This window comes from Pongo pygmaeus, chromosome 1, assembly GCF_028885625.2.
Source record: "Pongo pygmaeus isolate AG05252 chromosome 1, NHGRI_mPonPyg2-v2.0_pri, whole genome shotgun sequence".
Taxonomy (NCBI): Eukaryota; Metazoa; Chordata; class Mammalia; order Primates; family Hominidae; genus Pongo; species Pongo pygmaeus.
The window spans coordinates 120190065-120435460 of NC_072373.2; the positions used below are offsets into that span (position 1 = coordinate 120190065).

General features: G+C 44.9%; 7 protein-coding genes and 2 long non-coding RNA genes across 25 annotated transcripts; 5 read left to right on the plus strand and 4 right to left on the minus strand.

The window, feature by feature from the left end:
• The first annotated feature begins 19646 nt into the window (after positions 1-19646).
• On the plus strand, positions 19647-25206 carry AMIGO1 (adhesion molecule with Ig like domain 1). 3 transcript variants are annotated; one of them, XM_054462145.1, is made up of 2 exons: positions 19647-19954; positions 20374-25206. In XM_054462145.1, exon 2 carries the CDS (start codon positions 20461-20463, stop codon positions 21940-21942), a length of 1482 nt encoding a protein of 493 aa, XP_054318120.1. In that variant the 5' UTR covers positions 19647-19954; positions 20374-20460; the 3' UTR covers positions 21943-25206. The 3 variants fall into 3 exon arrangements, with proteins under 3 accessions (XP_054318120.1, XP_063508309.1, XP_054318027.1); XM_063652239.1 differs by having other exon boundaries at positions 19647-19789; XM_054462052.2 differs by having other exon boundaries at positions 19668-19954; positions 20396-25206.
• A 3781-nt stretch (positions 25207-28987) lies between these two features.
• Positions 28988-35511, minus strand: LOC129019794 (probable transmembrane reductase CYB561D1). Of its 9 annotated transcripts, none has more exons than XM_063652273.1 (4): positions 35258-35511; positions 34233-34270; positions 33159-33735; positions 28988-31418 (listed from the first exon to the last, which is right to left on the minus strand). In XM_063652273.1, the coding sequence occupies exons 1-4, from the start codon at positions 35509-35511 to the stop codon at positions 31409-31411; spliced, it is 879 nt and encodes a 292-aa protein (XP_063508343.1). In that variant the 3' UTR covers positions 28988-31408. The 9 variants fall into 9 exon arrangements, with proteins under 9 accessions (XP_063508343.1, XP_063508348.1, XP_054319577.1 ...); XM_063652278.1 differs by having other exon boundaries at positions 33159-33658; positions 35125-35395; XM_054463602.2 differs by adding an exon at positions 34788-34891 and having other exon boundaries at positions 28988-33658; positions 35125-35395.
• A 1168-nt stretch (positions 35512-36679) lies between these two features.
• On the minus strand, positions 36680-45491 carry ATXN7L2 (ataxin 7 like 2). Of its 6 annotated transcripts, none has more exons than XM_054462289.2 (12): positions 45310-45486; positions 43284-43349; positions 42796-42900; positions 42192-42402; positions 41605-41891; positions 40948-41030; positions 40313-40566; positions 39287-39485; positions 39023-39144; positions 37696-38491; positions 37309-37386; positions 36680-36827 (listed from the first exon to the last, which is right to left on the minus strand). In XM_054462289.2, exons 1-11 carry the CDS (start codon positions 45434-45436, stop codon positions 37345-37347), a joined length of 2292 nt encoding a protein of 763 aa, XP_054318264.1. In that variant the 5' UTR covers positions 45437-45486; the 3' UTR covers positions 36680-36827; positions 37309-37344. The 6 variants fall into 6 exon arrangements, with proteins under 6 accessions (XP_054318264.1, XP_054318704.1, XP_054318792.1 ...); XM_054462729.2 differs by having other exon boundaries at positions 43284-44058; positions 44559-45442; XM_054462817.2 differs by having other exon boundaries at positions 43881-45442.
• Positions 45492-47241: 1750 nt separating this feature from the next.
• On the minus strand, positions 47242-62845 carry SYPL2 (synaptophysin like 2). The gene is made up of 6 exons (XM_054463816.2): positions 62485-62845; positions 62247-62321; positions 53686-53810; positions 52414-52615; positions 51385-51576; positions 47242-50020 (listed from the first exon to the last, which is right to left on the minus strand). Exons 1-6 carry the CDS (start codon positions 62536-62538, stop codon positions 49844-49846), a joined length of 825 nt encoding a protein of 274 aa, XP_054319791.1. The 5' UTR covers positions 62539-62845; the 3' UTR covers positions 47242-49843.
• Positions 62846-67918: 5073 nt separating this feature from the next.
• LOC129020084 (uncharacterized) lies at positions 67919-82155 on the plus strand. Its single transcript, XR_008495766.2, has 7 exons — positions 67919-68260; positions 70514-71850; positions 75713-75801; positions 76090-76228; positions 79646-79785; positions 81405-81604; positions 81824-82155. It is a non-coding gene; the product is annotated as an uncharacterized LOC129020084 (long non-coding RNA).
• Positions 82156-98205: 16050 nt separating this feature from the next.
• On the minus strand, positions 98206-102678 carry LOC134739529 (uncharacterized). Its single transcript, XR_010126206.1, has 2 exons — positions 102297-102678; positions 98206-98659 (listed from the first exon to the last, which is right to left on the minus strand). It is a non-coding gene; the product is annotated as an uncharacterized LOC134739529 (long non-coding RNA).
• A 179-nt stretch (positions 102679-102857) lies between these two features.
• On the plus strand, positions 102858-127482 carry PSMA5 (proteasome 20S subunit alpha 5). The gene is made up of 9 exons (XM_054464325.2): positions 102858-103021; positions 107368-107434; positions 113940-114066; positions 116164-116231; positions 117129-117236; positions 117378-117436; positions 118208-118310; positions 119314-119400; positions 127242-127482. Exons 1-9 carry the CDS (start codon positions 102993-102995, stop codon positions 127317-127319), a joined length of 726 nt encoding a protein of 241 aa, XP_054320300.1. The 5' UTR covers positions 102858-102992; the 3' UTR covers positions 127320-127482.
• Positions 127483-127538: 56 nt separating this feature from the next.
• Positions 127539-223240, plus strand: SORT1 (sortilin 1). Of its 2 annotated transcripts, none has more exons than XM_054464119.2 (20): positions 127539-131757; positions 159755-159814; positions 161853-161926; positions 174097-174199; positions 175033-175197; positions 178584-178657; positions 182063-182112; positions 183695-183825; positions 187424-187568; positions 188703-188858; positions 193272-193378; positions 205355-205457; positions 205794-205962; positions 207704-207894; positions 209663-209852; positions 214890-215006; positions 215905-216013; positions 218076-218182; positions 218471-218594; positions 218796-223240. In XM_054464119.2, the coding sequence occupies exons 1-20, from the start codon at positions 131323-131325 to the stop codon at positions 218808-218810; spliced, it is 2625 nt and encodes an 874-aa protein (XP_054320094.1). In that variant the 5' UTR covers positions 127539-131322; the 3' UTR covers positions 218811-223240. The 2 variants fall into 2 exon arrangements, with proteins under 2 accessions (XP_054320094.1, XP_054320186.1); XM_054464211.2 differs by having other exon boundaries at positions 183698-183825.
• A 2532-nt stretch (positions 223241-225772) lies between these two features.
• Positions 225773-240236, plus strand: MYBPHL (myosin binding protein H like). Its single transcript, XM_054501909.1, has 9 exons — positions 225773-225931; positions 234337-234425; positions 234977-235172; positions 235405-235544; positions 235652-235811; positions 236227-236363; positions 237297-237483; positions 238341-238384; positions 240013-240236. The coding sequence occupies exons 1-8, from the start codon at positions 225793-225795 to the stop codon at positions 238349-238351; spliced, it is 1059 nt and encodes a 352-aa protein (XP_054357884.1). The 5' UTR covers positions 225773-225792; the 3' UTR covers positions 238352-238384; positions 240013-240236.
• Positions 240237-245396: the final 5160 nt, after the last annotated feature.

The window sequence follows — 245396 nt, forward strand, 5'->3', positions numbered from 1 at the left end:
GCCTGGCTAATTTTTATATTTTTAGTAGAGATAGGGTTTTGCCGTGTTGGCCAAGCTGGTCTCGAACTCCTGACCTCAAGCGATCTGCCTGCCTTGGCCTCCCAAAGTGCTGGGATTACAGGTGTGAGCCACCACTCCCAGCCCCACATTGAGTTCTAATGTAGCTCCAAGGTGTCCTGGGCACATGTCCTCAGGCCGCTGGTGGAGGCTTCACTCTCCAGGAGAGGTGTGGGGACTGCCAGGCTCCCTTCCATCTTACCTCCACTCTCCAGCCCTGCACCCCCACCCTCCAGCACCACCATGGGAACAGCACCAATCACTGGAAGTCCTATTGGGTCCAGCTAGCTGCTGGGTTCCTGGGCAGTTTCCTACCCACTGGACAGAGGCCAGGCTATGCATAGCACCTGCCGCTCCCCAGACTTCCCACCATGGCCTCCATTCCCAGAATCAGTGGCAAATAGAACACAGAGGTCAGAAGGCCTGAATTCCAGATGTGAGCTCTTTCTAGGCCCAGGCCCAGGTCCAGCCCCAGCCCTGAAGAGCTGGTAGACTCATACATCCAGAGGTATACAAAGGGCAGGAGGGCCCTTACAGCAGCACAGCATATTCTTCATGTTACAGATGAGGAAGCTGTGTCCTAGGGAGTAGAAGGATTTGCTCAGGGACATCCAGCTGGTTAGAGGCAGGTTTCAGATGAGGTTTCCCAAATTCCAGATAGTCAGCGTTGGTTCCATTCCACCACAAGGCTTCGGCTCCAAGTTCTGAAAGCCACTGATTAAGGTCTAGTGGATCACCCTTGACTCATTTAACATGCTCAGCAAACCCAGCAAACTCTCCTCACAAGCCCAGGGTACACTCTCTTCCTCAGGACTCTTGGAACAGTGAAGGCAGCTGGGGCCATCAGAATGCGCATTGGGCACACCACTGCCACCAGAAGTAGGCTCCTCTCGGGTGAGCCTGTCAGTTTAGGAGCAGCTGCTACCCAAAGCATGGAGCAGAGATCCCTGGGCTCTGCTGTGCCTGATGTTGATCCATCTGTCTGTCTGGATCCAAGAGGTGCTTAGAGCGGAAGGAGCCTAATGGTAACTTGGCATTGCTGGAACTTCCTCAGGCCTGATTCACAGGGGTAGAGTGAGTTGGAAGAAACCAAGTACTGCTCTTGCTGCTGGCATTGTGAGGAAAGGGAACGTGTGCCTGGGCTAGAAGATGACATGGCAACCGGACTGGGAATAGAGAGGGCACTTAAGTGAGTTCTAAGGGCCAGCTTCCCGAGGCCATGGGCTGGGTAGCCTCTTCCTTGTTTTCTTCTCTCTTGGCTCCAGAACAGGGGCTAAGATACCAAACCCCCGTGGCTCCAGCTAGAATGTGGGGGCAGGGGGGAAGGAACTGTTGGACAGTCTGGAGAGGCAACGCTAGCATGGGGTGCTTCACGCGCCAGAAATCTGAGGGTGGAGATCAGTGTGGCTGACACAGGAGAGGAGAGCCCCGAGGAGCCAAGGACACAGGAAACAGAACCGAGAGGCAGAGGAAAAGGGCCCTGGAAAGGGAGGTGAGGGAGGTGGCGTGACAAAGCATATCCTGTGTCAAAATGTCCATGGGATGGAGGGGCATCATGAAAGTCCTGACTTTATGTCCCGTGGGTGCCATTTTTTAGCTCTGACGATGGGCAAGTCCTGATCTGTGAGCAATGCAGAGAGCAATGTTTGCCTCACAGGCTGCTGTCACTCTAAGGCTCATGTGAGGGAATGTGGATGAAAGTCTTCGGAAAGTGCACAAGCAGGTCTGATTCTCATCACCCCACACTGCTGTCTGTCAGCTCAACTGCAGTGTGTGGCATTAGGACCCTGATTCCTAAGTTGCTAGAGAATGGTATGTATCATAATGCTGTGTACGCAAGTATTTTTGTCAGGAGTGACAGAAGCAAAGGGGCTTTCCTTCTAGAAGGGACTACCCAGGCCACACGAGCAGATGTTTATGAATCTATAATAGCATGCATCCATCCCCACAGGGTCTCTGCTCACAGAGAAGGCGCCTGAAACCGAGGCTTCCAGGATGTGTGTGCGCACACACATGAGCACACGTGGACACAGATGCATGCACTGTGGCCATCCCTGGTGGCTTCGCCGTCAACTGTGCCTCTTCCTAGGTGCTGGCCTCTTCCATTCTCAGTCTGTAAGCAAGTTCTTACATCTCTCTGAAATGGCAGCTGAATTAAGAACTGAAAGAGATGTGGGGACTGAAGGGACAGTTTTGCATTCATTAGTTGTAGTTTTCTGGGAGAAGGAAGATACAACTATTGATTTATATTTGCAATAGTGCTTTTAATAAGCACCATCACATACATTATTTAATAATTTAAGCCACATGGCACTCTTGTGAGATTATTACTACCGTCAGGCTCAGAAAGGTGAAACGCCTTCTTGCAGATCACCCAGCTGATAGGTAACAAAATTAGGACCGAATCCATGTCATTTATTCCAAATCCTGTTCACCTTCTATGATGCTTTGCTGCTTCTGACCTCTTGTTAACTTCCAACTCTTATCAAGTGTCTCTCCTGCAGGAGTCCAAAGGCACAGGTGTTCTGTATACTGTGGATGTTTCTTTCATTTGTTATTTTAAAATTATTTCAAATCAACAGAAAAGTTGCAAGAAAGATACAAAGAACCTCTGTTCCTGCATCCCTTCCACCCAGTTCCTCAACTTGTTTTTTTTTTTATTTTGTTTTTGTTTTTTGAGATGGGGTCTCACTCTGTCACCCAGGCTAGAGTGCAGTGGTGCGATCTGGGCTCACTACAACCTCCACCTCCCAGGATCAAGCCATCCTCCCACCTCAGCCTCCCAAGTAGCTGGGACTACAGACATGCACCACCACACCTGGCTAATTTTTGTATTTTTCTTGTAGAGGTGGGTTTTCGCCATGTTGCCCAGCCTGGCCTCAAACTCCTGAACTCAAGTGATCCACCTGCCTCAGCCTCTCAAAGTGCTGGGATTACAGGCGTGAGCCACAGTGCCCGACCCTCAATTTGTTTTATATGTGTTCTCTCTCTCTCTTTCTCTCATATGTATACATCACATATACGTAATTTCTGATCCGTTGGAGAGTACACTATAGACATGATGCCCTATTACCCCTTAACACTTCAGTGTGTATTTACCAAACACAAGGACATTCTCCTACATAACCAAAGTACAACATCTCAATCAGTAAAGTAACATTGACACAGAACTGCTGGCTAATCCAGAGACCCCATTCAAATTTCACTAATCCTTTTTTTTTTCTTTTGGAGACAGGGTCTTACTCTGTTGCCCCTGCTGAAATGCAGTGACATGATCATGGCTCACTACAGCCTTGACCTCCCAGGCTCAAACGATCCTCCCACCTCAATCTCCTGAGTAGCTGTCACTTCAGGTGCACACCACCATGACTGGCTAGTTTTTTCGTATTTTTTGTAGAGATGAAGTCTCGCTGTTACCCAGGCTAGTCTCAAACTCCCGGCCTCAAGTGCTCCACCCACCTCAGCCTCCCAAAGTACTGAGATCACAGGTATGAGCCACTGTGCTTGCCTCACTGATAATTCTAGTAACATTGTTTATAGATCTAGGCATTAATCCAGGATCATGTGTTCTATTTAGTTGTCATGTCTTTTTAGTCTTCTTCAGTCTGGAATATTTCCTATCTTTCCTTGTCTTGAACTTAATATTTTTGAAGAGTCCAGCCTGGAAATTTTGTAGAATGTCCCTCAGTTGGGGTTGGGCTGATGTTTCCTTATGAGTAGTTTCTGTTTATGCATTTTGTCAGGAATACTGCAGAAGTGAGGCCATGTTCTCAGTTCATCTCAACAAGAGTTACACAATGTCAAGTTGTCCTATCCTGTTACTGGGAATGTTAACTTTATTATTTTTTTGCGGGGGGAATGGGGTTTCACTCTGTTGCTCAGGCTGGAGTGCAGTGGCATGATCTTGGCTCACTGCAACCTCCGCCTCCCAGGTTCAAGCAATTCTCCTGCCTCAGCCTCCCGAGTAGCTAGGACTACAGGCACACGCCACCACACCTGGCTAACTTTTGTATTTTTAGTAGAGACACGGTTTCGCTATGTTGGCCAGGCTAGTCTTGAACTCCTGACCTCAGGTGATCTGCCCGCCTCAGCCTCCCAAAGTGCTGGGATTACAGACGTGAGCCACCGCGCCTGGCCTGGAGATGTTAACTTTTATCACTTGGCTAAGATAATGTCAGCTAAGTTTTCCCACTGTAAAGACAACTAATAGTATTATGTACTCATCAATCAAGTATTTGTGGGGAGACACTAAGATTGTGTAAAAATCATGTTCCTCATCAGATTTTCACCCCCTAGTTATAACATGCACTGATGACTCTTGCCTACATCATTTATTATTTATTTATTTATTTATTTATTTATTTATTTATTTATTTTTGAGATAGAGTTTCGCTCTCGTTGCCCAGGCTGGAGTGCAATGGCACGATCTCAGCTCACTGCAAACTCCGCCTCCCAGGTTCAAATGATTCTCCTGCCTCAGCCTCCCGAGTAACTGGGATTACAGGCGCCCGCCACAACATTCAGCTAATTTTTGTATTTTTAGTAGAGACGGAGTTTCACCGTGTTGGCCAGGCTGGTCTTGAACTCCTGACCTCGAGATCCACCCACATCAGCCTCCCAAAGTGCTGGGATTACAGGCATGAGCCATCATGCCCGGCCTCCCCTACATTGTTTATTACTGTGATGGTTACCAGATGGCAATTTTCTAAATGCAGCTTTATTTTCTATATACATCAATTGGCATTCTAACATAAGGTAAAGCCTGTTCTCTCTCCCCATTATTTATTTATCTATTTATTTATTTATTTATTCATTCATTCATTCCTATTTTACCATATTTTAGTTGTAACCTGATACCAAAATTATTTATTTTGATGCCTAAATTGTCTCAGATTTGGCCTGTGCATGCCCCTTCAAGTTGGATTCCCCATCCTTTCCGTGTGTTTTTGTCATTATTTGAGCACTTCCTTACTTTCTAGCACAAGATATTCCCAGCTCATCTAGTAATTTCTAGGCTGATCAGTCCTGGTGGAGGTTTTTTTTGTTTATTTTTGTTTGTTTGTTTTTTAAGTAGAAAATAGCATTTAGAAGCCAAAATCTGGGTGCTTGGTGTGCTTGCTGCTGTTGGGGCATCATTGCTTCTAGTATCGTTCAGAGAGGGCACATAAATGAGTTCCCTTATTTGTATACATGGGACTAGATTAGATATGTACACACACACATTTACATATATTAAAATCATGAGTTCAAATTAATTACCCCAATTCTGATTGAATACCACAGGGTTTATTCTCTTTCCACATACATAACTCCTGTCACTAACCATGAGAAATATAGCTCCCATCATCCTTAACCTACTATGTGTGTGCTCAGTTCCTCTGTTTGTAATCAATCTCCTAACCACACAGGCCACCCTCTCTGCCTCAAACTCACCACACATGCTGGTTGAACCAGCCAAATCTTGGCCCTAGCCACACTGACCACACCATCTGTGCTGGCTGAATCCTTAATCTAGATCAAAGGGAAGGGGAGAGAAAGGACCCATTATATAATTTTTAAGGATTTAATTTATTGCAGAGTATTTATTCACACACTGAATTGAACTCCAGCTGTCATTTAGAGACACTTGTCTTATAACCCAAATATGTTGTTTCAATAATAGAGCATTTAGTGTTTCTAATAGAGTAAGAGAGACAGTATTTATGAAGAAGTTAATTCTAGATTAATTTGAGAAACACATTATGTGCATGTGTATGTGTGTGTATATATATTTATATATACATTATAAATTTTTTAAGCTCTCTCAAAATCTGTTTTCCTAACTTATATTCATGCTAATTTAGATGATGAAGTAGAGGCCCTTTGCCCAATGGATAAGTTTAGGAACAGAAACTTCAAATAATATGTGTCACAGACTGATTGATTGGTTTTTTATGAAACCATTTCCTTTTACCTCCTAGGTGCATAGCCTGACTACATTTCCTAGCCTCCCTTGTAGTCAGGTGTGGTCATATGACAGAGTTCTGGCCAGTGGAATATGGCAGAAATGATTAATGCCACTTCCAGAGCTGGTCCATAAAACCTTCCACATAATCCTGCATGCTTCCTGTCTCTACCCCATCTGCTGACTGGAAACAGGGAATACAGAATCCTCCAACAGAGGATTCCAAAACCTGTAACAGTGACCAGAGCCACAAGGTGGATCGTTCTGGGTCTCTGAATCATCCGGTGGGAGGCCATCAAGTGAACACCTGCATTAAACTGTTATGCAAGGGAGACGTTAACTTCCATTGAGGTAAGTCAGAGACTTGGGGGTTATTCATCACATAAGTCAGCTCACCCTAACCAATGCAAAAAGTAAATGAATTGTCCAAGTTTACCCTTTAGAAGTTACAAAGCATAATGTTGAATGTGACCTTCTGATTCTTACATGAGATCTCTTCCCATCTGATCAGACCAGGTAGCATGAACTTAGTACTTTGGGAGGCTGTTACCCTATCTTTCCACAAGCAATATTTTCCTCTTTAGCCCAAGTATAACATTAGCCCTATCTTTTCTCCCTTTCCCTTTCCTAAGGGAACTGTGACCTAGGTTTGCTTTTTCATGGATTTATCTTTATCAGATGAAAATATCTGGTTTGTCTAACATCTGACCTCCAGCAGAAGACAGCTTACCCAGCCGGTAGAGATGAGTCTCACCAGCAAACGAAGACAGCCCTTCAATTTCCTACAAGTGGACTCTGCAATAGACGTGCAGGTGGTGGCAGGGCCCATAGTCTGGGGATGGGCCAAAATGCCTAGGAGGCAAGTAGATTCTTCCTCTATGCTCAGTAGACCAGCAACAGTTACCACTCCCGGGAAAAGACATCCCCACATCTCGTCTTTTCACAGGCTAGTAACTACTGTTCAGCAATTTAGCACAGCCCAGGCTGCTGGAAACTAACATCTTCCTGAAGAGGATGTCCTTCACCCTTCTCCCTCCAGGCAAGACAAGTTTTCAAGACCAAGAGAGTAGAGAAATCAGGTAAAGTGTGAGGGAAGATGGGAAACAATGCAATAATATGGGGGAAAGGAAAACCTGAAGATGTGGCCACGAGAGGTGTCGGGCGCTTTCCAAGCCTGGGACTCCAAGAGAACACTACAGTCCAGTTTCAGAGCTAGAGTCACAAAGCTGACTCTAGAGCTCTTTCTAGAGCTGGGCAAAGCTCCAAGGTCGTGATGCCTAACTCTCTCGTTTCATAAAGAGGGAATGAAGGGCCTGAGTGATTAAGGACTGTGTCCAAAGTCACAGGGGCAGTCACGGTAGGACTAAAGTCCTGGACCAGTGCTCTCCAGTGCTCTTTGTATTTTCTACTCTTGCTTGCAGGCCTGATAGGAAGCACTCAGTTCAAGGAGTTGGAGTAGCAGATGTAATTAGGAAGCTAAGTGCTGGAGTATGTGGTCCCTGAGGATTCATCTCTCCATGCCCTTGGCCAACCCCTGTCCTCCCTGAAAGCTTTCCCCTGCTTCTCTGAGAAGCCAGCTCCCATCACCCACTAGGGACAGACATAAACAGTCTGTCTGGGGTGAATCTCTCAATTCCAAAGTGAAGCAGGAGGGGGAACATCTCCACTTAGAACTCCAGAGCATCTGGGAAGGGAAAGTGTCTCCAGGCTGGAAACGCATGGAAATTTCCCTGAACCCAGAAGCATGCTTGGAATAGTTTCAACTGCCGCATCACCACTCCAGCCCAGCCGTGTTAGCGAGGCAAGCCGCAATCAAGGAGATAATTAGCTTGCTGTTATTTATTCCCTGCGCTAATCAGCAGCCCACTGCTTGCACAGTGGAGAGGGCTCCTGCCCCCAGAGCCATGGGGGTTCTCAGGGACCTTTAGTTACCCGCCAGGAAACAAGTAGCAGAAGACAAAGGGCTGGGAAGAGGGACAGAAAGGGAGGAGGAGACCTAGACCCCAAGATCCAGTGCTGTAGGCTTCTCTACCGTGCACAGAGCCCTTGGGAGATGCGGTCCTGGGATCACCAGGGGCCCAGGGCAGCACTGCACTCCTCTTCATTTTGTTCTTGGGGTTGGGCTGTGGTCAATAAAGGGCGGCTGGCGTTCAGCTCCCTGTTCTGCCTCACTGCAGTCAAATTGCCTTTTTCCAAGGCGACTTTCAAAAAAAGATGACATTTATCAAAGCCTGCTGAGTGGTGACCTTGGTGGGAGGGAGAAAGGGCGGGTGTGCTGTCTGTGGAAGCAGGCAAAGAAAATGAGGAAAACCTGCAGGGAAGGAAATGCTTTCAACCCTCAAAGTTGTTAGAACAATCATGGGGAGATGACTCCAGGTTTGGGACAGCCACTCAATGCGCAACTGCACTCCCGCCTGCCCCCTTCCTAATCTTCACCAGCACATTCTCACCAGCAGTCCCTGGTTTTCCAGCCCAAACTGCTGGACTGATGGTGCTCCATTCAAATAACAATGTCTAGGAAGGCCTCGGGCCAATTATTTGATAACTTCAGGAAATATAGACCTGGCGTAGTAGAGCATGCCTACATAGTCCCAGACTCAGGAGATTGAAGTGGGAGGATCACTTGAGCCTAAGAGTTTGAGTGAGTCTGGTCTGGGCAACATAGTGAGACCCTGTATCTAAAAACCAAACAAAACAAAAAGTTAGATCAGTAGCACTTCTAGAATGCCCATATAGGACAGTCTAAGAAGCTGCCATGTGGTTGAAAGGCAGAAGGCAGGAGGAGGTAGGGGGAGCTGGAAGACTCCTCCTGAAGCTGTATTTGTGTATCAAGTACATTTTTTTAAAAACATAGATCATGCATCTGTTTGGAGTGGCATGGCTAAAGCCCACCTCCTGCCCCCAGCTACCCCTTGGCCCCACTGCTGCATGGGATACTAGAGTTGGAAGTGGTCATCTGGTCAACCTCTGGCCCTACACAGGACTCCTCCACAAGCTTGCTCCCTTCTCTGTCTTCCTAAGCTCTTTACACATGGGCTCTTATATTACCTGTCACCATGCATTGTGGCCATCTGTGTCTTGGTTTCCTTCACTACACCACGGCACTTGAGGACAGAAACAGTTTCCTATGTGTCCATCTTTTGGGGTTTTGTTTGTTTGAAACAGAATCTTGCTTTGTTGCACGCTGGAGTGCAGTGGCGCAATCTCAGCTCACTGCAACCTCCACTTCCTGAGTTCAAGCGATTCTTGTACCTCAGTCTCCCGGGTAGCTGGTACTACAGGTGTGGGCCACCACGCCTGGCTAATTTTTTTTTTTTTTTTTTGTATTTTTAGTAGAGACAGGGTTTTGCCATGTTGGCCAGTCTGGTCTCCAACTCCTGGACTCAAGTGATCTGCCTGCCTTGGCCTCCCAAACTGCTGGGATTACAGGCGTGAGCCACCACGCCCGGCCTATTTGTTCATTCATTCTATCACACACCCCCATTCACATATAGCAATAACTCCTGTGAGTGTATAGTAGAAAAGTGGAACATAAAGATAAACACATAGGCTGGGCGCAGTGTCTCACGCCTGTAATCCCAGCGCTTTAGGAAGCTGAGGCAGGTGGATTACCTGAGGCCAGGAGTTCCAGACCAGCCTGGCCAACAAGGGGAAGCCCCGTCTCTACTAAAAATACAAAAATTAGCTGGGCATGGTGGCATGTGCCTGTAATCCCAGCTACTCAGGAGGCTGAGGCATGAGAATCGCCTGAACCCAGGAGGTGGAGGTTGCAGTGAGCTGAGATTGCACCACTGCACTCCAGCCTCGGCAACAGAGTGAGACTGTCTCAAACAAACAAACAAACAAAACCCCAAAGATAGACACATAGGAAACTGCACTCCAGACTGGGTGATAGAGTAAGACTCTGTCTCAAAAATAACAATAGTAATAATAAATAAATGAATGGACATCTGTGCAAAGTCGTCATCCAGCTCCTACTTGAGTGCTTCCTGTGATGGGAGTTCACTACCTCAAGATGGAAAAGATTCATTATTGGACAATTGAAATGTCAGAAGATGTTTCTGTACATGCAAAGGAAATCTGTGTCTCTGACACTTCCACCCAGTAGTATAGTTCTGCCCTTTAAAGGCCCAGAAGAGCACAGATTCTCAACCTAGGTGTCCATGGATAGGCTTTATAAAGTCCATGCCCCCAAGAAATGTGCATTAAATTGTGTGTGCCTTGCCCATGTGCTTCGGGTAGGGAATCCATGGGTTTCACAAAGAGACGTGTATTACCAAATTTCAGAACCATAGTTTGTTTATTCCCTCTTTTCATGAAAATCTATACTAGATAAACAGGCTTCAAAATGCTTTCTTTTTAATATATTTCCTGCTTACTTTTCTGAAGAAAGCAGATCCCCAAGGTGTTATGTATCTTGAGCAAAACTAACTGCTACTCTTACCACAGATGATGGAATGGGGATTAGTCCACATACTGAAATTAACCTTGTATGGGTGGGGGATACAGGAGGCCAAAGGAAAGGCCTTGATAAGAATTCTGCCCCCAAAAGAGTGCTCAATATTAGATGGTGGCAATTTGACTCATTCAAAGCCGTTTTTTGAGGAAGTAAACTCCGTGATGGAAATGAAAGAAGGTGGATGACTTTTGGTTATGGGCCTCTTTCTGCCATTTCAAAACACGAGTTCAATTCTCCAAGTCTTGGAAGCACTGGGACCACAGTGACTACAGCTAATAAGGCGACTCACCAGCTACCCTGTGAAGTCCTGCAGTAAACCTTTCTTCCTAAAGCCTGTTAGGTATCATTCTTCTTTGCACTTCCAAAGATTCCGACTAATGCACAATGCTTCAACTTTCAGAAATGGTTATGATAAATTCCTCCCAAAGTAAAAATCTCCCGTTGCTCGGTCATCTCTCATATATGAGCTATCAAAGTGTTCACATCTGTTCTCATTTAATCCTCACCAAAATTCTGTAATAGTGGTGCTTAAAGTTGGAGGTATAAAGAATCACCTTAGGCTGGGCACGGTGGCTCACGCCTGTAATCCCAGCACTTTGGGAGGCCGAGGAGGGTGAATCACGAGGTCAGGAGATCGAGACTATCCTGGCTAACATGGTGAAACCCCATCTCTACTAAAAATACAAAAAATTAGCCGGGCGTGGTGGCGGGTGCCTGTGGTCCCAGCTACTCGGGAGGCTGAGGCAGAATAGCGTGAACCCAGGAGGCAGAGCTTGCAGTGAGCCGAGATCCCACCACGCCACTGCACTCCAGCCTGGGCGACAGAGCAAGACTCCGTCTCAAAAAAAAAAAACAAAAGAATCACCTTAAATACAGATTCTCAGGCACCATCTCCAGAGTTCTAGGAAAGTCTGGGGTGGGCCTTGAAATCCTCTTTTTAACTTCCTTGGAGATTCTGATGTACACAGTTTGAGGCCTAAACATGGAGAACATGGCCCTGAGGGGTGGTGTTTCCCAGGTGTCCTGATGCTCAAAATGCTTCCCAGGCTCCTGCCATGAAGATTCCAATTCGGTTGGTCAGGAGCTCTAGAATTTGCACTTTTAATAGTGCAGGTATTATAACTTCCATTTTATATGTGAGAAAACTGAGCCCCACTGTAACTTGTCCACAGTTACACAGCCAGATGATGACAGGGGTCATATAGTTTGGATATTTGTCCCCACCCAAAGCTCATGTTGAATTGTAATCCTCAATGCTAGAGTTTGGATCATCGGGGCAGATCCTGCATGGCTTGGTGCTATCTTTGTGATAATGACTTCTCATGAGATCTGGTCATTTAAAAGCATGTGGCACCTCCCCCAGCCCCTTGCCCCTGCTTTCACCATGGGAAGTGCCTTCTCCATGAGTAAACGCTCCCTGAGGCCTCCCCGGAAGCAGATGCTGCTGTGCTTCCTGTACAGCCTGCAGAACGGTAAGCCAATTGAACATTTTCTTTACAAATTATCCAGTCTCCGATATTTCTTTATAGCAAGGGAAGAATGACCTAATACAAGAGGTAAGACTGGAATCCAGCTTTCTTGGCACTCAGTCCAATTCTCTTTCTATTGGCCACAAAGTACATACCCTACATAGAGTCCTTAACATAATGAGCAATTGACAGATATTTGCTAAATTGTGTAGAATCCACATATCTTACCTTCTAAGTCCTAGAGAGAAGAAACTATTTCTAAAGCATATTTGCATCCTGCTTCACCCAGCCTCACCACAGGCATGTAACACAGTGCTCTGCCCTAGGGGCTCAACAGATGTGTGTGAGTGAATGCAAATGAATGATTATTAGACTGTGTACCACTCCATCAACTACCTCTGGCTGTGCTGCAGACTGTAAATGAGCTGCCCAGAGCTGAACTTTAGACTCCGGCTATGGTCTGACTCAAACTAAGTACAGCCGGAGCACCTTTGCCTGTCATTTTTAAGAAACTGCTGCCTGCTCTGGGGAGTCAGACCTTGCCCTTCCTGCTCGTCTGGCGTGTGCCCTCACAGGAACTGACTGCTCCGTTACTGATCCTGGGTCCTCTTCACTCCTTCAGCCCCTACCGTGGCTTCCTAATGACTTCCTAATCCTAGATTCCCATTCATCAACACTTAGTACTTAGCTCTGCCTGTAACCTTGGCCTGGAGCCCTAGAAGGCAGGCTCTGGAGAGCACAGACTACAGGTAGAACTTCTCCTCAGTTCTGTCTGCCTTGCACTATCCCTGAAAATGTTATGATGCATTGAAAAGAACCTTGACCAAGGATGCAGGAGACAGCCCACTCCTACCTCTTCACATTTATAGAGAGCCTACTTGGTGTTCGAGTATCTCCTAGATTCCTGAACTCAGTAAATCCTCACAACAACCCCATTAGGCAAGTATTCTTATTATCCCCATTTTATAGGTTAAGTAACTAGCTCAAGTCACACAGTGGGTGGCAGAGCCAGGATAGGATCCCAAGGAGCCTAGCTCCAGAGCCTACTCCCTTAACCATAAAGCTACACTCTTTCTCTAGGCTTCTAACTCAGTTCTGCCATGAACCAGCTTGTGAACTTGACTGCTATGGCCTCTTCCAGCACAGGCGGGTAGTCTAAAGTTCTCTCATTATAGGTAAGGGCTGGATGAGCTAGTACTGTGATTACTCTGAGAATTTGCTAAGAATACTATAAGTGGTTGGAGAGTAGAAACTTCAAAGACAAACGAGTAGCTATGGGCTCAGAAAGCATGATTAGAGGAGACAGATCTGTAAACTCAAATAGTAATCAAATGGCTGCAGATCACAGAAAAACTTTTAACTATAAGCTAAACATTGAATCTAACTATAATCCTTCCCTAAATCATAAAAGTGCTGACTTCCTAAACTAGAATATTAACTTTCCAAATATAAGACAAACTAGTCAACAATTTATATATGGGCCTGGCGCAGTGGCTTACGCCTGTAATTCCAGCACTTTGGGAGGCTGAGGCGGGCGGATCACTTGAGCCCAGGAGTTTGAGACCAGCCTGGCCAACATGGCAAAACCTCGTCTCTACAAAAAAATTTAAAAATTAGCTGGGCATAGTGACACATGCCTGTAGTCCCAATTCTTTTGGGGGGGGGGGGGTTGGTGGGGGGAAGATCACCTGAGCCCAGGAGGTCAAGGCTGCAGTGAGCTGTGATCACAACACTGCACTCCAACCTGGGTGATAGAGTGAGACTTTGTCTCAAAAAAAAAAAATTCATGTATGAAAATTAGCTTAGAAGTCTCAACATTAGCTAGGATTTAATTTTAGATATAAAGCCTTTAGAAATCAAAAGAGAGGGTTGCATGTACGGGAAAAGAAAATATTTTCACACTTATGACCAAACTTCTTAATGAAAAAAATATAAGATTCCTTTTGGAGGACTTCCTGGTTATCCAGGCCCCCATGGCAGGAGCTACAAGGTAGTCTTATTTGTAACAAGGCCTTGGAACTATAGTCTTCCATCTTTGGGATATTGGGTCAGCTGTAGGTGGACTGTGGTGGTGAACTCCATCCCTAAGAGCTAAAATAACATTTTGAACCATAAATTTATTGTTCAGCCATACTTCAAAGACACATCTATCTGATGATGACCCAGTGCAGAGTTATTTTGAGATGTCCATATGTAAGTGTTAAAAGTCAAGAGAATGTTCATGACTTGGCCATCTAGAATGATCACCACTTTGGTGGCAGGATAGTCCTGATTGTAGTGCATGAGCTATAGATTAAGCAGATGCCTTCAGATTTGTTTGACAAACCTGAAGAGCCCAGGACATGGATAGGTGTCCATGGCGTGCCTCCACCTACATCAGTGAGCCCTCAGCTGCCCCTAGTTGGTATGTACATTCTTGTGGTTTCTGCAGATCAAGTGGAGCTTCCAGGAAGTGTGCAGAGTTGAGGTGGAAAGAGAAAAGACTGGAAAAAGGGACTCTGATGCCGGTTGTCTAAACAGAGGGAGTATTTGCCTCCTGGACATTGAGTAAATCAATGTGTGAGCATTTTAAAAGGCTAAAAGGTTAGTGAAATGGTTGATGGCTTATGGAGGTAGGGGCAGGAGGATGGCAAAAGGAATTCTCAAGAGTGAGCACTTTCAGGAACAAACTGAATATGGAACCGTGAGTGAACTGCTAGATATAGAAAGGGCTCAATCCAGCCAGGCGCGGTGGCTCACGCCTGTAATCCCAGCACTTTGGGAGGTCCACGAGGTCAGGAGATCAAGACAACACTGGCCAACATGGTGAAACCCCTTCTGTACTAAAAATACAAAAAATTAGCTGGGCGTGGTGGCCTGTGCCTGTAGTCCCAGCTACTCAGGAGGCTGAGGCAGGGGAATCACTTGAACCCAGGAGGCGGAGGTTGCAGTGAGCCGAGATCACACCACCGCACTCCAGCCTGGAAATAGAGCAAGACTTTGTCTCAAAAAAAAAAAAAAAAGGGGGGGGGGGCTCAACCTAGTGGTGAGGGCTAAAATGTTAGCCATTTAAGCAATTCATAACAAAAGACTCATCTTTATTGCTACCCACCCCCAAAATAGCCTAATTTTTAGAGGCACCTCCCCGCTTTTTGGAGATATCCAAAAAAATACAAAGTTGCTGATATGAGTAATACTATTGGGATCTCCACAAAATACAAGAATACTTAAAATATTTAAAATTTTAAATTTTTTTTGGAGACAGAGTCTTGCTCTGTTGCCCAGGCTGGAGTGCAGTGGCATGATTTCGGCTCACTGAAACCTCTGCCTCCCAGGTTCAAGCAATTCTCGTGCCTCAGCCTCCTGAGTAGCTGGGATTACAGTTGTGTCATCATGCCGGGCTAATTTTTGTATTTTTAGTAGAGACGGGGTTTCGTCATGTTGGCCAGGCTGGTTTCGAACTCCTGGCCTCAAGCGATCTGCCCTCCTTGGCTTCCCAAAGTGCTGGGATTACAGGCGTGAGCCACTGTACCCGGCCAGAAGATAGCTTCTTAATAGGGTGTCTTCCCTCGGCATTCTCTGCTCTAAGTCTTTTTTCTTTTCTTTTCTTTTTTTTTTTTTTTTTTTTTTGATACAGGGTCTGGCTCTGTTGTCCAGGCTGGAGTGCAGTGGCACGATCTTGGCTCACTGCAACCTCCACCTCCTGGGCTCAAGCCATCTTCCCACTTCAGCCTCCCAAGTAGCTGGGACTACAGAAGCATGCCACCATGCCTGGCTAATTTTTGTATTTTAATTAGAGACAGGGTTTCTCCATGTTCCCCAGGCTAGTCTTGAACTCCTGAGCTTAAAATCCACCCGCCTTGGCCTGCTAAAGTGCTGGGATCACAGGCATAAGCCACTGCTACCAGCCTTCTCCACTCTGATTCTAATGGCTAGTATTAGCTATTAAGAAAGCAAAAAATACTTGTAGTGTGGAGAAAAGGAATTCATCCAGTCTCATAAACTGGGAGACATATCCAACTGCTTTTGCTCAAGTGCTGAGCTAACCAAACAACCTCTCAAATTGTATTTAGGAATACTGAATTGGTCCATTCCAGCAAGTGGAAATACATACTCACTAAATAACCTGTTGCTATTTATCTTGCCCAGATCTTCTTTTGTTGTGAATTAATAGTTTTCCGGTCTAAAGAGCACCTGTGGGAAAGTTATTAGGAGTCAATTATCTAAACCAGTGCCATCATGAAACTTTCTGTGACAATACGTTGTTCAACAGGGTAGCTGGCCACATATGGCCATAAACATTTGAAATGTGGCTAAGGAAACTGAAGAAGTGATTTATATTTAATTTTAATTAATTTAAGTAGCCACAAATGGCTGCTGGCTACCAATTAGGCAGCACAACTCTAGATCCTTGCTACTTAAAGTGTGGTCTCAAAGAAGCATTGGCATCATCTTGTTAGTTTGCTGGAAAAGCAGAATCTCAGGCCACACCCCAGTCCTGGTGATTCAGAATCTCCGTGATTATAAGATACCCCGCTGATTTGTCTGCACATTAACATTTTAAAAGGATATGGTTAGTTTATATTTTTATTTATTTATTTTTTCTGAGACAGAATCTCACTCTGTCACCCAGGCTGGAGTGCAGTGGCATGATCTCGGCTCACGGCAACCTCCACCTCCCAGGTTCAAGTGATTCTCATGCCTCAGCTACCCGAGTAGCTGGGATTACAGGCGTGTACCACCACACCCAGCTAATTTTTGTATTTTTAGTAGAGATGGAGTTTTGCCATGTTGGTCAGGCTGGTCTCGAACTCCTGCTTCATGTGATCTGCCTGCCTCAGCCCCCCAAAGTGCTGGAATTACAGGGGTGAGCCACCGCACCCAGCCAAAATGATTACTTTTAAAAGGATATGGATTAGCTGAAAAAAGAGACTGATTGAGGAACATATCTGTGGTGACCCTTCCAAATTGTAGACACCCACTCTTGAAACTGGTATCCATCATAAGGGGCCTTTTTCTTTCTGTCTCTCTCCCACGCCTTGGACATAGCAGAAAGAGGAAAGGGAGGCCGGGAATGGTGGCTTACACCTGTAATTCCAGCACTTTAGGAGGCCGAGGCGGGCAGATTACCTGAGGTCAGGAGTTTGAGACCAGCCTGGCCAACATGGTGGAAACCCTGTCATTACTAAAAATATAAAAATTAGTGGGCATGGTAATCCCAGCTACTTGGGAGGCTGAGGCAGGAGAACCACTTGAACCCAGGAGGTGGAGGTTGCAGTTAGCCAAGATCACGCCACGGCACTGCAGCCTGGGTGACAACAGCGAAACTCTGTCTAAAAATAAAAATAAAAAATAAAAAATAAAGAGGAAAGGGAGAGGAGAGAGCCTGGAACAACACTGGGGTGAAAAGAAAGTATGCAATGTGGAGATGAGGGGTGGGGTGAGAGGAGCATATGTTTCTCAGGAATATTTGTACTAAATAAAATGATGACATTTATTTAATAATTATTGAAATGGGTGATGGGTATATGGGAGTTCATTGTACTATTTACTTTTGTGTATGTTTGAAAATTTTCAAAATTAAAAAATAGATGTAACTTCAGAGATGATGTGTGTGATAGCCAGCCTCCAAGATGGTCCCAATGATCCTTTCTTCCTGGTATTTGTGCCCTTGTGTAGTTCTTCCATATTGAATCAGGAATTGCATATGTGACCAAAGTGGAGGTGATATCCATCACTTCAAAGAGCCAGATCACTGTGACTTCTGTCTTGCTGTCTCTTGCATCTCTTGCTCTGAGGGAAGTCAGCTACTGTGTTGTGATGATACTCAAGCTGTCTTGTGGAGAGACCTTTATGGATAAGAATAGAGGTTTCCTGCCAACAGCCAGCCACATGAATTTAAGTGAGCCTCTATGGCCCCAGTGAAGCCTTCTAATGACTGTAGCTACATCTAACGCATAACTGCATGAGATACTGCCAAGCCAGAACTGTCCACCAAACTGCTCTTGAATCTGACCAACAGACACTGTGAAAGGCAATAAATGTATATTGTTGTAGGAAGTCACTAAGTTTTGGGGTAATGTGATTATGCAGCAATAGATAACTGATGCAATGTGATTTCAAGATTCTTCCCACCTTGTCTTCCAAAAAGATTACCCTCCTCATCTTTTCAATGATGCTTGAAAGGAACAGAACAGAACATCTTTCTCTTTTTTCTCTTTCTCTCTTTCTTTTTTTTTTTTTTTTTTTGAGACAGGATCTTGCTCTGTCACCCAGGCTGGAATGCAGTGACACAAACATGGCTCACTGCAGCCTTGACCTCCAGGGCTCAAGTGATCCTCCAACCTCAGCCTCTCAAGTAGTGGGCACCACAGGTGCGTGCCACCATGCCTATTTTTTTTTAAGAGACAGAGTCTCACCATGTTGCCCAGGCTGCTCTCGAACTCCTGGGCTCAAGCAATCCTCCTGCCGCAGCCTCCCAAAGTGCTGGGATTACAGGTGTGAGCCACTGCACCTTGCAGAAAGACCTTTTCACACTATGCATAAGATTACCATGCTAATACTCCTTGAAGAGATAATATATTCACTAAAATTCATGGTAAAACGTGTCAGATATAAATTCTTTCTTTTTAAAACTCTTAGCAAGCTAATCTACTGAGACATTAATTTCAGTCTTGATCTTGCTGTTGTAAGAGACTGGAAAGAATAAAAAGGTAATTTCTCGCTTATGGTCCACCATCTCAAGAACAGCTAACATCTTGAATGATAAGGTCTAGGCTCTTCCTGCATCTCTCTTTCCTCACCCCCAAACCCAAACAACATACACTAGTAACAGCTTCTTATTGTTTCAGGGGCCACCCTAAAGAAGAAACCCCTCCACCTCCACCACTGGTCTTCATCTTGAGGATTAGGTAACAGAGAAACTATGTTGGAATTGCTCCATAAGGGGAGTGGGGAGCTGGCACTGGTTTAGGAAGAAGGCAAGTGGCCAGACCTAAGAGCTGAATGACTTCCTCCGGGCTGGGAAGGGTTTCGGAGTTTCCAGGAATGGAAATTGTCCCTGGCTTGTATGCAGTCCGTGTGTGTGTGTGTGTGTGTGTGTGTAGCAGGTGGAGTGGGGACAGGTGCATGAGGTGTCTGTAAAGGGGTGTTCTGGGGCCTGGGCCCACCAAACACCCCCTTTCCCCCCGACTCCTGCGCAGCTGGCTTGCAAGCTAAGGAGCTGTGCCCTTCAGTGGTACCTCAAGGGTCTTGAGCATCAAGACGCGGGTGCGGTGGGGGAACCCCTCCCCCAATTTTTGAGACTCTACAGCCACAGAGAGAAGGGAGGGGGAACCTCAGAATGTGACAAATGAATTTCCCGCCAACATTGGCAGGCGGGAGCTGAGCCAGATTTCTTTAATTTGCGAAATTAAAAGACATGTGACGCCTCTTGCCCGAGCAGGTGCAGCGAATTCACTTTAGTTAGACTTCCTGAGAGCCGGTCTGTGTAGCGAGAAGGGTGCTGGGAAATGGGGGAATGGGGGATGGAGGAAGTTATAGCGGAGCCTAAGGGGCCAGTGCCGCCCTTCCTGCCAATTTTCGTCTTTAGCTCAGCGTCCGGAGCTCGCTGGTTGAGGGAACGACCCCGCGCGCGTCCGCCCGGCCGGCTCCGACACAAACACACGCACGTGCGCCCCGCCCCCGCCGCGCGCACGCGCCCCGAGGCTCCGGCGGCGGCGACGGGCGCGCGCGCGGTGCTCGCTGCCCCCACGCCGCTCCCTCCGCTCGGATCGCTGCGCCTCCGGCTCCCCGCACCGATCCGCGCCAGGCCTGCGGACCTGGAGGCAGCGGCCGCGGTCGGTGGGCTCCGGCGGGCTCAGCGGTCGAGGCGGTGGCAGGGTGAGCGGAACGGGGCCCCGCAAGTCCCCGGGAGGCGACGGTGCCGGGCGCGGGCCCCTGCGTAAGGCGGGCGCAGTGACAGGCCGGCCGGTGAGGCGCCGCCGGGGGAGGCCGCGACGGAGCTCCCAGACCGGCCATGGGCTGAGACACGTCCTCGCCGAGCAGGTGCAGTGACCTGAGGTCCCGGGGGGAGCCCTCCCCTACAGGCCCCGGGGACCCTCAACCCCGACTGGACGCCTCCTACCCAGCCCGGTGCCCTGTTGACCTTCCCTCAGCTCCTCCCAAAAGGCACACCGACCCCACCTCCAAACCCTGCCCGTGCCATCCCTGTGACTCCCAGCAGTCCCTGCCATCCTGTGCATACCTGCAGCCTTCACCCCTGTGACCCCAGCCCAGTAGGCCCTCGGGCCACCTCCTCTTCGCCGATATTTACAGCCCACTGCCTGCACAGTGCCTGGAAACTACCCAGCATCTCTCTCTCCTAGCCCAAAGGGGGTGGAGGTAAGGGTGGGAGGGGAAGTGGGAGAGGGTGTCCTTCCCTCTGGAGTCCTTGGTGACCACAAACCCATCCTCTTTCTCTCAAGTGACCCTTCCGTACCCCACCAGAACATGCCCGGGTGATCTCCTCCCAGATCTTCCTTGCGGCCTTCCTCGCCCACTTCAGTGACACTATGCACCCCCACCGTGACCCGAGAGGCCTCTGGCTCCTGCTGCCGTCCTTGTCTCTGCTGCTTTTTGAGGTGGCCAGAGCTGGCCGAGCCGTGGTTAGCTGTCCTGCCGCCTGCTTGTGCGCCAGCAACATCCTCAGCTGCTCCAAGCAGCAGCTGCCCAATGTGCCCCATTCCTTGCCCAGTTACACAGCACTACTGGACCTCAGTCACAACAACCTGAGCCGCCTGCGGGCCGAGTGGACCCCCACGCGCCTGACCCAACTGCACTCCCTGCTGCTGAGCCACAACCACCTGAACTTCATCTCCTCTGAGGCCTTTTCCCCGGTACCCAACCTGCGCTACCTGGACCTCTCCTCCAACCAGCTGCGTACACTGGATGAGTTCCTGTTCAGTGACCTGCAAGTACTGGAGGTGCTGCTGCTCTACAATAACCACATCATGGCGGTGGACCGGTGCGCCTTCGACGACATGGCCCAGCTGCAGAAACTCTACTTGAGCCAGAACCAGATCTCTCGCTTCCCTCTGGAACTGGTCAAGGAAGGAGCCAAGCTACCCAAACTAACGCTCCTGGATCTCTCTTCTAACAAGCTGAAGAACTTGCCACTGCCTGACCTGCAGAAGCTGCCGGCCTGGATCAAGAATGGGCTGTACCTGCATAACAACCCCCTGAACTGCGACTGTGAGCTCTACCAGCTGTTTTCACACTGGCAGTATCGGCAGCTGAGCTCCGTGATGGACTTTCAAGAGGATCTGTACTGCATGAACTCCAAGAAGCTGCACAACGTCTTCAACCTGAGTTTCCTCAACTGTGGCGAGTACAAGGAGCGTGCCTGGGAGGCCCACCTGGGTGACACCTTGATCATCAAGTGTGACACCAAGCAGCAAGGGATGACCAAGGTGTGGGTGACACCAAGTAATGAACGGGTGCTAGATGAGGTGACCAATGGCACGGTGAGTGTGTCTAAGGATGGCAGTCTTCTTTTCCAGCAGGTGCAGGTCGAGGACGGTGGTGTGTATACCTGCTATGCCATGGGAGACACTTTCAATGAGACACTGTCTGTGGAATTGAAAGTGCACAATTTCACCTTGCACGGACACCATGACACCCTCAACACAGCCTATACCACCCTAGTGGGCTGTATCCTTAGTGTGGTCCTGGTCCTCATATACCTATACCTCACCCCTTGCCGCTGCTGGTGCCGGGGTGTAGAGAAGCCTTCCAGCCATCAAGGAGACAGCCTCAGCTCTTCCATGCTTAGTACCACACCCAACCATGATCCTATGGCTGGTGGGGACAAAGATGATGGTTTTGACCGGCGGGTGGCTTTCCTGGAACCTGCTGGACCTGGGCAGGGTCAAAACGGCAAGCTCAAGCCAGGCAACACCCTGCCAGTGCCTGAGGCCACAGGCAAGGGCCAACGGAGGATGTCGGATCCAGAATCAGTCAGCTCGGTCTTCTCTGATACGCCCATTGTGGTGTGAGCAGGATGGGTTGGTGGGGAGATTCTGCCCCAGGAGAGGTAATGCACCCCTGAAGGATATGAGGGGATGGAAGAGAGGGCTGGCTGCCCAAGGGAATGGATTCCTCCTGACCTCAAGGGAATTGATCCCAGGTACAACAGAGAGCAAGACCCCAAACAGGGCGTGGCTGCCACGATTTTCAAATGGGGGTATATTAATCCTCAGGCAAATGCTATACCCGTACCCAAAGCCCTGCCAATTCTCAGTGTGGTAGAGGAAGAGAAGCATGTCTGAGTTGGATGGGAATGAGGAAGGAGTGAGGGGAAGAACAGATTCCCTAAACTTTCATGAGGTCATCCCTAGCTCCTTAAGAGAAAAACATTTAGAAAAAAAATTTTTTTCTATCTCTGCCCACCCACACCTGTGATGTTGTGTGTGTTGGGGGAGCTTCCACAGGAGCCACACTGGGGAAAAGCTGTAGTATCTTATTTGTTTAGGAAGTCAAACTTCACAGCTGGGGAAGTTGAAAACCTTTGGAAAATGAGTCAGGAAAAGGCTGAGACCTCAATCGGTAACAATTCCCCCCAAGCTGTTGTAAGACTTTGCATTAAAGCCTTCCTTTTTCCTGATGTGCCCTGGGTAGATGGATCTTTCCAGGAGCCTGGCCTGCTGCCTGTTATGACAGCAATGTGAGATGTGGTATCTGTGCCTTGTCCTGGGACCAATGGCACAGAGGGTTATAGCATGAACTGAAGGGTCCATGTCACAGCATAGGTGCCAGCACGAAACTTGTAGATGGGGGGGTGAACTCCAGATAGGCTAATTCCCTGGTTGGTGAAACCCTTGGTTAGTATTTGATTCCCAGCATCTGTGTGTCAGGCCAGAGTGGGGGCTGCTGAAGGCAGAGCTTTTATGGATGCCTGCCACAGACGTGGTACATGGGCCCACTTCACGCTAGAAGGATGAAGGTAAACCAGCCTCTATTATGTAGCATCCAGCTGGACCTACCTGATTCTCAATGTATGCCATCTCTTCATCCAGTCTCCTTATCAAGCTCAGGTGGGATTCTGAATTTTCCCTAATATGCTGCTCTGTAAAGGGAGGAGTCCAAGAAAGCCTGGCCCCAGCTGGCTTAGAGTAGGCTTGGCGATAGTGAAAATCCAGTATATATCTCCTCTGTGTGGACAAGGTTGCCTTGCTCCTCTCACATATATCACCTCTGCTGCAAAGTCAAAGCATGGGGTTTTGACATCAGAAGGGTTGGAACTGGGTGGTCTCTACCCCAGAATGGCAATTTGGAGTACAGCTTCGAGTTCTGCCCTCTCCACAGATTCCAGGCAATCCTGAAGCAGAGATAATCAGTAGTACTAAACTTTCAGAAGGGGAGTTCTGCCACCCCATTCCTCCATCGAGAGGTCTTTGCAGTTGTGGTTGTGAGGCCAGAGGAACTTAAGAAGAATGAGCTCAACATTCCATTCTATCCAAGGTTGCAGAATACTTTGAGTATGGAGATGACTGATCCCTTTAACCTTTCCCTTTGACTATACTGCATGCCCTGTGAGTGGCTGCTCTGAGCTTTGGCGGGGGATGAGCAGGGTGAAGGTGAAAATGTTCTCTGATGTTGGTTTTTCTTAGTGTCTCTTCTCTCCCACGTTTCTGGTCCATTGGAAGTTCTCCAGATCCTCTAGATTTCTGACCTCTTTTTACATTCTAAGAGGTGTCATTTACCTGTGGGTGAGGGGCTTGGAAGGCCTGACTATTAAGCTTCCTATTAAGATTGGGGAAGGGGACTCAACATCTTCCCCTTGTCTGGTCCTGGGAACTCAAGGCTGCTGTCCATCCTTTATTAGTAACCTAGTTTTGTTGAGAGAGAGGTGCAGCATTTCCCTCAAGTACCTGCATGCTCATAGGTATGCATGCTTATAGGTATGCATGCACACCAGCACCTTGACTTCCACCAGGACAGTGAATCTGTAGTCCCCATTAATGACACTCTCAGAATGGTCTCCACCAATGTGCACAACTTCATGCACACAATTGTATTCCCCTTTAGGAGAGACAGTGACCATGCCAGGCTCTTCAAATACACACTCCTGTATTTTAATTTCTGAACTCCCTGAAGCTTCACCCACATCTCCATGGCACTGAATCACTTTTCTGCCCAGGCTGGAGTTAGAAGAACCATGGGTTGAAGACCTTGGGAGAAGGGGTGGTAAGGAGCTACCTGGTTCTTCAGACTCCTCAGAAACCTCCTGTGAAGACTATATATATGAGCAATATATGAGCAATTAAGATAGAACTAGGTCATTGAAGGACTCAGAAGGAAACTGGCAAGGGGCTAAGCAGCTGTGAGCTGCTCTTCTGTTAACTGTCCTCAGGAGAGAAAAGTTGTCTTGATTTATTCCAGAGACTCCTGAGAATTTTGTTACTAGAGCTGTAGGAACCAGGACTCCCGCCTCAGACTCATCAGGAAATCTGGGAAAATCTCATCTCCATGCTGCAGTCTCCCCACTTGGCACCATCTAGGGCTCTGAAGATCTTTAAAGTGAGCGTTAAATGAAGCAGGCCTTCTGGGGCATCGTGATGGAGCTCCTGAGGACTGGGAGGGCCGTTTTCTTTATAATTCCTACCCAGTTTAGGGAATGAGAAAAGGCCTTGTGGCTCTTAAGTCTCCTGACTATATCCACTAGTTTGGCCTTGAGTTTGAGACACCTGGTAGATGTACCTGGCTGCCCTACCAAGAGATTTGATTGACTTCTTCCCGTGGTTTCAGGTGATAGAACCCAAAGGTAGCTTTTTAATTGGAGAATTGAGTAATCAGCATATGTAAGCGCACTAGAACCCTGTGTTGAAAACTGCCAGGTGTGGGTATAAGAAAAGGCCGAGAGATCACCACCTCCTCTTACCCTACCCCACACCCATAAACCAGACATGTCTCCCAGGAAGCAGGTGACCCTGGAGACAGAGTATGACAGGGCTCTAAAATCTGTCTAATTATTTGTGGGGTTTTTTTTTGTTGTTTTTTTTTTGGTATTTATGGGGCCCAAGGAAGGGGCCAGGAGAGGGTACACCCCAGCTGGGAAGAGCAAAGCAGATGGATCCAGTTTTCTGTGTGTTCTTACCTCTGTACTTCCTCGTAGCTCTGCTGACAAAGCAAGCAGGCCTCCCATGTCCAAGACCCCATTCCTCCCACTTGTGTACACCTAGGCTGGCAAATCTTGGAGCCTCTGGGCTCTGAAAACTAGACAATGATCATTAAACCTGGCTTGAGTCTCTGTTCTGGCACAGTCTGACTGGTTTATTTTTTCAGCCTGTGGGTGGGGTTCACTGTACCTCAGAAGGGTGTGGCCTATCTAGGAAGAAAATCTTTAAGTGCTATTGTACGGACATGGGTGAAATACACATCTAGGCATTAAGATGGACCGGGGTCAGCAAACATTTTCCCTAACGAGCCAGATAGTAAATACTTTAGGCTCTGCAGACCACATAGTCTCTGTTACAACTCAGCTGTGCTGCTATAGCTTGAGTGTAGCCACAGACAGGACAAAAATGAATGACTGTGGCTGTGGTCCAAAACAGATTTGACTTATGGACATTGAAATTTGAATTTCATATTTTAACATGCCTTTTGAATTTTTCCAACCATTTAAAAATATATAAACTAGGCCGGGCGCGGTGGCTCACGCCTGTAATCCCAGCACTTTGGGAGGCCGAGATGGGCGGATCACAAGGTCAGGAGATCGAGACCATCTTGGCTAACACGGTGAAACCCCGTCTCTACTACAAATACAAAAAATACAAAAAATTAGCCGGGTGTGGTGGCAGGCACCTGTAGTCCCAGCTACGCGGGAGGCTGAGGCAGGAGAATGGGGTGAACCCGGGAGGCGGAGCTTGCAGTGAGCCGAGATGGCGCCACTGCACTCCAGCCTGGGCAACAGAGCAAGACTCCATCTCAAAAAAAAAAAAATATGTGTTTTTTATATATATATATATATACACTATTATTAGCTCACAGGCCACATGAAACCAGACAATGGGCTGGTTTGACCAACAGACCATAGTTTGCTGACCCCTAAGATTCTCAAATGTCACTGAAGCTTTAGAGTTCAGAAATCCCATGACTTGGCACTCGCTGAGGCTTGTAGATAATGAAGTCTTCCTGGATCCCTAGGGCAGAGGGTTGCCTCCCTGCCAAGTTCTCTTAAAAGTCTGGATCAAGCCTACTGACCATACCATGGAAAAAATGCTTGGATTGGGTTTTAAAAAATGGTGGGCAGCAGCTCACTTTCACAGAATTTTTTTATTATCAGTATTTTCATGTTGTAAATGGTAGCCATCTTAGGCTAAAAGTATATTCACCTAATGGGCAGGTTAATCTTCCTTGACAGTTTAGTGTGTCCTAGGCATTGCGTGGAACAGAAAAATGCAGTCCCTACATTTTAGTACAGATTCAGCCTACCAGAAATTGGACTGGATTCTAAACTCTAACCATGCTGATTCTTTGGCTACTCTCTTGGTGATTCTAGAAGGGGGTTGTTGTGGCAGATTCCAAAGAGGGAGAGGAAATGATACAAGGAAAAAAATTAAAATAATGCGAATTTGAATACTTACCTAAAGTCTTGACCGAAGGGCAGCCCTCCTCTACTTGGAAAGTTGTTTTTCACTTCAGGAGGAACAACCAAGGTGACGAGGGGTGGAGCTACTGCACAACCAGCCACATCAGACAAGTCAACCTTGGCAGTCAGTGAAATGACAGCTGTTGATGTCAGAGCACTCCCATACTCTGCATTTATATAGTTTTTCATCTGCAAAGCAGTTTTTCTATGGCTGACAGTTTGGCCAACAGGATGAAGCTGATAAGGAGAGCAAGTCTGATGAGGACTACTTGGAGTTCTCTCTTCTGTTTTGGCCTGTGCCAAGCCCAAGGAAGTCCATGGCTGCATCTCTTCAACACCCCCCACCCACCCACCACCCACATCCTCACCACCTCCCCACCACCTCCCCCAAACCACAAGAAGTTCCTTAGATTCTGGCCAAGATGTGCAATTTTGTCTGCCATGCCTTGCAGCACTTACCCTGGCTCCTCTTAGGTAGCACTTGCGGGGAGAGAGGAGGCTAATATGACAGTTTTCTTTGAGAACAGATGAGTTCAGTGCATTGGCTAACCTGGCCTCTCTTCCCCCCAGTCTCTCAACTCCTTCCCTTTCTGCATTTGCACTTCTTGCACCACTTATCTTGTATCTCCCAGGAAACCAGTGGGGAAGCTTCACTTTCCCCACCCACATAGCAGAAAAGGCTCAGGCCCCTGCAGTGGGACGGTTGGCTTTTCTGGTCTAGCCGCAGTAAGCTTGTGCTGGATGCTTCCTCTCCTGGGGCTTGAGAGAGGAAGGCTAAAGCAGCTGCCAGTCAAGCCCCTTCATCAGGCTTCTACACCCTCAGGTGGAAAATGCAAAATGGTGAAGACACTTAGACCTGCCCTGAGGCCTCCAATCTAGTCAGCTTGTTTACTCTCCCTGGTTGGAACCATGGCCTGAGAGAACCAACCTGCAGTAAGCCAGGACGTGGAGCCCTGCAGTGGGACTTCTGGATGCCCTTTGGCACTGGCATACATTAGGTGAGACTGGCATACATTAGGCAGGAGTCATTGCCTCCAAGGCTGGTGTATGCGTGCCTGTGCGCACACACACAGGTTGGCAAGTACTGGAGTTGGATTGTACTTTGTGCTGTGTTTCCCTCACCTCCCACTGCTCCCTCACTTGGTCATAGTTTGCTTTTGGGGGACCTGAGCAGAACTGAGCATCCTTAGAAAGCACCATGAGATAACTGGGTATCTGCTTTAAAGATAGGGGTGCTAGGGGGCCACTCATGTATACTCAGTGAGACAGAGTTGGCTCCTCAGATACCACTGAATAGCCTGAAGTCGTTCCTTAATCTGCTTCCAACAGAGGTTAAAAACTCATCTGGGAAATCCTAGCAATAGCAGGTGGATTATAAACTGAGATTGTTATTCTGTGATGCATCTGGTGACTAGCCAAGTCTCCTGAGTGGGTGGGTAGGGGGAAGGTCCCCTCACTGGAGGTAATTTCTGCCTACATGAAGGGGTTAAGCCCAGCGCCATGCTGGAGACGGGCTACTTCAAACCACCCTCCAGGGCAGTTCTGCCTTTCAGCTTGTCTTCTCTATGCAGTGCTGGTGAGAACTGCTGAGGCTCTGCACACAATGCCTGACTAGTATTTCATTCCTGGATCCCAGGACAGAAAAAACAATTAAGATAAAAAACGAATATTCAAGCCTCTGCACTGCTGTTTTGCTGTTCCTGCTTCTTTGCATCCACTCCAGGCAGACTGCTGCTGCTCTCAAATGGAATGGAAAGTATCCTTCCCCAATTTAAAATTTAAACAGAACTGCTTTCAGTGTGTGTGTGTGTGTGTGTGTGCGTGTGTGTGTGTGTGAATGCCAATAAAGCACTTGGAGGAGGAGGGGACTGATCCTACTCCAAGAGCCTGAAATGGGGAAAGGGAAACCAGGCTGTGGACCCTGGGAAGCCAGGGGTCCCTGCTCTGCATCTCCAATGCCTGAGGCAGGTGTTGCTCGTTCTGTGGCTTCGGGAAACAGAGGGTATGTGGCGATGCTGTTTGCTCCAGTTGCTCCTCCCTTCCTAGCTTGTCTGCCCCACTTTTCCCTCAGAAGGGCAGAATTAGGAGAGATTTAGATAGACTTGTGACCTGCAGCTCCCGACGAAGACCAGCTCCAGGAACTTCAGGCTGGACCTAGGGAGCAATTGTACTGACTCCGAGATCTGCAGTCTGCCCTGTGATTTGGGAACACCAGGTAGGCAGCACTTACGGCAAACTTCACTAGTCATGGCCTTGGTGGCATTTCTGGCAGGAGTTGGTAAGAGCTGACCTTGCATCTGGAAGGAAGAAATGTGTCCATGTTTTCTTATGATGGCCAGAACAACTCTCTGAGACTTAGATCCCCTGTCATTATCCGTAACTGTTTATTGCCTAAGAAGCATAAAGCCCAAAGCCTGGCTCAGTGAAAGAGAAGGACAAGAACATAATAATACCACCTGTTTACATGTGTTTAATGCTTTGAATTTTCCAATTCCTATTAACATTCATTCTCTCATCAAACCCTCACAACATCCCTGTGAGGTAGGTCAGGCAAGAAGTGGTTTGCCCACAGCCACACCCGTGATAGGGACGGAGTAAACCCATACTGCAGGTTTCCCAGCCCTCAAGCCGATGCACCTTTGATTTCATGTTACACAGGATCTTTGTGCCAACCAGACACAGGGGCATCAGGAGCACTACCAGAAGCCTCCCTGCTCTCTGAGCTTGCAGAGGGGACCCAGAAATGCTGGGCTTGAAGCATCAAGACCAGGGGTGCCCCCTGGAGGCCAAGACAGGTAAACGAAGGAAGGGCAGGAGTACTGGAAGTTCAGGCTCAACAGCCACCCCTGCCACCACCATAGGTCTCAGCCTAGCACACACTGTGCTCCCTACTATCTTGACCTTTGTCAGGTGCAAGTCTTATTAGTTTACTGAGAGGACTCAGTGCCCACTCCCAGACAACAGTCACTGCAAGGCGTGGCTAGCAGCAAGATTCCTGACTTCCTTCCCACAGTGCCTTCCCATCCTGTTACACTCTGCAGCCCAGGAAGGAGGGCGAAGGTGAGGGCTGACTGACTCAGCTTGCAAGTGCTTAGAGATCTGAAGCTGAAAGGCCCCAGCACCATTTAGCTAATGATTATTATTAACTCTGAACAGGCTTTAGCACAGCGGCCAGTTGGCTTAGGGAGGATGCCTGAATCTCCCACAGTGAGGTTTTAAAAACAAGACCTGGCTAGGCATGGTGGCTCACGCCAGTAATCACAGCACTTCGGGAGGCCAAGGCAGGCAGATCACGAGGTCAAGAGATCCTGGCCAACATGGTGAAACCCCATCTCTACTAAAAATACAAAAATTAGCTGGATATGGTGGCACATGCCTGTAGTCCCAGCTACTCGGGAGGCTGAGGCAGGAGAATCGCTTGAACCCGGGAGGCAGAGGTTGCAGTGAGCCAAGATTGTGCCACTGCACTCCAGCCTGGCGGCAGAGTGAGACTCCGTCTTAAAAAACAAACAAACAAAAAAACCAGACCTACAGCAGCCATGCACGGGGGTGGAAGGGTGGGACGATGAGAAAGAAGGGATGGGCCAGTGAGTGCGGAAGGGCAGCCTGCCTTGTGAAAGGGTGGGGAGAGAGGAGGCCCAGGCTGGCAAGTGGTAACAGCCTACCACTTAAGAGCCAAGAAGGTGAGGCTGGAGGACTTCCCCAGACACAGAGCTCCTCCCATTCCCTACCAGCCCCAGCCATGATGGGGCTCAGAGGAGGGGTGGTTACAGAAAAGACGGGGCCTTGGGAGGGGTATCTGAACCCAGAAGGGTGATCTCATTTCCATTCAGATTTGGATACAGAAGCCATCTATATTTCTAATGTCCTCAAGGTTGAATCTGAATATAATCAAATTTGGAATATAATCAAATTTGGAATATAATCAAATTTGGAATCAGGACTTAGCTTGATAAAAAAATTTGTGCAAATGACAAGCAAATTTTTAAAATCTAAGCACCCTGCCCTGGCTTTTTAAAAAAAAAAAAAAAAAAAAAAGGCAAAACAGGCTGACCACTAGCAGCTTTCCCTAGCCAGGGAGCAAGGACAAAAGGGCAACCATGTGCTTCTCCTCCAAGGCGTTTGCTTCCTTGCTGAGGAGCCAAGTGAATGCCCCAGACATGAGCAGAATAAGGGAGGTGCGGGGAACAGAGGATGGCGGAGGAGGGAACACACAAGCAGGAGCCCATGCAGCTGGGAGCCACTGAGATCCCAGCTGGAGGAAGAGTGCCCTGGCACTGAAGTCTAATGGCTGTCCAGATGCTGCCCTAGGATGTGAGGGCAGGTGGTGATGGAGGGAGAAATGGAAAAAAAGGGGAGGGAAGTCCCTCCACAATCAGGCCTGCCAAGATGAAGGGCTCCTCCTGGTGACCTATTCCCTACACTGCAGTCAGACCAGGCTAAGCAGGAGACCACCAGTGCCCTCTCTGCTCTGTGCCCCTGCCCTCCAGGCCTGCTGGTCAGAAAGGCGACAGCTGGGGCCCCTTCCTCCTGCAGAATATAAATGACTCCCCCTTCCTCCCAGGGCTGGGAATAGACATCAGATGGCACAGCCCACGCAAACTGCCGGCTGTCAGCACGCCTGCCCGCCCGCCCACCAGCCCCCGCACCACCTGGGAGGAGGCAGCACCTCAGGCAGGCTCAGGCTTTATGGCATTGCCTGCTTGCTCTTAGAGCAAGCTGGTGAACTTTGCCTGGCCCTCCTACCCTGCGGCAGGTAGAATGAGCCTCTCAGCACTGGCTGTGATGAGGAAAGAGGAGATGCAGTCCCTGGATCAAAATCACCGCAGGTGAGATTCTCCATGCAGCCCCAGTAACCGTTTCTTCTGAGTTCACACCACACTGGAGAGTTTGAGAGGAGGGAGGACAATGGAGACAGGAACAATACCCCTCTGCACAGCAGGGGGCTCCTTTAGATGCTTGTCCTGGAGATGCAATCTCCCCCAGGAGGGGCATAATGAGGTACGTGGAGAGGACACTTCTGCCCTTGCTGTCCCCATTCTTGTACTATTGAATCAAACCAACCTCCTTACTTCTGAGCTACCCGGAGAGGAGGACCTGAATCTTCAGAAGACCCAGGACATCCACAACACTAACATCTAGGGACACCTGCCCCTGCTCCTGAGAACTAGAGCTCCAGCGCCTACACCCCAGGCTTCCCAGAGTTCCCTGCGAGCTATGTCTACTTGCCTCAGCAGCACTTTCCTGGCTCAGCTGTTGTCAGGCCTTGCCATGATCTAGGGAGATCCTATCTTCTCAACTGAGCCCAGACCACAGCTAAGCAGTCTAGCATCCAGTCCTCACCACCGAGGGCAGCCTGGGGAACTACTTTCAGCTGCAGCAAAGAGGGTGGTGGTCTCTGGAGGGAAGAGAGTCCAGCCCTCATTTGCCAGCTGGCACCAAACTTAGCCCCCTCTTGGACCAAAGAGCTGGCAAGAGATGACAACTGAGGAAAGCTTAGATAACAAGGGAAGAGGGGTAACCAGAGAAACTTTGTTTTCTTTGGATCAGAAAAGCCCTGCCCCACTTCCTTGGCCCTTATGAAAAGCTTCAAAAAAGCTCCCAGAAGCTATGTGCTAAGGCAAGAACCTGAGCCCTAAGAAGGGCAAAGCATGAGATGCCTGGGGCTCCTTTGCCCTGAGAAGTGATTTCGGGGGAGGGAGCACACGCAGGCCCTGCAGCCCTCAAGCGCAGATCCTGAGGTGGGCTGAAGGAAGATCTTAGCTGGGCTAGGCAGCCCAGCCAGGAGCCTTCGGCTTGGTTAAGCCAATGCCCTCCTGCTTCTCCAAAAGCTTTAAAGTGACTTCAGTGCCTTTACCGTCTTAGAGTCCAGAAGACCCTCACCTGAGTCCCTTCTCTCCACAGTGCCTGACCCCCTGTGCCCTGGCACAGGGACCAAATCAGCACAAATTTCTGAAGGGCCTCAAGGGCAGAGCTGTCCCTCCAGGGGAGGAAAGGGAGAGTAAAGAACTACCCCCCTGAGTCTGCTAAGTGGACCACGTGGTCCACAGCTGGGAGGGTGTTCTGAGACACTGACCTGACAGATGCTGTATATTAGAGAAGGAAGGGACTTAGAGATTGTTTAGAAACATTTCACAGATGAAGAAATGGTGGTCTTAAGATATGGAATGTACCTAAGGTTGTACAACACAGCCTAAGAGGACCATATCCCATAAATAAGACCCATGGGCTCTCTCCACTGCATCACACTGCTTTCTTAAAAGTAACCCAAATATCCATGGATGCCATTCGTAACTTACAGGAACCCAATTTTTCATCAGGCACACAAGCAAGAAATGACCACCAGCACATCACTATCACCACCCAAAACTCTGTCTCTCATCAAGTAGAGGCTTCAGGATCAGGCTCTCCATCACCTTCTACTCATACCCAGTACATCTCCCTATTTTGACCCACTGAATTATTCCTCAACAATAGCAGCTTTGGTTTCTGCAGTCCCTGGACCAGCCAAGAAGTGCAAAAACCTGACCACTTCTGAAATAGATCCCTTATAGATCACCAAAGGAACCATGATGTTCAAGGCAAGCGTCCCACCTAGATTCAGAGTTCGCGGGAACTCACATTTCCATTTTCTTCCTCGGCAAGTAGGATCTGGAGATCTGGTGCATGATCACCAGGGCTGGATAGACGGGCAGTGCCAGGCACAGGTACCAGGCCGCACCTTTGATCTGGGCCTGGAACCACACTGAGTACATGCCCAGAAGCACCGTTACTGTAGCCATCAGGTAGACCACCAGTCCACACGTCAGATGGTAAAGCTTGAGGCGAGCCACCCTTGAGACCCTGGCTGCCCGGGGACAAAGGAGGCAGAGCCCACACAGTGCCTGGACACCAGTGGCCAGCAGTGTCAGGGCTCCCACCCAGCTGTGCCAGGACACCAGATGAGGCAGCTCACTGCGGGTCCTGCTGGAGATGATGAAGCCCAGGCCCAGAGCTGCACAGAGGATGGCTAGGGTCTGCCCTGCCCAATGGAGCCGGATCCGGGCTTTTCGGGAGCAGAAGAAGAACGGGGAGTGTTCAGGTGAGAAGAGTAGGATGGCTTCAGCCATGCAGAGGCAGAACTGTGAACATAGGAGAGAGCCAGTAAGCCTCATGTCTGGCTTGGAGGCCTGAGCAAAAGGAGGTGCTCTCATACATCCTAACAAAGAGGACAAAGGGTAAGGGTTAAATAAGTTCAACCAGGACCACCAGCCTCACAGCTCAACATTTCTGGGAACATTTGGGAATCAGCACTCGAGTGCACGTCTCCTCGTTCAGGATGACATCTCCCCATCCCAACCTCTACAATGGCTCCCATTTCTTGACCAGTGAAGCAGCAAATGTTAAACTTCTTCCTGAACTTTGGGGACAAGTCGGGAGATGACCGGATAACACCTCTCCCCACTTCTCCTTTCAGGCCCCAATGGAGAAAGAAATATCTTCCATGCCCTCCCGCCCTTTTCAGCCATCTGACAACTGCCTACGGCCCAGCCCTCCAGGTTTCCCAATCCCATAGGCTGCAGGGAAAGATGAGCCCTAGGTGTTTCCTCCACCTGTCTTAGCCTTAGAAAGGCTGAGCTTTCTGAAAGCTGGGTGCTTCCCTGGGAGAATGAGGTGAGGCATACCCAAACAAATCAGATAGAAGCCTAAACTCACCGCCAAGGCCATGAATACAGGGTGCCAGGAGAAAAGACCTAAGAATCAAAGAGAACAGGCTGAGGGCTTGGTACCATTGTTCCTGCCCCTGTAGCTAGGTGGAACCCAAAGAATCTAGCCACAGGAGAAAAGTACCATCCCCAGTCCTAATCGGGCACAGGAACTAAGGACAAAGTGGAGCAGCCAAGGAGCCCCAGGGTGAGCAGCCAAGGAGCCCCAGGGTGAGCAACCAAGAGGGCCTCCCTATCCACACACATACAACAGTTTGGCCCAGGTTCCCCGTTCAGCACCTCTCAGCTGGCAGCCCAGTCCTCTGCCCTTTTTTTTTTTTTTTTTTTTTTTGAGACGGAGTCTCGCTCTGTCACACAGGGTGGAATGCAGTGGTGCAATCTCGGCTCACTGCAGCCTCCACCTCCCGGGTTCAAGCGATTCTCCTCCCTCAGCCTCCCAAGTAGCTGGAACTACAGGCGCGCGCCATCACGCCTGGCTAATTTTTGTATTCTTAGTAAGGACGGGGTTTCACCATGTTGGCCAGGCTGGTCTCGAACTCCTGACCTCAAGTGATCCACCCGCGTCGGCCTCCCAAAGTGCTGGGATTTCAGGCATGACCCACCGCGCCCGGCCTCCTTCACTTCTATCCTCCATCAGGGGACCTGTTTCTGAGGAAGTAGTTCGGTCTGTTCAATCGTCTGCCCTTTCCCCCACAGCACCCAAAACCCCATTATTCCAGGATCCCTGCGGCCCCGCCCCACCAGGCCCTCAAAATCCCTCCACTGTTTCTGTCTCCGCTTTACTGCTGGGGTCCCTCCTCCAACTCTCCCGGGGCTCCCAAGCGCTGCCCCTCCAGCATCTCCGCTCCGCCCCCTTCCGCAACCCCGCCCCGCACACTCACTGGTTCCTGGCCGGGACAGCGCTGTCAGAAAGATGGTGAAGCCCAAAGCTACCAGGTGCGCCAAGATCCCACTGCCTCTCCGCAGCCAGCGGGTCAGTCTCGGCTCCCCAGCTGGAGCGGGAACCAGACCTACCTCCAGGGGCTGCATGGCAGTGGCCGGCGGGCCCGTACACTCCAGCTGCCCGAACACGTCTTCCGGGTTTGCGATCGCGGAGGCGGCGGCGGCTGCAGGAGAGGCTCCTCCCCGGGGACGCCGCCGGCAGTCCGGCGGAGTGGCCCACAGCGCCCTCTGGGGGCTGGGGGGGAAGCGCGAGTGCCCCGGAGAGGCCCGCTCCCGCGAGAGCCCGGAGGCAGAAGGGGACGGAACAGTTCCCAGCCCACCTTCATTTGTATCTGTGTGTCTGTCTACAAGGGCCTAAATCCCAAGCAGCCTGTGGAAATTACATTTGTGGCAAACGATTTCAGTGAAACCCCAAATCACACACTTGGTACGCTGAACCAAGAGTGTGAAACCAGTGTTTGGAGCCGATTTCTAGTAGTACTGGACTTCCCTGGCTGTGCACTGTCTCCTGTCACCTCCTTTTGTCTTGTTCAGGGAACAAGCTTCCTCCCTGCCTAAGAGCAAGGAGAATAGGAAAGGACATCGCCAAAATATAGTGCCTTGAACCTGGTGGACCAAAGGAGGGAAATGCAAGTCTCCTCTCGCATCTGCACGGGAGTGGTCCCCAGCGAGATAAATGGAATAACTAGGGCATTCTCAGCCCTGCCGCCTCCTCAGCAGCTGCTCAGCCCTGAGGAGCCAGGTGATCCTGAAGGACCAAGGCCTCCCACACTCCTGTGACCTCCCACACCACCAGTTCTGCAAGTGATGATGCCTTTTCCCTTCCTGCCTCCAAAAAAGGGGTGGTTCAACCCAAGGAGGCCTCCCTGGGAAAGGTTCTACCCCCTTCCTTAAAGGCAAACCCACAGGCAGGGAAGGAAGGCTGTCCAATAGAAAACAGGAACATCCCAACAGCAATGACTAACCCAGCTCAAGCTCCCTAAGTGGCTGAGAAAATGAGGCTGCAGGAACAGCTGAAGAAAAGCAGGCAATAATTCAGGGAGGGATGGATGCCTAGGGTTGCTGAAGGAGCGGAAAAGGGTCACAAGCCAATTCCCAGACCCTCAGGGCAAGGATCCTAGAAAGAGCCAGAAGTGCAGCTCCCTCCTCAAGTTTCTCTTCCCAATGGGACCATAGTCGTCTCTGGTGTCAAGACTCAGGAAGCCTTACTCATTCAGAGCCACACGCCTCATCATCCTATCTGGAAAGACTACCCCAGTGACACAAACATTTTTCACACTATTGAAAATGACAAGATGACAATAATAATAATAATAATGAGCATAAGAGACTTTTGCAGGCAAGCTATGGGAGCTGGAGTCTGGCTGCCTATCATCTCAGCCTCCCAGGGTAGGGCTGGGGACAGTAAGGACACTCATTTTGTTATTTTTTTCCTTCCTTTTCTATGTTTCTGTTTTTATATTTTCATAGCAGCAACAGAACAGGGAGACAGTCTTGAGGTATTTTAAAGAGCTTTTTTTCTTAAAAAAAATAATATAAAGTTATAAAAAGCGGCAGCAGCCTGGGGCCCGGATCTGGAGGGGAGGAGGTGCTGGCGGCTCCGGTGCAGTGGGCAGGCACTTTCTCGTTAATGGGCTTTTGACTGCAGGAAGACAAGAGGCGAGAGAAAGGGTCAGGGTGGGGGCCTGCCAGCTGTCCTACCCAGTGAACTGTGTGGACTACAGGGGCTAAAGCTTGATTTCCTTCTGCTGGCCTGGTGAGTAAAACCGAGCAAAGGGGAAGATGAATGCCAGCTCACCAGGGGCAGCCTGGGTAGTGAAGCTGGAGAACACACAGGGTTTATGATTAGGCCCACATCTAACCCAGGAGAGCACCCCCATCCCACCTCCAGTAAGTCCCTCCTGGCAGAGATCATATGGAGAGCACATGGCACACTACACCAGGGCTCCCACCAGAAGAGGCAAATAAAACTGGCTGCAGGCTTTACTGGAAACCCTGGAGAACTTGCCTGTCACCTGCACACCTGGAGGTGGGCACATGTGCATAAGTGGACATGGGGTTGTGTGCCTGCCCTTCAAGGCCCTGATGCCCAGAGGAAAAACCAGTGAGACCAGCCCACCCACCTTGCTGCTCGGCATGTTAGGCTGTGACCCAGGGACTCAAACTCCCTTTCCTTCAGGGAACAGAGGTAGCTCCAGTACCTGGAATGAGGGTCACAGCCAATTCAGAAAGAAGTAGCCCTTTGATTATAGCAAAAGCAGGGGTGGAGGGGTGCCGCATCACCTCAGCCCAAGGGAAAGGGTTAGGGATAGGGGAAGGTTCACCAGGCAAAAAGCTGGAGTCACTTTGCTATGAACTGACCTACCTCTTCCTAAAGAAAACAGTCCAGGAACTCTCTCAACTTCCCCTTCCTCCCTTTCCCTGCACAAACACCAATGTAGCATCTTCTCTGTATCAGGTACCCCCTGTGTGCCCCACCCTCATCAATCTTCAGGGAGCCTGGCTGGTACCTTCAGTGTTGAGCACTTCTCCTCAAAGGCCAGGGCCGGGCCTGGCTTCTTGCGGCGCACAGAGCAGGCCACATCAGCAGGGGCACCAGCCTGACAGTGCTTGGCCTTCACTGGCCGGCAGTAAGTGGCCAGGTTTTTCCGCTTCTTGGCCACCTCCTCCTCAGAGAGGCAGTTGGTTGGCAGGGCCTTGGCTGGGTGTCCAGCTGCTCCCCGGTTCTCTAGCTGAGAAGCCTTGACTGGTGTGGGGAGCTGATGAGGGGAGCCACGACAGTCCAGGGGCCCTGCCCGCTTCACTCTTGGCCCCATTGTCCCGTTAAGCCCCATGCTCAGGGCTGTTTTAGTTTTGGCCGAGAGGCCCCTACAGCCAGAGGGTTTCCCTTTTCCAGTGGGCTCCAGGATGCAGGTCCGTTTAAGAGTGGTGGGGCCAGGGGACAACTTCCGCTTTCGAGAAGGGGCCTCCACCTCCACCCCGTCCTTGCCTTTGGATGACTTGCTGGCCTTGGAAGGCGGCAGCTTGCTGAAGGACGGGGATGGCGTGTTGGCAGGCAGTGGTGAGGTGATAGCCTGGCTCCCGCCCATGCACTCTGCCTGGCTACAGGCAGCCGCCACGCTGGGGGAGCCTGCAGGGTAGCTGGGGACAAGGTTGTCCTTGGTGGGGGGCGTGGAGGCTGGGCAGGCAGGTCTCGGGGGTGGACCTGGAAGGCGGGGGCAGGTGCCTGTAGAGGATGGGCTCAGGGGAGCAGATAACGGGGAGTTGACAAGGTGAGCTGGAGGTTCAGCTGCCGGTGGGATCTTCCTGTAGCAAAAAGAAAGCCCCACTGTGACTGCCAAGCAAACAAGACAGCTTCCCCCAACACAAGACACACTCCAGTCTCTTTGCCCCACCTATAAATGGCCAGCAGAGCCCCAGAGTTGCTGCCATCTGCTGGGAGATGCTGGAACTGAGGGTTAGGAAGAAGACACAGGGGTGTGCCTGTGGAGAGGAATTAGCTAGTACATACTAACTAGGAGGTAGCCCACTAGGAACTTCATTTTAAATCTTGGTTTGGGCATTCCCTATCTCTAGTTACCCAAAAGGTACTGGAAGTGATGGATGAGAGTCTAGATTCACCCCAGACCACTCTTCCATACCCTGCCTTAGCCAAACTCTAGGCTGCCAAGTTTTCCCACCTCCTTTTCATGCTACTCCCTATCTGGGGTCCTGCTGGCAAATAGCCAAGGCACACCTATGGGTATACAGGAAAGATCAGGGCTTCTGAAGCCCAGGTATGTCTGGAACTTGGGAATTTCCATTCTAGAACTTCCATTCTGGGCCCAAGAGACTTACTTCCACATGTGTGAGCTGAGGTGCCGTTCCAGCATGGAGCTGAGTGCTGAGCAGAACCGGTCCAGCCGGCGGCTAAACACATAGCATCCTGGGCTCACCAGCCGGCTCCCAAAGGTGCAGAACTAAAGGCGGAAGGAAGGTGCATGGTTGGCAGGGTCTGGGGTGCACAGATGGCATCTGCACACAGGATCTGGCCTCCTCCCCATATTGTTGGCCACGGGTGCTGGGCCACCCCCTCTGTAGGCCCCTATTCCAGGTCCTTACCGCCTGTGGCCGTGGGGGCCGGGTTGCATAATGGCAGTCAGGGGGTGGGTGGAGGTCGTCAGATGTCCCCTCCTCCTCACTCTCTTCGCTGGAGGCCTGGGCCCCACCCCGGGGCATGGGGAAGGGGAACAGGCCTGGGTCCCCGTCACCACCACAGGGGCCTTCGTCATCCAATTCACTCTCGGAGGAGGCCCGGGACCTGGAAGGGCCAAAAGGGATGCCAGGGGAATGTGACTGTTGTGGGGTCAGAGTAGGGGCATCCTTGAACCCGCCGAGCTCAAAGAGCAGGGCACCAGGGCAGACACCCTGCAGGGCAATCCGAAGAGGACAGAGGGAAGGGAAGGACAGGAGGGAACGACAAAGCTCAGAGTAAAAGACAAAGAGACCGCTCCCAAGGGATTCTCTCCCCAGCCCCTTCACCTCCCAGCCCTTTCCTCCTCAGGGGATAATCTGCTGCAGATCCGCCTCCTCCAGAAAATCTTCGCAGTTAAAACTGTACCCAGCTTTGGTCAGCCCAGTCAACTCGCTCAACCCCCTTCTTGCATCACATACTCCTGTGAGCCTGTCTGTGAGCTGAGCCTGTGTTTCGTGTCTGCCCCTTGTGTGACAGGCAGAGATGCATGTGTGTCTCCTTCAGCAAGTCAGGCTCTCCCTGGGGTCCGGCATAGCCTCTGCACACGAAGGGGCCAGTGAGTGAATACACATAGGGCTGCCTTGCCCAGGAGTGTGACCCTTTCAGCTTCCCAGTGACAAGTTTCGGCCTGTTGGAGGCAGCTGGGAAAATGTTCATATCCTGAGTGTTGGATCTGGCACGCTGCCGAGAGGCTGGGGTGCTGTGGTATGCTTGGTTGGGAACAGGGGAGTCTCCTGCTTCCACACCACTGTCAGGAGCCCCAGGAATCCCCCCACACTCAGGGCTGAGGGAGTGCCTCTTCCAGGACACTCCCTGAGCCTGTTTCCAGGGGCCCCTGATGGCTTAGGGGCCAAGTACCCCCAGGTGACGTAGGGGTTGGATTCTAGACATACCTGGGCAGTACACAGTATGGGTAGGTCTGCTTGGCACGAACAGAGAAGGTGCTGCTGGGAGCAGCCACCGCTGCCACAACCTGGACCGAGGAGGGGAGCTCCTGGGAGGGGCGCTCGAGAACTTGCTCCTTGCGCCCTGGGCTCTTCTCCTTGGGAGACTCCCCTTTGCGGGAGTTGGCCTTCAGCTCTGCCACCAGCACGTCAAAGTCCTTGGCCCGGCCCTGGACTTCCCGGCGCTGGTGTACTGAGTGGATCTAGAATACAGCAGAGTGGAGAGCTGGGGAGTAGGTATGAACTGAGCAGGGGTGAGGGACGGCAGGGTGCTTTGGCCTGGGCAAGTTGGGGGGCGGGGAGAGAGGTGGGCATATTTGCAGCTGTGTTCATATGTCTTTGTTTCATTCCCCCATGGGGCCAAAACCCTCCTTTGGGATGGGGGAATCTGGAAACTCCCTCCTTCCCACTGTTCCCACCTTCTGCCCAGGAGGGGCATCCCCATCTCCCCTTCCCTTGGGTGGGCCTAACTGCCCTCCCTTAAGCTGGACCTTCAGTAACATCGACATTCCTCTCTTTGCCCAGGGAAGGAGTGGGCAAGCCCTGTGCTGTCCTCCCTCACCGTGCAGTGGGAAGGGGGTTACCTTGCAGGTCAACAGGCGGGTACAGATCTTTTTGGTCTCTGGATTTATTACCCCACACTGCCTGTTGAGGTCGCACTCCTTCCCTGTGGGGAAAGCAGTTCCAATGAACCTCAAGACCATTTCCAGGAGTTTACAGGAGGATCTGGCCGCTTCCTGCCAAGGGCCTGAGAACTGGTACTAAGGCAGAAGAGACTCCAGCCCTCAGCCTGGGGCTGTACCTTCCAGATAAACTTTTGGGCATCAACATCTCTTTGCTGGGTGTGAGAACCATCCCTATCCCAATTTCAGGTGCGCCTTTTGGGACTTCAAGCCCAAAGCAGGGCAACACACATCAAGAAACAAAAGCAGCCATGGGCATCTGGGAGACCAGAGAAGCCAGCTGTGAGATGTGTCTGGTGCCCTGGATCTAGGTGAGAAAAGAGTGAGAAAGAACTTCACCTCCTGGGCATGGGCTCCCTCAGCCTTGATCAGGAGACACAGGATGGAGAGAAGCTTCCCAGGAAGCAAGCAGGTCAAGAGGTGATGGGGCTCCTATACCCTACAACCTGTGATGGCCAGGCCCATAAACCTGACCTCCTCCTCATCCAGCCCAAGGACAAAGCAGCCCAAAGGAGTCCCCACTCTACATTCTGGACCCCCAAGACCACAGCTACTCACGAGCCATCTTCCGGTGGGTTTTAGTGGGCAGCCTGGTCCCACTGGGCTCCTTTTCAGGAGGGCTGCCTTCAGCCCAGTGACTGGACCCCTCACTGGGGATGATCTCGATGTTCTCTCTGCCAGGAGGTTCTTTAGAAGGGGGAGCCATGGGAGGTTTTCCAGGGGAGTCCTTGGTGAGGCCCCCTGGCTGGCTGAGAAAAGCAGAGGGTGGGGCCACCCTGATTCCATGTCCATCAGGCTTCGGGAGACTGGACATCTTCTCCAGATTCACCACAGGCACGAAAAGGCTACACACAGAGAGAGGGGGTTGGCTGGGGGAGGGGAGGGGAGGCGAGGCCTGGGGCCTGGACTCTAGCCCAGAGCCATCTCTTTCCAAGCCCTGGAATTTGGGTGGGCTCCAGCAGGGGTGTGAAACACGGGAAGAGGAGACCCCATCTTCCCTGGAATATATGGAAGGAAGCTGCAAACAGGGCAGCTGCCTCCTGCTGTGAGGAGTATGCCTTGACCCAGGGCTGTCTGTATTGATGTCAACCCATCCATGGGTCAGGGTCAGGGCCAGTCTTAGAAAGTTTCCAGCTTCTCCTTACCAGAGGTTGTCCTTCTGGGTCTTCTCAGGAGGCTGGTGGCCACGGCTCCGGGACCCCTGGCCCTTCTCCCTGGAGGAGGTTTTCGTGGAACCTGGGGCCCTACAAGCTGGGCCCTGCCCATTCACTACATGGCATTTCTGAGAGCTGGCAGGGGCTGGAGGTGGGGGTGGGGCCCGGGCATAAAGCTTGCTGAGGGGCCCATGTCTTCTTTCTGTCACCAGGAGGTGGAAAGAATAATCAAGGTGAGTGGTATCACCACTTCCTTCCCCAGCCTAACCCTGTCCATAAACTCACATGAGAGAATCTGAGTTTCCATAAATTAGATTGTAAACATGCCTCCTTCCCATATGAATCTGAGCCTTTAAGACTCAAAATTCAAGACCCAGCTTCCTGAACTTAACTTCTCCCGTAACTCCACTGGATGCTAGAATTTTGTTCAAACAATAACCCGACTCCCCACAATGCTCTGAAGCCACCCCCAGGACCTTCCTATCCTCAACACCACCCTCCATTACCCCACGAGACCTCCCAACTGACCCTGTCCTCAGAGTTCCATGCTCCACCTTCCCCTGTCCCTTTATCTCCTCCCTAGGGCTCCCCTCACCGCAGTGCTTCTGGAAAGCTTGAGGCTTCACCACTTGGCTGCAGTGGTTACACACAACCAAATAGAAGTCATCATGGGCAGGGCAGTGCCCGAAGATGGACATGTCTGCAATGACAGAAGCCCATGTCACTGGGGCTGAAGATCCCAGGGTTTCCCTGGAAGATCGGAGAGCACTCCCACCCCACACTCAGAAGGCACTTCACCTCCCCGCTGATATAACAAGCTCCATGCTGAATGCTCCCAGCTTCCAGAGTTCGATCTAAGCAGTCCCAAAGGGTATACGCTTTCAAGTGAGTGGGCAATCACCTATGATTAGGATCTCCAACGACAGGTCACAGGAGCCAGAACAACTGGCCGACTCAGACCTATTAAAATGAGGGTCCCCAGAAAGCTGCTTCAAGCAGCCACCTCCTTCTGTAGTGTGGTGGAAAAGTGGAGCGTGGTCCTGTCTGCCCTGGGTCCCAGCCCTAATGTGTGTCGACTCCCACCTTCTTTAATGAGGGTCATGGCATCCAACTTCTTCATGTTTTTGCTACTCTCCTCCAGCTCAGCCCCTAGAGGAGAAATACAGCTCAGAAGGTTCAGGGCCAGTTTTAGAGAGTCTCCAGCCTCTCCTTACCAGAGACTGTTCTTCCCAGAAGACAACCCAGAGGTTGTCCCCTTTCTAGAAGCCCCAAGCAGGGCCTGCAGCTCAACAGCATGAAGCCCACACTCCGTGACAAGCTCCTGGTGCTAGGACCACTTGGGGAACCTTTCAGTGGGTCATTCTCAAATGCCCATCTTCCTTCACCTGCTGCATCTGGACTAAGATGGCCCCACTAAGAAGAATCCATCCACCTTTCTTATGGGACCCTTCACTTCAAGGTGCAGTTTAGGGTTCCACTGCTAACTAGTTGGGTGATTGTGGGTAAGTATCATCTCTTTTCTGGGCCTGCTTCCCCATTTAAAGGGGAAACCGTCCTTAACCAATGTTTCTATAAGTCCCTGAGTCTCTTCTTGAGATTTCTGCTACTATGTGGCATCCCAAATAGATACTCTCCCAGGTCCCCACCCCCATGAATTCAATTTTGCTCCACCTGGGTTACCATAGCATTGTCAAAGTTACACCCAGCTTCTCAGGTCCTGCACTGATAGGATGGTCACAGAGCAGAGAAACTGCTGTCTTTGGTCCTTGAGCATCTTCAAAGTCTCCTTGGTCAGCTATGCAAGTCCCTCCCCTTCTTAGAGGGCCTTTGGGCAGGGGTTGCCCTTGTACCTCAGTTTCTGGGTTAATGACAAAAACATCTTAGCTGTGCAAAGCAGCTTTTTCCCCATCCCCCTACCTCTCTCCTCCCCCCTCCCTCCTCTACGCCCCCTCCCTGTCCCTTGGAAAAAAAAAAATCAATTCTGAGTCACCAAACCCGTCTGACTCCATTTCCGGTTCTCAATGCACCCAGACCCTGACAATGGCCCCATCCTTGCCCACCCAGCATGGGGCAGCCCCAGGGTGGCCTGGGCTCCCACTTAGATCTGCTCTCTGATGCCCATTAACAGATATGCTCCTTTCTAGGATGAGAAGATTGTTGACAATCTTATATAATATCCAGATTATGAGGGGTCGTGGGTTAGGCACGCAAGAGACAAGGGGCAGCTCCCACTCTAAGTCCGTTAAATGCGAGTGCGGGGAATGATGGATAGAACGAAACTGGGAGTCGGATGTCTCAGAGGAGAACAAGTGTCATTAGAGACCCCTCCGTGCAGTCTCCTCCTCCACCTCTTCTCACTTGCAAACTTCTTCAGGGGCGTGATGCCTGCTGTCACCCCGAAAGGCCACGAGGCCAGGTGCTCCCTGGGGCCCAGAAGACAAAGATCAGAATAAGGGGCTGTAGGCCCACTCACTAAGGCACTCAGGGGCCTAGAGAAGGTGAGAGTAAGAGCAGAGAGCCAAGAGGCAGGGCAAGAGGCCTGGGAAAGGACAGTGGGTTGGAGGCATGGATGGATGGACCGAAGGATGGAGGGAGGGAGGATAGATGGACGGACGGACGAACTAACGCGGAGAGGGCGGGGGTCTAAAAGCACTGCAGCTGCAGGCAAATGCCGAAAAGGAGCAGGAGGTGTGGGGCAAAAGGCGAAGGAACAAGGCGGGTGAGGAAGGGGGCACAGAAGTGGGGTGCGTGGGAAACACGTGGAGGACTGTTGCGGCCAGGGAAAGCCGGAGGCAGGTGCAGGAGGGGCGCGAGCTGAGGGGCAGCAGGCAAGGAGAATGATAAAGGCAAGCCTATATGGGGGCAGGTATTGGGGACTGGCAGAGGCAGAGGTGGGCAGGGTGGGCTGCGAACGGTGAGCCGGCGCTAGGACCCGGAGGCGCGAAGGTGACGGAACGGGCGGGCACTAGGACCCGGCGGGTCCTTTGTTTGGGGGGCCGGGGAGCCGGACGGCGGCTCCAGTCGGCGGCTCCCCTCAGCTGGCGGGGGCCCGGAAGGGGGGAGGGGAGATAGTGATGGGGTCCCCGGACTTTAGGGTGGCTTCACTCACCGTCAGCCGCGGGCAGGTCGGCCCGCTCCACCCACGAGCTCCAGCTCTGTCCCGCGAAGTCATCGAGACTCGGCACCCGCCGCTCCAGAGCGGCCATTGCTGCCGCCGCGCGTTCACGCACCGCCATCACCGCCGCGGACGCGCGCCCGCCCTGGCGCCGCCGCCGCGCGGCCCCCTCCCCCTCGCCCCGTCGCGGGCACGCCTCCCCTCTCCTCCCCACCTGCCTTTCCAGCTCAGTCTTTGCGCAAGCGCAACACAGGTTGCCTGTTCCCCGCCCCCCACCCCGCACAGCCTTCTGGGAAGTGTAGTCTTGGAGCGGATGCTATTGCCTACCGAGCTTGCAGCAAGAGTCCCTCCGAAATGCACAATTGCAGGGGGAAAATAGAAGACCAAAGCTCCAGGACCTCCTTTTCTAACCCTTATGCGCACATTATTTGTGCTACCAGTCCACTCTCCCAAGCTCACTGCACCTCTCCCCAGCCCCAAACCTCTCTCTGCCCAGACGCCCCTCTAAGCCGTGCGTCCGCCAGCTGGCTGGCGCCCCTTCCCGGGCTGGCGGCCACGAAGCGACTCCGCTCCCCTGTAGATCGAATAGGGTAGGTGCAGGGAGGTGGGCGCTGTGAATCAGAAGGGCAAGGGGAGGGAGTCTGTAGGATGTGCTGAAGGACACAGGGGTGGTGTGGGGGAGGGCCTCGGCTCCCGTGTCGTGCCTCCTCTGTGGGAAACCCACGCTGCCCTGATGCAGAGCAGAGTTTTGGCGTGGCGTTGTCTGGATTTGAGGGGACCTAGCCAAGCTGACCAAGATCACCTGTCACGATGACAGAAGGCTGTCTCCCAGCCAGAGCCAGCCCCGGAACTGGGGTGGCCCCGAGGCAGCTGGTGTTTGCAGCATCTCTGCTGATCCGTCTCTCTTCTCTTGAGAACTGCGATCGATACCCTGTACAGCCTCTTCCCAAACCCTGGCTGGACCCTGACTCCATCCATCACTTTGCCTTCTTTTTCTAATGAATACTTTCTCTGCTGGAAGGGCTGCTTCTGAAGCCTCGGCATAGGGAGATTTCTCATCAGAGCTGTCATCTTCCTTGCTAAGGTCTGGAAAGTACCTTAATCATCCATTTCTTTCATCTTCTCAGCTGATAACATTTCTTCCCACTCTCACACAATCAAGAGACAAAAGTCTGCCTACTCCATTTCCCGCCCCCCTCCCCATCGCATTAAAAAAGTAATACTAATCCTTTTTCCTCCTTAACCTCTCACACCTCACCCCGACGCTTGACCCTTTAGCTAAGGGGAAAACAAGTTTGGGAGCAAGACTTCAGATTTTCTTCTCCTTTTCATCCAGGGAAGGTGTAAGTACTTCAAGAATAATCTCTGAGGGCAGGGAATCTCAACCTGAGACCCACAGATGATCCCTAGGGCATCCAGGAATCAGGTAAAAATTAAATGTTCAATTGTACCCAAGGTATTTTTCTAGGGGATGTAAATGTAGTGTGTGACTCTCTGAAGAGGGATAGAGGTACAAGTTTGTTCAACAAGAAGCTGATAGTTAAGAAAGCGAAGCATATGGCCCTCAACTCCTGACAGGAAGCCTGTTTGGGTCACAGATGGTAGGAGAGCAAATGGAAACAGCTTTGTGGAAGCCACTATCTCTCACCTTTTGAGTTTGCTCCAGAATTGCTAATGAGTCCCAGTTACTTTGGTCTAATTGGGTGCCACCAAAAGAGGAGATGTCACTAGACCAGAGCCTGCTAGGAATAACTGCTCTCCTCTCTGCACCCCAAGCAACAGAGTCTGACTTTGTTGCTTGGGGTGCACAGTGGAAAGCAGTAGAATGATATCTTGGTGAAAGTCATGATATTCGTTCAAGAACTTAAAGCAAGGGAGAGGAAGAAAAAATAAATCCCCAGAAGGACTCCAGTCTCAGATCCTTCATGGCAAGTACTTGCAGCACTGTTTATTCAAATGTATAATAACAAGCACCAGAAAACAACATGCAACATTCTCCCCCCACCCCTGATCTGCAATCCCAGAAGTAGGAGACTCATGACTATGATAGTGAAGGAAACTCATGTCCAGGAAAGGTCCTAGGTGGGCACCCTGGCGCTGGGTTAGAGTCTAGTGGGACAAAGGGCAAGTACCCTGCCCATTAGCCTCCTACAGCAGCTGGAGAAACCAGACACCTTCTTCTACCTCAGGCCCCACTTTGCAAAGCAGTGATGCCAGCCCTGGTTGGAGAGAACATGAGTCCTATGAGGCACTTGGCCCTACCCAGCCCTCTGGAGGTAATGAGATGAAGTAGCCTTTCCTCTTAGGGTGGCCATAGAGAGTGAGGCCATAACCTAAATCAAGGCTCTCCTGATGGAGAACAAGAGAGCCTCTTGAGAAGAAAGAGAACGAGCCTTCCTTGTTCTAAAGAGAGTTCTGGGCTGGGAGTCCTTGGCAGGAGTGAATATAATCTCTCCCCACCCCCTGCCCGCAACTGCTTTCCCTAGCTGAAGGCCCAGTTGCTAACTTCAGCCCCCAAATGAGAACACTACCCAGCACATTTCAAATAAATTATAAATACAGACACAGAATCCAAACAAAGATCCAGTAGAAGCTGCTCACAGACCCCCACAGAGGCCGGCTTGAAGAAAAATGAAGGTCGCCCCTTTGTTCTCTGTGTCTCTGGAGCTGTAGGCAAAACTGTCCCCCCTTGTCCTTGAGTAACCATGGGGACAGCTCATGACAGAGAGTTTCAGACTTAAAAACCCTCTCACCCCATCTCCTTTCTTTCCTCCTCAAATCTCTTCCCCAAAATCTTAAACAAACAAACAAAAGCTAATTCTTTCACTGAGGGACTCAAGCATTTGGGGATGTAAATCTCACCCTTTCCCCATCAGGAGGAAATGACTGGCCTGAAGTCAAAAGTCCTGACTCCTAGGTACCCCAGTAATGCACATGTTACTATGGATGGTGTTTAGAGAGGTGAGGAGGTTGAAGGGGGTTGACTCAGTCCTGAGGAGAGATTGGCATAGGGCACATTCACCTTTAGGATGCTTAGTGGGCCAATTGGCACTGGATTGGAAAGTAGTTGGATTCTTCCCTCTTCTTCCTTCCCTGGGAAGCCCTATGGCCAGGCAGATTGAGCTGGGTAGGAAGCAAATGATCCTTACCCAGTTAACACTGATTCTCAGCCTTGGGGCCCAGAGAGGGACTGAAGGAGGTATCAGGAGGAGGATATACACTAAAGACAAATATGGAACTGGGTCCCAAAGTGAAGAAGCACCAATAGCATCGGCCTGCCCTGGACTTGGGAGGGGATAGAGACTGGGAGAAATAAGGACACGGGAGAAATGGGACGGCAAGGGGAGAGGGAACATCCTGTTTTCAAGATGAGAAGGAGAAATATGAAAGAAGGACTAGAGAAGGAGCAGGGGGAACAACTGAGCAGGGAATGGGGAAAAACTGAGCAGGGAATAAGGAAAAAAATGGGCCCATCCATCCTGGGGCTCTGGGGCAACTTAGCCTCATGATGGTCCTTTGGCCCTTCCTAAGCCCCTGTCTGGCCCCACAGGAATAAAAGGAAGGCCTGGACAGACTTCAAAAAGGATCTCAAATGCCTCAGATGCACGATGCTGGGGAAAGGAGATGGACAGAGAAGTAAGGGGATTAGGAGGCAGGTCCTGACTCCACGTTTTTGAGTCCCAAGTGTGAGACCAAGAAGGACGACAGGGAGGAAGATAGGGCATTTCTAAAGTAGAGTTTAGAGTGTTGGTGGAAAGTGCCCCAGCCTGGTGGGTGGGAGGATTGAGGGGATAGAAGAAATTGATTCTGCCAGCAAGTTTACTGGCTTTACTTTCTTGAAGCTGCAACTCAGTTGCAACTTATCCTGCTCCCAGCTGAGTCCAGGCAGGCCTCATCAGGACCCTCTGAAGGGCTGTTTTCTAGGCTGGTGGACCTCTCTGGTTCACACATGGTGGATTCTGTGGGCAGGCAGAGGCCAGAGAAGACAGTGGAAGGCACACTGAGTCGTGGGATGACTGGAGATCAGATGCAGGGACTAGATGACAGCCACTGAGGAGGGGTCGCCAGACCACTATTGGGGCCTCCACACAAGGGACCAGAGGGGAAGGCTACTAGCTGATTTCCCTTCCCCCTAATATTGTTGAAGCCGGACAGGTTGACAGAAAGGTGGCTGCTAGGAACCAGTCTCAGAGCACTGGTTTCCTGCCCCCAACCCTCACCTGCAGCAGAGGCTGGTTCTCAGAGACTGTAAGGGTACAAGTAAGACCCCAAGTAAGATACCTGGGTCCAGGCACTGGACAAGAAGCACTGAGCTCCTGCCATTCATGGCTCCAGCAAGAAGGAGGATAGGAAGCCACTGAGAGGGCTGCCCAGGTTTCCAACAGCTGATGCCTGCCCATCGTCTCAAAGCTCAAAGACCAGAATGATGGGGGAGGGGAATTGGAGGAGGAGGAAGAGAAAGGTCCTGGAAGCCGGAGGTGGTTGAAGAGGTGCTGTCCAGTTCGGGAGTAGCCAGGTGGGGGGCTGCTTACTGCTTCTCCACTGCTCCCTGCTCAGCTGCACTCTCCTGGCTGGGACCCTGGCCCTGGTCCTGGTCCTGGTCCTGGTCCTGGTCCTGGCCCTGGCCCTGTCCATGCCACGGGGTCTCCTTGAACACAAACCAACAGTTCCCGGCCCACAGGAAGAAGTTGATAAAGCCAAAGAGCTGCAAAGACATCAGGGGAATTTGTGAGAATAGTCAGGGGGTCATTGTGGGAACAGGGAGGGGGAGTTCCTATTGCAGTGGGGGTGGGGGGTTGTGCGGGGAAGAAGCAGAGGACTAGAAAGACTAAGACAGAGAGCTCGGTATAGAGGCAGGGCTCAGGGCCATCAACTGTTTAGGGAATCCTAGGTGAAAGTGTCTAATTCTGTCCTCACCATGCACCCAAGCTGTAGCTTGGTCACTAGCAGAATCTGGCCCTTTAGAGGAGCATCGTGCAAAGCATAGCAAGGAGCCAAGCAAGAGTCAGCCCTGGGGCGCCTCCCGCAGCACATGTGAGGCCCTGTTCAGAGCATCTTCCGCCAGGTAGGTGTGGCAGGAGCTGTCCAAGGTACTCCTTCCCTATGATCAGGCACCTAGCCAGGGCTATATTCAAATAGTTATTCAACATATTTTTAAAGCCTCACAGCAGGAAGTACTTAAAGGGAAGTGTACTGATGTCCCAAATTATCTTTGAAATGCACTAAAAACAAGACGGATTGATGGATGAAGAAGTGAATAAATATGTGATAAAGCAAGTCTAGTAAAAAGTTAATGGCACAGTCTAGGTGGTGAGTGCATGGGTGTTCACTGTAAAATTCTTTCAACTTTGTTGTATCTGTGAACATTTTTACAATAAAATTTGTTTGGGGGGAACCATCAGCAGGGTTCCAGCAAGTTCCAGATGTGTGTTCCTGGTGTGCCAGCCATTAAACATTTCAGCTGTGGGAACAAGTCATTTTCAGAGCAGGGCTGAGGTGGCTGGGATGATGGGCAGCATTTGAGAAGCTCAAGACCTCAGCTCTTTACCAATGGATATGGACATATTTCAACATTCTAACAACTGGGATGGCCAAATATATATGCATCCAGCTAACCCACCACTGCTCCAAAGCCTCTTTCCAGGCTGGAGGGCTGAGTGACAGTAAGCCCCTTCCCACTCATGTTGGGTCTGCTCCCAGCTTCAAGCTCAGCGACAGCCCCAGGCTCCCCTTTATGTGCTCACACACATTGTGTAGAACAGGCAGGAGGAGGGGAGACATCATAGAGAGCGTGCCTAGAGGTAGGGAAACGAGAAGGGAGTTGGAGGCAGAGTGCAGAAGGAGGAAGGAACAGAAGGCTAAGTGGCTTTTGGGTTCCCCTCATCCCAAAATGTCTTCTCAGGGTCAGCCAGGAGGCAGCAGCCAGCATGAAGCGCAGTGAGGGCACCAGCTCCAGGTGCAGGGGACACCAGCTCTGGGACACCCTCTCTTTCCTTTCAGGACCTGCTAGCTGGGACAGGCCTGGGCAGCAGGGCTGGTGCTGCTTCCCGCAGTGGCCACAGGTCTCACCACAGAGATGTTGGCCAGGCCCATGGAGGGCGTGGCCCCGGCACTGCACACTGCTTCTTCTCCATGGCACACGGACATAGCTGCTGTCAAGCTGGATGGTCGTGTGGCTCCCTTGACATCAGTCAGGCCCTTGCCCCAGGCAGCTGCAGCTACCAGCCAGAAGAAGGTGAAGGAGACAGTCACACAGAAGTCCTGGGAGGAGCAGAGGGATGGGAAATACACTCAGAAAGGCCCCATGATTCCCTTGCTTCTTTTCCTCTTGCCATGATACTGGCAATCCCAGGGTGCCAGGACAGTTGCCTCTTCCCATCCTACCCAACACCTAGAACCCAGGTGGTCCTGAGGCATCTGTTCACTGCCCCCAAAAGAGTCCTGCCACTCAGGCTGCCCCTGCTAATGCCCTCAGATCTAAGATCTGGCTACAATGTACCAAGGCATCTGTTGGTCAGCCTTACCCCAAAACCCACTCATCCCAAGTGGAGCCTAAATTCCCCACTCTTCCCTCCCAGCTTTTTCTTTGATCACCATTGCTCAGATACAAGTGGCAGACTGCAGGACGCAAATGGGGTCCCTTTAGGCACCCCTTCCGCCTTGCATGCCTGGGATAGGAAGAGAGTAAAGAGGAATAATATTAATAGTCGCTAATGCTTATTGAGACTATGTACTAGATACATGCATTCTCATTTTTTCACATACACACACAAAACTATGAGGCAGTTATTATTTTATCCCCATTTTACAGTTAAGGAAACTGCGATTTAGAGAGGTTATTTAACTTGTCCAAAATCACACAGCAAGTAAGGGACCATGCTGGGATCTGAACCCAGGCAGTCTAACTCCAGAGCCTGCTTGTATATGGTGCTATTGTGCCCCCTGTGAACAGGAGCAAGCAACGGGAGGTTGATGGAGGCAGAGGTTCCACCATGGGGGTGGAAGCCGCCATGTTTGTCCTCTGCTCCAGTTCTGACCTCAGCCCCCTCACAAACATCTGTTTCTCCACCCCATTCCTTCTGGCCTGTGCTGACTCACCACCAGCGGGAAGCGTTTGTTCTCTGTGTAGAGGTTGTGGAAGCGCAGGTAGATAACTAGGGCAGCCATGGTGTAGAAGAAGGAAAAGATGCCAAGGGTCACGAAGAACTCAGCGGGTGCAGAGAAATCCCCCATGAGGTGCATGGTCTTGGAGCTGGACTCTTCATCGCAGAGGGGCATCTCATATTGGATCCGGTGCAACCTGCAGGTGGCAGGGGAGGCCATCCTGAGCTGAGGCAATCCTCTCTCTCCCTGGCCCAGAAGTAGTCCTGTATTAGTTCTCAGCAGGGGACTCTTACAGAGCCAAGAAAGGGGTCATGTAGGGAGGAAAGTTTCTGGAAGGTACCTTGCAGTCAAGATGGGAACTTCCCTGAAATTTCCAGTAAAACTCTACCTTCCCCTCAGGTGCTCCCCCGCCCACCCCACTCATCTACCCTGCCTAGACATGGTGACCATGTATTCCCAAGTGTCTCCAGGGCCCTTTAGGTCACAACTGCAATATGTGTAGTTCTTCTCTTTCTGGTAGCCAAACCTCTAGGCAGATCAACTTCATTCTGCCTCTGGAAAGTGCAGACCCAGAGTGGCCAAGATAAGGTTGGAATCACCCATTCTCCGGCTTTATTGGGCTTTCCAATGAGACAGTGGACAAATTAAAGAGAAAAACACAGCCTATTATATATGAGACAGTTAATATAACTTGGGTGCTGATACTAGAAATTTCTGAAAAGGTGAGCCCCATCCCCATTTTCCTCTGAACACTTGGGCTCCCTAATTCCTAAGCTCCCAAATACCCAGAAAAGAGTTCACTTTTACCTCCCTGTCAAGGTTTGCCCACTTGTATCCTGGTCGTACTGGCTGAGGATCCCACATCAACTATTTAGGATGTAAGTACTAATAAGCTTCCCTACCTTCAAGGCAGAGAGGAGGCTACTGAGGGTCAGAGAGACCTGTCCAACTTGTCCAGGTTCCTGTAAGCCTCCATCCCAAACTGCATTGGCTCTTTCTGTATGAACTGGTATGACCTGCCATGGGTTGTCTATGGACTGGAACATTATTATAACAGTGATCAATCTGTATTTCCCTTACGTTTTGCTCTGGTCAGTGTGTCTGAAATTGCTAAAAAGCAGAAAGGATCTAAGTTTTATCATTCTATTTGAATCTGGAGTGGCACACAACTAATGGTTTTTAGGTTTCTGGAGGAGGAAGAGACCAAGCAGGTCCTGCCAATCAAGTGAGAGACGATGTGCTGGGTTGGAACCAATTCTTGCTCACCTGAAGGGATAGCCAAATGCAACGATGATGGAGCTCACGTCCTTGGCTTCGTTGTTGCAGCGAACCATTGCTCCTGTCTCCCCGCTGTAGGAGCCACAGGACCCGAAGGCGAAAATAGCAAAGAGCTGAGAGAGAGTGAAGCCTCTTTGAGAGTCAGAGCGCCTCAACTGGCCAAAGTCAAGAACTAACTGTGACTCCCCGCAGGTGCAGACATTAAGTGCAGGAGTAGGGGAGAGTGATGATCCCCTTTAATCAAGTTCTTCCTAGGTAGAAACCCATGGCTTCCATTTGTCTTCCAGCCTCAGGCTGCTGGACCAAATAGCCAAACGAATAAGGTTGACTGAGTGGTGTCTGCAAGGGGGATGAAGAGGCAGGAAATGGACAGTTGCCAGATCTCTCCATTGGGCATGACTTGGGGACCACAGGTAGCCTCCTTAAGATGACTAACACAAAACCTCTGCAATTCAGACTTTAGGAAACTTCTAGCTTACAGATAGACTTGAATTTCCTTCCCAAGGGAGAGACATACTCAGAAAGATTCCCCTGCATCAACCTAGATCAGACATGCCTAGAACGCTTTTCATTTCTCCTTTGAACTAGTCATCTAATCTTGTTTCCTATTTGCTAACTTCCAGTGGCTTCCTGCCTTGGTGGAGGTATAGCTGGAGGGGCCAGCTTCCAGATGGGCCATACTGCTGTCCCATAGTACTGACAGCCTAATTCCTCTTCCCCAAAAGGCACATGGCCTTCTAGCAATAGTGCTGGCTAGGCCAATGTGACAATCTTGGCTCAAGCCCAGAGAAAAGTACCCTCCACTTGCCTTATCAGTCTCCACTGTTTCCCCACTGGTATTTCCCTTTGTCATCTGTTGATGCTGCCATTTCTCAGTGTTAAGATCCAGAGGTGTCTCAGGTCACTCGAATTGTTTTCTTCTCCACCTTTCCTCACATTTTACTACACCTTCTCTCTCGAGTGAAATAAAATTTCCTCATCCTATGATTTTCAAATTTCTTTCTGGGAAACACACTTTGGTTAGAAAAGGAGACGAGAGGCCAGGTGTGGTGGCTCACACCTGTAATCCCAGCACTTTGGGAGGCTGAGGTGGGTGGATCATTTGAGGTCAGGAGTTTGAGACCAGCCTGGCCAACATGGTAAAAACCCGTATCTACTAAAAATACAAAAATCAGCCTGGCGGTAGAGTGTCGCACGCCTGTAATCTCAGCTACTTGGGAGGCTGAGGCAGGAGAATCACTCGAACCCGGGAGGTGGAGGTTGCGGCGAGCTGAGATCGTGCCACTGCACTCCAGCCTGGCAACACTCCAGCCTGGCAACAGAGTGATACCTTGTCCCTCTCCCGCCCACTGCCAAAAAAAAAAAAAGGAAAAAAAAAAAGAAGAGGAGGTGAGAAATTGAAATGTCTTATCCTCCACATCATCTGCGCAGATTTGGTTTCCTGTGCACTTACCTTTGACTTGTACACAATGTCATGTTCTTATTAAGCAATGAGCTTATTCTCTTAATTGTTCACTTTCTGTATGTTTCTTCGAGACTCGGTGTCTTGGACATTAAGCACTTGGAAGACAGCTGATCTATATGTCAGCCCTGCATCCAGAGTCTAGAATAGAAGCTATATGCACTTTATTTTGCCAATGCTTGTTAGCATTATGGAGTGAAAGGAGACCTGAACTAGGAGTATGGAAACCTAGGTTCCAGACCTGGTTCTGTCACTAATTAGCCAGGTGAGCTCTGATAAGTCACTCTGCTCTCTGAGTCTGTTTCCTCTTTTTTTTTTTTTTTTTAAGACGGAGTCTTGCTCTGTCGCCCAGGCTGGAGTGTAGTGGCGCGATCTTGGCTTACTGCAAGCTGCACCTCCTGGGTTCACGCCATTCTCCTGCCTCAGCCTGTTGGATAGCTGGGACTACAGGCACCTGCCACCATGCCCAGCTAATTTTTTGTATTTTTTTTAGTAGAGATGGGTTTTCACCGTGTTAGCCAGGATGGTCTCGGTCTCCTGACCTTGTGATCCACCCGCCTCAGCCTCCCAAAGTGCTGGGATTACAGGCATGAGCCATCGTGCCCAGCCTGTTTCCTCATCTTAAATGGAGGGGTTTGGAGTAGATAATCTACAGGCCCTTTCCAGCCCTGGAACTCTCACTCTCTGAGAGTAACGCTGTCAGTGTACTCTTGGCTGGGCTTGCCAACAGCTGTTCTTTGCCCCTGCGAGGTGTCCAGTGCCACTGCCCCCGGCTTGCAGCGCCTGGCCTTGCAGATCTCCATGCTGGAGCCATTGATCTCTCTCCAAATAATGGGCACCTCTCTGTTTTCAGGAGGTTTATTCCAGACAAATGAGAATTGTCTCCATGTTTAAAGATATCTGGGAAAGAAGACAGTAAAACCTCCCTCCAATGCCTAAATACCCTCCTCTGCTGAATTAAATGATGGAGACTGCAGTAGAGCCCTGTCTGCCTGCCTTCTTCACAGAGGTAGAGAAGAGTCACTCGAAGCCTCTGCATCATTACCCTTTACTTACTCAAAGTGGCCTCACCATTGTAATAGTGGAACTTCTCTAACTCTTCCTCACAGGAATTTGCTAATCTTTTGTCAGTTCTGTGGCCATCTGATTCCTCTTAGAAGTTTCTTTATTCCTCTTAGCTTCTGGTGCCCAGAACTGGACGTGATTAGGGTGTCACATTCTGGGAAGAGCAGCACAATTGGAAATATTTTTACCCATTGGGAGTTAGTCAGTGAATGGCTCCTTATAGGTTCCTTAAGAAAGCAGGGGCCGGGCATGGTGGCTCACAGCTGTAATCCCAGCAGTTTGGGAGGCCAAGCAGGAGAATGGCTTGAGCCCAGGAATTTGAGACTAGCAACATATAGGCAACATAGCAAGACCCTCCCCTACAGAAGCTACAAACAAAAAATTAGCCGGGCATGGTGGTGCCTGCTAATAGTCCCAGCTACTCAGGAGGCTGATGTGGAGGAATCACTTGAGCCCAGGAGTTCAAGGCTGCAGTGAGCTATGATCATGCCACTGCACTCCAGGCTGGGCAACAGAACAAGACCCCCATCTCAAAAAAAAAAAAAAAGTAAAGAAAAAGAAAGTAGGTACTCAAAACTTGGGGGCAGTGAATGGTCAGTTGTGGAGCCTTCTTTTCACCAGCACTCTCCTGAAGGGCACTCCTGAGCATCTATAGAAAGATAAAATTTAAGAGCATGTACTGTGCCTAGCATGTACAGTGCCTACTATGCACGGTTCTAGGCACTATTACCTAGCAGTGAACAAAAGAGAAAAAAGGCCAAGCATGGTGGTTCATGCCTGTAATCCCAGCACTCTGGGAGGCTGAGGTGGGAGGATCACTTGAGCCCAGGAGTTTGAGACTAGCCAACTTTTTATTTAGCCAAGAAAAATTAGCCAGGTGTGGTGGTGCACATCTGTGGTCCCAGTTACTCTGGAGGCTGATGTAGGAAGATCTCTTGAGCCCAGGAGGTCAAAGCTACATGATCACAACACTGGACACCAGCCTGGGTGACAGAGCGAGACCCTATCTCAAAAAAAGAAAAAGAAAAACAAAATCTCTGTCCTCATGGGGCTCATACTCTAGAGCTGCACTATCCAAAACAGTAGCCCTTAGCCAAGCTTGATTATTTAAGTTTAAGTTAATCAAAATTAAATTAAATAAAAGATTCAAGCCAGGTGCAGTGTCTCAGACCTGTAATCCCAACACTTTGGGAAGCAAGGTGGGAGGATCACTTGAGGCCAGGAGTTCAAGACCAGCCTGGGTATCATAGCAAGACCCCATCTCTACCAAAAAAAAAAAAAAAAAAAAAAATAGCCGGGCATGTGGTACATGCCTGTAGTCCCAGCTGCTGAAGTGTGTGGATCACCTGAGCCCAGGGGTTCAAGGCTGCAATGAACTATGATCACGCCACTGTACTCCAGCCTGGGTGACAGAGTGAGACTGGATCAAACAACAACAAAAAAGTTCAGGCCGGGTGTGGTGGCTCATGCCTGTAATCCCAGCACTTTAGGAGGCCAAGGCAGGCGAATCACTTGAGGTCAGGAGTTTGAGACCAGCCTGGCCAACACCGCAAAATGCCATCTCTACTAAAAAAAAAAAAAATTCAGTTCAGTCACACTAGGCACATTTCAAGTGCCCAATAGCCTCATGTGGCTAGCAGGTACTATCTTAGAGAGCACAGATTCTAAAACTTTTCCATTATTACCAAAAGTTCTGCTGTGTCTAAATGATGGTCCTGAGGTTCTGACAATCCTGAATCCTGCTTTCGGATTCCTCAGAGGGCAAAATACACCCACAATAACTTTAGTATTTATTGTATTCTGATTCTTTTCAAGTCAGGGATCTTACATGATAATTTTTTATTTACCAAAATATATGTTTAAATCTGAACACTATACAGTTGGATGGTACCAGAGCAAAATGAGAACATCTGAGGGGAATCACAGGTTCACAAAACAGCAGAACAAAAGGGACCTCAAAGATTCTCACGCCCAATCATCTCATGTCACAGAGGGGGAATGTGAAGCCCCAAAAGATTAAGTCACTTTCCCAAAGTCACATTTAGTTGATGTGAGAGCCAGGCTTAGAATGCACATCTCCTGATTCCCTGTGCAGTGCTCTTTCCATTTCATTTGCTCATTAACTCAACACTGATTGAGCATCTACCTTGTGCCAGGTGCTGGAGATGTGAAGACGAATAAGACCTATCTCCTGCTCTTGAGAATTCACATCAAGAAAGGAGCGTCATATTAAAACAAACAAACAAAAAATAATAAAAACAAACACTGCATCCCAGAGTTATTAAGGCTAAAGAAGAGATCTCTACCATGTGTGTTGAGGATTACAAGGAGGGAAGGAGTAGCTCTGTGCCTTGGGGTGCAGAAGCTCAGAAAGACACTTTCTCCCAACCCCCTCCATGTCTCCTAACCCACCATCTTTCCACTCCAGATTTGCTTTCTTCCCTAACTGTGCCAAGTGACTGAGACACAGAGAAGAGAGGGAAAGAACTGAAATCACCCCGTCACCAAGCACAAGGCTCCGAGATGAGCAAACTGGTTATAAAGAGCAGCCAAGGAGAGGCAGAGGCCCTGAGACAAGGGGGAGTTCTAGCATTCTGGTGCTAACCAGCCTTTCTCCTCTTGGACCTCCATTGCTGGGACAGCGATGGTCATTTTCTGCCCTCCGCCTCCTCCTGCTTCTGCATCTCTTTTGCAACGATGTCAGAATAACCTTTCCAGTTTAAGGATGAGGCTCCCCTTTGGCACTGACATGCTCGCTGGTGATAATCCTGTGACAGTCCTGAGGACACTAATATCACCAGTTAGCTCACAGCACAAGGAAGACAAATTCTCTCCCCAGGTCCTACTCCCACGCTTATCTCATTGTTTTTTGTTTTGTTTAGGCAAGGTGGCTCATGCCTGTAATCTCAGCACTTTTGGAGGCTGAGGTGGGAATATCACCTGAGCCCAGGAACTCGAAGCCAGCTGGGGTAGCATAGCAAGACATGATGTTTACAAAAATTTTTTACAACTTAGCTGGGCATGGTGGCATGTGCCTTTGGTCCCAGATACTTGAGAGGCTGAGGTGGGAGGATTGCCTGAGCTTGGAAATTGAGGCTGCAGTGAGATGTGCTCATACCACTGCACTCCAGCCTCAGCGATAGAGCCAGTCTCTATCTTAGAGCCTGTCTGGAAAAAAAAAAAAAAAAAGATTTGGCATTTACTTACTCAAGGTTCCAGAGCTAGAAAGCAAGAAAGCAGAGGGGACTCAATTTAAACCAAAGCCTATCTGACCTCAAAAATCTGTCTCTATCTTTCTTTTTCTTTTGTTTTATTTCCTTTTTTTTTTTTTTTTTTTTTTGAGACAAGGTCTAGTTCTGTCACTCAGGCTGGAGTGTGCAGCTCATTGCAGCCTCGACCTCCTGGGCTCAATGATCCTCCAGCCTCAGCCTCCCAAGGAGCTGGGACCACAATCATGTGTCATCACACCCAACTAATTTTATTTTTTTATAGAGACGAGATCTCCCCTTATTGCCCAGGCTTGTGTCAAACTCCTGGGCTCAAGCAATCCTCCCACCTCAGCCTCCCAAAGTGTCTTTTTCTTAAAAAGAAATTTTTTTTTAAGATACATCTTTTCTTTTTTATCTTGAACTCCTATGATTTGATGTCCTTTTCTTTTTTAAAAAAAACTAGTTCTTCAATAATTGGTCTATGTCCAGGTTATTTTTGCTAGCTTAGTATAGACTTAGTGAGACTCCAGAATTGGAATTGAGGTGAGTGAGATTAGTTGATTTCTCAATTTAAAAATAAACACTCTAAGATAAGCTCCTGACAAATAAAAGTATAACATTACTTTCTTTTCACAAAGATTCCAGTAAAATCTCTGCTTTTTGGTAATAATGACAACAAAAGTTCTCAATTACCATTACAATAACTGCAAGCTTTGTGTTTTCTTTTTTCCTTCTCCAGTCAGGAGCATTTGATCCCTCCAAACAGGAAATGAGTGAAAAACTCAAATGACATTTCCACTGTCATTTCTGGTGCTGGTGCCTGTGTACTTTTTATGTTACCTCATCTGCAGCGCTTCAAAGCAAGTGAAACTGGCGCCCCGAATTCAGGCTACCTGGGATGGCAATAAAAGCAAAGCACGTTTCTTTGTGATGTTACCCTGTGAATGAAGTCTGAATTCAGAGTCTAGCCCAGGGCCCAGGCTTTAGCATTCTGAGAGAAAACGGTCTCTGTTTTGCACAACCCCCTTTCTAAGTACTTGAAGATCATAAAAGTCTACCAGATCTTAATTCCTAGGGCATTAGTGCTGACCCCAAGACTGGATCATTTCCCTGGGCATTGCTTTGTGCAGACTTTACAGAAATGTTGTGGGTATTTGGAGTGCTGGGTGGAGGGAAGGATGGCAGGATTGAAGAAGGAAGCTTTTCAGAATCCCTCCAAGGGAGAGGGGTCCATGGTCTAATAACCTCATTGTTTCCCTTACCTTTGACAGTCTGTCTCAAATTCTATTGGATCCATTTGTCTAATTTAATGGTAAAATTGTTCTCTTACATTTCAGGTTCCACTCCTCTGGATTGCTTATAATGGCTCTTCCAGTTCTGGATGCCAGTCACTCAGAGCCTTAATATCATTTTTATATGGCTCCCTCTGGCACTTGAGTGGTGGATCAGAACAGGGAAGGGGCCAAAGGCAAAAGAGCTCAATCAGCAATTGGTCTAACCACTCTTGAGGCAGTGAGAAAGGTGGAGAGTCCCCACCAGGTCCCAGAGTTTGCACTTGGGAGCTCCCAGGCTGGCCTGATAATCCCAAATGCACTTTTGCCCCTGGGTTCCAGATTTGATTATTCTCATCCAAACCATGATTTAAGAATTGGTGTCACAGTGCTAATTCTTGTCTCCAAAGCCCTGTAGAACTCAGTCCTCCTCAGTATTAATGGTAACTTATTCCCTAGCTGAATTCTGTACTGAGAGCACATTAATTAAGTTATCCACACACCATAGTGCACTAAATGCCCCCTACAAGTCTTTATGATTTGAGAAATTGACTGCACCTGTGCACATTCCTAATTTATACCCAGGAGGCCTTAGGCACTGGCCTAGTGAAGCAAGATAGTATTTCCACTAGACTGTAACAGGGGAAACTGAGGACCTGAGCAAGTGACTTTTTCAAGGTCACAAAGTAAGTCTAATCTAGGGCCATATTCTGGCACACCAACCTATTTAGAGCATAAGGAGACCCTAGGAAGGTTCTGATCAACATCTGACTAGTGTTGGAAATTGAAGTCCAGAGAAATGAATTGCCCAGGTGACATAGCTGGAAAAGGCCGGTCTAGGTCTGGATCCCAGGGCCCCAGCTTCTCAGATCAGTGTTCCATTTTATTCTACATGCCACATTTTAGCCATGCCGTGATTTTTATTCTTATTCTTTTCTTTTATTTAATCATAGAACCACAAGCTCCGTTCATTCATTCATCCACTCCCTCACTCATTTACAGGAACTCAGATTACTCCAGTGACCTCAACAGGGAACGGCGAGCCGAGAGCCTGTCCCCTGAGCCCAGTACCTGCAGGATCATCCAGGCCCTGATGGGTTTGGGGGCAGGACGGTTTCCATCGCCTGCTTCCTTCCCTCCTTTGCCCTCCGCGGCTTCCCTCTTGGTGAAGAGCGGACCTCGTCCCCCTCGTCCTTCTCCCCCCTCCCATCACCAAGGAGTGGTATGTGCAGGATCAGAGTTCTGGAAAGGTTACACCCGGGTCCTCTCGCCCGGGTGAAATGTGAGCGCCCTGGGCAAAGGCTCCTTGCACATAGAAGGACCGAATCCGGGACTCCGCATGCCTCGCTCTTCACCCTCCTGCCACTAAGTCCGGAGAAGCAGCCCCAGCCCGCCCCTCCCCCGCCCACCTGTCGCCGCCCCCCACCCTTCCGCCGTGGCCCGGCCGCAGCACCTCCCCAGCCCCCACCCTGGCTCCATTGCTTCAGGTCAGCGTCACAGCCCAGGCTCCCGAAATAGCCCGGGGCCGGGGCAGCGACTCACCCACTGGAGAACTTTGATGAAGCCCAGCGGCTCCTCCAGCCGCCGCCAGCGCAGCCCCACGAGTAGGCGGTCCACCTGCGGAGACACAGCCGGCCAGGGGGTCAGGGCGGTGGGGAGCCCTGGGAAGGCGCTGGTCCCCTTGCCCCACTCACACGCGGTCCAGGGGTGGGATAAGGGTGCAGCCCCCCATCTAGGTGGAGAGGGGCGGGTGAGAGAGTCCGGGGCGCGCAGGGACTACCTGCTGGCGCGGCGACTTGTCCGCCGTGCGGCCGGCGCTCTCGGTAGAGGACATGCTGGCGCGGCGAGCGCAGGGCGCGGCGTGGGGGCTTGGCTCCCTGGCCGGGAGGCGGCGGACACCGCGGGGGAGCGGGGAGCTGCAGGTCCGGGGCAGAGCAGGCGAGCGGGGCCGGAGCGCGAGCGGCCGTCGGTGGGCCGGAGTCCAGGCTGGCTGGCTGGCTGGCTGGGACGCGGGGGCGCTGCTGTTCGTGCTCTCAGAGGCTGCGGCCGCCGCGGTGCCCCGCCGGCAGCAGAAAGCCCCCGAGTCCGATTCAAACTTCTGTCAAACTCGCAGCGAACTTGGCCGCCGAGTCACGTGGCGTGCGCTCCCGAACCCTCCTCCCGCCCCCTCTGCTCCGTTTCTCCGCTCGCCGGGCACCTTAAAGGGACCAGAGGCCTCCGTGGTTAGTTCCGCCGCGGGGGGGCTCCGGGTCCTTCTCGCCGAAGCCTCCGGGACCGGTCCCCACCGAGACACCGCGGCCGTCGGAAACCCTAGCCAGGCGCACCTGGACGCACGGGCTCCAGGTTTATCCTTCCCTATTTTCCTGGATTGCGAGCTGCCCAGCGCCGGTTTTTCTCCTCTTCCATACCAGAATACCCAGAACGTAAAAGATTCTCAAAAGGCACGATCAGGGCTGTGAAGCAAGGTTCTAAGCCTCACGGTTAACATACCCCAGTACCGACAAAAGGGCGATAGAATATAAGCTGTTGATTTTTTATCCTGTCTAGCTAGGTATTGTTTTGATTTTTTTTTTTTAACAACAAAAGACATTTGTATGTTAGTGATTTAAAAGTTATTGGCCAGGCTTGGTGGCTCACGCCTGTAATCCCAGCACTTTGTGAGGCAGAGGCCAGAAGATCACGAGGTCAGGAGTTCGAGACCAGTCTGGCCAACATAGTGAAACCCCGCCTCTACTAAAAATACAAAAAATTAGCCGGGTGTGGTAGTGTGCGCCTGTAATCCCAGCTACTCAGGAGGCTGAGGCAGGAGAATCGCTTGAACCCGGGAGGTGGAGGTTGCAGTGAGCCGAGATCACACCATTGCACTCCAGCTCCGGCGACAGTCCAAGACTCTGTCTCAAAAAAAAAAAAGTTATTAATCTTTAACAAGTATAAACTTAATCTCCTTTAAAATGGTCATTACCATCTAAATGAGAGTGAAAAAAAGGTCTTTGAGGAATGAGGCGCAAAGAATATATTGAAACATACTGAAAAGTTGACGTCTGGCCAGGCGCGGTGGCTCAAGCCTGTAATCCCAGCACTTTGGGAGGCGGAGGCGGGTGTGTCACTTGAAGCCAGGAGTTCGAGACCAGCCTGGCCAACATGGTGAAACCCTGTCTCTACTAAAAATACAAAAATTAGCCGGGCGTGGTGGCAGATGCCTGTACTCCTAGCTACTCCGGAGGGTAAGGCACGAGAATTACCTGAACCCGGGAGGCGGAGGTTGCAGTGAGCCGAGATTGCGCCACTGCACTCCAGCCTGGGCAACAGAGCAAGACTGTGTCAAAAAAAAGAAAAAGAAAAAGAAAATAGACGGACAGAAGGGGGGGGGAGAGAGAGAGAGAGAGGAAAGAAAGAGAAAGAAAGAAAAAGAACGGGAAGGGAAGGGAAGGGTTGGGTTGAAGTCGTTGCATTTTGATAACTGTAACTCGGTCTCTAACTTTCGAAAAGCATTTGGCAGGGGTGAGCAGTCAAGAATATTCCACACTTGGTTTACGAGAGCATAAATATAAGTAGTAAAAGGTTAAGTGATTTGTCCAAGGACAAATTCCTCTGCACTGGCTTGTAAATATGTATCCATCTCACCCAAGTCATTCTTGCAGGTCCCCTCCACCGCTCCCCGCCCCCGCACATCAGAATGAATGCCTTTTGAACAAACATTTGGCTATTATCTATGCAAGTCGCTTCCCCATTTAGTAAGTGCCATCCCAAAGCCTTGGGATTTAGAGAGAGAGAAGGTGAGGAAGGCAGCTCGGGCTGGATCAGGCCACATGGACTTGAAGGAAACTTCTCCAGTGGATTTCCATGCAAATCTAGACTAAGCAAGGAACAGCTTAGCCCAGTCCCCAGTCCACAGTTTAAAAATTGTTCTGCCATCTTAGGTTCCTGTTCTATGGAATAGGGATAATAATTTGTGTTCCACTCACTTCACGAGCCTGTCATAAAAATTAAATAGTGTGATATATGTGAATGCCACACTACACAAACACAAAAACATACATATTACCAATGTCTTCAACAATATACATACAGAACACAACACAATCAGAAAAGAATCAGAATAACACAACAAAAATCCACATACACACCAACCAGCCTTGTTAATCTTTAACTCTTTTTTGCCTCAAATCCATTATTTTCCTTAAATCCATTCTTTAAAAAAGAAAAAAATGCATAAAATTGAAACCCTGTGTATCACCTCATGTCACTCCCTCCCTCCTTCCTCCCCAGAAATATCCATTATCCAATTCTGAATTTGTTTTTTTATCAGTCTCATGCATGGTTTACTACTTTTTCTATGTATATAACTATAGGAGCAATACCTAGAAACTCATCAGATGTAGTATTGTTTTTCAAATTGCTTTAAACTTTATCTAAATGATATCATGCTTTAGGTAACCTTCTTCAACTCACTTTTTTACTTAATGTTGTGTTTATGAGAGTCATCTAGCCTGATGCCTGTAGCTTTAGTTCATTCCTTTTAGCTATATAGAATTCTATTACATACATATGCATACTGCAGTCTACTTATTCTCATATTGATGGGCATTTAGGTTGTTTCCAAAGATTCTCTCTTACAGACAGCGCTGCACTAAATTTGTACAGACCTACTTGTGCACATGTACATAGATTTCTACACAGCACTGAATTTCCAACTTTGTGTGTGTGTTTGTGTGTGCACACATGTGCGCTAAACCACAAACCCTGGTAAGAAATAAAATTTTACAACCTAACCCACTATATAAACTGGAACAAAAGTTTTGGAAAACACCCTCATATTTTCTATTCCATTTCATTAAAAAAAAATTCTGGTCACCTGGAGGCAGATCCAGGTTTTGTGGAGCCTAAAGTTGATACAATTTGAGGGCCCCCTTTCAAAAGAGTACACAATTTTGCCCAGGCGCAGTGTCTCACACCTGTAATCCCAGCATTTTGGGAGGCCGAGGCAGGTGGATTGCTTGAGGCCAGGAGTTCAAGACCAGGCTGGCCAACTTGGAGCAACCCTGTCTAAAAAAATCAGTCGGGTATGGTGGTGAGCACCTGTAATCCCAGCTACTCTGAAGGCAGGAGAATTGCTTGTACCCAGGAGGCAGAGGTTGCAATGAGCCGAGACCGTGCACTGCACTCCAGCCTGTGAGTCAGAGGGAGACTCTGTCTAAAAAAAAAAAAAAAAGAAAGAAAAAGAAAAAAGAAAACATACACAATTTTGAATACAAAATTAGTAACCAGGACTTGGAAGATGTTTTGTAAGGGTGGGAGGCTGAAGCTTCAGCTTCATTAGTTCCAGGATAAATACCTCTCTAGGTAGACACACTGGAATTAATTTGATGATTCACTAATAGCAGGACTCTACCAGCAGCTTGATAAACATTGCTCTATACCTAAAAGTGAGCCACCTCAGTCGTAAGATGTATACATTTTCAACTTTGAGCTTTGACAAATGGATACACCCATATAATCATCACCACGACCAAGATACAGAACATTTCAAGCATTTGCAAGAGCCCCTTCCTGCCCTTTTGCAATCAATCCGTAGGCAACCACTTGATCTGCTTTCAGTCATTATAAATCAGTTGTTTTTTCTAGAATCTCAGATAAATGGAATTTACAGTATGTAGTCTTTTGTGTCTGGCTTCTCTCACTCAGCATAATATTTCTGAGATTCATCCATACTGTTGCTTGTAGTTTGCTCCTTTTTGTTGCTGAGTAGTACTCCCTCATAGGAAATATGATCCATCACAGTTTGCTTATTCATTCACCCACAGAAGTACATTTGGGTTGTTTCCTTTTTTTTTTTGGCTCTAATGAGTAGAACTGCTGTAAACATTCTTGTATAGGTTTTTGTGTGGATGTGTTTTTTATTTCTAGGGTAAATACCCAGAAATGGAATTTCTAGGTTATGTGTAAATGTATGTTTAACTTTATATGAAAGTACCAAACTTTTTTCCAGAGTGGCTGTAGCAGTTTGCATTGCATTGTTTTTCACCAACAACATACTCCATTGTTTTGCATGTTCTCCATAACTTGGTATTAGTTTAGTTTTGCTTTGTTTTTAGCCATGCTAAAAGGTATGTCATGATAACTCATTGTGGTTTAGTATGCATTTCCCCAGTGGCTGATAATGTTAAACATCTTTTACTGTACTTATTTGTCTCTCTCTCTCACACACACACACACACACACACACAGTTTATTTTATCTTATTTTTTGGAGAAAGAGTCTTGCCCTGTTGCCCAGGCTGGAGTGCAGTACTGCAATCTCGGCTCACTGCAACCTCCACCTCACAGGTTCTAGCAATTCTCATGCCTCAGACACCTGAGTAGCTGGGATTACATGCATGTGCCACCACACCTAGCTAATTCTCACTCATATATTTTCTTTGGTGAAGTGTCTGTTCAAATCTTTAGCCTATTTTTAATGTGGATTGTTTGTTTCTTACTACTGAATTTTGAGAATTCTTTATATATTCTGGATGCAAGTCCTTTGTTGGATATATGATTTGCAAATATTTCCTCCCAGTCTATAGTGTCTATTAATTCTCCTAACACCGTCATTTGGTGAACTCTAATTTACCAATTTTTATGTTGACAGATCATGCTTTTGGCATCCTGTCTAAAAAACTCTTTGCCTTTGGGAGGCCGAGGTGGGCGGATCATGAGGTCAAGAGATCAAGACCATCCTGGCCAACATGGTGAAACCCCCTCTCTACTAAAAATACAAAAATCAGCTGGGCAAGGTGGCAAGTGCCCGTAGTCCCAGCTACTCAAGAGGCTGAGGCAGGAGAATCGCTTGAACCCAGGAGGCAGAGGTTGCAGCGAGCCAAGATCACACTGAGAGGTGAAGCCAGCTGGGCTTCTGGGTAGGCTGGGGTCTTGGAGAACTTTTGTGTCTAGCTAAAGGATTGTAAACGCACCAATCAGCACTCTGTAAAAATGTACCAATCAGCACTCTGTAAAATCTACCAATCAGCACTCTGTAAAATGGACCAATCAGTGCTCTGTAAAATGGACCAATCAGCACTCTGTAAAATGGACCAATTAGCACTCTGTAAAATGGACCAATGAGCAGGATGTGGGCGGGGCCAAATAAGGGAATAAAAGCTATCCACGCTGAGCTGGTAAAATAAAGCTGGCTGCTGCTAGGGTTTTGTGTTCAGGGTACATTATGAGCTGTAACTCTCACTACGTGGGGCTGCGAAGTCAGTGAGACCAGGATGCCACCAGAGAGGAACAAACAGCTCTGCACATGCTGCCTTTAAGAGTTGTAACACTCATTGCCAAGGTCTGCCTCTTCACTCCTGAAGTCAGTGAGACCAGGAACCCACCAGAAGGAAGAAACTCTGGAGACATTTGAATATTAGAAAGAACGGGCTCCGGATACACTATCTTTAAGAACTGTAACACTCACCCTGAGAGTCCATGGCTTCATTCTTTTAAGTCAGCGAGATGAAGAATCCACCGGAAAGAAAAAATTCCAGACGCGGCACCACTACATTCCAGCCTGGCGACAGAGTGAGAGTCCGTATCAAAAACGATAACAAAAATTGATTTCTAAATGTTTATAGTTTTATGCTTTATATTTAGAGAGCTTGAGTAATTTTTTTTGTATAAGGTATGAGATTCAGGTCAAGGTTTTTCTCTGTTTTTGTTTTTTAAGACATGGGAGGTCTCTATGTTGCTCAGGTTGGACTTGAACTCTTGGACTCAATGGATTTTGACTCCACGACTCAATTGCTTTTTTTGCCTCAGCTTCCTGAGTAGCTGGGACTAGGTCAGGGTGTTTTTTTTGTTTTTATTTTTGACAGTCTTGCTCTGTCGCCCAGGCTAGAATGCAATGGCGATTTTCGCTCTTTACAAACTCTGCTTGCCGGGCTCGGGATTATTCTGTCTCAGCCTCCCTGAGTAGCGGGGATTACAGGTGCCCGCCAACACACCCCGCTAATTTTTGTATTTTTAGTAGAGATGGAATTTCACCATGTTGGCCAGTCTGGGCTCAACCTCCTGGTTTTAGGTAATCCGACTGCCTTGGCCTCCCGAAGTGCTGGGATTACAGGCATTAGCCACGGCACCCAGCCTAGGTCAGGGTTTTTTAAAAAAGGTTTTATGGCCAGGGTTGGTGGTTCATGCCTGTACCCAGCACTTTGCAATGCCAAGGTGGGCAGATCGCTAGAGGTCAGCTGTCTGACACCAGCCTGGCCAGCATGGTGAAACCTTTCTCCTAAAATTACAAAAATTAGCTGGGCGTGGTGGCACGTGCTTGTAGTCCCAGCTACTGGGGAGGCTGAGGCAGGAGAATCGCTTGAATCTGGGGAGCAGAGGTTGCAGTGAGCCGAGATCACACCAGTGCACTCCAGCCTGGGTGACGGAGAGAGATTCCGCCTTGAAAAATAATAACAAATAGAAAAGATTTTACGTACGAATGTCCGATTGTCCCACACAATTTTTTGAAGACTATTCTTTTGCCATTGAATTGCTTTTGCACTTTTGTGGGGAAAAAAAAAAATCAACTGGCCATATTAGTGTAAATATAATTCTGGACTCTATGCTGTTCCATTAATCTAGCTGTTTGTACCTTTGCCAATACCACACTGTATTGAACACTAATTTCATCATGAATGTTAGAATAAGATTTCTCCATTTTGTTCTTCAAAATTGTTTCAGCTATTCTAGTTCCTTTGCCTTTCAAAATAAATTTTAGGATCAGCTTGTCCACATAAAAAAATTCTGCTGGCTGTTCTCACTCATATATGGGAGCTAAAAAAAGAAAAAACAAAAAACTACCAAACTGTTTTTGGAGTAGCTTCATGGATCTTATGAAGGTAAAGAGTAGTCTGGTAGGCCAGGTGGTGACTCATGCCTGTAATCCCAGCACTTTGGGAGGCCAAGGCAGGCGGATCACTTGAGGCTAGGAGCTCAAGACAGCCTGGGTAACATGGTGAAACCCTGTCTCTACTAAAAATACAAAAACTAGCCAGGCATGGTGGTATATGCATTTAATCCCAGCTACTTGGGCGGCTGAGGCACGAGAATTGCTTGAACCCAGGAGGCAGAGGTTGCAGTGAGCTGACATCACGCCATTGCATTCCATCCTGGGCGACACTGCAAGACTCCATCTCAAAAAAAAAAAGAGAGAGAAGACTGGTAGTTACCAGAGGCCAGGAAGCGGAAAGGGAAGGAGGGATGAAGAGAGGTGGAGTAAAAGATACAAAAAATACAGTTAGGTAGAAGAATTAATACCTAGTGTTCTATAAATCAGTAAGGTGACTGTAATAAACAATCTGTTACATATTTCGAAATACCTAGAGAATTTGAATGTTCCCAGCATGAAGAAAAGATAAACGTTTAAGGCGATGGATATCTCAATTACCGTGATTTGATCATTACACATTATATGACTGTATCAAAATATCACATGTACCCTGAAAATACGAACATCTGTTATGTATCAACTTAAAAAATTTAAAAATTCTGCTCGGATTTTGATTGGAGTTGCATTAAATCTACAGATCAATTTAGTCAAAATTGACATCATTACTATGTTCAGCCTTCCAATGCGTGAACACAGTATACCTCTCGATTTATTTAGGTCTTTAATTTCTTTCATCAGATTTTTCAGTTTGAAGCATATTGATCGTATACATGTTTTGATAAATTTATACATAAGTACAGCGGTCTTAAAAAAGTTCACAATGTGCATTATGAAAATACTGTGCATGGATTTCAAAAAAATTTTTAATTGATTTATTATTATTATTATTACTTTTGAGACAGGGTCTTGTTCTGTCGCCCAGGGTGGAGTGCACTGGAGCAATCACAGCTCACTGCAGTCTGGACCTCCTGGGTTCAAGCGATCCTCCTGCCTCAGCTTCACAAAGTGTTGGGATTACAGGTGTAAGCCAACGTGCCTGGCCTCAAAACTTTTTTGCACCAAAATAAACTCATACTAACTTGTTATAACCTATCTTAACTGGAGCTAGTTTGAGACACTAAGAAGGATAAGACATCAATTTGAAAAGAGCCCCTATCAGAGCAACAGGAATTCTGCTAAAATTGAAGCAAGAACAAAAATTAAATTAATGGCGAAGCTGGGGTGAGAGAATGATAAAATCATGAATCCTTTATGAAAAGCTTATGGGAACAATGCCCTAAAAAAATCATCAGTTTACAAATGGATACCTTGTTTTAAAAATGAATGAGAAGATGTTGAAGATGAAGCCCACAGCAGCAGGACATCCACATCAGTTTGCAAGGAAAAAATCTTGTTTGTGCCCTAATTGAAGAGGACCAATGACTAAAGAGCACAAGCAATACCCAGCACCATAAATGTCTTAACTGGTTCAGTTTAGACAATTCTGACTGAAAAATTAAAGTTGAACAAACTTTCCACTCAATGGGTGCCAAAACTGTTGTTATCTGCAGATAAGAGCAGAGTTTATAATGGAAATTTTTAAAAAGTAGAATCAAGATCTTGAAGCGTTTTTTCAACGAATTGTAACAGAGGATGAAACATGGTTTTACCACTATGATCCTGAAGACAAAGCACAATCAAAGCAATGGCCACCAAGAGGTGGAAGGAGTTCAATCAAAGCAAAATGAACTGGTCAAGAGCAAAGGTCATGGCAACAGTGTTTTGGGATGGACAGGGCATTTTGCTTGTTGACTTTCTGGAGGGCCAAAGAATGATAACTTTTTTTTTTTTTTTTTTTTTGAGACAGGGTCTCATTTTGTCATCTGGGCTGAAGTGCAGTGGCACAATCTCGGCTCACTGCAACCTCTGCCTCCCAGGCTCAAGCAATCCTCCCATCTCAGTCCCCAAGTAGCTGAGAACACAGGTGTGCACCATCACACCTGACTAATTTTTTTTTAATTTTTTTGTAGAGACAGAGTCTTGCCATGTTGCCCCGGCTGGTCTTAAACTCCTGGGCTCAAGCGATCCTCCTGCCTTGATAACATCTGCTTATTATGAGAGTGCTTTGAGAAAGTCAAAGCTTTAGCAGAAAAATGCCCAGGAAAGCTTCAACAGAGAGTTGTTCTCTACCACAACAATGCTCCTGCTCATTCCTCTGATCAAACAAAGGCAATTTTGCAAGAGTTTCCATGGGAAATCAGTAAGCATCTACCTTCCAGTCCTGATTTGGCTCTTTCTGACTTCTTTTTTGTTTCTGTCTTAAAAAATCTTTAAAGGGCACCTATTTTCTTCAGTTAATGCTGTAAAAAAATATTGCATTGACATGGTTAAATTCCCAGGACCCTCAGTTCTTTAGGAATGGACTCAATGGCTGATATTAATATTATCATTTACAAAAGTATCTTGAACTTGATGGAGCTTGTGTTGATAAATAAAGTTTATATTTTTTATTTTTATATTTTAATTTCACTTTTTCAAGTCCCCTCACATTTAATTTTGGGGGAGCCATTATAAATGATTTTTTGTTCGTTTGTTTGTTTTTTGAGATGGAGTCTCGCTCTATTGCCCAGGCTGGAGTGCAGGGGTGCAATCTTGGCTCACTGAAACCTCCACTTCCTGGATTCAAGCGATTCTCCTGCCTCAGCCTCCCAAGTAGCTGGGATTACAGGTTCCCACCACCATGCTCAGCTAATTATATTTTTAGTAGAGACAGGGTTTCACCATGTTGGCCAGGCTGGTCTTGAACTCCTGACCTCAAGTGATCCACCCACTCTGGCCTCCCAAAGTGCTGGGATTACAGGCGTGGGCCACCATGCCAGCCATGATATTGTTTTAAATTGAAGTTTTCAATTGACAATTGCTAGTATATAGAAAAATAACTTAATCATTTATCCTAGGCCAGGCATAATGGCTTATGCCTGTAATCCCAGCACTTTGGGAGGCCGAGGCGGTTGGATCACCTGAAATCAGGAGTTCCAGACCAGCCTGGCCAACATGGTGAAACAATGTCTCTACTAAAAATATCAAAAATTAGCTGGGTGTAGTGACAGGCATCTGTAATCACAGCTATTCAGGAGGTTGAGACAGGAGAATCACTTGAACCCAGGAGGCAGAGGTTGCAGTGAGCTGAGATTGCACCATTGCACTCCAGCCTGGGCAACAAGAGTGAAATTCTGTCTCAAAAAGAAAATCCTTTATCCTGTGACCTTTATACATTCCTATTTTAGTTCTATGAGGTTTTTTTGTGTGTGTGATTCCTTGGGATTTTCTATGTACACTTCTATGTCATCTGCAAATAGAAACAGTTTTCTTTCTTTCTTTACAAACTGTATGCCTTTTATTTATTTTCCTTACCTTATTGCATTGGCTAGAACTTTCCAGTACAATGTTGAATAGGAGTGGTGAGAGTTGGCATACTTGCCTTGTTTCTCATCTGAGGGGAAAGGTATTCAGCCTTTCACCATTTAGTACAATGTTAGCTCTAGATTTTCTGTAGAAGTCCTTTATCAGGTTGAAGAAGTTTCTCTGTGTTACTTGTTTGCCGAGAGTTTTTTTTTTAATCCGTGGATGGATGTTGAATTTCATCAAATGCTTTTTCTTTATCAATTGCTAAGAGTTGCCATTACAACATGTAATTGAGACTACTGAAAGTAGATTTACATGCAAGGTGTGTAAGGAAGGTAAAATGTGTTTTTGGTAAAAGATTATAAGAAGGCATGGGAATATAAATTTTTGCCTAGTTTAGAGGGTTAAAGGATTGTTTTAAATTAGATAAGATTTAAAAATTAGATAAGATTTAAAAACTAGATAAGATAAAGTTAAAGGCTTAAACAAGTGGTGGAAAGTTTGTAAAAATTAATCTTTCAAAAGAAATCCTGTGTGTGAACATATTGACTAACTTCAAAAAGATATTATAGGGTTTTTCCACAAATTGAGCATTGGAATAAAAGCACAAGATTTTCTTAAGGCATTGATCTACTCTTTAACAAAAATTTATAAAAAGTTATCAAAGTCTTATAAGAATCTCACCTCATGGTCAAACTGGTTAAGATTGGATAGAATTATCTATAAGCTTTCATTAAAAAATTGGGGTTGACATTAATAATAGACTAATGCAAAGGTGAAATTTAGCTTTCTCTCCTTTGAGCAGGATTTTTATGTAATATTAAGGACAGATTGTTTGGAAAACTAAGTCTTCCCTCTTAATGAGTAAAAGTTTTTGCCTTGTTTAAACTTTTTGAGTCATCATTTTGGCTAAACAAATGACTTATGGTAATCTGGAATTCTATTTCATAATATCAAGTGTTTTAAACCTTTAACATATTTGACAGCCTTCCCCAAATCAAACTTCAGTTTCAAGGTTGTCTTTTCCAACCCCTAACTTTTGGGTGCCACAGAGGGCCCCTGGGGCATCCAAAAGAGTTAGGTAAACAGGGTTATTTGACATGTTTATTTATGTAGCATTGCCAAAATAATGTTTAATTCTCTTCAGGTTATATTTTAGTGAATAATGTTAACATATGTTCCAGAATTGCATGGGATTTCTAAAATTCTAATGTCTGAGTATGTGCTAGCAATCATAATTAAGGTTACTATGTTAAGTTATTGTCAACCACAGAAATAACCAAATTTCTTTGTCAATTGTGTTTTTGACCCTAACTACCCTGAGGACATTTTGTCATTCACAGACAATTGTTGTCTTGCTTTGATTCTTTTCAAAAGATGGTTTATAATCAGCTGTAGGACTTTGACAGGTGCTCTGAAATACAGGTTTCTGATAACTTTGGAGATTGCAACATTGGAATAGAGGAAAACGTACAGGACTCATGAAGAGCCAAAATGTTCATGAATATCAAGCAGAATAAGAGTTCACTGAATTGATTGAACTAACAGAAAACTGAAGTAATCTTTTTATAACTTTTTGCTTAAGACATTGCTGATCCTTGTTTTGTTTTTTAGAATCAAGGAAACTTTTATTTTGAGTCATTTACAGCCTTTAATAATTGAGTAAATTATACTCCTGTGAAGAAAATTTGAAGCATATTTGTTTCTCCCTGCCTGGTTTCTCTAGAATTTGGAAACTATTTGTGAGTATTCTTAACTTACAGCAATATAGTAATTAATTTGCATCAGTGCAATAAGAAACATTTTCTTTTGCAACAGGACACAATTGGAGAAACTGGTTGTTTCACCAAGGCTTTGACTGGAATGATGTGCTTTCCTTTAGGGAATCAAGCTTGACTTGCAGAGCCAATAAAACCCCCCGGGGAAAACTGGTCACATGCTTTGTCTACACTGTCCCTGTACAGGGTTCCTAACCTGTGTTGAGTAAAGAAGGTCACTTTCTAACAGGCACAGGAGTCCCATGTTATCTTGGGATCTCAAGAAGAGAGGAATTTACCCAACTCATAGGTATACGAGGGTATAAACCCATGGCTGGGCTTGGCTTTAAAAGGTCTTATCTGAGCTTCCTTGTGGAACAGAGTTCCATCAAAGCCAAGTTCAAAAGCCTATGTGGGCCAGGCATGGTGGCTCACGCCTGTAATCCCAGCACTTTGGGAGGCCAAGGCGGGTGGGGGTGGATCACCTGAGATTAGGAGTTTGAGACCACCCTGGCCAACATGGTGAAACCCCATCTCTACTAAAAATACAAAAATGAGCCGAGCATGGTGGCGGGCACCTGTAATCCCAGATACTTGGGAGGCTGATGGCAGGAGAATCACTTAAACCCAGGAAGCAGAGGTTGCAGTGAGCCAAGATTGCGCCACTGCACTCCAGCCTGGTGACGGAGTGAGACTCTGCCTCAAAAAAAAAAAAAATTTTTTTTAGAAAAAGCCTATGTGAAAAATAATTATTCTTGCTACACTTTATGCAAATAATCAATATAAGTATAGATAATAATCAGTATAAGAGACAAGTATAAGACTAAAGTTTATTTTGCAAACAACTCAGTCCTATCATGATTTGTCTTTAACAAAAATAAGGACTGAAGAAAGAAAAATTATGTTTCAAACTTATCATACACTTGCCATTAAATTCTAATCTCATTAGATGTTTTTAAGTTTTTGCCCACATTTTAGACTAATCCTGCTTGTTCCTGTGAACCAACCAGTGATCTCCCACTGCAGCTCAGAAGAAAGAGAAGGGATGGGTAACGTAAAAATCTGGATCAATATTCTAATTCTGGGCAATTCTCCTGCAAATCCTGCCAGGTGATAGGAGTAAACAGGGTGCTCATAACCTGGAGGTTTATTTGTTTGGGAAAATCAGAACAAGGGAGCTAACCAATGCCAACATGCACCCAAATCTTAGCAGGCGTAACTATGGCCACCAGCTATCTGAGTGTATTGGCAGCCTTGGGATTTTTGAGCTGTCCTTACCCTCTTGTTTCATTTTGATACATGTCTTCTAATAAACCAAATTGTTTATTCTTGCCTAGAGGCCATCAAACTCCAAATGATCATGTAACCGGAGCCTTGGACAATTGCTCCCTTTCACTGGGGACCCTTAGACCTCTGAGGGAGATCTGACTGCCGTTTTCGCAAAACAGCACTCACTGTCAGCAGGAAGCAGTTAAGGTTGGACTTCGTCCCTATTTTTTTTTTTTTTTTTTTTTTTTGAGACGGAGTCTCGCTCTGTCGCCCAGGCTTGAGTGCAGTGGCGCGATCTCGGCTCACTGCAAGCTCCGCCTCCGGGGTTCATGCCATTCTCCTGCCTCAGCCTCCCGAGTAGCTGGGACTACAGGCCCCCGCCACCACGCCCAGCTATTTTTTTTGTATTTTTTAGTAGAGACGGGGTTTCATTGTGTTAGCCAGGATGGTCTTGATCTCCTGACCTCATGATCCGCCTGCCTCGGCCTCCCAATGTGCTGGGATTACAGGCGTGAGCCACCGCGCCTGGCCTTGGACTTCTAAGGCCTTGGCCTTGCCCTATTCTAATGGCAGTTAGATGTACCTCTTCAGAGGGGCGAAATGATAGTGACAGGAGGCAGCCAAATGCCTAGGCAAATAGGGGCAGGTCCCCAGTACAACCCCACCTCCAAGCCAAAGACAGTTTAAAGCCTGGAAGCCAGGCTACAGGTTCAATCCTCCAACCGGATTGAGAACTTGTCTTCCCATTTGGTGTGCTTTCCTCTGATTGGTCCCCACTCTTCACCTATTTTACATATACCTACCCTTTCCTAATTGGTTTTTTACATTGTTATACCTACTTTTGAGTGGTGTCTTCACTTTAACCTTTTTTGCATACTCACAAACCAATCAGCATGCACTCCCCATTCTAAGTTCATAAAAGGCCCCAGACCCAGCCACACAGGGGACTTCCCACCTTCAGGTAGGGGAACCGTCCCACTGTGTCCCCTCTCCACTGAGAGTTCTTGCTTAATAAATTCTACTCCGCTCACTCTCTGGTGTCCGTGTGCCTAATTCTTCCTGGTTGTGAGGCAAGAACTCGGACTTAGCTGAGCTAAGGAGCAGGAAGACTGCTACACTTTGTTATTTAGACTTTTAGTATGGCAAATTAAATTAATTGTTTTTTTGAGATGGCATTTCACACTTGTTGCCCAGGCTGCAGTGCAATGGCACAATCTCAGCTCACTGCAACCTCTGCCTCCTGGTTCAATCGATTCTCCTGCCTCAGACTCCCAAGTAGCTGGCATTACAAGCATGTGCCATCACACCCAGCTAATTTTTTTGTATTTAGTAGAGATGGGGTTTCACCATGTTGGTCAGACTGATCTTGAACTCCTGATCTCAGGTGATCCACCCACCCCGGCCTCCAAAAGTGCTGGGATTACAGGCGTGAGCCACCACGCCTGGCCTAAATTGATTTTTTTAAAGAAAAAAATTACATGTATAATTAAATTAATATATTTTATTTTGAGAGCAGTGTTAAGTTCACATCAAAATTGGGTAGAAAGTACAGAGAGTATACCTCCTCCTCCCCTGCCCAGCATCTCCCATATCAATGTCCCACACCAATGTAATATATTTATTTGTTACAATCAATGAACCAACAGTGACACATCATTATCAACCAAAGTTCATACTTTACATTAGTGTTTACAGTCTTTTTTTTTTTTTTTTTTTTTTTTGAGACAGGGTCTTGCTTTGTCACCCAGGCTGGAGTACAGTGGCGCAATCTCAGCTCACTACAGCCTTGACCTCCTGGGCTAAAGCAACCCTCCCACCTCAGCCTCCTAAGTAGCTGGGACTGAGCACCATCACAGTCGGCTAATATTTTAATTTTTTGGAGAGACAAGGTCTCACTATATTGCTCAGGCTGGTTTTGTACTCATGGGCTCAAGCAATCCTCCTGCCTCAGTCCCCCAAAGTGCTGGAATTACAGGCATCAGCCACTGTGCCCAGCCAGAGTTTACTCTTTGTGTTGTTTATTCTGTGTTTTGACAAATGCATAATAAATGATATGTGTCCACCCTTATAGTATCACACAGAAGAGTTTCACTGCCCTAAAGATCTTCTGTGTTCTACCTATTCATCCTTCCCTTCCCCAATTCCCTGGCAACTTATAACCTTTTTACTGCCTCCATAGTTTTGCTTTATTCAGAATGCCATAAAGTGGGAATCATACACTATGCAGCCTTTTCAGATTGGCTTCTTTCACTTAATAATATACTTTAATGTTGCTCTGTGTCTTTTTATAGCTTGATAGTTCATTTATTTTTAGTGCTGAATAATATCCCATTGTCTGGATGTACCACAGTTTATTTGTCCATTCATCTACTGTAGGACATCTTGGTTGCTTCTAAGTTTTGGCAATTATGAATAAAGCTGCTATAAACATCCATGTGTAGGTTTTGTGTGGACATAAGCTTTCAGCATATTTGGGTAAATACCAAGGGGTGATTTTGCTGTATTGTATGCTAAGAGTATGTTTAGTTTTGTAAGAAACCATCAAACTATTTTCCAAAGTGGCTGTACCATTTCTTTTTTCTCCACTAACAATGAATAAGAGTTCTCATTGTTCTACATCCCCACCAGCATTAAATGTTGTCAATATTTTGGGTTTTTGCCATTATAATAGTGTGTATTGGTATCACATTGTTTAAATTTGCAATTCTCTGATGACATATGTTGAACATTTTTTCATATACTATTCGCCATCTTCTTTGGTCAAGTGTCTGTTTGGATCATTTTCCCATTTTTTAATCAGTTTGTTCATTTTCTTATTGTTTAATTTTAAGAGTTCCTCTTATATTTGAATAATACTCCTTTATCAGATAAGTCTTTTGCACATATTTTCTCCCAGTCTGTGGCTTGTCTTCTCATTCTCTTGGCAGCATCTTTTGCATAACAGAAGTTTTAAATTTTAATAAAATCCAACATCATTTTTTTCTTTTACTGGTTATGCCTTTGGTATTGTACCTAAAAAGTCATCATCAGGCCAGGCACAGTGGCTCATCCCTGTAATCCCAGTGCTTTGGGAGGCTAAGGCAGGAGGATCACTTAAGGCCAGGAGTTCAAGACCAACCTGGACACCATAGTGATATTCCCATTTCTACAAAAAACAAAAAAATTAGCTGGGGGTGGTGGCATGCCTGTAGTCCCACCTACTTGGGAGGTTGAGGTGGGAGGATCACTTGAGCCCAGGAGTTTGAGGATGCAGTGAGCCTAAACTGGACTGCAGCCTGGGCAACACAGTGAGGCATGTATCTCTAACAAATAAAAATAAGTAAAATAAATGAAAATTTTAAAAGTAATCAGCAAGCCGAAGGCCATCTCAATTTTCTCCTATGTCATCTACTAGGAGTTTTATAGTTTTGCATTTTACATTTATGTCTATAATCCATTTTGAGTTAATTTTTGTGAAGGATGTAAAGATTGTGGCTAGAAACATTTTTTTGCATGTGGATGTCCAGTTGTTCCAACACTGTTTGTTGAAAAGCCCATTCTTTCTCCATTGAATTGCCCTTGCTCCTTTGTCAAAGATTATATTTCTGATTATATTTTTGTGAGTCTACGATTTTTTTTTTGTAGAGATGGAGGTCTCACTATGTTGCCCAGGCTGGATTTGATCCTGCAGCTTCACCCTCCTGAGTAGCTGAGACTACAAACGTGCACCAACACCATGCCCAGCTGATTTTTGAATATTGAGCCAGCCTTGCATTTTTGTCATGGTGTGTTATTCTGTATATATGTTTGCATATATATATATGTACTTTGTATATTTGTGTTATATATATGTATTTATATATTTGTGTTATATATTATGTATTGCTGAATTGGACTCTCCAATATCTGTTGAGGATTTTTACATCTATATCCATGAGGGCTATTGATCTATAGTTTTCTTTCTTTGAACTATCTTTGTTTGGTTTTCTTATCAAGGTAATGATAGCCCCCTAAAATGAGTTAGAAAATATTCTCTTCTTTTTGTACTTTCTGAAGAGCTACTGCTTTTTGAAAAGCTCAAACCACATTGTAGCCAAACTAACTGTATACTCAAGGTAACATTACTCGTGCCTTTTTTAATCTACAAAATTATTCCATAGCAGATATTTTAATTATTGAATATTCTGCCTGTTAGGAATATAGGCACTTCCAACTACAAAATGAGATTTACCACTTTCCAAATTTATGTCCTATTGGTTTTGTTGTTGTTGTTTATTAGATAATCTTGGGAGACACTAAAGAGTTCTTGGACTTTTGAAAATGACTTCTGTTATCTAGAATCCTAATTCTCTAGGATTTGGACTTACAAATAATTTGTAAAGGCCTAATAGATTTCAAAAACCACTTAATCTTCATATATGCTTCAGAAGAAGAAAAAATATCTGTATCACAGTAAAATCCAATGGCTCTTATTATAATGAAAATCACGACTATTGTATGAAACAAGGATTTAAAGATTTCTATTATTTTTTAGAACCAGTGAGACAGAGAAAGCATTCTTATGTAAACAAAGGCATGGTAGTGTGAAATACTGCAGTATATTGATGATCAGCAAATGCTTCTATTTGCTCTGAAAATCAGACGTATGAAGGTGTAGCAGTAGAAAATAAAATTGGGCCAGGCACAGTGGCTCACGCCTTTAATCCCAGCACTTTGGGAGGCCAAGGCAGGCGAATCACGATGTCAGGAGTTTGAGACCAGCCTGACCAACATGGTGAAACCCTGTCTCTACTAAAAATACAAAAAAATTAGTCAGGCATGGTGGCATACACCTGTAATCCCAGATAGGAGGCTAAGGCAGGAGAATTGCTTGAACCCAGGAGGCGGAGGTTGCAGTGGTGAGCCGAGATTGCACCACTGCACTCCAGCCTGGGCAACACAGCGAGACTCCTTCTCAAAAAAAAAAGAAAGAAAGAAAATATAATTGGAATGGCAGTTGTGGGTAACGGCCTTGAATGATAAGCCCCTGGACTTTATTTACTTTTAGGTTTTGAGCAGAAGAGATTAAATAGAATAGTAGTGAGGAATCCAAGCTCCAGAGCCAAACAGAGCTGGATTCCTAACCTGGTTCTGCCACTTAGGAGCTGTGTTTCCTTTTCAGGAGATTTGATTCCTCTATAAAGTTTTTTTTTCTAATCTACAGAATGGAGCTAATGATAGTATCTACTTTAAAATGGCTGTTGTGAAGGTTAAATATGATAATGTATGTAGAGCCTGGTGCCTGAAACATAGCAAACACTCAATAAATATTAGTGACTACCTGATTAGAGCTGTGCTTCAGAAATATTAATCTGATAGCAGTATGTAAGGTGATACAAGCAAATGGCTTTCCTTCTTAAAACAGAACCAGAGCCTTCCAAGGTCAGCACCAAGAATACAGAAAGCAGAATCTCTAGGTGGGATGATATGTCTCTAAAATTGGATTAACAAGATTTAGAGGCTACTCTGACTGAAGGTGAAGGAAGAGGAAGTCGTCATTGCATTATTGTTTTCTGTATTATGATGTTCCAGTATACTGTGCTATTTTTAAGCACTGAAATTCAGGTATTTTTGTTGGTGTTATACCATTATTTTACACGCTGGTCAGCAAATTTATTTACTCTTCTTCATTCTCTCTTCAAACCCTCCTCCCTTCTGCCCAAACCCTCCCCCCATCGCTGACACCCTCACCACAAGCCCTCCCACTCCCTTTTTACCACCCAGTCTCAGTAACTCCGTACCGCTTCCATCCTTTGCTACACTTATTTTTTCTTTTTTTCTTAGGAAAAAGGCTGGGCCAGGCACAGTGGCTCATGCCTGTAATCCCAGCACTTTGGAAGGCCAAGGTGAATCACTTCAGGCCAGGAGTTCAAGACCAGCCTGGCCAACACGGCAAAAACCACATCTCCACTAAAACTACAAACTAGGCACTCCAGCCTAGGTGACAGTCTCAAAAACAAACAACCAAAACAAACAAAAAAATTGAAAAAAATTAAGACAGAAACAATAATATAATTTTGCTTCAGTATAGCAATTACTCAAAGAGAAATCAAAAATGGTTTTATGGGCCAGGTGCAGTGGTTCATGCCTGTAATCCTAGCACTTTGGGAGGCCAAGGCGGGTGGATTGCCTGAGGTCAGGAGTTCGAGACCAACCTGGCTAACATGGTGAACCCCATCTCTACTAAAAATACAAAAATCAGCCGGGTGTGGTGGCACATGCCTGTCGTCCCAGCTACTTGGGAGGCTGAAGCAGGAGAATCGCTTGAACCCGAGAGGCGGAGGTTGCAGGGAGCTAAGATCACGCCACTGCACTCCAGCCTGGGTGACAAAGTGAGATTCCACCTCAAAAAAAAAAGGTTTTATGTGTGAAAGAACATTGAAGGCAGTTATAAAAATAGAGAATGTCATTAGGATCATCAAACATTTTCCTGTATTGTAAGATATTGAACTATAAGATATGATATAATAATTAGGGTCCCAAACTGTTTAATGAAACAGAAAGAGAGATTTTGTAGTTTTATTTTGCCTTCTTTTGGTGTCAGCACCAGATACCAAAATACTGTATTTTATTTCATTAAGTGTTCAGGATTTATAACACTTAAAAAAATCACTGCTCAGGAGGCTGAGGTAGGAGAATTGCTTAAGCCCAGGAGGTCAAGGCTGCTGTGAGCTGTGATCAAGACACTGCATTACAACCTGGGCGACAGACAGAGACTGGCTCAAAAAAAAAAAAAGTGAAATTGCTGCTTATTTACATGCCTTCAAGCAAAATCCTTCTTGTTATTACTTCTAATCTAATCTGCTCGAGCCAGAAAACCAGATGAATTCGTTAAAATTCTTTCAGTACATACACCCAACTCAAAAATGTTTAAGCTATAAATGTTATTTATTGCCTCCTGTAACTGAAAAGTCCAATAATTTTTTAGTCATGACTGGTTCCAGGGGCTCAAAGTATAACATCAGAATTGAGTTCGCTCTTTCTCGCTCGCTCTCTCTCTGCTCAGTCGTCTCTCTTTCTCTCTCTCTCTTTTTTTTTTCTTTTAGACACAGTCTTGCTCTGTCACCCAGGCTAGAGTGCAGTGGCACAATCTCGGCGCACTGCAACCTTCACCTCCCGGATTCAAGTGATTAGAGTGCCCCAGCCTCCTGAGTAGCTAAGATTACAGGTGCACGCCACCGTTCCTGGCTAATTTTTGAATTTTTAGTACAGATGGGATTTCACCATCTCGGCCAGACTGGTCTTGAACTCCTGACCTCATGATCCACCTGCCTCGGCTTCCCAAAGTGCTGGGATTACAGGTGTAAGCCACTGTGCCAGGGTTTTGGTTTTTTTTTTTTCTTGTTTGAGACAGAGTCTCACTCTGGTCACCCAGACTGGAGTGAAGTGACAGGTGATCATGGCTCACTGCAGTGTCGACCTGGGCTCAGGTGATCCTTCCACCTCAGCCTCCCTAGGACCACAGGTATGAGCCACCACACCTGGCTAATTTTTGTATTGTTTGTGTAGAGACAGGGTTTTTCCATGTTGCCCAGGCTGGTCTCGAACTCCTGGGCTCAAGCAATCTACCTGCCTCGGCCTCCCAAAGTGCTGGGATTATAGGCATGAGCCACCTCGCCCAGCCAAATCTCTATTTCTATCTTTCTGCTCTTTCCTCTACATTGGCATAATTTTCCAGCAGGATCTTCCCTCAGGGTATCCCATATAGATCTGGGCTTACATCTTAACAATCTAGCAACCCCACCAGAGTTGCAGGCAAAGTTCTCTCAATAGCCTAGATTGGGCCACTTGCCCATTTCAGCATCAATTACTGTGGACAAGGGACTGACTGGATCTTGGTCATGTACAATTCCTCAACCTTATGGGTGGTATCAGCCCTATAAAACCCACAAAAACGAGAGTAAGAGAGCTAGTTTACCCAGAGGAAAATCAAAATAGTATTACCCAAAAAAGTAAATTGTGAACAACATAGGTTCACTACACCAGATAACTTAATCTGTTAGAACTATATCTAGAATCATAGCAAATTGGCTCTAAATGAAAATCTGAGAATGTTTCCCATTAATAAAGTCCAGGAGCTTTAGTGTATAAGCTTTGTGATATCTATTTTGGTAGTTCCAAGTGGTCTTGCAGAGCTGAGGGCATAGAAATGTTCTTTTGCAGAATCATCTTACTCTCAACCTTTTTTTTTATCAGAATCATCTTACTCTGTCAACCTAACTTATTTCTTAGGGTTTATTCTCTGAATAATTAAATTGGACATAACTTACATCTAGAGAAGGTGAGTTTTTACCATAATCTGTCAAGCAGTATTTCTCTTTTACTGAATTGCACTAACAAATCCCTAGGTTGCAAAGAGAATCTCACAGAATACTTAAACCAACTAGAGTTCAGATAGAAAACTCTTTAAGTGCAGAATTAAGAACTAAAGGGATTTGGAGGTGCTTTCCAAAATGCAGTTAATATTTTAAATGAAGAGTCAATTAAATAAATATCAATTTAACACTGTAGTGGACATGACTAATTGTATCCCCAATATTCATTTCCCCATTTTCCTAACAACAGTACCCAGATTTTGCTTAAGGCAAGCCATTTTTGGCAAAATGATTTGGGTAAGACTGACCTTACTTCTGGTTTTAGGGATAGGCTCTAGATGGCTTATGGCAATACTCCTGGGCATGGTAGTTTGTTTAGGGATGGTCACATGACCCAATTTAGGCCAATCATACTCAATTATTGGACATCTATTTGAGTCATTAAGATCCTCTCTTTCTCCCTCTCTTCTCAACTGGATGTAAATCCACAAGCACATAGCCTCAGAAACTACTGGCAGCCATCCTGCACTGGAGAGAGTTTGCTGAGAATGAAGCCAATCTCAAGGAAGCAGAACAGAAAACCTGATACAGAAAAACCAGGTCCTGGTAATGCTATTTGAGCTGCTATATCAAGCCATGCCCTGAAATCTTATACTTTGGATTTTTCAGTAATGTGCACCAATAAATTCCGTTTAGTTTTTAAAGTCAGTTTGAATAGGATTTTCTGTTAACCTTTTATTCAGAACCAATTACAACTGCAATACAATTCTGATGCTAACCATCTGGAGTTAGTGTCAGACTCCACAGGTTTTTTTAAGGTCACAGTCCCCAGAAAGACTGGCTTTATTTCAGATGCCAGTCACAGTTCAGGGATCCCAAACTTCTGACCAACTGACTAAAATTTCAGAGGTTCCCACAATGCCCTCAGGTTCAATAATTCCCAAAAATGATTCACAGAACTCAGGAAAGTGCTATACTTGTGATTATAGTTTTATTATGAAGTATACAAAACAGAGCCAGTCAAATGAGACATATAAAGCAAAATCTGGGAAGCTTCTGATTTCAGATTATCCTTCCCCTTTCCCCTACAGTGACAGGATGCATCACTTTCCAGTACCCTGATGCGTTCACCTACCAGGAAGCTCCTCTGAGCCTTGGTGTTCAGAGTTTTTACAGGGATTTCCTTACGTAGGAATGAATGATTGAATCAGTAGCCACGTAATTGAGCTCAGTCTCCAGATATGTCAGAGGTATTTCCTCAAGCTCTCCCTGTTTATCCTCTCTGCTTCTGCATTGGCTCAATCCCTCACCACCTCTCACTTGAATGCAGTATAGCCTGTTATTTCTCACTCTTATCTGTGCCAGGTTCCCGCTGCTTTGGCCTTACTCTACCAGATTTCCTGCCTTGAATAAGACCCGGGGGACTGGCTTGGTCTGGAACAGCAGAGACAGAATTTCTTTGAATCTATTTAACCTGCAACATCCAAAGATACTCTTGAAGATTCTCATTATCTAAACAGAAAATATACTTAAGGGGGAAATTTAGGTTGTCTGTCCCCATTGCTCCTTCTACCTCTTGGAAAATCTTTCTGTCTTTTAGAGGTTTGTGTCATCTATTCATCTTTTCTCCCTTCCCAGTGCAATTATCTTCCAAATTGTTGGTCATTTTCCCTCATTCTCTGAAGACCTGCAAGCACCTTGCTCACAGCCTTCCTATACCCTCAACTTCTACCATTTTCCTGGGTAACTTCAAGGTCCCTGTGCCCTCTGAGTTTCATGTTCTCATTACCTCTAATCCAATGAATTTATATTCAATTCCCCATAAGCCATGCCCTCTTCTCTTTTCATGCTACAATTGCTCTAGGTTCTCTCATTGACTCTTAAGGTTTTACATAAAACCTGTATGCTCATGACTCCCAATTATTTTTCCAGTCCAGACCTCTCTTCTGAAATCTACACCCCTATATTCAACTGTGTTATTCCTCTACGTGCCTCACACCCAGGCGTCTCAAACTTAACCTCTCAAAATTTAACTGTTTCTCTTTTGACCCTTACTCTGACAAATCTGCATTTCAGTAAATGATTCCACCAGCCGTTCAGTTGTGCAAATCTATCTCCTTCACCCCCTCACTTTGTCACTAAGCCCTATTCATTCTACCTCCAAGATATATTTTGAATCTATTTATTTCTCACAATCCCCAATGCTACCACTCTAATTCAACCCACCATCACTCTTTTCCTGGACTATTGAAATAGTGTCTATCTCGTCTCTGTATTCATTCTTGTATCCTTTCAATCCATTATTTACATAGCAGCCATCCTGACTTTTTAATGCAAATCTTATTTTGTCATTCTTCTACTTAAAATCTTTCAGAGGGTTCCCATTTCTCTTCGGATAATGTTCAAGATCCTTAGCATGGCCAACAAGGCCTTGCATGATCTAGTTCCCATAGTCTTTCTAGTTTGCTCTCCTGTTACTCTGCCCCTCATTCACTGGTCTCCAGTCACACTCGCTTCCTCTGTTTCCTAAAGATGAAGCAAGTTCCTTCATGCTTCAGAGTGTTCATACATAAAGTTCTTTCTACTTTGAACACTTCCTGTGCCTTACTCCCATCTCCATCTGTCCCTGACTGTGTGACAGGAGCTGTGCCCTAAATAAGACACAATTTTCTCCCTTTAAGAAGCTCACAGTGTCACATGAATGGGACATTCATGTAAGTATTAAAAAAAATCAAGCACAGTATAATAAATGCAATAGAAGCATGGCCAGAAGAGGTAATATTTATCTTTGTGAGAGTCAGGAAAGGACATTTAAGAGAAAAGAACCAGCATGTTCCAAGGACAGAGGCAAGAAACACATGAGATATAAGCATTTTGGACTGCTAGAGAGGAAAGGCAAGGAGGTGGCAGAATAAGTGGCTAGAAATTGCCTTGGATGCTGTGTTAAGGGACTGACTTTATCCAATATGCAAAGAGGGTATCCCTTACAAAGGGTTTTAGGTAGGAGAGAGGTATGAAAATATATCAACTATAGTGCTATCAAATTTGTAGTAGTGTGGGAGAATGGCCTGGATAGAAGAAAACAAAGGTACAAACTCAAGTAGAAGAACACTGTAATAGTCCAAGCAAGTGATGATGGCAACTGAATTAAGGCAGAGGTAGTAGGAATGGAAAGAAGATAAACTGAAGATTTTTTTTTAAATTTAATTTTTTTTTGTAGAGACAGGGTCTATGTTGCCCAGGCTGGTCTCAAACTCCTGGGCTCAAGTGATCCTCCACCTGAGCCTCCCAAAGTGTTGGGATTATACAATGCTCAGCTAGAAGATATTTTAAAGAGGTAGAATAGATAGGACTTGGTGACTGAACAAAATGGATAAATTCCTTGCCTTTATGGAAATTACATTCTAATATGGGAGGCAGATAATATTCAATAAACAGATGTGTACGTGATATAACTCCTGTAGGGTTATAAGCTAGAGAAAAAATAGAGTAGAGTAAAAGCACAGCAAATGAAAGAGTTATTTTAGATAGGGTGGTCCCCCTGAGGAGGTAACATTTGAACAGAGACCTGAATGGTGTGAGGAAATGGGCCATAAGAATATCTGTGAAATGAGTATTTCTAAAGTAAACAAGTATAAAGGTCCAGAGGCAGCAATGTGCTTGGCATATGTTTGAGAAACAACAATGAAGCTAGTATGGCTGAAGTACAAAAAAAGGAAGGGGAGAGTGGAAGGACATAAGGTCAGAATGTAGCAAGAGGCCAGATCATTAGGGCCTTGCAGACTGTGGAAAGAATTTTAGATTTTATTTTAAGTGTGACATGAATCACTGGAGAGTTCTGAACAGGGGAGTGGCATATCCTAACTTACACTGTAAAAGGATCATTCAGAATATAGTTGGGGGAGAGTGGAAGTAGGATAGCCAGTTAGGAGGAAGGGATCTAGGTGAGAGATGATAGTGGTTTGGATGAGAGTAACAGTGATCAAGGTGGTAAGAATGAGTCAGTCAGATTGGGAATATATTTTGAAGGTAGGATGATGGATGTGCTAGTGGATCAAATGAGGATATTAGAAACAGAGGAGTCAATGATTTCTGGCCTGAGCAACAGGGCGAATGGTAGAACTATTTACTGATATGGAGAAGGCTGAAGGTTTGGGCAGCAAGGAATCAAAGGCTTGGTTTGGACATATTTAGTTTGGAATACTGTTAGACATCCAAGTGGAGCAGCCAGTGGAGATATGAGTCTGGAGTTCAGGGGAGAGGTTGCAGATATACATGTTTTGGAATCACTAACATATAGATGATATTTAAAATGACAGAGTTGGTTAAGATTTTCTAAGAAATGAGTATAAGAAAAAAATTAGTAGAAGTCTGGGGATGGAACACTAGAATCCCCAATAATTAAAGGTTGAGAAAAGAAAGAGGATCCAATGAAGAGACAGAGGAGTGGCCACTGAAGTGAGAAGAAAATCAGTATAGGGTGGAGGCCAGGGAAAGACAGTCCTTCAAAAAAGAGAAAATGATCAACTAGTCAAATGCTGCCGTTTAGTCAAGTAGGTTGAGAACCGAATTAGGCAACATGAAGGTATTGGTGACCTTGATAAGCACAGTCTCAAAAAAGTAATGGGGATAAAAACCTCACTTTTAACAAAGAAACAAAGAAAGTGAGAAGTTTCACTACACAAAGAAGAGCCGAGAAATGGTGTAGTAGCTGGAGAGACACATGCAGTCCAGGGAAGGATTTTTTTTTAAGGGAAGGAAGTTGGTGACACAGGAGATGGCATAGTGTGAGGGCAAAATTCTTGCGTAGGTGAGTTCTGTAGGTATTTGGACATTTGGGCCTGGAGCTCAATAGAGAGGTAGAGGCTGGAAACATAGATTTTGGAATGACTAACTTGTATATGAAAGGGGCAAATGTGAGAGTAGATAAAACTGCTTGGGGAGAGTGAAAAACAGAAACCAAGGACAGGACTTGAGGAATCAAAAAAATTAAGGGAATATGAGAAGATTCAGTAAGGAAGACTGAGAAGGGATCTCTTTTATTTTCTAGTCATTTTTATGCCTATACCACATGCCATATTTTTTCACCCCTCATGCCTGGGAAGCCTTCTCTTCCCTGGATTCATCACCATCTCTCATAGTACTTTATACATATCATCACTAGCACAGAATTCGCTACATTTACATTATATATATCTACTTCTTCCATCAACCTCAAAGTCCCTCCCCCACCAAAAAACTCTTTATTCATCTTTGTATTTATAACACTTAGCATCATGCCCTGAAACATAGTAGGTGTTCAATGAATGATGCATGGAAGCAGGGGGAAGTTAAGCCACAAATAGAGTATGTAATATACAAGCATTAGAAAGTATGAATATGTCTTTTATGCCTTTCTAAAAGCAGTATATATCTTGGAAAGAATTCACCAGTGAAGCCATCTGGAGTTTTCTTTGTAGGAAGGTTTGAATTATGAATTCAATTATTCTAAAATATAAAATTTTCTATTTATTCTGCTTTTGGTCTTGGTAAATTTTGTTTTTCACTAAGATCTTCCATTTCATCTTAACTGTCAACTCTAACAGTATAAAGTTGTTTATAATATCCTCCTATATTTATTTAATGTCTACACGACCTATAGTGATGTCCCCCTTTTTAATTGCTGATATTGGTAATGTGTTTTCTTTCACATTTTCTTGATTACCCTTGGTAAGAGTTGATGAATTTTCATTTCTGTTTTAGAAGATTATTAAGTTTTGGTTTTGTTGATTTTCTCTCTCGGATACCTGCATTCTATTTCATTGATTTCTGATGTTTATTTCCTTTCCTTTGTTTTCTCTGCATTAAATTTGCTGCTTCTTTCTCTAAATTTCCCTCTGAGCTTTGAACCAAAGTTACTCATTAGAGAAGTCCCAATGAGCCTGTATTAGTACCCCACCATGCTTAGTCACTGGCTAAAAATAGTTCCTAAGAAGCATGGCCTCAGCTGCAAACACATTGGTTGATCCAGAAGGTCAGCAGTCGGGGTCATCAATTAACTGTTCTCCCATAGCAGGAAATCTGAGAGGCCCACTTTCATAACCACCACAGCCCACTCTTTGAGCCCTACAGATCTACTTTTTCACACAGGTTTGGGAAGAAATTTTTCTATGGTTCCCATGGGCCTTTCTTGCTAAAGGAAAACTTGACGAGAAAGGTTAGTGTGACAAACTATAGCAACTTGTCTGGGGGCCACAGTTGTTACTGATCCTCTCTCTCCTCCACTATCTACTCCAAATTCCCCTCACCGTCCGTTATCACCTTAGCAGGTCTTGGTGGTTTATGTGGTGGTCTGGGCTCCTGGTAACCATACCCTTCTCAGGCCAGATTTGCTGCATGTGTTCATTCAGCCACATGGGGCAAGAAGGTATCAGGAGATGCCCAAGTGGAATCACATCAGCTCTGTAAAAAGCAGCACTACCTCCTCTTACTGATCAGGGTCAATTACTCCTGTCATGATGGTGACTCCTCTTTTTGCCTCATGATATCTGGACATAAGGAGTCTAAAATGCCCAGCAGCAGCCATAGCTTGTAGTTCAATGGGACCCTTGCTGTGATCCCTAATAGGAGCGTAACCTCTTTGGGGACTAGGACCTCCAGCCCTACAGATCCCACATTTGTGAGTATGGGAAGCACAAAATCTTCTACTGGGTCATTGATAGTGAAGAGAAGTGGGGCTATTCCCACATCTACTCCTTGGTTAGTGAACCCAAGTATTTTTCCTATTAGGGCCTGCTGTGGTTTGAATGTGTCCTCCAAATTTCATGTATTAAAAACTTAATTTCGGCCAGGTGCGGCGGCTCACGCCTGTAATCCCAGCACTTTGGGAGGCCTAGGCGGGCGGATCACAAGGTCAGGAGATTGAGACCATCCTGGCTAACACAGTGAAACTCAGTCTCTACTAAAAATACAAAAAATTAGCCAGGCGTGGTAGCGGGCGCCTGTAATCCCAGCTACTCAGGAGGCTGAGGCAGGAGAATGGCATGAACCCGGGAGGCGGAGCTTGCAGTGAGCGGACATCGCGCCATTGCACTCCAGCCTGGGCAACAGAACCAGACTCTGTCTCGAAACAAAACAAAACAAAACTTAATTTTTAAATTCGTATGTTGATGGCATCTGGAGGTGAGGCTTTTGGGTGGTAATTAGAATCAGACAAAGTTATCAGGGTGGGGCCCCCATAATGGGACTGGTAGCTTTAAAAGAAGAGGTAGGGAGACCTGAGCTGACACACATGCTCCCGCCCTCTCACCATTCGATGCTGTCACGTTATGACACAACAAGAACGACCTCGCCAGATGGCAGCACCATATTCTTTGACCTCCTGGTTTCTAGAACGGTAAGAAATAAATTTCTTTTCTTTGTAAACTACCTAGTCTGTGGTTTTCTGTTACAGCAACAGAAAACAAACTGTGACAGAATTACAAAGGCCTCTGATTTAATGTGTATAACAAATCCAGAATGATAGTATCCAATTCTTTCAGAGTGTTGCCTGAGTGTAACGTCACCCGTGCCTTTAGAAAGTCACTCCAGGCTGGTTGTGATGGCTCATGCCTGTAATCTCAACATTTTGGGAGGCTGAGGCAGGAGGATCACTTGAGCCAAGGAGTTAAAGACCAGCCTGCTCAACATGGTGAGGGCTTGTCTCTACAAAATTTTTTTTTTTTTTGAGGTGGGGTCTCGCTCTGTCGCCCAGGCTGGAGTGCAGCGGCACCATCTCAGCTCACTGCAAGCTCCGCCTCCCGGATTCAACCCATTCTCCTGCCTCAGCCTCCCGAGTAGCCGGGACTACAGGCACCCACCACCACGCCCAGCTAATTTTTTGTATTTTTAGTAGAGACAGGGTTTCACCGTGTTAGCCAGGATGGTCTCGATCTCCTGACCTCGTGATCTGCCCGCCTCGGCCTCCAAAAGTGCTGGGATTATAGGCGTAAGCCACTGTGCCTGGCCTTGTCTCTACAAATTTTTTAAAAAATTAGCTGGGTGTGGTGGCACATGCCCATAGTCCCAGCTACTCATGAGGCTGAAGTGGGAAGATGGCTTGAGCCCGAGAGATCAAGGCTGCAGTGAGCTGAGATGGCACCACTGCACTCCAGCCTGGGCGACAAAGTGAGCTGCCTCAGGAAAAAAAAAAAAAAGTCATTCCAGCCCTTTAAAGTGCCAGATTTTTCTGGATGGTGTGGTATGATGGTATGATTAGTGGATGTCATGGCCACAGGCCCACTCGCACTCCTCTTTTACCATGAAGCAAGTCCCCTGGTTGGATGCTATGTTACATAAAATTTTATGCTTGTGGATCAGGCATTCATTCTGTAAACCCCCATACTTTAAACCCGTATTTTAAACTCCATATTTTAAACCCTGGCTGAGGACTTGTGGGCAGGAAAAGAAAACCCATACCCAGATTAGACATCCATCACTGTGAGAATGAACTATTGAAACCCTCAGAAGTAGAAGAGACCTAGTGTTGTCAACTTGTCACCAAGCGGCCAGTTGGTCTCCTTAATAGTGCCATATTGGGGACTCTGCATTAGTCTTTGATGCTGACAGTAAAGATCATCAGTAGCTAGATCAGCCTTGGAAAGCTGGAGCCCATACCTAGCCTCTATCCCTGCCACTGTGGCCACTCCATTTATGTGATGGTATTAGTTTCCTAGCGCTGCCATAACAAAGTACCACAAACGTGGTGGCTTAAACAACAGAAATGTATTGTCTCATAGTTCTGAGGCTAGATGTCTGAGATCATGGTGTCAGCAAGGTTGGTTCCCTCTGAGAGCTATGAAGGAGAATCTGTTCCATGCCTCTCTCTTAGCTTCTGTTGTGTCACCCTGATCTCTGCCTTTATTTTCACATGGTGTTCACGCTGTGTATCTGTCTTCACATGGCCATCTGCTTATTAGAACACTAGTCAGAGTGAATTACGGGTCTACCCTACTCCAGTATAAACTCATCTTTACTAATTAATTACATGTGCAACAATCCTGTTTCCAAATAAGGTCAATCTGAGCTACTGGAGGTTAGGTCTTCAATGTATGAATTGAGTAGGGGGCAATTGGTATGATTTGGTTGTGTCCCCACCCAAATCTCATCTTCAATTGTAGCTCTCATAATTCCCTGTGTGGTGGGAAGGACTTGGTGGGAGGTAATTGAATCATGGGGGCGAGTCTTTCCCATGATAGTGAATAAGTCTCACAAGGTCTGATGCTTTTATAAAGGGGGGTTTCCCTACATATGCCCTCTTGCTTGCTGCCATGTATTAAGACGTGCTTTTGCTTCTCCTTTGCCTTCTGCCATAATTGTGAGGCCTCCCCAGTCATGTGGAACTGTGAATCCATTAAGCCTCTTTCCTTTATAAATTTCCCAGTCTCAGGTATGTCTTTTTTTTTTTTTTTTTTTTTTTGAGATAGAATCTTGCTCTGTCACCAAGGCTGGAATGCAGTGGTGTGTTCTTGGCTCACTGCAACCTCCGCCTACTGGGTTCGAGCAGTTCTCTGCGTCAGCCTCCCGAGTAGCTGGGATTACAGGCACCTGCCACCACAACCAGCTAATTTTTGTATTTTTAGTAGAGATGGGGTTTCACCATCTTGGCCAGGCTGGTCTCGAACTCCTGACTGCGTGACCCACCCACCTTGGCCTCCCAAAATGCTGGGATTACAGGCGTGAGCCACTGTGCCCAGCCTCGGGTATGTCTTTATTAGCAGTGTGAGAACAGACTAATACAGTAAATTGGTACTGGTAGAGTGGGGTGTTGCTGTAAAAATACCCAAAAATGTGGAGGCAACTTTGGAACTGGGAAACGGCAGAGGGTAGAATGGTTTGGAGGGCTCAGAAGAAGACAGGAAAATGTGGGAAAGCTTGGAACTTCCTAGAGACTTGTAGAATGGCTTTGACCAAAATGTTGATAATGATATGGACAACAAAGTCCAGGCTGAGGTGGTCTCAGATGGAGATGGGAAACTTGTTGGGAACTGAAGTAAAGGTCACTCTTGCTATGCAAAGAGACTGGTGGTATTTTGCCCCTGCCCAAGAGATCTGTAGAACTTTGAACTTGAGAGAGATGATTTAGCTATCTGCCAGAACAAATTCCTAAGTGGAAAAGCCTTCAAGAGGAAACAGAGCATGAAAGTTCAGAAAATGTATATCCTGATGATGCAACAGAAAAGAAAAACACATTTTCTGAGGAGAAATTCAATCTAGCTGCAGAAATTTGCATAAGTAATGAAGGGCCAAATGTTAATCACCAAGACAATGGGGAAAATGTCTTCAGGGAATGTCAGAGGTCTTCACATCAGCCCCTCTCATCACAGGCCTGGAGGCCTAGGAGAGAAAAATGGTTTCATGGGCTGGGTCCAGGGCCTTGCTGCTTTGTGCAGTCTTGGGACTTGGTACTCTGTGTCCCATCTGGGGCTAAAAGGGGCCAACATAGAGCTCAGGCCATTGCTTCAGAGGGTGCAAGCCCCAAGCCTTGGCAGCCTCCACGTGGTGTTAAGCCTGCAGGTGCACAAAAGTCAAGAACTGCGGTTTAGGAACCTCTGCCTAGATTTCAGAGATGTATGGAAATACCTGGATATTCAGGCAGAAGTTTGCTGCAGGAGCAGGGCCCTCATGGAGAACCTCTGCTAGAGCAGTGCACAAAGGAAATGTGGGGTCAGAGCCCCCACAGAGAGTCCCCAGAGGGGCACTGCCTAGTGGAGCTGTGAGAAGGCCATCATCCTCCAGACCCCAGAATGGTAGGTCCACCGACAGCTTGCACTGTGTGCTCAGGAAAGTCGCAGACACTCAATGCCAGTCCAGGAAAGCAGCCAGGAGCGGGGCTATACCCTGCAAAGCCATAGGGGCAGAGCTGCCCAAGGCTGTGGGAGTTTACTTTTGCTTCATCATGACCTGGATGTGAGACAAGGAGTCAAAGGAGATCATTTTGGAGCTTTAAGATTTGGCTGCCCCGCTGGATTTCTGACTTGCATGAGGTCTGTAGCTCATTTGTTTTGGCCAATTTCTCCCATTTGGAACTGGTGTATTTACCCAATGCCTGTACTCCCATTGTATCTAGGAAGTAACTAACTTGCTTTTGATTTTACAGGCTTATAGGGGGAAGGGACTTGCCTTGTCTCAGATGAGACTTTGGACTGTGGACTTCTGAGTTAATGCTGAAATAAGTTAAGACTTTGGGGGACTGTTGGGAAGGCATGATTGGTTTTGAAATGTGAGGACATAAAATTTGGGAGGGGCCGGGGCAGAATGATATGGTTTGGCTCTGAACCCACCCAAATCTCATCTTGAATTTTGCTCCCGTAATTCCCACGTGTCACAGGAGGGACCCTGTGGGAGATAACTGACTCATGGGGGTGGGTCTTTCCCATGATAGTAAGTCTTGTGATAGTGAATAAGTCTCACAAGGTCTGGTTTTATAAAGGGGAGTTCCCCTGCACACGCACTCTTGCCTGCTGCCATGTAAGATGTGCTTTTGCTTCTCCTTTGACTTCCACCACAGTTGTGAGGCCTCCCCAGCCATGTGGAACTGAATCCATTAAACCTCTTTCCTTTATAAATTACCCAGTCTCAGGTATGTCTAATAAGCAGCGTGTGAACAGACAAATACAGCAATTTAGCCCATAAAAGTGCCCATGATGCTGGTTCCAAGGTGGCCAATGATTAAGCCTAGTAATGTCAACTGACTCATTTTGCCTTCTTGATTGTTTAGTGCCTCTTCTCTTGTAGATAAATGAGATAAAAACTTCACACCTCATGACTACTTCTGTATATTCATTCACGTAACTCTATCCCAGACCTCCTTGTCTTTGATTTTCCAGTCCTTTGCCTTCCAGACCCCCTGTGAAAGGGCCAGACCATTGGCTTCTGCCCAATTAAAGTGTGAAAGTTGGTAGGCTTGAGACCCAAGAAGAGCTGATGTTCCAGTCCCAGTCCAAAGGCCAGAAAAGACCAATGTCCCAGCTCAAGTAGTCAGGTAGGAGGAGTTCCCTCTTAGCTTTTTTATTCTATTCGGGTCTTCAATTGATTAGATGAGGCTCACTCACATTTGGGAGGGCAATCTGTTTTGCTCAGTCTACCAATTCAAATGTTAACCTTATCCAGAAATACCCTCACAGACAAGTCTAGAATATTTGATCTAATATCTGGGTACCCTATAGTGAAGTTGATAAAAAATTAATCATCACAAACTCCAAACTGCATCTTTCCATGTCTGATAGCTACAATACAACAGAGTCTACAAAAATATATGACTAAAGTAGGGAATGGCCCCTACCATACATCAGAAAAATTCAGACATTTCTACTTTGCTACTCTTCCCAGATCTTGCTGCTCTTACTGGTAATTGGACCTTCTGGATTCTGATGACTAAGCATCACCATCTGGCCTCTATTACTTGGGAGTTGGGGTGATATAATTCTCATAGTTATTAATAAGCCCAACTCAGTGACTGCTTCTCCAATTCTCAGCCCAGGACTGCAGAAAACTCTTTGGTGATGCTGCTGTTCCTCTTAACAGAGGACTTCTGATGGCCTTGGTGAACAGTGCATCTTCTCCACCCTTCTGTGGACCATAATCCTCTAAAGGGTCTTCTGCTCTCACATAATACCTCAATTGAAAACACTCACTTCCCCCATATGGTAGAAGAATGAATTTTTAAATTATTTAAAATTATTTTTAAATTCATTCTTCTACCATATGCTAGGGTAACTCATTTTTACTTTGCTCAGCATTGGTCATCACTTGTTCCAGATTTCTAAGAATTCTCCAAAAGTGACTTTATCTCTGAGTCTTTGCTAGGGTGTTAAATTCTGTGTCTCAAGAAATGCCCCCAAGTCAATGAATCTTGATTACTGTTTTATATTTCAGTTCTCTTGATCAAGCAACCTCAAAATCCAATCCCTGAGTGCTCCCCAGCTTGTCTGCATATGCTAACTTATTCTTATTGCTTTTCCTCCTTTGTCAGGCCCAGCATGTTCCTAGCTGGGTTATGCTAGTATTTACCTCTAGCTATTGGCCTGGAGGGGCTAGGAGAGGAAGTTGGGGCAACTCCTGTGTTTCTTTGTGGGAGAGTAGCTCTACAGTATCTTTCAGTTTGGGGGAAGTACTCACTCTTAATATAGAGAGGCAGACCACTTCTGCGAGTTTTGAAAGTACACAGAGGTGTGCAGAGCAAACATCCATACGGCTGTCCACCCAGATGTCCCATCCTTTGTTTCAGTCTCTGGCTTTCCCAATAAGGACCCTGACCTGTCTGGCTGCACATTTCAATGTGTCTGGAATATGTGACTCTATCATGTCCGAAGTCTGTCACTCATCCATGTTAGCTTTTCCATTGCAGAAAATAAATGACTCTTTGTAGGCTACTAAAGAGACCCTCTGTCTTTCACATTTGGCCATTAACCAAGGGTAAGCTTTGTTTTCTCATCCCTTTTCAGAGTATTGCTATAACTTAGCAGTATCCAGGCATCTCCACTGTCCTTGTAGGCATTGTTCCCCCATATATTTCAAATGCCTGAAATTGTATCTGCAAGGTCTTTAAGTTCACTGGGATATTTTCCCAGGTCAACATTGATGAAAATCTTTAGCAATTGGGTCACCACCTTGTGCTAGGAACTACCCAAGCTCCTATACTGTGCAGGATGGCATCCTCTTTGCCCAACAAGTAGTAAGTGAGTCAGTCCTGAAACCCCATCTTATGTCTTCCTGGATCTCCCCTAGCGCCATCTGTGTTAGTTTGGGTCCTCTGAGAAGCAAAGGCCAAAGTGAGATTTGACATGTGTATTAGTTTCCTAGGGCTGCCATAACAAAATACCACAGACTGAGTGGCTTAAACAACAGAAATATATTTCCTCACAGTTCTGGAGGCTAGCAGTCCAAGATCAGTGTGTCAGAAGGTTTGGCTTCTTCTGAACCTCTCTCCTTGGTTTGCAGATGGCCACCTTCTTGTTGTGTCTTCACATGGCCATTTCTCTTGTGTGCACCTGCTCCTGGTGTCTGTGTATCCAAATTTCCTCTTCTTATAAAGCCATCAGTCAGGACTGGATTAGGGCCCACCCTAACAGCCTCATTGAACTTGAGCACTTCTTTAAAGGTCCTAGCTCCAGTCACATTCTGAGATACTGGGGGTTAAGGCTTTAACATCTGAATTTGGGGGAAGATACAATTCAGCCCATAAAAACATGTAAGAGATCAACTGGCAGAAACATCTATGAAGGATAAAAGGGATGAGAGCAGGAGAAGGTGGGGGATGCTCCAGACTGTGATATAAGTCTGGCACCTATGAAGGAGACAGAAAAGAAAGGATTGCACAGGCAGGGTCTCAGACTGCAGCGCAGTTCTAAGAAAATTTCAGCTAGGCTGATGGGGGGTCTATAAACCAAAGTTTCCCATTAGAGTAGTCCCAAATTATGCAGCAATGGGTCTGCATTAGTACTCTTGCCATGCTAAGTCATTGGCCAGAACTGTTCAATTTCTATTTCTTCAGGGGTTTGCAAGAATCAAAGCTAGCTAAACTTCTCTATATCCTTGAGTTAAAAACCTTTGTTATTTAAAAATACTCTACAAAATGACTGAAGTAAAAAATGATACACAGGGAAGCAGCCAAATCTAAAATGTCTTTTTACGTAAACAAATTGTAGTTACTAGAGATAAATGTGGATAAATGGATTTGGGGAATGTAATATTTAGAAAGAGCAAAGGGACCTAAATTTATTTGGAATCACTTTTTAAATTCTCCACATATTTTCTGCCTCACCCAGGAATGTCTGACACAAAGTACTCATATATGATGTTTGCTAACAAATGTAAGTATTTTCAACATTTATCGGGCTATTAACTTTACCAAACTACTTCATTTACTTCCAGTAGAATGACAAAGCTTCCAATCTATAGCTGAAAAAGTATCTTTACTGCAATACAGTTTGTTTCATCTGTAAAATAATCATGGCAGCTTTCAATTAGGGATGATTTTCCTTTCTTTGCAAAAATGTGCAAAATAGTACCAAAATATTTGAGAACTCTCACTCTATGGGTGAACGCAGAACTTTTATTAATGTCTAAATAAGTTACATTTCTCCAATGAGGAAGAGTCCTCATCTCTCAGTATATTTCACCTAAAAAGGTGTAGCCAACAAACTTTTGTCTATTTTATTAAAAAAATAAAAAAATACAGTACTTAAAAACATTTTAAAGTGGCTATTTGAAATTCTGAATTTTCTACTTACTCTACTTCTCCAAGTCACACATATATTAACGTCTATGGAACTAGTATGCTTATAGCAATCAATCAATCAATTAATCAATCCTTATCTGGAGGCCATTATCCTTAGCAAACTAATGTAGGAACAGAAACCAAATACCACATGTTCTCACTTACAAGTGGGAGCTGAATGATGAGAACACATGGACACACGGAGGGGAACAACACATACTGGGGCCTACTGGAGGGCAGAGGGTGGCAGGAGTGAGGGGATCAGGAGAAATGACTGGTGGATACTAGGCTTGATACCTAGGTGACAAAATGGTGTGTACAGCAGATCTCCATGGCACATGTTTACCTATATAACAAACCTGCACATCCTGCACATACACCCTGGACTTAAAATAAAAGTTCAAAAAATAAATACTTATTTACTAAACAAATGTATCTAGAGCATATGCCAGGTGCTAGGCTGAACAAGACAGAGTACTGACCCTCAAAGAACTCACATTTCCATTATTTTCCTTTTTTCCCCCTTTAACTTAAAAAATTATTTCTGTTGTGGTAAAATATCCTAACATAAAACTTACCATTTTAACCATTTTTAAGTGTACAATTCAGTGACATTAAGTACATTCACACTGCTGTGTAACCATCACTACAATCCATCTCCAGAACTTCATTATCATCCCAAACTGAAATGCTGTACCCATTAAACCCATTAACTCCTCATTCCCCTCTTCCTCCAGCCCTAGACAATCACTATTCTACTTTCTGTTTCTATGAATTTGACTATTCTAGGTACCTAACATAAGTAGAATCACACAATATTTGTCTTTTTGTGTCTTGAGATTTTGCCTAGCATAAGGTCTTCAAGTCTAATCCAAGTTGTAGCATGTATCAGAATTTCATTCCTTTTTAAAGGGTGAACAATATTCCTTTGTACATACACACATTTTAACTTCAATTACTTTTAAATAGCTAATTTCTCATTTTATTTCTTTCAAAGACACATTATGCTAGCTGCTAGATTGTTACAATGCACTCTCTTGGGAGAAAAGATTTTCCTTCCTATCCACAATTACCTGCGGCTGCCCTTCATTTATGTTATATATGGCACAAACACATTTACCCAGAGGAGATTCTACATTCAAGAACATTTCGTAAGCAATTCACTACTGTCTCTGACATTGATAGGGTCTGCAGAGCACCATGGAACCCTGGGTGCTCAGGAAATATTATACTCAAGTACCTATGTAGTAAAATAACTCCTTTTTTTTTTTTTTGAGATGGAGTCTCACTCTGTCACTCAGGCTGGAGTGCAGTGGTGAGATCTTGGCTCACCACAACCTCTGCCTCCCAGGTTCAAACAACTCTCTGCCTCAAGCTTCTGAGTAGCTGGGATCACAGGTACCCACCACCATGCCCAGCTAATTTTTGTATTTTTAGTAGAGACAGGGTTTCACCATCTTGGCCAGGCTGGTCTTGAACTCCTGACCTCGTGATTCACCCACCTCGGCCTCCCAAAGTGCTGGGATTACAGGCGTGAGCCCCTGTGCCTGGCCATAAAAGAACTTCTAAAGAGCAGCTGTAGTGAATTTACGACCAAGACTTTTCCATAGGGAATAACCGATTAGGTTAAAAAAAAAAAAAAAAAAAAAAAAAAGCTTGTCAGAAAGCTGACAAGAAAGCTAAAAATTACCATTCTTTTCTCAGAAATCTAACAGATCCCAGAGGATTGCTACTTGGAGTTCTTCCTCAGTTTTATTAGTGCTAAACATCTGACTGGCCAGGGATGACCAAACTAAATTCCTACTGAATCCATGAAGGAAGTCAGAAAATAAAGGGTGGGGAAAACTGATCTTGGTTAATACTCAAAAGGCGTATTTTTACATTTCCTGCACCTTTGAAATGCCTTGGTGACTTACAAACCTAATCTAGGACCAAGAATGGACTTTACTGGAGAGATACAGGCCTTGAGAGGTTAAGGACTTGACTAGTGGTATCACATTAACAACTGGAAATGAGATACTGGCATTTCCCTTTCCAGCATATACTGTCTGATAAATGACTTCTTTCCCCCGATTCCAGCTTTAAGGTATAAGTGACAAACAGAAATTGTTCATGTTTATGGTATACAACATGACGTTTTGATACACATATATACACACACACACACACTGCGAATAATTAAATGAAGCTAATCAACATAATCCATCATCTCACATACTTATTTTCCTGTGGTGAGAACATTCAAGGTGTATCCTCTTCACAATTTCAAGTACACGATATATGATTATTAACTATAGAACTCATCCACCTTGTCTGACTGAAACTTTGTATCATTTGACCAACATTTCCCTATATTCCCCACTCCCGTGCCAAGACTTCTTACTTGCCTTTCTTGAACAAATACTTGAATTACAGTGTTATTATGAAGCTGTAAAGTTGCTCCTCAAGCAACTTATTGAAGGGAAGCAAGAAGCGTCGAAAAAGCAAGCGCTTTTTGTTTGTTTGTTTGTTTTTTTCGGATAGGGTTTGGCTGTTGCCCAGGCTGAAGTGCAATGGCACGATCTGGGCTCAAAGAAAACACTTATTTTTCACTAATAACAGAAAAAGCAGTGAATATTTTGAAGTCTGGATCCTGAACTCTAGGTTATTTAGGTCTGAAACCTGTACTAGGGGGAGGGGTGCAAGAAAGAGTTGATAAAATTACCTTAACCATGTGGAAACTTGAAGACTTTCTTACATACTAACCCCTCGCCCCCCACTTTTCTCAATAAACGAGCCAAACTGGCTGAAACGAAGGGACTCGTCCGCGGCGCCGGCTCAGACCCACTGTAGCCGACTCATTACCGCCCAAAGTCCTGGAGCCCTCGACCGGGCATGGAGAACACCGTGGAGGAACCTTAAGAGAGGGAATCCTGCGAAGAGAAGTCAGGTGGTGGCCTTGCCGGAAACGGGGCCAAAGTCATCTACCTAGGATTACGGGAGCCGGCGAGGGACCTATTATGTCAGGGTTCGGACAACCCAGCTCTGCGTGCAAGCCCTTCCAATTGCCAGTCTTGGGGCGGGCTCACACCTTCTCTAAAAGGCGAACTCACTACACGCCTTGGGTGCCGATCGACCCTAGCAACCCCCCGCGATTCAAGGCGGAAGTACTTCACTGGTCCTCCTCCTCCTCCTCCTCCGGACCAACCAAGCCCTGGTGAGGAAGCGCGTTGGCCCAATCACCTAAGCGGGAACTACTATCAGCCAATAGGAAGCAGGCACAGGAGGGCGGGCTAAAGAGGTCGCGGTCGCACGCGCAGTTGGCCCTTAGTACTGCGGCGGTGTGGGTGAGTTGGCTGCCGGTGGAGTCGTGTTGGTGCTCAGAATCCCCGCGTAGCCGCTGCCTCGTCCTACCCTCGCCATGTTTCTCACTCGGTCTGAGTACGACAGGTCCGTGCGGCTGGGGGACGTCGGGTGGGAATTATGGGTGGGCAGGCCCGGGACCTGGCCGCGCGGCCTGGGTTCTGCCGTGTCATGGGGCTCCCCAGGAACCCGAGACTGGCCGGACCTGGGGATGTTTTGCCCTCCTCAGGCGCCCGCCGTCCTTTCCCAAGCTAGACCACATCGGCGGCACTTGTCCTACCGCTGAGTCACCCCTGGGTCCTAACTCGGTGCGGAAGCGAGAAGCTCCAGCTTGTGTTTGGTAAAGAAGGCGTGAGGAGCCGGAACTCCTAACTTGAACCGGGAGAAGGCCAAGAGTCACTCTTTGCTCCGTTCATCTTTTCGTGCGTAGTATGACTGCCTTAAACAAACAAACAAAAAGTTAAACGTGCCTCCTGGAAGAAAAAACAACTGGTTTGTAGTAGGGCATGCCGCGGTGTATAGTTTCTTCAGAAGCGGGAAGGCAGTCGTAGCTTTGGCTGGATATATTGTCTGGAATCTGATTTTATAGGAACTAGAATTTAGAATGGTTTTCAAGAGATTTCTCATGCCGATTCCAATTGACCAAAATTTTTCTGACTTCTTAAAAGTTTAAAGCAAGTTTTAAAATTTTGTGGCATGAAAATGCTCACAATATTAAGTTGTATATATATATATGCTGTAGACATTTTTACTTTCAGTTTCTGTTTTCGTCAGTTAAGTTTTTACATAGCTACTCTTTTTTAAATTCAGAGAAGGCAGACATTTTCTTTGTACTGAGTGGTATGAGAAGCTGCATTTCCTGTCAAGTATATGCTGATCCTGTCAAAGTTTTACCACTTGCAGTTACCACTTTTTCATCTTTTTTACTGACTCATAGAAGATGTGTGTGAAGTTTTGACATATTTCCCCACTGTCCTATAAAGTGACTTTGTTGGTAGATATTTAACTTCCAGAACATTGGAGAGAATCATCTTCGGGTGACATAATTTTGAGTTAGGGTGTGTGTGATAGAAATTGTTATGCTTATCAGAAAGCATTTATTAAATTTTGTGGCCATTTACTTAACATATGTATTGACTGCTTTGTTACTTATTTTTCTGTCTTCCCAAGACGGCCTAAAATACATCCCTTTTTATTCTCTTAGTTAATGTGCTTGAGTGCTTGCTGTGAACAAGGTGCTGGTGCTACAGCAATGGACAAAATCAAGCTCCTTGCTCGCATATAGGAGACTCTTTGAGACAGTCTCGCTCTGTGGCCCAGGCTGGAGTGAAGTGACGTTATCTTGGCTCACTGCAGCCTCCCCCTCCTGGGTTTTGTTTGTTTGTTTTTGAGACGGAGTCTCGCTCTGTCGCCAGGCTGCAGTGCAGTGGCATGGTCTCGGCTCACTGCAACCTCCACCTCCCGGGTTCAAGCGATTCTCCTGCCTCAGCCTCCCGAGTAGCTGGGACTACAGGCGCGCGCCACCACTCCCAGCTAATTTTTGTATTTTTAGTAGAGACGGGGTTTTACCATGTTGGCCAGGATGGTCTCGATCTTTTGACCTCGTGATCCACCCGCCTTGGCCTCCCAAAGTGCTGGGATTACAGGAGTGAGCCACCGCGCCTGGCCCGCCTCCCGGGTTTAAGCAATTCTCTGCCTCAGCGTCCTGAGTAGCTGGGATTACAGGCGGTGCCACCACGCCTGGCTAATTTTTGTATTTTTAGTAGAGACGGGGTTTCCTCATCTTGGCCAGGCTGATCTTGAACTCCTGACCTCGTGATCCACCTGCCTTGGCCTCCCAAAGTGCTAGGATTACAGGCGAGAGCCACCTCGCTCGGCCTGAGACTCTTAAAGAATTGTTTACAGGTATAGTGGCTCATGCTTGTAATTCCAGCACTTTGGAAGGCCGAGGCAGGATTGCCTGAGCTCAGGAGTTGGAGACCAGCCTGGGCAACATAGTGAGACCTCATCTCTACCAAACATTAAAAAATATCAGCCCGCTGTGGTGGCACTGACCTTGTCTCCAAAAAAAAAAAAAAGAATTGTTTACAGAAGTAACTATAGTGTGAGTCAGAAATATATTAATGCTATTAGAGAAATTCAAATCAATACCATGGAAGTTTTGATGAGGGATTGCATTCAATATGAGAGGATCATGGAAAACTTCACAAAGGAGCTGACATTCAAACTAGGTTTCTTGAAAGAGTAGGAATTTAATAAAGACGGTGAGATCAATAGTTGTGAGTTGGAGAATATGGGATAAATGAAGGAGGGGCAATGGAAAAGCACAATACATTTTGTGAAAAGTCCAGTCTGACTGGCACATATGATATGTGTATGGGAACAGCAGGAGATAATGGGAAAAACAGGATGCTGCTAGATATTGAATGGTTTTTAATACGAGGCTAAGGAGTTTGGGTCCTATTTCTGTAGGCAACTGTGTGCTGTTAAATAATAATTGTGTTTTACAGAGATTAATTGTCTGAATTAGGGGAAAGTGAGTCAATACCTGTTAGTGTTAGGCTATTACAATAGTTAGGTGAAAGGTAATGAGGGCATTGAGAAGGAAGAGTGATGTGTTACTGTGGAGGAGGAATTGATATGAATTGGTATGACTTAGCATATAGTTGGATATGGGAAAAGATGGGGAGGAATGAGTCAGATCATTCAGAACTCGTATCTTGGGAACACTGGAAGATTTGAGATGTTTTAAAATAAAACTGAAATAGGAATGGCAGGAGATGAAGTCAATTTTGCAAGGTGGCTGGATTTAAAGAGATAATATTTCAAACTGGAAAATGTTAAGTGTGAAGTGCTAATGGGATATGCAAGTGGAAACGTTCAGCAAACATTTAAATTAGTTAGGAAAGAGGTAAAACTGGTAGTAGAGATTTGGAAGTAACTGGTGCTTAGCACTCTCCCAGGCTGGAGTGCAGTGGCGCCATCTCGGCTCACTGCTTCCTGGGTTCAAGTGATTCTCGTGCCTTGGCCTCTCAAGTAGCTGGGATTACAGGCGCCTGCCACCACGCCCAGCTAATTTTTGTGTTTTTAGTAGAGACAGGGTTTTACCATGTTGGCCAGCCTGGTCTCGAACTCCTGACCTCAGGTGATCCACCCGCCTCAGCCTCCCAACGTGCTGGGATTACAGGTGTGAACCACCACGCCAGGCCAAAAACACTACTATGTGACATGTTACCTGTTGTAAAGTCCGGACTCCATAAACCACGGATTGCAACCATCTCATTCATTTGTTCACATATTTTTTGTGTCCATTGTGTGCTCAAAGCTTTTATAGCTGAGACCATGATTGGTGCCTCTTCTTCATAGGGATTTCCAGCACACTTGAGCAAGGAAAGGTGGAAAGTGTTAAGTGTTAAGGGGAAGTGTTTTAGAGAGAAAAGCAGTCTGACATGTAAGTTATGTAAATATTGAGTGAATGAACTCAATAGGTTAGAATTAGGAACTACATGGATCTCAGTCTGTTAAGATAACAATAGTAATTCATACAAATAAGTAGAGAAATGTACCTGTGACTAACTTTTAGTAAAAAGTAATAATTAGGCCCGGGCGCAGTGGTTCATGCCTGTAATCCCAGTATTTTGGGAGGCCGAGGCGGGTGGATCACGAGGTCAGGAGTTCAAGAGCAGCCTGGCCAATATGGTGAAACCCCATCTCTACTAAAAATACAAATTAGCTGGGTGTGGTGGCATGCACCTGTAGTCTTAGCTGCTGGGGAGGCTGAGGCAGGAGAACTGCTTGAACCCAGAAGGCGGAAGTTACAGTGAGCTGAAATCGCGCCCGCCTGGGCGACAGAGTGAGACTCTGTCTCAAAAAAAAAGTAGTAACTGTGTTTTATAGAGATTGTCTGAATTAGGGGAAAAACACTTCCGACTTGTTCCACGAGTCAATACCTGTTAGGAGACTATTACAAAAGTTAGGTGAAAGGTAATGAGGGCATTGAGAATGGAAAGAAGAGTGATAACCCCAAGTATTAACATCATATGCACGTTATGGGAAGAGGATAAGGAAAAATGCACATTTTCTTGGAAACTGGCTGATAGTTTTGGGGCATGAACTTACCAAAGGAACTGGTAAGTCTATTCAGAATGGATCCAGATTGATTCAGGATTGAGGCAGAAAAGTCACTTGCTCTCATTTCATCAATTTGGGAAGACTTTCAGGGAGTGAGGCAGAAGTGTTCTATATATAGGTTCCATTGCCTTGAGAAACTGTTAATGTACAAAAAAATGCTACAGATTGTTGTGGGCGAAGTAGAGAATAATGACAGCATGCGTATTCTGTAGCTATCTGAGCTAGTTGTCAAGGAACTTGAATTCATTGTCTACATGACTAGTTTTAATGAGTATAATTAATAATTTTTTTTTTAATTATAGGGGCGTGAATACTTTTTCTCCCGAAGGAAGATTATTTCAAGTGGAATATGCCATTGAGGCTATCAAGGTATGGTAGCAAGTAGCATAGTTCCTGAAATTTCATGGCTACCTAACATTTTGCAGGCAGAACACTTGGAGTAAATGTGGTTTAACCATTCCTTTAGAAAATGTTCTTACATGCCTTTAAGCAACCAATGTTAACCATTTTTATAACAGTTTCAATCCTATTCCTAATATCTATTTTAAAACTTTTTGAGCAGTTAACTGCTTCATAATTATCTAAATAGCTTTTTCTCAGTGGGGGTGGAGAGACATATTTGTGCTTTTGATCCTCTTAGCTATAAAGAGGGGTACAGAAGTCCAGAATTAGCACCTGTATTACTTTTTCTGTTTTGTTTTCTTTAGCAAATCATGTATCTGACCACCTTTGTATTCTTTGTTTTTCTTTTTTTTTTTTTTTTTTTTTTTTTTTTTTTTTTTTTTTTGAGATGGAGTCTCTCTCAGTCGCCCAGGCTGAAGTTCAGTGGCGTGATCTCAGCTTACTGCAACCTCCGCCTCTCGGGTTCAAGTGATTCTCCTGCCTCAGCCTCCCAGTACCACCAGGCTGGTCTCGAACCCCTGACGTCAAATGATTCGCCCATCTCAGCCTCCCAAAGTGCTGGGATTACAGGCGTGAGCCACCACGCCCAGCCCACCTTTGTGTTCATGTTGGTAAAGACACCTTAGGGACTAAATAAGAGATTTGTTTTAGTTTTTTTTTAGAGACAGGGTCTCACTCTGTCACCCACGCTGGAGTACAGTGACACCATCTTAGCTCACTGCAGCTTCTAACTCATGGGCTCAAGCTTTCCTCCCACCTTAACCTCCCTAGCAGCTAGGATACAGATGTGTGCACCATACCTGGGTAATTTTTTTTTTTGGCAGAGATGTGGTCTTGCTATGTTGCCCAAGTTGGTCTCAAACTCCTGGGCTCAAGCGATCCTCCTGCCTCAGCCTCTCAAAGTGTTGGGATTGACAGGTGTGAGCCACCACACCTGGCCTGGACTGGATAATTCTTTGTTGTGGAGGGCCATCTTGTGCATTTTAGCATGTTTATCAATTCCTGGGTACTACCCATTAGATGCCAGTAGCACTCTTTCAGTTGTGACCACCAAAAATGTCTCCAGACTTTGCCAAATGTCTGTTGGGGACAAAAGGGCCGCCAGTTGAGAATCACTCTTCTAGATAAAAAGTGTATATAAATTCTGTCCTACTCTGTTCAGTTAGGGATTCAAGATCAGTATACTATACATAAAACAATTAGAGAACAACTAAGTGCTAAATAAAGTTTTCTGGCAATGGTTTCTGATTATATATTTGTTTGATTTTTAAGGTATACATGCATGTAGTTTCAGAGTCAGAAGGCAAAGTAGTTCTATAAACCTTGTAACAAAAATAGCAATTCTTGAGGCCTGCATCATCTACGTTCAGCTTTTCAGAGGCAACGCTTTAAATTGTTTCAGCTGGTAATGTTCTAGGACTGTACCTCCATATCTCTATAACACAAGATTTATGGCTTTTTTGTTAGGCATTATCCATGGACTTTTCATTATGAAAGATAAAGATTTCTGCCCTAACGCCACACCCCTACTCCCCACCACACACAATTGTCTTCTGAGGTGGGGATAGAGTGACCCTCTCCATATATATCATGAATATCATAATTTTGTAAGATCGTTAGTCAATAGTTACATTAGTATGACTGTAAATGCTTTTCACAGCTGAGCCATTTTGCATTTTATAATTATTTTTCTGTTTCTGTACAACATTGTTTTTTTTGGAGTTAATAATTCTCTTTTTAAAAATACTTGCTTAATTTAGGATGATCAATAATGCATTCCAAAGTCTCTCCAGGTTACATGTATCCTCTCAAAACATTCAGACAAATTAAATTAAGTGTCCTATTAAGGATTCCTTTTTTTTTTTTTTTTTTTTGAGACAGAGTCTTGCTCTGTCACCCAGGCTGGAATGCAGTGGCGCATCTCAGATCACTGCAGCCTCAACCTCCCAGGCTCAAGTGATCCTCCCGCCTCAGCCCCGAAAGTAGCCGGGACTACAGGTATGCACAACCATGCCCGGCTTGTTTTTTGTTTTTTTTGTTTTTTTTGAGACGGAGTCTCACTCTCTCACCCAGGCTGGAGTGCAGTGGCGCTATCTCAGCCCACTGCAACCTCCGCCTCCCAGGTTCAAGCAATTCTCCTGCGTCAGCCTCCTGAATAGCTGGGATTACAGGCACATGCTACCACACCTAATTTTTGTATTTTTAGTAGAGATGGTGTTTCACCATATTGGTCAGGCTGGTCTTGAACTCCTGACCTTGTGATCCACCTGCCTCTACCTCCCAGAGTGCTGGGATTACAGATGTGAGCCACCGCGCCCGGCCTAAGTTTTTGTATTTTTTGTAGAGACGGGGTTTCGCTATGTTGCACAGGCTGGTCTCGAGCTCCTGAGCTCAAGTGATCCACCCCCCTAGGCCTCCCAGAGTGTTGGGATTACAGGTATGAGCCACAGTGCCCTATTAAGGATTCTTAGTGAAATCTTGGAGCCTTCTAATCTGCTCCCATCTGGACTGGTTGTTCTCTGGGCCTCCTGTGTACCTGTGGACTTCATTTTCTGTGAGATCATTCTAGGTATTCCCTTTAACTCCCTCTTGTGTTAGGCCCCGTGTCATCTTTTTTGATTTATTTGCTTAATTTGGTAGAACCCATTTTCCAATAGTATTGTAGAAACTATTTATTTATTTATTTATTTTGAGGTGGAGTTGCACTCTTGTTGCCCAGGCTGGAGTGCAATAGCGTGATCTCAGCTCACTGCAACCTCCGCCTCCCGTGTTCAAGCGATTCTCCTACCTCAGCCTCCTGAGTAGCTGGGATTACAGGCATGCGCCACCACGCTGCCTAATTTTGCATTTTTAGGAGAGACAGGGTTTGTCCATGTTGGTCAAACTAGTCTCGAGCTCCTGACCTCAGGTGATCTGCCCGCCTCAGCCTCCCAAATTGCTGGGATTATAGGCATGAGCCACCGTGCTTGGCCAGAAATAATTTTTAATTTCCAACTTCTTTTGTTTCTTTTCTTCTTATTAACATCCCGTTCTTGTTTTATGGATGAAATACCTTATTTTTCTTCAACAATTTTCTAATTTTTCTTGAAAATTTTTTCCCTGTGGGACATTGTTGCTCATCCCTATAATCTCAGCACTTTGGGAGGCTGAGAGAGGAGAATCACTTGAGCCTAGGAGTTCAAGACTAGCCTGGGCAACATAGCCCGTGTCTAGAAAAAATTTAAAAAATTAGGCTGGGCAAGGCTCACACCTGTAAGCCTGCCTCAGCACTTTGGGACGCTGAGGCAGGAGGATTGCTTGAGTCTAGGAGTTCAAGACCAGCCTGAGCAACATAGTGAGACCTTGTCTTCACAAAAAAATTTAAAAAATTAGCCAAGTGTGGTAGTGTACACCTGTAGTCTTAGCTATTTTGGAGGCTTAGGTGGGAGGATCTCGTGAGCCTGGGAGGTTGGGGACCCATGAGACGTGATTGTGCCACTGTACTCCATCCTGGGCAACAGAGTAAGACCCTGTCTAAAATATTTTTTTTTCCTTTTGAACTGGTCAGATTGTTTAGAGCTATGTTTTTCAAACTACAGGTCTAGACCTATTAGGAGATACTAAAATAAATTTAGTGGTCATGAGGAGCATTTCTTTTGAGACAGAGTGTCACTCTGTCACCTAGACTGGAGTGCAGTGGTGCGATCACACCTCACTGCAGCCTCAACCTCCCAGGCTCAAGTGATCCTCCCACCTCAGCCCCCAGCTACAGGCATGTGCCACCACACCCAGTTAATTTTTTTTATTTTTTGTGGAGGTAAAGTTTTGCCATGTTGCCCAGGCTGGTCTCAAACTCCTGGGCGTAAGTGATCTTCCTGCCTCAGCCTCCCAAAGTGCTGGGATTATAGGCATGAGCCACCACTCCTGGCCCACATTTCTTTTTTAAGTGAAACAGAGCAGTAGATATCAAAATGCCTTGCCCATAGTAGTGATGAGTGGTTTTTTTCCTGAAATTTTGTTTCTGTTATGTATTTATATTTGTGGGTTTTAGTTATGAAATCAAATGTATTCCTTACTGTGGCTTTTGGTCAAAAAGTTTGAAAAACATTGCTCAGGAGAAAACTGCCTCTTCTCATTTCATTCCGGGAGGGTATTTCTGGCTGCTGGCTTCTGAGAGCTGAGTAGGGAAAGAAGGTTGAGGTTCTTAACATTCGGTTTGTAAATTTTTACATATTTACCCCGTTTTCAGTACATTATTCCTGCCTTAGACTGTGCTTGGTGTCCCCAATCCAAAGACGCTCTGTTTTACGGTCTCCAGAGAATAAGCCTGGAGTCTTCCGCAGGAGTGGGGGAGGTGCAGTCATCTAGCTTTACAGCAGAGGGGAGGGGATCTGGGAATCTGTTTCTTAAACATTGAACCATTTTGCAATTTTTAGCTCCTTGTTCATTTCCATTTCCAGAGGTCCTTGTTGCCACCATTTCCTTTTTTGAGGTCCTGTGATAAAAATCAGGTTGTTTCTTTACTTTCTTTACTGCTGGTTTAGGATTTGGATTACCCGGATATCACTAACCTATCTTCTTTTTAGCTTCAAAGTTTTGTTGCTGTGTCTTCTCCCACTCTCTGTTATAGTGGATTTATGCCTTTTTAAAAGTCCTTTAATCTTACATTAATAGACTTAAGGAAGGCATGGAACTAATGTTATGTCTTTAGTCTGCACGGTTAACTAGAAATATGAGCATTCATTTTTATTTATTTATTTTTTGAGATGGGGTCTCACTCTGTTTTCCAGGCTGGAGTGCAGTGATCTTGGCTCACTACAACCTCTGCCTCCCGGGGTCAAGCAGTCCTACCGTTTCAGCCTCCCTTGTAGCTGGGAGTACAGGCATACGCCACCAAGCCTGGCTAATTATTGTATTTTTTATAGAAACAGGGTTTCACCATGTTGCCCAGGCTGGTCTCGAACTCCTGGACCTCTGCAATCTGCCCGCCTCAGCCTCCCAAAGTGCTGGGATTACAGGTGTGAGCCACCATGTCCAACCTGAGTACTCATTTTTTTACATAAAATTTTTTGACAGTTCATCTCCTGTAGTTATGCAGGTATCCACTGATTAAGAAAATACTGACAAAAAGCTGGTGTACATTTAATAACACTTCTAAATAAAGTCACAACTCAACACATTTGAAAAATAATATGTATGTGTGTGAAATGATCATTCAGTCTGCAGACATGTTAAGCAAGTTATACATAAAGATTCATGGGATTCTTTGGAACCCTTTGCAGTGCTCACACTTGGCAGTGATTACTTTGTAGAAATAACTAAATATAATGGGAATTAAAAGCACAAAGCATAGTCATGGAAGGCTTTGATGAGTGGAATTTGGATTGGGGGAAGGAAGAATGTATTCCGGGGGAGACAGCATGAGCAGAGGGGTGCAAGGGTAGGAGATAACGTGACTTGAGCCAGTGGGTTGGGCTATACCTGAGGGATTTTGTTGGAGAATAACGAGTAGTGAAGTTGGAAGGGAAAAGTGGCATCAGGATATGAAGGCTCTGGAAGTTCATTTGGATATATTATAGGCAGTATAGGATGATGTTAATTCTTGAGAGAAGAAATATAATGATTATAGCATTTTATTAGATCAGTCAGGTTATAACATTAGAGATACATTGAGAGAGAGAGATTAAAGATGAGAGCGGCTATTGAAGTATCTAGGCATGGAACATGAATAACATTTGTTCATATTTGGCAGGCACCATTTTAAGCATTTTATAATACATAATGTGTTTACTCTTATTATTGTCATCCTCATTTTGCAAGAAATGGGCATAGAGGAGTAGATGACTGGGAGTTACGTAGAGATAAAGAGATGAATTCCAGGTATATTGTGGACTTCTAGCGACCTTAAATAATTAATAGTTTTACGTTGTTGGTGGTGATGATGGTAGTGGTTCTTTTCGTCCCTCCCTACCTTCCTTTATTACTTTTTTGGAGGTCAGGTAGGTTGGGGAGTATCACCTCTTGGGACAGACCAAGGTAGATGGCAGAGGTGAAAAGACACCAGGTCCAGAGAAGACATTAAGAGTTTTATTACTTTCTTGCCCACTATGTTTAGAACTTTTGAATCCTCCGTCCTCCAAATATTGGCATTAGAGAGTGGATTTTTCCAATGTTTGACAGACTTTGTTGAACTTACTCTTTTGGGGTTCTGGAAATTACATTGGTAAGTTATAAAGAAAACATTAAAAATTTTAAAAAAATTTAAGGGAGAAAAAAACTTTTTAGAATCACAAATTCTATAAATCAATGTTCTTGCTATTGACAGGAATAGTATATTAGTTACTTACAGTATGTTAGGGTGCTCCTTCTCTCTGCCTGTAAGATGTGGCCAGTTGAAGTTTCTATCATGTGAAGATTTACAGAGAGCTATCTGGTGAGTATGTGAGACAGTTATTTGACCTGTATATGGTAATCATAACATGTTGCCCTTTAGCTTGGTTCTACAGCCATTGGGATCCAGACATCAGAGGGTGTGTGCCTAGCTGTGGAGAAGAGAATTACTTCCCCACTGATGGAGCCCAGCAGCATTGAGAAAATTGTAGAGATTGATGCTCACATAGGTAAGGAGTGGAGGAAAGCTGTTCTGTAGGATCTGGTCTGGGTTAATTAGTCCTCTGTGATGTTCCAAGGAAGGTTTATGAAATGAACACGTTATCCCCTTGTTCGCTATTATTTTCCAGGCAGTAGGCCAGAATGGGTAAATGTTGGAGTAGGAGGCTGTTGCAGGACTCATTTATGTTTAACCTACTCCCAGAAGTTCCTTTCCCCTCAAATTTAGACTTGGTAAATGTGATGGTTGTTGAAATATGCAAAGGTTGAGATCTTTGAAGTGACTACAAGTTATAAGAATAATATAGACTTGACTAGATCAGTCTTCCTCCTTTGTTTTCAGATTATCTTTGTATTCCTTGTTCCTTCTACCCACTTTTTTGGTCTTTAATTCCCCTGCCTTGGCTTCTGACATCATTGTATAATAGTATTACAGGGTGAGTAATTCTACTTATGTATAGAATGGCATTTTATTTGGCTATCCAAATTTTCTTAACCTGTCCAGTCATCTAATTAATGAAGCATTGGCCAAATTATTAATTGCTTGAAGGTATCAGAACCAAATGCTGTGGTGACTCTGGGAGCTTGATATTATCTCTTTCGTAGATATAGAAACTGAGATTTTATCTTTTAAGATTGGAACATTGTGTCTCTTTAACTCAAGTCACTTGTCTTTTGAAGGTAGCTCAGTGTCACTACGTTCAACAAATTGAGAGCCTACAATGTGCCAGACCTTATGCTAGATACCAGGATATAGAAAGGAATGAGACATAGTCCTTGTTTTACAGGAACATACAGTCTAATTGTGGTGGTGGACATGTAAGTAAGTCAGTGCAATTAAGTGACAAAAGTATTAAGAAAGACTAGTGTGTTGTTAGTAGGAGTACAAAGAAAGAAATAATTAGTTTTGCCTGGAGTCAGCAGTAGTGGGGCTTTCAGAAAAGGATTCCATGAAAGTGATTTTGAGCTGAGTTTAATTCTGAAAGATAAGGAAGTGTACACAAGGCAAACAAGTGTCTGGGTATAGCAAGGGAGAGCATTCTAGTCAGAGGGAATAGAAATGACTGAAGCCATCGTGGTATAAAATATAAAATATCATGGCACAAGCAGTTTTGTAGGCCTGGGCCATGAACTGCAGCAGCAGATGAGTCGGTCAGAGAGCAGAATTCCTTTTTTACCACACTGAAGGGCTTCAGTGTAATCCTTTTGCAAGGATGGGAAAGGTTTTAAGCGGTGAGGTAATAGGATCCCATTATAATTTTAGAAAGGCCATTCTCATAATGATATTAAAGGTAGACTAAAGAGGGCTGAAACTGGAGGCATGGAGGCCAGTTAAAAAACTTGTACTAGTCCAAACAAAGAGATGGTGAAGGTTTTAACCAAAACAGTAGCCAGAGAATGGAGAGGAAGATAGAAATTGACAGAACTTGTGATCTGATTGGTTGTGAGGGCCAAGGATGAAGACAGGGTCTGGAAGGGAAATGAGCATGTGATATGTCCAAGTAGATAAGGAAGTTATTTGGCTTTATATGTCTGAAACTTGGGAGAGAAACTTAGGCTGGAGATTTAGATTTGAGCCATGGCATGTAAAATAACAGTTATAGCCATAATCGTGACAGCTTGGGCCATCAGGCAAACTCTCTCTGATATAACTAGTTGCTTTGTGTTTGGGACAGAGAGGCAAAAGGCTTTTGATTTATTCGAGAGTCCTCCACTGTAGTCCATAGTGAGGTGATTTTCTTTTCCTTGTTTCCCAGGTTGGGGCATTAGTATTTGCTTCGTTTGAAAATGTATCATTGTCTACAAAGAGTGCTAAAGGGATGCTTAGGGATGTAATATGTGGAAATTCATGTTTGGTTAGCTGCTTTTCTCTGGGCTTATTTTTATCATCTGGACTTCTGTGTCATTGTGGGTGGTTTTTTGTTTCTAATATCATTAATACTTGGGTTCAGTGCAGATCATTTCCTATCTAATCTTTTGGGTATAAAATGCCATGGGATAGCTGAATGGCTGCCATGGTTCCACTCCAGAATTTCAGGATTTCCTGAGTGGATGAAAGAGTTCTATAAGGATTTGGCCACTGGGTCACTGTCGCTTTTACATTGCAGGTTGTGCCATGAGTGGGCTAATTGCTGATGCTAAGACTTTAATTGATAAAGCCAGAGTGGAGACACAGGTAAAATTGGCATTATCTCCTTTTTACCAGGATGCTTGAGTTCTTTGTTTAGTGATTATCTAGCTGCCTGGGCTATACTGCAGTTGCCTGTGTCAATATTAGATGTGGCTCTTAGGAGTAATTTTGGGTAGAATTCCCAGTTAGAACTTTCTGGGGCTTGGAGTTTAGCTGTCCAATCATTGCAGTTTTAAAGAGGCTCTGGTCAGCTGACAGTGTCTTCCTTTTTTTTTTTTGGCTTTGCCTATATATAAAGCATACATTGCAATGCATTGTTTCCTAATTGACTTTCTGTGGGAGCATCATGGCAGGAGGTGGACATAGTTAAAGGATATTCTCCCTTCAGCTGCCTTTGCTGCCAGGCTTGCAAATAACAGCCCTCCTTTGGTGAGTAATAACTTGTACCAACTGACAAATACTGGTCAGGGATACTGTTTTTTTTAAAAAAAAAAACTTTGTAGCTGCTGCTTGGAGATAGGCTAGTAAGAAAAATATATCACACAGTAAAATTTTTTGCACTTATTTGCAAGTTTGCTGTCTGTACTTATGTAAGAATAAGTCATTTAACTTAAACATCAATAGAATAAGCTAGAGTCTTTCAGGGAAAGAGGCACTTTTAGTTTTTGAAAGAGTAAACTTGGTGCTTTGAGGCATAACCCTCTTTTTCAAGGCAGTGATTCTCTTGTCTGTCGTTGCTTAGAGTCCTTGTGATATGTTTATTTCCAGAGCTATTTCTCTTCCTCTCATGTACTCCCAAGTACTCAGGGTTAATGTTAATTAAGAAAACCACATTTGAGCCTTCAGTTTTCAATCCCAGTTTAAAGGGATGTGCGTAGTGAGATGGTGGGCTGCTTTAATGTCCTTATTAGAAGGTTGTACCATGCTTTGCTCTTCTTCTAGAACCACTGGTTCACCTACAATGAGACAATGACAGTGGAGAGTGTGACCCAAGCTGTGTCCAATCTGGCTCTCCAGTTTGGAGAAGAAGATGCAGATCCAGGTGCCATGGTGAGTGTGATACTTGTGTTGAGTTTTCTTATTGTTCTGTAGGACTTAGGACATTTGTCCTGTGAACATAACATTCCCAGCCCCTCTCACCTCCTTACTTTATAGCCATTTATCTTAATATCTCTTATTTTTTGGTTCTAGTCTCGTCCCTTTGGAGTAGCATTGTTATTTGGAGGAGTTGATGAGAAAGGACCCCAGCTGTAAGTACCATTTTGCAATTTTCCCCCGTGCTTTTGCGGGGAATTATTTTAATTTGGGGTGGGGACTGAGAAGATTATTGTAGACTATTAGCCAGGTATTAGCACACACCTGTAGTCCCAGCTACTTGAAGGCTGAGGCAGGAGGATCTCTTGAGCCTGGGAGTTGTATCCAGGCTGTAGTGAGCTATGATCATGCCACTGCACTCCAGCCTGGATAACAGAGCCAGACCCCATCTCTTTAAAAAATATATTTAAAAAAGATTATTGTAAAAAGGGCTATTGTGGAGAGTGTGTGTGTGTGTGTGTGTATGTATATACATATATATATGGCTTCTAATACTAAAGTTTAGTGATTCTATACCATTTGCACAAATTTGGGGATTCCATGAAGAATTCCACTATTGGAACCAGTGCTAATTCTGGAAGGAATTAGAAGTAACTTGTTACTATAGTCAGGGTATGTTTTAGAGCTTTGCTCTGGAATGTTGATTTAATCCTCATCCTCAAATATTTCTAAGATAGGCATAAACAAGTACCATATTTATCATACTATACTTCTAAATCCCTAAGGAAGGTACTAATTTTCTTAAACAGTTTTTAAAATGTCTGGTTTCTTCAGACATAGAACATCTTTTAGATCTGTGCCTCAATATTTCAGTGGTGTTTCCTGGCTGCAGGGCCAAGCATTTATACTTTGTTTTAGTGAGACGTTTGTTACATAAAGTGCCACCACTCCTGAGCATTTTAGTCCTCATTTTCGGGGTTTTGCAGGTTTCATATGGACCCATCTGGGACCTTTGTACAGTGTGATGCTCGAGCAATTGGCTCTGCTTCAGAGGGTGCCCAGAGCTCCTTGCAAGAAGTTTACCACAAGGTAATTAAGTATTCTCACAACTCTTACTGTTTTTTTTAAATGATGGTATAATTTACATATAATAAAATGTACAAACCTTAAGAGTTCAGTTCTGAGTTTTGACAATTGCAAAACAAGATAAATAACACTTTCATCACCACCAGAAAAATGCTCATCCACATTCCAGTCAATCTCTTTCCCTCCCTTGCAACCATGTTTACCACCATGTTTACCACTGTCCATTAGTTTTGTCTGTTCTTGTGCTTTGTTATAAATGGAATTAAACAATTAGTCAGTTTGTATCTGTTTTGTTTAACACACTCTTTTTGAGATCCATTCATGTTGTTCCAGTATTTCCGTTTGATGGCTGAGTAATATACCATGGTATGGATGTACCACAATACGTTTATCCTCTATCTTCACAGCTTTACTTAGCACTTTACAATTGGCTCTTGAAGCAAGTGGGCATTTGGTATTTTCTTTGTGAGACGGGAAGATTTGGTTTTGGGTAACTCATTGGTGTGATTGAAGGCTACTCTACCTATTCAGGTGGTTCATACAGGGATGCCTGCTCACATTAGCTCCTAATGGTATTGATTTTACATGTGGAGGAAATTAGGTACAAAACAGGGTAAATTTGAATTTTCTAAACCATTGGGCTACCTCTTAGATTATTTGGGCATTATTGTTCATAGGATATTACCAATAATATTATCTTCTAAATTAAAAGAGGAATTCAAATGTACACAAGACAAGTCTATCCCTTTCCCCTTCTTCAAAGATTACTTTGGTTGGTGACTTTATTGTGGCTCACAATAAGGTTTGGGGGTTTTTTTCCTGAAAATATGTATTCTACTTATTTGCCATTTACTTGAGTTCTGGAGATACTTGTAATGCACCATACTAAGTAAGATGTTTGACATACTTACTAAATACTTTTTTCAGTGAGATAAAGGGAAAATCTTTGAAGGAAGGAAGGATTGTGTAAAATTAATAGGCATCTTCTTGCCTTCTTTGTTTCAAGTCTATGACTTTGAAAGAAGCCATCAAGTCTTCACTCATCATCCTCAAACAAGTAATGGAGGAGAAGCTGAATGCAACAAACATTGAGGTACTTTCTGTTTTATTGTTGGATTTTTTTCATTTGTTTTTTTAAGAGATGAGGTCTGGCTATATTGCCTAGACTGGTCTTGAATTCATGAGTTCAAGTAGTCCTCCCACCCCAGCCTCTCGAGTAGCTGGGACTACAGGTGCACACACCATGCCTGGCTAATGTTTTTTAAATTTTTTTAGAGATGGGGTCTTGCTATGTTGCCCAGACTGGTCTTAAACTCCTGGCCTCAGGCAATTCTCCTGCCTCAGCCTACTGAGTACCTGGGACTATAGGTGAGAGCCACTGCACCTGGCTGTTTTATTGTTTTTTATTCAGATATCATAGCTGGCATTGCTGAAGACTACATAGATCATGGAAATGACATTTTTGTATGTTTAGTTCCTAAGAAATTATTAACAGCCTTTGAATAATAAGCAGCTTTAGTAAAGTGGTGCTGGCAGAAGCCAGAATTCAGTGAGTTAAAGAATGAGGCCTGGCGAGGTGGCTCATGCCTGTAATCCCAGCACTTTGGGAGACCAAGGCAGGCAGATCACTTGAGGCCAGGAGTTTGAGACCAGCCTGGCCAGCATGGCAAAACCCCGACTCTACCAAAAATACAAAAACCAGCCAGGTGTGGTGGCACGCACCTGTAGTCCCAGCTACTCGGGAGGCTGAGGCATTAGAATTGATTGAATCCAGGATTCGGAAGTTGCAGTGAGCTGAGATTGTGATACTGTGCTCCAACCTGGGCGATAGAGCGAGACTCTGTCTCAAAAATAAAATAAAAAGAATGAAAGGGAGATGATGAGTGGAGAAAACAATAGTATGCTGCTTTCTCAAGAAGTTTGATTAGTGTCGGCAGAAGATAGCATTAAAGAAAAGGATTGAGTCTTTTTAAGGATGTGGAAAAGTCTTGAAAATATAAACAGAGATGAAACTATTGTGTATAGAAAAATGTTGAAAGAGTCGGGCGCAGTGGCCTGTAATCCCAGCACTTTGGGAGGCTAAGACAGGTGGATTGCTTGAGGGCAGGAGTTCAAGACCAGCCTGCCCAACATGGTGAAACCCCATCTCTACTAAAAATACAAAAATTAGCCAGGTGTGGTGGTGGACGCCTGTAATCCCAGCTACTTGGGAAGCTGAGGCATGAGAATCGCTTGAACCCGGGAGGTGGAGGTTACAGTGAGCTGAGATTGCACCACTGCTCTCCAGCCTGGGTGACAGAACGAGACTCCGTCTCAAAAAAAAAAAAAAGCTGAAAGAAATAAAAGGAGAGGTTAGGATAGTGATGGAAAAGTTATAGAAGAGGTAAGGCATGGTACAAATGAAGGAGTTGGTTTTGAAAAGTAAAATTCATTCAGCATCATATTGAGTACCCATTATATAGCAGGTATTATGCTAGATGCCCAGGGATACAGACACAGAAAATCCAATTCCTATTCAAGTAGTATACTGTGTAGTGCAGGGAACATATAGATAATAAGAACCTGGGGTGATACTTCTATAATAGCAGTAAGAACAGATTCCTGTGAGTATGTATAACTTAGACTAAGGCATTAGGGAAGCTTCTTGGAAGAGGTGATGTCTGGAAAAGGGAGCAGAAAGGTATTCCAGGAAGACGGGACAACATGTGCAAAGGGTTCAAGATGTAAAAATAATCTTGTGGGTAAAGGAAACTTTGAGGTTTTGTCTGACTGCTGGGGTGTGGGATGTATATAAGATGGTGGGGGATGGTAAGGGATGAGACTGGAGAGGTATGGACCAGCTTGGGAATGTCCTTTTTTAGTATGTTAAGAGTAGACAGGAGCAAAGGAAGTAATGACGAGTAAAGATAGGTGGGTTTGGCGGTAAGCCTGGAGAGATGTCCCACATTTCCCCAAATTTTTCCTAGTGATTTTAAGGTCATCTGCCGAGGTTAGGTGAATGCAACAGTAAAATTGAGAATGGGAAATATTTGGAAAAGTCATTATGGATAGGGAAAAGAGAAGACAGGGAAGAGTAAAAGGATTGCTGGGCCATATTAAAATCCTAGTTGAGGCCAGTAATCCCAGCACTTTGGGAGGCCAAGGCAGGAAGATCACGTGAGGCCAGAAGTTCGAGACTAGCCTGGCCAACATAGTGAAACCCCGTCTCTACTAAAAAAATACAAAAAATTAGCTGGATGTGGTGGTGCGTGCCTGTAATCTCAGCTATTCGAGAGGCTGAGGCATGAGAATTGCTTGAACCTGGGCAGTAGAGGTTGCAGTGAGCTGAGATTGCACTCTAGCTGCACTCCACCCTGGGCAACAGCACAAAACTCTGTCTCAAAAAATAAAACTTAAAGGCCGACCAAGGCTGTAATTACATATCAGTAATTGAACCAATCAGTACTTATCAGGATATTTGTTGAGCACACTCATGAGAAAATGGATGGTTGGATTAATCCATGGTAGGGAATTGACTAGTTAAGAACAGAAGATTAGAGAGGACTGGAGAGTATTGTTGGTGAATGTCTCACCCACAGAACCAGCTTTCATAGGCTGCTGTGAAAGGTCAGTCTAAGAAGGACTGACATTTGGGAGCCACTGCTCTAGAGCCCATCTACTTTAAGTTCTTAGTCCATTAGTTATTCCTTGGAGCTCCAGCCTCCCTACATGAACTGCTTCCCCTAAGAAAAGGAAAATATCCGGCCAGGCGTGGTGGCTCACGCCTGTAATCTCAGCACTTTGGGAGGCCGAGGCTGGCGGATCACGAGGTCAGGAGATTGAGACCATCCTGGCTAACAGGGTGAAACCCCTTCTTTACTAAAAATACAAAAAAAATTAGCCGGACATGGTGGTGGGCGCCTATAGTCCCAGCTACTCTGGAGGCTGAGGCGGAGAATGGCGTGAACCCGGGAGGCGGAGCTTGCAGTGAGCCGAAATCGCGCCGCGCCACTGCACTCCAGCCTGGGCGACAGAGCGAGATTCTGTCTCAAAAAATATATATATATCCAAGTTACATCTTACATCTTTCTTTTTAAGAAAATCTTTATATGTACCTCCTTCTATCTAGTGTCCTTACTTTTAATGAACTTTTTTGAGATATAATTTATATACAGTAAAATGTACCTATTTTAAGTTTACAATTAAGCGGATATTGACAAATGTACTACCCCCGGTATCTGTCACCCCAATCATTATATTGATCCTCCCAAAAAGTTCTCTCATGTCCCTTTGTAGTCTCTTCCCCCACATTGATCTACTTTTTGTCACTATAGATTTGTTTTGTGTTCTAGAATTTCATATAAATGTTTTTTGTTTGTTTTTTTAAGAGATGGGGTCTGGCTATATTGCCTAGACTGGTCTTGAACTCATGAGCTCAAGTAGTCCTCCCACCCCAGCCTCTCGAGTAGCTGGGACTACAGGTGCACACACCATGCCTGGCTAATATTTTTTAATTTTTTTAGAGATGGGGTCTTGCTATGTTGCCCAGACTGATCTTAAACTCCTGGCCACAGGCAGTTCTCCTGCCTCAGCCTCCTGAGTAATTGGGACTATAGGTGACTATAGGGACTATACTTCTTTCACTTGGCATGATTTTGAGATTCACCCGTGTTGTATCAATTCTGTTACATTTTATTGCTGAGTGCTATTTCATCCATCCTATTTTTTCACCTTTATTGCCAAGTCTCCTCCAAACAGAACCTGTATGATCTCCACTGCTTCCCCTCTCGTTTACTCCTCAATCACTACTATTTGTTTCAGCTTTTATTATTTCCATGATACTGCTCCTTGCTAAGATAACTCTTATTTGTCAGATTTCGTGGTCACTCTTTCGAACTATCATTTGACCTTTTTGAAGCATTCACCTCAGATTTGACAGTTCTAAAATTAAAATCATTATCTTTCCTAAAAACCATTTCATCTTCCCATATTTCTAATCTTGGTTGATGACACCCCCAGTGTATTTGTCATTCACACGAGAAACCTGGAAGACTTTGACTTCCCTTCCCTTTTACTCAGTCATTTCTTTGCTCCCTTATAAATAACTCCCAAATCAATGTCCCTTCTTCATCCCTATTTCCAGTGCCGCCTTTTGTTCAGGTTCCCATTTTTCCCCTACCTTGTGTGTTTTCAGAGGCTTCCTAATTAATCTTGCCCTCCTCCATTTCAGTCCATTTTTTCCTCATTGTGCTACTGTAGTGGATTTTCTAAGCTATATCTAATCTTAATGGTTCTTCACTTAAAAAATATTTTCTGGCTGGACATGGTGGCTCACGCCTGTAATCCCAGCATTTTGGTAAGCCAAGATGGGTGGATCAGTTGAGGCCAGGAGTTCAAGACCAGCCAGGCCAACATGGTGAAACCCCTGTCTCTAATAAAAATACAAGAAATTAGCTAGGCACGGTGACACGTGCCTGTAATCCCAGGTACTCGGGAGGCTGAGGCATGAGAATTGCTTGAACCCAGGAGGCGGAGGTTGCAGTGAGCTGGAATCACGCCCCTGCACTCCAGAGCGAGACTCTCTCTCAAAAAAAAAACAAAAAAAAAAAAAACCTTTTCTGACTTCTATTGTCTGTGAGATAAATTCCAAAATTCTTTTCATGGTATAATTCACTACTTCTTAAGTCATTTGTTTAATCTAGTAGAGACTTTGCTAAGCATTTTACATGCAATTACTTCTCTTAATCTTCACAACACTTCTATGAGATAGATATTCCTATTCCGAAAATCTTATTTTACAGAAGAGGAAACTGGCTTTTGAGACGGTAGGGCCAACAGGTAAATGGTAGAGTCAGGATTTGAATCCAGGTCTGGTCTTAGGCCTTATACTTTTAACCACTTTAATGTACTGTCTCCCATGAGCTCTGACCCCCTACTCCCTCTCCTTTTCACGTCATATTCCATGTGCAAGCTCTGGTCTAGCCATACAGAATTACTTTCAGTTTTGCAAATATGTCGTGTTCTTTTGTGGTTCTGTGCATTTGCACATTGTTTGCCCTTCCTGTCTTTGACTGTCTGACCCATTCTTGCCATGCTTTAATACACAACTCAAAAGTTGCTTCTCCCTGAAGCCTTCCTGGGCTCCTCCAGATCACTCTTAATACATATTCTTAGTTCTATTACAACACTTACCTGACATTGAACACATTTGGCATCTAGCACTTAGTAAATAAAGACTTTCTTCATCTTTGGATCCTTAGTCACAAGTACATGTAACTAATACACAGGTGCTTAGTAATTAATTATTGGTGAAATAAATTGAAAGAAAATATCTGTTCTACCTGCCTCATAGAGCTGTTTTTTGAAAGTGAGATAATAAATAGAAAAGTATCTTTCATACTATGCAAATACATTTATTATTATGCAAATGTAAGGGATTATTTTTACTTATCTAGTGATGAGCCACTTCCTGAAGGCAGTGCTTGGTTCAGACTCTATTATTAATAGTATTGATTTGCGTTCCAGTTCTTCTGTAGGACTGTTCTACTCAGAGTTTTCCCAGTTTCTGCTTTTTAGCCCCTGTAATGTTTTGAGAAGGCTAGCCTGAGTCATGAGTGAAATTCTTTAGGCCCTCACTCTTTAGATTATTGCCCTTGTATTTCTCTGTCCTCATGTCATTGATCATCAAGTAAAGATATACCTTAACAGAAGCAGTAGTAACATTTTTATTTATTTATTTATTTGAGACAGGATCTCACTTTGTTGCCTGGGCTAAAGTGCAGTGGTGCGATCTCGGCTCACTGCAACCTCCACATCCCAGGTTCAAGCGATTCTTGTGCCTCAGCTGGGACTACATGCGTGCGCCACCATGCCCGACTAATTACTGTATTTTTAGTAAAGATGGGGTTTTGCCATGTTCACCAGGCTGGTCTTGAACTCCTGACCTCAAGTGATCTGCCTGCCCCAGCCTCCCAAAGTGCCAGAATTGAAGGAATTACAGGCTACCACGCCTGGCCAAGAGAAGCAGTAATAATATTTGTATGTTTAAATATCCTTGGAATGGAACTCATGGTCTACATGGTAAACTAATTGTTTACCTATATTTTGCAAATATATTTGGGACTTTTCTGACATTTCATGTAATTAGAGATATATCTTTTAGGAGAATCTAGAGGAGACTACAAGCTTTGAGAGGAGAACTTTTTTTTTAAGTCTGTTCCCAGATATCAGATGTCTTAAGATGTGCAGCAGTCTTTCTGAATTTTACTTATAGATGAGGCAGAGGATACTAAACATAACTGGATTATGCTGATTCTCTCTAGCAACTTTCAAGTTACATTAAATATTAGTACTGAAAATTACTTTAAAATGCCCTACTATATTTAATTTTAAAAAATTATTATTAATTAATTTATTGTTTTAGACAGGGCCTCTTTCTGTCACCCAGGCTGGAGTGCAGTGGGATGATCACAACTCACTGCAGCCACAACCTCCCAGGGTCAAGCAATTCTCCCACCTCAGCCTCCTGAGTATGTGGGACACAGGCGTTTGCTACACCCCCTGCTAGTTTTTTGGGGTTTTTTTTTGGTAGACACGGGGTCTCCCTGTGTTGTCCAGGCTGGTTTTTGACTCTCGGGCTCAAGTGATCCTCCCGCCTCAGTCTCCCAAAGTGCTGGGGTTACAAGCATGAGCTACTGTTTCCAGCCATGTGTTTAATTTTAAAAATTGAAAAAAAAAAGACACTATGAGGAAATGACATGTACAACACAAATCTTTTGAGGCAAATGTGAAGTGGCACCTATTGCTCAGTATTGCCCAAAACTGTGGGACATGATCAGCAGAGAGAATGGAAAACCTACTCATGTTAGTTAAATTTGAAATTAACCATCTTCTGACCCTAGTTTTTTATTGTTGTTGTTGCTTTTAAATGTAAATATAATCTGGATTTCCAGTTATTACTGATATCTTCAGCAGTCACAACTGATTTCCTATGCCAGTGTTAATGAAATCTTTTCTTGGCTAGTTCTTTTAAAAAAACGTAACAGGCCAGGTGCAGTAGCTCACATCTGTAATCCTAGCACTTTGGGAGGCCGAGGTGGGCAGATCATCTGAGGTCGGGAGTTCGAGACCAGCCTCACCAACATGGAGAATTGCCATCTCTACTAAAGATACAAAATTAGCCAGGCGTGGTGGCGCATGTCTGTAATCCCAGCTACTTGAGAGGCTGAGGCAGGAGAATTGCTTGAACCCGGGAGGCGGAGGTTGCGGTGAGCCTAGATCACGCCATTGCACTCCAGCCTGGACAACCAGAGCGAAACTCCATCTCAAAACAAAAACAAAAACAAACAAAAAAAACTTTTTTGTTAAGTTTTGCCACATAAACAATTTTAGAGAAAATATCTGACAATAGTTAATGATTATTTGTTGTAGGCAATGGTCTAAGCACTTTATATATATTAACATTTAATCCTCACAACTACTCTATGAATTAGCTGTTCTTATTGTCCTCATTGTACAGATGAAGAAATAGAGGCACAGAATGGCCAAGTAACCTCAAGTCACCCACACAAGCTCAACTTTTAATTATTTAAATATACTTCAAATATATTTGTAAAGGAGTCTTTAACAGAAAAAAGTACTGACTCCATGTACTTTGCTGTTGCTTTTGTGATCCCTGTTGAAGTGACTTCAAGAAGTGACAGTGATGCCAGGCATTTGGTTAAGTATGATGTGGTGAGTTAACCTTAAAATAGAAAATTTGGTCAATAAGCATTTTTATTTTGGAGCCAGAGAGCTATTTTAGGGACCTGCTGCCTGGAAAGGATATCCTTGGGACAGCAGATCCCTTAGTTCCTAATGAATAGCTACATCACCAACACAGCTTCTCCTGACCATGGTAGGGCCATCAGCAGGGTAACTGAGCCCAGCTTATTAACCCTTCTGTTTTCTTTCCAGCTAGCCACAGTGCAGCCTGGCCAGAATTTCCACATGTTCACAAAGGAAGAACTTGAAGAGGTTATCAAGGACATTTAAGGAATCCTGATCCTCAGAACTTCTCTGGGACAATTTCAGTTCTAATAATGTCCATAAATTTTATTTCCAGCTCCTGTTCCTTGGAAAATCTCCATTGTATGTGCATTTTTTTAATGATGTCTGTACATAAAGGCAGTTCTGAAATAAAGAAAATTTTAAAATATTTGTTAATAGACTGTTCTCTTCTAATAGTCTTTTTTTTTTTTTTTTTTTAAAGAGGTGAGGTCTTACTATATTGCCCAGGCTGGTTTCGAACTCCTGGGTTCAAGTGATCTTCCCGCCTCTGCCTCCTGAAGTGCTGGGATCATAGGCAAGAGCCACTGTGCCCAGCCATTATAATACAGCCTTTTGTTTGAAATGCAAATGTTAGTGGGCCAAAAGGACAGTGTTATTAATATCCCTATTCTATGAAGATGTCTGTTCTAAAACTGTTTTAGTGATGCTCTCTAACAGAATCAACTATATCCATTAATCCCATGGTGTTGATAAATTAGCTAGTCCAGCTCTTCCCAGTGGTTAATAGATGTTAACAGCACTGTAAATCCATTTCGGCCCTGTAATTTCTGAAGCAAACATGTATTTTTGCTGCTTTTCTTATAAGGAGATGCTACTAATTGACTATCAGAAGAACATGTTTTGAGGTCCTCCTCAAAACATTGATGGGTTGGAATCAGCCATCAAGTGTTGTACCAGTTCTTGGGTCTTGATAGACAATTTGGAAAGAGATTTCCTTGTTTACGAAGTGAAGGACTAAGAAAGAATTAAATTAATGACCTTGGCCTCACTAGCAATCAATTACAAATCTCTATATCAGTAAGAGAATTGTAAAATTCAGAAGCAGTTTACATCAGACTTTGGAATGAATGATGAACTTTCCCCATTAGAGCTGCCATCATATGATTGGTGGAGATTGTTTAAAGAATCATTCTATCTCAGCCTCAAAAATTACCATGGGAAGATGGTATCAGTATCACTACTTAACAGATGAAGAATCTAATGCTGTGTGCCTATGGACACACAAAATTAAGCTGTTGGGACTTGAACAGCTCAAATTTTCTTGTTTCAGATCACCAGCTCTTGAGTAATAGGGAAATCTGGAGATTTGAAAAGTACTTGCACTGTCCACAACATGGCTAATCCATATGTGGATGATGCAGAATTGATTTAATTCACTAACAGGGACCCCATAATTATTTGCTGGGCTCTGCGTATATTAATGTGTAGGAAGTTGTACTATATGTTAATAAATTAGGACTATTTGGGTAGGCTGAATTCATACTAAATCCATACCGTATGTAGTTCAGCAAAAAACAACAATGTGTTTATATATACATTTGGAAACTGCAGTGACAGGAAACATTTGGAAGAAAGGGTTGTGCCCTAGAATGACACATAAGGAAAGTAGAGAATTAGAGTATATTGTTACTCAATGTTCCAGAGACTTCTAGTGATTTTAACACTGTTATTAAGTATAATAGCATGTTGATGGGGAGATTTGTTTCTCTAAAGATCACTTCGTTTTATTAAATCCTAATAGAAAATACCCTTGAAAATCCTATCTCATTTATTCCTGTAACAAATTTATTGAGCACCTACCTACTATATGCCAAGAAATGTATTAGCCATCAGGCAGAGAGCTGTTCAAATGGTAGATATGATCTGTGCTCCTGTGAAACTTCTAGTGGGGAGAGCCAAACAATAAACAATATTCCTTTTTAACTCTAGGTTAATGCAGAAATGGGTAAAGCCCATGTTGCTTTTGGGAGAGGTGAGTTGTGTCTCTGAATCACATGCATTTCATAGGGGGAAAAATGCCCAAATACTAAGGAGTAGCTCTTAGCCTATGTCCGTTCGCCTCAGCTTAAGTTGTTTTCCCTCCCACTGGCTGGGCAGCGTATTTGTGTTTTACCTGGTAAAACAGTAAATTTCATACCTTCTATAATTGGCATTCTTCAAAGAGGTAGAACTTTGATTTTTTTGTAGAATATTAAAACAAGCTTTCTTAGGTTAAAGAAGTGATCTTACTACGAACAGCAATGGTTTCATGATGTGTAATTGCTTTATGTTATCTTTCTGCTATAGAATGTTTCCTGGAGAAAGGTATGGTTTTTAGTAATAAGATAAATTTACTTTAGTTCTGAAAATAAGGTGAAATCTTATGTCCAGTATCTCACAAAGGAGAACTGACAGTGCGACTTTTATATTTAATGTCAATCTCATTAGACAAAAATGAAATATAGTTCCTAGGGTTTCCAATTAAAGTGAAATAGTAAATATATTCACTCAAACATTTTCTCAGTGCCATATACAAGTTACCATGTCCCGGAAGCTGATACAGTTTGAGGAAGGAAATATATAAGTACTGTAAGCCTGTGATAACTAAAAGCAACATATTAAAAAGTGAAGGTACAGATAATTGCAACAAATTTAATAGTGTTTAAAAGTGTATTTGGTAATTTCTCCAGGAGGTGGCACTGTTGAGTTGTTTTTCTTTTCAGACAGTAAGACAATAGACCATTCATCTTTGTGTCACCCAAACAAAGAAATATTCCTTTATAACCCCCTTTCCTCCCCCCACCTAATCACATGCTACTGGAACTGACTGTCTTGTGATCTACTCCCATAGTTGGCATAGATTTAAAAATAATCTTTTTAAAATTAATCTGATAGTAGTTATGAAAAGGAACAAATTGTTCACCAATTTTCATCAGCTTTATCTTATCAGTCCAGTAACTGAGAACTTAAAAGACTATTCTAGTGATTTTACTATCCTGCTCAGATGGCATTCAAAAACATTTTTCACTTCTCACGTCTTACTATGGTGGTTTTGGAAAAATTTGTAAGTCTTTGTGTTTGAAAGTTAATGTGACTGGAAGTATTTTAATGTAAATATCGGGTTGGGTGCATTGTATCATTTTGCTCTACAATGACTATACCCTCATTTGGGCTTATGGCCAGTTTATAGTTAAAAGTAATCTTTACTTGCTTTGAGTGTAACGACTTGCATATTTTGTATCTTTCTATTTGCTACTTTTTCTACTGAACAATTTCTAGCTTCTAAAGGGATGGAGTCAGTAAGTTTAAGGATTCAGAACTGGTTTTACCTGTGCTACGTGTTGTAGAAGTTGTGTGTGCAGCTTCTGCGGTAAAGGGAACACCGTAGGGGTTTTATTTTATTCATTAGAGGTGGATCGGGGTGCTAATTTAGAGGACATCACATACTGGAACCAAACTTCTCCGAAGCTCTCACTTCAGAGTTAAGGCATTTTGGTAAAATAAATGTGCATCTAGGAAATGATCATGTGTACAGTAGGCATTGGATCATTCTCTTGCCCCCTTTTACCTGCCCCTAATGCCTAAGCTACATTCGAAGTCCTGGAAAACCTGTAAGTAATTCCGCCTTTGGCCTACCTCCCCGCAGAAGAGGAAGGCGAGAGAGGCCAAACGTATGGAAAAACTATTCTTCAGGCTTGCAGGAGTCACGGATGTCCTGATGTCTTTCTCCGTAGGATGTGGCCCATACCAGTTCGCATTCACCTTCTTGCAGCAAGGCAGCTGCTTAGCAGACAATGGGCGCTCCAGTGAGCGGGGTTTATAAAAACCCGAAGCCCCGGTTCATGATGGAGCCCCCTTTTCCAGCTGAGCGAGCTCAGGGATTTCCTGGGTAGGTTTTCCAGGCTCTGCCTCACCGAAGGAATTTTAGGAGTGTCTCTGGGGAACAGGAGGGACGTAACCCAGCCCCAACTTGAGGGCGCTAGAGTTGCAGCAAGGGGTAGCGACGCCAGGAGCCCCGGGCTCGGCGGGAAGGTAGGAGAAGCTCCTACGTGAACTCCACAAGCCGGGCCCGGGAGACGCCGGGCGAGGCGGGGTTGACCTCAGCAGTCTCTGCCACGTTCCAGCCAATCAGTCCCGCATCTTAGCATCCGAATCCAGGACCCCCGAAGCCAGAGGCGACGCGAGCCAATGAGGAGTGGGCCGGGGAAGAGGGACAGGCGGCCAGCCTATGGGGCGGAGAGGCCCGGCCGCGCGTATCCAAGGAGCGCCGCGCTCGGCTCGGGGGTGTGGCGCGCGCCGGCGGGGGTGGGCGGGCGCGCCGGGCGGCAGGTGTCGGCGTCGGCGGCATTCGGCGGCGATGGAGCGGCACCGGGTAGCTGCGGACGGCCTCTCGCGCTGGCCCCACGGCCTCGGCTTCCTCCTCCTCCTGCAGCTGCTGCCACCGGCGACCCTCAGCCAGGACCGGCTGGACGCGCCGCCGCCGCCCGCTGCGCCGCTGCCGCGCTGGTCTGGCCCCATCGGGGTGAGCTGGGGGCTGCGGGCGGCCGCAGCCGGGGGCGTGTTTCCCCGCGGCGGCCGTTGGCGTCGCAGCGCGCCGGGCGAGGACGAGGAGTGCGGCCGGGTCCGGGACTTCGTCGCCAAGCTGGCCAACAACACGCACCAGGTGAGCGGGCGCCGGGCCCGGGAGCCGCTCGGCTGCGAGGTGCCGCCCGCATGCCCCTCCCGACCCGTGCGCCCCGAGACTCCCGGAGGAGACCCTAGCCCCGCCGCGCCCGCGTCCCCTGGGCCGCAGCCCCGAAACGGCGGCGGGCGGGCGGGCGGGCGGAGTCGGGCCCGGGCGGCCGGCGGGGCTGTGTTTCGTCACAGAGGAGGCAATCTTAGACTTCCACCGCATTCTTTTTTTTTTTTTAAGTTGTCAAAATCTCTAGAACATCGTTTTTCGTCTGTATAAATAATGAGGACCCAGTAACACTGTTAGGCCCCAGGAAGGTGAAGGAGTAATTAACTCTTGAGCGCTTGCAGAAGTTGGGCTGCGCAGAAGCAAAGGTGTGTCCTCTCTGGGTCAGTACTTTCCGGGTGGGAGAGGCGGGAGTTCAGGAGGCCCGAAGCAGCGATCTGGTCACCGTGTTTTAATAGTTAAGGGGACTAGCTTGGAAATGAGATGGCAATATTTATGTGATCGCTCTTACTGCTTCAGATTTGACCTTCTGTCATGGTACGGAACTCTGACTAGCATGTCTGTATCCCGTGGTGACAAGATTTTCAATAGTTAAGAAACGCATTACACACATTCTGCTTTGAGCCAGCTCTTGGTCAAAAGACTTTCAAAATTATGGGATTTCTGTCCCTGGGGACAAGCAGCTCAACCTTTGCACACTACTGGACTGACAAAACTAATTATTAAGAAAGTCCTGGTTCCTTGCTTTAGCACAACTTGGGCATCTTTCTCCTATTTCTCTAAAATTAACCATTTAATCCTTGCTAGCCATATTTGCATAATTTATTTTCAATTCTATATATTTTCTCCCTTGCCTGTTTTCCTCTTTCAAAGAAAATGAATTGCACTTGGGGGCAGAGATGGGTGGCCAAGGCTCTGTGCCGGCACTTGTCCTTCTGTAACCGTATTTCAGCGTCAGCCAAGCCTCAGTCTCCCTTTGGACTGCCTGATTATTTGGACCATACTTGTTACCTGTGATAGAATTCTCTGATCTGAGGACACAAGACACAAGTATTCAGGAATAACTGTGCTTTGTGCAGCCCGAGCAGCAGCTGTGTAAAGGTAGCCAAGCTAGTGCTGGAGGGTGGGACAGGTTGGGTAGAATGAATACTGGGAAGTCTTCCTACTTGATGAGAAAAAAAAAAATCGAATAGATTTCCTTCTCACAGTGGGGGATTGAGAAAGGCTTTACAACACTGATGCTTAATTTATACCGGACCACTTCCTTCCTTGAGCTAGCTGGACACAGCATTCTTACTCCATATTTCAAATTCTTCTCTCGCTGGTTGACCTAACTTTAGGTCTGCTGCTACTCCTGGATTTAGATTTACTCCTGTTTTTCTTTTTCTTTTTTTTTGTGAGATAGAGTCTTACCTCAGCCTCCTGAGTAGCTGGGACTACAGGTGTGCACCACTATGCCTAGCTAATTTTTGTATAATTACTATTTTTTTTGAGATAGGGTCTCACTCTGTTGCCCAGGCTGGAATGCAATGGTGTGATCACAGCTCACTGCAGCCCTGACCTCCTGGGCTCAAGTGATCCTCTCACCTCAGCCTCCCAAGTAGCCGGGACTACAGGTGCATGCACCCAGCTAATTGTTCTTTTCTTTCTTTCTTTTTTTAAGAAACAGGGTTTTGCCATGTTCCCCAGGCTGGTCTTGAACTCCTGGGCTCAAGTGCTCTGCCCACCTTAGCCTGCCACAGTGCTGGGATTAGAGGCGTGAGCCACTGTGCCCTGCCTGGATTTATTCCTTGAGTCAGAGTCTTCCTGGTTAGTTTGAATTGATGTGTCATTTGTAATATACTGATTCCAAAGAAAGAGGTTGAGAAAACTGGCTCAGGGGTTCTAAGGCCAAATCTGTTGAAGAGTAGACCTAAAACCACTCATTCTTTGAAGTCCATATGTAAAGAAATTTTCTTCTATTTCTTTCATTTAGCTGTTTGCAATAATTTTTTTTTTTTTTTTTTTAGTTTTTCTCTCCCAGTCTTTTTTTCGGTGACCTTATTTAAAATAGCTATTTTGGCTGGGCACGGTGGCTCACGCCTGTAATCCTATCAATGTGGGAGGCCAAGGCAGGTGGATCACTTGAGGTCAGAAGTTCGAGGCTAGCCTGGCCAACATGGTGAAACCCTGTCTCTACTAAAAATACAAAAGTTAGCCAGACACAGTGGCATGCGCCTGTAATTCCAGTTACTCTGGAGGCTGAAGCATGAGGATCACTTGAACCCAGGAGGCAGAGGTTGCAGTGAGCCGAGATCACACCGTTGTACTCCAGCCTGGGTGACACAGTGAGACTCTGTCTCAAAAAAAAAAAAAAAAAAAAAGTTTTTGCGTTTGTTAGTCATCCGTGGTCTCTTCTTCAGAGATCTCATCCTTTCTGTATCTGGTTAAAAAAAAAAAAAAAAGTGGAGCCTTTGTTTAATATCCTTTACCTTAAAAATGATTAAGTAGTACTTCCTTAACCAAGAATTGTTATGTAGTAGCCTGTTCTTCTGTTTATTTATTTGGTTTTAGAAGTCATAAAAAATCCTGAACTGTATTGAGGAGATCTACTATTTTTGGACCGTTTATAAAACAGTGTGAAATAAAAGCATCAGCATGACAGAACAACTTTTTGTCAGAGATACTGTACTTTGTACAACTGGGGAAGGAAAGTACATGTAGAATCATTTTTCCTACATAACATGACAGGATTCGAGTCCCAAGAAAAAGCAAAAGTTCGTGGTTCTCATATTTCTTTTAACTTGGTCCTGTTTCATTTCAAGCCACAGTAATTCACATCATCAATGTATGTGAATGCCCTCCAAATGCCTAGATCTGTGCTAGATGCTGGGGTGCCAAGATACAAAGAAAAGATCATTCAGACTGGAGAATGAAAAGCCTCAGAAGGTTATAGCAAACTACTAGACCTGTTTCTGTGGCTTATGAGGATATATTAGCATTTAACCTGTCTTCTCAAGAAAGCACGGTAAAGCTAAAGCATGATAGTGTGTTTACATTACGGTTTTAGGAGACCGGTGTCTTGATGACCACTCAGGCTTCTCTGTCCATGAAATCCAGCCGGTTTTTCTCTTTGCCCAAACCTCCCTTTTTCTCTCTAAGATTTTTTTCTCATATCATTTCTTTTCAATGTATTAATTTAAAATATATTTAAAGTGCATTGGGTTTATTACACACAGCATGTATTTTTTCACATAGAAGTCCTAATGATTAAGTGCTTTATTTTAGGAGTTGAGGCAGGAGAGGAAAACATTTTCCTTTCTAGTTACAGTATTACAAGTTAGCTATAATAGACTCATGGGAAAGTGGAAATAAAAAATACTGGCTATTACTAAAAAAACAAACAAAAGGGATGACAAGAAAACAAAGGAGAAAGATAAATAGTTATAACTTTCCAAAAATTATGCTCCCTAATTTTGTTCTAAGGGTTTGACATACCGTGGTAAGGCGGTATAGCACTGCCTTAACTGGACTGTCTGCATTTGAACCCTGGCCATGTCACTGTGTGATCCTGGGTAAGTTACTTAAGTTTTCTGTGTCTCAGTTCCTAATCTGTAAAGTGAAGATAAGAGCACTTAATTTGTAGGGTGGTTGTGAGAATTAAATGAGTGTGTGTTAAATTATATATACATAATATATACGTATATGTATATTATTGTATAATATATATTTGTATTACATAATATTAATATATGCATATGTAATGTTGTATTACTTTGTAATGAGTTATAGTATGTATTACAACATATCACATTGTGTTGTATAATCTATACATATGTAATAACTCATTAGAACAATGTCTGGCACATAATTAGCACTCAGCAATTAGCTATCATTTATAAATGCTCTCTTCTTAGACTCAATAATCTTCCTTTTGCCTGGAACTCAAAACTGTTTTCATGCCACATTTTTAACTGATTCTTTCCTTCAGCTGCTTGGAGTATTCATGACACGGATAACCTTTGTACATGCGTGAAATTGAGCAGGCCTAGAAGACTTTATTGTTGGTTGCTAAGTTGGATTGCTTCAAAACATTTCTGCTGTAAGCACCCCTTTGAGGGTAGGCATGAAACTGTCTTAAAGGAACAGATGGAATGCCTTGGCCAGAGTTGCAGTGGTGGCTGACATAATTTCCTTACTTCTCATTCCTGTGTACAGACCATTTGACAATTTCCTTAAAACTTTTTAAACTTATGATGAATAAAGCCAGGAACTGTTGCTTATTTTCTGTCCTCCCTCTGCTCCTGTCACTAACTACTTCTTTAAACATAACTTCCCAACTTCTACTCCAACTTTAAAGCATCTGGTTTCTTAAATAAACAGGCCCTGTAGAGAGGCCGTGTTATATGGAGTGTCAGCTCTGGGAAGAATGCGTGTGTTTGTTTGCCTGCACTGGCAGGGTTGAGTCCAAGCTGACAGGACTGAGTGTGCCTGTCAGAGGCTTCAGGGAGCTGCCGCTGAAGCCCTCGGCCTGTTGTTGTGGATCTGTGGATCGCCAGACCTTTGTAACACCCGGAAGTCTGAAGGTCAGTCCTTTAATGCCCCGGAACTTCCTAACTGCCTCATTTATTCCAATACTTGGCCTCTCTTCATACTACCTTCCCTAGCACCCCCAGCCGTCTAGCTTATTTAATATTCTCTTGAGTTCTGTTTCTTCCATTCAGCTTTGGATCAAGGAGTAGGAACTCTGTATGATCTCCTTCTTGGTCCTGGTTGAGCAGAGTGAGCGAAACCCTCATGAAGAGTCCTCTCTCATGCAGTGTATAGTCAGACCTTTAGCCCCTAGAGGGATGTTAAAATGACTTACGCATTGGATATTTCAGTAAGAAGTATCAGCAGATTTGATGAAGTGTAATTTATCTGGGGAAAGGTTAGTCTTCATCTGAAGTTTGGTTGGGATGAGAGTAGAAAGCTAGCCAGGTATGACAGATGGCTCCAAGGGAATGCAGTGTTAACAATTAGGTAAGTTCTCTGCTGACTCAAATATTTGGCTCTGTGCACAGTGATTTTTAATTAGAAATCTGAGTCTCATGTCTGCTTGTGGAAATAATTGGAAGAAGCCTTATGTTCTGTTCAATTTCTAATGGCTATTTTCTTTTTGTGATATTAACAACAATAATAGGCTTTCTATCCTGCTGTTTTGATCAAATCTTTCATGTCAGGGTCACAGATACTATTAGCAGTTTCTTCTGCACTCTGCCAGTTTCCAGTCAACTCTTGTCAACAGGCATTGGGTTCTCAGTGGGTGACTGCAGAGTCTGCATTCCCCAACTTTGTCCCAGTTGGCCTGTTACCCTTGTGTGACCATCACATGCTGGGCAGTGCTTAGCACCAAGTTGTAGTGGTCAGAACGGGGGAGTAACGATTGTTCTTCTCCCTCCTTCCTACCTAATCCTACCCCTCAATTTTTTTTACAGAAAGTGAACTATGTTTTGAGGCTGCAGAAATGAGGCTCAGATATTTTATATAATTAGGAGCTAATATTAAGGCAGACAAAGCCATCACATTTGACATGTAATTTAAAATACAGCTTTTCCAGAAACAACAAAACTGTAGCAATGGCTCTGACAATATTATGAACTAGATACTGCATTTGTAAATTTCTACAAGTTTCAGTTCCCTTTCTCTCCTTTTGTAATCAGTACTTTTATTGCATCTTTTACTTCTGTTTTTAGAAACTTGGTGAAAACTTGTTCTTCCCACTATGTGGTCTCAGTGATTTGTATGCAGGTGGATTTGAGGATTAATGGGGCTTGAAGAACAAGCTGATCAATTTCAGTCAGTTCTAGGCAGCTTTTTGGTTGTTGTTTCAATGGTGACTACAGTGAAAGTTGGGTTAGTAATATGTTGCTTTGAGATAGTTTGGTTGAATGAATGTTCATGACAGATTCCTTATACCTATGAAAATTTTTAGGTGAAAGATGGAGGCTATTTTTCCTTCTCTGTCCCCAATCTCAATCTCAGGAAACCACAGTAAAAACAAAATCCTTCCATTCAGAACCTGTCGTGTTTTGCCGAGGAAGTTTTCTGTGAATGTAACTTATTTTCTGTTTTGTGTTTTAGTCTCTGGCCCTTGATTCCTCATCTACAACACAAGAAGTTTTGGACTAGCTTTAAAATTTCTTTTAAAAATTCTGTGATTCATATGGGAGAGGCCAGAGGTTGTGATCACAAATGTTTTACTGGCTGATTCCAAATTTAGAAGCAAACTGCGGCTGACTTCCCAGTCAAACTTGAACATAGCATGGATTTCGCATTTAGGGGTGATTTACTACCACCTCCAGAACTTGCTTCAGTGAAATATGCGTGTTCTTAAAGATAGCAGGAGTACTTTTTTTCATATAGTTATGAAAGACATTTTTCTCTTTTATTTTGGGGGTAATATCGTTTGTTCCTTGTTGGCTGAAAAATCTAATGCTAATAAAAGCTACTAGCTTGAATAGTCCAAAAGCAAACCCAACAGATAGTAGTAAATTCATTTTTCTTTTTCTCTTTCCTATAGTACTCTGCCAAAACTGGGGCTTTTTTTCTTCATCCTGGCTGCCTGTGTGTTTGAAAATAGATGGTCAGCTTACCATAAATATATTCACATGTAGAAACTTATATGTGATTAATTGGCTTGATTTATTTTTATCAGAAGAAAACGTATGTATGTTCCTTCTCTGGCTTATGAATACTATCCGTCTTATGTTTGCTTTGGATAAGAGTTTTATTCTTCCTGTATGTCCTAAAACACACACACACACACACACACACACACACACACACACTCTCTTTCTAATATTGTACTTAAGCCAGTTTGCAAGTCTCGTTCCACAATACAATCGCTCTGAAGGACCAGGAGAAATTGAACTAGGAAGGAAAATTTGTATTAACTTCAATAATTCCCAGACAAATTAGTTCAAATCATTTTTATCTGGTATTTGCTATTTGTCACAAAGGATTCAAAATATAAATATGTTGTATACAAAATTTCAAAGAGATGTCTCAATACTCAGATTTGGGTCCTGGCTCTGCTGCTTCATAGCTGTGTGATTATGGAAAATCACTTAACTTCAGTGATCTTTACAGTTGTTTTTTAAACTAGAGCAGCAGCTCTTAGGATTGTTTGGAGGGTCAAATGAGAAGTTTTATCAATGTGTTTTGTTAAAGGTAAAGTACTATGTAGATGTCATTCATTTAGACACTTACTGAGCTGCCTGCCATGTACTGAGTGGAGTCCAGACCTGTGCATAAACAAAACAAAGCAATGGGGCTATCTTAAGGATTTAGGTGTTCAGAGATGTTTCACTGGGAGTTTGGAAGAAGGCTTGACCACTGCAGTGCAGTGTTCTGGGAAAGCCCTCTGGCTGAAGAGAGAATAAAAGTGGAGATGATTTTTAGGGAGATCTGTAACAGCACGAAGGAAGTAGGAAAATCCAAGATATGTTCAAGGGATGGTCAATAGAAACTTTATTTTAGGGTGAGGTAGTTGATGGGGAGTATGACTAAGGTTTCCAGGAAGACACATAGGGAAGTTAAAAAAAAAAAATAGCTCTTTTGTGGGGGATGGAAAGAGAGGAGGGGCATGGGTAGTGAGTTTGGCAAAAGGACTTACTTGTGAAAGAGTTTTAACAGATAGTGCTAGACATGAGGCTAGAGCTGGAGGAACCAGAGGTAGAAATGGGGAGCCAAGAAGAGTTCCCCTTTCAGAGGCCGGCCATTGCTTTGGTCTTGGACGTGAAGGTTCCAGAGGAAAGCAGAACAGAGGGTGAGGCAGACCATCCTTTATACTTGAAGTGCTAACGTTTCCAAAAAACACTTCTAAACTTCTGGACCTGGTTGAAGAAGAATGTGAGCCAAGGCATGAGGAAGCCAGGAGCTGTAAGACAGTGATGCCTATGAACAGATTTTTCTGAACATTTGTGAACAAGGGTAAGGTTGAACTCTTGCTGATAATGTGCTTAATGGTTTGAATCATGGATTATTGGGCCGATTAGCTGGTCAGAGCCCTTTTGCTGATGTGGCTGGCTGACTTGCTTACTGGCCAAGAGCTGGGAGTAGAACACAGATGTCCCAACATGGTGCTGCATTTGGAAGTGTTTCATAGGAGTGTTGAAATCAATGCATTTGCTTTAGGGATAAGGCAAAGTTATGAGATCCCAGTTATAAGTAATATGGTTGTGAATTCTACTCTTCTCAAGCTCATAGTACCCTCAACAGAGCTCAACTAGCCTTTCTAAGCCTCAGTTTCCCGTCACATAATATGGAGGATTATCATGAAGTTTTGAAGAGAAGATATATGTGAAAATATTTTGAAACCTTGAAGTACCGTATGAGTATGATTTGTATAATTCCTTAATAAACCTGTTGATGTGTCACAGCCTCCACAAGGCCTGCTTGTCAGCCAGGTGATCCTGATAGATACAGCCCTTGAGCCAAACCCTGAGGAACATGTGTATTAAAGCAGACGGATGAGGCATAAATGCGTTTGGTTTATCACTTGACAGAGTTGGATGACAGGCTTAGGCAGGGGTGGCAAGAATTAAAGTGAATCAGGATTGGCAGAAATGTAAGACGTGTATGTAGTGGTTTTCTTCTCTTTTTTAAGCCTTTGTGATTATGTCAAACTTTTGTTAATACAATTGATGATGGTTTGAGGCAGTGGTTTGGGGGAACAGGATCTCAGGTATTAGATCTGGATTCAAACTTCAGTGGTGACCATGGACAAATTAACCTCTCTGAACCTTAGATTTTTCATCTATGAAATGGGAGTACTAATACTACCTCTTAGGGTCATTGTGAAGATGGTACAGGATTTAGTGTATATTCTTTTGTTGAGGATTTCTTATAATGATTTTCTCTACAAAGCTTCTGACACATTACCAGTTAGATGCTTAAATATTTGAACATGTGCTTAATTTTTTTCATATCTCTAATATTTCTAGAGAATTATTATAGGTACTCACAAGAACTACATCTGGATTAAGACATATTAGCCCTGGCTAAGCAGGGTGACTCACACCTGTAATCCCAAGATTTTTGGAGTCTGAGGCGAGAGGATCACTTGAGCCCATGAGTTTGAAACCAGCCTGGGTAACATAGTGAGACCCCATCTGTATAAAAAAATTTTTTTAATTAGCCCGGTATGGTAGCATACGCCAGTAGCCCTAGCCACACAAGAGTCTGAGGTGAGGGGATCACTTGAGCCCAGGAGTTTTGAGGCTGTCGTGAGCTATGATTGCACCACTGCATTCCAGCCTGGGCAACAGAGCGAGATACTGTCTTCCAAAAAAACAAAAAAATTTATTAGGGGTAGGTGGTGGTGCACACCTAGAGTTCCAGCTATTTGGAAGGCTGAGGCAGGAGGATAGCTTGAGCCCAGGAGTTCAAAGCTATAGGACACTATGATTGCATCTGTGAATAACCACTGTATGCCCAGCCTGGGCAACATAGTGAGGTCCCATATCTAAAAGGAAAAAAAAATGTACTACTTGTATCACTGGACTCAGGATGAAAAAAGAGGAGGGTGAGAGATAGGGTTAGGCAGAGATCATCTATTCAAAATGCCTTTCTTTCTTTTTTTTTTTTTTGAGACAGGGTCTCGTTCTGTCGCCCAGGCTGGAGTGCAGTGGCACAATCTCGGCTCACTGCAACCTCCGCCTCGTGGACTCAAGCAGTTCTCTGCCTCAGCCCCGCAAGCAGCTGAGATTACAGGCGCCCACCACCACACCTGGCTAATTTTTGTATTTTTAGTAGAGATGGGGTTTCACCATCTTGGCCAGGCTGGTCTTAAACTCCTGACCTCGTGATCCACCCATCTTGGCCCCAAAGTGCTGGGATTGCAGGCGTGAGCCGCCACGCCCAGCCCAAAATGCCTTTCTTGAAGCTATGGGAGATGGAGAAGAAAATAATCAGATTAATAATCAGAAAACAGTAATCAGATACCTGGTCATCTGGTTATAATAGCTTCAAGCATATATGGTTAAATAGTTATTGTTTTGTTTTAAAACAAAATTTTAAATTTTAAACAAAATTTAAAAATTTAAGGGACATGATTTTTACTGTGTCACCCAGACTGGAGTGCAGGGGTGTAATCATGGTTTGTTGTAACCTTGAATTCCTGGGCTCAGGTGATCCTCCTGCCTCAGCCTCTGCAGTAGCTAGGAGTACAGGCACGTATCCCTGTGCCTGGCTAGTAAATAGGTTTAAATAACTTAAAGTTATTTATTTTTATTTATTTATTTTTTGAGACTGAGTCTCACTGTTGTCCTGGCTGGATGGAGTACAGTGGCATGATCTCAGCTCACTGCAACCTCTGCCTCCTGGGTTCAAGTGATCCTCCTGCCTCAGCCTCCAAAGTAGCTGGGACTGCAGATGTGCACCACCACACCTGGCTAATTTTTGTATTTTTAGTAGAGATGGGGTTTCATCATGTTGGCCAGGCTGGTCTTGAACTCCTGACCTCAGGTGATCTGCCTGCCTCAGACTCCCAAAGTGCTGGGATTACAGGCATGAGCCACTGCACCTGGCCAAATTATTTTTTAAAGACTATAATTTAATAACAATTTTTCTTCCCTTTCATTAAGCTTTAATTTGTTAGAGTTAATGACTCTGGTTTAAGTTGATAGCTCTGAAATAGCACCTTGCATATTTCACCCCTTTCTTTAACTGAGCAGCTACTGTTAGCTTTGCACTCTACTGATCTCTGTGAAGTTTCAAGCAATATTAGTGAAATGTGATAGGTACTTCTTAGGAACTTTGCTTGAAAGAATAGTGGACCAGAATGTTGATGGAATTATTTTTTATTATGTGCATATTGCTTTTTTAAACTTGTAACAATTATTTAAAAATAGAGACGAGGTCTTACTATGCTGCCTAGGCTGGTCTCGGATTCCTGGGCTCAAATGATCCTTCCGCCTGGGCCTCCCAAAGTGCTAGGAGTATAGGTGTGAGCCACCACACCTGGCCTATGTGCATCTTTATTTAACCTACTATTTCACCACTTCCTGGCCTGTGTTAACCCTCTGTTCCAGTTAAAGTGACCTTCTAACCAGTCCCTTCAGCTCCTCATGTGGTCTGTTGCTTCTCCATCTTTGTTTTCGTGGGTTTCTTCCTGTCTGAATGCCCTTCTAGCCCTTGTTAGTTTTTCTTGTTCTCTCCTATAATTTTAGACTATGCCATGTAATACAACACTTCTGTCTTGTGTTCAGTTTCATTTATAGAAGTTTTATTCCCTAAATGATAAACTCCTTAAAGGTAGGGCCCAGCTTGTAGTATGAGTCCTTCATCACTTTTGCCTCCCACAATGCTGAAGAAAGAGTAGTCATGAAATGTGTAGTCTGGAGTCAGACAGACATGAGATTGAAACCTTGCTCTGCCACTTACCAACTTTTTGACTTTGAGCAAATTACTTAACGTCTCTGAGCCTGCTGCTTTCTTTATAAATTAACAGTGAGTACCTTAATATATAATACTAATATAATAAGTGCTTAGTAAAGGTTAAATAGTATTGTTTTTCTTTAATTCAGCAGTTGTTTGTCGAGCACCTACACACATGAGGCACTGTATCAGGTCCTGGGAACTGGTATAGAACACCAGACCTCTGCCTTGATGGAACTTTATGGACCAATAGAGAAAATGGCACTAAATGATATGTAATTATAAATGTAGTAATTACCAAGAAGAAAAATAGTAACCACAGGAGAATAATTGATAGGTCTTTTTTAGTCTGGGGCATTAGGAAAGATTCACTGAGAAATTATTTAAACTGATACTTGAATAGAATTTTGCCAGGAAGAGTATCTCTTCCCAGAGAGAACAACATGTTCATAAGGCCTGGGTCTAGAAAGAGCTTGGCATGCTCCAGGATCTGGAAGAAGGCCAGGGTGGTTGTAGCAGAGGGAATGGGGGAAGGGGTTAGCGCCCACACCCAAGGGATAAGCAGCAAGCCTTTATGGTTCTCTCGGCTCAGTCAGCTGGCAACTGGAGCATATCTCTTTGTCACTTTCTTTTCTTTAAAATGAACTAAGATATAACAATTAAATGCAAAAATTGTGAAATGTAGCTATTTATTGAGAAATGAATTGTTTCATGGAAGTGACTTTCAAAAACTAAGCCTACCCTTTTATAAGTGCCAAAGGTTTTTTGTTTGCTTGCTTTTTTAATGGAAATCTTTCTAATATACTTCTCTGCCTTCTTGGTCAACAGTATGAGCCTAGGTCACTAAGAAGAGAATAAATTATGCTATACCAGGACTGCGGTGGTTTGAATGTGCCTCCCCAAATACGTGTTTTAGGAACTTAATCGTCAATGTAACAGTATTAAGTGGTGGGTCTTTAAGAGGTATTATATCATGAGGGCACCAGCTCATGAATGGATTAAGGCCTTTATCCCAGGAGTAGGTTAATTATAATAGGGGGAGAGTTTGGTCTTATTTCTTTTCTTTTTTTTTTTTTTTTGTTGTTGTTGTTGTTGTTGAAACAGAGTCTCACTCTGTTGTCCAGGCTGGAGTGCAATGTTGTGATCTTAGCTCACTGCAACCTCCGCCTCCCAGGTTCAAGGGATTCTCATGCCTCTGCCTCCCAAGTAGCTGGGATTACAGGTGTACACCACCACACCTGGCTAATTTTTGTATTTTTAGTAGAGATGGGGTTTCACCATGTTGGCCAGGCTGGTTTCAAACTCCTGACCTCAAGTGATCCACCTGTCTTGGCCTCCCAAAGTACTGCAATTACAGGCATGAGCTACCATGCCTGGCCTGGTCCTATTTCTTTTCTGTGTCTCCTGTGCTTGCTTCCACTTTCTGCCATGGGATGATCCTCTGCAGATGCCTATGCCATGCTCTTGGACTTCACAGCCTCCAGAACTGTGAGCTACATAAACATCTTTTCTTTATAAATTGCCCTGTCTTGGATATTCTCTTATAGCAACTGAAAATGGACTAAGACAATGACTCACAGTATTTTAATGTGGTATGACATTTAATACCCACAGGAGCTATTGAGATATGTGGGGCTATCTTCTCCCATTTCAGATGTCCTGGATTATAAACTTAATGCCATTGTCTGCCTGTTTGCTTTTTTCCTGCAGAAATGATGTTTCCTTTGTAATTCCTGTTGTAATATCCTCTTCCTCTTGCTGTTGTCCTTGTCTGTCTCTACATATATCACCCTCAAATTTGATTTGCTTCCTCTCTATGCTGAGAAAGCAGATTTCCAATATTAGACAATTCTAACCAGTTTAATAAATTGTATTAGAGTGATGGTGTGCAAATTTCTCTTAGAAGTCAAATGCACAGATTTTTAATGCATGATAGTGATATCAGGGGTCTCCTTGCTTCTTTTCAGTGAGCATCTGGGTTGCTGAGGCATCTGAATCATGGAGGTTGCTGTTGCCCCTCTCCTTTGAACACTGGCCTATTGTGGAGCAGGGAGCTGATCTCGAAAACAACAAAAACCCAGATACACAGCAGTTGAAAAGCAAACTGAGTGGCTAAATTATTGATGAGTCATAGAATTTTAAAGCTTAGAGAGACTGGAAAGATTGTTATTCTAGCCCCCTCACTTTGGTAATGATGTCAGGTTGTGCTGCCCAATTTCACGCAGCTTTTTGTAGAGCTGGAAATAAAATTCGGGTTGACTGATTATTAGGCTGGTACTCTCCTCTGTATCATGTTCCCTCAGAAAACTCTGAATAATTAAATAGATTTGGAAACTTGTACGTTATTTTGTAGTTAATTTTTTCATTTCCAAGAATAGACTTCATGAGAACTGGGACATTTGTGATATTATTTCTGGCTCATATTTTATGATTCTAGCAGTGCCTAATTTAACAGAACTATATTCTGTTAGGATTTTCTTCCTGCCTGCAAAAGCATCACTCAGGTTGTGTTCTAGGCCTCACTGGGGTTTGGAAGCCTAATCCTAGATCCGCAGTCTTTATGGGATCACGGATGCCTTGCCTTTGTAATTCTCAGTTTTACCCCTGAGGCAATGGATTCCCAACAGATAAGATGATTTGTGCCTACCTTCCCAACCAGTTAGTTACTGAGCTAGGCTTAACTAAGTTCTTTTGTAGTTTTATTTTCATTGTGACAGGCTGACTTCTGTAGATTAAAAGTCTAGCATGTTTAGCCTTTATTTTTAGATTTCTGTATGTAAGATGCCTGTTGATAGGGTATAATCTTCAGTAGCTCAGAGCATGTATTATCACAGCACATGGTAGGCATGCAGACATATTTGTTGAAAGAGGGCAGGTATGTGAAGAATGCCATCATTGAATTCACTTCCTTCTTTGCTTGTCAAAAAGGCTGCTCCTGATGGGGACATGGTCAGGCCTTCAGCAAGTGGCTTTTAAGCTGCACCTTGCCTTGGGAAAACTGACCCAAATGCAATAGTGCCAGTGTTAGTTTTTTCAGTGTTTTATTTTTGATCATGTGTGTAACTAAAGATAGAAGTTTCTCATGACTGGATTTTTTTTCCAACCTACAGTGACTCTTGGGACCAACTTTAAATTTTCCAAGCTTATGGTAACAGTAATTTAATTTGGTTTCTAGTTTAATTAGATGTGAAGATGGTTGTTTCCATGAAGAATCTTGTGAACAGAACCTAGGGGGTATTCAGACGATCAAAGAAATGGACATTGTGCTAATTCATGAACTCTAAAGTGTGGGGGCCCCCTGCTTTAAGACGGTAGGCAGTAAATGCTTGGATGAGTCTTATATCATCAGCTCTCAAGGTGGATGCATTTTAGAGAAGGTAGTACAAGCTGTCCCCTGCTTTCTAACATAATGAATTCCTGAAAACCTATTTGACAGTCAGATGGCAACTATAAACGCCAGCCAGTTACTTCTGCTTCCCAGAGCTCCCCTACCGAGGGCAGTAGATGGCTGTTGGTACCATCTGGGACACCAGAAATCACTGTTCAATAGGTAATGGACAAAAGGCTCTGAATGTGACTCTGAAAAGGCAGCTTAGTGTTATCAGTCATTAATGATATTAGGAGGTCTACCTTACATCAAGACCACCTATGTTCCTGTGCCTCAGTGTAGCAGGGGCTCTTTGACCTATCCTGTAACCTTCTGGTATATCTGTTAGCTAGTGTAATATAAATAAGAATAAACTAACATGCGTCCAGGCATGGTGGTTCACGCCTGTAATCCCAGCACTTTGGGAGGCTAAGGCGGGCAGATCACTTGAGGTCAGGAGTTCAAAACCATCCTGGCCAACGTGGTAAAACCCCGTCTCTACTAAAAATACAAAAATTAGCCAGGCATGGTGGCATGCACCTGTAATCTTAGCTACTGGGAAGGCTGAGGCATGAGACTTGCTTGAACCCAGAAGGTGGAGGTTGCAGTGAGCTGAGATCATGCCATTGCACTCCAGCCTGGGCAACAGAGTGAGACTTTGTCCCAAAAAAAAAAAAAAAAAAACTGATATGGTCTATGTGTACTTTTTATATCACCCTTTCCTTTATACTTTTTCTTTCCTTTCTTTTTTTTTTTTAACTAAAAATAGCTTACTTATGTAGTTTTATTTTTAAAATGATTTCTGCCAATTGGAGGTGGGATGAGAGTAATTTATGCACTCTAGAAAAACTATAAAGAAGAGTGCACCCCTATCAATTCTATAATACCACTTAAAGACAGTTGCTATTGATATTTTAAAGGGTATCCTTCCAGATACCTTTTTTTTTTTTTTTTTTTTAAGGGACAATCTTGCTGTGTCATCCAGACTAGAGTGCAGTGGCACAATCATGGCTGACTGTAGCCTTGACCTCCTGGGCTCAAACAATGTATCTGGGACTACAGGTGCTTGCCACCATGCCTGGCTAGTTTTTATTGTTGTTGTTATTGTTGGTTTTGTGGAGGCAAAGTCTCACTATGTTTCCCAGGCTGGTCTCAAACTCCTGAGCTTAAGCAATTGTTCTGCCTCATCCTCCCAAAGTACTAAGATTATAGGTGTGAGCCACTGTGCCCGACCCCTGATATCATTGTAACCATAAATATGCACATATGATGTCACATGCTGTTTTGTAGCCTGCTTTTTACTAATATGCTCTGAATATCTTTCAATGTCAGTAAATACCTGAAACATTTTTGTTTTGGGTTTTTAAAGTTTTTTTAAACGTTTCTTCTTTTTTTCCTTGTTCTTGAAACATTTTTAATAGCACCTGATATATTGTTGTATGGCATAACATAATTTACTTAACAAATCTCTAGTTCTTCATTTATAATATACAGGTATAGTAGTATCTCATGGGGTTATGTGGATTAAATAATAATGTGTATAAGATACCTAACACAGAAGATGACATGTGGGGAATGTTCAATAGTTGTTAGCTGCAGTAATCACCCCAATATATGATATCTTTTATAAAGGTGTGTGATTATCCCCTTATGACAAATTCCTAAGAATAGGATTTGCTCAGTTACATGAAATGGACATTCTCAGTTTTTATTTGCATCACCAAATAGCTCTCCAGAAAAGTTGCAGCAATTTATGTACTCCCACCCACCATAGAAGAAGGTGCTCTGGTCCCTATGCCCTCACTGGATACATTACGTCAAGTCTTTTAATCTTTGCCAGTCTGAAAGGCAAAAATGTCATATTTTTCTTTTTCTTTCTTGGCTCACTACAACCTCTACCTCCTGGGCTCAAGCCACCCTCCCATCTCAGCCTCCTGAGTAGCTGGGACTACAGGTGCACACCACCACACCCGGCTAATTTTTTTTTTTTTTTTTTTGTGGAGACAGGGTTTTGCCATGTTGCCCAGGCTGGTCTCAAACTCCTGGGCTCAAGTGATCCTCCCGCCTTGGCCTCTCAAAGCCTGGGATTACAGGTGTGAGCCACTGCACCGGCCTGCTTTTTTTCTTTTGTTTTAGAGATTAAATAGCTTTTCATATGTTTATTGGCCACTTCTTTGTCCTTCTATGAATTGGGTGCTCATGTTCTTTCCCTATTTTCCAAAAACCTGTTTGAGGTTTTGGCCTGTTTCTTACTGATTTGAAAACCCTTTCTATATTAATATTTTGTCATGTTACAAATAATTTTATATTAATTGAAACCCTTTCTATATTAATACTTTGTCATGTTACAAATAATTTTTCCAGTTTTTTTCAGCTTTCTCTTTGGTGTTTTGCAATTTAAACTTTTTACATAGTCAAAGTAAATCCTTAAGTATGGGTTCTGATTTTTGTACCATTTTTGTAAAGGTCTTCCCATTCCAAGGTTATAAAAATATTCACTTATACTTCTAGTATCATTTTTTGACACAGGGTCTCACTCTGTCACCCAGGCTGGAGTACAGTGGTGCCATCACAGATCACTACAGCCTCGAACTCCCAGGCTCAAGCAGTCCTCCCACCTCAACCTCCTGAGTCGCTGGGACCACAAACGCATGCTATGCCACCACACCTGGCTATTGTTTTTTTGTTTGTTTTCTTTTTTGGTAGAGACAGGGTCTCACTATGTTGCCCAGGCTGGTCTCAAACTCCTGGGCTCAAGCAGTCCACCCACCTGGGCCTCCCAAAGTGCTAGGATTACAGGCGTGAGCCACTGTGCCTGGCCATTTCTAGTATTTTTGTAATTTAATTTTTTTACATTTAAATCTTCGCCCTATATGGAATTTATTTAGGCATTTTAAGAAGGGAGTTAGGAATTCAGCTTTTTATTTTATTTTTTTTCCAAATAGCCAGTTTTTCCAGTGTTCTTATACCACTAACTTGAAATGCTAGCTTTATCATGTGCTAAAAGAAACCTCATCCATTCCTGGATCTGTTTTGCTCTATTGATTTGTGCATTCCTGCGCCAGAAACTCTGTCATGGGATTAATAAATTTTTCCAAAAGTGGCAATAATTTCATGCTTATCTGCTCCTGGTAGAATCAAGCTGACATTTCACCCAACTACTCTTAAACTTCTTGGCTTCTGTGCTTCCTATCCTAGGGTAGGATTAGGTTATCTGAATGACTGTATTTGCTCTGGACTCCTCAGAGTACTGGCTTTTGGACTGTTAAGCACAGAACAGCATATTTACATAGTTTTGCTTAATTTTGACCTGTTTCTAGATCATACATTTGACTGACTCCTTAGCAATATGAAGTGACCAGATCATGTTCTCTTTGTGCCAAATGAAGCTTGTCCAACCCATAGCCCGTGGGCCACATGTGGCCCAGGGTGGCTTTGAATGCAACCCAGTACAAATTCGTAAACTTTCTTAAAACGTTATGAGATTTTTTTGTATTTTTTTTTTTTTTTTTAGCTCATTAGCTATTGTTAGTGTTAGTATATTTTATATGTGGCCCAAGACAATTTTTCTTCCAGTGTGCCCCAGGGAAGCCAAAAGATTGGACACCCCAATAATCTGCCTCTTAGGCATGCTACATTAGAGCAACACAGCTTTTTTTTTTTTTTTTTTTTTTTTTTGAGACGGAGTTTCACTTTGTCACCCAGGCTGGAGTACAGTGGCGCAGTCTTGGCTCACTGCAACCTCTGCTTCCTGGGTTCAAGCAATTCTTCTGCCTCAGCCTCCTGAGTAGCTGGGCCTACAGGTGTGTGCCACCACACCCAACTAATTTTTGTATTTTTAGTAGAGACGGAGTTTCACCATATTGGTCAGGCTGGTCTTGAACTCCTGACCTCAGGTGATCCACCCGCCTCAGCCTCCCAAGATGCTGGAATTACAGGTGTGAGCCATCATGCCTGGCCTCCAGTTATTGTTTACCAGAAACAAAACATGCTTCAACTCTCCCCACACTCTCCATTTGAATTATCATTTATACAACTAACACATAACATCTTTATTTATATATATATATATATATATATATATATAACATTCACTCTACCTTCTGTTGGCTGGACTCTCCAACGTAGTACTAGATGTTTTTATATTATTCATTATTTTGATATTATAGAACATTCTTCGGTAATATTGTGTCAGAGGTTTTGGGTTTTCCCTTCCTATAGGGATTATTCTGCCTTTCAGTTATTTCTAGCAACAAAGCTTTATCCTCTGCTCACATTTCATTTATTCTTCTTACTTTGCCTTGATTACAGCAATTGAGCCATAACTTATTGGCTCATTATTTTCAGGCCTGTATATCATCAGACACCGTTCCTGTCTAAGTGATCCAGTGGCCTCTCTCAGCCTTCTTTGGGTCTTTCAAGCAGGAGTACTATTTCTGAAGTGTCTTCTTAAATATAATTCCTTTTCACTATTTTTATTTTCCTTCTATTTCAACCTTAACTTTCTAAAATTCTGACCTTGAGATTCTTCTTATTATTATTCTTTTAAATATAGACAGGGTCTCTCTCTGTTTTCCAGACTAGAGTGCAGTGGCATGATCATAGCTTACTGCAGCTTCGAATTCCTGGGCTCAAGTGATCCTCCTACCTCAGCTTCCTGAGTAGCTAGAACTACAGGTGTGCACCACCATGCCTGGCTGATTTTTAAATTTTTTGTAGCGATGGGGGGGTCTCACTATATTGCCCAGCCTGGTCTTGAACTCGTGGACTCAAGTGACCTCCCACCTCAGCCTCCCAGTGTGCTGGGATTACAGGCATGAACCACCATACTCAGCCTGAAATTCTTTTTTTATTTTAACAAGTCTTAATAGCATTTACTGTATACTCAGCATTTTACTAGATGATGATATTAATAGATTTTATTTGTGGTGTTCTTTGAAAATTTTCAAGATACTTGCATATTATCTTCCTGTGTGTTCTACCTGCACTGCTGCCTTCCCTCATTGCCTTGCTCTTGCTTATATCTGCCTCCCAACTCTGTAAACTCTGCTTAAATCTCAGTATTCAGACCTTTATTTCTTCACTTGAAATTTGAATTTCTCTTCTGTATAGACTACCCCTGCTCAATGCCTCTAAACACTTCGACGTGTTCAGGGCATCTTTACCATGTTTAGCTACATGAAGTTAATGGTAACTACAATGGGAAGGAGAGGAGTAAGGTCACCATCATGTGTGAACATCTAAGAACACATACCAGTGTATAACAGTGTCTTGGCTGGCTGGAAGAGCATAGGAATAAACGCTATTCAGCCATTATTTACTGAGACAGCAGTAACCGTGTTAGAAGGAAGATTACATACAGATCAATAATGTTAGTTCAGGACAAACAGCTATCATGAGTTAAAAAAATACTAAGAAAAAGAAATAATGTTAGTAGCAGGAGTTTGTGATAGACTTTTACGGAGATGTTTGTGGAGCATCTAATAAGTATAAGACCTTGTGCTAGGCCTGATGGGTAATACCAAATTATAGTGTCTGCCATTAAGAATTTATAGCATAATTTGAGAGGAAGACAAATATGTAAATAGTTCTACATGTATAGTTTACATGTACGTATAGTTTACATTTATATATAAATATAAATAGTTATAGTACCAGGAGTGTCCGTGAATGCTGTGAGGATAATGCTTAGGAAGAGGAGATCACTTTGAGCTGTGATAATTACAAACCAGAATGGTTGGTTTTACAGTGAAAGATGGGACTTAGGCTGTCTTTCGGATCTTTTTCACTGGTATAGTCTGTCCCCTGTGGCTGTCAAAAAGAAACACCCACAATCGAATGCTGAGGAGCAATGGACAAGTGCAGAAACACAGAACTTTTCCTTCTTGAAACTTGGATTTTTCCACTTTTAGATTTAGGGGTACATGTGCAGGTTTGTTACCTGGGTATATTGTGTGATGCTGCAATACAAATGATCCCATCACTCAGGTAGTGAACATAGTACCTAAAAGTTAGTTTATCAGTGCTCACCTCCGTCCCTCCTCTAATAATCCCGTTTCTGTTGTTGCCATCTTTATGTCCATGAGTATCCAGTGTTTACCTCCCATTATAAGTGAGAGCATGTGGTATTTGGTTTTCTGTTTCTGTGTTAATTTACTTAGGATAATGGCCTCCATCTGCATCCATGTTGCTGCAAGGGACATGATATCATTCATTTTATGGCTCCATAGTACTACATGGTGTATATAGACCATATTTTCTTTATCCAATCCACTGCTGATGGGCACCTAGGTTGATTCCGTATCTTTGCTATTGTAAATAGAGCTATAATTAACATAGTGCATGTGTCTTTTTGGTAGAATGATTTGTTTTCTTTTGGATATATACCCAGTAACAGGATTGTTGGGTCAGCTCACAGTTCTCTTTTAAGTTCTTTTTTTTTTTTTTTTTTTTTTTTTGAGATGGAGTCTCGCTCTGTCACCCAGGCTGGAGTGCAGTGGTGCGATCTCGGCTCACTGCAAGCTCCGCCTCCTGGGTTCACGCCATTCTCCTGCCTCAGCCTCTCTGAGGCTCTCTGTAGCTGGGACTACAGGCGCCCACCACCATGCCAGGCTAATTTTTTGTATTTTTAGTAGAGACGGGGTTTCACCGTGGTCTCGATCTCCTGACCTCGTGATCCACCCGCCTCGGCCTCCCTAAGTGCTGGGATTACAAGCGTGAGCCACCGCGCCCGGCCCTTTAAGTTCTTTGAGAAATCTCCAAATCGCTTTTCACAGTGGCTGAACATTCCCTCCAACAGTGTATAAACATTCCCTTTCCTCCACAGCCTCACCAGTATCTGGTTTTTTTTTTTTTTGGTGATGTTTTAATAATAGTCATTCTTTCTAGTGTGAGATGGTATCTCATTGTGAAACCTGCATTTTTGAAAAATAGTTTCACTTGCTATAGAATTACAGCTTGACTGTTTTTTTCCCAGTACTTTAAATATGTTACTCCACTGTCTGGCTTGCATTGTAGGAAAAGTTGGCTATCATTCTTTGTTTCTCTGTATGTAATGTCATCTTTTTTGTGGATGCTTTTAAGATTTTTCTCTATTGCTGATTTTAGATTATTTGACTATGATATGATGTGCTTTGTTGTATTTTTCATCGTGTTTCTTGAGCTTAGGGTTTCTGAGCTTCTTGGATCTCTGGGTTTATCCTTTTCATCACATTTGGGGAAATTTTGGAATTTTGGCTATTATATCTTTTTTTTTTTTTTTTTTTTTTTTTTGAGACGGAGTCTCACTGTCGCCCAGGCTGGAGTGCAGTGGCGCAATCTCGGCTCACTGCAGGCTCTGCCCCCCGGGGTTCACGCCATTCTCCTGCCTCAGCCTCCCGCGTAGCTGGTACTACAGGCGCCCGCCACCTCGCCCGGCTAATTTTTTGTATTTTTAGTAGAGACGGGGATGATCTTGATCTTCTGACCTCGTGATCCGCCCACCTCGGCCTCCCAAAGTGCTGGGATTACAGGCATGAGCCACCGTGGCTATTATAGCTTAACTTCTTTTTCTGTCTCCAGCCCAGCCTCCTCTAGATGCCCTGATTGCATATATAATCAGCTGCTTGAAGTTGTTCTACTTCAAAAAGAATTAACAGCGATCGCTGAGCTGTAGAACAACTTCAAGAACATTTATAGAAACCATAGAACATTTTCTGAATTGATAGCTCTGTTCATTTTTTGTCTTTTTTTAATCTCTGTGTTTCACTTTGGATAGTTTCTGTTGGTATGGCTTCAGGTTCACACTCACCTCTTCTACAGTGTCTAATCTCCTGTTCAGCCTATCCAGTGTTTGTTTTTTTGTTGTTTGTTTGTTTTTGAGACAGAGTCTCGCTCTGTCACTCAGGTGGAGTTCAGTGGTGCAATCTTGGCTCAATACAGCCTCCACCTCCCAGGTTCAAGCGATTCTCCTGCCTCAGCCTTCTGAGTAGCTGAGACTACAGGTGTATGTCACCACGCCTGGCTAGTTTTTGTATTTTTAGTAGAGATGAGTTTTCACCATGTTGGTGAGGCTGGTCTCAAACTTCTGAACTCAGGTGATCTGCCCGCCTCAGTTTCCCAAAGTGCTGGGATTACAGGCATGAGCCACAACACCCTATCCAGTGTACTTTTCATTTCAGTCATTGTAATTCTCATTTCTACAAGTCTAATTTTTTTTCTTTTCTTTTCTTTTTTTTTTTGAGACGGTGTTTTCTTGTCACCCAAGCTGTAGTGCAATGGTGCAATCTCTGCTTACTGCAACCTCTGCCTCCTGGGTTCAAGTGATTCTCCTCCCTCAGTCTCTTGAGTAGCTGGGATTACAGGTGCCCACCACCACACCTGGCTAATTTTTAGTATTTTAGTAATTTTCGTATTTTTAGTAGAGACGGGATTTTACCATGTTGGCCAGGCTGGTCTCGAACTCTTGACCTCAAGTGATCCGCCCACCTTGGCCTCCCAAAATGCTGGGATTATAGGCATGAGCCACTGCACCTGGCCTGATTTAAGTCTTTAAAAAAATTTTTTTTTCTTTAACATTCTCAATCCATTCTCTAATTTCTTGTGGAGTACAGTTATAACTGTTGCAATGTCCTTATCTACTAATTATCCTTGTTATTTCTGAGTCAGTTTGATTTTTCTCTTCATTATGGGTCCTGATTTCTTCTTTGCGTGCCTGGTTATTTTTAAAAATTATTTTAAGAGACAGGGTCTTGCTCTGTTGCTCAGGCTGGAGTGCAGTGGTATGATCATAGCTCACTGTAGCCTCAAACTCCTGGGCTCAAGAGATCCTCCTGCCTCAGCCTCCCAAGTAGCGAGGGCTACAGGCATGTGCCACCATGCCTAGCTGATTTTTTTTAATTGTTTTTGTGGAAATGGGGGTCTTGCTACATTGCCCAGGCTGGCTTTGAACTCCTGGCCTCAAGTGATCCTCCCACCTCGGCCTCCCAAAGGGCTGGGATTATAGACATGAGCTACTGCACTTACCCACTTGATTATTTTTCAGTTGGATATTGTGAGTTTTAGCTTGTTGGGTGCTAGATATTTTTGTATTCTTTTAAATATTCTTGAACTTTGTTCTGGAACACTGGTTACTTGGAAACAATTTGATCCTTTTGGGTCTTGCTTTTAAGCATTTTTAGGCGGGACCAGCACAGCGTTAAGTCTGGGGTTATTTTTCTTTACCACAGAGGTAAATGTTTCTGAGTACTCTACCCAATTTCCTTGAAATAACGAGGTTTCCTATTATGGTTGCTGGGAACAGGAATTATTCCTGTTCCTGTGTGAGGTCTGAATATTGTTCTCTGCCGTCCTTTCAGGTAATTATTTCCCTGGCCTCAGGTAGTTTCCTCACATGCGTGTGCTGATGGGTGTTCAGCTGACGACTTGGTGGGGTGGCTGGGGAGGCCCCCTGCTCAGATCTCCAGAATTTTTTTTCTGTGTAAGTCTTTCTTCTCTAATCTTCTGCCGTGTGAACCTCTTTGGTCTCCCCGGACTATCAGCTTCCTCTCTTCAGTTTAGGGAGAACTCTGGACTCTGTCTGGGTGCCCCTCCCCTGCACTGTGCCTGAAATTCTCTCCAGGCAGTAAGCCAGTTAGCTGTAGGGTCCTCCTTGTTCAGTTCCTTGTCTTTGAGGAATCGTCGTCCTTTGTGCCTGGTGTCCAATATCTTGGAAACAGTCATTTCATATATTCTGTTGTTTTGGTTTTTTTTTTCTTTTCTTTTTTGAGATGGAGTCTTGCCCTGTCGCACAGGCTGGAGGGCAGTGGCGCGATCTTGCCTCACTGCAGCCTCCGCCTCTCGGGTTCAAGCAGTTCTCTGCCTCAGCCTCCCGAGTAGCTGGGAATGCGCCTGGCTAATTTTTTGTATCTTTTTTTTTTTTTTTGAGAAGGAGTCTCGCTCTGTCTCCCAGGCTGGAGTGCAGTGGCGCGATCTCGGCTCACTGCAAGCTCCGCCTCCCAGGTTCAAGCCATTCTCCTGCCTCAGCCTCCGGAGTAGCTGGGACTATGGGTGCCCGCCACCATGCCCGGCTAATTTTTTGTATCTTTAGTAGAGACGGGGTTTCAGTCGAACTCCTGACCTTGTGATCCGCCTGTCTTGGCCTCCCAAAGTACTGGAGTTACAGGTGTGAGCCACCACGCCCGGCCCATTCTGGGTTTTTGTTTTGTTTTGTTTTGTTTTTTATTAGCTGTTTCCGGTAGAAAGGTAAATGTGATCCCTGTCACTCCATCTTGACCAGAAGCAGAAGTCCACCCAGAAATGAACTTTTACATTTCATACTCATGTCTGTCATGGGGAAGTTAAGTGGGCCTGGCCTTATCTTTTTACTTCGTCATCCTCTTTTTCAGAACTTCATAAGTAGTTCTTCAAGAATTCAATATTTATTGCATGCCCACTGTGTACTATGCTGTGTGTTAGCTGCTGAAATGTATAGGTTTGATTCCTTTACCAGGTGGACCTCAGGTCTAGTGGGGAGGACAGGCAAGGTTCTTGTGGCTACAATTAAAAGTGCTGTAATACATATTTTGAAAGATCTAAGATGCCCCTGCAGTGTAGAATGACATGTACGTTGTCTTAAATATTATAAATGATTCTGGATTAGGATCGATGGCTTTGTGCTGACTTGTGAATTCTGTCTCCTAACCATGACCAGGTTGTCCGCCCTTTCCTGGACATCTGTATTTTTTTCTCCCATTGAAGTGGCAGGATTGGATCTGTACTCTTGTGTCCCTAGCTCTCCTGGATTTATCTCCTTTCCATATGACCTTTTCTTTCTGCTTAACCTTTGGGCCTGCTGTAACATCTCATTTCATTTTTCTTTTTTAACTTTCACCAGTATAAGAATGTTAGAGACTGAAATATTAAAAAATTAATTGCATTTGCTATAGGTAGATGAGTTTTTCAGTGAGTTTGCCCATTTTCAAAAGCAAATCTTCATTGGTTATTTGGAGTGGAGGGGGGAGGGACAGCTTAAGGGTAGTAGAAGACCACAGTTTTGCTAGTAAATCTGGCCTACATTTCCAAAGGAACTCTTTGGATGATGAATGAGGTCCATTACCATTTCAGTTGTTTCAGTGAAGCTGAGAGTTGCCAGTGACACGTGATAATCCTCCTCATTCTGTAGTTGAGCAATAGGAAAATGTGGGTAATGCCAGTCTGCATTGACTGGGTCAGCTGTGTAGAGCATTGCCTGAAAAGTAAAAGTTGCAGTCCTGATTGGCTCAAGACTGATATCTTACAGCCTGATGAAGATAACCACGAATTCCAGTGCCATAACTGATGGACTTTTTCTTTTCTCTTAGTCAGTTATGAGAAGGACCTTCCTTGGAAAGATAACCTATGTTTAGATGACTGTGATCTTAGCTCTTGTGATCTGCCTGATGCTTGTGGTAGCTCTGGATGTTCCTGTTTTTCCTGAAGGACCTCATTGATGTCATTTCAGACACTATCCTCACTCAAGAGAATGTGAGGTTTTGCTCTGTGTGAAATATCATATAAGACACACTGCTATGTCAGTTTTTAAGCTTCTGATTTCAGAAGCTCTGGCAGCCCTACTTTTTCTCAGATGCCTGGCAAGCCTGCATGTCTGAATAGCCCTTCTGTCCTGCAGAGGCTGTGAGAAGCTCTGCCGAGCATTTGAGAGTTAATCATTATTTACGGAGCAAGACCTGCGTGAGGCACTGATTGTACTAACTTACAGAAATTGTGTAAGAGATTCTTTTGACATCAAAGGTACTTACGGTCCAGAGGGGAAATCACATAGGTGAATTCAGAAGCCCATTCACGACTGCAAGAGAAAATTCGAAGATAAACAAAACAGTTCATGTTTTGAGTTCTGTTTCTTTAGATTTCTATGTTGGGATTGGTGGCTTGAGTGACCAAGTAGCTGGCATCCCAACCATTTATAGACATGTTCTATTTTGAGGTTGGGTTTGTGGTTTGGGGAGGATGTGTAATCATTTTCAACGAATGGTTATTGAGTGTGCAAAGTATTCCTGTGGTAGGCACAGGGAGTACCAAGAAGTATAAAGTTACATTCCCCAGCTTCCAAGGAGCTTCTCATATCTGGGAGGGCAAGGCATGTTTAAGATTTTAAGATCTTAGTAAGATTATAAGTCTTAAGAAAAAAGCATAATCATCCACATTTATTAGAAATATATACTAAACTACTAAACTGTCTAAGAAGTGGGGCTTGGGTGGTGAGCATGTGGCCTGGAAAAGAGAAGGATCTTCACTTTTTGCTATATAGACTCTATATAATATGTAATTTCTATATGGTTTGAAATTTTTGCCAAGTGCAGTTATTGCCTCTTTGGAATTTTTATTTTTTTATCAGTTACAAAAATTATAGAGAACAGAAGATTGTATTAATACATATAATATTAACCTTGAATATCTCTATGTGGTAGGATTATGAGTGACTTATCTTTATTATACCTTCTTATAATTGTCTACATCTTCTTTAATGAGTATATATTGTTGTATAAGTAGAGAAAGGAAGTATTTGAAAAACAAAACCCAAAACCACCTACAATGATTATTATAACTATATTTTAACATGCTTACTATATTTTGGATACAATATACCAGCTTTCCCTTTTTTACCTCCTTACTCTCACTGCGACTCTAGTAAGGTTGTTTTATTATTATCATTATTACTATTGTTATTAAATAAAAAGGTGAAACAAAGGCATTTGCTTCTTGCTTCTACCCCTTGTCATTTTGAGTGAGCTAGACTAGAAGTAAAAGGAATCCAGTTACGAACTTTTCAGCTATACTGTAAAGGATGCCCAGAAAAATTTAAATTATGCTGATTTGGTTACAATTATGCCTGCTAGTGTGGGCTATGATCTCTTGTTTTAAAGCATCCTAAAAATACTTTGCTATACCTTTATATTTAGTTCTGTTGGAGAAAGCAATTAGATTATCCCATCTCCCATCTCCCCATCTGGTGCAGTAAAGAAAACTCATCTGCTTGGCTTACTTTGTGTTAGAGAGAATTTAAATTTCCAAGTTATTTGTGATTCACATTAAGTAGTTAAATCCCATCCCTCCCAAATTTTGTACTGGGAATCTATATCTGCTTTATAATTATGAACTTAACTACTCTGAACAGTAATAAAGTTCAGATATTTAAAGAAGTCAAAGATTGAAGGAGAGTAGCTGTCATTTCTAAATTAATTTTTTTTCCCCTTATAGCATGTGTTTGATGATCTCAGAGGCTCAGTATCCTTGTCCTGGGTTGGAGATAGCACTGGGGTAAGTCATATTTTGAGTCTGTTATTTCAGCCCAGCAAGAAGATGATAACAGATTTGGGGGGAGTTAAGCACCTAATATCATTTCTTCCTGAAACTGTCTTTAGCCTCACAGAAAACGCATGTTTGCAACACAGACTTTCAGGAAGTTGTAGTTGTGTTGGTTTTGCTTTAGAATTGGAAACATCTTTTTTGCGGGGGGGTGGGGACGGAGTTTCGCTCTTGTTGCCCAAGTTGGAGTGCAATGGCATGATCTTGGCTCACTGCAACCTCCACCTCCCGGGTTCAAGCGATTCTCCTGCCTCAGCCTCCCGAGGAGCTGGGATTACAGGCACCCACCACCATGCACTGCTGATTTTTTGTATTTTTAGTGGAGATGGGGTTTCACCATGTTGGCCAGGCTGGTGTTGAACTCCTGACCTCAGGTGATCCACGCGCCTCAGCCTCCCAAAGTGCTGGGATTACAGGCATGAGCCACTGTGCCTGGCTGGGAACATCTTCTGACCACCTTCTTCCACAGTGGGAAGATGGACACCTTTCAGTCCTTGGTGGCTGCTTAGCATCAAGATGAGCAAGAAGAAAAATGAAAGTGCTCTGTACTGAGAAGGGAAGCTCACAATACTTGGGGAAACCCCTATATAGAAACAGAAAATGTCCATTAAAAACATCCTGGCACTTTTCCTCCAAATTGTATTGTTCCTGTGTCCTTTCCCACAGGTGTGTTGAGGGACTGTGGTGCCCATGGGTTCATGGTTGTTTATCTGTTGGTCCCTGCCCCTACCACAAAGGAGGTACTGCCAGGATTGGGGGAATGGAAGGAGGATCAGTCAGCTCCTTATCCCTCCTGATATACAGCTGGGCTCCAACTAGAAGGGCACACTGAGGATACATTGGCCTCTGGTCTTAAATCAGGACTTGTTGCCTGGTTGTCTTATTATCCTGCTTGAACAAGAGCAGGGGCAACATCTCCTGCCTCCTGGTATTCCATAATGCGTGTGTCATAGCATTGAGGCACATGATAGTTATGTTAGAAGCCTAAAGAAATAAAATCTTGGTGCTGAAAAGCAAATTGTAAATTTCTTATTTTGATTAATTTTTAAACTTTTAGTAGAATTTCTTTAAGCATAGTTCAGTTTTTTCTAAAATTTGAGTTGTACCCTAATTTCCATGATTTACCCGTTTATCTTAGATAGTTGGTATCTTCAAGATTTTTTTTTTTTTTTTTTTTTGGAGACAGAATCTCGCTCTGTCACCCAGGCTGGAGAGCAGTGGTGCAATCTTGGGTCACAGCAACGTCCACCTCCCAGGTTCAAACAATTCTCATGCCTCAGCCTCCCAAGAAGCTGGGACTACAGGCAAGCGCCACCATGCCCGGCTAATTTTTGTATTTTAAGTAGAGATGGGGTTTCACCATGTTAGCCAGGCTAGTCTCGAACTCCTGACGTCAAGTGATCCGCCCGCCTCAGCCTCCCAAAGTCCTGTGATTACAGGCATGAGCCACCGTGCCCAGCCATCTCCAAGATGTCTCATATGGCTTTCTGAGACTCCCTAGACTCTTGTAGTAATCCATCCAGAATCATTTCCTCATGCATAGTTTTTGGTAGATAAGGTACTGAAAAAATGAATTTCATGAAGAACCAACGGCAAGGAGAAGAAAAAGACAGACATACATGACACAGTGCTCTCTGTGAGAACACCCACACTGTTCTAGACTCTGTAAGGAGAAAAGGGAGAGGGGTCTTGCCTGAGAGTATCTTATAATAATTTGGATACAAAATAGTCAAAGCCTTCTTTTATTTTAATGTGTATTTGAGTAGTCAGCCTCACTGCTTCAATGGAGGCAATGGGGATCATCCCAACAAAATGAGCTGAGGACTTTCTCATCATTCTCAGCCCTAGTAACTAGATCCTTCTAGACTTTGGGGAGTACTACAAAGTAGCAATATCAAAAGTCTTTTAGGTGTTGGCTTAATCTTGAACACTTATCAGCATGTGATTGGAATATCTTTTTTATTTACGGAATGCTTTTTTCTCTCTCCAGGTCATTCTAGTCTTGACTACCTTCCATGTACCACTGGTAATTATGACTTTTGGACAGTCCAAGCTATATCGAAGGTGAGATCAATAACACGCGTTGGAGCATTTCACTAAGTAACATATGGAGAGTGTAGATTCTCCCTTTTCTAGACATGATGGCATGTAACAGTTGATGTAAAAGATCTTCTAGCCATCTTAAGTTTTCACCAGACTGTCACACTCAGTACATGTTTTTGTTGTTGTTGTTGTTGTTGTTTTTTGAGACAGGGTCTCACTCTGTCACCCAGGCTGGAGTGCAGTGGTGTCATCTTGGCTCACTGCAACCTCCACCTCCCAGGCTCGAGCCATCCTCCCACTTCAGCCTCCCAAGTAGCTGGGACTGCAGGCACACGCCACCATGCCCAGCTAATTTTTTGTATTTTTTGTAGAGACAGGGTTTCCCCATGTTGCCTAGGCTTGTACTGAGCTCCTGGGTTCAAGTGATCCACCTGCCTCCAAAAGTGCTGGGATTACAGGCGGGAGCCACTGCACCCGGCCCTCAGCACACTTTTTAACGTCTACTTTTTTTTTTTTTTTTTTGAGCAGGGTCTGGCTCTGTCACTCAGGCTGGAGAGCAGTGGCACAAACACAGCTCATTGCAACCTCTCCCTCCCAGGCTCAAGCCATCTGCCATCTTCCCACCTCAGCCTCCCAAGTGGTTGGCATTACAGGCACGTACCTCCATGCCTGGGTAATTTTTGTATTTTGGATAGACAGGGTTTCACCATGTTGCCCAGGCTGGTATCGAGCGCCTGGGCTCAAGCTGTCTTCCCACCTCGGTCTCCCAAAGTGCTAGGATTACAAGTGTGAGCCACCATGCCTGGCCTTAGCATCTAATTAGCAACTGAAAGAAGTATGAAAAGAGACCTGGTTCCAAGGAGGCTGGTTTGACCTGACTGAGGGGCAGAACAATAAAGGAAGATAAAGAAAGAGTCTATAGTGCTGTGTGTTTGTGTTCATTTATATGGATATTTATTTGTGGGAAGGTAGTATGGAGTTTAAAAAGTCTTTCTATTTAGTATGAATACAAAATGGTTTTTTATATTCCTGAAATGAAAATCTTCATTGTACTTTCCCAGCAGATATTTATACAGCATTTTGAGGCCTAAGCAGATTATTTTTAGGTAAGAAGGAGGCTCTCAGGTCGGACCTACCAAAATGCTTTGTAGTGTTCACACTGGTGATGATGGTGGTAACATGTGTTCTGGAACCACAACCTATACTGTGACATTGGTGAAGTTTTAGAATTGTCTTCTCAAAGGTATGACTTGGTTAAAAAGTAGGTTCCGTTCCTTAGCAGTAAGGTTCAAGACCGACTAACTCCTAGAGATTGCTGAATGATTGTGTCTTCTCAGTCATTTATGTCTGTCTCATTTTCCCCTAGAGACCTAAAGAAATAATGACATACCAGCAGATGATATAGAAACTACCCTAGGGTCAGGGTATCTCCCAGGAGTAATGGTACTTTCTCAAGGTTTTTTATTTGACTGCTGTTCTTGGCCCAAGTGGGAGTGAACCCATGTTCAAGCTCTGAAATGGATTAGCCTAACCTCTCTTCCCCATGAGGTGTGAACCCTTGTTCAAGCTCTGAAATGGATTAGCGTAACCTCTCTTCCCCATGAGGTATGAACTTTGACTATGTCTCCTGGGCATGGAGCCAGAGGTCTCTGCCCTTCAATACATTGATGTTGGACCCAGAGAGACAGCAAATACCTTTAGGCCAACAAGGAGTTGCCATCTTAGAACTACGGTGTAAATTCCATGAAGGCAAGGTTCTTGACTAACTGGGGTCCCCAGAATCTAGTCAAATGCGTAACATGTAGTAGACAGACAGCAAATAATAATTGAATAAATGAATGAATGTCTTGGCTTCTTTATAATTTTTAGATGGTTAATTAAATTTTTTTTGATATAGGATTGACTATATTTTAGAATCTTGGTGCTAGAAAGCGCTATAATAGGTGACTTTGTTTATTCAATCAGAACAGTAGTTGAACCATTTTAGATGAAAAACATCCTATTTGGGGAGAGAAAAATGCATTTTAAAATGTGTAACTTTGCTTCAGTAACTCTTTCCTGTGTTTAAGAATGTTTGCTATTATAAATTCCCTCCTCACAAAATTAGCTGGGCATGGTGTCACTCACCTGTGGTCCCAGCTGCTCGGGAGACTGAGGTAGGAGCATCTCTTGGGCCCGGGAGGTTGAGGCTGCAGTAGCTATTATCACATCACTGCACTTCAGGCTGGGTGACAGAGCAATACCCTTTCTCAAAAAAATAAAGTATGTCCTCATGATAGTTTTTCTTACCAACCTGTGTTTCATTATAAAAGCAGTATAATCATATTATAGAACATTTGAAAATTTTAAAGGAAAGAAAAAAGTTCACCATACAGCCAAGTGTGATCTTAATTTGTTTGCAGTTTATTATCTTGACCTTCCCCTATGATGTTATATCATATAATTGTAGAGTATTGGGAGGCAAAGTGGAATAGCAAAATGTTGCCAAGCTTTGTTGGCAAGTAGGCTCAGGATTGAATCACAGCACTGTCATTGCAAACAGAATGAAGTTGGGAAAGTCATTTAACCTCCTAAGTCTTTTTTGTCATCTGTAAAAGGACAATAATAATGCCCACCTCAGAGCTGTTGTGAAGTATGCTCTGTAGTGCCTGGCATGGAGGAATAGCTTGGTGCTGTTAGCTGCTGCCATGCCAATGACCAGGGATGGCGTGTAGCCAGCAGGTACTGGCATTGCTGTACCAGTTGTTAAAGTGAATTTGAAGCCTTCAGGCAGATTGCCTGCCCCCAGATGCCTCCACGTCTTCTACAAATGCACACTGCACCCCCTAGCCCCTGCCAACATGCAAATGTTACTAACACCTGGCATTATGACCTACATCCATGCTGATGGGTTGGTACTCATACCTTCACTCTGCTGGTAACCCCTCATTTTTTTAGATTGACATAATTTACTTAATCATTGTTCCGTTGGATAGTTAGGTTGTAGCTGTTTTTTTCACTAATACTACTGTGATCAGTATCATACATATTTGTGTCATAGGGGATGTTTATTTCTAGTTCACTCTTCAGTAGCAAAGGAAAACCTCCGCTCTGATGGATGTCAACGTGTTTTAAAGACTGTTTGTTAAATGCCTCTTTCTCTAGGTTGAATTATCTTCTATACCTAATGCCTCAACAACTTAAGACAATCAAAACCAAAACAAGAACCAATACTGCAGTGTCACTGTTTAAGTACCACCACCATCAGACTCAGCCTTTTTTCAGCCTGTTTTTGTCTAGTCTTGCGAAAAACCCGGCTTTCCTGACATATACTTTACTAGAGTACAATTCTATTTGTTTCTGATATAGTATAATGTTACCAAGGTACTTTTTTTTCATGTTACCTAGCAGTTTTTTGTTTCTTTTTTGTTGTTGTTTAACCACATTGACTTTGAATATTAATTATCTCTTCCCTGCCATGAAGTGGAAACTGACTCTGTACCCGCTTCCAGAGTTTAGGCGGAAACTATAAATATGCCTTGTTGCTTTTCCAACTGGGCTGGCCTGGCCTAAAGTGACTGGCCAACCAAATCAACCGTGTCAAACATGCCAACCAAGAGGCAACTGTTGTTTCAGAAATGAGAAAGGGAAAGAAGCAGTTTGATCAAAATGGGTCCTGAGTATGCTGAAGTTGCCCAATTACTGATAAAAGCCCATTGAACCCACTCTGAAGATTTTTCTGTTTTTCACAGCATTGGTGATTATATTATTCGTTAGACCATCTTTGCATACTAAATCTTATATGGTTAAAGGTTCATTTGGATTTCAAATAAAAAACAGCAAATCACATGCCACCTGCTCTGTGTATTACAGCATGAAGTCTCACAAGAATAGAAGGAAGTTGTCTCTGTTGATATACAGAATTAGAGGGAGTATACTTCTGTCTTCAGGCTGTGAAAAAGAATTATTGAAGGATTTGGGAGATTATATGTATGTGTATGTATGTATATGTGTGTATACATATGTTTCTGTATACAGATGTTTGTGTGTATGTACATGCATATGCACACATATGCATATTTTCCATTTAAAGGAATCATATTTGTATAGTATAAATTTTGATTTTCTTATAAGGAATATTAGTTTTATAATGGATTATAGAGTATGTTTGTCTCTCACTTGCACATATGAAGTTAAAGAAATAAACTAGCTACAATTAAGATGATAATTTGATTTTTGGCAGCTAAAAGATATTTTCCATCTTTTTGTTTTATGATGTCTTGAGTCCAGCTTTTCATTGTATAATTTACTTAGTGAAGCAAATGTAAGCATTATTCTATACCAGTGTTATATACCTAATTATTAATATCACAAAGACTGCTGGGCTATTTTATTTCTGATTTTTCTATTGAGAATTGCTCAAATTTCCCTATTAAGAGGTTTTGCATTAAAATATATTACATAGTCAATGTAAGTTTTTCAGGATGTTACTTGAGATTTTTTAAAAAGGATAACTTAAAGGTATACAATGCAAAGTGCTGCTAGTGCAGTAAACCAGCTTCTTCAAGGCATGTTGTCTAACAACCTTTTTAATGATATGGTCAGTTCAGTTTTCACTTCAGTAGATTGTTAACAGTGACTGCATATTTCAGTTACAAGGTTGGGATAAATTCCATTTACAACATATATTTTCTTGCTTTTTTTTTTAAGAAAAAGTATATTAAAATGTGATGATAGCATTTTACCTTTAATGCAACTTCACTTTTATACATGTAAAGTTGTCAATCAGAGTAAGATGAAGACCCCCAAATACATATTCATGTTCCTTCTGATTAAAAGTTCTGTGATTTTATTTACTATATCTTACTCTCTTTATTTTCCCGCTTGTAGTTTCAAAACTTCTACAGAAAACATGTATCCTTTCCCAATAATGATAAAACACAACATAGTTAAATAAAAACACAAGGTAATATCAGACAGTGGGGGAAAAAGAGACTGAAATATTGGGAATTAAGTTTATTATGAATTCAAATCTTGCCAGTTTTACCCAGCAGTAGTTTCAGGTCCATGATTATTTTGATGCATTTTAATAAACTACATTCTCCCTATTGATCTTTTACCTGGAAATCTCAGTGCAGTTGGTTGTCATTATTAGTGATAGTTATGTTCTGTAAAGTTGTCATGAATACTGAATTAGTTAATAGTGAACCATTGCTCCTAGGGGGACACATTTGCAGAAGTTCTGCAAACTTCTGGTCACAGCACTCATTTTCATCAAATGATCAATACATAACTTTGTTTTATGTGTGTTTCTGTTTAAAGATACCTTATTTAATGTGTATTATTGATTCATTAACACTGAATTCATGGCCAATAGCACTATAACTCTTGCCCGAACAAAGCTTGTCTCATATACTCGTATTTCCTCCATGAGGCACATCAAAGTCTTCTTGTGTTTAGGAATACTAAACAGCTTGTTGACACTGCTCTTGGAGGCTATTTAAACAGAAAAAGTACCCCCCAAAGAAAGCATAAACTTGCAAAAACCTAAGTAGAAAAAAACTAAGTAGACCGTGAAAAGGACACTTTTTTTTTTTTTTTTTTTATTATTATACTTTAGGTTTTATGGTACATGTGCGCAATGTGCAGGTAAGTTACATATGTATACATGTGCCATGCTGGTGCGCTGCACCCACTAACTCGTCATCTAGCATTAGGTATATCTCCCAATGCTATCCCTCCCCCCTCCCCCCACCCCGCAACAGTCCCCGAAGTGTGATGTTCCCCTTCCTGAGGACACTTTTTTTTATAGTATTAGAACTGAACACAAAGGCAAAGCATCATCTTGTTTGACCTCAGCTGAGAATGGGTACACTGGGTGACTCACTTTTTTGCTGCTCTATAAATGTCTATAAATGACTGGCAAGGGACCACGAGTATTGATTTGGGGATTACAAATAGATTTAAGAAGGTAAACAAATTTACAAATATAGAATCCATGAATAATGAAGATTGTATAAGCTTTCTCAATTAGTAAAAACCACAAAACAATAATATTTTTAAGAGTTTACCATCATCCTTGTTACTTTTATGTTATAATTTATAGTGGCTTAGTCATGGCAAAATGAACAAAAGAAAATGGGTAGAAGCAGAAAGAGTTTTGAGGTGCATGCTTGAAAAAGCCTACATAGCTGTTAATGAAACTTAAAGATGATTCTGGTGAAGGCTCAGAAAGAAAAGAGGAGGGCTATAGAGAAAACTTCCATCTTAGAGAATACCTAAGTAATCCATGGTAGAATATTCGTAAAAATGTGGACCACAAAGGCCATTATGATGAGGTTTCTGGCAGAAATGAGGAACTTGTTATTGGACAGTAGAGAAAAAGCAATCCTTGTTATAAAGTAGCAGAGAACTTGGCTGAATTGTGTTCATGTTCTAGTGTTTTGTGGAAAGTAGAACCTGCAAGCAATGAAATTGCATATTTAGCTAAAACAATATCTAAGTAAAATGTTGAAGTTGCACCTTGGTTCCTCCTGACTGCTGGTAGTAAAATGTGGGAAAAGAGAAATGACTTAAAGACAGAATTATTAGGCAAGAAGAAAGCAGAACTAAAAGATTTGGAAAATTCTCAGTCTATCTAAATTGCACAGACTGCAATAATAGGATGTGAATAATTAGGATGTGGCCAAGTGACCATTTGATAAAGAGATTAGCATGGATGTAAACTAAGAACTCAATCAGTCACCCCAACAGGAAAACTGCCAGTTTGAACCCAATGAGGGAAGGCTTTCAGATTTCAAGGACCACAGAGCTATTCAATTGCGTATGTGTGCTCTTCTTTAAGACAAGGCCATTCAGGGATCACCAAGGCTGCCTCCTCAATTTCAAAAGAAGGGACCATCACCCAAAGCCATGGAAGAAGGGCCACCCAGATCCATGGGGGCCTACCCCCTTTCTGGCAAGGCTGCAGAGCAAGAACACAATCCCAGCGTGTCTGGGAAGAGGAGGGACCCCCTCCCCAATATTGGACCTGTAGGACAGAGCATAGAGCCAAAGAGAATTGTTTTCAAGCTTTAATATCTAGGCCAGGCGCAGTGGCTCATACTTGTAATCCCAGCACTTTGGGAGGCTGAGGTGGAGGGATTGCTTGGGGCCAGGAGTTTGAGACCAGCCTGGGCAACATAGACCCATCTCTACCAAAAAAAAAAAAAAATTGAGGGTGGTGGCACATGACTGTAGTCCTAGCTACTTGGGAGGCTAAGGCAGAAGAATTGCTTGAGCTCAGGAGTTCTAGGCTGTAGTGAGCTATGACCTCATCATTGCACCCCAGCCTGGGTGGCAGAGCAAGACCCTCTCTTTATTTATTTATTTTTGACACGGTTTCACACTGTTGCCCAGGCTGGAGTGCAGTGGCATGATCTCGGCTCATTGTAGCTTTGACCTCCTGGGCTCAAGTGATCCTCCTGCCTCAGCCTCCCAAGTGGCTGGGACTACAGGCTGGAAATCACCATGCTCAGCTAAATTTTGTATACTTTGTAGAGATGGGGTTTCACTATGTTGCCTTTGGGAGACCGAGGTGGGAGGATGCCCAGCCTTAAGACCTACTCTTTAAAAATAACTAAATATATCTCATGAAGTTTGCCTGTATTTTAGACAGTTGGAGTCACCTTTCGTCTTTCCCATTTCCCTTTTTTGGAATGGAAATGTCTATACTGTGCCTGTCCCACCATTGTATTTTGGAAGTGCATAACTTGTTTGGTTTCACAGGTACACAACTGAAGAGCAGTTTGCTTCAAGATGAATCATACCTTGAGTCTCACCTTTGTCTGATATAGATGATATTTAGATGACACTTTCAATTTTAGACTTTAGAGTTGATGCCGGAACAAGTTAAGACTTTTAGGCCAGACGCGGTAACTCACATCTGTAATCCCAGCACTTAGGGAGGCCTAGGAGGGTGGATCATCTGAGGTCAGGAGTTCGAGACCAGCCTGGCCAACATGAAGAAACCCTGTCTCTACTAAAAATACAAAAATTAGCTGGGTGTGGTGGTACATACCTGTAATCCCAGCTACTTGGGAGGCTGAGGCAGGAGAACTGCTTGAACCTGGGAGGCAGAGGTTGCAGTGAGCCGAGATCATGCCATTGCACTCCAGCCCGGTTATCAAGAGTGGAACTCTGTCTCAAAAAAATAAAATAAAATAAAATAAAAAGACTTTTGAGGCTGCTGGGATGTAATGAATGTATTTTGCATGTGAGAAGGACATGAGTTTGGAGGAATGGAGTGGAGGGAGGGGCGGGGTGGGGGTGTCAGGATGCCATACACTGAATGTTTGTGTTCCCTCTGAACTCATATGTTAAAATTTTAACCCCCAGTGTGATGGTATTAGGAGGTGGGACCTTCGGTAAGTGATTAGGTCGTAAGGGCAGAACCTTCACCAGTGGGATTAGTCCCCTTATAAGAGAGACCCCGAGAGCTCCCTTGCCCCTTCTGTCATGTACGGTTACAGTGACAAGAGGGTAATCTGTGAAGCAGGAAGCAGACCCTCACCAGACAGCACATCTGCTGGCACCTTCATCTTGGACTTCTTAGCCTCCAGAACTGTGAGAAATGAATTTCTGCTGTTTATAAGCCACCCAGTTTATAATATTCTCTTATAGCAGCCCAAGCTAAAATAAGCTCTATTCCAAATATATTTGTATTTTAGCATTATTTTCTTGAGTTATAAACATGTGCATGTTTACACCATGGATACATGCAAAAATGATCACTTATTTTTGGTAACCAGAAAATGGATATTTGTGTTGATGCATAGAATTGTTATTAAAAAGACTTGTTTCTTTTTTCTTTTTTTTTTTTTTTGACACAGAGTCTTGCTCTGTCGCCCAGGCTGCAGTGCAGTGACACGATCTCAGCTCACTGCAACCTCCGCCTCCTGGGGTCAAGCAATTCTCTGCCTCAGCCTCCTGAGTAGCAGAGATTTCAGGTGCCTGCCACCACACCTAGCTAATTTTTGTGTTTTTAATAGAGACAGGGTTTCACCATCTTGGCCAGGCTGGTCTTGAACTCCTGACCTTGTGATCCACCCGCCTTGGCCTCCCAAAGTGCTGGGATTATAGGCGTGAGCTACCGCGCCCAGCCAAAAAGACTTGTTTCTAAAGCGGTTGGTTTCACAGCATTTTAATTGTTTACTTATCATTTGACGGCTGTTCATAACGCTATTATCATATGGAATTTGAAAATTAGATTTATCAAAGTTGCTTCATCGATTTCCTCTTCATGACATATGCTGATAGAAAATAAAGTGCTAGGATCACGCCTCTAATTCTAGAGCTTTGGGAGGCCAAGGTGGGAAGATTGCTTGAGGCCAGGAGTTTGAGACCATACATATCTTCATGATATGTATGCTGATAGAAAATAAAGCTACATTTAAATAAAGTATTATGTTAAAAAATATACCCCTGGGCCCAAAGTAGCCTTGCTAGAACCCTACTTAAGTCCCAGCAGGTTGATACTAGTTCATTTTCTCCATTTATTTAACTAACTAAAGTACCAGAGTGCTGTAGCAGGTGATTTTTTGTTTTGCTCACGCTGGTTTCTGTTTTTGAAGGGCAGGGATGTGTTTGTTGTGCCAAGTTCTTAAAAAGCAAGCAGGCTTGCCAACAGGTTTGTGGAGATTCTCTGGGGATGTCATGAAGAAGGACCAATTTGTAAACTAGTACTAATCAGGCTGCTTCAACCCCTTTGGAAGGTTTACAGAGCTGTTGATGATACATGCACTGTAGAGCTGGGAATTATTTATGCACATCTCTTGGCCAGCTGTCAGGAAGATAAGAGCTGATCTACTGCAAAGCCAAAGAAAGGGTAATATAGGACTCTGTTGGGTGGCGTCCAATGCTATTTCATTTATCTAGGAATTTTCTATGTGTGTGTATGTACTTAAGGAAGGACAGAGTCATTCAGACAACTTAGACATATGTAGTTTGTTTAAGCATATTATCAGGGATCTCTGCATACACACATGGATACTTCCCTTCTGTCTCCAACTTTCTCTTAGCTGATCTCTTCTGCCAGGTCATAAGCCCCCAGCAAGATAGAGGAAGACCCCAGTTTGTAAGGGAAAAAATCCTCACAGATAATTAAAAGTTATCTCAAGTTTAGGGCTAAAGGTTCAGAGAATTGGACTATAGTTTCAATTTTGGCCTTAATTAACTAGTTGACTTTTGATAAATTGCCTTCCCTTGCAACTCCTCATCTGTGAAATGAGGGAGTTGGACAAGATGTTCACTTCAGCCCCTTACATTGCTCATGGTTCTGCAATTCTTTATTTGTTGAGGCCGCTACCAAAACCTGTAACATCATTTACATCATGTACATTCAAGCTTCGCTTATTGATGGGGATACGTTCTGCGAAGTGCATCATTAGGTGATTTCATTATTGTGCAAACGTCACAGAGTGTACTTACACCTGGACAGTATAGCCTACTACACACCACAGCTGTATGGTATAACTTGTTGTTCCTAGGCAACAAATCTGTAGAGCATGTTACTGTACTGAATACTGTAGGCAGCTGTAACACAGTGCTAAGTATTTGTATATCTAAACATAGAAAAGGCATGGTAACAATATGGTTTCATAATCTTCTGGACTCACCATCATATAAACAGTCCATTGGTGACCAAAACATCTTCATGCAACACATAACTATATTCTATCATTGAAGACCACTGCAGATTACATTTATCTGTGTGCAAAAATTTGCAGTGCACAGCAGTCTTCATTGATGGATACTTTAATGAACATTAAGATTTAGCATTGTGTATTGTGTAAGAGAGCTATACATAGTATTAAACCTGTCAGGGTTAGACAGCTATGGAATTTTTGCTTTTATTTTCCAGAATCTAAACATGGATTCGAATACTTCTCAAAGATATTGTTGGAATGAACTTTTGGAAAAAGCTTTGAAACCCTGAGAGTTGAGATTAAGTTTGTTTGTTTTTCCTAGCTGTATTTCATGTACTGAGTGCCTTACAGACTTGTGCCTAGGGATGGTAACTTCTACGGGGGAAAACTTCAAGAACTTGCTACAGCTTCATTTACAGCTTTATCATAAGTACTGTGGATTAATAGATTAGTTAGAAGCCTTTGGCCGCACTTTGCATAGATCTCACCTTAAACTAACTTGAATAATAAGGGAATAGTTGATTCTGTAACTAAGTACAGAGGAATGACAGGCTTCAGGATCAATTCAATTCAGTGTCATAGGCTTTGCTTCTCAGGTATTCTGAAATTACCTTATCTGTGCTCCCATTGTGACAGAATGACGATAGCAGTCTTTACTGTGTGTTCACATACTGCATCATTGGGGTTTCTCAACCTTAGTACTCTTGACATTGGGGCCAGGTAATTCTTTATTATTGTGGGACTGTCCTGTGCCTTGTAGGATGTTTGGCAACATTGCTGGCCACTACCCACTTAATGCCAGTAGCACTTCAGCCCTGCATTGTGATAATCAAAAATGTCTCCAGGACCGGGCGCAGTGGCTCATGCCTGTAATCCCAGCACTTTGGGAGGCCGAGGCGGGCGGATCACTTTGAGCTTGGGAGTCAAGACCAGCCTGGGCAATGTGGTGAAACCCCGTCTCTACTTAAAGTACAAAAATTAGCCAGGCGTGGTGACACGGACCTGTAATTCCAGCTACTTGGGAGGCTGAGGCTGGAGAATCGCTTGAGCCTGGGAATTGCACCACTGAGCTGAGATTGCACCACTGCACTCCAGCATGGGTAACAGAGTGTGATCTTGTCTCAAAGAAAAAAAAAAAAGTCTGCAAACATTACCAAATGTTTCTTGGGGGACAAAAACACCGATTGAGAACTGCTGGTCTGAAGGAATATAGACCATTTTATCAGGTGGCTATCATAAGTGGGAGGCAGTGTGCTTCCTAGAAGACCCCAAATTTCCTGCCCACCTTTTGTCTCCCATTGGCTCATCCTGAGTCACTCCCCGATTCCTGAACCCCCATCACTGGTGAGCGGGGGTGGAATGTTCTTCGGACTTACCAAGGCACCTCTGGAGCTAGGAATGTGGCTATTCAGGGTGAGCCGAGTCTCTCAGCATGATTGGTGGAAAGGGAAAATGAAAGCTGAGTAGGAACTCAGTAATATCCATGACCACCGCACCCTAAATTTGCCCTTTTTTTCTTCCTCTCAGTGAGGATTATGGGAAGAACTTTAAAGATATTACAAATCTCATCAATAACACCTTTATTCGGACTGAATTTGGCATGGCTATTGGTCCTGAGAACTCTGGAAAGGTGAGACTCATTCTTGCATACATAAAGCTTGTGCTTGATACCACATGCAGAGTTGTCAGATATTAGTCTTGGCATGGTCCATTGATTCACAGTAATGTATTTTAGTTTAGTATTGCTATATTTATACTTTAAAATTGAACACAATTTTTTTTAAGGGTCTCACTCTGTCTCCCAGGCTGGAGTGCAGTGATACCGTCACGGCTCACTGCAGCCTTGACCTTCCAGGCTCAAGGGATCCTCCCACCTCAGTCACTTGAGTAGCTGGGACTACAGGCTCTTGCCACCACTCCTGGGTAATTTTTGTATTTTTTGTAGAGGGTTTTGCCATGTTGCTCAGGCTGGTCTTGAACTCCTGGGCTCAAGCAATCCACCCACCTCAGCCCCCTGAAGTGCTGGGATTACAGGCATGAGCCACTGTGCCTGCCTTAAACACAATTTAATATCGATCATATAAGAATGGAACTCTGAGCACACAGATTTATTTGTTTTTGTTCCCTGCCCAAGGTGCACTAAAACCCTTAATAATTATGCAGCAGTTGCTTAACATTACAATGTATATACCCTATGACAACATTTTAGTCTTTTGGAAAACTAATCTCAGCCTAATCTAGGCTTAAACCCACAGATACGATGTCCCAGCTCAGTTCAGGGTGTTATTTTTTGATAAGAATAAGACCCAAGGAGTAGAGTGGAACAACTAATCAGTTTTTATAACTCTTCTTATTTCTAGAACTAAAATTTCTTAACTAATGTCTGGTGAAAATGGTGTAAGAACTCCTGTGCTTGCATAGATAGTATCATACCCTGAATCAGATCTTTCCTCTTCCTGTCAGGTGGTATTAACAGCAGAGGTGTCTGGAGGAAGTCGTGGAGGAAGAATCTTCAGATCATCAGATTTTGCGAAGAACTTTGTGCAAACAGATCTCCCTTTTCATCCTCTCACTCAGATGATGTATAGCCCTCAGAATTCTGACTGTCTTTTAGCTCTCAGCACTGAAGTAAGTCCAGTTGAGGAACATGGTTTGCCTTTTGCATTTTATAGTCTCAAATGTACTGTCTTAAAAGGATCCTTTAGGAAATGCTTTTAATATTGGACTTCTTTCTAGAGTCTCCTTATGGCATGAAGTATGTATTTTTTTAACGTTTTTTCCTATTTGGTAAAGGACACGATTTCCACATGCTATCTATTCCAGGTAAGTATGATGCCTAGTTGTCATTGTAATTTTTTTAAGTGACTAAATGTATGGTATTGGAGTAATGAACTAGAAAACAGTTTAATTTAATCATTCTTGTGCTACAAGGGACAAGCATAAATTGTCAAACTCCTGATGTTGTCACTGTTCCTTTTCTATGATCAAACAACATCTTTCTAATTTTTTTTTTTTTTGGTTAGGTCCTCAGTTTATAAAACATACTGATTTCTGTCTTTGACACTCATGTATTAAATATCCAAAGTCTTAAATCCCTGCGTTCCCTACCATGTTCCTATACTTTCCCCAGAAACCAGTGTGTTTCCCTAACCCTGCCACTTCTCTTCTCAAAGTTCTCTGAGGAACACATTCAGCTTCTCCTTTCCTGGAGGACCAGTCTTCTTTACTGTGGTTAAGGGTCCAAAGTGGCTGAGTTGCTAGACTATAATAATCAGAATTATACTTTACATTTTTATGGCCTTCTCTCATAAGATAGAAACACCTGAGGAACTAGTTCAAGAGGCACATCCCTTTGCCCAAACCCAGATATAATAAATCAATGACTTCTGTTGTGGGGTGGCTAATATTTTTAACAGGCTCCCCAGCTGAGCCTGAGCACCAAAGTTTGAGAGTCATTGCTGTACTGACTGTTTTGGGGTCTGAAACAAGATCATCAACTGTGAACTAGTCAGGCTGAGCAAAGGGTGACATAGGAGGATGAAGGGCACTGGAAGAGGGGTCTGGGTTCTGGGCTTTCTATGGGGAGATTTTTGAACAGAGGTGAGGCTGAGGGGCTCCAGGAGGGCCAGAGTTATGTTTTTTTTGCTTTTGTTTTTGTTTTTTTTGAGACAGAGTTTTGCTCTTCTTGCCCAGGCTGGAGTGCAATGGCGCAATCTGGTCTCACTGCAACCTCCGCCTCCCGGGTACAAGTGCTTCTCCTGCCTCAGCCTCCAGAGTAGCCGAGATTATAGGCATGTGACACCAGGCCCAGCTAATTTTTTTGTATTTTTAGTAGAGACAGGGTTTCACTATGTTGGCCAGGCTGGCCTCGAACTCCTGACCTCAGGTGATCTGCCCGCCTCGGCCTCCCAAAGTGCTGGGATTACAGGTGTGAGCCACTGTGTCCGGCCTCAGAGTTATGCTTAGCAGTGGAGGCCAGAGGAAGGAAACTAGCTTGCTGGGGAGTAAGCTTCAGATCTTAGAACAACAATTCCTGGAAATTGGCCTCCAGCAGCTTAAGCTGAAAGCACTACAAGGGAGCAAGGAGCCCTCCCTAGGATTGAACAGACCCATAGAGCTCCCCTTTGACTACTGCATCTTCCTTACCAAGTGTCTCAGGGTTATTAAAACAGCACTGTCCTCAGGAAGAGACAGATACAATCTGCTTCTGTACCTGAAATTTCTTCCATTTAAGGGTAAGTCTGAAGTACATATAATTGGGATGGAGAAGAGGGACCAATTTGTACTAAAGTGCAAATAAGTGGTATCAAATTCTGCCTTGTCTTTATAAGTAGAATTAGGTAAATTAGAAATGCTAGGATGTGAGTATTACCAGGGGAGAAAAAGTTAGAGGAGAATGGTGGGTGAGAGTACAGGAGTACTGAACATAAATTCTGCCTAAATAAGTTACATTTAATTTCAGCTAGACTAGGACATCTCTGTCCCATCTCCACTGAGGTGGAGCCAGTAAGCTCACATTGCCGGTGTAATGTTGTCAGTCAGAATTTTGTTAAGTCTCTGCTACATTTCAAACTATTGGCCATTCCCTCCTTTTGAGAACTCTAATTGTTTGGCTTCTGTGACATTATTCCTTCTAGTTCTTCTAGCTTTCTAGCTATTCCTTCTTAGTATCTTCCTTAACCTCCTTTCAGCCTACGCTTAAATGCCTACTCCTCATTTCACTGAGCAGTCTCTTCCACTCTTACCATTTAACTACCACCACCTATAATGTATAAGATTTTCAAATCCTTATCTCTAGCTCTGGCTTTCCCCTAATGCATCATATTCCTGTCTTTCTGCCCCCTGAATATCTCTAGCTAGATGTTCCACAAGCACCTTAAATCAATTTAAAACTGAGCTTCCTCCCTACTCTTCTCTCAGACCTGATCTTCTTCCCTTAATTCTTATACTAGTTAATGATATCACAATGCATCCTATACCCCAACCAAGAAACTAGAGTGACCTACTTACATGCGTGTGCAAGCACGTGCGTACACACACACATACACACACCCCACCTCTCATCCTGCGCTGTAGGAGAAGTCATCCAGTTCTACTATGCTAGCTTCTAAATTCTTACAGAGCCTGTTCCTCATGGCCAGTGTTCAAGACCTCATTAGCTCTTACCGAACTAATGTGGCAGTCATTCACTGCTTTTCCTTGCCTCTAGTCTGGACCCTCTGAAATCCATCTTTCCCATTCACATCCAAGTACTCCACCTAAGAAAGTGAAACAGACTGTGTCATCCTCCTGCTTAGCACACATTCCTCCTGAGAGCACCTCATATGCAATAAACCCTAGAGTCCTTACCATGGCACAGAAGGAAGGCTCTCTGTGAGCTGGCCTCACCTTTCTGCCTAGCGTTAGTTCCTCATTTGCTTACCTTGGAATTTGCATTCCAGTAATGCCTGATGGCTTTTAGCTCCCTGCACACACTGCAGGGTTTATGACCTCCTTGCGTTTGCTAATACTAGTCTCTCTTTGTGCAGCAACACCTCATCTCCCTGTTTGCCTTCTTTTGGTCCCACTGCTCATCATTTAAAACTCAGTGCACCTGTCTTCTTCAGGAAACTATCTCTGATGCAGTGTTCCTCCTCTCCTCACTTCTATACGAGACCATATTTTATAACTCTGCATAGTGTTGAACTTTCTTCTTATCTATGCGCCTTGTTAAACTGTGAGCCCCTTCTCTCAGCAGGGAGTGTGTCTTATTTATCTTTGTATCCCCAGTGCAACATCTGGTACAGTGCCTGGCACATAATAGGCACTTCATACCCATTTGTTATTCTGAACTTCCAAGACCCCAAAAGGGCCCAGATAAACCATGTGTGCGTCTGTGGAGCTCGGGCAGCTCTGATGGAGCTTCAGTGTGTGTTTTTCCTGTCCTGAATGATTGGATATGAAATATTAAAGGTCATACAAGCAGCTGCACAGGATAAAGCTAGAATTTTGATAAGTCATTTATAATCTTTCAGAATGGCCTGTGGGTGTCCAAGAATTTTGGGGGAAAATGGGAAGAAATCCACAAAGCAGTATGTTTGGCCAAATGGTGAGTAACAGAAGACTCCATCTGTGCAGAGCCCTAAACCGTTCCTGATAGTGCTGCCAAAAATCACATGAATGAATATTGAGCACTTACTGTGTGCCACGTACTCTTCAGGGTGCCATAAGAGATATTGGAGAGGGGTACGACACAGGCCTTGACCTGGAGGAGCTTCTCATTCTGCTGGAAAAGAAGACTTAGTCTCACTTAAATGTTAGAACATAAAGTATAAAACAAGGCATGTGACTGAGTTGCTGCTGCCTGCCCAGGGTTCATTCTCCATGAATGGTGACATCAACTAAAATACAATAAAATACAGCTTTAATTTAGAGATTTAAATACTTCTCCATGCCCAGATTTACCTCTTGTCTAGAGTTCCATTTCAGTCATGTAGAACATGGCAAGGAATCAGGAAGAAAGCTGAAAGAGCTTCCAGACTCCTGAAGTCACATTGCACACCAAAACTCATTCACTTTTCTCGGAGAGATTCCCTGCCCCTCCGGGTGCCTGCTTAAAGAGGATGGAATGGAGGGAGCTCTTACTTGGGAGTCTCGTCACCTTGTTCTGTCTTCACTCTGCTGCTAGTCAGGGGCTCAACCTTTCTGGGCTTTAGTTTTTTCCTTTTGTGAAAGGAGGCTTATTTGGAGAATGTGGGGATGGCTAAGCAAGAATTGAATTAACAGGCTTCATGCCTCCAAAATCTGATTAGGCTCAGAATGTTGTTTAGAGCCTCTTTCTCCTTTCCCTTTGACTAATTTCAGCTGATTTGTGAATCCCAGTTTATAGCAGATTGGTTCCAGAGGTAGGATATGTAACTGCTGCAATAAGCACATAACAGCATTAGAATTACAGCCTGAGAGCTGGAAGGAGGTGGAATTACTCTAAAAGAGCAGACAAAAACTTAGAGAATAAACAGTATGAAATTATTTAGTGCTAGATCAAGAAAGTACGCCTGCGTTAGTAACTTCTAATGGGAACACTGTGTTATAGTTTGATAGAATTGATGTTCATGATGATGACCCACAATCCCAAGAGTTTCCTGTACTCTTGGAATCAGGAAAGTGTAGAATACAGATTTGAAATATGTCTACCAAGATTAATTAAAATATTAAATATATTGCTTAAATAAAGTAGGCCTTTTCTAGAAATGTTCCTTGTTCTTGAGATAGGGTATTGCTCTTTTGTCCAGGCTAGAGTACAGTGACACAGTCATGGCTTCCCACAGCCTTGACCTCCTGGACTTAAGTGATCCTTCTGCCTCAGCCTCCCAAGTAGCTGGGACTACAGGCATGTGCCACCATGCCTAGCTAATTTTTGTATTTTTATTTTGTAGAGATAGGGGGTCTCACTATGTTTCCCAGGCTGGTCTCAAACTCCTGCGCTAAAGCAATCCTTCCTCCTCAGCCTCCCAGAGTACCAGGATTATAGGTATGGGCTACCATGCCTAGCCCCAGAAATGTTTTTTTAATGAGGTTTTTATAGCACCACTCTGGTACACATGCCACATTTGCTTTCGTTTTATGTATTCTAACGAATTGTATTTTTACCTTATACAGTTTTATCAGGAAGGAAGTAATTTTTTTTTTTCTTGAGACAGAGTCTTGCTCTGTTGCCCAGGCTGGGGTGCTGTGGTGCAATCTCGGCTCACTGCAGTCTCCACCTCCCAGGTTCAAGTGATTCTCCTGCCTCAGCCTCCTCAGCAGCTGGGATTACAGGCGTGTGCCACCACACCTAGCTAACTTTTGTATTTTTAGTAGAGATGGGGTTTCACCATGTTGGCCAAGCTGGTCTCAAACTCCTGACCTTGTGATCCGCCCACCTCAGCCTCCCAAAGTGCTGGGATTACAGGGCATGAGCCGCCGCACCAGGTGGAAGTAATTTTTAAGATAACTAAGTTAAATTGTTTCACTCCTGATGGAACTAAAACATGTAGGTCCATGTGTAAATAATTTTTTTTTTTTTTTTTTTTAAGATAAGATAAGGCCTGGCTCTGTCACCCAGGCTGGAATGTAGCGGCACGATCTCTGCTCACTGCACCCTCTGCCTCCTGGGCTCAAGTGATCCTCGCGCTTCAGCCTTCCGAGTAGCTGGAACTACAGGCATGCACCTGGCTAAGTTTTGTTAAATTTTAATCATTAAAACTCATCTTTAGCCAAGTGCAGTGGCTCATACCCATAATCCAAGCACTTTGGCAGGCTGAGATGGAAGGATCACTTGAGACCAGGAATTCAAGACCAGCCTGGGCAACATAGTGAGACCCCGTCTCTACAAAAAATTAATGAAAAGAAAAAAAAGCCAAGCGTGGTGGTGCACACCTGTAGTCCTCGTTACTCAAGAGAATGAGATGGGAGGATCGCTTGAGCCAAGGAGTTCGAGGCTGCAGTGAGCTGTGATTGCACCACAGCACTCCAAACTAGGTGACAGAGCAAGACTCCGTCACTTAAATAAACAAACAAAACCTTATATTTAAAACTAAAAAGTTATTTTAAAATAGGATTTTGTTTTGTATCCTATGCAAGGTTTTTACTTTTGTAACATGTTTTTTTTTGTTTAGTGTCTAAATATGAATAACCAGGATGCTGCTGTTTATTCACCTTTTTAGATCTCTAGTTTCTAGGAATTTACAACCAAAAGTTCTGAAAGAACATGCTCAAAACCAACACCTTTTTTTGGTTGTAATCCAGTAAGTGCCAGGAGGGTCTGAATCTAGTTCCCTGCAAACTCCCTTTCCAGGTTACATTTTAAATAATTCAACCTCTGACCTAGTTGTCTATTTGAGATGGAAGAACTAAATTATTTAACTCATACAAAGCATTGAACTAGATTCTGAAGAGAAACAGCAAAGTATAGTACCTGCCCTGAAGAAGCTAATTTATATAGTAGGAAAGATAAGGCATATACTATGCAAGTAAAATAAAAAACAGGAGGCAAGTGCATGCCAAGTGGCTGTGCAGGCGGTACAGTGCTCTAAAACAGAGTTTCTCAACCTCAGCACTAATGACATTTTGGATCAAAGAATTCTTTATTGTGGAGGACTGTCCTGTGCATCATAAAATGTGCAGCAGCATCCCTGGCCTCTACCCGCTAGATGCCAGTAACACCTCCGCCACCCACCCCCCAGTTGTGATGATCAAAAATGTCAGAGGCAAATGTGGAGAGGGTGAGTAGACCAGCATGACTGCTTGAAAGAGTTCACGTAAAGAAGTGGTGGGCTGCAGACAACGTGGGCCGGGCAGTGGGGAGCTTGACAGGCAGAGCTGTGAAGGACCAGGGCTCAGCACCTGAGAAGTGGTGCTTGTCGGTGCCTGTGAATGAAGCTTGTTAGACCTGCTAGGAAGTTTGTGAGTAAGGTCAACACAGTCCTTCAGCAGTCTTAAACCGTTTCTTTTCCCCGTTTTTGCCTCATTGTAGGGGATCAGACAACACCATCTTCTTTACCACCTATGCAAATGGCTCCTGCAGTAAGTATATTTTAGTCCCAGAAAATAATGTCCTGTTGTCCATTCATGGTAGAATTTTCTGGGTTATGCAAGGTAGAAACATAAAAGATCCGTCCGTTCTCCTGAAATTGTAATAGCTAAAGAAAGCTGTTAGTGGTTATTAAAATCTTGAAAGTAAAACCAAATTACTACACTACCCAGATCAAGTAAAAATATAGGCTATACGTGGAGGCAATATTTAATCTTAGCAATGTATTTATGTAAAGCAAATATGCTACAGACAATAGCAAATTGAAATGCATGGTTATTTCTACAGGAAAGCAAGAGTTGTGTTTGTGTTTGCGGAAGCAACTGGCTTCCCAAACTATGACATAATTTCAAAACAGAAAGCAAAATCTTTCATTTACTCATTCAACAGATATTTGAGCACCTGCTCATATGCTAAACACTGTTGTAAGGATGGAGAGAACAAAACACCCAAGGCCTGCCCTCATGGAATGTAAATTCAAGAAAACCAAAACTCCAGCTGGGCATGATGGTTGCATGCCTGCAGTCCCAGCTACTTGGGAGGCTGAGACAGCAGGATTGCTTGAGCCCAGAAGTTCAAGGACAGCTTGGGCAATGTGGCAAGACCCCCAGCTCTTAAAAGAAAATAAAACTCAAGACAATTTAAAATAAGATAATTCCAAACTGTGCCATGAAGAAAGTAAAGCAGCATGCTGTGGCTTTTTTTTTTTTTTGAGATGGAGTCTTGCTCTGTCGCCCAGGCTGGAGTGCAGTGGCGCCATCTCCACTCACTGCAAGCTCCGCCTCCTGGGTTTACGCCATTCTCCTGCCTCAGCCTCCCGTGTAGCTGGGACTACAGGCACCTGTCACCACGCCCGGCTAATTTTTTGTATTTTTAGTAGGGATGGGGTTTCACCGTGTTAGCCAAGGTGGTCTTGAACTCCTGACCTCGTGATCCACCCGGCTTGGCCTCCCAAAGTGCTGGGATTACAGGCGTGAGCCATCGCGCCTGTCTGCTGTGGCTTTGATGTTTTTATGAAACACTGTATTGGAATTAAGTAATCTCTTACCTTTCCATCGAGCATAAAATCTGAAATGTATAAAATAAAACACAAATATGAATTTCCTATATCTAATGCTGTGTCACTTTTTTTTTTTTTTTTTATGAGACGGAGTCTTGCTCTGTCACCCAGGCTAGAGGGCAGTGGCACGATCTCTGCTCACTGCAAACTCTGCATCCCGGGTTCACGCCATTCTCCTGCCTCAGCCTCCCGAGTAGCTGGGACTATAGGTGCCCACCACCATGCCTGGCTAAATTTTTTTGTATTTTTAGTACAGATGGGGTTTCACGGTGTTAGCCAGGATGGTCTCTATCTCCTGACCTCGTGATCCGCCCACCCCAGCCTCCCAAAGTGCTGGGATTACAGGCATGAGCCACCGCGCCTGGCCGCTATATCACATTTTATGTTGTCACTTGATTAACATGCATAGTATTTAAAATGCTTTAACTATAAAATTAAGACTGATTCTAAAACAACTGCTTTGAACTAGGCTCACCAGTAAGTGAAATTTTAATTAATATTTTGTCTTGTTTAAGAAGCTGACCTTGGGGCTCTGGAATTATGGAGAACTTCAGATTTGGGAAAAAGCTTCAAAACTATTGGCGTGAAAATCTACTCATTTGGTCTTGGGGGACGTTTCCTTTTTGCCTCTGTGATGGCTGATAAGGTAGGTATTGCCCTCTCCCCTTTGGGGTCTGATATTTCTGCAAATATCTCTCATATAGATTATCTTTATTACTTGGCACTGACAGAGTTTCTTGTCTTTTTGCTATATTTAGCACCACTGTGAGTGTTAGGGGTGATTCTTTTTGCAAAGGCTGATTGACTGATAGGCTACTCTGCACTTTGGCCTTCTGTCACCATGTGAATTCTGGTATCTTTTTTGGGATTTTTTTTTTTTTTTTTTTTTTTTGAAACAAAGTCTCTCTCTGTTGCATAGGCTGGAGTGCAGTGACGCGATCTCAGCTCACTGCAACCTCCGCCTCCCAGATTAAAGCAATTCACCTGCCTCAACCTCCCAAGTAAGTGGGACTATAGGTATGCACCACCACACCCAGATAATTTTTGTATTTTTAGTAGAGATGGGGTTTTGCCATGTTGGCCGGGCTGGTCTTGAACTCCTGAGCTCAGGTGATCCCCCTGCCTCAGCCTCCCAAAGTGCTGGGATTATAGGCGTGAGCCACTGCGCCTGGCCAGGATATTTTGATCCAGTGTTTGGGCATTACTCAGACATGGACATCTGTAGAAAGCAATCTCTTGCTCATTATCCAAGAATAAAAAAACAATTAGATAACATTAATTGAGTGCCTACTATATGCTAGGTACTATTCTAAGTCCTAGGAATATGGCAGTGAACAAAACAGATGAATTTCCTGCTCTCAGAACTTATGTTTAAGGAGGAAAATAAATACTCAAAAAATAAATATGAAGGCTGGGGGTAGTGGCTCACACTTGTAATCTCAGGACTTTGGGAGGCTGAGGCGGGTGGATCCCTTGAGCCCACGAATTCAAGACCAGCCTGGGCAACATGACAAAACCCTGTCTCTACAAAAAATAAGAAAATTAGCCAGGCATGGTGGCATGTGCCTGTAGTCTCAGCTACTTGGGAGGCTGAGGTGGGAGAATCACCTGAGCCTGGGGAGGTTGAGGCTGCAGTGAGCTGTGATCCTGCCACTGCACTCCAGCCTGGGTAACAGCACAAGACCCTGTCTCATAAATAAATATAAATGTGTGTGTGTGTGTATGTATCAGATAATAATTAAAGCCACGAAGAAATCTAAAACAGTAAGAAAACAGAAAGTTTCAGGAGTCAGTGCTCTTTTAGACAGACTGTTTAGGATGGGCTCTCTGAGACCTAAGTGAAACAAGAACTTGACCATGTGGCTCTCTGGGAGGAGAGTAGGATGAGGCACAGCCAGTGCGGAGACCCTCAGGCTGGAGCATGCCCGATCAATCCAAGCAAAGTGGAGAAGGGCAGTATGGGGGGAGCACAGAGAATAATAGTCCAAAGTGGGGCCAGAGGGGGCCTGGCCAGACCTTATGCGGCCTTTGTAGATCACAGTTAGGATGTGGGCCTTACTTTTCCTGTGTTTGGAGCTGTGAGAGGGTTGTGAGCAGGGGAATGCTGAGATTTGGCTTCTCTTTTGAAGAATAGGTGTGCGCAGAACAGCCTGACAGGGGCACACGCAGAAGCAGCAGGAGCGCGGGGAGCTCTCTCAGGAGTCCAAGCTGGGGAGGTGGTAGCTTGGCCAGGCTCTTGGCAGTGGGTAAGGGGGCATGTGGTGAGACTGTGGATATATTTTTAAACATATTGCTAATAGGACTTGCTGGTGGATTTGATGTGGGTTGTGAGAGAATGAGTGGAATCAAGGGTACCTTTAAGAGTCTGTATCCTGAGCACCTGAATGGTGGTGCCATTTTCTAGGATGGCAAAGACTGCAGGAGGAGCAGGTTGTGGGAGAAAAATCAAGAATTCCGTTTTGGGCCGAGCATGGTGGCTCACGCCTTAATCCCAGCCCTTTAGGAGGCTAAGGCAAGCAGATCACTTGAGGTCAGGAGTTTGAGAGCAGCCTGGCCAACATGGCGAAACCCTGTCTACTAAAAAATAGAAAAAATTAGCCAAGCGTGGTGGTGCATGCCTGTAATCCCAGCTACTCGGGAGGCTGATGCACAAGAATCAGTTGGACTCTGGAGGCGGAGGTTGCAGTGAGCCAAGATCATGCCACTGCATTCAGCCTGGGCAACAGAGTGAGACTCTGTCTCAAAAAAAAACAAAAAAATAATTCAGTTCTGCATATGAGACACCTATTAGATATGTGAATGGAGATGTCAAGTGAGCATTTGGGTATATGAATCTCCCTAATTGCTATGGTATTTGAAGCCATGTGACCAGATGATATCTTCTGGAGGAGTAAGTAGGTAGCAAAGAGGTGGGAGGACTGAGCAAGACCTGAAGCACCCACAACTGAAAGGTTGGAAAGAGAAGAATCCAGCAAAGAAGACTGAGAGGGAGGGATCGGGGAGGAAGAGGGAAATCAGGACCATTGAGTTAGGTGCATTCTGAGAATTATCCACTGGAGTTGGCGACGTGGAGGTTGTTGGTGACCTTGACAAAAGCACTTCATTGGAAGTTAAAAGGCCAATTGGAGTGACTTCAGTGAGAACTAGAGATGAAGAAGTAGGCAGTAAGTACAGATAACTCTCCGGAGCCATTTTGTAATATCCTCCCAATAACCCTGTGAGCTAATAGTATTACCTCAGTTTTATAGGTGAGGAAATTACCTAGGGTCAACCGGTAGTGGAATCCTGCTGGAAATCAGACTCAAATTCCAGAGGTAGCTTCCTATGCTATACTGCATATATGGTATAATGCTGTCTACAGAATTAACATTTTGCGACGTACTTTTGAACTCTGGTTTCTACCTACAGTAATGAGAATAAGATTCAAAGTAATGAGACATGTTGGTATAAGTTGAATAAGTTAAATGTACTTATCACTGAACTTTAAAGAGTATTTAAGGAAACACTGACATTAATTCTCATGCCCAGTCTAACTGTATCTAGTAGCGATGTTAAGCTATTTATCAGAGAGTTAAGTTTTAATTGCTTTCTTAACAGACTCTTTTCGTCAGCCAAATACTCCCTGATCAGTTTCCTTACAGTAATTTCTGACTCTCCTTGGCCACTTTCCAGCCCATGCCTGTTCCCTTCATCCTGGCTATTCTGAGAGACTTCCTTAGAGAGAAGGCGTGTTACATTTTGACTTCCCTTGTGATCTCTCAAACATGGGTTTCATCTCTATTTTCTAGACCCTTAATTATATAATTCTTTAAATTATGCAAGGACTGTATGAAAGGGACCAAACTTTTACGCAGTAGTCATCATTTTAAGAATTATCTGAGTGAGTGTATGCAAATGGCTATAAAGCCAACCTAATAATGTTCTCATCAAATCCTTAGCTCTACTGAAGGAGATAGACTATCAGAGACCAAGACTATACTATCTTACAGGGCTGCATCGGAATGAAGAATTCGAAGAGAAAGCCAAGATAGCCTTACTTAGAATAGAATGTATTGTTCCTTTACCTAGAACTTTGCTAAAGGCTAGAAATTGCTTTGGTAATTGGTACTATGACCTTTCATTCATAGCAATTGTACCCAGTAGAGAAATGGATAATAGTAATTATTTAAAACATTCTTGTTCATGTCCCTGCCCATGGCATCTTGGCAGAAAATTAGAAAGATAAATATTGACATCTGTTCTAGGATACAACAAGAAGGATCCACGTTTCAACAGATCAAGGGGACACATGGAGCATGGCCCAGCTCCCCTCTGTGGGACAGGAACAGTTCTATTCTATTCTGGCAGCAAATGATGACATGGTATTCATGCATGTAGATGAACCTGGAGGTAAGAGCTTTTTAGTGGCTTACCCTCAAAAGCATAGAGATGTAAGCTTTGAGCAGCTTTTCTTTTTACATGTCGAGTTTTCCTCTTACCCCTAGAAATTTATTAGTGCCCTACTGATTATTCTGTCCTAGAGATAATCTGTAGCCCCTGTTAAAAATGCCACTTGTTTTGGTAGCTTGTGTGTATGTTCAGGTGTTCTAGAGCAGAGCTGCTCGAAGAATGGTCAGCAGACTGGTACTGATTTGCAAACTCTCTGTTACCAGATAAGTACAGAAATTGAGAGCAAGAGTTTGGAAACTTCTAGCCTTTCGACAAAGCAATTTTGTGTCGTTGGATCTAATGACAAAAAATTAGGGGCTTATGGCTGGGCGTGGTGGCTCACGCCTGTAATCCCAGCACTTTGGGAGGCTGAGGCGGGCAGATCACGAGGTCAGGAGATCGAGACCATCCTGGCTAACACAGTGAAACACCATCTCTACTACAAAAAATACAAAAAATTAGCTGGCCGTGGTGGCGGGCACCTATAGTCCCAGCTACTCAGGAGGCTGAGGCAGGAGAATGGCATGAACCCGGGAGGCAGAGCTTGCAGTGAGCTGAGATCGTGCCACTGTACTCCAGCCTGGGCAACAGAACGAGACTCCATCTCAAAAAAAAAAAAAACTTAGGGGCATATATTTTGTTTGTCTTTTCATTTTCTAATGATTAGTTTCTATTATGTTTTACAAAAGCATCAGTTTGTGACATATTGGAAATCTTAAAAATTGATCCTTCACTACAGATAGTTTGAGAAGCATTGTTCTAGAGTGTAAAGATTTAAAAGCATGTAAACTAAACACAGGGCCTCTCCCACCAAAATATATCTGGGAAGAGTTTTCTGTAGCATCTGATTAATTTATTCAACAAACTCAGCATCTGCCATATTCCAGGCACTAAGCTGGGTACTAGAATTAAAGATGGGCATAAAGATCTTGAGTATCAAACCTTGATTAATTCTCAGGTCTGAGTCTTCATCATGAAGAGACACAATTGGCTACTGTGTTTGGCCAGGCAGTTAATCATGTGTGTGGTTAGCCTATTGTTTTTCTCTTTGGTTCCACCCAAGACTTAGTATTTTTGTTTGTTTGCCTATTTCAGACACTGGGTTTGGCACAATCTTTACCTCAGATGATCGAGGCATTGTCTATTCCAAGTCTTTGGACCGACATCTCTACACTACCACAGGCGGAGAGACGGACTTTACCAACGTGACCTCCCTCCGCGGCGTCTACATAACAAGCGTGCTCTCCGAAGGTGAGTCTCGGCATCGCACTGGTGCGCTGTGCCTTCAGCTGCATGTGGTAGGATTTGAGGCTTTGGGGAAGCTGTCCTCTAGTAATGTTGCTTGCCAAGCCAACAAGCCTACCCATATACATTTTTTGGTTTCCTTTTTTTTTATTGTGGCAAAATATGTCTAACAAAATTTGCAATTTTTAACATTGTATAGGGTACAATTCAGTAGCATTAAGCACAGTCACAATGTTGCGCAACCATCGCCCCTATTTCCAGAGCTTTTTCATCATCCCAAATAGAAATTGCACCAGGTGCACAACCACTCCTCGTTCCCCACCCAGTCTTCCAGCTCTGGTAACCAACATTCTATTTTATGTCTTAATGAATTTGCCTATTCTAGGTAGCTCATGTAAGCAGAATCATACACTATTGGTTGTTGTATGTCTCGCTTCTTTCATTTTGCATATTGTTTCAAAGTTCAGCCACATTGCAGCATGTTTTAGAATTTCACTTTTTCACTTACTGCTTTTTAAGACTAGAATATATTCCTTTGTTTGAATATAGCGCCTTTTGTTTTTTGTTTTTTCTTTTCTTTTTTTTTTTTTTTTTTTTGAGATGGAGTCTTGCTCTGTTGCCCAGACTGGAGTGCGGTGGTGTGATCTCAGCTCACTGCAACCTCGGTCTCCCAAGTTCAGGTAATTCTCCTGCCTCAGCCTCCTGAGTGGCTGGGTTTACAGGTGTGTGCCATCACACCCAGCTAATTTTTGTATTTTTAGTAGAGGTGGGGTTTCACCATGTTGGCCAGGTTGGTCTTGAACTCCTGACCTCAGGTGATCTGCCCGCCTTGACCTCCCAAAGTGCTGGGATTCCAGGCGTGAGCCACCATGCCCAGCCTGTTTTTTATTCCTCCATTGATGGACACTTAGGCTGTTTCCATTTTCAGCTCTTATGAATACTGAATGCTGCCATGAACATTGTTATACATGTAACTGTTTAAGTCAATGCTTTCAGTTCCTTTGGGGATATATGTAGGAGTGAAGTAGCAGGATCACATGATAATTCCATGTTTCTCTTTTGGAGGAAATACCATTGGGTTTTCCACATGGTTGTACCATTTTACATGCAATACGAAAGGATTCCAGTTTCTCTACTTCATTGCAAACACATTATATTCTCTTATTTTTATAACAGCACTCCTAATGGGAGTGAAGTAGTATCTCGTTTATAGCTCTGATTTGCATTTCTCCAATGACTAAAGATGTTGAACAACTTTTTATGTGCTGGTTGGCCATGTGAATATCTTCTTTGAAGAAGCTTCCAATTGAGTCCTATGGATGGCAGTGATTTTTAAAGTTGTGTTCACTGATGCTCCTCTGGTGCTTATGACAATTTTTGCACATAGTAGATGTTCAGTCATACTTGCTGCTGAATGAGCCTACAAATAAACGGCTGAACAGCCTTGCACTCAAAACCATACAGTGAACACACTTGAAAAACATTTAAGAGTGAGCCTCAAGTATGATAGGCAGGAATGGGGAGGGAAGGGCATTTTCAGCTGAAGGAACTACACATGCAAAGTATCAGAGTCGCTGGGCGCGGTGGCTCACGCCTGTAATCCCAGCACTTTGGGAGGCTGAGGCGGGTGGATCATGAGGTCAGGAGATCGAGACCATCCTGGCTAACACGGCAAAACGCCGTCTGTACTAAAAATACAAAAAATTAGCCGGGCGTGGTGGCGGGCACCTGTAGTCCCAGCTACTCAGGAGGCTGAGGCAGGAGAATGGTGTGAACCCGGGAGGCTGAGCTTGCAGTGAGCCAAGACCGTGCCACTGCACTCCAGCCTGGGCAACAGAGTGAGACTGCATCTCAAAAAAAAAAAGTATCAGAGTCACAGGAGGGTTTGGCCTGGTGGTGGTGGTGAGACATTGGGTGATGCTGGGGGAGGAGGGATCAGGAGGAAAGTCCAGCAGGGACAGACCAAACCCATGCAGATTCTGGCTCCCTATTTTAAATAAGTTATGATAAATAGAACTAGGAGTGAGGAGAGCAACAACAAGTAGAAAAAAAAGATGTTTTGAGTCTATGTTGTTTAGGTAATAAAATGAGTCTTCTATGTTGGGAGATGTAGGCCTATGAGAATAAGCCTGAATTTGACCCACTTCCCGCTCTTCTTGTTAAGGGTGCATAGCAATAGCCAGCCAGGGTTCTTCTTGTGTTCTACTCAATGGCTCTACAGAGCTCACCTTTCCTTAGGACCAGTTATACAAATAAACACATTAGTCTCAAGTACAAAGACTCTTAAAGTGTCATTTTATTTATGTATTTATTTTTTGGTAGGAGGTAGGAGCTGTTTTTATTTTGTAAAGTCCTGGCAGTGGCCTACAAGGTCCTGGAGATATGGCTCCCGGTTTCCTCCCTGACTCACCTCCAGTGCTTCTCTTTCCATCTGCCCTACTCTCATTATACTGTCCACCTGCCAGTTCTTAACACACCAGGTACACATGCACATGCACAGATTAGAGTTTGCACCAACAGTTCCCTCTGTTTCTCCAGATGTCCGCAAGGCTGATATGTCTGTACTCATGTATTACTTTTTGAATGAGACCTTCCCTGACTATCCTATTTTAAATTCCGGTTTGCCCTCGCCTCCTCACACACACACTATCAATCCACCTTTAGCTGCGCAAGTATTTTCCATAGTACTTATTTTCTAGCATACTACATAATTTACTTATTTACTATGTCTAGTGCTTGTCTCGCCCTACCGGAATGTATTTTTCACAATATTTGTCTGTTTTGTTCACTGATACATTACCAAAGGCTTACAAAAGTTTTCACTCTGGGTGTGGTGGCTCATGCCTGTAATCCTAGCACTTTGGGAGACCAAAGTGAGCGGATCACTTGAGGTCAGGAGTTTGAGACCAGCCTGGCCAATATGGTGAAACCCCGTCTGTGCTAAAAATACAAATTAGCCAGGCCTGGTGGCATGCACCTGTAGTCCCAGCTACTCAGGAGACTGAGGCAGGAGAATCGCTTGAACCCGGGAGGCGGAAGTTGCAGTGAGCCGAGATGGTGCCACTGTGCTCCAGCCTGGGTGATAGAGTGAGACTCTGTCTCAAAAAAAAAAAAGAGTTTTCACATAGTAGGCACTCGGTAGATGTTTGTTGAGTAAATGAATTTTCCTTCATTTGCTTTCTTGTTTGCTTTTTCTTAGAAAACTCAAAGGAGCCCAGGCACAGTGGCTCACACCTGTAATCCCAGCACTTTGGGAGGCTGAGGTGGGTGAATCACCTGAGGTCGGAAGTTGGAGACCAGCCTGACCAACATGGTGAAACCCCGTCTCTACTAAAAATACCAAACATTAGCCGGGCGGCAGGTGCCTGTAATCCCATCTACTCGAGAGGTTGAGGCAGGAGAATTGCTTGAACCCAGGAGGCAGAGGTTGCAGTGAGCTGAGATTGTGCCATTGCACTCCAGCCTGGGCAGCGAGTGAAACTCTGTCTCAATAAATAAATAAATAAATAAATAAATAAATAAATAAATATAAAGGAAAACTCAAAGGATATTATCTCTGAATTTAAAACCTGCAACAGTTTATATCATTGAAAATAAGAATGGGGAAGAGACAAGGGAAAAAAGAAAGGTACAAGAAAGATAGGATATAGAGTAGTGGAGAGACAATAATTCAGAGTTATTAATCCAGAACTCTGCACACTTAATTAATCTCAAGAGTCCCTAAAACAAGCCTAGTGTCATGGCCTTGTCCGAATAGAGATTAGGATGCCTTCCTGTGGTAGATTTTACTTCCCAGGCAAGCAAACAGGGAAGGAGAATGGACATCAGCCTGTTCATGTTGGTAAGGAGTTAGAAGGTATCTTTTTCAAAGAGTATCAGTCCTAAATAATTTGTGGAATTAATGGGTTCTGTTCAGGTGGGACACCTTCAAATATCTTTTTTTTTTTTTTTTTTTTTGAGACAGAGTTTCGCTCTTGTTGCCCAGGCTGGAGTGCAATGGCATGATCTTGGCCCCCTGCAGCCCCCACCTCCCGGGTTCAAGTGATTCTCCTGTCCCGGCCTCCCGAGTAGCTGGGATTACAGGCCCCCACCACCACACCTGGCTAATTTTTTGTATTTTTGGTAGAGTCAGGGTTTCACAGTATTGGCCAGGCTGGTCTCAAACTCCTGACCTCAGGTGATCCACCTGCCTTGGCCTCCCAAAGTGCTGGGATTACAGGCATGAACCACTGCACCTGGCCTCAAATGTCATATTTAAAGTGCTGCTCCATTACCAACAATGAGCCGTTTTGTGAGGTGTTACAAGCTTGTCGGACTCCAGGTGCTATACAGTCTCAGGAGAGAGTCATGCAATGATAAAGGGAATCTAACTAGGTACTTTCAGTGTATCAGACTTAATGTTGTTCTGTTCCCATTCAGATAATTCTATCCAGACCATGATCACTTTTGACCAAGGAGGAAGGTGGACGCACCTGAGGAAGCCTGAAAACAGTGAATGTGATGCTACAGCAAAAAACAAGAATGAGGTTTGTTTACTCTAATATGTGCAGAGCACAGCAGCCTTTCCATTGTGCTCTGATCAGTGCCAGCCTTTTGGATGATGAAGTTTCATACTTGATTAGGGTCCTCAGCATAAGATGGAAAGTTTGGAGATGAGAGTAATGAAATTAACTTAGAATTTCGGAAGTAAGAACTGAGGAAAGGTCAAAATACTATGGATTATTTGTCTTTTAAAGAAGAACAAAACTGAGGGCTAACAATTTGTGGTTCACTAAACTGCTGAATTAAAACAATGGCTAGAGGGGCTGGTGATTAGTTAGGGGTCAGCATGGCAGGTGGGAGACTTTAGAGGTTCTGCAAGAATCCACAGCTCCACCGTTCATAAGCAGTGCACAGCCTTGCTCATCGGAAACAAGAGGAAGAGGATCTGGCCTTCCTTTCCCTCTGTCTAGGCTCCCATGGCCAGTGGGTGGTGACCTGCTTAGTGCACAGGGACGCAAGGCAGGCCTCCTTGCAGAGAGATTGGGAACCGGAACTACGCAGGTGTCACTCCAGGGGATCTAAAGCCTGGAGTGACAGGCCTTGGCAGGCAAGGAAAAAAGGGGAAAAAAAACAAGCTTTTTATCTGGGTCTCACAGAATGTGAGCTTGGGGGACAGCTGGAGTTCCTTCAGAAACTGAAGTACCAGTAGTTGCCGAACCCTCCTTAGTATCCGTATCACTGACATACACTTTGCTTTTCTAGGTGGGGTTTTCTGTTTTGTTTTAAGAGCCTCAAATGATGAGGGAAAGTGTGCCTGCCTACACCACCCCAACACACTCTCCTCCTTTACACTTGCAAGCACTGTTGCGTCTACCCGACCTTCTGACCCCTGTTTCCCATCTGTCTGCCTTGGCCCTGCCTGGCCACTGCCTTCCTCACCTTAAGCCTGGGTAGGTTCAGTGGCCTCTGTGTTTGCCTTGCTGCCTGCAGGCTCCCCATGCCTCTCCCTGCCCAGCGCTCGTTGTGGCTCTCTTGGCCTGTGATGAATGGCCTCTGTCCCTGACCTGGTGAGTGAAGGTGCTCTCCTGGTGGGCCCTCTGCCGCCTTTTCATTGTCATTGCTCACCTTATCCCTGACACACTGCTTGTAACCCCCTGCCATTCCCTGAACACCCACACTATTCCTGGGGGAAGTTGGGCCTGTCTCCCCCAACCCCAGTTGACTAGGATTAGTGGAAATTCTAACCACCCTCGGTGACCATCCAGTTAGATCTAATTATTCCTCTTCATTTCATTAATAGTTTGCTTGAACCTCTTCTTTTTTAAAAAATGGTAGTAAAATATACATAATATAATATTTATTATCATTTTAGCCATTTTGAACCTTTTTTAGAGCATTAACTTTCATTCAGCTGCATACCTCAACTAGTTTCTGACAATACATTTCTTTTTTCCCCAGCTTTATGGAGGCATAATTGACAAAAAATTGTATATTTACAATGTACACTGTGATGTTTTGATACATATATACATTGTGAAATGATTATCACAGTCAAGCTAACTAACATATGCATCACCTCACAATTATCTTTTGTGTGTGTGGTGAGAACATTTAGGATCTATTCTCTCAGCGAACTTCAAGTAACAATACAGTATTCTAGACTGTAGTCACCATGTATATTTTCCCTCTAAAGCTTATTCATCCTGCATAACTGAAACTATGTACCCTTTGGCCTTCATCTCCCCATACCCCAAGCCCCAAAAGCCACCATTCTACTCCCTGCTTCTGTGAGTTTGACATTTTTACATTCCACTTATAAGTGAGATCATGCAGTATTTGTCTTTCTGTGCTGGGCTTATTTTACTTAACATAATGCCTCCCAGGTTCACCACGTTTTCAACAGATGACAGGATATCTTTTTTTTTTAAGGCTAAATAATATTCCATTTTCTTTATCCATTCATGCATTTGTAGACACTTAGGTTGATCCTGTAGCTTGGCTATTGTGAATAATACTGCAGTGGACATGGGAGCACAGATATCTTTTGGACATACTGATTTCATTTCTCTTGAATATGAACCCAGAAATGGGATTGCTGGTAGTTCTGTCCTTCATTTTCTTTTCTTTTTTTTCTTTTTTTTTAAGACACAGTCTTGCCCCGTCACTGAGGCTGGAGTGCAATAGCACAATCTTGCCTCACTTCAACCTCCGCCTCCCGGGTTCAGGTGATTCTCCTGCCTCAGCCTCCCAAGTAACTGAGATTACAGGCGCGTGCCACCATGCCCGGCTAATTTTTTATATCTTTAGTAGTGACGGGGTTTCACCATGTTGGCCAGGCTGGTTTAGAGCTCCTGACCTCGTGATCCACCCGCCTCCGCCTCCCAAAGTACTGGGATTACAGGCATGAGCCACCATGCTCGGCCCAGCTGTTACTCATTTTCTAGGAAAATTTCTTACTGTAGTGCATAATGGCTGTACCAGTTTACATTCCCACCAACAGTGTAGTGTACAGGGTTCCCTTTTTTCCATGTCCTTGCCAATACTTACCTTTTTTTTTTTTTTTCATATTTTAATTTTTTTATTATTACAGAAGTGATACATAATTGCAATGCAAACATTTAGAAAATAGAATTAGTAAGCAAAAGAAAATAAAACTTGCCCTTAATCTTAGCATGTAGGGCTAAAACTAGTATTAGCATTTTGGCATCTTTCCTGCTAATCTTTTTTTTTTTTTTTCTTTTTTTTTTTTAATTTCTGAAGTATTTATTGATCATTCTTGGGTGTTTCTCGGAGAGGGGGATATGGCAGGGTCATAGGATAATAGTGGAGAGAAGGTCAGGAGATAAACACATGAACAAAGGTCTCTGGTTTTCCTAGGCAGAGGACCCTGCGGCCTTCTGCAGTGTTTGTGCCCCTGAGTACTTGAGATTAGGGAGTGGTGATGACTCTTAAAGAGCATGCTGCCTTCAAGCATCTGTTTAACAAAGCACATCTTGCACCACCCTTAATCCATTTAACCCTGAGTTGACACAGCACATGTTTCAGAGAGCAGGGGGCTGGGGGAAAGGCCATAGATCAACAGCATCCCAAGGCAGAAGAATTTCTCCTAGTCAGAACAAAATGGAGTCTCCTATGCCCACCCCTTTCTACACAGACACAGCAACAATCTGATCTCTCCTTCCTTTCCCCACACTTCCTCCCCTTCTCTTCAACAAAACCGCCATCGTCCTCATGGCCCGCTCCCGATGGTCGCTGTCTCTTCGGAGCTGTTGGGTACACCTCCCAGACAGGGCAGCCGGGCAGAGGCGCTCCTCACCTCCCAGACAGGGCGGCTGGGCAGAGGCGCCCCTCGCTTCCCAGACGGGGCCGCCCGGGCAGAGGCGCTCCTCTCCTCCCAGACGGGGCGGCCGGGCAGAGGCGCTCCTCACTTCCCCTACGGGGCCGCCCGGGCAGAGGCGCTCCTCGCTTCCCAGACAGGGCCGCCCGGGCAGAGGCGCTCCTCAGTTCCTCCCAGACCGGGTGGCAGCCGGGCAGAGGCGCTCCTCACCTCCCAGACGGGGCGGCCGGGCAGAGGCGCTCCTCACTTCCCCGACGGGGCGGCCGAGCAGAGACGCTCCTCACTTCCCAGAGGGGGCGGCCGAGCAGAGGCGCTCCTCACTTCCCAGAGGGGGCGGCCGGGCAGAGGCGCCCCTCACTTCCCAGACGGGGCGGCCGGGCAGAGACGCTCCTCACTTCCTCCCAGATGGGGTGGCGGCCAGGCAGAGGCGCTCCTCACCTCCCAGACAGGGCGGCCGGGCAGAGGCGCTCCTCACTTCCCAGACTGGGCGGCCGGGCAGAGGCGCTCCTCACCTCCTAGACGGGGCGACCAGGCTGAGGCGCTCCTCACTTCCCAGACGGTGTGGCGGCTGGGCAGAGGTGCTCCTCCCTTCCCAGATGGGGCAGCCAGGCAGAGGCGCTCCTCACTTCCCAGACGGTGTGGCGGCCGGGCAGAGGTGCTCCTCCCTTCCCAGATGGGGCAGCCAGGCAGAGGCGCTCCTCACTTCCTCCCAGACGGGGTGGCGGCCAGGCAGAGGCGCTCCTCACTTCCCAGAGGGGGCGGCCGGGCAGAGGTGCTCCTCACTTCCTCCCAGACGGGGTGGCAGCCGGGCAGAGGCACTCCTCACCTCCCAGACGGGGCGGCCGGGCAGAGGTGCTCCTCATCTCCCAGACGGGGCGGCCGGGCAGAGGTGCTCCTCATCTCCCAGACGGGGCAGCCGGGCAGAGGTGCTCCCCACCTCCTCCCAGACGGGGTGACGGCCGGGCAGAGGCACTCCTCACCTCCCAGACGGGGCGGCCGGGCAGAGGCGCTCCTCACCTCCCAGACGGAGTGGTCAGGCAGAGGCGCTCCTCACTTCCCATATGGGGTGGCGGCCGGGCAGAGGCGCTCCTCACTTCCCAGATGGGGCAGCCGGGCAGAGGTGCTCCTCACTTCCTCCCAGACGGGGTGGCAGCCGGGCAGAGGCGCTCCTCACCTCCCAGACGGGGTGGCCGGGCAGAGGCGCTCCTCCCTTCCCAGACGGAGTGGCCAGGCAGAGGCGCTCCTCACCTCCCAGAGTGGGCGGCCGGGCAGAGGTGCTCCTCACTTCCTCCCAGACGGGGTGGCGGCCAGGCAGAGGCGCTCCTCACCTCCCAGACGGGGCGGCTGGGCAGAGGCACTCCTCACCTCCCAGACAGGGCGGCTGGGCAGAGGCGCTCCTCACTTCCCAGAGTGGGCGGCCGGGCAGAGGCGCTCCTCACTTCCCAGAGTGGGCGGCCGGGCAGAGGCGCTCCTCACTTCCCATAGGGGGTGGCAGCCGGGCAGAGGCGCTCCTCACTTCCCAGATGGGGCAGCTGGGCAGAGGTGCTCCTCACTTCCTCCCAGACGGGGTGGCGGCCAGGCAGAGGCGCTCCTCACCTCCCAGACGGGGCGGCCGGGCAGAGGCACTCCTCACCTCCCAGACGGGGCGGCTGGGCAGAGGCGCTCCTCACCTCCCAGAAGGGGCGGCTGGGCAGAGGCGCTCCTCACTTCCCATATGGGGTGGCAGCCGGGCAGAGGCGCTCCTCACTTCCCAGACGGGGTGGCGGCCAGGCAGAGGCGCTCCTCACTTCCCAGATAGGGCAACAGGGCAGAGGCGCTCCTCACTTCCTCCCAGACGGGGCGGCCGGGCAGAGGTGCTCCTCATCTCCCAGACGGGGCAGCCGGGCAGAGGCGCTCCTCACTTCCTCCCAGACGGGGTGGCAGCCGGGCAGAGGCGCTCCTCACATCCCAGATGATGGGCGGCCGGGCAGAGGCGCTCCTCACTTCCCAGATAGGGCGGCCGGGCAGAGGGGCTCCTCACATCCCAGACGATGGGCGGCCAGGCAGAGACGCTCCTCACTTCCTAGACGGGGTGGCGGTGGGGCAGAGGCTGTAATCTTAGCACTTTAAGAGGCCAAGGCAGGAGGCTGGTAGGTGGAGGTTGCAGAGAGCCGAGATCACACCACTGCACTCCAGCCTGAGCACCATTGAGCACTGAGTTAGCGAGACTCCGTCTGCAATCCCAGCACCTCGGGAGGCTGAGGCAGGCAGATCACTCGAGGCCAGGAGCTGGAGACCAGCCCGGTCAACACGGCGAAACCCCGTCTCCACCAAAAATACAAAAACCATTCAGGCGTGGCGGCGCGCGCCTGCAATCCCAGGCACTCGGCAGGCCAAGGCAGGAGAGTCACAGGAGCCCGAGGCAGGGAGGTTGCAGCAAGCCGAGATCCCGGCAGTACAGTCCAGCTTCGGCAACAGAGGGAGACCGAAAAAAGAAGGAGAGGGAGACCGAAAAGAGGGAGAGGGAGAGGGGGAGGGGGAGGGGGAGGGGAGGGGGAGGGGGAGAGGGAGAGGGAGAGGGAGAGGATACTTACCTTTTATCTCTTTGATAGTAGCCATTCTAACTTGGGTGAGATAATATCTCACTGTGGTTTTTATTTGTATTTCCCTCATGATTAGTGATATTGGGCATTTTTTCCTATACCTGTTGGCCATTTATATGTCTTCTTTTGATAAATGGCTGTTCAGGTCCTTTGCCCATTTTTTAGTTGGATTATTTGTTTTCTTGCTACTGATTTGTTTGGATATTAACCCGTTGTAAGATGTATGGTTTGCAAATATTTTCTCCCATTCTGTGTATTGTCTGTCTTCTCTCTTTTGGTGGTTTCCTTTGCTTTGCAGAAGCTTTTTAGTTTGATACAATCTGATTTGTCTGTTTTTGTTTTTTGTTGCCTGTGCTTTTAGGGTCGTATCCAAAAAGCCATTGCCCAGATGAATGTCAAGAGGCTTTTTTCCCTATATTTCCTTCTAGTAGTTTTACAGTTTCAAGTCTTACATTTATGTCTCTAATCCATTTTGAGTTGATCTTTGTACATGACATGAAATAAGGATTGAGGCCAGGTGTGGTGGCTCACGCCTGTAATCCCAGCACTTTGGGAGGCCAAGGAGGGTGGATCACGAGGTCAGGAGATCGAGACCATCCTGGCCAACATGGTGAAATCCCGTCTCTACCAAAAATACAAAAATTAGCTGGGTATGGTGGTGTGCACCTGTAGTCCCAGCTACTTGGGAGACTGAGGCAGGAGAATTGCTTGAACCTGGGAGGCGGAGGTTGCAGTGAGCTGAGCCCGCGCCACTGCACTCCAGCCTGGCGACAGAGCAAGACTCCGTCTCAAAAAAAAAAAAAGAAAGAAAGAAGGGTTGAAATTTATTCTTCTGCATATAGATATTCAGTTTTCCCAGCACCATTTATTTAAGAGGCTGTGTTTTTCACATTGTGTGTTCTTGACACCTTTGTCAAAGGTAAGTTGACAATAAATGCATAGATTTATTTCTGTGCTCTCTATTCTGCTCCATTGGTCTGTTTGTGTTTTTAATGCCAGTACCATGCTGTTTGGATTACTATAGCTCTATAGTATATTTTGAAATTAGGTAGCATGATACCCCCAGCTTTGTTCTTTTTGCTCGCAATTACTTTGGTTATTCAGGGTCTTTTGTGGTTCCATATAAATTTTAGGATTTTTTCTATTTCTGTGAAAAATACCATTGGAATTTTTTTTTAAGAGGCAGAGTCTTACTCTGTCACCCCGACTGGGGTCCAGTGGAATAATCATAGGTCACTGCAGCCTCAAATTCCTGGGCTCACACAATCCTCCCACCTCCCAAGTAGCTAGGTGTGTACCACCACACCTGGCTAATTTTGGTACTTTTTGGTAGAGATGGGGTTTCACCATGTTGCCCAAGCTAGTCTCGAACTCCTGGCCTCAAGTGATCCTACCACCTCAGCCTCTCAGCTGGAATTACAGATGTGAGCCACCACAACTGGTTGTTTTGTTCTTGATGTACCTTAAGTACCTAAAACAGTGCCTGAAATATAGCAGTTACTCAGTAAACATCTGATGAATTAATTAATGTGTTTGGATTGTTCTGTGTTGTCACAGAAAGAGGGTTATTTATAACCATATAATAGTAAAAAAAGACAGTCAAAATAATAGGCATTACATTTAATCTGTAGATCACTTTGGGTAGTATGGACATTTTAACAATATTAATTATTCCAATCCAGGAACATAGGATATATTTCCTTTTTTTTTTTTTTGTCATCTTCAATTTCTTTCATCAATGTTTTGTAGTTTTTAGTCTTTCACCTCCTTGGTTAAATTTATCCCTAAGTTTGTTTTTTTTTTTTAAGTTTTTCTCTTGTGCTATTGTAGATGGAATTTTCTTGATTTATTTTTTGGATAGTTTGTTGTTAGTGTATATTGTATTTTTATATGTTGATTTTATATTCTGCAACTTTTTTGTATTTATTAGTTTTAACAGATTTTTGGTGGAGTCTTTAAAGATTAAGGTTTTTTATATATAAGCTCATGTCATCTGCAGACAGACAATTTTACCTCTTTCTTTCTGGTTTGGATGCTTTTTGTTTTTATTTCTTTTTCTTACGTAATTGCTCCGGCTAGGACTTCCATTACTATAATGAACAGAAGTGGTGAGAATGGGCATCTTTGTCTTATTCCTGATCTTAGAGGAAAAGGTTTAGCTTTTGACTGTTTGAGTATGATATTAGCTGTGGGCTTATCACATATAGCCTTTATTATGTTGAGGTATATCCCTTTTATACCTAATTTATTGAGAGTTTTTATCATGAATGGGTGTTGAAATTTGTTAAGTGCTTTTTCTGGATTTATCAAGATGATATGATTTCTATCCTTCATTCTGTTAATGTGGCATATCCCATTTATTGATTTGCATATGTTGAACCATCCTTGCATTCCACGGATAGATCCTACTTGATCATGGTATATAATCTGTTTAATATGCTGTTGAATTCAGTTTGTCAGTATTTTGTTGAGAATCTTTGCATCTGTGTTCATCAGAGATATTGACCTGTAATTTTGTTTTCTTCTAGTGTCCTTTTCTGGTTTTGGTAGCAGGGTAATACCACCCTTATAAAATGAGTTTGGAAGTGTTCCATTCTCTTCAATTTTTGGAAGAGTTTGAGAAGAATCGGTCTTAATTCTTCTTTGAAGAATGTTTGCTAGAATTCACCATTGAATCCATCAGGTCCTAAGCTTTTCTTGTTGGGAGGTTTTTGATTACTGATTGAGCCTCCTTACTCATATTAGTATGTTCAGATTTTCTATTTCTTCTTCATGATACAGTCTTGGTAAGCTGTATATGTCTAGAAATTCATCCATTTTTTTCTAGATTATCCAATTTGTTGATGTATAATTGTTCATAGTAGTCTCTTAGGATCCTTTGTGTTTTCTGTAGTATCAGTTGTAATGTCCCCTCTTACATTTCTGATTTTACTTGAGTCTTCTCTTTTTTTCTTATTCTAATTAAAAGTTTGTCACTTTTTTATCTTGTCAAAAAAAAAACAAATCTAAGTTTCATTGATCTTTCCTATTATTTTTCTAACTTCGATTTTAGTTATTTCTGCTCTGTTATTATTTCCTCCCTTCTGCTAACTTTGGGCTTAGTTTGTTCTTTTTCTAGTTCCTTGAGGTATAAAGTTAAGATTTTTGAGATTTTTCTTTTTTCTTAATGTAGACATTTATCACCATAAACTTTCTCCTTAGAACTGCTTTTGCTGCATCTCTTAAGTTTTGGTATGTTTTGTTTCCCTTTTCATTTGTCTCAAGATTTTTTTTTATTTCCCTTTGACTCATTAGTTGTTCAAGAATATGTTGTTCAATTTCCACATTCATGTGAATTTTCCAATTTTCCTCCTTTTACTGATTCTAATTTCATAATGTTGTCGTTGAAAAGAACTTGAGGCCAGGCGCAGTGGCTCACGCCTATAATCCCAGCACTTTGGGAGGCTGAGGTGGGTGGATCACGAGGTCAGGAGTTCAAGACCAGCCTGACCAACTTGGTGTCTACTAAAAATACAAAAAAAATAGCTGGGCGTGGCAGTGGGCGCCTGTAATCCCAGCTACTCAGGAGGCTGAGGCAGAGAATTGTTTGAACCCGGGAGGCGGAGCTTGCAGTGAGCCAAGATCACGCCACTGCACTCCAGCCCAGGCGGCAGAGCGAGACTCCGTCTCAAAAAAAAAAAAAAAAAAAAAAAAAAGATACTTGAGGTGATTTCAGTCTTACATTGTTAAGGCTTGTTTTGTGGCCTAACATATGGACTATCCTGGAGAATATTCTCTGTGCACTTGAATGTATATTCTCCTGCTGTTGGATAGAATGTTCTGTATATGTCTGTTAGGTCCATTTATATGGTGTTAGTTCAAGTTTGCTCTTTCCTTACTGGTTTTCTGTCTGGATGATCTATCTATCGTTGAAATTAAGTATTGAAGTCCCTTACTATTATTGTATTGTTGTCTACCTCTTCCTTCAGCTCTGTTAATGTTTGCTTTATATATTTAGGTGCTCTAATGTTGAGTGCATTTATATTTACCAATGTTGTATGCTCTTGATGAATTGACACCTTTATCAATGTGTGGTAACTTTCTTTATCCCTTGTGATAGTTTTTTACTTAGAGTCTATTTTGTCTGATATAAATATAGCCACCCCTGGCTGGGCGCGGTGGCTCACGCCTGTAATCCCAGGTCTTTGGGAGACCGAGGCGGGCAGATCACAAGGTCAGGAGATCAAGACCGTCCTCGCTAACATGGTGAAACCCTGTCTCTACTAAAAATACAAAAAATTAGCCGGGCGTGGTGGCAGGCACCTGTAGTCCCAGCTACTTGGGAGGCTGAGGCAGGAGAATGGCATGAACCCAGGAGGTGGAGCTTGCAGTGAGCCAAGATGGCACCACTGCACTCCAGCCTGGGTGACAGAGCGAGACTCCGTCTCAAAAAAATAAATAAATAAATATAGCCACCCCTGCTCTCTTTTGGCTACATTTGTGTGGAATATCTTTTTTTTATCTCTACTTTCAGCCTATGTGTCCCCTTACACACATAGGCCTTTACGGATGGCTTCAGCAGGGGAAGCCCTTACCAGGTAGCTCATCCGGAGATTCTTGGGGGGCAGCTGACAGGTTCTGCAGGTAGGTGGGCCTGGTGCCTTGGTCTTTGGGGGTAGCTTGGAGGTTGGGTCCTCTGCGGCAGGCCTGGCAGTGGAATCCACTAGGGTGGACCTTTTAAGTGGGTCTTCAGGTGAAACACCTGGAGCCCGGTAAGTAGATCTGCAGGAGCCAGCCTGGTGCAGGGGTGGGCCCTACCCTGAGCCTGCAGGGGCTGGCCTGATGCAGGGGTCCACTTGGCTGGGTCTGTGAGAGTGGGCCTGGAGCCTAAGACACCAGTTTCTTAAAGACAAGACTGGATCTTATTTTGAACCAGCATCACGTCTTGTACAGTGTCTGAAGTATATCAGGTGCTTATCAAGTTCATTTTTGTAGAGTCAGCCTTTAAACATTGGTCAGAGGCTTTGATGTAATGCAAAAATAAAATAAACGGAGACAGGTTACCCATGAGGAAATATTTGCTTCCAGATATTGTAGTACATTTCAGAATCAAGAGTATGCCACTGAGCTACAACTCAACAACAAACAAATAGCCTGAATAAAAAATAGGCAAAGAACTTGAATAGACATTTCTGCAAAAACAATATAGAAGTGACTAACAAGCATATAAAAAGAGGCTCAACATCACTAATCATTAGGAAAATGCAAGTCAAAACCACAATGAGGTATCTCCTCACACAGATTAGGGTGGCTACTATTTTAAAAAGTGTTGGCAAGGGTATGGAGAAATTGGAGCCCTGGTGCACTTTTGGTGAAAATGTAAAATGGTGCGGCTGCTACAGAAAACAGCATAGTAGTTCTTAAAAAAAATTAAAAATAGGATTATCATATCCAGCAATTCCACTTCTGGGGTATACATCCAAAAGAGTTGAAAGCAGGTTTCAAAAAGATATTTGTACAACCATGTACATAGCAACATTATTCATGATAGCCAAAAGGTAGAAGCAACTTGTGTCTATTGACAGATAAATGAGTAAATAAAGTGTGGGGTGTGTGTGGATACAGATACACACACACACTTAGATAATACTTAGCCTTTAAAAGGGAGGAAATTCTGACATATGCTATTAATACAACATGGATGAGCCTTGAGGACATCATGCCAAGTGAAATAAGTCAGACACAAAATGACAAATGTTATATGATTCTACTTATATGAGCTACCTAGAGTAGCCAACACAAAGTAATATGGTAAAAATCGTAGAAAACACAAAGTAAAATGGTAGTTTCCAGGAGCTGGGAGGAGGAAGAAGTAGGTAACTGTTGCTTAATTGGTGATTGAATTTTAAAAGATGAAAAAGTTTAGAGATGTGGTTGTACGACAATGTGAACATACTTAACACTACTGAACTATACACCTAAATAGTAAATAAATAGTTAAGATGGTACTTTTACCTAGGTCTGGGTTAACTTAAAGCTTTATTGGAAGGGCTTTGTGAAATGATTCAAGAAATTGTATCTTTATCTTTGGTTCTAATCTAAGCTTTTGTTTCTTTTCACAGTGCAGCCTTCATATTCATGCTTCCTACAGCATCTCCCAGAAACTGAATGTTCCAATGGCCCCACTCTCAGAGCCGAATGCCGTGGGCATTGTCATTGCTCATGGTAAGGAAACTCCCACTCACCACCTCCAACTGGAACAGTGGCTGAGCACACTGAAACTCAGCCGCAGGCTTTGAACGCTCTGAGAAGAAACACTGTGGATGCTTTTACATTCCTTTGGTAGAATTTCTTACATTATAACAACACTTTGAGTTTTTCATCAACTTTTATCAGAGAGAGCAACACAACTTCTCCCAAGTTTTTGGTGGTTTCTTTCCTACTAAAAGAGGCTTGATGGGAAATAATCAGAATAAATTCATTCAACATTATTCTCTCTGGAGTAAATGCTCTCTGTTTCATTGCCTATTTGTGCTAATGAGATGGCGGATTGTATTGCAGGTAGCGTGGGGGATGCCATCTCAGTGATGGTTCCAGATGTGTACATCTCAGATGATGGGGGTTATTCCTGGACAAAGATGCTGGAAGGACCCCACTATTACACCATCCTGGATTCTGGAGGCATCATTGTGGCCATTGAGCACAGCAGCCGTCCTATCAATGTGATTAAGTATGCGTGAACTCATCTCACACACACTGTCTGCATAGAGGGCAACTGGGGGAATGTTCTTCAGTTTATTGGGGGGATGTTACAGACTATAATTCAAATTTTTGCATTTGACAGAACTATAGATAAGATTCTAGAAAGGATTGCTTTTAATTGGCAACTCAGATTAAATGGCATTGTTTTTTCTTCTGACTGCCTCTAGCTAACATATTTGTCACTTCTTAAAAACATTCTTTCTGGGTTGGGCGCAGTGGCTCATGCCTGTAATCCCAGCATTTTGAGAGGCCAAAGCAGGAGGATCGCTTGAGCCCAGGAGTTCAAGACCAGCCTGGGCAACATAGGGAGACCTTGTCTCTAATATTGTTTCAATCAAAAAAAAAATATATATATATATTCTTTCTGTCTACAAAATTATTATGGAAGTGTTCAAGCACTCTAGATTGAAAATGACTTCTTAAGTACAAGTTCTGAGCTGGGTGCGGTGGCACACACCTGTAATCCCAGCACTTTGAGAGGCCAAGGTGGGTGGATCGCTTAAGCCCAGGAGTTCAAGACCAGCCTGGGCAATGTGACAAAACCCTCTCTCCACAAAAAAAAAAAAAAGAAAAATTAGCTGGGCGTGGTGGTGCACGCCTTTGCTTCCAGCTACTTGGCAGGCTGAGGTGGGAAAATCACCTGAGGAGGTCGAGGCCACAATGAGCTGAGATCGTACCACTGCACTCCAGCCTGGGTGACAGAGTGAGATCCCGTCTCAAAAAAAAAAAAAAAAGAAGTATAAGTTCTTATAAAATAATTTGATTGTTATTTATTTATTTATTTATTGAGTTGGAGTTTCGCTTTTGTCACCCAGGCTGGAGTGCAATGGTGCAATCTTGGCTCACTGCAACCTCCGCCTCCCAGGTTCAAATGATTCTTGTGTCTCAGTCACCTGAGCAGCTGGGATTACAGGCATGCACCACCACACCCAGCTAATTTTTGTGGATTTTTTTGTTTGTTTGTTTGTTTTTTGGTAGAGACGGGGTTTTGTCGTGTTGGTCAGGCTGGTCTCAAACTCCTTACCTCAGGTGATTCACCTGCCTCAGCCTTCCAAAATTCTGGGATTACAGGCGTGAGCCACAGCCAGCCTTAAATTTATTAATTTAAAAGCCAGTTCTTACCTGGGTCACTCTCCTGTCTTTCCTTTGAAATAATTTCTGTAAAGGTATTTACTTTCATATTCTCTCTGAACAAATCTCTTTTCCTTATCCTGTTAACCACAGACATTAAAAGTTAAAATAGTTGGCCGGGTGCGGTGGCTCACGCCTATAATCCCAGCACTTTGGGAGGCCAAGGCAGGAAGACTACCTGAGGTCGGGAGTTCAAGATCAGCCTGCCCAACATGTGAAACTCCATTTCTACTAAAAATACAAAAATTAGCTGGGTGTGGTGGCATGTGCCTGTAATCCCAGCTACTCAGGAGGCTGAGGCATGAGAATCACTTGAACCCAGGAGGCAGAGGTTGCAGTGAGCCAAGATCACACCACTGCACTCCAGCCTGGTGATAGAGCGAGACTCCAGCCTGGTGACAGAGCGAGACACCATCCCAGAAAAAAAAAAAGAAAAGTTAAAATGGTTGTCAGCCAATAAGCCATCACCTAAATGTAAGGGGTTTTGTCTGGTTTGGGATCAACAAGCCAGAGTGGTTTTCTGAATTCCCAGTACACATTGATCCTCTGTCATGATCTTTCTCTAATTGTGGTTTCAGGTTCTCCACAGACGAAGGTCAATGCTGGCAAACCTACACGTTCACCAGGGACCCCATCTATTTCACTGGCCTAGCTTCAGAACCTGGAGCTAGGTCCATGAATATCAGCATTTGGGGCTTCACAGAATCTTTCCTGACCAGCCAGTGGGTCTCCTATACCATTGATTTTAAAGATATCCTTGAAAGGAACTGTGAGTGTCTCCTTTGACCTTTTCTACCAGAAACTTGTAAGCCCATTTTCCTAAATAATCAATATGGTTTAATTTCTTTTAGCTGGAATCAGCAGATGCATAGGCATATGAAAGAGGATTGACAGATGTTCTCTGTGGGTGATTAAGTAATGGAATGGCATCAGAAAAACAGCCTCCTCCTTGGTGCTAGCACTGTCCAGGAGAAATATGAGGGCCACATATGTCATTTAAATTATTCTGTCAGCTACATTATAAAAGTAAAAAGAAAGGTGATATTAATAAAATAAACTTAATATATCCAAAATATTACCATTTCAACATTAAGCAATATTAAAGGCCCAGAAAATAGCTTCAGAAAAGGATTCACAATGTTCATTGCACAGTGTTCCCAAAGTGTCACAAGCAAACCCTAACCTCACTGCCAAACAAAGGTGCTGGCATTATACTAAGAAATAAGGGGAATGGCCGGGCGCGGTGGCTGATGCCTGTAATCCTAGCACTTTGGGAGGCCAAGACAGGCAGATCACGAGGTCAGGAGTTCAAGACCAGCCTGGCCAACAGGGCGAAACCCGGTCTCTACTAAAAATAGAAAAATTAGCCAGGTAAGGTGGCGGGTGCCTGTAATCCCAGCTAGTTGGGAGGCTGAGGCAGGAGAATCATTTGAACCCGGGAGGAAGAGGTTGCAGTGAGCCAAGATCATGCCATTGCACTCCAGCCTGGGCGACAAGAGCAAGACTCCATCTCAAAAAAAAAGAAGAGGGATAAAGAAAAACACTGGAAAAAGGATGACCTGTAGTTAAGTGTTGGCATAATACAATAAAAGACTTAACATTTCTAGACACTTTAGTTGAATTTGGTCCTTTGAGACTGTCATGGGCTCATTTCCTCAGCGTGTTGATTTCGTGACTCCTGAAGGAGCAGACCCTTGGTTTGGACCTTACTTTTCCGTAAGACGTTCAAATAGATTTAATGCCTGAGGGTCGCTGTCATCTAAATCCATTCAGTAGGCTGTACAGAAGCTGGCTTGGGAGTTCTCCCCTCAGCAGGCAGTTCTCCAGTTACCCCTAAAGTGTAATGTCATTAAAAGATTTGTTAAGCACCTGCTCTTTAGCAGGCTGTATGCTGGTCTTCATATCCCAAAGGATAAAACCTAATCCACTGTCTTTAGGTCACAGCCTTTGAGTCATTTTTCCAGTAGATGATATAACATACTAAGCCAGAAACTAGGTTTATCAGCAATCTGCATTTGAGAGCCGGTCAACTGAGCTAGAAGTCTAGGAAGAGGATGTTTTCCCTTCTGCCTTAAGCCAATGAACACATGGTGAAATTGAACCTGTGCTCTTGGCTAATTAGTATCTTGTCCTAAACAGAGAGCTCCCTGGCCCTGAGTGGAGAATATCTGGTTGCTTACCTCTGACAGCTCCTACTGACTAAGGGCGTAGGTGTGCAAGACACACACAGCAGCCTCTTAGTTTGGAAGGAACTTGAGAGATTTTCTATCCAGCTTCCCACTTCAAAACAAATAGGGTTTTTCCTAATCCTCAGATGGATGTTGAGATGGAAAGAATACTCTTTTGGCATGAAGAAATGCGATTGCTAGTAGGCTCTAGACTAGTGTAACTTTTTGTTTGCAATTCCAAAATGAAGGAATAGGTTGAGTCAGACATTCCCACTTTCCCTCTCCTTGTTCTTCCTATAGCCTGGCAGCTGCCTCCCGTGGGTGGGTTCTGTGCTGTGCACTTTCCTGAACAGTGTGTCTCTCCTTTAGGTGAAGAGAAGGACTATACCATATGGCTGGCACACTCCACAGACCCTGAAGATTATGAAGATGGCTGCATTTTGGGCTACAAAGAACAGTTTCTGCGGCTACGCAAGTCATCCGTGTGTCAGAATGGTCGAGACTATGTTGTGACCAAGCAGCCCTCCATCTGCCTCTGTTCCCTGGAGGACTTTCTCTGGTATCAGCATTCCTCAGATTTCTCTGTCTCCCTTTCCCTGTTGGAAGAGGTGAAAGACAGTTTTCTTATAGGGCTAACAAATATTGAAATCCAGCCAGGTGCGGTGGCTCACACCTGTAATCCCAGCACTTTGGGATGCCGAGGCAGGCAGATCACTTGAGGCCAGGAGTTTGAGACCAGCCTGGTCAACATGGTGAAACCCTGTCTCTAAAAAAAAAAAAAAAAAAATTAGCAGGGCGTGGTGGCGCACGCCTATAATCCCAGCTGCTCAGGTGGCTGAGACACAAGAATCACTTGAACCTGGGAGGCAGAAGTTGCAGTGAGTTGAGATCATGCCGTTGCACTCCAGCCTGGACGACAGAGCAAGACTCTTGTCCCAAAAAAAATTGAAACCCTTTTCCCCAAGAGTGGAGAACTGCTGCTTCTTATCAAGGAAACTGAGGCACAGAGAAAGGAAACCAGAATTGTTAATAATGAGACAGATAACATATATTAGACAGTTAATTATTGGGCAGAACCAGCAACAAACCCGAGAAATCCTGAGTTGACAGTGGTGTGAAAGAGAGGAGTGATATAAGAAATAAGAGAATAAAACAAACAAAAATCTGTAGAAAATGAAAAGACAAAAACACCAAAAGAAGTGGTAGAGGAGCAAAGAGGAAATTGGACTTTAGAAAACTGCCTGAGGCCAGGCACGGTGGCTCATGCCTGTAATCCCAGCACTTTGGGAGGCCGAGGCAGGTGGATTGCTTAAACTCAGGAGTTTGAGACCAGCTTGGGCAATATGACAAGACCCCGTCTCAAAAAAAAGAAAGAAAGAAAGAGTCTACAGCCATACCACCCTGAATGCACCCGATCTCATCTGATCTCGGAAGCTAAGCAGGGTCGGGCCTGGTTAGTACTTGGATGGGAGAAAGAAAGAAAAAACCCCTTGACAGCATGAGCTCAGCAGGTGGACACTAGGTTTTGGAACCTCTGCAAGAATCAAGGCAGAGAGATGGTGGTTGGTCCTGAGACTAGAGATGACATCAGTATAGTCATGGTCCCATCAAGGTTTAGAGGCCATCAAAGTGGACTCTCTAGTGTTCAGGACCATCCAGACTTAAGGATTAGTTACTTGGCTGGCATTGGGTTAGTTGATTATATAAGGGCATGAGTCCCTGGATAGCTTAAATGAGGTAATTTTTGGGCAAATAAGAGGAACTGCTTCACATCACAGATGATAATCTTATGGAACTTGTTACCTGCAAAAGACACTGACACAAGATAAAAGTAGATCCTAAAGGATTTGGACAAAGAAGGCAGGCAGATAGCAGCCATGGCCCTTTACATCATGTTCTCTCAAATCGCAGGTGACAATAGAATATAGGTCTGACGAAAATGCAGGTCTGACCCAGTGTGGTTCCTCCTGCATGGCTCACACCTTGTGTGGCATGATTAAGGGTCCTCCCTTCTCTGTTTCAGTAAGGATCACCTTTGGTGTTCCAGTAGGGCTGGAGGTCATCGATAAACCTTTTACCACTCTAAAGGGTTCTCTCCTATCCTCGACTCCAAATATGCCAAGCTCTTCACCTGTGCTTCTGCTCTTCTCCAGCAATGCCATGGTTCTTCAGACCTCCATGCCACTGCACATGATGCTTCCTCTGCCTGAAAAGTCTTTCCACAGTCCCTCCTTCACCCCCAAGTCTGGCGACTTCCCACTTAGCCTTTCATACTTAGCTCAGGTATCACCACTAGATGGGCTTTCCCTCATCTAGACCCCCAGAGTTCCCCTGTTACAGCACTTACTATGTTTTAATTACTATTTATAGGTTTGCTTCCATCATTAAGCCCCAAATTCCTTGGAAGCATATTCTATTCAATAATAATATAGTAATCATGATAGCAGCTAACATTTATTGAGCACTAACTTTATACTAGGCACTGTCCTAAGCAATTTACATTTAACCTCACAACAGAGAGGACATGACTGATGTGCCCATGGGAAGTGGCAGAGCTGGGATGTGAAACTGGCATCCCAACTCCAGAGCCCACATGTTTGGGAAGTGGGTCCTTTATGAGTGAGAAGGGTACTCACAAAAATCCAGAAATTTCTGATTGAATACCTAAAACTCTTACCCGAATTTCCTCCTGTTATTTGAGGGGTGATATCTTCAGCATCTTTTGTTCTCCATACCCTGTCTCCTAAATACTTACCAGAAAAACCTTGAAATACAAGCAGCATCCGCATATTCCCCAAATCCTCATTGAATACCAGCTGTGTGCAGGTAATGAAAAGTGATAATGGAAAATTTGCTGCAAAACAGAAGGTGCCAGGTGCCATGGGGATTTAGAAAAGGAAGAGGATATTTCATGTAGAGCTGAAAGGAAGTGGGTCAAAGAAGGCCTTGTTGAGGTGGTATCAGAGCTGAGCGTTGACAAATGGTAGGATTTGACCATGAGCATCTGGGAAAAAGCAGGTCATCAATGCCAGTGGACTACTGCAAGCAAAGACACCAACAGCACGATCAAGGAAGGGTGTCCTGGAGGATAGGCCATTGGGGAAGTCACAGTAGTCATGATAAAGAAGTCAGTAGGGCCCAGAAGGAGGATCCTCAGGCTAAATTTTCCACTGAGATAGTGGGAAGGAAGGTAATATCATGGACAAATACGGAAATGATAAGGAGAGCCTGGCACAAAGGAGAAAACATGATGTATTTTGAACCTCTTATTTCTTTGAGGTTTTGTCAGCATATTTAGGTGGGATATCCAGCATGTATTTGAAATATAGGATTAGAACTCAAGAGAGGTAAAACCTGGAAGTTTTAGTTGCAACCAAAAATAGTTATAATCACTAAGGGAGAGCAGATAGAGAAAAAGTAAGAGAATGCATTATACCTGCCCCCTGCCCCCTGCCCCCGGCAAAAGACTATATTTATGGATTAGGAAGAAAGAAGAGCAAGCAGTGGCAGGGGCAGCAGAGGGCAGAGAAACAGATGAGTGCAGCTTTACCAATGCCAAGGTGGGCAGGGGCACAACATATGTCAGATGCTGCAGAATGGGTGGTCTGGGAGAATGAGACCTGAGAGGGCTCCACTGAATTTGATGATTATTGAGCCTTGGGGGCACTGCAGACACTCATTTTCTTTTATTTTTATTTTTATTTTTTTTTGAGACGGAGTCTCGTGCTGTCGCCCAGGCTGGAGTACAGTGGTGCGATCTTGGCTCACTGCAACCTCCGCCTCCCGGGTTCAAGCGATTCTTCTGCCTCAGCCTCCCGAGTAGCTGGGATTATAGGCACACGCCACTGCACCCGGCTAATTTTTGTATTTCTAGTAGAGACGGGGTTTCACCATGTTGGCCAGGCTGGTATTGAACTCTTGACTTCAGGTAATCCTCCTTCCTCAGCCTCCCAAGTGCTAGGATTATAGGCATGAGCCACCACGCCCGGCCCAGGCACTTATTTTCAAAGTTGCAGAAGGGGTCGAAGCCAAAATGCATGGAAGGAAAAATAAATGAGTAAACTAGGACAAGTAAAAAAATATTCTTTTGAGAAATGTGGGTAGTAAGGGAGAGGTGGGTTAAGGAAGTAATTTCTAAGGTCAAGACTTGCAGGCTAAGGAGACGCTGCCAGCTGAGTGGGAGAGATTGATTGTTCCCCTCATACTCAGGGAAGCAAGGCCCCAGGGCAGGTCGGAGGAGGGGAACCAAGGATGCTCATGGAGTCAGCCCTGGAGATTGTCAGCAGATATTGTTTCTTTGGGGTAAACAGGAAAAGGAGAGCAGTGGGTGGCACTATGGAAGATGGGGTGGAATGGAGGACAGAAAAAGGTGTTCACATGGAAGGTAAAGACTATCTAAGAAGCTAAGAGGAACAGAAATGGGGAAGACAGAAAAATTTGCCGGGTACCGCAAGGGCAACATAATGACATTTGGAGGTAAGGAAAAGAATTGCTGGCTGGGCGCAGTGACTCATGCCTGTAATCCATACTTTGAGAGGCTAAGGCAGGTGGATCTCTTGAGCTCAGGAGTTTGAGATCAGGCTGGGCAATATGGCAAAACCCTTTCTACAGAAAATACAAAAATTAGCGAGGCACAGTGGTTCACACCTGTAATGCTAGCACTTTGGGAGGCTGAGGTGGACAGATCACTTGAGCCCAGTAGTTCAAAACAAGCCTGAGCAATGTGTCAAGACCTCATCTTTACAAAGAATTAGACGAGCATGGTGGTGCATGCATGTGGTTCCAGCTCCTTGGGAGGCTGAAGTGGAAAGATCACTTGAGCCCAGGTGGTTGAAGCTACAGTGTTCATGCCGCTGTACTCCAGCCTGGGCAACAGAGCGAGACCCTGTCTCAAAAAAAAAGCGGGGAGGGGGAAGAAAAGAAAAGAATTGCCAAGTATCCCTGAGTTGGGAGCTGTTGCTGCTGCTGAGGTTTCTGTGTGAGTCTCCACCCCCCTGCAGGCTGCATCAGTCACCTCCCTGCACCTGAGCTGCCTGCAGTGCACAGCCTTGGGGCCCTAGCTAGTCCTACCCCCACCAGGCCTGACCCATAAGCTTCTTTTCCTTAATAAGGCCCTCTCTGGCGGGGCACGGTGGCTCATGCCTGTAATCCCAGCACTTTGGGAGGCCGAGGTGGGCGTATCACAAGGTCAGGAGTTCGAGACCAGCCTGACCAACATGGTGAAACGCTCTCTCTACTAAAAATAAAAAATTAGCCAGGCACGGTGGCACGCACCTGTAATCCCAGCTACTCAGAAGGCTGAGGCAGGAGAGTCGCTTGAACCCGGAGGCGGAGGTTGCAGTGAGCCAAGAACACGCCACTGCACTCCAGCCTAGGCGAGAGAGCGGGACTCCATCTCAAAAAAAAAAAAAAAGCCCTCTCCATGTCTGTTTTCCTAAATCGACCTCCTTCAGAGGTGTCACAGGACTTCTGAGCTACTTTCCAACAACCCAAGACTGGAATGTTCACCATCCACTACCCCACATAACCCTTCGTTGCTAGTCACTTACAGTCTTCCAGCTGCTTTGAAAGGTATTTTATTTGCTGACTCTTGCAGTGATTTTGGCTACTACCGTCCAGAAAATGACTCCAAGTGTGTGGAACAGCCAGAACTGAAGGGCCACGACCTGGAGTTTTGTCTGTACGGAAGAGAAGAACACCTAACAACAAATGGGTGAGGTGGCCTTTTCTCCCTTGTCATGATGGATGAGGTGTTCTTGTTCAGAGTGAAAGCTGCTTCTCTCCACTGAGATCCAAGCCCTACTTTAGAGCACTATTTTTGGCGGGGTTGGGGAGGGGCAGGATGTGAAGGCCTCCTTCAAGGGTCAACTACAGGAGGTGAGCCATGGGTGCTTGGTGTCAGAGGACTCAACCCCACCAACACCACGAGGCAGAGGGCAGGAGAACAAGCTCGGCCAGATCCTGCACCCCTGCCTCCTGCCCACTGCCCCCAGAAAGGGAGGAGAGGCGAGGGACCCACAGGCAGAACGACAGAAGCGTCCCATCCACCATGAACGTCCATCACTCGTTTGGCACAGTTTAGGCACAGCCAGGGAGAGCTCTGTCTGATAGGACTTTCTTTGGTGATGGAAGTGTTCTGTAATTTGCTGTGCCCAATATGATCGTCACTAGCCACACATAGCTGTGGACACTAGTGTAACCGAGGAACTGAAATTTTCATTTTAATCAATTTTAATTTAAGTAGCCACCATATTGGACAGTGCTTCTCTAGAAGGGCCTCACTACTTCGCTCCCCTGATAACTTCCCCTCTCCCATTTTGTATCACTTGTTAATGAGCTTTTTTGGGGTCAGATTTCTTTGGCATAGTCTCTTAGGTAGAAAGAACAGGCATGTTTCTGACAGCAGGGGACAGAGATGCTTAGTTTGCTTAAGGCCTGAAACTACACAAAATATCCCCCAAAACATTCCTGTGGACATTCCCCCCAGGCCTGAAAGATGACATAAGGATGGGAAGCTTTTCGGTAGCTTTTCAAATCTTGTTTCCAAGAAATAGGCAGGTACCCAGGAATACATCCTTATCTTCTGTTACCAAATCTTCTCTGCCTGGTAGGTACCGGAAAATTCCAGGGGACAAATGCCAGGGTGGGGTAAATCCAGTTCGAGAAGTAAAAGACTTGAAAAAGAAATGCACAAGCAACTTTTTGAGTCCGGAAAAACAGGTATGTTAAAATAGGTCTAGTTTTCAGGTACAAATGGGATTTTGTGTTCTGCCAAGAAAAATCAAAGTTAAAGCATCAAGAGTTTTGTTACCGATACAAAGTGGTCAAACTACTTCTCTCAGGCTTCCCTTTATACAGGAAGTTGTTAGCATGAAGGATGGGTCATGTAACCCAGTGATAAGCTCACCCTACTGAAAGCTCTTTTCTTATTGAGGGTCGGGGGATGATATTCTGTAAAGTTGTAAAATTCTTAAAATCATACAGTTGTGGAAATTTCTGAGGCTGAGAGTCATTTAGGAAAACTCAAAAAGGTTGTCTGTGGGCTGGGTACAGTGGCTCACGCCTGTAATCCCAGCACTTTGGAAGTCCAAGGTGGGTGGATCACTGAGGTCAGGAGTTCAAGACCAGGCTGTCCAACATGGTGAAACCCTGTCTCTACTAAAAATACAAAAATTAAAATTACAAAAATTAGCTGGGTGTGGTGGTTTACACCTATAGTCCCAGTTACTCGGGAGGCTGAGGCAGGAGAATCGTGTGAACCTGGGAGGTGGAGGTTGAGTGAGCCGAGATCATGCTGCTACACTCCAACCTGGGCAACAGAGAAAGACTCCGTACCCAAAAAAAAAGGTTGTCTGTGAAGGGCCGGAGTTGTGCATGTGTGGAAGAGAAGAGCACTGGGCAACAGGTAGGGTGGATCTTTGACCAAGTCATGTTAAGTATGTTCAAAGTGAAAAATTGAGCTATGGTAATGGGCTGGTTTTGATTTAAATGAAGCAAGTTACCCGTTGGGCATGGTGGCTTACTCCTGTATAGTCCCAGCACTTTGGGAGGCTGAGGTGGGGAGATCAGTTGAGGCTATGAGTTGAAGAGCAGCCTGGGCAACATGGAGAAACTCCATCTTTACAAAAAAAATACAAGCCGGATGTGGTGGTGTGTGCCTGTAGTCCCAGCTACTCAGGAGGCTGAGGGGAGAGAATCGTCTGAGCCTGGGAGGTCAAGGCTGCAGTGAACCATGATCATATCACTGCACTGCAGCCTGGGTGACAGAGTGAGAGCCTGTCTCAATTTAAAAAAAAAAAAAAAAAAAAAAAAAGGTTATGAGGCTGCATCCAAATCTGTAGCACTGAACTACCTGTCGAACTGGAGATGTGTAAAGAGGAAACCTCTTGATAATGAAACACTAGACCAGCAGCATGACTTCAGATGCTAAACAGCAGGCCCGTTTCCCAATTCATAATAGGAGAGGTCAAGCTGGATCACCTGCAGTCCCTCCTCTCTGCTGTTCTAAGGGATGAGGGACTGACAAGGGGTGGGATTAAGGAGATGATGGGAGAGGAGTGTGTGGGTGTGTGTATTGGTAAGGGGGCGAGTTCCTCCTTCTGTACACTCTTGTCCTGGGCTCCTGGTGACTCTCCTCAGAGTGTTCGTGTGTGTGATTGCACAGGACTCCCACCCACAGGGACACAGCTTGTCCTAGAATCCAGCTCCGCCTCCTCTGGGATACATTGAAAACACACACTCCCTATTTCCCACCCAGAAGCAGGTAGGTCACATGCAAACAATGATATGATAAGGCTTATTTGTAACAATGTATACAAAATCAAGTAAACAAATAAATCTTGGTGTCATATAATGGCCTGCCTGGTTCTTCTGACACAGCTTCTTCCCAGATAATGGCCCTGTTCTAGAGTCATTCGGCCCACTGTTATAGTAGTCTCCCTTTCCTACTCTACCCTTAACCCCAGGACTTGTGAAGAGTGGTAGTATGGAGTAATCGTACTTGATCTAGGCAGTTGCCCAGGCTTCCAGTGTAACTTTGACATTTAAGCCACAGAATTTGAAGGTTCAAGGCAGTTGGAGCTAAGATGACTCTCTGCCAGCTATGATATTCTCCTGGTAACACTGAAATGGTTCATCTTGGGGGATTGGAAAAGAGCCATCATTAAGTGCATCAGGACTGCAGATCATTCACAGAGAGATGAGGGGAATGAGTGGCTGCCTTGACCTCAGTCCTAGGATATGCATGCCTAAAACTTGTGTGTTTGTGTTTTAATTTCTCAAGAATTCCAAGTCAAATTCTGTTCCAATTATCCTGGCCATCGTGGGATTGATGCTGGTCACAGTCGTAGCAGGAGTGCTCGTTGTGAAGAAATATGTCTGTGGGGGAAGGTAAGGAACACAGAAGTCAATCCAAGGTACTGAGTTCAAGCCAGAAGGCTGATCTAGGGCATATTGGCTGAGTCTACTCTTGGCAAAAACTAGGTACTTGCAGTACTGTTCCTGAAAAATCAGGCCCAGATCTTCTCATGTCTTACATTTTTTGTATGTCAACCATGGACTGTGCTTTCTGTGTCTGTGATGCATTCCTGAGTGTATAAAACTGAGAAAGTCCACAGTCCTGTAAGAAATGCACCCCTGCTGTGTACCACCGAGTGTTAAGGAGGTTTCTGTTCACAGGTTCCTGGTGCATCGATACTCTGTCCTGCAGCAGCATGCAGAGGCCAATGGCGTGGATGGTGTGGATGCTTTGGACACAGCCTCCCACACTAATAAAAGTGGTTATCATGATGACTCAGATGAGGTGAGGCTATTTCTTCTTGAATGGTAATATCCCCCCAAAAAAAATACAAGAAAATAAAGTCTGTCTTCTATTCATGATCAAGATATGCCAGGGCCAAGGCGACTTAATGACCATAAGATTTGGCAAGCCCAGAAACTAGGTGATTGCTTTTGAAATACGAGTGTTGTGGTCTGTCGGTAATATGGTGCATGTCTTTTTCAGGACCTCTTGGAATAGCTCTTCAGAGGAGCTGGACCCGGCATGGATGGTGGAACCACAGTACCTCTTACACTCCCTGTGGCCCCAACTTCGGGAAATAAATTTCCCATTGCGAGGGACCCAGCTCTGTTTCTGCTGCTTCCATCAAAGCCAAAAGGACCTACACTAAAGAAATGCAGGGTGGGGGTGGGGAACCCTGAGCACTTTTTTACAATTGGCTCTGAGAAAAAGGGGGACATTTTAAATTCTTTAACTTCTTATTTCTTGTCCTGTCTCTTTGCAAAGTATGGGCTTTTGTTTTTGTTTTTTAAGGGAAACGAAATGGAATTCGAAGGGACCTTTTCACTAACCCCACTTCTGTGTGTTCTGCATGGCGCCTGCCCCAGGGCATCTGCCACTCCAGCATCAGCTCTCACAGTGTACTTGGTACCATCCCTGGGCTCTGCTGGCGAGACAAAACAGCTGTAGAGATGAAAACAGGCTGCAGAGGCTGGTACAGCCTGGCCGGCTTTTCTCCATCTGGAGACAGTCCTACTCCAAGAACACTGCACACCAGCTCCTCACACAGATCCCACTTACTTTTTTTTTTTTTTTTTTTCAGAGACCACAGACCACAGTGATTTTTCTTTTCCCTTGTTTAATTAGGCAATACCCTTGTTAATTGCCCTTTGGCAACTAACTTAACCATGTGCTTCCCACACAGTACATCAGGAAAACTTACAGGGCAATATTTTTAACTTGGGGCAGGAAGAAGGGAGCAGCAGAGAATTGACTAGATTTAGCACCTATTAAAAGAGAAACCCTTGCTTCTTCTGAGATTTTTCAAGCTGTGCTTTGTGTGTGTGCCGGTAGACTTACTCAAGGACAGGGTACAAACTTAGCTGGAAGTCTGCCCAGGCTCAATGATCTCTTCCCTAGAGTTGATTGTCGGGTACACAGTGTGGCCCCCCGAAGACGGAACCTCACAGTCTTCCATGTTCCCTTCTTAACTGTCGTGTGGCTCGTTGCTAAATCATGACAGTGGCTGCCTATCTGCTGCTTCTTAGGTTGCTGTTGTACATGGAACCAGGACTAGAGATTTTTTCAGATTTGTAGACTTAAAAAATTAGAATTTTATTACCAGGCTCTCCTTCTCACCCCTTTTTTCTGGCTTTGCCAAGTAATTTGTTGACACGAAAATTTTGGAGGAACCAATTGAAAACACACTTCCAGTCTAGATGATGCTTTGTGTGATACATTCTTATTTTGGATTAAAAGAAGTTTTCCATTTGATAGTTCTCTAAATTAAATAAATTATAGAATGTAGTTGGGTGGATTTTGGGGTGGCCATATAGTAATGGAAAGCTGCAATAATTAGTTTTAATACAGCTTGAATATTTGCTATATAGAAATATAGTATGGAAAGTTTTTGGTCTTAATGTAGCTACTGTGCGGGTCACAGTTTCTCCCAATGATTATGACTGGGACATTCTTTGGTAGATACCATTTGCCACTAGTTTATTTTGTGGCTAGAAAGTCAGTTTTGTGTGTTTTTTTTTTTTTTAACTTAAAGTGCCAAATTAACTTTTGTCAGAATGTGAGCAGATGGCTAAGTTCTCTTCTCCCCAGAATGGATTAACAGCTGCGTGGAAAGTGGGGGAGAGAGTGGATGGAGACTTTTAGAGACGTTAAAACTGCAGTAGAATTAAATGAGTCAGGGAACTTCAGTTAGAAAATAAAGTTAAGGCAGTTTTTGTGAAGATAATATGGTTAGGGCTGGAGTGCACTAGTCTTTTTGCTTATTCATTTTGCATGGTTTTAAAATTAAAAATAATTCCAAAGATACACCAGTTCGCAAATGAAAACGTCAGCCTCTGTCCCACCCTCCTGCCCAAAGTGAATTTGATACTCAGAAAAGAACTGTTTACACCACTCACCTTTCTCCCAACATGTACTCACTGTGGGTAGATGCACCAATACATGGTAATCCTCTTACTCGTTTTAAGACGTAGGAAACTTAATATTCTTCTCTAACCATATACAATAGGGCTCTTCGCTTTTAATGATATCTGGGATTTCTGTGGAACTTGGCAAATTTTCAGAGCACCTTCACTCACATAATGTCATTTGAACCTCACAATGTTCTTGGGATGGAATCAGTTGTTCAGGGTCCCCGTGTGTGTGATAAGCAGTGCTGGCTGGCTGTCTTCAGAACTCTTGGAAATCTTTACACATGCGAGTGCTGACCACTTTGAGCAGGGCTGCCTTCTTGTAGATGACTTGCTGTTCTTTATGACAGGGATCAGTGGCATTTGTTTCCAAGCAGTATTTAGTACCTTTTTGCCACCTTGGTGAACAGAAAATTGTGTTTTCCTGTCTTTCATGGCTGAAAACAAAAGTAATGGGAATTTTAAATATGTTTGCAGAAACTGCCCCTCCCCTCATTGAGGGTCACTGCTCAAGAGTGCAGGAGTGAACTCTCCACTGATGGGTCTCCCTCCCCATCCTGGTTTCCACCCCGGGCTGGCTAGCTCCGTTGGTTTGAAGACTGACAGCCAGCCTGGCTCATTCTCATTATTGGCTAGATAGCTTTCTTTATCAATCTGCTCACTCACAAATGTATGCCCTCAGCCAGAGAGTAAGACAGCCCAAATCCGTTACAGCTTCTAAAAAAATAGATTTCTAATTTGTCCTACTCATGTTAGGAGCATTATCTTTGAAGGTAAAACATAGTGTATCATTGTGTAAACTCCCAGGCTTGATGTAGCTGAAGAGATCATTTCTGGAGGCTTCAGCAATGGAATTTAGCATTATAAGAGAGACTGGACATACCAGTCCAAAGTGGTCCGAGTTCTTAAATCCAGGTAGGGAACCCACTCTTCTTTCTTCTCTGGACCTAATTGGGCATTGGGCTTTAGTGAGACCACAGACCAGGCAACTCTATTTCGAAGAATAAAAGCCTTTGGAGAGTTGCGGCAGTTCTGGGGGCGGGCTCAGGAGAGTCCAGAGATCAGTCGTAACTGGAACTTAGAATCTACGTCTGCCTCTGAATGGACTTCCCACCTCCTCTCTCTTGCTCTGAGGCTTGCCTCTGGGCCTCTCCATGCCCAAGCTGGTCTTTCATCCTTGACAGGCTGGTAATGTGCTGGCCACCTCCAGCTCCTGCATCGAGTCTATAAACCAGAGCTGGTTCTCATGGCCTTCGTCACGATACCAGGATACGGAGAGGAGCCCAGGGCCATCCACACCCACCCCAGGGTAACAGGGCTGGCCTGGCATTAGTCATTATTTAGTTTTCAGGCCAACCATCCAGGTAGAGATTCCCTCTTTCCTTTGAGCAGTGCTCACAAGAGCTCCGTGCCTGTCCACAATGACCTAGAGTGCATCCTGCTCATTGTCAGTGTTGCCCCTCGCCCCTATATTCATCCAGGATACTTGGAACTGCTAAAATAGGAAGGGATTCGGCTTTCAACTTTGCCACCATCTTCCCTGAAGCAGGAAAATGAACATGGACTTAAATGTCCTTTGAAAAAAACCAAAGTTTTAAGATTTGCTGTGTGATGAAGTGACAGGGAGGGCCGGAGTCAGCAGGTGCCAGACTTTCTGTTCCATCTGCCATGGGTCTGTCCAGTACAGGTAGCTCTAGGAGCACCATCCTGCCCTAGCAGAGCCCAGGCCTTGCCCTCATGAAGCATCATTGAAATAGCAGGAGCATGTTGATTTCTTGGTTAGGTTGCATTATAATAACAAGAGTCAGAACATTAATTCAAAACAACTTGCAGTATGCATTTCTTCACACCAGTACATTCTTAAGTGTACTTGTTTATAAGGAATAACATAAACTAATCTGTACCTTTATATATATGTGTGTGTACATATATACATATATAAACTGTATAGTGTACATGGTAATGATTTATTGCTATTCCCCAGATCCTTAATGTAGTTCTCATCCTCCGCATGCCCTCAGCCACAAGCGGGTGACTGACTGTTCCCGGATGATTTGGCCCACCTCCTGTGTTTGGACCTCTAGGGAGGAGGGTTTTGGTCATACTCTCCTTATCCTCGTGCACAGAAATGCTCAGGGTCCCCATGTGCCTGTTGTTCAACCCTCTCTCTTGTTCCCTTTCTGAGCATGTGGTCCTTCCCCAAGCTGTGGGACAGCTGCCTTCCTAAGAAAGTGTAAAGCAGTATTAAGATCATTACTGCATGTGCCCTAAAAACCCAAGTTTTCTATTCCCTTGGGACAGAAAATTGCATGTGAGGTGGGATAATCGAGTTTCAGTGACCCACATCAGTTACACATTAAAGCCAGACCCCATAATAAAATTCCACAAAATGGAAATAAAACTCAAATTTCTTTAGCATTGTGTAAATAAATCTGAATGTGTTTAACTTTGTACTGGTAATTTTCTGTATATTTGGAATATTTGGGTTAAAAATAAAACAGACTGGACTTTGTTACCTGACCTACTGAAACGACTAAGCTACAGTTTGTTGATATACTTTTTCCAGTTTTCTTGCTTCAGAATCAGACTCCAGCAACCAGAGAACAAGCCATTTAAAGAGCCAGGACTGTACATTTATAGCATGAAATGTATTCGGGCATCTATGAGGAAAACAGCTCACAAAAATGTGAGCCCTAAATTACCTAATTTTCTTGTTCTTCATTTTCTTGCTCTTAGTGCTCATACAGATCTTCCTCCCGTGGGTGTGTGTACAACCAGCTTTCTTGTTCTTCCTCCTAGAAAGTCTAGGCACCCACCCCACATACCTTCACAGGTTTCAGTTGCTACACTCTTCCTTTTGGATACAGCAACAGATAATTACTCCTTGAATTCTGTGTTCTTTTGAGCAGGTTTGACCCCTGGCGGCACTGAGAAGTTCAGCTTTGTAACTTCCCATCTGCTCCTCTTACATTTCTCTTGCTGTTCTTACAGGCCCTTTCTTGTCCATTTCATTTAAGGACCTTTGGAGAGTTGCAGCCTTCCTCTCTTGCAAAGCATTTAAGAGAGGTTCTTGCCCTGCTAGCCTGGGGCAATATTCCATGTAATACTCCAGCATCTTGTTCTGAAGATGACAGGGCAAAGCCCTTGTTGCTGAGGCCACCATCTGATGGGAGAGTTCCTACCCCAGGACATTATCTAAGGTCCTTGTTTCATTTGAAGGAATTCTATCTAACATGGTATTCCAAGATTTCCTGAGCCAGAGTCACTAGGTTGGTTTTTTTAGGTGCAGATTTCTGGATAGCACCCCAGACCTGTTGAATTAGACTTTCTGATGGGCAAACCTTAGGAACCTGCGTCTTAAAGTTGATTCTTTACACCTTCCCTCCAACAAAGGGCTAAGACTCGGCCTGGGCCAATTTCCTCACCAAAAGATGGGTTACGTGTTGTGTAAAAGGGGGTGTATTTGGGGTCTCCTGGCTAGGAGACTGTCCACACTTACGGGGCCTTGGCTGGGTCAAGCAGGAAAAATAGTTCAGAAAGACCTTCAAACTAGTTCTGATACGGCAAAAACCCAGTCTTCTGCCAACCAAACCAACCCCATAGGCCATCCAAGGCCCCAATAAACAGATTGTCCTTGACCTCAGCCCCTATACCAGTTACAAAGAGGCTGAGCTTCTGTCACCCCAAGATAACACAGGCTCCTAGGATCTTACCAATTACCCCAAAATTGAAGGCAAAAATGAGTAAGAAGTCAGTCCATTCATTCAACTGCACCCATTTTTTTTCCATGAAAATACAGAGGTGAGTAGGGGGCTATGGGAACCCTGTACTTTCCACTCAACTTTGCTGTGACTCTAAAACTGCTCTAAAATTAAAGCATTTTAAAATGCAGAGGGATGCTGGCTTCTGGAGATAAGAAGGTAGGGGTATGATAGGAAGGCGGCAGTGTCCGTGGCATGTACAACACGTATAGAAAGATGGTTTGCTAAGTCTGGAAATCATGTAGGACCTGTAGTATGTGATTAGCACCTGCTGTGAGCTGGCCACTTTCCTATAGATTGTATCATTTTATCCTCAACACAATCATGGCATCATTCCTTGTTTCATAGACTGGGACTTGAGACTCCGAGTCGGCCATTTGCCCAGAGTCCCAGCTGGTGAGTGAGTGGTACAGCCAGAAGTCACACGCAGGTCTCTGAGCTCGCCTCCACCACTGCTGCCTCTCCCTTTATTTGTACTTCATCTCATAGGCAAGGCAGCCATTGACAGCTCTCAAAGGGGGAAGTGCTGGCCTGACCTAAAAATAGCTTACATTTATCAAGCACTTAGTCGGCTACACTCTGCTAAGCACTTTACAGAGATTACCTCTTTAATCCTCACAACGACCCTATGGTTATAATTATCTCCATTTTACAGATGAGGAAACAGACTGAAGAGAGACTGTGAGGTGTTGTGAGTCACACAGCTAGTTGGTGACAGAGCCCCAAGTGGCGCCCAGGCAGCCATTGCGAGTGCAGTCTCCACCTACCACTGTGCTGTGCCCACTGCCCCCGGGGAGCAGGGGAGGGTGGGACAGGCCCTGTAAAGCTTGAGTTGATAAGACTTTACAACTCACTGAATGTGGGAGCAGAGGGAGAAAGAGCAGTTCAGGCGTTGCTGTGAGTCACCTAATCCTGGGCCCCTTCTTTGGGACCTGAATGCCCTGCGGGAAGAACTGGAGGTCAGGAGCAGATGTCACTCAACCCTCCTGACAGAAATCAGAGGTCCCTTTTGGATGGTCTGTGTTCAAGCTCTCCCTCCCTGGTGCTGTGGAGGGTGTCGTCTCTCTCCCGAGATAACAGGGCCACCTCAGTCCTCCTGGGGCTATTCTGAGCTGCTCTCTGATCCTCCTCTCTCCCCCAACCCCTACTTCAGCCTTTCTGCTGGGCGTAGCTGAGTGGGGAAGGCCAGCCCAGTTACGTAACCGTGTGGCTGGGACCCGGGAGGCCAGCCTGGGAGCAGGTGCTCAGCCCCTCCCTCATCACCAGCAGTGAAAATCTAGAGCTGGAGCTCAGCCTCTGGGAAGGCCCAGCATGGAGGCAGCCACAGCTCCGGAGGTGGCCGCAGGATCCAAGGTGAAAGAAGCCAGCCCAGCGGATGCTGAACCACCCCAGGCTTCACCTGGACAGGGGGCTGGCAGCCCCACTCCCCAGCTCCTGCCCCCTATAGAAGGTGACCCATGGCAGGTGGGGAGGGTGGGGAGGCTGGGTGGTGGGAGTTGGGGAAGACATCGCCACCTTCCTGACGGCACCTCAGGTTTTTTAGCAGAGCTAAAGACTTTATAGGATTGGTGCTTAGGCTGGAGATCATTCGTGGGAGCCCCCATCCCCTGTCCTTGATGGAGTCTGACTTGCTGCTCAAATGTCCCTGCTAAGTTTTTGTGTTTTAGCTGAGAAGTCAGTGATGGTGTTGGTGGCACTTTACAGTGACTAAAAATGATCTGTTTATATTTTTACCTTTTAAAAAATTGTCATAGGGACTGGGAGGACCTGATATACTAATGGCCAGTCAGGAAGGGACTGAGGGGTGAGAGATAGTGACTGTCTGCGGAAGGAACAGGGAAATCAAATGCTATGGCAATGGGGAGGCTAAGAGTGGGGCAGCACAGTGACACTCGGCCTCCTGCTGGGCAGTGCCACGGGGTCAGGACCTCCTCCAACCCCCCACTGCTCCCATAGGAGATCCTGACCCCTCAGAGTCTGAGCTCCACGGAAGTGGAGCTCTCCTGGGAGAAGCATTCGATTTCCCCTTCACGATGGTCTCTGTGTGCCTCTCAGCAAAGAGGCGTTCCCAAGTGAGGAGGTGGTTGGCACTAATTCCAGCCCCGAGCTTCCTGCCGCCCATCCCCGAATGCCCTGGCTGAGGCCTCTGTAGCTAACCACTTCGTGGCGCTCACCTGAAAGTCTTAAGTGAAGAGGATGAAAAGACCACAAACAAGAAACACGTGGACTCCTAGGGCAGGAAGAGGCAGGGGAAAAGATGTACTAGACTTGGAGGCAAAGCCCTAGGCTCAATTCCTAGTGCTGCCTCTAACAGCCCTGTGACCTTGGACAAGTCACTGGACTGCTCAGTTTCCATTTTCGCTCTGTAAAATGGTGATTAATAACATCTACCTATCAGGGTAGTTGAAAGGATTGCTGAGATGATCCAGAGTGCCTTGGAAGAGGCCAAACTAAGATGTAAATAAATGATCAAATATTTCCAAGTGAGAGGTGAAGGCTGCGTTCTCCCTCCATAGGGTTGTGCAGCAGACGCTCTCTGCCTCTTATCTTCATGGGAGAGGCCAGGTTTCCAGAAACTATTTGAATGTCAAGGGCAGAGAGCTGGCCAAGTTTGTCCCGTTGAAGATGAAGGGAGCAGAAGTTAGTGTAAATATATTAAGCTGGGGTGATTGAGGCAGAAAACCAGTTTCTTCCCTTAAAAGGCCCAGAGAATAAGTGACAGGCAGCAGGAGAATGAGAGCCAGGACTGCTGACGCCTCGGCTCTCTCTACTGGTCTTCCCAAAACCACAAGGGAGGGCACTCATCTCACCCATGCTTCTCCCCTCTGGCTGCAGCCAGCTCCTGACAGCCCCCAGTCACGGGCCCACAAAGGCAGCCCAAAGCCTCTTGTGTACAGCAGCTCTGTACACTGCAGGCCTCAGGGCCACTAGCACGCAGTGGCTCAACCCAGTGGTATCCCAGAAGTCACTGGCAATAAGAACACCTTTGAATACTTTGCAAAATATATGTGTATCTGTTAACTACTTGGAACAAAGAAGTCATGAGTTCAAATCTTAGCTCTGTTCTGTGGCCCTAGGCAAGTCAATCCACTCCCATTTTCTCATCTGTAAATTGAGGAGTTGAACTAAATCAGGGTCTCAACCTTTTGGTGGATATGGACGCCTAGGAAAATCTAATGACAGCTGTGGACTCTTGCCACAGGAAAAATACACAAAAAAGTTCAGATAGCCTACAGAGCCCCAAACCCCCACCAAAGATCCTTCAGGGTGCCACGGGCCTGGACTAGATGACCCCTAAGCCCCCTGAGAGCTCCAAAGCCTTTCTTCCTCCTAACTCCTCTTCCTTACAGAGAGCTCTGGGACTGAGTATCACAGTAAGCATGTGAAAACATGGGAACTAGAGCAGGCATCAGAAATAGAAATTAATTTGCAAGATCAAAACCAATTGCAAATGGCCAACAATGAGCTTTTAGTTTGGCAAGCCTGCTACGTGGCTAAATAAGCAGGAGTAGGTGGCCGGCATTGGTAAACAGTTCTATGTCTGTCCTCAGCACTACGCTGAGCACTGTGTCCTGGAGACAAAGCTTGGCAGGGGCCAGAGAAGAGCTTCCAAAACAGGGAGAGGCTAGGAAACAAGCTGCATCCCTCCCATGGAGAAGATGGGACCCTGAGGTGGAGGAGGAAGAGCCCATCTGCTGACTTCAGCATCATCGCTCCAACTGACTCTGTGTTCTCTTTCAATCTGAACTGTTCTGTGTCTTCCAGGCATGGGAAACTGAATCTCATGCCTAGGAGTGACCTTTCTTCCCTCCTTCCTTCCGTCCTTCCTTTCCTCCTCCTTCCTTCCACAAATATTTAGGTTGTGCCTATGATGTGCCAGGCGCTCTTCTAGGTGCCAGAATTACAGAAATGAACAAAATAGGTAAAAATAACTGCCCTCATGGAAGTTAGATTCTAGCGGAGGGAGCTAGACAATAAATAAACAAGTAAAATATCTAATATGTCAGATGGTGAGAAATGCTGTGCCAAAACTAATGCAGGGACGGGGATAGCACGTGCTGCGGGTAGGAATCATGCAGGCTTCCTACTTCAAATGGAATATTCAGCGAAGGCTCACTAATAAGGTGACATTTGAGCAGCAACTTAAAGGATGTGAGAAAGCAATGCATGCAGATATTTGGGGGAATATTTTCCACGCAGAGAGAACAACTGCAAAGACCCTGAGGCAGGAGTGTGCTTTATGGGTTGGGGCCATTGTGGCTGTAGCACAGGGAGGGAGACAACGGCAGTATTTCGGTCCGAGAGGTAGCACGGCTGCTGTGAAGACTTTGGTTTGTCTACGAGACAGCCAGCCAGTGCAGGGACTGGGAGTAAGGACTGACAGGAGCAAGTGTAGATTTTAAGGATTTTTCCAGCTGGCCATGTTAAGAATAGACTGTAGGTGGGCCTTAGACACTAGCAAGATCAACAACTGGGAATGAGAATGAGGGAGACGGTAGGGAGGTTTTAGAAGAGAAAGGTGTGCAATAGTCACCCAGGAGAATGGGAGGCCGAGTGAACTCGGGAAGTCTAGTAGAATTGCCAGAGTTCACTTGGAGGTGGTGGTCACTATTAATGGCCCTCAAGTTAAATTCCACATAATTTTGTATTTTCCCCCAGTCTTGTTACTCTGTGCAGATACAGGCACTGAGTGGGTGGGAAGTTTATTTAACAAGGGTTAGGTATTGCCAGGAGAGTGCAGTGAAGTCAAAGAGGACTCAGGGATTTGAGTGAGTGCAAGAGAGAGGGTATGATAATGACCGTGCAATCTAAGTTGCGTGGTGAAGAAAGTGCTAACATGAAAGGGGTGCTAGGTAGTGAGAGGGTGGTAGGACAGTGGATCACAGATCTCAGTGGTGCCAAAGAATTGCTGGTGTTGGAGCACTGGAGGAAGTGAGCTAAAGGGATAAAGATTATATTAGTTAGGTATACTAGTGAATGAAACAAATAGGTCTCAGGAATGACAGACATCTATTTCTCACTAGCGTAAGAACTAAAAACTAATTCTGCAGATAGTTCTCCTCCATGTGGTAATTCAGGGACCGAGTCCTCTTTAATCTTGGGGCTCTGCCATTCCTTAGGGCCCGTGATCATCTGTGTACAGCTAGTGGAAGAGGAAAATAGAAATCTAACTTCTTCAAAGCCTGGGACCAGAAGTGATTCTCACCATTGCCACTTACGTCTCATTGGCAAAAACTAGTCTCGTGGCCATCCAGCAAAAGGTGGCTGGGCAGCCACTTCTCAGAGATAGCTACACTACATAAGGGGTAACATACATTTTGTTGGCCAGTTAGCTATCTCTTATAGAGGTGGTGATGAGACAGTGGGATGCTTGTAATTCTGATCATAGAAGGATTGTAGCTCTTGGTCTAGAGAATGGCCACAGGGACCAGTGGCTGAATTAAGAGAGGACAAAGTTATTGGAGGAGTGGTGGGCCAGATGCAAGAGACCCTACAGGGACTGGAGATATGGGTGTTGGGACCAGCAAGAGTTATGCCTGGAGCAGTGTTGGAGAGACAGTGAGCCAGGGCTAAAACCATCAAGCACTAGGGGGACGACTGTAACACAGGGACGGGGTGGGGTGGAGTCTTTTCCTCAGAGAAGTGTTGCCTGTTCCTATGTCCTTTTATTTTTTTTGACCTTAGTTTCATGGCCTTCAAGAAAGTGACACTCTTGCCCTACTCCTTTCCCATTGCACTCCTCCAGACAGGTTTCTGAGAAGCCCAAGGCCACATCCTAGGCATCTGGTAATGTTTCTCTAAGAAATCCTGGTACTTCTTGGATTTCTGGAAACCTCTGGATAGTTTCAAAGTCATAGCTAGCCTCCTGCATTCGCCCTCTTTTGGTAACCCTTCACCCACATAGGCACGTGTGTATGCAGGCTCTCTCTCTCTCTCACACGTTCTCATACACACACATAGAGACACCATTCACACACAGACACACGTAAACACACCCATACACACATTCATGCACGTACACAAACACACACATTCACATACACTCATATACACATACATACACACTCATACACACACACACACACACACACACACACACACCCCCTCTCCACTTCTCCAGTGCTTCCATCTTGGTTCTTGGCTCTCCAGGTCATAGTTAGTAACATCGGTCTGAACTATACAGCCCCTAGGGAGCCGCTGGAGAAAGACTGATCCCATAAAAGGGAATTATGAGAGGATAGGAACAATTATAGAATAGTAAAACAGGCATAAACTTTAGCAGGATAAAAGTAGGGTAGGTATTAGGAGGAATTTTCTAATCAGAAGTCAAGATCTTTGGACTTGAAGTAGTTTTCTCTTTTTTTTTTTTTTTTTTTTTTCCTTTTTGAGACGAAGTTTTGCTCTTATTGTCCAGGCTGGAGTGCAATGGTGCGATCTCGGCTCACTGCAACCTCTGCCTCCCAGGTTCAAGCAATTTTCCTGCCTCAGCCTCCCAAGTTGCTGGGATTACAGGCGCCCGCCACCACACCCGGCTAATTTTTGTATGTTTAGTAGAGACGGGGTTTCACCATGTTGACCAGGCTGGTCTTGAACTTCTGACTTCAGGTGATCCACCCTCCTCAGCCTCCCAAAGTGCTGGGATTAGAGGCGTGAGCCACCACGCCTGGCCTGAAGTAGTTTTCTCTAAGAATTTTTGAGAAAGAATTAGACAGCATCCTGTCTGAGAGAAACATCGTACTGAGAGCAGCCTAACTCAGAGCCAAAGGCCCTCAAAGAACTTTTCAAGATGCCTTTTCTTTAAGATCCTATGAAGGGAGAAAACCAAACTGTGACTCTCACAGACCTGCTCTTAGAAAACCTAGACTCTTAAAGGCTCTAGGCTTTGGTTCACATCCCTCCTGTCATCTGAGGAGGAGAAAGACCTTGGGCATCAGGGGAAGCCATGCCTCCCCAAGGTCAGTACAATTTACACCTCGCTTGACTGCGGATGTGTGAAAAGAGATGCCTCAAATGAGCCCCGGCATTCACATTCTTAGCAAAGAGTCAGATTGCGCCTGGGTTGGGTTGGGAGGCGATTGGAGAGCATGCTGCTGACCTGCTGACCGGGCATCTGAAGCTGTCACACTCTCTCCTGCCACCTCTGCACGTAGTCAGCTGAGTCATCCTCACGTCCATCCTCTGCCCTCCCACAAGGAGCCGGGACCCTGCTGGGAGCAGAGGCCTCACCTACTCATCCTCAGAGTCCATTCTAGAGACTTAAGTTTCGTCATCTTGTCAGGAAACCCACTGATAAGCAGAGAATCGGCAATGGAGCCGTCCAGGGAGGGACAGACCGCCGTCCTCGCGGGCAGCCTCCTTCCTTGCTCTCTGCCCAGCCAGGATCCCCTCTAGATCTCAAGGGCCAGTCTGCTCCTCTTCCCCTAACTCCCCCACCTTAGCTTATGTTCCACATAAACCCATTTCTTTCATTTTTCTCTTTAGTTCAGGTATAAGAATGCTAACATTTTCCAAGGTGTTTTTCTAAGAAACAAAAGAAACACTAGGTGGAAACACATACATTAGGTCACAGCTACCCATAACAGCCCATTCCCTACCTGAGATCTCAGCAGGGCGGGGCTCAGCGGGCACTTCTGCCAGGCGTGAAGGCCTGGGTTCATCTCCCAGCCTCAACCCTTTGCAGTTCTTGGGTATGTCTAGCCCCCGCCTTCCCTCTGGGCCTCCTCCCTCCAGGGGCAGGCCACTGTCCAAGCCCTGACTGTGGTGCTCAGTGCTGGGTACACACTGGTGGGCAAGACACAGCTAGTGCTCTGAGAATGGGTCTTTCAGACACACAATCTTAGATGGGGAGGCAGGAGTCTCTGGTGCCAGGCACATCGTCACCGCTAGCCGGGAGGTCTCCAGAATACCGGCTTCTTTCTCGGAGCCCTCTTGCTCCCAGCATCCTTGTTCTGGTGCTTACAGGCCCTTCCTAACGCCGACATTCTGTAGGCAGGCGGCACAGGGACAGCAGAGCCAGCTCCTCTCCAGCCCTCTCCCCAGCAAATATAGGAAGGGTTATTTCCTCCCCCAACACACAGTGGGGAACCAAGCCCGACAAGATGAGGTTATGACCCTCCTTTCCAAGTACGGCCCTCTTTTTCAAAACACTCTTAAGTCACATCCGCCCGTTTTCAACTCCTTGGTTGCTTGCCAAGATGGCCACAGGAGAGAAGCCCATCACACAAACGCGTCTTCTGTTCTTCATGCCCCGCCCCTCCCAAGCCACCAGAGCCCAGCCGAGGGCAGCCACAGCAGGGTCACTCAGCCGCCTGGGGCTGCTGCATCTGTGCTGAGGCAGTCAAGCCCTGAGCAGGGCAGGGAGGACGGGCACTCAGGCCCGTCAAGTCCCCTCATCACATATTCCTGAGGTGCAGTCTAAGACAGGCACAGCCCAGGTGAAAACATAAGCCACACAGCACAAAAGGAAACTGCAGAAATCAAATGGACCGTGTGCACTGTACATTGCTATTGATCTTCATTTGCAAAGGTCTCGCGACCTTGAGATTATCATGGGGAGACCCTGGGAGTGAAGTTCTCTGGACAATGCTTGCCGACTGAGCTGGAGGAAGGATACAGAAGCAGCTCTGTTTCAGCTGCGTCACTTACATGTTTGTGTTCTGTAATGTACATATTTAAACAGTTCATCTATAAGTAAACATACGTTTGTCATAGTGAATGCTCAGGGAAGTATTTTCACGGAAGTGTGTGTTATCAAAGAGTCTGGAATCCACTATCGAGCAGTCATGCTGTTTGCCACAGGAATGTACCAGGGGTGAAGTTCTTCCAACTGCCAAGAATGAACTGTGGCAAGAGTCCTGGGTTGTTGGGAACTGAAGCACTATCACATTCTACTGAAGCTAATATCAGCCAGGCGACTGCCTGTGCCTGAGAAAGGAGGAGACAGCAGCCAGGAAAAGGCCAGAAAATGGTGTCCGTCTCAGCCAGGCCCCCGAGGGAATGCAGGTGGAATATTTGTGCTTCGGCAGCTGAGACAGTGTGAGGCATCCCAAGCGGAGAGAAATGACACCTGGTCATTCTCCAAACCTACACTCAGCACTTTTCCAAGCATTTCCTGTCTTCATCCTGGAAGCCCATACACATCATCTAATCTCTACTTCTCACTGGGACAGACCTGTGAGATCAAAGGGAAATGAGTGGTGGACCTAATCTGTCCCAGAATCTATACAAAATGATCCTCTGCAAACTGGAAGAAGACTGTGCAGGCGCCCGGGAGCGGAGTGGCCATGCAGAGGAAGGGACCCAGACACGTGTTCTCTCTGCAGTGACATCAGTGTTGTCTCCGTGAGCGGCTGGGGAGGTCAGGGTGTTGACTCTGCCTACAGAATGGAGAGCATTCTCCTGAGACCCACAGCTAACTGGGAGGTCAGGATTGACATGGAAAGTGGCCTTGATAAAAGGAATGGTATTAAGGACAAGTGTAGAAAAGGGTGGAAAGACAAACCACACAGACTAGGCTGGTCTGTACACAAACAGAAAAATAAAAATGCCTCCATCAGGATGGAATGCCTCTAGATGATGGAAAGTCAGTACTTGAGAGTTACAAATTAAGAGAACTGTCAGACTCGCGCTCTAGTGTTCCTTCTGCTGAGACTTTAATGTTTCCCAGGGTGTTCCTTAAGCCAACCCCTCATCCCCAAATCCCAGCAGGATGATGGGAGCACTCTTCCCCTCTCCTCTAAGAAGGGCTTAATTTGGTGACCAGTTCCTGGGCCACTCACCCACAGCAGGCAGCTGGATGCAGGATTTACTTTCTCTGAGTATCCATCTCCTATTCTCTCTCTTTCCATCACTCAGAGCACCCCAAGATCTGGCTACCTCGGGCCCTGAGGCAGACCTACATCCGGAAGGTTGGGGACACAGTGAACCTACTAATCCCATTCCAGGTGATCATGCCAGCCCTATACTGGGTCCATGTCTGGGGCCAGTGCAGGTTTTGGATTTGGAAACAGATACCAAGAGTCCTGCTAGCAGAGGGGCAATCTTCCCAGCCTTGGATAGAAGGGGTCACACCACCAGAAGTCTGAGGCCAAATGACCTCTGCACTCCTGAAGGTGGGTTTGGATAGGACTGGGTGTGCACCCATGAGATGGTGTGAGGCTAATCCATGCCCTATAGTCTGCAGAAGCCTCAGAGCTTGCAGTTAGAAGGGTTCTTGGGAGTTTGAGCGGCTATTCAATTGGTCCCAGCTGCCCCAGGTGTTCATGACCTAAGATCTCAGAGGTTGGGAGACTCAAAGCCATCCCTCTTTCCCAAGATCCTTAGGCTGTTGCTGAAAGGAGGAGGCCCCCGGGAGGGTCCACCAACTTCTAACTCAAGGAATGTGCAGCTCCAAGTCAAGCCTCCCTGTGGACCTGGGGTGGACAGGACCCCTACAGCAGCATGGGGAGTCAGGAAGCCTCTCAGGGCTGCTCAAAGCGTTACCCTCATTCCTCAGGGCAAGCCCAAACCTCAAGCCATCTGGACACACGATGGCTGTGCCTTGGACACCAGGCGTGTGAGTGTGCGGAATGGGGAGCGAGACTCCATCCTCTTCATCCGAGAAGCCCAACGTGCTGACTCAGGTCGCTACCAACTCCGTGTGCAGCTGGGTGGCCTGGAGGCCACCGCCACCATTGACATCCTGGTGATTGGTACGGTGGGAGAAGTGGGAGATGGGGGGGTCCTCAGGAACTCCCTCTCCAGGCTGAAGAGGAGCCAGCTCAGAGAGCTGGGGAAGCTGGGGCAAGGCTCCCACGTCATGTCTGGGACACAGGGTGGGCGCAGGAGGGGTAGCTGAGCAGAAAAAGGGGCCAGGGCACTCCTGAAGTGACTTCAATGCATGTGGGATGTTCCATGCCCACTGCCATGGCTTTGCCCTTTCAGAGAGGCCAGGCCCTCCTCAGAGTATTAAGCTGGTGGACGTTTGGGGCTTCAGCGCTACACTGGAATGGACACCTCCCCAAGATACGGGGAATACAGCACTTCTGGGATACACGGTGCAGAAGGCTGACACAAAATCTGGGGTGAGGCCAGCTGGGAAGGAAGGAGGGTGGAAGACGGCATGTTGGGACAGGCCTCTGGTAGCTCCACATGGGGTGGCTGATTTCTGGCATCATGTTTGGTCCTGCAGCTGTGGTTCACGGTGCTGGAGCACTATCACCGCACCAGCTGCATCGTCTCTGACCTCATCATCGGCAACTCCTATGCCTTCCGCGTCTTTGCTGAAAATCAGTGCGGACTCAGTGAAACAGCCCCCATCACCACGGACCTCGCCCACATCCAGAAAGCAGGTAAGGGAGGCATGGGGACCATGAGCTGGGAAGACTTAAGGATAGGCCGGGCACAGTGGCTCATGCCTCTAATTCCAGCGCTTTGGGAGGCCAAGACAGGCGGATCACCTGAGGTCAGGAGTTCGAGACCAGCCTGGCCAACATGGTGAAACCTCATCTCTACTAAAAATACAAAAATTAGCCAGGCATGGTGGTGCATGCCTGTACTCCCAGCTACTCAGGAGGCTAAGGCAGGAGAATTGCTTGAACTTGGGAGTTGGAGGTTGCAGTGAGCTGAGATCGCGCCACTGCACTCCAGCCTGGGCAATAGAGTGAGGCTCCATCTCAAAAAAAAAAAAAAAAAATACTAAGGATAAAGAGTCGACGAGGGCTGGGATCTCAGAAGCTACATCCCAGCCCCTCTTGGTGCCCTCAGCTACTGTTTACAAGACCAAGGGGTTTGCCCAACGAGACTTCTCTGAAGCCCCAAAGTTTACCCAGCCTCTGGCCGACTGCACAACAGTCACCGGCTATAATACCCAGCTCTTCTGCTGTGTCCGTGCCTCTCCCCGGGTGAGTGGGGGCTCTGGGGGACGCTGTGCTGAGCTGCTTCTTTTTCCTACCTGTCCTAACCTAAGCTGAGTTGCAGAGCACTGTAACGTAACATCTGTTACCATCACCGCCATCTGCCTCTTCTACAGCACGGTATTTAGGAACAGTCCGGGTGCTTGGAGTCCAAGACAGACTGATGAGAATGACATTTCCTTTTGAATGTTTGTTTCTCATATATGAAGGTGTTGCTTACTGACCTGCTGGCAATTAGGCATGTGCTTCAAGTTGTTTCTCTGGTAGGAGTGACAGAGTCCTGGTGGTTTCTCCTTCCCATGCATACCTCATCCCATCAGGGCCGTGCACAGGCAAGCTGCCTAGAGTTCAGCCTTTGGCCACAACCCTGAGCAAGGCTCTCTGTCTATTTACAATCTAGTCATCATGCTCCACACACAGCAGAAAACACCATTAACAACCTGTACCAAGAATCTTTTTGGTTTTGAGTCTGGGCCAGACTACATGGAGACAACATCTCAGACGGGGCATATCAAAAGCCCACTCTAGAAGCTACTCTCTAATCAGAGGGGACAGAGGCAACTCACAAGTCAGCAGTGGGAACAGAATACGAATGGTTCACAAGAGGTGAGCCTGATGCTCAGTGCTTCTGATCCATAAAGGGGCTGCCTGAGAGCACGGAACAGAAGTTAGCAGTTTTCTTCCAGTCAGAAATATTGGTGAAGAAAGTGAAGTTTCAGGTGCTATTTTCAAACAAGAGAAGGAGCTTGGGGGACTGCTGGTGGTACTGGAAGGGGAACCCCTTCCCACAACATGAGGAACAGGGAGCCTTCCAGAAAGCCATTATCTCTATGTAGACAGAGTCCCAGAAACTGAGCACAGAAAGACTATTGGTTCTTACTCTCGCCCCTCCTTGCTGCCTCCCTCATCTTTGTCTTCCAGCCCAAGATCATCTGGCTGAAGAACAAGATGGATATCCAAGGCAACCCTAAGTACAGAGCCCTGACTCACCTGGGAATCTGCTCCCTAGAGATCCGCAAGCCGGGTCCCTTTGATGGAGGCATCTATACCTGCAAGGCGGTGAACCCCCTAGGGGAGGCATCTGTGGACTGTCGGGTGGATGTGAAAGGTAAGGGCAAGAGGAGAACTAGTGCCTTAGGGTGCCAGTCACCTCCTCTCTCCACCGGTGGAAGAGTCAGGGAACACAGACGCAAGCCTAGGTCGAGAAGGGGTTCCTCCGCTGGACTCTCTCATCACTGTCATCATCAGGATGTATTGCAGGAGACATTTTAATTATCTACTATCTCATTTCTCTCCATGACAATTCAATAATATAGGAAGAATTGTTATTTCCATTTTGCAAATGAGAAGACGAAAGTACAGGGAGGAAACTGGTTTGCCCAAGATTCCCAGTGTCAGTTAATTGATCACCTGGCACTGGTGGAAATAGCCCAGGTCTCCCAGTCCTCGCTCAGCTCATTTTTCTTTATGCTGTGCAATCTTCCAGCTGAGCCTAGGAAGGCTGCAGCTGTTTGTCGGGCTTTATTTCACTTCCCCTCCGGTTTGTTTATAGGTAATATTGCATATCCTCTCTACTTCCTTAAAGTATTTAATCACTTATCTATACCTGTCACCTTGTTCAGATCTCTATCATTGTGTTTAACATACTGTTTTATAATTATCTATTTATAGATATTTTCCCTATTAAATTATAAGCATTTTGAGGGTAGGGACATTGTCTTATTTGCCTTTGTCCCCCCAGTGTCTAGCCCAGTTTCTGACACACAGTAGGCACTCTGAATGTTTGTTGCATGAATCGAGAATGAATGAGCCCTTACATGTCCTGTTCTTCTCTATGTATAGACTACCTAATTAGCACCATTGACTCCCCAAAAACCTGAATTAGAATATTCCTTTCTAATGCTCTGAAAGGTTTCTCAGAGATTTCTGAGACGTTAACACTGAGAAATGTCCGAATTATTGCAGTTCCTAATTGAGGACACCTAAGAAGGCGTGGTACTCTGACAAAGGTAAGTAAAGAGAGGCAAGATGTCTCAATGGATTAGTTCCTATTTATGGCTAGTGTTGTTAAGTCAGGGACAGAGGTGCATTCCTGAGCCTTTCAGTCATGTATCTACTGGTGGCCACTTTTGTTGTAACCATTTTTTTTTTTCAGATGATATCTTGCTCTGTTGCCCAGGCTGGAGTGCAGTGGTGCCATCTCGGCTCACTGCAACCTCTGCCTCCTGGGTTCAAGCAATTCTTGTGCCTCAGCCTCTCGAGTAGCTGGGATTACAGGCGCCCGCCACCATGCCTGGCTAATTTTTCTACTTTTAGTAGTGATGGAGTTTCACCATGTTGGCCAGGCTAGTCTCGAACTCCTGACCTCAAGTGATCCACCCACCTCGGCCTCCCAAAGTGCTGGGATTACACGTGACAGCCGACATGCCCAGCTGTTGTAACCATTTTTATTTTTATTTATTCATTCATTTACTTTGAGACAGAGTCTCGCTTTGTCGCCCAGGCCAGAGTGCAGTGGTGCTATCTCGGCTCACTGCAAGCTCTGCCTCCCAGGTTCATGCCATTCTCCTGCCTCAGCCTCCAGAGTAGCTGGGACTACAGGCGCCTGCCACTACGCCCGGCTATTTTTTTTTTTTTTTTTTAGTAGAGACGGGGTTTCACTGTGTTAACCAGGATGGTCTCGATCTCCTGACCTCATGATCCACCCACCTTGGCCTCCCAAAGTGGTGGGATTACAGGCGTGAGCCACCACGCCCAGCCTTTTGTAACCATTTTTAAAAGCGAATACTGTCATCCCTGTGGAGAGAATTTATACTAGATGCAGTCTGCTTTTGTCATATCCTCTCTAAGTCTGCACTCCTCAAGTTGATGGTAGGGATTAAACCTAATGAATGGTCCTCTGAAGAAGAGTGACAGCATCCACCTAATCATAAGGAGGTTCTGTGGGAGAGAGCTGAGCAGGTATTGTAGGAAAAGATGTCAATTCTGACAACAATTTAGAGTGCAGGAACCCACAAGAGTCACAGCACCTTATGCCTGTGGGGTGTGTAAGGACAGGGGAGGCTGCTCCTGCTGACTGAGTAAACACCTCAGGATCATAAGCATGGTAAAAAAAATGGATTAATATATTTGTTTTTTACTTTGAAGCTTATGGATTCCTTCCCTTCCAAGAGAAGAAAATCCTCTTTCTCATTTATGTCAATTATAATTTAACCTTTAGGTGTGTGGTCCCAAGCAGCACATTATTGGCAAAAGGCAACTCAGCTCATCATTTAGAACTTGACAGCTCTTTCAGATTTTCCGTCATTCACATTAGCTATGTTGTGTACAAAGTGATGCATAAGGTGAAAAAGAAGCTTGAGACAGAACTAAAGAGAACAAGTTCCCAGTGTCCTCTCTGACTTGTAGCTGCTGGCTGATGGAAATTGGAAATGAATTTGATCCCATAAGACATTTATTTAAGGCTCTCACTGGTATGTAGCAAATGAAAGCCTAAAGGGATGCGTTACAAGTACAGACTTCTCAGGAAAGCGCTCTCCGACAGTCAGCTTGCAGAGACAGCTCTCCCTCCCTCACCTCCCTCTCTGTGTTAATGATACTTGTGTTCGTGTTAGTTGCTCCTTTCCCTCTCTCACAGCCAGTGCCCAGCAATGAAGTGAATTCATGGCAAAGGAGCCAGGGACCATGACAACGGTGTCCTCAGCAGCCTGGTGTCCTCTGGCCATTTGCTGTCATGGCTACAAAGTGCTCCCTCTTTTCAGTGCCTCCAGGAAGCCCGCCAGTGGTGAGACTGTGTCCTCAAGGAGCTTCGGCACCATGTCTGGTTTGGATTCATCTAAATAAATATGTGGTTCCCCAGTGCCTAAGTGTCCCTGTATTTGAGACTTTCTATGAAACATTTGGAAAGTTGCCATTCTTTAGCCAGGCTGTAAGGAAACACAGGGCCTTAAGACCCCTTTATCTTCCCACATCTACATTCTCTTCCACAGAGGTTTCTAACACTGTCCTTTTCCCTAGACATCTACGACACAACTGAATTCAACCCTCCACAGTACTAAGTGCTGGAAAGAGATGCCGAAGATGACTTGCTCTCTGCCTCTATGGGCTTTCCAATTTAAGTTGGGATAACAGGACGCACATCCACCACAAAGAGGCAAACAGCAGAACACAAATATGCACATAGCTAATTATAGACAGAGCCCCAAGACCTGAGGGCTGGAATGATACTCAAGAAATTGGAGGGCTGGACAATGTGGCTTATGCCTGTAATCCCAGAACTTTGGGAAGCCGAGGCGGATGGATCACTTGAGGTCAGGAGTTCAAGACAAGCCCTGCCAACATGGTGAAACCCCAACTCTATAAAAATACAAAAATTAGGCTGGGCATGGCATCTTACGCCCGTAATCCTGGCACTTTGTGAGGCCGAGGCAGGCGGATCACTTGAGGTTAAGAGTTCAAAACCAGCCTGGCCAACACGGTAAAACCCTGTCTCTACTAAAAATACGACAAAATTGGACAGGTATGGTGGCGAGCGCCTCTAATCCCAGCTACTCAGGACGCTGAGGGAGGAGAAGCACTTGAATCCAGGAGGCAGAGCTTGCAGTGAGCCGAGATCATGCCACTGCACTCCAGCTTGGGTGACAGAGCGAGACTCCATCTTAAAAAAAAAAAAAAAGCAAAGAAATTGGAGCAGAGTCTCATTAAACCCAGGGAAAGAATAAAGGTGAGGTTCCCTTGATTATCTTTGTTTTCATTCTGATGACAAATAAGATATTGAAGGTGTTCTGTGATAGAATCTGCAGAAGATGATAACAGTTCCTTCTATCTTTGTATGAGCATGGTGCTCCTCTCATCAAGAGTTGGAGTCTATTTCCCCTTCCCTTGAATCATGTGACTTGCTTTGACAGAAAGAATGTAGCAGAAGTGATGTGGCACCAGTCCAGGCCTGGGCCTTAAGAGGTACCTTAGTTTCTGCTTTTGCTCTTAGAAGTCAGCTCTCATGTAAAGGATCTCAGGCTAGATTACTGAATTATGAGAGGCCACATGGAGGACAACCAAGCATCCCCACTGGGAGCCAGCACCATGGCCCCGGACACACGTGGCCACCTTGGACCCTAGAGCCCCAATCAAGCCCAATCAACACCTCGTAGAGTAGAAACAAATCACCCCTGGAGAGCCCTGCCCAAATTGTAAAATCATGAGCAAATAAATAGTGGCTGTTGTTTCAAGCACTAAATTTTGAAGTGGTTTGCTATATAATCATAGATTACTGAAACAACCTTCTATGCAACAGGCACTGAACTAAGTGCTTTTATCCCCTTTAATCTTCATTTTACAAATGAGGACGTTGAAGCCCATAAGTTGTCCCAAGTCATGCAGCTGGTAAGCAGCAGAGCTAGGATTTGAATCAGGTCTGTCTGACTCCAAGGCTTTCCTGTTTTCTCTCATCCCTTTTATCCGGTGATCCCCACTGTAGAGGGTCTGGATTGGAATCACGCGTTTAAGAAAGAAAATATTTCCAGGAGGCAATACATATTAGGAAAGGTTTTGAGGAGGCTGGGGAAGTGATTAGGCTGAGCAGAATGTGAAGGGCCTTTTTGTTCAGACCAAAGGTCTATTTTCTTTGTCTTTTTTTTTTTTTTTTCCCCAAAGGTCTATTTTCAGTTGAGGTAAAGTATCTATTCCAGTCCTCAACTGAAGTTCCACAAGAATTAAGCCTCCATGCCATAAGGCATCCTTTGTGTCATAAATTAACTTATTTCTATGCAATTAGAATGTTACTGGGTATACACTATCCCTTTGGAAACTGAGAAAATAGTCATGCAAATCATTAGTAGGGAACCCCTGCTTGACAGTGTTGGGGGAGGGACCAGAGTCCAGTGACAGCCAGAGATGTACACAATGGCAAAGAGGCCTCCCTCCAGTGGAAGCAGGACCTAGGTCAGGAAGGGCTGAAATACCCCCAGTTATGATACCCTAAGGATAAGTCAGACCTTTGGCCTCAGCTCACAGCCCCTTCCCTCTGCTGTTCCCTGAATTACTCAAGGGCCATCCTTTAAAGATTATGTATTCCCAAATTTCATGGTGAAGAAATAAAATTACACTGCCCAAGACCTCCAGCCACATTCTGCATTGAAGGAGCAGCATGCTGGAGTCCTTACTGTTCTCATTTATGCATCTGACACTTAAGGAAGACTTCTGAGTTCAGGCCTACTATGTGGCTGGGAGAGGAGCAATTTCTTTCTTTCTTTCTTTTCTTTCTTTTTCTTTTTTTGAGACAGAGTCTCGCTCTGTCACCCAGGCTGACGTGCAGTGGCATGATCTTGGCTCACTGCAACCTCAAACTCCCGGGTTCAAGCGATTCTCCTGCCTCAGCCTCCCATGTAGCTGGGACTACAGGCGCGTGCCACCACACCCGGCTAATTTTTTGTATTTTAGTAGAGACGGGGTTTCACTGTGTTAGCCAGGATGGTCTCGATCTCCTGATCTTGTGATCCGCCTGCCTCGGCCTCCCAAAGTGCTGGGATTACAGGCGTGAGCCACCACGCCTGGCTGGAATTTCTTAATTCATTATTTATCCAAAAACTTAAACACCTGTTCCTACATGTCATTTTGGGGTTGAGATGAGGAAAACAAATATCAATATTTCCCAGATTACTGGCTGGGTGAAGAATTTTTGTGCCTGAAAGCTATACTTTCTGGCTTTGCTGTCTTTCTAATGGAGGTGAAAGTAGTTCTGTTGCCTTTTTTTTTTCCTGGTACTGCAACAGCTTTCAAAATCATAATTTGGGCTGGGCACGGTGGCTCACGTCTGTAATCCCAACACTTTGGGAGGCCGAGGTGGGTGGATCATCTGAGGTCAGGAGTTCGAGACCAGCCTGACCAACATGGTGAAACCCCGTCTCTACTAAAAATACAAAACTAGCCGGGTGTGGTGGCACATGCCTGTAATCCCAGCTACTCAGGAGGCTGAGGCAGGAGAATTGCTTGAACCCAGGAGGCGGAAGTTGCAGTGAGATGAGATCGCACCATTGCACTCCAGCCTGGGCCACAGAGCAAAACGGTTGTCTCAAAAAAAAAAAAAATAAATAAATAAAAATCATAAATTGGTGGAGTTTCCTTAGGAGAAATTAACTTCCAGTTTGCTAAAACTTCCTCCTCTACTCATCTAAGGATGGATGAAGTGTAGAGTTTCTCTACTCAGGCTGCTCCAAGGGGAAGAAGGAACGCAGTTCATTAACAGCTTCTTCCCCTCTGATCTCCACTTTGCTACTACTTGCCTGGAGAGAGGGAAGCCCTACTTGGCTCTGACTTTCCCACCCTCCATGTACCCTAAATCCTGCAAGCAACTGACATTCCATCTTCATTAGCAGAAGAGGCAATCCTCTTCTCTCTGCTCTTCCTCACATAAACTTGCAAGTTCTGGGTCTTCCCACCCTAAATTCTAATAGGCTCTGTCAATGAAAAGAGTTAAACTCTATAAAATATTTGAAGAGATTTCTTCTGAGCCAAGTATGCGTGACCAAGATCCCCTGACACAGCCCCAGAAGATCCTGACAACATGTGCCCAAAGTGGCTGGGCTATGGCTTGGTTTTAATCATTTCAGGGAGACAACAGACATCAATCAATACATGTGCGATGTACATTGGTTCAGCCTGAAACGCTGGGCAACTTGAAGCATGGGTGGAGGGGCTTCCAGGTCATAGGCAGATTCAAAGGTTTTCTGCCTGGCGCGGTGGCTCACGCCTGTAATCCCAGCACTTTGGGAGGCCGAGGAGGGTGGATCACGAGGTCAGGAGAGCAAGACCATCCTGGCTAACACGGTGAAGTCCCGTCTCTACTAAAAGTACAAAAAATTAGCCAGGTGTGGTGGCGGACGCCTGTAGTCCCAGCTACTCGGGAGGCTGAGGCAGGAGAATGGCGTGAACCCGGGAGGCGGAGCTTGCCATGAGCCGAGATCGCGCCACTGCACTCCAGCCTGGGTGACAGAGTGAGACTCTATCTCAGAAAAAAAAAAAAAAGGGTTTTCTGATTGGCAGTTGGTTAAAAGAGTTATTATCCAAGACCTGGAACCAATTGAAAGGAAAGTCTGGGTTAAGATAAAAAGCTATGGAGACCAAGGATTTATTATGCAGGTGAAACCTCCAGGTAGCAGACTTCAGAGCTCTTATCAGACCTAAAAAGGTGCCAGACTCCTAGTTCTCTCCTGGATCAGGGAAAAGACCTGGGAAGGAATGGGAATTCTCTACAGAATGCAGATCTTCCCCACAAGAGACAGCTCTGCAGGGCCATTTCAAAATATGTCAAAGAAATATATTTTGGTAAGAGCTAAGTTATGAGAACACAAAGGCATAAGAACGATACGATGGACTTTGGGGACTCAGGGGAAAGGGTGGATGGGGTGAGGGATAAAAGACTACAAATTGGGTGCAATGTACACTGCTTGGGTGATGGGTGCACCAAAATCTCAGAAATTACCATAAAGAATTTATTCATGTAACCAAATCCCACCTGTTCCCCAAAGACCTATTGAAAATATATATTGCACTGGTAAAGTCTCGTGTACATTGCCCATAACTGGATCCCAAAGGACAGGAGTTATTTAGAGCAGATGAGTGAATTTGCAGCATCTTTTAAAATAAATTTTGTGGGCCGGGCGCGGTGGCTCACGCCTGTAATCCCAGCACTTTGGGAAGCCGAGGAGGGCGGATCACAAGGTCAGGAGATCGAGACCATCCTGGCTAACACGGTGAAACCCTGTCTCCACTAAAAATACAAAAAATTAGCTAGGTGTGGTGGCGGGCGCCTGTAGTCCCAGCCACTTGAGACAGGAGAATGGCGTGAACCCGGGAAGTGGAGCTTGCAGTGAGCCGAGATCGCGCCACTGGACTCCAGCCTGGGCAACAGAGTGAGACTCCATCTCAACAACAACAACAACAAAAGAAAAAAAAAAGAACAATAAATTTTGTGCTTCATTTGCTTCCAAAAAAAGAAAAAGAAAAGAAAAATATATTTTGAGG

Coding starts and splice junctions, on each gene's coding strand:
- AMIGO1 (XM_054462145.1), top strand. CDS start 20,461: ATGCACCCCCACCGTGACCCGAGAGGCCTCTGGCTCCTGCTGCCGTCC.
- LOC129019794 (XM_063652273.1), bottom strand. CDS start 35,511: ATGAAGGTGGGCTGGGAACTGTTCCGTCCCCTTCTGCCTCCGGGCTCT. Junction 34,271..35,257: donor CTGCCATGCAGCCCCTGGAG/GTAGGTCTGGTT, acceptor TTTGATTCTTAG/GTCTTTTCTCCTGGCACCCT. Junction 33,736..34,232: donor CTGTATTCATGGCCTTGGCG/GTGAGTTTAGGC, acceptor CCTCTTTGTTAG/GATGTATGAGAGCACCTCCT.
- ATXN7L2 (XM_054462289.2), bottom strand. CDS start 45,436: ATGGCGGTGCGTGAACGCGCGGCGGCAGCAATGGCCGCTCTGGAGCGG. Junction 42,901..43,283: donor CATGACCCTCATTAAAGAAG/GTGGGAGTCGAC, acceptor CTGTCATTGCAG/ACATGTCCATCTTCGGGCAC. Junction 39,486..40,312: donor CCATACTGTGTACTGCCCAG/GTATGTCTAGAA, acceptor TGGCCCTTCCAG/GTCCCGGGCCTCCTCCGAGA.
- SYPL2 (XM_054463816.2), bottom strand. CDS start 62,538: ATGTCCTCTACCGAGAGCGCCGGCCGCACGGCGGACAAGTCGCCGCGC. Junction 53,811..62,246: donor TCATCAAAGTTCTCCAGTGG/GTGAGTCGCTGC, acceptor ACTCTCTCTCAG/CTCTTTGCTATTTTCGCCTT. Junction 51,577..52,413: donor ACAAACGCTTCCCGCTGGTG/GTGAGTCAGCAC, acceptor TGCTCCTCCCAG/GACTTCTGTGTGACTGTCTC.
- PSMA5 (XM_054464325.2), top strand. CDS start 102,993: ATGTTTCTCACTCGGTCTGAGTACGACAG. Junction 117,237..117,377: donor ATGCAGATCCAGGTGCCATG/GTGAGTGTGATA, acceptor TTTTGGTTCTAG/TCTCGTCCCTTTGGAGTAGC. Junction 119,401..127,241: donor TGAATGCAACAAACATTGAG/GTACTTTCTGTT, acceptor TTTTCTTTCCAG/CTAGCCACAGTGCAGCCTGG.
- SORT1 (XM_054464119.2), top strand. CDS start 131,323: ATGGGGCGGAGAGGCCCGGCCGCGCGTATCCAAGGAGCGCCGCGCTCG. Junction 216,014..218,075: donor TTTTGAGTCCGGAAAAACAG/GTATGTTAAAAT, acceptor TAATTTCTCAAG/AATTCCAAGTCAAATTCTGT. Junction 218,183..218,470: donor AAATATGTCTGTGGGGGAAG/GTAAGGAACACA, acceptor TTCTGTTCACAG/GTTCCTGGTGCATCGATACT.
- MYBPHL (XM_054501909.1), top strand. CDS start 225,793: ATGGAGGCAGCCACAGCTCCGGAGGTGGCCGCAGGATCCAAGGTGAAA. Junction 235,812..236,226: donor CGCCCACATCCAGAAAGCAG/GTAAGGGAGGCA, acceptor TGGTGCCCTCAG/CTACTGTTTACAAGACCAAG. Junction 236,364..237,296: donor GTGTCCGTGCCTCTCCCCGG/GTGAGTGGGGGC, acceptor TTTGTCTTCCAG/CCCAAGATCATCTGGCTGAA.